This window comes from Carassius gibelio, chromosome B14 (genome assembly GCF_023724105.1).
Source record: "Carassius gibelio isolate Cgi1373 ecotype wild population from Czech Republic chromosome B14, carGib1.2-hapl.c, whole genome shotgun sequence".
NCBI lineage: Eukaryota > Metazoa > Chordata > Actinopteri > Cypriniformes > Cyprinidae > Carassius > Carassius gibelio.
In genome coordinates this window covers 21,036,147-21,270,023 of record NC_068409.1, presented here as the reverse complement: position 1 = coordinate 21,270,023, position 233,877 = coordinate 21,036,147, and the positions used below count along the sequence as shown (strand labels likewise).

The window sequence follows — 233,877 nt, the reverse complement described above, 5'->3', positions numbered from 1 at the left end:
TACGCTTTAAAATCAGGTTGCAAACACACCCTCGCTACGTCCAAATCGTAAACTGTGGCGTAAAGCTTCTAAAGGGATTAGCTATTTATCGAAGCAATAATATGCAAAGCTAATTAAACAGACAGATTTTGAGGTATCATTCGCCTTTGTGAAGTAGCTCGACCTTTTGGACTGAGTAGGGTGTATTATGCACTGTGACAGTAAAGTGGGAATGAAGATTTATAATTCCAGGCTTTGATATGCCACAAGCCTCCGACATGTAGCCTACATATAATAACAATATTAAATGTAATGATTGTTGAAAACAAACAGACACTGCTTTTCATTTGAACTCTTGTTTGAAGTAGAGTGTGACCGTGATTTCACGTTTAATACCACAAAACGCGCGCGCGTGTCTCGGTCGTCACCTAAACTAACGTGTCTTCTGCACTTTGTTTTAATAACCAGGTCAGGGCACGCGTCGGTTTAATTTTACAGGTCTTTGCCAAATGGCCAAAAGGAACACATGTTGTACTAGTAAACTGGGACGATGGCTTTGCTATAAACGTTGTTCCCATGAGTTAGGTGACAATCAGAGAGAAAGGCAGCACCTTACGTTCGTGCGTAATTTGGCAACATCTGACAACAGGTCCACAACGAGACGTGTCTCATTACAAGGCGCAAAACCTAAACCACACATAACTCTTTTACTCAAAAAGGTTGAAGTGTGAACTGTTTTAGTAAAGTCCCGGGTCATGTTTATTATAAGGTTTATCTAGCCTATTTGTTTTTTGCTTATTTATTATTTTTTGTGAGATGGTCTTTTGTGCTATCATCTTGTTGGTACAGTAAAGTAACATCAAGTTGGTACAGTAAAGTAACATCGTAGTAAAAGGCCTACTTGTTTGCATGATATCTGTGTGTATGTACAATGTATTTTATATTATTTAGACACTCCTTGGCTATATAGTTTGACCTGCCATGGGAAAACAATCCAACTAAACATTTTCTTATAGTGATTTTGTTTATTCTTCACTCATTTACAGTTCACCAGGCTCTTAATGATTTATGCCATATGCCACCTTTTGGAAAATCTGAAGGCCATGTAGTTCTTAACTGTAAAGCATTTGTTATAAGACTAGCCTATTCATCATTAACCAGGCCAATAATGACTTTTTTAAATTAATATAGCATTTATGAAGAAACAATCGCCTGGAAATTTAGAACCAATAGCTACAATATGACACAGTAATCAAATAAATTTATAGGGAAAATCTATTCTCCTTCAACCGATTATTTATTGTAAATTCTACAATTTAGACTAAATGTTACCCAATAAATTAGCCTACAATAAAACGTAGTAAAGGTTGGCAAGAGTAGTTTAAAATATTTTAATTAATGTCAGTACTGGTTTTGGAGGCCTACTGTTCTCTCCTCTTTTGATCCGTCTTTTTAGTTTATTTGCCTTCTTTAGATATGGTGTTAGACTTTCTCTATAGCATTTTAAAGTGGCTGTTTCTCTAAATATTTCAAATAGATCACATATTTGACCATCAGGTTCGCAATAGGAATGGCTTGCGCAAATCTCATCACTCTTCTCTCGCTCGCTGCTCAAATAAAATAACGCGCTTCAGTCATGTTGTGCTAATAACCCAGCTCCGTTCAGTTCGTACGTGAAGTTAGCGCTTTTTTTCATATCTTGAAAAAAAAAAAAAAAAAAAAAAAAAAAAATATATATATATATATATATATATATATATATATTGTTAAAAACTGCAGGCTACTTCAATTCAATTAAAATAGCAAAATTAAAAATACTTTAGAGGTGATGGAATTTATAAGTGATAAAAAATGAACACAAACATAAATATTGTCTAAGAAATGGTTTTAAGGTTAAACAACTTTACAGTTAAACAACAAGACCTTGCTAACTTCTGAGGTCTGAATGAATTTGTATTGAATTAAAATAGTTTGCTGAATTGAATTAAGAACTGTAGCACAACATTCAATACTCGAAGTATAATTCACAGGAGTACTTCACATTACATCTACATTTTATAATTGTACGTTTGATATACTTCGCTGCGTACAATTGCTCTTTGCTCGTTGCTCTCTCAAAAGCACACATCCGGTCTGGATAATCTATTTACACCCTTTGTGTTGAATGGCATTTGGGAGACTTATCTGTCTGTAATAACCGGTTCAGGCATCTGCCGGTGCATGGCATCTTTCAAAGGTCTAATCTCATTTCAGCTCAAACTCGTTTATCTAAGAGCTTACCCAAAGCGACAAAGCGAAACAAAGCTGCACATGAAGGTTGATTTAGGAGAGAGTACGAGCGTTAAGTACAACTAAGCCATTATATCTAGTGGTAGCCTAAATCTACTTTCCAGGTCATGGTTTTATGACAACTTTTATTCTTTAAATACTTTAGATTGTAAGATTTGGCATTTAGATAGCAAAGTTAAAATAATAGACGTAGCTTAACTTGTACTATTTTAAAGCCTAATATAAAATATATTGAAAAACGACCTCATGATTTAAATCACAAATCGTCTGTCGAGTTCAGTCGAATTTTCCAAAACATTTGGGCACACAGGTGATATGTTGATAGGAATATATGTTGATAGGATAATTGAGAACGATAATAAAATTAAAATATTTCATTTGATTTGTTGCATGTAGAAAAGTTACTTTAAATAGCTTTTCCAAACTTGATTTACTTAAATATCTGCGACAGTTTTATAAACCGTCCGTTATATTATTGGTCTGTGACTTTAACTTTTTGTCATCGTGTTGGATCGAGCATCATAGGTCTAGAAAATATTAAGGCATATAAATAGGAAAAGTTAACCCCATAGGGAATAGAATATATTCCAACATCATGTTCTGATAAATCAAACAACATTTGCTCTGACAAAGGCCCGTTTAGACCACACCTAAGCGATCTGCACCTCAATGCATGATATCTTTCATAGATTAAGTGCAACATTTCAAAGATGACCAAATAATTGCCCAATGAAAATCTGCAAATGTCAGGCCTGTTATCGAGTTATCTACCGTTATCACGTTGGAACGGTGAACATTCACACTGTGTCTGAAGAACAATGCCGTTCAATGCTGAACATCTCGCAGGAAATGAATTTAAGGAAATGCAAATATTAGGCCAAAGATAAAGGATAAATCCTTAGAGAGGTTTAATTCTTTGTTCAAAGTATAAGAACATACTTTATGAACAACATTTCACGTTTTGCTGACATGAAAAATAACAGCAAATAAAAAGCCTTAAAACTGAATCTCTTGAATGAAATGAACATTTTTCAATGTTTTAGAAGAACACAAATATATGGCAATTACCACAAAGAAAAAATAAAAATTACATGAACTTGTGGTCGGAAAAGTTTCTTGGTACTCAAGTTCAAAAAACAAAGACAAAAAAACCATTGAAATGTTCACCCTGTTAAGTACATGATTCTCCATCAAAAATGGATTTTGTAAAAAAAAAAAAAAATATTGAAAGAAAATTCATCAAAGTGAAACTAAGATTCATCTCAACACAAATGTGTATCTTGATTGTTTGGCTGTAAGATCACCAAACACACTATACAGGCACAGATCTCCCAATGCCTTTTTTTATAACAAAATAAATCTTTGGCATTCTACTGTACAAAATCCACATATTTACACACTTCACAGTCTATTGACCCAGTGCTGCTCTAACACTGCTGAATCATTAATCACTGAAGACCTGGCCTTTTCAGTCTTTAGAGAGCTTTGCAGGGACTTTGGACGTGATCTTCTACCAAGGTCTCCAGACAGCATCACAGAGCACTGCAGGTTGCTTAGGACTTGAAGTCATGGTGGGAGCAGACAGAACAGTTCTTTGTGCTAGCTTCGCACAGCCAGATGGTGTGCAAGAATTGCTCAGTTGGACACAAGTGAGATGCTGCTGTGCTGGCAGTGATGAGTCCTCATTGAGATGCACCTGAGTTTCTCTGCAGGATGGTGTGGACAGTAGCTGGGCTTGCTTTGAGTGTGATTTGTGAAGGTTTCCACATGCTTTCTCCATTCCCTGTCCAAACTCATGGCTCTTGCTAGCAATAAAATTGCTGACTCGTATCAGACATGTCCTCATTCCGTCATGGTAGCTCTGATATTTGCTAGGTGAACTCAGGTCCTCATCAGACTCCTCTGTGCGTGCTCTTTTTCCTCTGGTGATTTTAAAAGGGTCAGTCCCCAGGCCTTGGTCAGCTCTTAAGAAGTGCACAACACTTTCCAGGATTTCAGCCTTTTCGACTTTAGGGTTCTTGAGTTTCTATTAAAAAGAAGGAAAAAATGTGGTCAGATAAATATATCTTTTACGGGCTACATTAAGGTCTTTATTTAGAAACCTAACTTACCTCATCCTGTGTATTCTCAATTAAAAGCATCCTCAGAGTTTCTAGGCTTTGATTAATGCGATCTCTCCTTCTTTTCTCCATGAGAGGTTTGGGGACCTGTAACATTAAAAATAGTTTAGTTTAAATATAATGGTAAAATATAATTCCTAAATGCTTTAACATTATTAGTAACAAATCGTCATATCACATTGACACAAAATAACACATAATAGCCCAATATGTAAAGCTTATAGGCTATGTGAATTATATTTATATTTCAGAGGCCTGACAATACATTGTGAAACAAATAAAGTTAGTTTTTTTACCCGTCTCGAGTCTTTTTGTTCTGGTATGTCAGCAGCTTGTTTACTCATTTTGGCGATTAACCAGATCCTTCTAAAGTGAGATTATGTGTCTCGTTTTGGAGTTGTGGTCATTTATGGTATGGTCAGTACACGCCCAGTCTTCTCATTATGAAAATAAAAGTAGACGAACCTATCACAGGCGTTCTTGAGCTAGCCCCTCATTAATATTCACAAATAGCTGGCTGCTGTAAATAATTTCCATTGTGAAGTAAGAGCCAGTAATGACCCATTTAGCCCCCCACTGGGATGTTTAAACTGTAGCTATTCAGTTAAGGTATTGCCAAAGATTTTCAAAGAAGGGTTGAACCATTCACATGCATTATAAGGCCTATTGAAAAAAACCACTGAAAGGCGATTAGGAATATTACCTGCTGTGATTTCAAATCGTTATGATTATCGATAGACAATAAAGTGCATAGCCATTTGGACAGTTATAACACTGAACCTTAGGCTTTTACTGTTTCTGCAGGTTGTGTATTTAATAATGCTAAGTGAGAATATTAAATCCAGGATAAGGTGCGTTCATAGGCTACATATTGACTTGCAAAGTCCAACCATCTTGTAAACTCAAAATAAAAACGAGGTATCCAAAGGTATTTGACTTCTTTCAGCTGGTTTTTTATACACTATCACTGCTTTTTTCATTAGTACAGGATCGGATCACAATCTTTACCCCGAGAGAAAGCGTCTGTATAACAAAGAAGAACGTGGAAAAAGAGAACGTGTTTGACTTGGTTGAGTCAATGAAGTGTGGCTTGAATTGAAAGTGGTCTTTTGCTGGTCTTTTGATGTGTGTGGGGTCTTCTCGTGTGTTCATAAATAATTTCCCTGCCTAAGGAATGAGGGCTATATAGCCTAGGCTACAGTTGATTTAATTTGGAAACGGCTTTTTATCAAAGAAAATGGACGTGGGTGGTTTAAAAAAAACTTATAAAACGTATCAAACTTATTAAAACCAACAAACATTGTACTCTCTTCCAATAATCAGTTTAAAAAAGTTTTGCTTTGCTTAATTCCTGAGGATCCACTTGATCATTCCAACAATTTACAAGTGTAAGCGTGGGACAATGATGGTTTGCCGCCTAATCGTTCACACTTCTATCAAAACACAACCTTACAGCACACTTAACAGATTTGGTCGAAAAGCCTGGGCATCACACCTCTTCACATCCCCCTTTTCACCATAAAGCAGGATGCGCGTGTACTTTACACTCACGGACACGAGCTAATCTCACTTGGCGCGCGACTCCAAAACAACATCGCATTTTGTCTATTTTTAAAAAAATATTCGTATAGAAATAGTTTCCATGGCCTAAAAATTAAACAGAATTGATATGCCTACATTTTTTTTATCATTGTGAAATAGGATATTTGTCTCCACTCATAATTTACCACAATATATATGATATTTATGTAGCTAGTCTAATTCAGAGCTTCAGCGTTCTTTATCTGTAATTTAATTTGATTAGCTTTCCCCAATGTATAGCACTTTTGCATCACTTTGGTTTTGCGACTCAACTTACTTTTCAATTTCAGGCTGACAAAATTGTTATGCTACCTTTAATCACCAAAATGTCAGGACATATGCCATTTGTGCCTAAATGTGTTTTAGCAGTTCACCCCAATCATTGTCCTTTGCTGTTTATTTAAAACCTTTTGCTGATATTTGCATAAGCCTATTGCAGCATACAATCAAATGGCAAACTTTTCTACCCAGATCCAATCGCGCCATCAAATGTTTCTAAATATGCTTAAAAAAAGTTTCAAACTATTTCCCTTTTCGATGGCTGTTTTAAATATTATATATTTAAATATGATATATATTTGTTTCTGTTTTGCTTGCTCAGATGTCATAAGTAACACATCTGTTTATTGATTGTTTGGTTAATGAACTCTGGGTGGAAAGTTCACAGTGCCGACGTCACTGTCACCTCTCCACCAATCAGATGCCACCCCAGAGGCTTAAAATTCCCTTTTGGCTCGATTCCAGCAGTTTCCCACATCTACGAATTTAAGCGTGAAGAGCGAACTGATCAACTCTCAACATGACGAAGACAGAAAGCGTCAAAAGAGTAAGTTCTTTAAAAGCAACCTCTTCTCTACCAAAAATTATTTCTCAAATTCTTTATATTTAGCCTTAATTCTATTTTATTATGTTACGATAGTATTGGAAACTTACTATCATATTTAATTTGTAACTTTTGTTTAAAGAAGTTAAAGCCCGTGATAGAGAAGAAGAGAAGAGACCGAATCAACCATAACCTAGATGCGTTAAGAGATCTGCTTTTCAAGAACACTGCAGACACGGTGAGTTTCTACCTACCCTCGATTTGTGATGCATTACTTCGCATTATTTCTGCACTACTTCCTTAACAAACCCTTAAAACTTCTTTCTCCTTCCACAGCGTTTACAAAATCGCAAACTGGAAAAAGCTGAGATTTTAGACCTTGCAGTTCAGTACATCAAAAAGACCACAAGAAAAACGGAGACAAATGGTTTGTTTTTACTGCTTTTACTTTTTAATTCATCTATCTGAATTTACAATTATTTACTATTAAAAGCTATTATTTATTAATAATAATTTGCATAATTTATGTAACGTTTTTCTGTCTTTCTGCAGTGACTTGCACTCAGAAGCAGTCTGCTTCTACGGGCCCCATCTGTGACTTCTATGAACCAGATTTCAACGGGAGGTTTAAATCATCCGAGCAGAAGGAGGTTCTTCTGAAACTGGGGGTCAACCATAATAACCTAACGGGTGCTACCAAAGCAGGAAATGAACCAGTGGTGCAGACGGGCTTCCCTCTATCACCATCAGGCCAGAACTACCAGCAGGATCTTCTCTTACACCCTGAATCATCTTTGGATGGCTCCAAACTTTTGCATCAGTTGACTTCTCCCCCCAGTTCATTATTATCATCATCATCATCATCATCATCACCACAATGTAGCTCCCCGCCATCATCTCCCACTTTTACCAGTTTATTCTCCCCTCCCAGTAACTCCCCTCCATATCTATTCATTCCTTGTCCTTTACCTGCTCCTTCTGATTCACAGTCACCTCTTTTAACACCACTTTCACTCCATAGGCCTGTTACTGTGCTTCAGTCTGTTCTGCCAAACATGTCTAGAGATTTTACCCCACCGCAATCTCCTGTACTGGCTCTTAGACAAGAACATTTTTCTCTTCCAACCCAGTCCATATGGAGATCATGGAGCTGAACTCTTACATTGGTGTGTTTTTCTATTTTACTTAGGGACTGCTCCAATGGAGAAATGACCTCCCAGAAAGTCCTAACGTGACATATGGTGTGGCATGAGCATAGGGTTATCACTTGTGTTTCCTCCAGTTACTATTACATTTGTCATGTTTTCAATGACATATACTTTTCACTTGACTATTTATTGTTTTTGACCGATGTTTGTCTTCACCTGTAGCAATGAAATAAAGTCTTTTTTTAAATCAATTATTGTTATTTTTGATCAGTCCCTAAACCTTTGGCTAGACAGTTTTTAGAGATGCATAAATTGCATAAAATATATATTTATAAAATACTTTTAATAACTAAAGAACATTCACACCAGTCATAAAACACTATAAGAGTTTTTAAGCCAAATGGTTCAGAAGAAGCTCGGGAAGCCATACCATTTGAATATTAAATGAATATGCATTGTGAGTACTAAAATAAATTCATATGATTATATTCCTTCATCTTAGAAAATAATATTAATAATAATAAATTAATGAATGTCACATAGCCTACATTAATCAAAAACAAAAATGTTTAGGCCTATACATTTTGTGCTAGATTGTTCTAGATTATAAGATTGTAACATTTAACTTTGACATTAATTAATAGCCTACACAAAATCTTATGAATGTTTTAAAAAATGCTTTACAATACATTATACCAGAGGTCTTTAGACTCTCCCAGTATCGGACCGAAAAACTCACAACTTGTCGATCCGAGACAGTTGGGAATGTTAGGCTGAAGATACACTCTCATAAAGAAAAGTACAAAACTATACCTTTAGGGTACAAGTTTTAGTCACTAAGATGGTACCATAAAGGGTACAGTTTTGTACCGCTAATTAGAGTTGAGCTCGGCTTTCTAACCTTGGCTGAAACTAAAAAGTTCAAGTGTCATTCATTATAAGTGTATAAGTGAAATTAAATCTGCACACTTAAGTTAGCCTACTGCAATTTTAAGGACTCTACTGCCATCTCGTGGTTTCTATGAATACAGAAATCCCTTTTAAAATAATGTTTTACGAGCGAGTAGAGCCTAACTATTTTCAGTTCAGTATGAATAAAATACAGCATTTGTATAAGTCTGCCAAAATGTTAAAATGGTTTCTGTGATTTACAATTAAAATATTTAAAATATATTTTTTATAATTCATGCCGTTAGACTACAGTGCATTTTTGAGTCCGGCTTAAATTTACAAACAACATATTTGTTCTCATGTCAGTGTTTTGCCAAACATATTAATTGTGTTAAATTTCCATAGTTTTTTTTTATTTATTATTATGGTGTAGGTTACATGTTGAAACATGTGACATGAAAATCTAGTTTAACCCAGTTCTGACAAAAATATGCTGTGGATTTACATTAGGAAAAGTGAACTATTTTCTCCAACGATTTGCACAGATTCAGCCTACTGGTCAGTAGAGGGCAACATAAGATAGAGCTTAACAGGTTCAGTCCATAATTGAGCTTTGGCTTGTAGATACAGAGAGTATGATGTTGTTACCTGTGTTCCTGGGCGGTAAGCCGAGGATGCATGACTTCTCTCTCTCATAAATGTCAGAATTTTTCTCTCACCTCTGCAGTCCTGGATAAATCCGTAACATCTTCCCTATCTTCCATCCACATCTCTATTACAAAGCCTGAATATTTTCTGAGTAAGGCAGCGGGGGATTTGGCTGGAGAAAACAGAGTTTCTGACATGACAGAGCATGTTTTTGGATAATGGTTATTTTTTTCTCTCTCCTTCTTCTGTCGTCTTCACATTCAGAAGCTTCTCTCTGTACCAGTGCCATTACTTATGATATGGCCATTGTTCATTGTGAGGTAAAAGAGTACATGATGCACATTTGCTGTCTTTCTGCAGGTTTTGATCACTGCAATTAGTCACAATCAAGGAGAGAAGCACAAATTAAAGAGGACGCTCTGCCTGGACGGAGGAATGCTGCCTCAGTAATTGTAATTGAATGTGGTGGGGAAGAAATCACCTCGGAAAATGCAGGACAAAAGCCTGAAATCCCTGCACAAGCTTTCTCAGGCCACACTGATTAGAGCTGATCCTGTTACCTGTGTAGTCTTAGTCTTGTTAATAGTGAATGCAACTCATGCATTCCTGATCTGGTACAAAAAGGGGAGGGAGAGACTTAAAGAAAACATTGACAAGGATCCAGCTCAGAGATGTCACTGCTCCTGCCACGGTTTATTGGACTCTGAGTTAAATACATTTGTGTTGGCACATCTCAAAAGCAATTTGTCGAGACAGGGCTGCTGTCAAACACTTTCATCACACGTGCACACACTTGTACATGCCCCGTCCTTCAAAGCAAGGCGCTCTCACCGGCACGCACACGCACAAATGTTGTGGTTTCATTGAAAATGGATCCCACTTTGTGCAAAATTCCTTGTGTAAGTCTTTGTGGTATGACTATCCATTGAGTGATTTCCCGTGAATGTTATTTTAGTCAGGATCAACTGTTTTAACTTGGAAAAAGAGATTATTTCATTCTCAAACCTTACGTGCATGTTCTCAATCTTAATGTTTAGCTGTAAGGTCAATGAGTCTTCATTAATGATTCCAGCTTCCTTGTAATGTTGACAGATCTGGTTAATGGGGGTCTATTACATTTCCTCATTCCATCGATTCTGAAATCCTTTTGTGAGATTATGTCAGAGCCACGGGGCATTATGTTTAAAAGATGTTGTTAAAGAAAATACTTAATAAAAAAAATATGAAAAAAATATGTGTGTTCATATGTCTTACAGCCATGATGATCCTTGCCCTCAGTGTTTTGAAAACATTTACAGATGGATAGTTTCAGTAAAGGAGGTTTATATTTTAATATTGCATAGTAATATAAATTTATGTAAGCAATATTGATATGCTAATGATTGCAAAAAAATGTGGCACTGTACAGTGAAGACTAGAGTTGCTCTCCCAGCTAACATGGAACATTCAAAGAATTTTAGCTAACGTTCTAGCAAGGTCCACCTAAAGTTATGGACAAATATTATTCCAGAACGATAATAGAACTTTTGTTCAAAGTTATCTAGTCTTTGATAATGTTTTCAAAACTTTAGAACAAAAGTCAGTTTTTCATGTTTTTTCTGAAATGTTTTAGTTAGAAGTTCGTCTAAGGTTAAAAAAAATGTTTACTACTTGTTTCTAATTGTTTAGAGAGCATTCAAAAGTAACATTGTCTTAAAGTTTGATAAATGATGAAATGTGTAAACAGGACATTTTTAAACATTCAGAAATGTATTTCTCTGAACTTTATGGAAACATTAGCAAAATATTTTTGAACATATTTCTGTTTGGTGGGCTCTTATAGTTCTTTGTCCAGTAATTTTTGTGTCAGTGACCATGATAAAGAAATGTTTTTTGAATTCCTTACACTTAGTATATTTTTTACACATTTTAATCAATATTTATATAAAAAATGATTTAGCAAATGTAAAAAATAAATAAAAAAATGAATACATTTAAAAAAAAGACAACATTTTTTATTATCTTTTACAGTTTAAATGTAGTTTTCATGGTTAAATTATTATAATTATTATTTACATATAGAATATATTTTTTTCATTAATGAAATAATTAACTATACTGATGAATTATGTAATTGTTAAAAAGCTTTAACATTTATGATATTTGTTTGGTGTTAAAACACATGCCATTTTGTAAAATAAAGGAACATTACAAGATGAAATGTTGTCATAAAAACATGGATTATCTGATATTTGAAGTGAGGGGTCCTCACTATGATAGAATTTATGTTTGTTTGTGTTTTTTTTCCTGTATGTTGATTGGACCACATGAGTTTAAGGAAATAAGGAGTTTTATTATATATATTTTTTTATATCATTTTATCTTCATTATGCTGGGGTCATTGTGATATTATTACAGTTTATCACCTTAAAATTTTTTGTTTTGTTTTATGCAACCCCCCACCCCCCAAATAAAAAAGAATATCAAAATTAACTTTAATTCAGAAATTCATCCTATAGGCGGGGTATATTTGCATTTGCATTGTGCATATGTTTGCATGTTCTCATTATTGCGAGGACAAAAAGTACAACTGGTTGCAAGGACACCACTGAGATATGGCTTGGTGTACCTGGAGGAAGACACTCTGTCCACACAGTCCATCCTGGTCCTCAAGAATTCAATCTTTCGCTACTCACAACTAAACACCATTTTCCCTTCTTTCAGTTGTCTTTTTTCCCTTCACAGGAGCTTTTGAAGTTAACGGAGAAAGGAGCACTGACTATAGCAAATTACCTGGGTTGAAACATTTTTGACATAAGTCCTAAGAGGCGGGTGAGCCACTTCTCCTGTAGGCCCCATCGGGAGCGTTTAATCTCGGGCCATGAGAGGCAGTGTTGCTGACAGAGTGACAGGACAGCTGGACATGCTTCCAGGCATCAGTGACGGACACGCCAGTCTTCGGAGCAGGGCCACTGCCCATGCATCACCACAAAGGTAAGCACCTGACAGGGTGTGGAGACCAAAACTCCTGCAACAGATATTGCAGCAGTTTCATCAGTTTTAATAATGGTTTACAGTTTATTTTTACGCCTTTTAGAAAGCTCTATGTCACAACAGCCTTCTAAGAACTTACTTCAGGATGGAAACCAAGCAACAGAGGCCTATTTAGCCATTGTTCATTACCATATGTCAGCCAGGAAGTCTTGCTGAATATTGTCCTTATCACAGATCCCAAATCCTTAATAGCTGTTCTATGGAAAAACTGTTTTTATAAGCCACTGTAGTAGCGAGCACCGCCCAGTTCTGTAACAGAGAGTAAATAGATGTGATATACTCCTCTATTCCCAGATAGTCAAAACAAAAACGTGGTAACAATAGCTTTGGAGACTAGCAATTGTGTTGCTGAGACACTATTTGACATTTTCTTATTGCTGAATAATGTCTTCCATTGGGGAGCCATACAAACGCTCTATTAATTTGGAGAGTCAATTGTTGTATAATTTGCCTGTGAATGCGTAAAAAATAAACTCTTTCACAATGTTCTGCACAATTAGTCCTTCATACTGTATAAATAGCTCTTTTGAAACCAACAATGTGTAATTGTGTCCACTTTGAGCGATGAGCTCACAAATATAGAGCTTTTTCCATGTTTATCGCTACACGCTGCATTGTTAAAGCATTTGGCATGAACAGAGGTTGCGGTCGACGTGGAGTTGGTCGTGCCCTGAGGTTGTGTGTTAACTGAGGAGTCTCTCTGGTGTCTGAAAGCAGTGCTCCCTGCTGCCTCCTCTGACCTAGAACCCCCTGCAGTGGGTGGGCCGTGACCCAGGTAGCCTAAAGCCATGCTGGGTAGCAACTTCTGCTCTAGAGTTCTTGTAATCCATCAGGATGTACTTCAGCTCAAAAAGAAGGTTGCACTCTTCTACCGCCACTAACACCCCTTTTAAAAACCAGGAACAACTTAACAGTTCAAAGGTCAGTGGAGGTAAAAGCTGGCAGCAGTTAAAAATAGTGTGTGATTTTTTTTTTTTTGGCTAAAAATACTGAGAGGTGGTTTTGATCAGGCCTGAAAAACAATGAGAGGTGTAAAAATGAAACGAATGAATTGAAAAAATTTTTTTTTTCCTTGAGAAAATATGGGATAAAAGTATGCTACTGTTTTCCCAGTCATCATGCAAAAGTCTTTGAAATCATTGTGAACCCCAGTGTTGTGTTCCAATGAAACATTGTATCTGCTTTACTATTTTATGACAGGTGTATCACCCTGACAGTTTTTAGTTCATGCACTCTAAAAACAAACATTAAGATAAATTTAAATCAGAAATTTAAAACAGGCCTGTAAAGCAAAATGAATGGAAAGAGATAAATTAATCAATAATAGTTTAAAAAAAAGAAAACATGGGATTTAACTATGCTACATTTTTTCTAGTCATCATGCAAATGTGTTTGACCTCATACTCTTTGGTCCAACTCGAAATGTTCAAATGTAAAATTTGAACACTTTTGTTGCTGTTTAAAAAATGAAATGGCACTTTGTGCAAACTTATGTTTGTCATTCACAAGAAACGTGCAGTAGAAACTAGCATTAAAAACATTTAGTTAACACCTGGCATCTCTGCTGCGGCAGTTTGAGAAAACAACCTTTGGCCTGGATGAGGGGTTTCCCATTGCTGCACGAGTGGATTCAATCGGGAAAGTGCCATAGTTAAATTTGGAAAGTACAGGCTGGCTTTGAGCCAAATACAAATGCCTTTTATTGTGTTGTAAGTATATGGCTCATCATAATCACATTACAGCTTAAAAGGTTTGCTCAGAGATTCAGCTGAGAGTGAATACAGATGCTGCTATACAGAAAATGGTTGTAGAGGCATGTAGGTTATTATAATTTTTTTTAAATTTTATTAAAGGGATAGTCTACTAAAAATGAAAATACTGTAATCATTTACTCACCCTCAGGTCACCTGTATTAATTTGTGGAACACAAAAGAACATTTTGAAGAATGTAGGTAACGAAAGAGTTTTGATGACACTGAGACATTTCTCGATGTCATCAAAACTCGGAGAATTGAAGGCAAACAACACCCATAGTTCACCCAAATTTTTTTTTTATTCTCTCATCAGTTACTCACCCTCGTGTCGTGCTAAACACGTAAGACCTCCATTCTTCTTCGAAACACAAATTAAGATATTTTTGATTTTTAATTCTTAGAGCCCTCTGGCCCTCTATAGACAGCAATGAAATTACCACGATCAAGGTCCAGAAATGAAGCAAGGGGATAAGTAAAATAATCCATTTGACATCAGCGGTTCAACCATGATATTATGAAGCTACGAGAATACTTTTTGTATGCAAAGAAAAAAAAGACTTTATTGAACAATTTGTTTCCTTTGCATCACCCTAGCACCATTTTGGAGAGTGTCCACTGAACTCAGACAGCGTATGCTATTCTGTGTCAGCTGCACCACACGGATGCGTTGTTTTCATTCAAGTCAAAGCGGAAATAACGTAGTACATGTTACCTACATTCTTCACCTCTTTTACAAATTGTAAATTGTCATTTAATTTCTGACAATTAATATACACAATATAATATACAAGTTATTTATTTAAATCTCAGACATTGTCATGACTTCTGAATGCAAAGTGATTTTTTCCCCCTCCTTGCACTACATTTGAAGAGAGCCTTTCATATGAACTTGAAACAGCACCTCCAGGCAGATCCACATTAAAACCGACAGGAAAGCACCTTCCAAAAGGGGCTTTTAAATGCACAGGGGGCTTTGTGATCCATCTCAAACCCCAGTCACCTTCATCTTGCCCTCTGTGTTTACGATACACATCTTCTAACAGCCCGTCGAGATCAATGGTCAATGCAGGATGATTGTGCTTCGGAGAAGGCTTTGCAGACACAGATACTTGTCCATAAGCATGAGAGCCACAAAGATCTCAAAGCCCGTTTAACAATATAAAATCATCCTCCAGGTGGTCCAGATGGAACAAACTCATGGTAGTCAAGAGACTGAAGGTGCGGCTGCGTCTTAAGTGTGTGAATGGAGCTTCACTCGTCTTTTGAAGCGACTCATGCCCGCTGTTTTTGCGGTCCTGTCTCCTTTGATGTTTGAGGTTGAGATGTTACACCAAAGAAAAGCTTTGTGGGAAGTTTTCCATGTGCTGGTATGTCAGCTGAAATAATGGCTGTTTTGACATGACTGGTGCAGAAACTTTAATCTTGGCATCATTCATGTGTCATTCACTGAAATAAAAAAATAAAATAAAAAAGATGAAATTGCATTTCATGTCAATGCACAAAAAAAAGAAGCACAAGCCGGACGCTCGGTTGTTCTGACTGCAGCCCGCATTTCTGTGGCATTGTATATGCTGATGAAACATAGGCCATTATTGTCTTATCTTGAAACCAACACCACAATGTATCCATCAGCAACGTAAGAGTAGCGTGCTAGTGTGTGTCTCTGAGGATCTGCGGCAAGACTTTGTTCTTCTTTATTTGTTAAACCAATGTTAAAACAGCAAGATATCTCTTTAGGATAAAGGCAAGCATCATCATGTGGCATTCAGGCTAGATGTGTGGACCACCAGGCGGAGGTCTTCACATACAGGAATAAAGGTAGTGTGATATGAGCCTAACTCCTTATGCTAAGAGTGATTATGCTCTGATTTGCGGGATAGGGACTGGTGGTGCTTTGTCTGGCTCATCTAGATTTTAGATAGAATGCAATGATAAGTGTCATGAAAGGAGCTTGTCATCAGTTTTTTTTTGTGTTATTTTTTCCCCACAGCACCATGATGATGGCAGCAGGGGGCAGCTGAAAGGGCTCGGAGTTGGCAGAGATGCAGCATGGGTTGACAGGCAGGCACTCGCTGGTGACAGAGCACCCGAGCTTCTGTCTCTTTGAAGTTTCTTCTCTGTAAGCATTTCTATTCCCAACTCATGTCTTTTAGAAGAATATAAAAAATAAATTATGAATTTTATTCAGCAAGAACGCATTAAGATGGACACATTCTGTTTCATAAAATGCTGTGCTCTTGAACGTTCCATTAATCAAAGAATCCTGAGCAAATGTATCACAGTTTCTACAGAAATAATAAGCATGACAAATGCTTCTAACACTGATTATAATATGAAATGTTTCTTGAGCAGCAAACCAGCAATGATTTTTGAAGGATCATGTGACATTGAATACTGGATTTAAATGCATTTTTGAAATATATGAAAATAGAAAACATAGTAATAATTATGTTTTATGTAGTTTTCTTATATTCTTCTAGTTTAAATCTTACACATTTAATTAGTTGAATATGCTGGTTTAATACAAACATTCAACTTGCAAACTATATTATTAGCAAAACAATTTAAGTGAAAAGTTGAATTGAGAATTTTGCATGAATTTCAGATTGTTTTTTTTTTTTTTTTTTTTTTTGCTTTCAAATAAACAAGAGAAAAATCACACAAAGAATACCACTTATATTATTACTGAAATTCCCCTAAAAATAAACCATACAATGGATTCATTCATTGTAAATACTATGATATTATTCAGGTCAAAAATGGGCTAAAGCAACCAACCAACCAAAATCAGATGTTTGCTGTTCTTCTTCTTATCTATACAGCATAGCACAACATTAATGCCATCTAATGTTTCCCCCATATATCCCACAACACACACTAACCCTATGTTATCAGTTCTGCATGTCAATGTCAAGCTCAAAAAGGCTATTTCCTCTTACCTAGAATGTTACCAGTATGTACCGAGGCCAGTATTATAGCTGTCATCTCTGCCCAGTGCTCCCTGCATAAAAGAATCTTTTGTTCCAGTTGTAATTTAGACATTATTCAGCTCTCAGGTGCACACACACAGCAGACAGCGGCGAGGAACACTATATCTGCTCTTGAACATGGCATTACTGTTTCTTGTTGACAGAGTGGGATTTCTCATCAAGACATCACTACATGTTCTATTCCATGCTTGTTTTCTTGTAAATGCAGGGAAACATGGAAATGCACATACATGACCAATGCGAGCAAGGAATGTATTCCCATGATCGCTGGTGCTTTTACATTTAAAGCAAATCAAAAACGCTTTAGCTTTTTTCTTTTTTGACAAGCGCTCAAGAACGTAAGAAGAAAAACATATGATGTCTTGAAAGTGACAACATAAACCTTACTGTTTCTCGCCTCAAGGCAACGGATTGTGCACACTGTTGTGATTGGTCACCATCTCTGAAGCTCATCTTGGAGCTCACACCCCTTTCTCAAGAGAGAGAGATGCTTTTGTTTGATGGTGACAGGGGGAATGTCAGACTAAGCAGCGCTTCAGCTCTTCAAAACCTCAGAAAAGCCTTAATGTGCACACAGAGCTACTTTGATCTGCTGATTCTTACACATCTGCAACAAGCTTGGAATAAATCTGAATAGCTGTGACTGTTTTTCGTGTTAGAATGGGTCCTTCTGGAATCATCGGCTGTGAGAAAGAACATTCCTGTAGATGTTTGCAAAGTCTAGCTGCTTTTTGACAAATAAAAGTTTGTTTCTTTGAGACTGCTCAGAATCTGTACTATTTATGGCATCCCGTGAAGGAATCTCTTGGGACCAGTGCAGGAACAAATAATGTTTTATTTATTTGGTTGGTTCTACACAAATTGTCAGCGTTTTTGGGCAAAATCTGGTGTAACTCATTCCTTGAATCTAATTTTAGGAATGTAGCTCTCCTACTTTTATTTCATTCTAATTCCAAGCAAAGACGGTTCTTTCTGTCATGCTAAAATAATAGTATTGCAGATTGTTAACTGGAGACAGTGGAATAACGACTGCAATAAATGTGTATAAATATAATAGCAAATATTTTATATGAAAGAAAGACAAAAATAACCATTTTCCGTTTGTTTTTTTTGTTTTTTTTGGACAGGGAATGGCGGGGCAGAGGGCAGAGGGGGGTGTGCATACATTACTGTGGGATAATTAACATCTAAAGCACTGGGTCATTCTGAGTCCTGCTGTGTAAGGAAACGCTGGCACATGCATTCTTCAGCTGCTCACTCGTCTTTAATCATTCGTGATATCTCCACTGGATCTATATGGGAAGGGTATTAAAAGATTAACTGAAACTTAACTAGAATAATGACTTTTGATTTAAAATCCATATTTGGAGCAAGAGGAAGTCAGTTTAACGCTTATCTATTCCCTGAGACCACAGCGCTGTATGTCGGTGGGAACTCCATCTATACCTGTCTGCCTAACCATTTCCCATTCAGATAATTGCAGCTGGGGTCAGACTGTTCACAGAAGCCAAACCTCAAATCAAATGACAGGACGTTTTTCCAAGCACTTCTTAGAAATAACATTTTAACCTCAAATTAAAGCAGTTCAGTTCAAAAGAAGAAAACACAACTAAATACTCAATTTTATTTTTTTAATTGCTTGGTAATAATCTTATTTCTTTATTATAACCTGTTTTTTTTATTATAGCCTTCAGTTTTAGTATCTAAAATATAAAAAAATGCAAAGTAGAGCTGACCACACTGTTCAACAGAATGGGGTTTGTGAGATTCAATTTATGTTTTTGAAAGAAGTCTTTTATGCTCAGTAAGGCTGGTTTTTGTTTATTTATTTAATTTATTATTATTATTTTTTTTTTACAATATATTGTTACAATTTAAAATAAGTTTTTCTGTTTTAATATATTTGAAAATGTAATTTATTCCTATTATGCGAGGCTGAAATTTCAGAATCATTACTCTAGTCTTCAGTATCACATGATCTTTCAGAAATCACTCTAATATAATGATTTGCTGCTCCATGTTTATCTTTCTTAAATAACATATATTATTTAAATAGAGATTTTCTGATGAATAGACAGTCACAGGAACAGAATTTATTTTTTAATAAATGACATGTATTTTCTCTCACATGTAAATGTATCCTTGATGAATAAAATATATATTTATATATAGATATATCTTGCCAACTTTTGAACAGTGGTATAAACCACATTTTAACTCTAGGCTATATGAAGTTATTAAATATTTTAATTGCTTGAAAAGTAATCCCCAAATCAGATATTAGACTGGGAAATGCCCATAAAGACATCTGACCTGAACTATATTTAATGAATGACCTTTCCATATCAGAATCTCACATTTCTAATTCTCCAGGTTCCCTCCAGAAGTTCTTCTGCATGTCAGATGGTATACATCTTATCACCTTGCGCAGCATCTTGTTGTGGTAGCTTGTGTTGCCTTTGATATCGGAGAACATAGAGGTTTCACCAAAATAAAGGCCTCCTTTGTACTCCGCTGATTAACTTCTGTACCTGAGCTCCCTGATAAGGCCGGAAAAAAATCCATCCTCAAGAAGCCGACAACCGTGGATCCTGTTGGTTTCATTTATTGAGTTTTCTGTGACAAGCTTTGGATTTTGTTCAGTGCTTGAAAATGCCAAATCTTATCTTTGAAATCACATCATAATAATGAATATCAGCTTTTTAAACTCTTCCTCACTGGAAGAAACTTTTACAAATCTTTCATCCAATGTTTATATCTTATTTTCTTCTTAAGCATACCTGTGGTCTTCTGAGCTCTTTAGGAGACTTTAATGTGTGTTATGAACTACATTCAGCAGATAAAAACTACAAAGCACATGTAAAAAAAGCTGCTTTGATTACCTGCTGTGCACATTTGATCTCAAGCCTTTTGAATTTGTTAGTGTTCGTTGTTCTAATGAAATGTACAGGCCTGAGGGCATGTTCTCCAGCAGCACAGAAGGGAGATCACATCAAATTTATTTTGATGCTGGTTTATCAAAAAAGCCAAGGATTTTGGTTTGGCTCATTTACATGTTCTCTTTTTTTGTTGTATAAATAATGTGTCTTGACAAAGTGATGGTAAATGGAGGTCTGCATCTCTTTCTTGCAGTAAAATTGATTGCACAAGTCATTTTTGCTTAAATGCGACTTATTTGATGCACAATTCTTGAAACACTCTTACTTTTCTCTCCACAACTTGTGATCAGGGGTGATAGGACTTTCATAGTGAGGGGATTTCCATTTTTCTCTCCAAGTGACTGTAAAGTGTGTTTTTGAAGTCCCTCACAACATCAGCTTACACTTCTGCAGGTCACAAACCACAGTCAAATGTGTTTTGGTTTGGACAATCAGGTCTTATATATTCTCTTACTTTGACATCTTTGTAGGAGAGATGAGGGATGCTGTCATGCTTGAAATGAGTGTTATTTCTTCATTCATTAAAAAAAAACAATATACTATCATATAAATATAGCTCAGTGTCATCTCACATTTTTGCATTTTTAGAAGCACTCGCTGTACTTACATGCATTCAGTCTGATTTGTCAGACACTCTTATCCAAATAAACTTGTCAATTCATGGATTCCTGGCAATTGAATCCATGATTTTGCTGCTACTGTTTGAGCTACAGGAACACTTTTGGCTTCTCGTGAAATAAATAGCTTTTTTTGTACTATTGCTCATTTGCAAGTTGCTTTGGATGGAAAAGTCTGACTTTTTCATTTGCAAATAAATATTAATTCATGATTAAATATTACATCCAATCCACCAATCTACCATTTTATTTCAAGAACTTAAAAGTCATAATATCATTAGGATATGATCGTTTAACCCCTGACCCTTTTGTCGTCTTCCCAAGCTGCCTGTGATAGTGTTTTCCTACACGTCTGATGTCTTGTTAGAACCTGCAGTTCTCAGCCCTATGATTTATAAAGTGTCTTGATGAGAGCGTTTTAATTGCATATGTACACATTGACAGGTGGCCACTCTTTTTGATATTTACGCTTTGATCTCTGTATATATGATCACTGCAGGCCATGACAAAGAAACCAAGACTCCACACATGGGATTTCACCAAGTAAAAACATCCTCTGGATTTCAGGTGCCACCACAGTTGATGTAGACGGAAAATAACACATGGTGTTTTGGTTTAATTCAATTGAACTGAGCCATAACAATCACTGTCAGAACAGAAGCATGAGACTTATTTCCTCACATTGACTAAAAGATGGGCTTTTATTTCCATTTTTATTTGTAGCTAAATTTAAATTGATATACATATATATACATTATTATTTAACTAGTTTGCCATTCTGTCATTTTACACATATACATTAACATACATATTCAATGCATATACAATATATCAATATGCATACATATTGTTTAATTGATAGTCATTTGTCTTACCCTGACAGTTTCCTTTTACACTTTTTCCTTTGAAGTTTCCTTTCTGAACAACAAAATCAAGCACCGTCCCAATAAGGGAGGAGACTATTGATTTAAGCAACTGGAATCCTGACAAGTGCTTGACAAGCGGAAATAATTTCTTCTCAAGAGATGTCAATAGGTTCTGATGGGGTTATTAAGGGGAATCAAAGATATTTGCATTTAGACAACGAGCAATTTGTCATGTTAACTGAAATCCCCTCTCGCCCTTGAATGCAAAGGAACTCTTGTAGGAACTGAATAAAAGTTAATCGGAAAAACACATGATGAATGAACTGCTTTAATGCCGAGCCAGGTAAACAAAGTAATCTCTCAACATCCTCATTGATGTAATACGTTTGTAGAGTCCTTTTACTGTTTTCTGATGTACAATTAATGCTTGAAGATTACACTTGGGGTTTAAGGGCAGAGCATTAAAAGCTTCTGCATGCTAACCTTACATACTGGAAAAGGTATGAAGAGATTTTGTGACAAAATCGTAAATGTTTTCTTCTGCCATGCACTCTAAAAAAAATAAAAAATTCCTCTAACCTATCAGTTTTCCTTGGCCTACGAGGCAGTCCTCTGCTAAACCCTCCTTTATTTTGTGCTCTTCTTGTTTTGTTATTTTACCTGGCAGTCCAGGTGTGAAAGGGTGAGGCCATGGAAAAACATTCAGTTCTGCAGACTTGTCATGAAAGAATCCATTGATTGACCTCTCCATCAAGGAGCACAATGACAAATGGGTTAGCAATTTTCCGCTTCACTTATGGCCAACAATGCACATTTCCACTTTCACTTGCTAGCGTCGAGTGTACAGTGCACATGCCTCTGCAAACTCTAAATCGCCCTTTTTACAAGTTTTCCCAAATAAATTTAAATTTGCAATTTATGTTTCATTGACCTCCTCAAATAATGACCCAGGTTTGCAAAGTGTTAATCTCACAGTTGTTTTTGTATTAGCATGTAAAACAAACACTAATGATTTTCTATTTCACTCAAGGATGTTATTGCATGTTCTAGCGGCTGATTGAATTACTCAGAGTGCTTTAGGTATGTTTTGGGTGGAAATTATGGAAATTAACCAATTGACTTTTGTGTTGACCTTTAGGTTAAGGGAGCTTTGTGGGAAAAGACTGCTGTGGAGAATCAAAGACATCTATGATGCCATTACAAAATTTTTTTTTGTGCATTTCAAAAATGAATATGAATTTGAATAGTACATGAATAAATGATGGAATCTGATCATTTGTTATATAAATAAATCAATGGTTGGTTTATCTTATTAAGGTAAGTAGTTCCTATTTAGATTCTTAAAGTCATCTAATATCTCTGATACTTCTTAGGGCTGCAATTTTCAGGCCATGAGTAGCTTCTGTCCTCAGATCAGACATGTCCTATAAGCTGTCACACTGCTGCGAGCCTAATTGATGCCTCATGCTTTCGAGGAGCAATTATGGTGCCCAAATGTCAAGAGCTAATTTGTGGCTTTATAATGTGGACACATGGGCCAAGAAGAGGGCCAGATCCGGGCCCCTCTGGGAGAATCTGAGTAGTTTGCTCAGCAGATGTGAGATGGTCCCCATAAAAAGTCTGGGGGTGGGGAAGCCTTTCAGATGATGTGAAGTCTACTGCAGAAATACTCAAAATGACTGTTTAAAAAAAAATGTCACATTGATCTGAGCTGTTTTGCTCATTATGATCTTTGGTTTTAACATACATCATTTTCACACTCTGAACTGTAGGCCTATTGTTTATCCATTTGCAAAAGACATGTTTAGAAAGGGCCAGTTTCTAAATACATGATAGAAAAAGACATGCAATGCTGTAAGAGGTGTTTAAAAGTCTTAAAATGCATAACCACTAGTTGGATCGTGTGAGTTGCTCCTGATGTCTCCATAGTGATGCAAACAACAGAACAACATTTTAGATACAGTTGACAGCTTAAGAGTCAAAAGTCAATAGAAAAACAGCACGTCTTCATTGCCTACTTGAGGAGACATACAGCACAAAATGTGGCAAGGTGATGTGCCAGAAAGGTGTGAAAGGATATTATTAACTCCTCTACACCTACAAGATGTTACTCTACACAGAAGGATCCTCAGGAAACCTTGAATTTAGTTGATTCACTATTACTTCTTATTTTTTATTAAAAGGTTTTGACTCAGAAGAACCATTCTTTAACAGTTGAGCACCACTTTTTGCCCTGTGAACTGTTGTGAATGAATCAAGGAGATCTAAAGTCATATTGACATAATCATATACGTTCTACTTTCTACTGTAATAAAAAGTGTTTTTTATTGTAATAAAAAAAATAATGTATTATTCAACTGATCCTTCAGCATTGTCCTTTGGCTTTAAAGAGGTCTTTATGCAGAAGGGTTCCAGATAAACAGTTGCTGAGGATATTGTCAGACACCACCCACGTGCAAACACAAATCTGCCCTGAGACTACAACTTAAAACACCAGGTGAGACTTTGCCACTTCCCCCAGTCTGTAAAAATATGAATTATGTACTATTGTAATCCACACGGACTACAAAGCTACCGAGGCTGTATTTCCACGGGTTTGCATGAACTCCTGCCCCATTTTCGCAGCTGACAAACACAGGGCCTTGAAGATCAGAGACCTGGGACATGCTGACATGTGCTGTGGGAACACCTGCAATGTCTGATTGGGCAACAGAGACAGATCCCTCACTTACACACCTGTCTGTGGACCAATGCCACTCACACACACACACACACACACCTATCTGATAGGGTTTCTTTGAGAGCTCTTTGAGGCCACGTCTGAGGTGATGAAAATAAGGGTGCATCCATTAAGTGCATGAGGCAGGGCTAAGAGAGGGCATGGATGAAGGATTTAAGTGTTGCCTGTAAAGTGCCTCAGACCACCTGCTAGAAGGACAGACAGAGGCATCTATTTCAGCACAGACAGACAGAAAAATATTGGTTCTTCAAGTGCCAGCGAATATTTTGTGACACGAACTCTCTTGCATTAAAGTGGTAACCTAATAGCTACAGTGACATTTGCACAAAACAAACAAAATAATTATGTGAAACTTAGGGACTTTTTATTTATTAAACCATATTTTACAGACTTAATCAAATTTGTATGTTATAATAGAAATAAGAGCACTTTAATTTTACAATTGTTTGTCTTTCAGTTCTGAAATGGAGCGAAGCTCATATATTCCCTCATATATATCCTCCACCCTCATATACCTGTTGTTAACAGTCACTCTATGGTTTTAAGATGGGGAAAATCCCACATTGTAACTCGTGTAAAATGTTAAAGGTACACTCCCATCTTAAGACAGAGCCTGGCTCACCATCACAGAGATGCTGAGATCACAGACTATATCTTCATGCTTCAACATAAAATGTCCACTCATCCATTTAGAAACTGTATAGATGTGCCTCTTTAGTCATTGTTGTGGAAATGTCTCATTCAGCCGTTAAACAACATTCAGGGAGGTTTAGCCTGTGGTGTTAAATCTCATATCATCTTCCCTAGAGCTGCTTGCTTGCTTTCATGTGAAAATGCTGGTACTATCTGTCAAAGAAAATAGAAAGCCGAGTGGGGTTTATTTATAGGAGGAATTAAAATAATATTTGAAAGTGTATTTAAACTTTTTTTGATCTCATTATTCTTACAGACTGCACAGCAGACACATTTTCTTTTTATAAGTTTGCCTGATGTATTTAGCAGGCATCATTACTAAGCATGAGCTGAGATTACTCTAAGTTTGGGTTTGACCCAAAAGAAAAGGTCAGTTTTTATTTCACTCAGATTCAGTCATTGTGTGTAGCTGTTACCTGAGAAGGTCTCGCAAAAGAACTTTGATGCTGATGAGTGCAGGACAACCCTGGGTCTCAGCTAAACAGCAGCTTAGAGAGATCAGTTCGGCCAAAAATGAAAATGAATTCACCCTCAAGTAGTTCCAAACTTGTGGCTTTTTGTCTTCGGCAGAACACTGAAGCAAGAAATATCCTATTAATAAGATAGCATTTAATCTTTTTTCTTTCTTTCATTACCTTTATTATTTATTTATTTATTTATTTTTGGTAGTAAAAAGAAAAAAAAGATACATATGTTATATATATATATATATATATATATATATATATATATATATATATATATATGTATATGTATATGTATATATATATATATATACATATTTTATTTTATTTTTTTTCTTCAGAATCTATGGTTGTCATATAAGTTAGAACTCTAATTATTATTGGATCTTTTATGTTTTCCAGATAATAATAATTTCAGAATTAAGAAATCATATCAGACAAAACAAGCTTTTTAATGATAATACTTGATTTAATGGCCTGTAAAATATACTGTGCAGCATGCCATTCCGGGAAATCGTGCTTGAAAACAAATCTATTTAAATCTCAGAGTCTTATGTCATTCTTCATACATTTGCAAAAGGAAATCACAATCTTTCTTGCCCTCCATTATATTATAGCAGTGATAAGTAACTCATATAAAAAGAACAGCTTTGCCACTATTTCAAATCACCTTCTACTGTTTGGTCTAATAAAAAAAATCTACTTTAAGATGTAAAAATATATATTTATATTTTCAAATAAATAAATACATACAATAAATATGTGTATCAAGAACTGTATAAATAACATCATGTGAGATGGCATGTCCTGTTCTCCACTGTCCCAGTTCTGTCATCTCTGAGCATCATGTATGCATTGTTCCTTCAAGTCCTTCTAAACCCATATCAAATATATCCAGAGCAAAGCAGTACCATGTTAAAACCTCCAAAACCCTCAGTTTTGGTTTTCATGGACATGTAATGCTACTAGTCAGTTGCAACCAGCAACAAAGACACCAACTGCACCGATGTAGTGAGTCTTTTGAGACTGTTGTCTTCATCGTCAGTACTAGCCCATGCATTTCCAGAGCACATCTCAGGTTTGGACACTGTAGCCGAACTTCAGCATCTCCACGTTAAGTTGAGAAGAAACTAGGCGTCCCTCTTGCCCTTTAACTTGGACGGATGGTCTCAGCTGTGTCCAAGCACTTCTTTGTAAAGTTCTGGGACTTTTTCAGGGTCCACTGGTCTTGGAAGAAAGTGAGTGAACTTTTGATGTCTCCTAGATTTTGTCCCATCACGTGGCGTGCCGTCTTTGTTAAGAGCCACGAAATACCTCGCTCCTCTCTCTCCATGCTTGTAGAGATTAGAAGAGTATGTGTTGTACCAGTTCTCCTCAAACTGCTCACGGAAGACACATTCTGCTGTGAGCTTTTCCTAAGAAACAAAAAACATGTTAGTGAAATAATTCAAGCATAATTGATAACACATAGAGAGGTGGTCAAAGTGCTAAAACATATATGCCATCTACTGGGCTTGAATAAGAACAACAATCATGCAGATACTTTTTAAATATCTTTTTTAAAAAGTCAAAATCCTGCTTACAGAGCCATAAAGTTCTCCCTTGTCATTCATCCCAAGGTAGAGACCACTGTCCACTCCACGGATGCTTATTAATCCAACAGCAAGGCTTATGAATTCCAAAATACCTGGAGAAGAATAAATCAATTGTTCAGGAGATGTTCTTTGAAGTCTGAACCCTCATCACACATTGTGAGAAAGATGAATTGCGATGCATTTCCCATCTGCATAGACTATTGTAGAGTTAAAATAAATGTAATTTAAAGCAAATGTTCTTCAGTATTTCTTACACATTTTTCTGTAAATACTTCTGCGGTTCTTTGGAGTTGGTTGTTTATTTATTTATATTTACAAATTTAAAAAAGTAACTGTTTTTACATTTTATCTTTTTCATATAAAGTTATTTTAATTTGTAGGTTATTTAAAAATGACCAGAACGACTCTAAGCTGATCTACAAGAACTATGAAAACGGGAGAACACATGTTTAAAAGCGTACGGTCAGTGCTACATATTACGATTCGTATTCTGTTTAAACAAACCAGTCATGCTGAAAAGAAAGTGGGAAATTACCAAAACGACTGTGGTCCTTTCTCGTGCCCTGCACGCTGCCATTCGGGAGTATTTCAAGGTGAAATCCAGTCCTGCAGTACAACTGTCTTCTCCGCAGGATCCCTTTCAAGTGCGTTAGATCTGCGGAGGTGCTCCGTGACAGTCTCTCTGCTGGAACTAAATGATCATTCAACAGCCCGAGGTTTTCTCCTAGAGGTGGTAGGAAGAACTGTGATCCGACCTGTCCGAAACCCTCCAGGCTCTGTAAAAACGTCCCGATCTCTCCCATAGCTGCCATCACGAAGCGCCAATCCAGCAGGAACGGTCAGAGAAACTGGATCTGGATATATATGGTGAAGCAATCGTTCAAAGATATATGTTACGACGAATAATATCCATGCGAGCACGTCACTTCTAGTGGATCCATGCTGAGCGCATATGAATGATCACTTGACTCCTGTAGATTGGGTATACAGACATATCCAGTGGGCAAGAAACTTAGTCACTGCAAACAGCTGACTTCAGACAAGTCCTTTAAATTCTGCGCTCATGCCTCGTACACATGTTTGCCGGTGGTGCTTTCTGACATGAATAACTGTGGAGCAGGTATGAGGCAGCAGGTATGTGTTATTGTGGGAAGTGCTTTGCGCACTGAGTGGCTGCTGTGCGCGCGGGGCAGGTGCAGAGATCGGGCTTCTGTGGGCGGGACATCGGTTTGGTCCAGCCTTGTGTTTTTGCGCACAATCTCAGTTATGTGTTTTAGTTGATGTCTATGTTTGTATGTTACATCTCACAAGCAGAGTACAAATTAAACCCATCTACATTATGGGGGGCAGGCGGAAAAAAACTGAAACATTCTGAATAATTGTGTAGAGATTGTGATGAAAAATTGTGGTAGATCCTTCAAAAAATAAATAAATAAATAAATAAATAAAAATAACTAAAGAAATAAATAAAGAAAACACACACACACACAAGCGTAATGGTTTTTATACTGTAAAAACTGTATATTCTATGGCCCTACACCAACCCTACACCTAATCCTAACCCTCACAGGAAACTTTGTGCATTTTTACTTTCTCAAAAAAAAAAACTCATTCTGTATGATTTATAAGCGTTTTGAAAAATGGGGACATGGGTTATGTCCTCATAAGTCACCCTCTCCTTGTAATACCTGTGTCATACCCATGTCATTATACACAGTTGTGTCCTGACATGTCACAAAAACAAGAGCACACACACACAAACACACTAGAGACAACAGACAATATTTGTATGTACAGGTATGTTTTATAAAAATGCAGCATATCATCTATCTATCTATCTATCTATCTATCTATCTATCTATCTATCTATCTATCTATCTATCTATCTATCTATCTATCTATCTATAGAAATAGATAGTATATAAGTAGAATATATAATAAGGTATATACTACTTATTACATATTTATTTCACTATAAATTCCTAAAAAATATATTTATATAAAATATTTATTTATTTTACTGTAGGAAATACGCCTACATTGTTATTAGTGTATAAATAATATAATGTACTTCTGAACCTATAAATTTTTTTGCAATGGACTGTGAAAAGACAGCATTTAACACATTCACAAACACTGTTTTTATAGGTTGTATGAGTTTTTAATGTTTTTAAAGTTAACACATTTTACGTTTCCACATTTGTTCTACAGTTTATTTACTGATAATTTATTTGCTTACAATAGTCAATACAAATAGGCAGTAATTATGGACAATGGCTTAATCATTTTGAACATGTGAATTTGCCCTCGACAATAATAATAATTATTATTTTTTGTTATATATTTCTGTATTTAATTTGCAAAAAAAAAAAAGAAAAAAAAAAAAAAAAAGAAGAAGAAGAATAAGAAAGAAAGAACAACCTTTTGATGGACGTTTTCTCCAAACGTTAAAACATAAAATGTTGAGGTCTGAGGGTTTTAACTATGACTTCTAACTATGACCTGAATAGAAAGAGCAGATGACTGCAAATACAGCTGCTAATGTGTTGATGCACCGTGTGCTGTTGCAGTGAGGTCACATATTTCATCTCGCGAGGAGTGAGCGCGCGCGGTCTGCCCGCTCCGCTGTGACACAGTCATGATGGCCGCCATGCGTCGGTTTCTGGCTCTGCGAAACAAGTTCACCAGCTCTACAAACGGTTTAAGCCTCTATTTTAACAGCAGACAGTCATGGAGGGAAAGAGCAGTTATAGCAGGGACAGGACTGTGTATCACTGTCGGTGGATTCGCTGTTGTTTACTACCAGCACAATGCGAGTCTGCGTGCATTGATTTCTCCGTTGCCCACAGTTGCTGCAGAAGAGAAGGTATGTAAATCTTAGTAGGCTACATTTTGAAATGTTTATGTTTGTATTTACATTAAATTTTTATGTAGCATCCCAGTTTTTATTATTATATTATATTAAAAATCTTAAAATGGGTGCCATCAAAACTGTCGCTCTCCACTAGAGAGGTGCTGAATTCGGTTTCATAAGTCAGGTGATACACTGTGTTTCCATAAAAAAACACATATTAAAGAAAGGTTTGAACAAATATTATAGGTGTTGTGCATATTGTACATTTTATAGATATATTCTGCATGCGTAGTATTGACTTATGCTCATTTGACTTATGGTCATTTTACTAGGCATGCAAATACAGTCAACAACCATTTCTCCCGATTGTCAAAATATCTTGCCATTTGGCTTTCAGTCAGATTTTTTTGGTTTACATTAGTACATCAGTATTTGATCTGCACTGGTGTTTCCTAAACTACAGTATTTTTCTTAGACTCGTATTGTGAGAGAGTAATGCCATTAGTCCTGTTAGGCCTTTTAAAGTCACTTTTATACAAAAAAGAACAAAAACTATGTGAGGAAAAAAAATATTCTGCTACAAGGGTCATCCACACATATGTTTGTCTTATAACACATATTATTTACTTTTTCCTTAAAAATTTGCTTTTTATTCATGAGATTAATTACATTAATTATTCTATTTTATAGGTTTGACATTGCAAAAGAACCCTCTGGATTATGTTTAAGTGCCTCTGGTACACACAGGCTACTATTGGTTTTGACTGTTGTCGAAAAAGCATTTATCAGACTGTTATCAGATTGATCATTAAACCATACAGGATTTTGAATCAGTCTTGTGTGATTCTGTCTGCACTGTTCCCTTTTGTTTTTATACTCTTATCTGCTTGGGTCAAACGTAACCTTGAGTTGTGAATTGAGACGCAGGAATCCAGAGTTGAGGTAACTGGACACGGTACTTGGCAGCCGGGTCGACGTTTGATGGGGGTAATAAGTAGCAGGGCACACATTCCCAGGGTGTTTGCACAGTGCCCAGTGGGCCTGGCTGCCGGCCACTGTAGAGTGAGAAGAAAACTGTCTTCTTGATATTTCTGCTCGTGGATGTTTGTGTTTGTGTTTTTTTTATTTTTTTTGTACAGTAGGAAGCTGTCCAAACAGAAGATGGCTAGCTTATCCTGTGTTTCTGTGTTCTCTAATTGAGATGTGAATTTGCTTAATTATAGGCCAGTGCATCTGCTGAAAATGAAGAGGTTTCGATGTCAGCCCATGAGCACAGGTTCAGGCTCTTCAGTTCACTGGAGTATGATGGACAGCTTTATATGACTCCCCTCGACTTCATTGAGTCCATCACTATGAGCGAACCAAAGAGTGAGTTACACAAGCAGTTAATAATCCTTCTTTGAGCTCATTATATGATTTTGTAACTATAGACTAACACATGAAGCACTCAGAATTCTAGTGGCTGACAAATGGCAAGTAACACTGATTGAGATAAATAATTGAGTTTGATTGACAGGTCATCTGACCAGTGATGCAGAATTTGCTGTTTTTGTCTGGCAAACAAACCAGACTGTAGAGTATATTAACGTCGGTGGACTTGAACTTGAAAAATTATGTTCTGACATCTTTAAACAGTTAAAACGAAATGAAGAGGAAGAGTGCCACTTGAACTGAGGTGCTATGGTGATCTGTCATGACACATTAGGGTCAAAATGGTATTTTTTTTATTTGTAATTTGTTTTACAAATGCCAAAATGTGAAAGCTGATATGAAAGGGTCAATTACCCAGCTAACAGGAAATGTGCTCAGAACTTTGACTAATATTCTGGAAAAGTTATGAACAAATGTTCTTCTAGTTAACGTTATTAGAATGTTTATTCAGAGTTATCTGGTCTTTAATAATGTACTCAAGAAATTAGCTCAAACACATTAATGTACAATGCATCATTCAAGGAACAGTTTATTTCGTTTAATGTTTTCATATGTTTCTACTTGTTTCAGGATTTTTTTGAACTTCTAAAAGCAATGTTCTTGTAATAGTTGTAAAATTACAAAATAGAATGTTACCGTAATGTTTGCATATAACCATAAAAAAACATTTTTCTGTTGATCAAAAGTGAAAATTGAAGAAAGTGCTAGTTGCTGTGTCCAATGGAGCATTTAAGCTTCAAAAGGAATTTAAAAGCACCATAAAAGAAAAGTTACAGTGGCTAGGAATCACAAATCATTTACAGTAGTGTTATTGATAACCAGATCAACTAATTCGTTGATAAACCAAACTCGAGGAAGTATGAATAGCATATTCTTCAATTGTGGATTTCAAACAGCATGACATGAGCAGTAAATAATGACAGAATTTTCATTTTTGGGTGAACTATAACTTTTATCAGCAATATGTGCCTCATTGAGGAATAACCCTTTTATCTTAAAAGTAAGTAACCCTGCAAGCATAAAATCAACATATGTAGCTGCAACACCTGCATGAAGATAGTCATCTCTCTCTGCCAGCATCACACTTATGACCTATTTCTGTAAGCAAAATCTGAAACCAGCTAGACAGACAACTTCTAAACATGTGTGTCAGGTACCGTGGATCTCATTAAGTTCATATCTCACATAAAGTGGAAAGGCACTGAGATCGGTCCAGATGGTAGAGTTGATATACTCTATAAATGTATTTTCAGGACCCAGCTATACTTGTAGGGGAGTTGTGTTTCAACCAGTCATGTTTGCTGCTATCTGAAACTTGGACTTCCTGGAATGTGCAGACGAGAATAAAATGTGAACTGTAATATGGCAGGCAAACATTGCATCACCATCTTTAATGGCATATGCGTGACGGAACGAATAGTGGTATTTATGGTTTTATGCTGTGGCTGTAAAACACAATTTGACTGCATTAGATAAACAGAAGCCACAGCTTGTATTTGAACCTTGTATAGTTGTTTGGTTTTAAATACTTTTATATTTGCTTACCGCTGTAAATATTTGGATTTTATTTTTTATTTCTACATTTATTAAATTGTATTGAAAACAGAAATGAAATGTATTAAATATTATCTCTTTTATTTAATAAAGAATATATAACAAATCTTTGGCAAGTAATCATGCATTTTAGATACGAAAAATACTTATTCGTCATTAATACAAAAATATTGTACATAAACTAGTGTGTTATGCTATATTTTCTGACCCATTTTTTACTTTTTATCTGCTTTCATTAAGAAATAGTTTTAATGATACCATAACTAATTCTTACATCCGTCTTAATTCTTTTAGAAAAGAGGTTTTGGAGATCCCTCACAAAGCAGGTTTGATTTTTCTTCAACTGAATATTCATCTACTTGAGTTTAGAAAATCTGAATGATACTGAATATATGTGCTTTTTAAAAAAAAGGATCTAGACAAGATTCTGTCAGATACGCCACCTGTTTGGAAAGGATCATCCCGTCTGTTCCGAAACCTGCGGGAAAGAGGTGAGATCTAATAATCCTGCTATGTAAATTGATTTGTATTGTATAATGCAGTGTATAATACTTTTGTCATTTGATCATTGTTTACTACAGTAAATGCCTTCAGGCAGTAAATGCCTTCAGGCAATTTGACTTTGAGAGGATCTGCTTTCAAACTGCCGCGTGTGTGGCTATCATCCTAAATACAGAGTTAATATACAGTAATGTGCAAATTATGGATGATGTACTTAAAATTCAAACAGATAATGTGATGTAGGTGCAATTAGGATACAGTTTTTAGCGTGCAAATGCTTAGGCCACCCAAAGACCCAGTGTTCTGAAAGTCTGGATCCTGAAACTGGCCTCGTGTGGCAGAGAGTGCACAGGCTGTAAATACTCTCTTATCTCTCAATCAGTCTGACATTACTGTGACTTTGCTCTGGGATAATCACAGATAGCAAGGTGACAAAAAAAAAAAAAAAACAGTGCATAACACGTGGTATGTCATTTGAATAGAAAATAATCACACACAGCCGAGGGGTGCGCCAAGCTCACACATTCATACTAATCCATAAAATAACAAGCTTTATATTACCCCGAGGTCATACTTTCTAGACGTGCTCTAAGAAAAAGCATTGTTTGCTTATTGTACTTGATTATCAGCAAAAATAGAAAAATTAAAAGGAAATTTATGGTATTTTTTAATGTTTCTATTTTATAGAGAACATTCATGTAGTTTATAATTCAGCTTTTAACGAGGGGGTTTCCAAGATGCTAACAGTACATTCCTTGTAATGTTCTTTCTTACATTTTAAACACTCCACATAGTGCATGATATCTCTGCTCACCGTTGCTCTGCTGGAGTGCCAGGGCCTGGATTTGGGTTTTTAATCCGGCTGTTAAATGTTAAAGCTGCACTTAGGTTAAAAAAAAAGAAAAGAAGATAGGCTTGATCTGTGAACAAAGCCTTACTTCAGAAAATGAAAAGAGCTGTTTGAACTTTGCAGTGTTGAGACTTGTCCTGGTGGCAGCCCTGTATCACTCTGGACAGTGTGAATTCGAAGAATGGAGTTGGATTACATCTCCATCACTGACACTCTATATGAATTGTTTCTGTAGAAGTCTTTGTGTTCTGACAACTGTTTGAGCTCTTGGGCTGGGTTTCTTTCTGCAAGACTGAAGGTGTGTGGCTCTAATGAAACCTGTCTGGGATCCTAAAAGACTAAATGCACAGGCAGCCGTCGATCTCTTAACTAAGTTTTGAATAGTGTGGGTATACAGAGGGCAATCAATTCATCACATATAAACACATAAATGAATATTTGGTGAAAAAAAAGCATGTAAATTAAGATAATAAAAAGACTTATAGCAGATGAAGCATTGAATAGATTGAATAGATATTACAAAAAGTTGTACTTCCTAAATTGCTCTAATGGCATTGATTTATGGATCTGGATTCATGATATTTTTAAAAATGTATTTAAGATATCTAATCTTAAAGTACTGAATTGAATATATATATACATGAATTTAAATTCAAATGAATATAACATGAATTTTTATTCAATTAAATGTAAAATATGTAATAAATTAACACATTAAAGTCACATGAATATATATGTATGTATATGTTAAGTTTTGTATATATTACAGTAATATTACTGACTTTTTGATCAAATGAAGTAAAATGTTATTACAAAATCTAACTTTTTCTATTTTAATATATCTTTTTAAAAATCCTATGATGTCAAAGCTGAATTGTCAGCATCATTACTCCAGTCTTCAGTGTCACATGATCCTTCTAATATGCTGATTTACTCCCCAAGAAACAATCAACATTATTATCAGTGTTGAAAAAATAATTGTTGCATAATACATTTGAAATGAACACCTTCAATTCACAGCATTAGTTATATAAAAATACAAAATAGTGGTGAATTCATGAACATACACATCATGATTAAAGTGGCCTGAAATGTGACCCTGGACCACAAAATCAATCGCTGGGGTATGTTTTTAGCAGTAGCCAAAAAAACATTGTATGGGTCAAAATTATAGATTTTTCTTTTATGCCATTAATCATTAGGATTATTAAGTAAATATGTTCCATGAAGATATTTTTTAATTCTCCTACTAAAATAAATTTTTTTTTTTTTTGATTAATATGCATTGCTAAGAATACATTTGGACAACTTGAAAGGCGATTTTCTCAATATATATATATATATATATATATATATATATATATATATATATCCAGTTAGTTTTTTTTTAAATGTAAAATTAAATTAATTTTAAATTACATTTAAATGAAATTACATTTTTGCATTTAGCAGACGCTTTTATCCAAAGCGACTAACAGTGCATTCAGGCTATTCGTTTTTACCTATCATGTGTTCCCGGGGAATCGAACCCCCAACCTTGCGCTTGATAACACAGTGCTCTACCAATTGAACTACAGGAACATGTATCTATTATTTTTTTTGCAGATTCCAGATTTTCAAATAGTTGTTTCTCAGCCAGATATTGTCCGATACTAATAAACCATTAATCAATGCAATGCTTACTTATTAAGCTTTCAGATGATGATGTATAAATCTCAATAAAAAGAAACTGACACTTAAGACTGGTTTTGTGGTCCAGGGTCACAAATGTGAAAATGTATCTTCTCTATTCTGTTCTCCTTTACCTTTCTTCATCCGTTTCCATAAACATTCCGAAGTCTGTTTCCCACAGCACTCAAAGAAGCCCTCCTGAACTATCTGTGTCCAAGTCACTATCTTCTCCTTCAAACAAAAGCTTGGGAATGCTTTCAGTGGTAGGAACAATTCTCCTCAAGTCTCTTCTAGACAGAGACCTGACAGTTGCTCTTCCTTTCTTCTCCTCTCACACAACAAAAGACTAACAGACCTCAAAAAGCAAAACAAACCCACATCAGGCATTTGCAATCAGTTACAGATCACTTGAGAATGTTTTACACCTAGGAAAATAAACAGAGGGGAACTCAGGAGCTCTAATTTTGTTTGGGTTTGTGTCCAGCCTGGTTATTTTACATTTTAACGTCTCTGTTTGTGCAAAGAGAACACCAGATAAGAGAAAAGAACGGGATCCTCTTAGATCTTATCAATGTAAAAGAAGAAAGGATCTCTAGTTTAAAACGACATTTGATAGTAAAACTTATTTTGAAGGGAGGTTCTGGGATGTTGCTTTGTTTGAACTCTTAAAAGCAAATGTTTATGTGCTTTTTTTCAGGTGTCATCGCTTACACAGAGTATCTGTTTCTGCTTTGCATTTTGACAAGTAAGTTTGTCTTTAGGTTAAATCCATGCTTGTTTAGCACAAACAATGGTCACGAGAAATAAAGCAATATGAAGATGTGTTATGTGTCTATCTTTTGTTTTCTAGAGCCACATGCAGGATTTAAAATTGCTTTCAACATGTTTGATGCAGATGGCAATGAAATGGTGGATAAGAGGGAATTCATGGTGGTACGGTTGGTTTTGTTGTTGTTTATTATTGATAGGAGTGTCAGAATGCTTAAAGATACATTTCTACATTTTTCATTTAGCTGGAAGAGATATTCCGTAAGAAAAATGAAAAGAAAATAGAGCGGGGAGGAGATCCTGACAGTTACTCTCAGCTGGTAAGAAATACATTTCTGCCTTCCTACCAAAAGCATTTTACACTCCTCTGTGGCATGAGCATATTCTTTTGCCATATCTTGATTCGATGTGTAGGCATCTGAAAGTAATCTAAGGAAATAGTTCATCTAGAAAAATAAATTCTGTCATGTTTTCTCCTGCTCATGTCAATCCAAACCCTTAGTTCTTTCTTATTTGATTGATTAACATCTGGCAAGACTATAGCTTGCTTAGTGGGGATTTAATAGAATCACTGATTTGTAATATCATTGATTTGATGGCACTGACACTCAGATGAGAACAAAACTTGAACCCAACACTGACGATATTGTCTTCTTCAGAGATGCTTTATAGCTAAGTCAGTTTGTTTGATGAATTTGCAACATCGACACTGCTATCGAACTGAATTTAATACACTGAACCGATTAATTTACAAGTAAATATTGAGTTACTTTTCAAATTAGTAACAAAAGTTTCTTTATTTTCCAAATTATTGACTGACAGCCCTCCTGTCCAGTGTTGATAGAAATCGGGAGTGTAGAGGCATTACGTGTGTTGTGTCACCCTGAGAATTTCTGTAGTTCTAGACTAAATGTGAATATGCATTTACTCATGTCATCTGCACAAAAACAGATTCAGTTTTCCTCAACATGTTTAAAGACACTAAAATGCACTCGGAATATGACGCACACATACAAAAATGAAGTATGTGAAATAATACAAATATCCTAATGTATTAAATCACATTTTATAAAACAATGTCTTTGCTGCTGACATTTGATGATCTAGTTCAATCATATAAATAAGCAAAAATTACTTTTTAAATTTTTTTTTAAGTAAGGTTAGCTTGAGCTGCGCCCTCTACTGTACAGATGTGAAAGCGCTTTTACATTCTGCCAAAAGCAGAACTTTTTATATTGAAAACAATCAAGTAAGCCCAGCCCAGAAGCAATGCAAAAGTAACACAGTGCATTGCATGCCACAAAAAGTAAAAAAGTAATTTAATTACTATTGCTGTCAAAAGATTAATCCTGATCCAAAAGATTTTGTTTACATGATATATGTGTGTGTACTGTGTATATTTATTATGTATATTTAAATACAAATACTTGCATGTATATATTTAAAATATATATAATTTTATATTTCATATATAACATTTTATTTATAAAATATTAAATATAAGAATATAAATGTATATACAGTACATATCAATATTTTTTTAATATATACTGTATGTCTGTATATTTACATATACATAATCATTATAAACAGTACACATATATTACCAAAACAAAAACTTTTATTTTGAATGCGATTAATCACGATTAATCATTTGGCAGCGCTAGTAATTTACTTTTTTAGGGAGTAACACAATATTGCAATGCATTACTTTTAAAAGTTACTTTCCCCAACACTATTATCATCTATAGCTATCCATTATCTGCTATGAATTTCACCATGTTAGAAGGACATGAGTGAATGATCATTTTTGGATGAACTATTTCATAATTTTTTTTACACATCTGTTAAACTAGAAATCCATGAATTGTGAATTTTTTTTTTTTTGAGAATTTTTATTGTTGCATGTTAATCTCATTTGAATTTGAGAGTTGTTGTAGTGCATGATTCATGCATGTTCATTTGAACAAATTTGCATGGTGTAACAAGACTGAAATAAGCCTCTAATCTCTAATGCGGGGGAAATGCAAATTTTTATAGATTGTGTTTTGAAAAACACATTCAGACTTCTTTGACTTTCACCATTCCTTAGTGAAGTATGACAGATGCTGAATGGTGATAATATTTGATTTCTTTCCTGTTGTGCACGCCATCATCATAATCTTCGATGTGTGAGAGCGTGGAACTGTATGGACATCAAGGATCTGTCAGCAGCGATGTATGTATTTGTGTACTAAAGAATCCTTAAGTATGGCATGTTTTCAGCATGCCATTAATGTGGTCTGTGCTTGATTGAACTTGTACGGTCATGATCAACAGCAACCATGCATGCTCGTCATAACCACTAATGTTTATGTAGCTTCACCCTAATTAGTGCTCAATAAACCAGAAGGGTTAAATCCAAATTCAGTGGCTTCTTTCAGACAGTCATTGAGCAATATTATTGTACATACTGAAATGTTTGGATAGGGCGTTACACAGTGACCCTCACGCATGGCTCACCTCCAGAGAGGAGGGACAATGCAGCTCTAATGGGGCTCAGTCTGAAATGCAGCTCTATTGTCTAGGAGAGCAGAAAAATCATCCAGAGGCTGAAACAGATCATTTATGTTGCTTGTCTACTGTCAGGAGCTTTCTGCTGAGGAACGGTCTCACAGAATCACATTAAAAGGCCCTCACCTAAAGAATGGCAACTCTCCCTGGACCCCCGTGTTTTATTTTTACAGTTGCTTGAAGAGTGGTATTTGGGTTTAGGTTACTTCTTGCAACGGCTTGACCATGAGTTTTGTGAGAGTTGCAGCTGAGGAAAAAAACAGTCTCCGCAACAAACATGAGAAATGAGACGCTCTTTCAGCTCTGTTCAGTCAGTGTTTGTCTGTGTGTAAACCACAATATAATTGTGCTGATTTTAAATAAATAATAATACTGAACACAATCCACTGTTTATCTTGGCTAGGACCTAACTGGATTGATTCAGAACGCTTGTTTACTGACTGAAGCTCTGAAGTCATGTTCACACAGTTAGCAGAATATGATTGTCTAGCCTGTATTTTAGTGTTTAATACGGTTACACTCTTATCTTGTTTTGTTTTTTTATGAGAGTTAACCAAACTCATACCCATACCTTTTCAGGACTCACAACTGCATTTTTGGTGAACTGTAGAGGACAATTAGTTCTACTTGACACTGCACATATCTTGTGTGTTTTCATCTGTGGTTTTTGTGACTTATAGCTAGAAATTTGAGCTGTGTTTTATATTGATTAGTTTGAAAGCACAGTTTAAATTAAGTGAAAACTGAAAAAAAAAAACCCATAGAAAACAAAACTTTAACTGATTTAAGATAAAACAGCACTTATCACATAGGGAGAAATTTATTAGAAGGGTGCAGTGTCGTTTACTTCACATTATGTTGCATTCATTCAGGTGGTTTTTGCATGTGGAATAGACTTTCACTGTATTGTCTAAATCTTGTTTTGTTAAGCCTTTAATATTTTTACCTCTGATATGCAGGTACTTAAAAAAGAGCAGCCTCAGTCTGAACCCAGAAGTTTCTGGGATGTTCTAAGGCATGGTGCGAGAATAGTTCTCTTTTCAGATCTGATGGAGGTACAAGTATCCTCAAGCTCACGTTTTCTCATTCGAATCTCGACTCGTATTACCCTTGGCCCTTCCCTGTCCCCCATCCCATGTCAGGTTCTGCCCATTGTTTCATGTTTTTTTTTTTTTTTTTTTTTTTGTGGTATCACCATTTTCATATATTAATGTCTCTACACTTTATGTTGTTACAGTTAGATATTAATAGATCGCTCAAGACCTTAAATTGCATATGAAGATAACTGAACCGCACAACAAAAGAGATTTGGTTTTATGGATGTCAATAAAAATTATTTTTGAAATAAAATTATTGTTATTATATGATGATATCTAGAATATCGTGTTAATGCAAATTTCCAAAATACTTTTTGTAATGATTTGAAATTATTGCTGCAAAGGATCATTTAGGTATATCTTGTATGCAGATTTTCTGCACGAGCAACCTGTTGTTTGCGTGGCATGAGATGATGTCGGCTGCTCCATGATGTGTCTTTGCGCTATCAAACATATTAACTTTCCAAAACTTAATAGATATGACTAGTTCATCCAAAATGAATTCTGTCATCATTTACTTGCCCTCATGTAACAAATCTAGTTTACATTGAATGTAGGGATGCAATAAGTACTATTAAAAATATCTCAAGAATGTGCTAAAGAGAGCTAGAGTAACATCAAGAGTGTAAAAAAACGATGACAGAAATTTCATTATCCCTTTAATCAATATTCACAGCTATCTGAAGTGCACCAAATCAAATGACAATTGTTAATGTGTGATTTTAAGATGTATGATAGAGATTTAGCTTTTTTCAAGTCTGATCTCAATTGCTTTTTAATTGATCTTTTTATATTTTTCTTTGCCAATTTACATTTATTTGTGTTTGTGTCTGTATCTGTGTTGTTTATGTTGTGATATGTGATGTTTATGGCTGTACAGTTATATCCTCATCAAGCTATTTTTGTGTACACTTATTCTGTGACACATTTTGCTCCCTTATTCAGTTTTTACAGCTGAATAATGCGTTTTCGTAACTTGCTTTCACAGCACGAACCAGAAAATGTCACCGACACAACTCTGCTGGTGCATTTCTTTGGAAGAAAGGGCAAAAGTGAACTTAACTTTGATGACTTCTACAGGTAAGTGACAGGTTCCGTGACTGTGACCCAAATCTAGGTGGCTGGATTTCCTTAGTCTTAAATGAAGATGAACTCCATCATGAAGTTTAATTAAGTTTCTGTAATACAGCCTCAGGTTTCTTCAGACTGTTTTTATACGTTATTAATGCATGGCCTTTAAGAAGGAGTTTGAATGGCCTGAGGCCATCATTGAGGATGTTGTATTGGTTTTAAAGCATCTTGGGATGGTCCAGGCACTTAGTCTAGTGTCCTACTGAGCAAGTGATGGCATCTCCTCTTAACACAGTGTGTCACGCTCTGTCGGCAGATTCATGGACAACCTGCAGACAGAAGTCCTTGAGATTGAGTTTGTCGGCTATTCCAAGGGAATGACCACCATCAGTGAGGAAGACTTCGCTCGGATCCTGCTGCGTTACACCACAGTGGAGAACATCACAGGCTACCTTGAGAATGTGCGTCAAAGCATACCCGATGAGAAGGTAATACATTTGTTCTGGTCACACACACACACACACACACACACACACACATTCACAAGCATCATCACTCAGGAAAGTCAGGAGGCTTTCCAATCAAGTGCTATAGTCAACGGATTTAAATTTGATTGCAATTTGCACTTGCTACTCGTTTACCTTTATCTATGTTGATGTATTTTTCATGAACGAGTCTATTCAAATCATTGCATAGTAAACAAATACGACCACATAGTAGAGAGATACAGATATTTATAATCTGAGTGATGCTAGTGTCATTTTTTCTTCAGGTTGTTTCCCTTTTTGCACATTGACCCTCACATTATGAGGTTAGATTCTTTTCAGCTGCTCAAAGAGGCTGTTGGTGGATGGCCATTGCTATTGCAATACAGCTTAACTTGTAAAACCACCAAAGCATCACATATTACTCATTAGATCATTTGTAAAACAGTTGTTGTTGGTTGCAAGAGAGGCTTCAGAAAAAGACGTGGGTCTAGTGCCTGGAAATGGATGAGTGGAAATCCAAAGGGCCGCTGTTTGGGTAATCTGCTAGCGCTGAGATATTTTGGACACATCTCCTTTTGTTTTTATGTATGCAAGTATCGGGTTAATCTTCTTTGGAAGAGTCGACAAGCTGCCCGACCTCTCCTTAAACAAAACAATCTAAAGGTGTCGACAGCTCAACCTGTATAGGAGCAGGAGAGATGTGTGCTGGGATTGTTTGACTTTGCTGTTTTCTGTCTTTGGATCTGCTATCGCTCTTCAAGGTCCCACAGACACTTAAGGTGTCCCCCTGGTTGGAATAGTCGTGGCATGATGCAGTATTTTCTTGTTTGTGTTGCATTTATTATTCTGAGACCCTAGCTATATATTTTGAAATTCATCATTATATGTACTAGCTCTCTGCATGAGTGCTGTCCTATTTTAAAGATTCTGTCATGATTATCTTTCTTTTGCCCAAAGGTGCCTCTTAAAAGGAACATTGATGATTTCATCTGATTTAACGCTGATCTTCTCTTCTAGGGCATCACGTTTGAAGAGTTTAGGACCTTTTTTCAGTTCCTCAACAACTTAGAGGATTTTACCATTGCCATGCAAATGTACAACTATGCAAATCGCCCAATTGGACAAGGTAAAGATAGAAGCCATGCATATAATCCATTTACTCTTGAACCGCTTGTGGGTAATGGTGTTTGGTTCTCACAGATGAGTTTGCACGGGCAGTCTATGTGGCCACTGGCCTGAAGCTGACACGACACCTCGTCAACACTGTTTTCAAGATCTTTGATGTGGACCATGATGACCAGCTGAGCTACAAAGAGTTCATTGGGATAATGAAGGACCGTCTGCATCGTGGCTCCTGGGTAAATATGGGGGGACGGTTGATGGTTTTCTCCAGTTGGAGAAATCTTACAGATCACAATCTTCTGTACATACAAACCCTATACTTACTGCTGCCTTTTTCCCAATGTTATTTCAACAAAGTAAACGCTTCTTTGTAGTGCAATTTTGCTGACCTCTAGTGGCCATTTATTGTTCCTCTAGTAGTCTCATCAACTAAATTTTGAAGCATTTTGAAGATAATGTTTCTATTGATGACGTAAAACCAAATGATCCTTTTTTTTTCTCCACGTGAACCCAGGGATATAAAGGTGAAGAGAGATTCACATCCTTTAAGGCCTGCATGAGGAAGGAACTCACTGCTAAATAGGTAAGTTCATGAACAAATTAAGTGGGAATTATGCAGTGTTTTAGTTTGGCTTCACGATATTGCCTTGGAGAATTCTAAATTAATGATACAGAAGTACAGCGCTAGCACTGCTCAGCATTCAGCCAAAGCTCTTTCTCCAGTATCAGACTACTCTGTAAAATTAATGTCTGCCATCCAGAGATACAAGATACCAGCCTAACAAAGTGCATTAGGACCTAACACAGTAATAGAATACAGTGCCCAACCCACAAGAAAAAGGCTTACACTATAAAACACCTAAAAACAGGGAACAATTAGGCTTTTTGTGGGAATATTTGCAGTTTGAGTGAAATAACCAGGTGTTGCTATTGTTGGAAAGCACTTTGTATTCAAAGTCTGACCTGCTGGATGTAGATAAATCATCATTTGATATGCTGTTCTTCTCTATTTCTTTGATTTGTGCAGGTGAAAGTCCCGCTGAGTGTTTCTCTTCAGCCTCACATCACGCTGAAGAAGAAATCTCAAGTTGGATTAAGGTTCTCAGTGACTCGATGCAATTACCTACCTGACCTGTGTCAAACTCTGTTAGCTACAAATACTGCCATAATTAGATTAACACGCTACCTCCCTAGACTCTAGTCACAGCTTTGTCACTCGGCTGGCACTTTAAAAGCCATTGACTAAAAGGGATAACACTTTAATGGAATAGCCATAATACTTTTATTAATCAAAGTTATTTATTAAAAGTCTTATAAATTTAAATGGGTCCAGTGCCCACATTTTGGGATAAATTAAATAGTGTTTTTAGATATAATGACATTTTACTTCATAAACTTAAAGGGTGTTGAAGTGAAAAGTGCTGAATTCTGATGGCATGTACAGTTATTTATTCTATTTATTGACCTATTTTGTGTAAAGAAACAGTTCTCTTGGGTCTTAATGCCTCTGTAGTTCTGTAGTGGCAATGCATTGTTCTTTTTGCTTCTCTAGGAGTTATAAGCCAGATAATCTTTCCTTACAATGAGCACATTGCTAACATAGTTTCTCTGAGCTTGTCCACTGCCCACCACCCAGATCAGCTTACACAGGGTCTGACAGTGCTTAGTGCACACAGCAATAATGAGTCCTCAGTAATCTCACAATGTGCTACACATACAGATCCCTCTCTCCACCTCTTTCATGGGTCTCTTACACTGCCACTCCTTTAAGAAACATCCTGCGAAGCCAAAACAACAAACGAGAAGAAACTGAATCCCACTGAACTCTATAATCAGGCCTGGTTTCATGTAGGTTTAGAGATATGATAGCCATCTCTGTGAATCATTTTATAATGGTTTTAACTGACTAATCTTCCCAATTCTGACAGTGCTTTAGAGTATGATTGTTCTTTTAGGTGATTAAGAATATTACAGTGTGCAGTTTTAATTATCATTGTCATATGTAATATTAAAGGGGATGCCAGGGCTAGTTGTAACACATTACTCTGGTAAATAATTCTCAGGGTTTTTAAGTCAACATATGTGCAGATATTTTAAATAATTGGCAACAAAAAGATGTTGGACATTACCAACATAATTGCCCAGGAAATATGATACTTAAAAAAAAAATTCTATTGTAAGACAGTTTTGAACCCACATAAAACAGGACAGGCATTTGTTTATCTGGATCTTTTACTCAAAACTTTGTTTTATTATTAACTTTTGTGACAACTGCCTTGTGTAAAAATTAGCTCCAGTCTCACTTATGCTTTTCTACAGAATATAGGCCATGTTTTAGAGCTTTAAAACCTAAAATAGCTATCATTATTTATATTATAATTTCATTATCTATTTCATGTAAATCTCTTAAGAAATTAAAACCATCTTTTTCAGTCTTTTTGACTTCTATATTACAATGTGCATCTGTCATTACCATTATGTGAAGTGTACTTTTTATGCATTAGTGTATTCTGATTGCTTAAAAGGTTTGAATAAATTTAAAAACCACAATCAGAATAACAATTTGTGTCATTTCTGGTCTGTGCTTTACAAAATCAACCATGGTTTTACTGTATTAAAAGTGTAGTAACCATGTTTTTTTTTCGCTTATGATTACTGTTTGAATAACCAGTTTTACTACAAATACCATGTTTGAACTGTGGTGTAGCCAAACCATGGTTAATTTGTGGTTAAACTATACTAGAGTATAGCTATAGTTACCATTGTTTTTGGCTTTATTTGTATTAAAACCATGGAATGGTTGCTTGTGTCAGAAGACATGTCTATAACTAATAGACCTACAGAGCTATTATTAATATTTGTTTATTTAAACGATGAAGCCATTAAAAGATTTTGGGGTTCCTCAGACAAGCAAACCGGCTTTGGCTTGTTTAAGCTGTTTTTATCAGCAGAACATGAACAACTTAATGCGTATTCACATGTTTTTATCACTATATTATTGTATTATAATGTACCAATGTAAAGTGTTATTGCACGCTGGTCTGGTGTGACATTTTTAATCCTATTTTGTAGTGTGAGGACACATTGCGGTATCAGTAACATTTTACATATACTAGATATAGAAAACCTTTGCTAAATTATAGCAGACAAACCTATGGTGATGATACAAAACCGGCAGAATCAGGCTTTAGTGTAGTAACACCTTCACTGCATCGCGTGAGCGTCGTGTAAGTTTGTAGAAAGGGGCGGTACCGCTCTGCTACACTGCAAACAAGAGCGACCGGAGAACCGGAGGATGGAGGAGCAGACGAAGCGCAGCTGCACGCGGAAGACGATATGATGTTTTAGGAGCAGTGCAGGCTCGGTGAGGCTGAAATTGTCGTTTTGGCTACTTTTGGTCATCAAATAGAAAGATGGCGCCGTCGGGTTCGCGTAGCGTTGACTGCTGGAGAGTTTTATACTGGATCCCTGTGCTGTTCATCAGTCTGATCGTGGCATGGTCCTACTACGCTTATGTAGTGCAGCTCTGCATAGGTAAGACTGGAAGCAGCTCTATGGGTGAAGTTGGAATGAAACGGCGAGAGAATGAATAAATAACACATGGCCTCGACCATGTGTTATGCATATGTCTGCTTCTCTTACTAGAGCAATATCTCTGTTACTGAGGGACTCCATTTGCTTATAAACATACTAAGTGGGTCATGATTAGTGTCAGGTGGTATGAGATTAATTTATTTAACCTCTCTCTTTATATGTGCATGTGTTTTTGAAAGTGTCTGTATAAGAACCCTTAATATTATAATACTGAGCATGCCTCTGCACCTTAACTACAAAACAGAAAACATATGGGTCAGTGAAAAATTAAGGATAAGGATGCATGTGTGAGATAAAAAACAAAAACAAATCTATATATATATCTAAATTTCTAAGTTTCTAAATTTTAAAAAATATCTTGCAGTATGACTTTTTTTTAATAATTAAATGCAGACTTAATGAGCAGTAGAAATTTCTTTAAAAACAATTGAGATCTTACTGATCTTACTGTATTTATTTATTAATATATATATATATATATTACAAACTCAAGTGTAGGGTCCAGCCTCTGTTTTATGGTTTTCTTCATGTTGGTTATTCCACATTGACCTTGAATTACTGGACAGTCTTGTTGCAAACTCAGGACAGTTAACACCATATTTTTACTTTATGCCCCTTAAATATTAATAATAATTCAGAAACTGCAATGTATTTCCTACATCCAGTCTAAGAAGCATGATGTCACCAACCCATATACAAATAGCAATTTTGCATTGCTATAAAGCTACTCCATGGTAGTCATTAAAGGGGGGGTGAAATGCTATTTCATGCATACTGAGTTTTTTACACTGTTAAAGAGTTGGATTCCCATGCTAAACATGGACAAAGTTTAAAAAATTAAGTTGTACGTTTGAAGGAGTATTTCTGTTCCAAAAATACTCCTTCCGGTTTGTCACAAGTTTCGGAAAGTTTTTTCCGAGTATGGCTCTGTGTGACGTTAGATGGAGCGGAATTTCCTTATATGGGTCCTAGGTCACGTTTGCCAGAAGAGCGCATGCTCCTGCAGAGCACTGAGAGCAGAGGCATTCAGTGATCAGAGCGAGAGCGTCGCGAAATGTCACAAAAGAAGTGTATTTTTGGTTGCCAGGGCAAGACAACCCTGCACAGATTACCAAAAAAAAACAGCATTAAGGGACCAGTGGATGGAGTTTATTTTTACAGAGCATCAACGGAGTTGTGCAAGTGTTTGTGTTTGTTCCCTGCATTTCGAAGATGCTTGTTTTACAAACATGGCCCAGTTTGACGACGGATTTGCGTATCGTTTATTTCTTAAGGATGATGCAATCCCAACAAAAAGGGCCACGATCGTGTGTTGGAACCGCAGGCGGTGAGTAAAACTGCTTCAAATATCTCTGCCTCCTTGTTAGTGCGTCCGCCTCCCATCGGAGACCCGGGTTTCTCTTATGAATATAATAAAACTAAAGACTTTTTAGAGTTATGAAGGATGCAGTACTACTCTATAGGTACTCAAGATTAACAGGATATTGAGTGAAAATGAGCATTTCACCCCCCCTTTAAGACCATCATAAAAAACAAGAACTTCTCTCCCTGTTAGGGATATGCTAATATCAGATTTTCATGGTGCGGTTAATTGCTAGTACTTTTATCACGGTATACGCTATTATCACGAGATCCATGTTATAATACAGTATAACAGATTCAATAACTTTTTTTTATAACAAAAATAACTGAAGATATATACACAATAAAGCAATACAGAAAATGTATAAAGTTAAAAAGTTTTACACAGATTAAAGTGCAAAAGAACTATAAAGATCAATAGGTATCACTTTACAATAAGACTTCAATAACCTTAGTTAATGCATTAACATTCAAAATTCAGAAATATCTACATTTGCTACAGAAGTTATTAATCTTTGTTAAAAAAAGGCTTAGTTCATGTTAGCTCATTAGCCTAAATAACACAGTGGCAACTTTCGATTTTAACCATGTGTTATTGGAATAACTAATTAATTAATAAATAATTAATGAATGTTCAGAAGAATTTTTCATTGGCAGTTTATGTTAACTAATGAATTAAAGGGTTAGTTCACCTAAAAATGAAAATTAGCCCATGAATTACTCACCCTCCAGTCATCCTAGATGTATATGACTTCGTCTTTCAGACGAATCCAGAATCCAATTTTTAATGTAACTCCAACTGGATTTGTCTGAAAGAAGAAAGTGATACACACCTAGGGTGACTTGAAAGTGAGTAATTTATAGGCTAATTAAAATTTTTGGGTGAACTATCCCTTTAACTAAGGTTAACTAATGAAGCTCTAATGTAATGTGTGACCAAACAATAAAGAATCAAAACACGTTCAAACAATATCTAGGGCATGTTGTAGTCCAGATTAAAATGTCAAAAAAGTTTGAAAATAAGTATTTGACGCTGTGATGAACATCATAGCAAATACACAAATCTGAATGACTGTTTTAATCATTTAAACAAGTTTCAGAAACCGAAAGTATTGCAGCTGCTTTGTTTATGGGGTTTCCGGGTAACGGCAGCGTTTCCGCAGTTTAGCACCATCTGTTGTCAGAGAGTGAAAGTGCGCTTTCATCCAGAGTGTCTTTCATGCGATCCGCCATGCGCTTCTTTTCTGTGCTTGTTTACATCAGAGTGCGCATGTGTCTTTCACACTTTTTTTTTTGTTGTGCATTTTGATCGGTGGATTAGAAATGCCCACGATAACAACATCATGCATATTTATTACTGTGCAGTATCGCATCAGTATTACCGAATACCGGCACATGTCTACCTAAGTGTTTTGTTGCTGTAAACAACTGTAAAAAAACATTTTCAAGCTTTGTTATGTACTGTGTCATTTGTTTAGACTGTGGCTTATTTATGTGTGTGCAACAAGCAAAGGGTTGTGTTTACATTAACTTCAGAACATCATTCACTCCTTTGATAACATCTGCTATCATGGTCCCATAAAACAGCATGAAGAGGCTTTATTGTTCTCCTGAATGGTGGATGATCATGAGGATGCCCTGGTTTTCACTGAAGACTAATGGTGTTTCTGTGTTTGAAGTCCTTTTAATAGAATCAAATGATATTCAAATATTTGTGCATAAAACGGCAGCTTTGTGATGTTCCTCAGAGACTACACTGAGTGAGTCGTCTGTGGCCAGGCCTCACTTCTGACTGCTGTTCCCACTGGCAGTTCATACCAGTTTATGCTGAACCACAAACAGTTGGTCTTCATATGCTTGCTTTGTACTCAAACTGAGCACTTGACTCCAGGATGACAGAATGAAAATCATAAAGACTTTATTGTCTGAATTTGAAAGCTGCTAGTTTGCATTGGTTCAGGAGGATTATCTATTTGGCTCATTGCACCAAGCATGTGAATAGCCAAAAACCCATTACAAACAGTACTGGTTTAAAAGATCCATTCAATTGTTAATTCTGTCTTTGCATCTATCTTAGCAAGCCATGATAATGAGAGGTCAATGAGTCTTTACTAAACCGTATGTGACAAATGTTGTTATAAATGTACTGTCTACAGATCCTTATGTCTCAAAGCTAATCTCAGCGCCAAGCTGTCAAACTCAACCTCACCAATCTCTACTTGACCTATTTCTGCTGTCAAATCACTTGGGCTGCACACTGAGTTTAGCAACAAACACATTTGACATTTCTTAGACAGCAACACAGACACCTTAAGGGAAATAAACTGTTTAATTGTTGAAATGGCTAATTACAGGTGCATCTCAATAAATTAGAAAGTTAATTTATTTCAGTAATTCAACTCAAATTATGAAAACTAGTGTATTAAATAAATTAAATACACACATACTGAAATAGTTTAATTCTTTTGTTCTTTTAATTGTGATGATTTTGTCTCACATTTAACAAAAACCCACCAATTCACTCTCAATCTCAACAAAATAAAATATGGTGACATGCCAATCAGCTAATCAACTCAAACACCTCCAAATGTTTCCTGAGCCTTCAAAATGGTCTCTCAGTTTGGTTCACTAGGCTACACAATCATGGGGAAGACTGCTGATCTGACAGTTGTCCCTAAGACAATCATTGACACCCTTCACAAAGAGGGTACGCCACAAACATTTATTGCCAAAGAAGCTGGCTGTTCACAGAGTGCTGTATCCAAGCATGTTAACAGAAAGTTGAGTGGAAGGAAAAAGTGTGTAAAAAAAGATGCACAACCAACCGAGAGAACCGCAGCCTTATGAGGATTTTCAAGCAAAATCGATTCATAAATGTGAACTTCACAAGGAATGGACTGAGGCCCCGTCCACACGGAGACACGTTTCTGTGAATACGCACAAATTTTTTATCGGATAGGCGTTTCGTCCACACGGAACCGGCGTTTTCATAAGGTGAAACCGCTATTTTTTGAAACCGGGTCCCAAAGTGGATAAATTTGAAAACGCCGTCTTTGCGTTTTCTTCTGGACGTCTAATCCGTATATTTTCTGAAACGATGACGTCATCAGCCCACGTCTCCCCCCTAGTCAGACACCTCTACGTCACGTAACAGCAACAAAAACATGAACAAACACTGAACGATTATCTTTTTATTAACTAACATTAGATTAGATTAGATTTAGATTAGACACTGATTAATAAATGTATTGTTCCATGTTCGCTTGTGTACCACACGCAAAGGTTTATGAGCATAGTCCAAGTCTTCTTCTCTGTTTTTAGTGTATCTCTGTGGCAGAATTACAGCGCCACATACTAGTCTGGCATGTATACTTCGGTTTCGTGTAGACGCGGATATTTCTTGAGACGAGGAAAAAAAAAGATCGGGTAAGCTCCGTCTCCGTGTGGACGGGGCCTGAGACTGAGGTCAAGGCATCAAGAGTCACCACACAACTTGCTACAGTTGTCGTATTCCTATGGTTAAGCCACTCCTGATCCACAGACACAGAGGCATCTTACCTGGGCTAAGGAGAAGAAGAACTAGAGAAGCTCATAGCCCAAGTTGCTTGAAGTCCAGTGTTAAGCTTCCACAGTCTGTGATGATTTGGGGTGCAATGTCATCTGCTAGTGTTGGTCCATTTTGTTTTTTGAAAACCAAAGTCACTGCACCCGTTTACCAAGAACTTTTGGAGCACTTCATGCTTCCTTCTGCTGAGCAGCTTTTTGAAGATGCTGATTTAATTTTCCAGCAGGATTTGGCACCTACCCACACTGCCAAAAGCACCAAAAGTTGGTTAAATGACCATGGTGTTGGTGTGCTTGACTGCCAGCAAACTCACCAGACCCAATAGAGAATCTATGTGCTACTGTCAAGAGAAAAATGAGAAACGAGACCAAAAAACACATATGAGCTGAAGGCCAATGTCAAAGAAACCTGGGATTCCATACCACCTCAGCAGTGCCACAAACTGATCACCTCCATGCCACGCCGAATTTAGGCAGTAATTAAAGCAAAAAGAGCCCCTACCAAGTATTGAGTATGTGTACAGTAAATTAACATACTTTCCAGAAGGCCAACAATTCACTAAATATTTCATTTTATTTATTGGTCTTATAAAGTATTCTAATTTGTTGAGATAGTGAATTGGTGGATTTTTGTTTAATGTGAGCCAAAATCATCACAATTAAAATGACCAAAGACTTAAACTATTTCAGTCTGTGTGCACTGAATTTATTTAATACACAAGTTTCACAATTTGAGTTGAATTACTGAAATAAATGAACTTTTCCACGACATTCTAATTTATTGAGATGCACCTGTATGTATCTCGTCAGCTGTTGATGATTTTTATTACACTAATGGAGAGGGTTATATACCAGTAGATTTTAGACAGAGTAGCACCATATACTGACTGGATTGAAACTGAGGCTGTGAAGGGATAGAAGAAATGTGTGTTTAAAAGGCACCTATTATGCAAAATTTACTTTTACATGTTCGTTGAACATAAATGTGTGTTGGCAGTGTGTGTACACAACCCCCATAAATTAGAAGTGTCTCAGAATGAGGCTTTTGCAGAATCATATTTTACAAGCCCCACCCCCTTTCTGTTGACATCTTATTAAAGCTACCAAAGTTATTCAGTCTAGATCAGTGAGTGATTTTCCATTATTATTTTATTGTTTGAGTCATATTAACAGCATAGGCAGCAGTAGAGACTGTGTATTATGCAGCTTTCACTTAATTTTCAGCATAAACTTGTGTATTTGACAGTTTATAGTCTTTATAATGTCACAATCGCATCACAGTTTTTAAGTTTGATTGAGTGCTCCCTAGGGTACACATACTCAGTTAAAATATCTGTTTGGAAATGCACTGCATTCTGGGATTTCATTTCTGCTCTGTGCTTCAGAGGAATTGCATTTTTCTACTTTAGTGCCAGGCACTCTCATCTTTCAAAGAGCATATTTTGGATAGAGAGTAGTGCAGCCCAACCACATTAAATAAGAGGATAATCTAATGAGGCTTTTATGACACTGCAACTTCACAGTAAACTTAAAGAACTAGATATTAATTGAAGAAACTATATGCTGCTTACTCTCAGAAAAAAAGGTACAAAGCTATCACTGAGGTGGTACCTTCTGTGTTATCTGTTGGGGTGATCGTATCTTGTTTTTGAAACTGAGCTATTTTCCTGTGTGGTTGTGGTTAGTTTCTCTAACTTCATCACCACAATGTAGCTCATCGTTCTGAAAGCACACCAGTTGAAAAGATGCAATTATGAGCAAGTGAATTTGGGCATCTGATCAAGAGTCTCCGTACAGCAACAGTGATCAGAGAACTGTGCTGAGAACCATCTGCTGCTCACTGACCTTCTATGAAATGCACAAGGAGTTTCTGACCTACTGTTTATACAATAATAGCCAGTGCAGAATTCAAATCATACAGCATTAACAAAGTTGTAGAGAAAAAGTTACTTTTCTCTTTCTCTTTCCTCTGCAGATACTATTGAAAACATTGGAGAGAAAAGTAAGTCAGCTTTTTCTTAAAGAGTTTTTATTTGTTGGAAACTATTTTTTGCATTTTCTAAAGGAAATGTAAGTGGGATTTTTAATGTAGGATACCATTCAAAGGTTTGAAGTCAATAAGATTGTTTTTATGCAGCAAGGAAGCTGTACAACCATTTTCAACACTGATAATAATCAGAAATGTTTCTTGAGCAGCAAATCAGCATATTAGAATGATTTCTGAAGGATCATGGGACACTGAAAACTAGAGGCTGAAAATTCAGCTTTGCTACCACAGGAATAAATGTTATTTTAAATCATATTAATTATATTAACGTAACAAATTGTAATAATATTTCACAATATTACTGTTTTACCATATTTCTGATAAAATGAATTCAGTTCTGGTGAGCATAAGAAACTTTAAAAAGCATAAAATTTTTTTTTACTGACCCCAAACCCTTGAACAGTAGTGATGGGATGTCAATGGGATATTTTCACCCATATTTTAATGTGTGTGTGTGTGTGTGTGTGTGTTTAAATGATTATTTACCTGCTGAAAATTGAAAAAAAAATCTTAAGCAATAATACTAATAATAACAATAATAATAATAGTGAAGCTTTATAATTATGATATCTCTCAATTTTTTTTATCCCCTTTAAAAAATGTTTTATTTTTTTATTTTATTTTTTTGTATCACAGTAGTTTACCTCCTGGTATATCATGTGCTTTTCATCATGTTTGTGTGGTCATACTGGCAAACCATCTTCACAAAACCTATGAACCCACTCAAAGAGGTGAGTATTTATAATTACAGAAATAAGTTATTTATTAAAAGATATTCATTTCATAGTAAACATTATAAGGGATGAATAGAAGACACTTGAAGAGACCAGATTATGGTCTTCTCTAAGTAAGAAATCAATTTAAACGTTATTGCACAGCATATACTCAGCATGATTTATGATTTTCCTGCAGGCAGAGATATAATATTATAGAGATGTAATATTTGTACATTTGTGGTATAACTCCCATTACGATGAGTCGTTGGTTACACATATTGAAATAAACAGCATGTTGCGTTGTAAATTGCATGTGATTGTTGCAGTAACCATAGTACCTCACTGCAAGCGGTTATTATTTCCAGCCGAGAGTATGAGAAACAAACTGAAATAGAGAAACCACATATGGCTCATCCTGGCAATCAGTCGTACTCCTCTCACATCTCTGAGTGCAGAGCGTGCTGCTTGTCACACAGAAATATCAAAATGTTTTGGTTTTCGTCTGTTCCTTTCAGTTTCACCTGTCACATTCTGACAAAGAGCTATTAGAGCGTGAAGATCGGAGAGAATCTCAACAGGAGATCTTGAGGAGAATTGCTAAGGATTTGCCCATTTACACACGCACAATGTCTGGAGGTGGGCACTTTTCTTTAAGTTCAGCACTTCCCAATTGTGCCACGATTAGCAGGCCAAGTTTGTAGCAGTCAATTCAGCCCAGATTTAAGTTCAGTAACAAATAATTGCCACAGACAATTGCATTTGTTTCAATCTGTCTTCAGTCTTCAGTGAATCCTATCAATCTGTGTCTTAACAAGCTGTTTTGATACAGCTATCCGCTACTGTGATCACTGTCTGCTGCTGAAGCCTGATCGATGTCATCATTGCTCAGCCTGTGATATGTATATCTCTCTTCTTTTTAAAAGCCACAACACATATTAGATTTTGCTGTGCTGCATTTGAACAGCTCCTCCTCCTCTGCTCTTTTACAGGTGCATTTTAAAGATGGATCACCATTGTCCATGGTATGTACTGGCTCAGTAGATTAAATGCAAAGCAAGGATAAATAGCTTTTTGTCTCGGAAGGAACACATGCACCAAACATTTCTGGGTTTCTGCTAGAACAAAAAAAAAAACCAATCCTTTTTTTTCAATGAACAATATTCAGTTTTGTAATTTAAAGGTACAATGTTGCTTGAAATATATATTTTTTGTAGTTGTACGATATGCTTAGGCCCTACTAACAATTTAGAGTTGAACCTTCATGCTTGCATTTTCTTTTGTTCTTTGCAATTTATATATATATTATTATAATATATATATATATATATATATATATATATATATATATATATTTTTTTTTTTTTTTTTTACAAATCACATCATATTCAAACTAAATCATACATCATTACCATAAACTACTTAAAATTGATTAATAAATACTACATTTAAGTGTTTATCAATTTTATGCTTCAGCTGCAAGAGGGGCAAAAGTTACATGTTATGTAGCTAGTAAATATGCAATGCTAACTAATTAACTACATTTTACAGAAAATAATAAGGTCAAGAAAGGTAACAACTGCGCCTTGTATCCTTGTTCCAGTCTATATTTGGTAGTATTTTTCAATCAAAATAGATATTAATATCCAATTTTATTGAGGCTAATAGATGCTTTTTATCTTCTTTGACAGGGTAAACAATTGCGTGGGCTTCGCCAACTACAAGTTTTTCATGCTCTTCCTAGCATATTCTTTGTTGTACTGCCTCTTCGTCACTGCCACCGACTTGCAGTATTTCATTCAGTTCTGGACTGTAAGTATGAATTATTAATTTCTTGGGCTTATATTAGGAAACAGAAATAATTTGAATGTGCACATAGTCTGTCTTTAATTAAATAGAACAGCAGCCCAAACAATATCATGTTTTGTTCATTGCTTTTCAGTAAAAAGTGTGTTTTTATTTTGAAAGGTTGATGGTAAAACACACGATCGTCTAATCCAATATTTGGTAGGACCGAGTCAATCACAGACATTATTGATGTGCTTTGATTGACTGACTCATTCCTCTAGTTCCAGTAGTTTGGATCGTTTCCCTCAGCATAACACTTCATATTTTGCGATTTCTGTTAGATCCAGTAGAAAAGCAAACACAGTTTTCTGCTTGCTCCTGCTTCTTCAGTTTAATATTTTCAACCTTTACCATGTGAATGGAGTGTTCCACACATTATATTCTGTAAATATCAACTATCTTAAATTAAGAACAGGCTGTCTTTTGTTTAATTGGTTTTAATATCTGTTTCTGGTGCATTTAGAGTCTTTCACGTGTTTCTCACAGAATGGTCTGCCTGACACCCAAGCCAAGTTTCACATCATGTTCCTGTTTTTCGCTGCCTCCATGTTCTCAGTGAGCCTAGCGTTTTTGTTTGCTTATCACTGCTGGCTTGTCTGCAAGAACAGATCCACCTTGGGTGAGTGGGCTGTGCTTTAATTACCCTTGGATTTCAGTAGTAAACTCTGGCTCATCAATAGTGTGTATCTGTCAGTCCACGCACTGATACGCACTGATCAAATACGTCTCACACATCCAGTGGCTCAGATCTGGGGCAGGTAGTGTTTAGGTCTTCTTGCAGTCTGCCCTTTGTGGCAGATCCTCAAGGGAACATGTATCTGTGACAACATGCCCACTCTTCTGGCAAAAGCAACTGTGTCAAGAGGCATTACGGTGGAAAATGTTGAAAATTCATCTCAGCAACAGACATATTCTAGTCTTAGCCCTGTGAAGCCCAGTGTGTCATATTTGATATGTGAATTTCTAAAGCTTCTAAATGATTTTCTTGATCAAAGCTTTACTGAAAAACCTGTTGAACACAATCCATCACTTGTTTCAGTAATCTTATTAATAGTTTACACTTTTTTTTAGCAAGTAAAAGGACTTTTAGTATAATTGAAAATATGTCACCCTTTCAATTAGTGGTTTATGTGTATTTTTGCTATGAAAACTAGTGTTTTTTCATATATAAAGTAAATGTAAGAATAACTTTTATATTGTTTGTAATAAGATGTACACTTACAGCTGAAAGTTGAAGCAACTTAATATTCCATATATATTTTTTTAGGAAAATGGTGCTAAACTGTGAGTATCACATATGTGACCAATCACAAAATGAGTCATAAGATGCACAGGTATATTTGTAGTAATAGCCAACAATATGTTGTATGGGTCAAAAAAAAAAAGAATGATAAAAATGATTAGGATTTTAAGTAAAGATCATGTACCATGAAGATATTTTGTACATTTCCTACTGTAAATATATAAAAAGGTAATTTTTGATTAATAATATGTGTTGCTAAGAACTTAATTTGGGCAACTTTAAAGACGATTTTCTCAATAATTAGATTTTTTTTATGGCAACCTCAGATTCCAGATTTTCAAATAGTTGTATCTCAGCCAAATATTGTCATATCCTAACAAACCATACATATTAATAGAAAACTTATTTATTCAGCTTTCAAATGATGTATAAACCTTAATTAAAATTGAAATTCTCTCAATCATTTAAATATCATCTTACAAGACTGATATTTAAATGCATTTTATGTCTGCTATAGTGTCAGGTTGATGTACATTGCAAGCTTCATCATAATTTTTGCCCATAGATACATCAGCAATTGCCCCAAATTGCATATTTTTGCTTGGTTTGGGCTTTTGAATAAAACTGGTGTTTTTTTTTTTCCTCCAAGAGTATGGGTTTCATATTATCCTATGAAAAAAGCCTATAAAATGTATCAAATGTAATATTCAACTTTTTTCTTTTTTAGATGTCGATTTTTTTTTTACATGAATTTTTTATTTATTTAAAGGTTCATTATACTGTTCTATAAAAAAATAAAAAATAAAGCTTTTTCTGACTAATATTTCATATTTTAGGCTTTGCAGCATTCAGTGTTTAGAGAAAACATAAAATTAAATCATGTTAGTAGGTTTGTATAGGAAACATGTTTGTCTTGTCAGAGGCTTTCAGAGCTCCTACATTCCAGCACGGACCAGACAAGGATGGCTTCAGTTTAGGAACAAGCAAGAACTTTCGCCAGGTGTTTGGAGATGAAAAGAAATGCTGGCTGTTGCCTGTTTTTTCAAGGTATCAGTTATTGTTCAGTAGCACTGAAAGCACTGGTGTGATTGTTTTGTGATCTCATTTCCTCAGCATCACATTGTGTTTCTGCAGTCTGGGCGATGGCTGTTCATACCCTACATGTCTAGTGAACGCAGACCCCGAACAACCCTCTTCACCCTCTGGACGCAACCCTTCAATCAAAAGGTTCAAGGAAACTGAGTTGTTTGTCCTAAATAACACTTTTTAGTTGTTTTTGTAATGTACAATTGGTTGATTTTAATTGTAAAAATCTTGTTACTCAGAAAACCCTAGTTAAGATAAATTGATTGTTATTTGTACCATTATGTCGAGCTAGTTTATACTTCACAGCATGCTTTGCTTCAGAGGAGGAAATGTTGAAATGACCTGTTATTTTATGTGTTCTTGCACAAGATCAATATAGTTAGTGTTTAATGTTCAGTTTTTTTGGTTTCTGTTATGTCTGCATTTTTGGTATGTTATTGTGCTAAGGAGGATGAGGATGGGATTGCAGTAAATGTTACATTACTTAGCTCAACTTAAATAAATGAGTTACATTTGAATAAACACATAAAGTAGTATGTTTAACTTAAAATGAATTAGTTATTGAAACTAAAATGTCTTTTTTTTACTCCGTTTTTAAGGCAATCAGTTTGCATGCTTTAATTAAGGCTAACATAAGATTTTACAGGGTATATAGCAATATCAATATGAAAAAATATGAAAAATATGAAGAAAAAAAAATCCTATATATATATATATATATATATATATATATATATATATATAGGAAAATGTTACATTTTACATTGCAATCAAACACTGAGTCCAGAAAAAAAATGTGTTGTAGTTACTTCTGGTTCTTATATAGCATTAGAAATGCAAATTGCATTGTGTGATACTGTATTGATGATATGCAGAGCCTTCTATTCATGCCTTTTTCATTCTTGTCTAGTGCTGGAGAATCCCATCAGTTTCCACCTAAACCTCTGCGAGAGTCTCAGAGCCGACTGCTGAATAACAGACAGTCAGAGGGAAGTGAAGACCGAGACAAGCGAGGTGATGCGCCACATCTGAGATCAACACAAAACACTGCTAATTTGAGTGTTCTGTGTGCCTTGACTAGAGATATGAAATAAATTTGCAGCTATGAATGTGCATTATAATGTAACATAGTGTTCAGGCCGTATTTTTCTAACAGGTACGAACAACCCAGCATTGACTATTGAGAAGGAAACTTAGGAGTGCATTAATGAAACAGGTTTGTTACTTTTATGTGTACTTGTTTTGATAGGATATGACATATTTTTCAGATAGTTAAACTTTTAAATATTTCTAAATGACAGTAATTTAACATATACTGCCATTTGGGGTCAGTTTTGACCTCTAATGTGCTCCAAGTCTTCATTGATCTAATTAAAAATACAGAATTATTTTAATTTTTCTTTTATTCTTTTAACAATAAAATGTTCAAAAGAACAACATTTATATCAAATGGAGATGTTCTGAAACATTTATAAATGCATTTACCATCTTTTAATTAATTTTATGTATGCACGCTGAATAGAAGTATTAATTTTTTTAAACATTTTTTTTATTTTATATAACTGATCCCAGACGTTTGAACAGTAGTGTACCTACCACATATAATATAATATAATATAATATAATATAATATAATATAATATAATATAATATAATATAATATAATATAATATAATATAATATTCTTGGAATCCCTGAATGTATTTCTAAATGATCTGACTTTGTTTCTCTAGGAGTTTTGTGCTAGTGATGTCTGTTGTCAGTGGAACAGTGAGGACGTATCCTCTGCTCTTGCACAGACTTGCACTGCCCATCTACTCTCTACCTAATGAGCTGACAGTGCAGGGTTATGCTGTGTACTGTACATACATGCAGGGCCACAGAGTCTCTAGTCCTTCTTGCAAACTGTATGGCTATCTTAACGTGCCTAAAGATGCCCACAGATGTGGTTGAACATCTGGTAACTACTGTGGTTCCTCCAAGACCCACATTTTTTTAAATGTAGAAGTTTGTATGGTAAATGCCTTGAATATAGCTTGCGTGGTGTTGGCAGTGCTGAAGAAGGTGGCGTTTTTGTTAGTCTGGAAAATGTGAAGTATTTATGCATGCTGTGTGATGGTGGTACGTAGTCGTTTGTCATGTTTGAAATGTGAACAATGAAAAGCCCAAGTGCTTTTGCTCTAGACGAATTTGACCTTGTTTTTGATCCTGCATTGTTGAGATGCTGCAGCATCTCTTATTTCATTCATTACCATACAGATACATTTGCACATCATGACTATAATCTGTTTTTATTTTTGACAAAGTGTCAGTGAGGATCTTGTCCATCACATTTAAGTCTGGATCCCGGCTGTCACTAATTTAGCAAAGGTCATACACAGGCAAAATGACTGATGTAGCAAATATTTAAGGCCATTTTTAGCACTGGATATTCAGCCTAAAACACTGTTTAATCAGGTTTTTACCTGACAGGCAGAGGGAAGACAAAACTACTCTACTCTATATGCACTTTGAACAGCACTTGAAGCTGCAAATTATTTCAATTTTTAAATCATCTTTGTCCTGATGGTTGCTTGAAGGTTGTTGAATTAAGTATGCAAAGTATACAAGGTATTGTGTTAACTCCATATTCATTATTACACCGCAGAGAATATTTCACCATTAAAAGTCAGTATATTTGATTATTTCATCACCCTGTTTGCACAATTACTGCAAAAATTAATGTGCTTTTGTATCACATCTGATGCATCTAAGGGCTCTGATAATGTACTTACTACCATATTTCTGATCTCAGTTTGATTCAGCAGTTATTGCATGTAAATGTAACCGTACTTGTACTTGATTTCGTCAGGTGTGAACAAAACCTCAGAAATGCCAAGACTTGTGGTGTGTTGTCCATTTTGTAGTTTTTAAGGAAATGTCTGTTGTTTATTTTGTGATTAGGTTCACACACCACATTAAAAATAAACTGTGATACAAGATTTCTAATGGTTCTTGCTTTTGTGTATGTAGACCAGCCGATTGTTGTTGCTGCTTTTGTTATTTTTGAGAGTATGTAAAATACTGCTGGCTATTTGTGTTGGTAGCTTAATGTGTTTATAGATAAAGTCAGACTCTGTATGATAATGCCATTGAATGATATGCCTTGAGTGTTACTGTAAGAGAAATAAAGTGATATTTTATTAAGTGCTACAGTGTTGTTTCGATATTGTTTCAAACTGTGTTACAGCTCTATATTTATAGCATCTGTCCATTAAAGAAGTAGTTCAGCCAATAAATGAAAATTTGCTGATAATTTAGTCTGACCCTCAGGGCCATCCAAGATGTAGAAGAGTTTGTTCTTCATTAGAACTGCGAAATTGTTTTTAGCAGCTGTTTGGACTCTCATTCTGATGGCACCCATTCACTGCAAATGATCCATTGGTGAGCAAGTTATGTAATGCTCAATTTGTCCAAATCTGTTCTGATGAAGAAACAAACTCATCTAAATCTTGGATGGACTCCTAAAGTTACACCATATTTTAAATTTTTTTTTTTTGGCGACTTATTCCTTTAGGAATGGTGAAATAAAACTGTAACGAACAGATTTTGGATATGTTAGAAAAATCTGGCTTTTATTTCCAAATGCTCTAAAAACAGCCAGTCTTTATATTGCTTAATACCAATGTGGATACTGTACACATCAAGATGATAGACAAAGGAGGAGGGACATTCAAGGCATAAAAAAAGAAAGTTTGACAAGCTGTTCATGCAATTCACATATCTATAAAAGCTCAGATTAGTGAACACAGCATTTATTCAAATGTTGCAGTACATGCAGCAGATCTAGGCGACACAGAATTGTAAAGCAATACAATACAAAAAAAGAGAGGAAAACCCCAAACAGCACAAAATGTGCACCATTCAAAAACCAGCACTACAAGTAAAACTAATTCCACTGATACTGGGTACTTGACTTGGCTAAGATTTCTTTTAAGAGGCATTATTTCTTAAATGAATAAAAGGCTTTGAACTTCGTTGATACTAAAATACTACAAAACCTTTAAATCTCTTTTAAAAATGAAAATGGAAAGAAAATCTTGATCCAGAAGTATGAGGTGACCTCAGTTCACTTAAATAGTGGCAGTTACATCATCACTCTTAATTTACTTGTGTGGTAAAATCTCCGCTAACCCAACGTAAAGGGTAAAATCAGTGCAAGGCTTTGCTTTAGAATTAAGTGCTTGTATTTATCTGTGTGTCTGTGAGATCTGCCTAAAGCTATTGCAAAGAGTGAGAAATCAGTACTCCTGTGATCAGGGAATGACAGTTCACGTAGGTGACTGGTGCACTCGCTTTCGAAAGTTAGTCGATGAACTACGCAACTGTACACGAGAAGAAACGAATGCAATAAATTAACGATTAAAAAAAGAACATAAAAAATAGTTTAATATTAAGGCTGAGCTGTGGGGGGAGGGGGGAACTAAAACACCAAATGGTTCCTCCTCTTTAACCATAAAATATGAACATCGTGTGAGAAGATTTAACCCAGAGAAGGCAACAAAGGGAAGTTCTTTTCTGTTGGATGGGAACTTTAAAGTGCAAAATCCTATCTAATCTTTCATGAAAAACAAACCAACAACAACAACAACTAAAAACCCATGTTTTGAGCCCTGTATATGAGATTCTTTATGGTGATGGATTCTTCTTGTGTCACGACTGATGCTTGTTTGCCTCCTCCTCATAAGCGTTTCCGGTGCCGTTCTGGACATACGATGAACCTGAACCCAGTCCATACAAGTGACCACAATACTTTGCATCATCAATGTGATCCTCAAAAAACATCTGCAACGAGAAAGATGCTAGTCAGTACAAATGCTGCATTTAGTGGCAATTTAAAAAAAAAATGATATTGAATAAGCATAGCACTTTGTCCTTGATTATATTTTTTTTCATCTCAAGGCACACCTCTCTCATCTTGAAGAAAGCCATTCCTGTGAGGAGTGAGTCAGAGCCTGCCTGATGCTGAGGTCCAATTCTCTCCAGCTCAAGCTGCTCTGCTACCTCCTGCAGACCGCCCTGACATCACATGACAGAAATCAGGCACAGATTCCTTCTATTCACACAGACTGCTGCAAATTAGAGTAACCACTGGTATACTTCACAGCAAATGCTGCAGTGATGACAGCGAAAAAACAGTGTGATGCAAAATGATGAGATCTACAATGCCTATAAATAAAAAGCATTAACCCCAGTTTTCAGGTTTTTACAATAACACTGAACCACAAAAATTTCACTATGCAGGCATTTATGTCAGTAGTTAGTATATGCATCTTGGACAGTGATAATAAGTCTTAGGTTTAGTCTTGGGGTAATAAGGATACGTATCAGTCAGTGCTGTTATCTTTTGACTAAAACTATTACAAATTAATTTATATATTTTTTTTAAATTATTAAATTCAAATTAAATTAATTCAAAATAATTTTAAAGTAACAAAGCTCAAAATAAAATATATATATAAAAAAAATTCTTCCTTGCCAACTAAATAAAATAAGTTTAAATACTAAAACTAAACCGGATAATAAAAATAAAAATAAATATTTTAAACATAATAAAAATGACAAAAGTGAATACATTAAAATGTAAACTGAAAATAAAAGCTAATTTAAAATAATATTTTTGCTTGTTTGTTTTTTGCTCCTTAGACTAGTCTATTTAAAGATTTTTAATGTATTTAAACTAAAGCTAAATAGAAATATAAAAATGTATAAAATTTACAAAAGCACAAAATTACTAAAAAGAAAATCTAAAAAAGCTAAATATGAATATACACTGTAACAGCATATATATATATATATAAAAAATCACACTGATCAATTCCGAATATCTGTGCCATATAAATTGAAAAAGTACTCTTATTGCTATGAAATACTGATGAATAAGTCCTTGAGTGTTTAAATATTATGTAATGCTTGTATTTAATGCATTTAAATGCTAAAATACCTTCAAGTTCTTACAGCTCTTCATGAGGTATTTCACATCATAAATGATGGGAAAAAACAAACGAAGAATCTCGAAGAAGTCAACCTCTTCATCTGGCAATTTTGAGTTGGACAAAATTTTAATCAGGTACCCAAAGTCATAGCCACTGTTCGGAAAAGAGACCAAAATTAACTTGAAAATAGATTGCATTATTCACTGAAGAGCAAGCACAAAAGAGAAACACATTTTTAAACACTACTGTACATTTTCTCAAGATGTGAAGAACCTTCCACTTTTAATGGAGTTGTGGTTTGAATCAGCACTGAAACACTGTTCATTTCACTGCGTGAATATTACTGTAAGATTACCTATGGAATGAGAGCCACTTGACCCCCTCACAAAGCACCACACCTGAGGTCATAAGCAGCTCAGCAAAGTACAGTGTCTCAATACCCTCTTCCTCATGCTTCTTAAACTGGATACCTGACGAGGTGAGCAACTCAATGGAATCCTGTGCATACATATCTTCCCTGCAAAAGACAGTACCGTTGGTGTAATGTCCAGCTTTCATAAAGAATCACACTGATGGCTATGGATACACCTGAAGACAAGAAAAGTCATCTTGTCATATGTCTTCAACACGGACTTATGTACATAAAAGTGAGATCATCGACTGATGCATTGTTGTTAAAAATATGTGCCATACCTCTTAAATGACAAAAGAGCAATGCTTACGTGAGGTTAAATTTGAAGTTGAACTGCCACGTCGACGTCACTGGAGGGTATTCCCCCTGTTCGTTCATAAATGTAAGGCCAAGCTGGATGATCTTCAGCAGGTCAACATTACACCGCAGCAGCTGGTACTGGTAATCAGCATTGCTTCTAAATTCACCGATAGGTCTTGCAACTACACCTGGAAACTCTGTGTCCTACAAATGCAACAACATGGATATTTGTATATTTATGAGAATAAAAAGGGTTTTGTTCAGAGTCGGACAGGCAGGAATTAGTTTCAGGAAATGTGTTATATGCTTCTGGAATTTTTATTCGTTTAAAATACTTTTATTTAGCTTTAATCCATTTTTACTCCAGTATTCATTTTCATAATTTCAGTACTTCAACCTAACCTCATTATTTCAGTAAAATATATTTTTTAAGTCTTTTAAGTTTTACAAATTACATTTAAAAAAAACAAAAAAAACAACAACATCTAAATACTGAGAAAATCAACGTTGAAGTGGTCCAGATGAAGTTCTTAGCAATTCGTATTACTAATCAAAAATTTTGTTTTGATATATTTATGGTAGGAAATTTACAAAATATTTTTACTTAATATCCTAATGATGTTTTGGCATAAAAAAATATAATTTTGACCTATACAATGGTTTTTTTTAGGCTATGGCTAAAAATATACCCCAGCGACTTAAGACTGGTTTTGTGGTCCAGGGTCACAAATATGCACAACAAACAGGAAATTAGTGACTTGATATGATTTGCTGTAATACATTTGACCCAATTTTCCCATATTTCCTGTCCTCTCCTTCCACAATGACAGAAGCTTGCCATCAGGCTGACTCTTAAGTCATTACTATGGCAACTGCCATATACCTACGTTATATTAACACTGCACTGTCTGAACATATGGATCTGATTTCATAGCTTAGAAAATGACTGTCAGTTCAAGATCACATTTGGGAAATGAAACTGAACTGATGTGAATAAAGCATTGGGAGTTTGAAACTCACCATTGCAATATAGTTGAATTTTCGGGTCACCTGTCGAATCCTCTTCATCTCCTCATCCAGGTTGCTGGCCCAAACCTCACATATTCTTTGACTATGATCCACAGTGGCTGCGGGCATAGTTCCAGGTTTACTGCATCAAAACCGAAAAAAAAAAAAAAAAAAACAATCCCCAGGGGATAATCTCATGAAATAATAATTGCTTGTTCCCTCTTTTCACCTGAAAAAACAAACAAACAAACAAACATCACAATCAGAAAGCTACTATTTAAGACCATTTAATAATGTGCAAAAACCATACTTCGAATTGCAGAGTTAATATATTAAATGCCTATTTTATATATAATATTATATTAAAGCATGACAAACGGTTTATTTTTGTACCAAACTGCATTCTTTAAAATGGTCAATAACAGCTCCACATATATTTTCAAATGAGCATTTATCTATGGTTTGTGGTTAATTCTTGTGTCATGGCCCTAGCTGATTGACTTTGGTAAATCATTAGTCGTTTGTTTACTGACTTCAAACTAGATATTAGATTAGTTCATCCTTATCACTCCAGACAGCATCATGAGGACTGTAAACAGAGGAGAGAGATTGCGATAACTTTAGTCTTAGTAAACATGACTACTCATCTACTATTCTTGCCTCATGACAGCATTGAAAGGACAGTGATTCAGACATACTCATATAATGCATAAAAATAAAGAAATAAACTGTTACTACTGTTACTAAACTTTGCTACAAATGCCAGATGAGACAAAAAGGTCGCAAGCTAACAGAAGCAGCATTCAGTAACGTTATGTCAAAAAAATAAGTGGGAAGATTGGCCGTGTGCCAAAAATTGCTTATAAACATACATGCCTATTACAGTGCCTTTCTAACATATCCTAAGTTGTTTTATATGTCCATAAGCTATTAAATAACCAAATCATTTCTAATAGGTTGACATGTTAGCGGAAGTAGCTAGCACAACATCTGCTAAACTAAAAAAAAAAAAAAAAAGCCAACGTCTTGAAATCATACCTACAGTCAGCTTTTGTAAATATTTCCTCTTGTAAGATGTCAATGAGGCTGTTTAGTGTCGACGTGTTTATTTGCACATGTGGCTAGAGTGTTAGCTATTAGCCTAGCCACAAAAGTTTGTCCTCTTATTATGCTCAAAGTTCACTTTATCTGTCAGGACTTACCTTTCCTCAAACAAGGCAGTTACACTTAAGGCGTATACTGCTTCTGTAATACAAAATCGCCTTGTTTAGAAAGGACTGGGACCTTGTTCTTTACTTTTATATAGTTTTATTGGGCTAACACCGATATCAACAACCAGCTGCCACTCTGAACTACATCACAGCGCTGCGGCGTGACGTCACGAGACGACGACGAAGAGTGACCTGGCCTTTGAACTCCTTGTGGGATTTTACGTTCATGAACTTTCGAATAGATAGCTGTTTTATATTCATGGTGACGTTTATATGTATTCTTTAAAGAACTCGAAACATTTGATTGCTTGTAAGACCCTTTTATGGTGTTTATTATAATGCAGTTTAGAACATTCCAGAATTCCATTATTTGATAAAACTATATCAGTCAAGTTCAAGAAATGTTTCTTTCTTGTATTGTTGACTTTATTTTAAATTATTTAAACATTACACACCATGTGACAAAGGGAGAGGTTAAGACATGATAATAGGTGAGCAAACCTTCAGTATGGATCTAAACTGACATAAATCCTTTAAAATAATTTAAGAGAACATTAATTTCCTAAATGTATACATGAGTTTTTTATTAGTATTATATTCCCTTTGGTGCATTAAATGGAAAATATTGTTTTTGGTCTGGTTTCTTTTGGTTCCGTGCATGTGCCAGGCTCAGTTTAAAGGGCAGGAGTTATACCATATGCACCACAATGAAAGTTTTAGAAGTTGTACACCATCTAAACTATCCAAGGACTGACCCAATCTGCTAAGTAATAAATAAATAGTTTTAAATAAGTAAACGTTTCTTCTGAAGCACACCTGGAGAAATGTAAATATCATTAATTTCACAACAACCTGATTTTTCATGTATTCATGTTATTGTGCATAAAGTGCAAAAAATTAAGATCAGATCATTTATTGCACACAAGTATTCAATGCTTGAAAGAATTCATGCTAATGAGAAATTATAAATATATACTAGAATGGAACATAACTCTTGATATAATAGACCTGTATTACACATTCAGACAGAAAGACATGCATCTGTAATGCCAGACACATGAGACACATGTCCACATTGTCCAATATCTTTGCATATTATGAAATACCCACACTCATATCTTGCTCACGAACATATCTTGCTCACAAAGCTTCACGCTCTTTTGGGGCCAGTCTCATCTGAGTCAGGATCCTTCACGCTGTCCTCACTTGGCAGGGACTCTTCACCAGAAGAATGGGAGCTGAAATCTGCTACTCCTGACTCCTGGTCACTATTGTCAGCATCAGAGATTTTTGCTTCGTCTCCAAACAGGCAAAGCTCTGCACTTTCTCTCTCTCTCCTTGTTGTAACATTTCAGGCAAATATCTGGCATTTTACCTGCTCACAGAGAGCCTTTCACAGTCATCAGACAATATAGCTCAGACTGACGTGGGTGCAACTCACGATCAAAACGATTATACAGCCTTCTCCAGTATCTAAACATGGAAAAGACAAGCATTTTTTGCAGTTAAACAAACATACATACCATATATCAGTTACTCTGTAATAGCTGTATTGACTTAAAGATAGTACTAGAGAGACAAATTATGCATGAGAAAGAGAATCAAAATCTGTTTATTTTTTATAGAGGAGATCAAAAAACTATTTAACATGTTCTAACATGCTTAAAACAGTAGGGGGCAGTACTGGGCCTCAGAAGTCCCTGATTCTGGCTCTGATCAGGTTTGAACAGAGGGTTCATGAAATCCTGCTTGTTCACCCACAAATGAGGCCATATGGAATGAGTTTTCTCTTTGATGCTACAGAAAAAAACACATGCAATAAAACATGTTCAGTACTGACATCCGCAGTACCATAAAATTGAACACCAAATTAAGTTTTGTCATTCACGTCATCAAATAAATAGGACAATTACCACAGATCTTTCCTCTCCTTCTGGCTGTTACAAAGGAAGTTGCCATAGTGAAAGGAGTAGATGTGGTTGTGGATGCTGATCAGAAACTTCTCATTGTATTCAAAAGCACAGGGAAACTGTTCCATAAGCTGCCATACACAATCCAGGACACTTCCTTTACCTCTCCAATGAGATGACCGCATCTGAAAAGCCATAAAGTAAATTACATTTAGAATGAGCATTTATTTAGTTAATACATCAAAAAACCTCTGTAAATTAATATAGAGGCCAACCTGTGTGAAAACTTATGTCCAAAAGAAACCCAGTCTCTCTCAATCAGCACCTGCACATAAAATAAAACAGGATTTTACTTAAAATGCCATTCAAATTTAAAATGGGTTTTTAAAAGAAATTCATACTTTAAGCAAGGATAAATTAAATAGCTCAAAAGTGTTGGTAAAGACTTTCATAATCAAATAAATACTGTTCTTTTGAACTTTCTATTCACCAAAAATAAAAATAAATGTTTATAAAGCACCAAATCAGCATTTTAGAACGGCATCTGGAGGATAATATGATACTGAAGACTCAAGTAATGATGCTGGTGTGCATAAGAGGCTTCTTTTAAAAAATATTAAGAAATCCCTCCAACCCAAACAGTTCTTGTGAAACGTATAATGGTAAAATGTCAATTTCCAATGTTAAGATACTTCATATCCCAGTTTAGAAATAACTACAAGCAAGTAATTATCTTAAAACATTATCAAAACATTGATCTAATTGTTGGAGCCTCCTGATCGTCTTGTTTAGTTGATCAATAAAAGGAAGGAACTGCTGGTAAAACCTGTTTGAAAACAATAAACGGTTTAATGATGCATGCACATTAAATGACACACTTCATCTTTGAAAATGGGTCACAGAATCAGTCTACGCATCTGCACATACTGTACCTTCTGCTACCAGTGTATCAGGAAATGAGACTGTATTCACAGACAGAACTAATCTGTGCTAGAAAGTAGGTTCTGCTTTTTATGTTGACCCCATATGAGGGCGAATTTCAAAGAAGAGAGATTTTCCAAACTGTGCCCGGCTATTGAATGAAACCTCTCCAGCAGAGATCTAGCCTCCCTCCAGCAGAGATCAAGCCAGAGTGGATCCGTACAATTAAATGAGTAAGACCCACACTGGCAGCCTGTCAGTTATGCATCTTTTTACACTGTGAACTCTGTGACCTTTGGAGTCAAGTTTACAACTGCACTGTTGCATGCTCTCATTTACCATCAGTCCCTTGAGGGTCCTGTAGTAAGGGTCCAGAAGCACACTGGCCACAGAGCTCACCTGAGCCGTCCTATTCCAGCCATCAGAACAATGAACCAAGACGCTGACCCCTTCCTCTGTCATGGCCTGTGTACATGAGAACATGAAATCAGTACCAGAGCACCCAGGAATGGACTAGAGATTTTTTAACTTAGATATGAAGAGTCCATGATCGATTTTGATGTGTCTCAACCAGTCTGAATTTTCAAGCCCCGTTAGTAATTCTCCCATGGAGGGAGAACACAGAGCCGAAACTAAAAAAACGACAACAGACATTTTGAGAAGATCCAGACAAATTCATTGCTAAACTTAAGTTTATACATAATATGATGAAAACCAGGAGCTTTATTGAGAATTTACAATAGGGAACTGATGTGAGGAGTATTTTTGGATATCCGTAGTTTAGAGAGCTCTTCTTTAAAGTGCTCAATATTTACTTTGGCTTTGCAAAGAAAGCTGGTGACTCATATGTAGCGTCCTCTGTGAGTGTCCTCTTTATTTATGTTACTTAAAATATGCAGAACTGATAAATTGGCTTGATGACAGTCCTGTCTTATGGCTCATAAGTTAGCATGACAACTGAAAGAATTTGAATTTCTAAAAGCGGCATTGATTCTTTTTTCTCCAAACCAACATAAACATTTCTTGTGAGCACTGAAAGGTTTGATATGCCAACAGTTCAAAGGTGATAAGAGTATTTAAGGCCTGGTGACGTCCCATGAGAACGCTCCAGATGAGGGCCCAAGCCAATATAATGAAAAACCTGGTCACTCTTGGTGGCAGAGACCAAACTAACTTTACAGTATTTCCAGGAAACTGCCAGGAAGAATCAAGCATGTTGTAATGAGATCTCTAACAGCCACAGAGTCTCTGCTGGAAGGGTAATCTCTGATTATTAAGCCAGATGACTCCCTAGTGTTTTTCTGGTCAGAATGCTATCACACCCATTGCCGCTATTATTTCTTCAACACTGGAAGATTTCATTCTCACGCCCTCCTTTTCTCAATCAGGGAAAAGGGGTCTCCAATCGTTAAGTCAACAAAACAAAAATAGGCGAGGAATAAAAGCCAGATGGATTCAAAGCACCCCTGCGACACAATCTGCTTTGCCAAGAAACTCTCCTGTGGTACAATCAATGGTTCATTGCAGAATATCTTTATAATAGACAATAAAATTCTAATTAGGCTAAAGTCTTGGTTTTATAAATGCACCATGGGAAGATCTCCTAATAGTTCAAGCTGGTCCACACTCCCCAAAACAGTTTTGACATCTATAGTTGCATGAAGATCCTCTAACACCCACATTTCCAAAAGGTTCTTTCTAGTTGGAAAAAGTTAATGGAAAAAAGCTTATTTTATGAACTGTTAATGGCACCACTGCAAAACTCTCCTTTTAAAACCTTAACAGAAGGATCTCCTACAGTGGTTTATAAGGTGAAATTCACTTAATTTTTCTCACTTAATAAGATGGAGACAATACCCTCTATGAGTTTCTGCTGACTGTCCCTCATCACATGGATGTTTTCAATGCTAATGAACTGGAATTTAATGTTGCAGTAGTTGTCCTTGTTTTCGTAGCCTTTGCCCGCAGCTCGGTTCGCCATTGCATTTAGCTGGAAATACATGAGAGTCTTACATAAAGTGTCTTTCAGGTGTAATTCTGCTATCTGGTCCACTGATATTATTAAGTGGACTGACCTTGGGTCTTTTGTCCACAACATACATGAATCTGCTGCCAGGATTAGACTTCATGATGGCCTGCAGCATTTGCTCATCCTCCAGGCAGAGAGCACTGAAGCCAGAAAGAGGCTGACTGCTGCGACATATCGTGGCCTAAAAAAAAAGACATCATATGAGTAGGTGTTAGCATACAGTATGTTGGCATCCTGCGATGTCATGTTTTTTTTCCTTTTTTTGAATGGACACCAGTAATGATTGGTCCCTGCTCATTAGGTACCCTCAACAAGATAATTCATGGCAAATAAGGGTTGGACAAAATTGTTTAGTTGTACAGTGTTTCTTTAGTATGAAAGTGGTGCAAAATGAATACATTAAAATATCCATGAACAAATATTTCAGTTTCATTATTAATACGTATATTTAAAAAAAATCCAATTATCTATTGAAATTGTGCATTGTAAAGTATTAAAGTAATTCCCAGCCTGGCTCGATAAATAAATTGAGCTTTTTTTAACAAATGGAAAAGAGGAAAGCATAATGTAATAAGAATTTTTTTATTTAATTATTAAAATGTAAAAAATTGATCTAAATTACTGCGAAAAAAATAATCTAAATGATATTTTAATACTTTTCATTCAAATAAATTCTGCTCAATCTACTAAAAATGCATTTATAAGGTCTCAGAGTAATTCCCAGACTGATCCGGTCATGCTCGATTAATAAATTAAACTTAAAGAACAGAAGATCACACTGTCCTCTCTGTGGAATGGGCATTTCATGAGAATTTGGCCCTGGCCTCATAAAACTCTAAATCCTGAAGTTGCAATATTACTTTTTTAGACAATGTTCTAATCATACTTTGGGGTTAACGAACCATGAATGGGGGAGATATTAAACTATAACTGACCCCTTTGGGCCTCACCAGCATGATCCTTATGTGGAAATCACACACAAGTTTATCCATGTGGTTTGAATTCATGTGTCCAAAAGAAAACACAAAGACTCCAAGGGGAATATTTGACCTCAATGAAATGAAATGTCTTTTAACAGAATTCCGAACCCAAGAGGGTGCAGAAGGAGCTTGACCTTGCCTTTAAAATATCCATTATTGCACGCATATGATGCTTGACACATTTAGTATCTTGTCAAGGTAAATGTCTTACAACTCAATGTTGAACTGATTGTTAGTTTGCTCTGTGAAAAGCTGGAGTAGTCTGCACTTTTTTGTAATCAAGCTGGAGTTTAATGCAAAATCAAGCTGCATCATATTTATGGTTAATCAGAAATAAGGTATTTTTATAAGAACACTCAAGTCTCAAGAACTCTGTGTTCTTGAACCTTGAACTCCTCAATCCAATGACAAGTATTTGGCAGGCAAGGACATATAAAGGACATGACAAAATTCTCCACAGCCTCATTAAAAGAGGCAGATGAATACGAAGACTACAGAGAGAAGTGCCGGATGTGCAGCCAGACTCACATGGTTTTCCTTGCAGCGGTATGACAACGTGGGAAATCGACCTCTGCTATGAAACTTCGAGCTTCCTACGATGACGGGGAGGGTGATGGATTTAGGCACAAACAAGTCTGCTGGGTAAGTATCACACACCTGTGTTACAAGGAGAAAAGTTGTGCATAAAACTAGCACTTACATAATATATTGATTGCGTTTACATAGAGATGGTTGGTGAAATACTAACTCTGTACTCTCGGTTGATTGGGGTGACATGCCATAGCTTATTTGGAAGTCCCATTTGATTGTACTCAGCCTTCAGATCTAAAAAGTCCCATGAATGCTCCCTTTCAGCTTTGCCAGCATCGGGATTAAAGGAAAAACAATACAACTCCTCATATTTTTCTGCAAGACAGAAAACAAAATCATGACAGCAATGTCCTGGCACACAGAAATAATTTCTACTTAATTACTTTTGAAAATTTTATTAAATGTACAAATGCTGCAATGATATTGTAATCACGGTATATACCTAAAACCATGCCAAAATGCATGCTAGATGACCCACCTGGCACGGAGAGACGTGAGAGTGAAATGTAAACATTATGGCAGTCGCTCTCTTGAGGAACGATAAACTCTATGATCTGAAAGTTCTTGCAGTAGATTAATAAAGAGTATCCGCCCCGAGATGCTTTATGCTTTACAACATTACACACTAAACTGTGAAGAACCTGTGAAAAATGAACATAAATTGTCAGCTAAAGTGCTTATAAAAAAGAAAATTAACTAATTATTAAATATTAAGAGCATACAAATACCACACAATTACATACTGAAAATGTCACTTACCTAATAGCTCATTTCTGTCTTCAGATCCTTTACCTACAAAATGAGTGTGTGTAGTTTTTAGGTAGAGCGTGCGCACTTGAGGTCTTCGAGAAGAACTTCTGTCCACTAAACGGATATTTTCAACCTGTAATATATTACCACGGTAATTAAACAACATTTGCATTAGTGATGCACTACACTGATGCACCATCTCACAAACATATTAGTGGTCTGAAATGATACTGCATGCTTTAATTATCTGCAATCAAATAGCAAAACCTAAATATATGGCTTTTTTTGTCATTTTCTTTAAATTATAACTAATGTAAACAATAACACATGTAGGCCCTTGTATTTTTATCCTCGCACATTGGTCTCACTGACTGTGTTGAATTCAATTAATTAATCCATTTACAAGTAATAAAACTTCAAGTGACTTATGTTGAGCTTTTGGAAGGAATGCATGGAGATGTGAGGTACATGTCATGAGAAGGGAAAGATTATCATTGTATGGATGCTGGACATTTACCTTTGGCATTCTGATGTGCTCCATCTCTGACCACTACACTTCTGGCGCGTGCAGCTTATCAGGGTACAGAAATACTTCTTAGTGTCATTACTGAACGAGTGATACTGTGTTAATAACCACAATAATATCTGTAGATTTGTTAGAAACGTTGAGCTGCTTTGAATACTGGTTGATACGGTACACATGGCTCCTCCTCCCGTCATCTGTAGTGAGTGATCGTCTCTGTAAGGTCTCTGTGCCACGCTGACCGCTGCTGGGTCCTAAAGCCGAGGCGTTTGGTGGTGTAGGCTAATAAAAGTTAAGTACAATGGTATTCGTGTGAATATATAGCGTATGCATGCCGTTTTCTTAATCTACTCAAATTATATTTTACTCCATTGGATATTTAGGTGATTTTTGAAGTTCTGGATAGAAAAAAAAGACAAAAAAACATTTTCATTGCTGTTGCCCAGAAAAGAAAGACACTTGACTTGTGTGTTGTTGAGACACTACTGTAAGGGTAAATGCAATCTAGTTGCACAAAGGATGTTTTTAAGTCTTCAGAAACATGGTGTTAAAACTATTACAGACATTGTTGGCATATGGGATTAACATGGAGGAACACTTAACACTTAAATAAACAGGAGGTTAATTTTAGATACATTTTAGGTACAAATTGTCAGTTACTTTATCTGATTTTGCCATTGAAAATAGTCCTAAAGCCACAATTAACCGAACCACAACACCCAACAATATTGCTTTTTCTCTTTTTCTTTTGTTGCTGAATAAGGTTTTTTTTTTAGCAAATGACTTATTCACGATTGTAACAATATAATATAATATACAGGTGCATCTTAATAAATTAGAATGTCATGAAAAATTCATTTATTTCAGTAATTCAACTCCAATTGTGAACTTGTGTATTAAATAAATTAAGTGCACACAGACTGAAATAGTTTAAGTCTTTGGTTCTTTTAATTGTGATGATTTTAGCTCTTATTTAACAAAAACCCACCAATTCACAATCTCAATAAATTAGAATATGGTGACACGCCAATCAGCTAATCAACTCAAAACACGTGCAAAGGTTTCCTGAGCCTTTAAAATGGTCTCTCAGTTTGGTTCATTAGGCTACACAGTGCTGATCTGAGAATTGTCCAGAAGACAATCATTGACAGCCTTCACAAAGAGGGTAAGCCACAAACATTCATTTTCAATGAAGCTGGCTGTTCACAGAGTGCTGTATTCAAGCTTGTTAACAGAAAGTTGAGTGGAAGGATAAAGTGTGGAAAGAAAAGATGCACAATCAACAGAGAGAACCGCAGCCTTATGATGATTGTCAAGCAAAAAACTGATTCAAGAATTTGAGTGAACTTCACAAGGAATGGACTGAGACTGGGGTCAAGGCATCAACCACACAACTTGCTACAGTTGTCGTATTCCTCTTGTTAAGCCACTCCTGATCCACCGACAATGTCAGAGGCGTCTTACCTGGGATAAGGTGAAGAAGAACTGGACAGTTGCCCAGTGGTCCAAAGTCCTCTTTTCAGATGAAAGCAAGTTTTGTATTTCATTTGGAAACCAAGGTTCTAGAGTCTGGAGGAAGGGTGGAGAAGCTCATAATCCAAGTTGCTTGAAGGCCAGTGTTAAGTTTCCACAGTCTGTGATGATTTGGGGTGCAATGTCATCTGCTGGTGTTGGTCCATTGTGTTTTTTGAAAACCAAAGTCACTGCACCCGTTTTCCAAGAAATTTTGGAGCACTTCATGCTTCCTTCTGCTGACCAGCTTTTTGAAGATGCTGATTTAATTTTCCAGCAGGATTTGGCACCTGCCCACACTGCCAAAAGCACCAAAAGTTGGCTAAATGACCATGGTGTTGGTGTGCTTGAGTGCCAGCAAACTCACCAGACCTGAACCCCATAGAGTATCTAATGTATGAGGTATTGTCAAGAGGAAAATTAGAAACAAGAGTCTAAACAATGCAGATAAGCTGAAGGTCACTGTCAAAGAAACCTGGGCTTCCATACCACCTCAGCAGTGCCACAAACTGATCACCTCCATGCCTCGCCGAATTGAGGCAGTAATTAAAGCAAAAGGAGCCCCTACCAAGTATTGAGTATGTGTACAGTAAATGAACATACTTTACAGAAAGGCCAACAATTCACTTAATTTTTTATATTTTTTATTTGTATTGGTCTTATGAAGTATTCTTATTTGTTGACTTGATACCAAAGTATTGTTGGACTATTATATCAGCATGCACACTGTGGATTACGTATTGTTGGGCCTGAAACCACTGAGCAAAGATTACGTGACTGAATCATGACGCTTAACCAGGATCAAACATCATTATGACCTTGAACAGTTCAGATGATTACTTGTTTAAAAATAATTAAATGGCAGTAAAATGATGATTACTTGTTTAAAATATCCAATTGACAATCATAGCATACATATTTTCTTATTGACCTGTTTCATCTCTAATGAATCATAGTGATATTTTCCCCCTAAACTATTCATTTTTTTACAGCAAAGATTAAGTTCACAGATAACTATCTCTCATTCTTAAAACCTATCTCCCCAATCTCCCTACACAAAATACATATTGACACTTCTGTGACGTCATATGACTCTTTGAGTTAATCAGTGAGCCTTTTCAGACTTTTCAGATTGTGCAGTTTTGTTGAGGGGAAAATTGCGTAAAGGACTTTGATTTTGCCCATTGACTATTTCACTTCCAGTCACCATTGCATTGTAATTTAGTTCAGTACTATTTACAGGGTCTTCATATTATTTGTTCATTTTGATTGAATAAAGGCAAACCAGTGTTTCATTGCATTTAGGAGATCTATTTTAATAGTTTGCTTATAATTTTACATATATATTACTACAGATATTTCAGATAACAACAATTGTAGTAGATTTTATGGCCTACCATCTTTCTTAAAATATGTTGAAGCTTGCAGAATTTGAGTAGGCCTACTATAGTACATATATGTTTTATAATGTATTTTGCCTGAAAACATACATGCACTCACCTGCGTCATTCCCCCTTCTTTAAACATACCTCTGATAACCACCCATGACCCAGATGTTAGTACACTTAATCATATTGTATATGTAATGGCAAGGAAAGACCTGCAGGAGCAACCTATGTTAAGTGCTCTGCTCAGGGCCATAATGGTTAATCAAGCAGGATTGTGATCCCAGTAATGACCCAGTTTCTGTAACTAAGGATTTCTTCATCAGCCTTCATAACACTTTTGTTTTTATTATATCATTAGTTGACATGCAAAAATCAACAAATGTATTTTGATTTCTGGCCTAGTAACCAAAGAAAAAAGAAAGAAAGTTGGATACATGCTCCTTGGGGTAGTTTTCCAAAAGACTACTGCGCTGAAAAGGATTAGACAAATTGAGCTCCTTTGTAATAAAAAAAGCATTAAGTAGATCTTGCAATACACAGAGGTGATCATTTCAGGCTTCACTTTGGTATTCAATATAAATAAGATTATGGGCATTAACAAAGGTTCCTGGGTCAGTATGTGAATTCACTGCATGAGGTAATAGTCACTCCTTTCTATTGCACTTAATGCAATACCCTTACTGTACCAGATAATGCTTTCTTAGCATAAAAATAAAGTTTTGTCATCTTACCTTCACCAGATTCTCCTTAGGAAATGCAGTTATGTCATAGATGATCATTTTCCCATGCCTTTGCTCATTTTAACTGATCAGACTGGTCTAGATTTTCAAGAGTCAGCGCAGTATGATTCAAGTCTAGACTTATAGTCTTCTGGTAACCGTTGTGAGTTTAAGTGGAGCACAGGATCATTACTGGTTTCATTCCTTCAATCAGGCTGAAAATGTTAAAGATGGTTCTTTTTGTCCTTTAATGGAGGATGGTTAAAAGGTAACTAAACTCTAAGGACTCCACTGTTGGTTGTGTCATCAAAACAAAAGCAAGCACAAAGTGACACTCATTGCATAAAAGTTATTTGCTCTCATAGATAAAGAGGGAGAGAGGGCAGTTCATCTTTGTAACAGCTGTGTGCATTTTGCAACAATGACACTGCATGAAACTAAAATTTTTTGCTCAGGTTTTCTGATTTGTATCCTTATATTCTTATCTGTACCCATTAGCTTGGACTGTCCTCATGTCTTCCCACTAATAATTGACTTGAACATTTCCTGGTGACAGCTCTGTTAAGTGGTGTGGAGTGTCACTATGACAAACAGTTTCAGCGCTGCTGTATAACGGTGTTGACATTAGAACCAATATTTTAACTGTGGTCATGTGCGTGACATTGCCAATCTTGTACATCAGTGAGGTCTGCCTGTCCTGAGAGACAGAGGAAAACATGGTTGTATGACCTGAAATTAATGTGCAGCTGAAAAAAATTAGCAGTTCAACTGGTTTCTTCCCATTTCTCAAGGAATCTTGTCTTCTTTTTTCTCTACTGTGAAGGACTACATTGGCAGATGAATGCAGCTGCTCTTTGGACTTGATTTGATGCCTGAAAAGGCCTCTGGGTTTTAGACTTACAATGAGAGAAGTTCGCCAGCACATATTCAGTAGTCTTTTATGCAATATAAAGGTTGTCAAAGTGAAATGGTCCTAGAGGTTCTGTTCTAATGATAGACATCTTATGATGTTTCAAAAGTTCTTTTAGCAAGTAATTGCATCAGGTTTTTAATGTCATTTCTTTTGATTCATGTCAGGTCTGTCTTTACCTGATGACTGTGCCAGCACTGGCAAATGTGCTAAACAACATTCCCTGAATTTCTGTAAAGCAGTCTGTTCTGCTGTTTCCTTGGATAGTGTATGAATGTTTGCAATGGTGGCTCTTACCCATCCATTTAGGGTGGCATTTGCTTTCACTGTATTGTTCAGATAGATAAAGGGCACAGAATGGACACAGCCTTACAACTGATGAAGAAAGATGAAACAGCCTGGCTCATGCTAGAGCAGAGCAATTTAAGAATAACTTCCATTGCACCATACAGTTTCAGAAACTTTCACAATTTCTACACAGAAGGTGGCCTGAGTAAATAACATGTAAGACGGAATTAAATATTGTAAATACACATACACCCTCAATACCCATGGCTGAAGTGGCCTTGAGTAAGGCACTGAACCCCCAGTTGCTCCCCAGGCACTGGATATATAGCTGCCCACTGCTCCGGGTGTGTGTTCACTTCTCACTGCTGTGTGTGTGTGCACTTGGATGGGTTAAATGCAGAGCACCAATTCTGAGAATGGGTAACCATACTTGGCAAATGTCATGATTTTCTAGCTGACCAATCACAGCATACCTCGCTTTTGAGACAGATGAGTCATGTAAAAATCGACGTGTTTTAGAAGATGGGGCATAGAGGTGAAACAATAATGTACAGTATGTGGAAAATAATGTGTTTTTTTAACCTTAAACCGCATGAATACAATTACACCAAATACACCAAATAGTGTCCTTTTTAGCAGCATCATACTGTATGACCCCAATGTTTGGGTTAACTAATGCAAAAAAAGCATTTCGAGACCCTGCTTTCATTTTCCTTTCCTTCTTTACCCTGACTAAGGTCTATGGTAACTTGATCTTTAGTTCTACTCTGCTCTTTACATTTAGTTACTAGGCTCACATATTTGACAAATACTTTCTTGTTTAAGAATTTGTGTTCACCTTATGTGTAACTGGACTTGAATTCAGCCATGAGTGACAATCCCCTCGGTTTCTCAGATTTGTTATCACTATACTGTATTTCTGGAGAGGCCAACTGACCCTGTATCCAGCTCATGGGCTTATAAATAAGGGAAACAATAATCCATTAAAGCTCTTTACCTGTGACAGACCTCTTTGTCCAATCATGTCCATGCTTTTAGCAACTCTTCCGCACTGCACTGGGCAAACAGATGTCTGTCTCAATGTTTGTCAATGTCAATTGCTTAACCATTTATCACTGGTCAATAAGTGCACTGGCAGCTGGGACTTACTCGGGCATGCGGGTGTCTTTTTTTTTCTTTTTTTTAAAGCATGTTCAGAATAAAGCATTATTCTTTTTTTTTTTTTTATAAGAGAGACCTGTTTGAATAGGAAAATAAGCATTGCATTGCCTCACTCTGTGTAAAATGTCTCTCCTCCCCTTTGGCCAGACCGTGCCTCCTCATGGGGGGGTGGGTGAGGGGGCGGGGTAGGACAAGTTTAGGCAAACCAGAAGAGAGTAAAGTAGGCAGTAAAACTAGTGCAGTTGTGGGGTGACATGACATTTGAGCTTGAGGAAGGAAGGAGCAAACTTTGGAAGGACTGACTTGGATCTCTCTGAGCCGTGAGCTTTTTAAAGAAATCAGTGGAGTTCCCTGAGAGGCGTGTGTGTGGAGGCGTGTATGTGTGTGTTTGCATGAAATTGTAAGACATTACATTACGTCCATAAGGCAATTCTCTCATCAGGTGGTAAGTTTTAGATTTTGTGTTTATGCAAATACATAGTTGTCAATCATTTCTATTTGATCACATGCATTTACATACACTCAAATACCTTTAGCAGATCCATTGAAAATGTCATTTTAAAGCAGACTAATGTATAAATGTTAATCTGTGACCATTGCATGTACAAATTCTGTCTGTACTCCTTGCTGTAGAATAATGATATCCATTCACTTATTACAGTAAGACTTAATCAAACCAGGCCAACTATAAAATATGCTACGCTGTATCTGAGCTTCAGAGTTGTTTGTCAAGTTTAGCATGATGAGCCCTCACGGCTACAGCCTCATGCATGTCAATCTTCTCTGCCTGTGTGATTTATCAACACCTTTCAAAGGTTGTAAGCAGACACAGTGTAAAGCTAATGCTCAGCGTTTTGGTCACACACACCACAATGTGCCAAATCATTTGTAAAAATATTTGTTTTATGTGTAAAAGAAGTTCTTTCGAAAGTAACTTAACTGCAAATTTGGTCTGCGAGTTCAATTCAGATTGGAAAACAAATCTCTAAAACTGTTCTGTATAGCCTACTACAGTATTTGCTAGTGGGTGTTTATATATATATATATATATATATATATATATATATATATATATATATATATATATATATATATATATATATATATATATATATATAAGAAGTATTCTACCATTCAAAAGTTTGGGGTTAAGATTTTAATATTGTTTTAAAAGAGGATCACCAAGGACGCATTTTATAAAAAATACAGTGAAAAAGAAATATAGAGAAATATTATCACATTTGAAATAACCTTTCCTATAAAAATTTGTAATTTTAATGTAATTTATTCCTGTGATGGAAAAAAATGAATTTTTAGCATAATTCTCCAGTGTCACATGATCCTTCAGAAATAATGCTCATAAGCTAATTTTCTGCTCAATTATTAATAACGGTTAAAAATGTTTTTTCCTGCTTCATATTTGTGTGATCATTTATACTGTAATTTTTTTTGTGATAGTTTTTAATATTGATAGCATTTTATTTGATGAACAGAATAGCATTTCTTTGAAACTGAAATATTTAGTAACATTATAAATATTTTTACTGTCACTTTTGATCAAGTTTCTTAATGAACCCAAACCTTTGAATAGTACTGTATTGTAATAATAATAATATATATGATTATATTTTTTAGATATAAAGTATTTAAAGAGATTGTGCTATGATATTTAATCATGACAGAACAAACCTCTGTGGTAATCTACCTGATATAAACTTTATATAAACACATAATACTTTATACATTTATAAAGAATGTTTACTTTTAATTAACTTGATGCCAGTGGCTCATAACTAATTTAATTCTTTAACTGCACAGAAGCGCACTGACCAATAAGCGATGTGCCAAATACCTACGCCTTTCAAGTTGAAAGCACTTTATCCCACTATTATGCAATAATGCCTAAGGCTTTTGGATTATTGTGCATTATGCAATGCTAAAAACCTGTTAAATTATAAAGGTGCAAGTAAGAACAAAGGCCAAAAGTGTTATTGAATAATACAGTGTTCTTTTCCATGCCTCAGCTCTACCTTGGTTCACAATCTTGCAGAATCGAATCATTTCATTGTGCATTTATTGTGTGCAATGTTAGCCAAAAACTACACAAATGTTCACCGCTCAGATTCGGTCCTGAGTATTTCAAACATAAAAAGGAAAATAAATGGTATCCTTTCACTTTAAAAATAAAAAAAGTTTGTATATCTGATTTATTTATTTGACAGTTTGTGGTAACAGGAAGAATGCTGGAACATTGCCTCACATTTGGTCGCTCCCTTGTGAGGAGGAAGAATGTGGACCAGGACTCTTTGGAAGAGTCCAAGCTGTGCCGCTGTCTCTCCACTGTTGATCTGATTGCCCTCGGGGTGGGAAGTACACTTGGGGCCGGTGTCTATGTGCTCGCAGGGGAGGTAGCCAAAGGCAGTTCAGGCCCCAGCATTGTGGTGTCCTTCCTCATCGCTGCTCTTGCATCTGTGATGGCCGGCCTGTGTTATGCCGAGTTTGGTGCGCGGGTACCAAAGACGGGCTCAGCCTATCTGTACAGCTATGTGACTGTGGGGGAGCTCTGGGCATTCATAACAGGATGGAACCTCATTCTGTCATACGTCATAGGTAATTATGGTTTAGAAATATACTAAAGCATGCAGTTCTATACAGAATTTTCCAAGCTAAACTGATATTTTTTTTTGAACAGGGACGTCTAGTGTGGCACGCGCCTGGAGTGGGACGTTTGATGAGATTATAGGGGGCCACATTGAAAAGTTCTGCAAAATGTACTTCAGAATGAGTTTGCCCGGCCTTGCAGAGTACCCTGATTTCTTTGCTGTCTGCCTGATCTTACTACTGTCAGGTAAAGATCATGAACTTCATTCATCTCTCCTTGTTCTGGCTTGTTCTATTTTATTGTATTGCCACACTCTCAGAAAAAAGGCACAAAAGCTGTCACTGGGATGGTACCCTTTCAAAAAGTACACCATTTTACCTTATTTACCATTATAGGGTGCATTTTAGTGTACATATTTCCTATATGTTACATACGAGAAGCTTTTGAAAGGTTATGTCCCCGGTGACAGCTTTTGTACCTTTTTTCTGAGAGTGTAGTTCTTCTGTTACTGCTGCTTTAAGATGAAATGCTTGTTGTATTCCTCATGTGTAAGTTGCTTTGGATAAATGAATACATTTAAATGTCTTTTATCATTTAAGATTAGCACAAATAAAAAAATCTAAAATCTCCTGAATGCATATTTGCAGCTAAATTATTACATGAATTATTTCCTAAACTGAATTGAAATGTCTGTTGCCGTAATTTCGCCCTAGGCCTTCTCTCCTTTGGGGTGAAAGAATCAGCTTGGGTCAACAAAATCTTCACAGCTGTAAACGTGCTTGTGCTGGTGTTTGTTATCATCTCTGGGTTCGTCAAAGGAGACTCGCTCAATTGGAATATATCTGAGGAATCTCTCATAAACGTTACAGTTGTCAAAAGGTGAAGAATATATTTTCAATTACTTTCCTTTTATATCTTAACAAACGAATCCTAATGTTTGAATTTTTGATGATCATAATCATTAAAATGTTAAAATCCGCTTACAGGAATCTCTCACACACTGCTAATGTCACTAGCGATTATGGGTCAGGGGGATTTTTCCCTTATGGCTTTGGTGGGACACTCGCTGGTGCCGCCACCTGCTTTTATGCCTTCGTAGGATTTGATTGCATTGCAACTACAGGTATTCAATCACTTCTTCTGTTTTATACAACAGTTAGCTTCGGTTCTTCAGTCTAGTCTTGTGCTCAAATACTTCTGATATTTGTAACTGTGACCAGGTGAGGAGGTGAAGAATCCCCAGAGGGCCATTCCCATTGGGATAGTTGTTTCCCTGCTGGTCTGCTTTCTCGCCTACTTTGGTGTTTCAGCCGCCCTCACGCTCATGATGCCCTACTACCTGCTGGATGAGAGGAGTCCCCTGCCTTTGGCTTTTGAATATGTGGGCTGGGGGCCTGCCAAATATGTTGTAGCGGCAGGATCGCTCTGTGCTTTATCAACCAGGTAAACATCTTTCTTTGCTCCTTTAATACTGTTCTGCTGGCCAAGGCTTCTTACAAGATTGTATATTGAGGCAGCATGCCGATATCAAAACACTCTGAATAATTACATAAAAATGCTTTTATTCACTTTGTCATTTGTTTGTGATTCAGTAAAACATTTCTTTCCTAATTAATTTGTATGAAGTTCTTAGTTGGGTCTTTTGGTGGATTTATTCCTATATGCTTTGCATCTCTAATGACTTTTTGATGGTGATTTGTTTGAAAGAGAGCCGTATAAATAATTATACATAGCATTTAATTAACCAGATTATTATTATAAGCTTTAAGATGATTAAGGTTTATACTTGCTCTCTTTCAGAAAAAAATGTTCAAGTGGAATGTGGTTTTGTTTTTTCCTGGTGACATAAATCAGTAAGGACTATTGTTTGGTAATTAGCAACGTTCCCTAAAGCAGCATGAATTATAACCCACTCATTTTAACAGTATATTTATTGTATTTGCTTGAATATTACTTTTATTCTGTTCAAAAACATCAAGGTGTGTGATTGGTTAAGTAATTAAAGCTGTTATCATATTGCTATAAAAGTTTTATGCTTAATACAGATAATTTTGATTGTAGCCACTAGTGTTGTTTTATGAATTTACTAAAACATTTTATAGGATGCTATTAGCTTAGGCTCTTGTGCAATACTCCCAGGAAAAAATCAAGATGATTTAACTGTACGTCTGGTCCCATTTGCAAAGTGCTGTCAAATTTCATATTTCCTAAAGTCAACATGAAACAGCCATTTGGCAAACCATATTGCTTCTGTAATTAGCTTTTTAGAGTAAAAAACAAACATAAGCAAACTCAATTCTGTCTATTGGGAAATTTTTTTTGTGTTTTTATTTTTGAGTTCATGTTGACTTTAAAATCAAAATCATTGTTTGTGGTGGCCTGTAACAGAAGTGTTTGGGATCAGCTCTGCAGCATGTAATTAATTGACCCCTTGCTTCTGCTGATGTCTTTGCTTCACATGCAGTCTGCTGGGCTCCATTTTCCCAATGCCGCGTGTAATCTATGCTATGGCACAGGATGGGGTGCTTTTCAAAGTGTTAGCCCAAATCAATCCTAAGACGAAGACCCCTCTTATTGCTACAATGTCTTCAGGTGTAGTTGCAGGTGAGAGATGGAGGCACAATTGCCATGCAAACCGCCAATGTGGTCCACCAGGCAAATGTGAAAAGAGCGTAAATGTATAATATGAAGAATTATTCTATAAAAACATACATCAAATTATCAGGGCTTTTAAAAATGGCAACATCCGAGCCTGGATGAATCAAGGAAATGAATAAAATCCTGAAAAGTCATAGCAGTTCATGGCAGTTTAGTGAATATCAGTTTGTCTACGTATGCTCATTTATTTTTTAAAAACAAATCTTCCAATAATTACAAATGACTGAAAAAAACACAATTGGCTGCATTTGGTCAGTTTTTGCTCCTTCACACTTGCTGGTGTTGGTTAATATGTTTTTTTCTCCCTCTAGAGTAGCAGGTGTCTGAACCATGAATCCTTTTTTGTCTTTAGCCTGTTGGGTTCTATGTTCCCTCTTCCCCGCATTCTGTTTGCCATGGCACGAGATGGCGTGCTATTCAGATTTCTTTCCAAAGTGAGTAAGCGTCAGTCACCAGTGGCTGCCACTATGGCAGCAGGCGCTACCGCGGGTAAGCTAAGACCGAGGTAGGCCTTGCATGGCCTGCTGTCCTGTTTGTGTCAGCCTGGTGAAGGTGCAGTGTGTCTGCTTAATTACAGTATAGCCTGTTAATGGATGCATGCTGTGGTGGTGGTGGTGGTGCTAAAATTGCTGTGATTTATACAATATGTGATAGAAATCTCTGTGGTAAGCTATTTATTGCATGCAAAAGTGATATGTAGAAAAGAAAGGAAATCATTCAATTTTTATATTGTTGAAAGAAACCTCTTATGCTTTAGGCTGCATTTATTTAAACAGAATAACAGTAATATAAGTAATATTAGTAATATAGTAATACTAGAAAATGTTAATACAATTTAAAGTAACTTTAAGTTTTATCTATTCAAATATATAAAAGTTTTTGCAACATAATATTTTTTGAAATATGGATGATATGTTTGTGACTACCATTCATAAGTGAAGAAAGATTAAAATAGGATGCGTTAAATTGACAAAAAGTGACAGCTTTAAGACATTTAAAGACATAAAGACTAGAATAATGATGCTGAAAATTCAGCTTTGTATCAGAGGAAATAAATCACATTTTAAAATACATTAAAATAGAAAACATTTTACATTTTGCCTAATATTACTGTTTTACTATATTTTTGATCAAATAAAAGTAGCCTTGCCTGGTGAGCATTATTAAATTATAAAGCAATTATTTTGAGCGCTATTGTATATGTGAACTCACGTGTCAGGTGCAGATGTGTAATATACTGCTGACAGCTGCAGGGAGAGACTCTTAGTACTTCCCTACAGAGTGGTAATACAGCACTTTGATGCTAGCAGGGGTCGCTCAGTGGATGCCTATGGATTTTAAGGACTTCTAAAGAATGAGAAAGCAGAGGGGAAGCTCAGTGAAGGGATGAGGACCCAGGGCAGATAATGGTTTTCAGAGCCCCCTGCACATTGCACATGTTAAGTCTATATTGTAGCACTGTATGCTTGTTAGTGTACATGGCCTTCTTACTGTGAGGGAAGTCTAAACAGCTGTATATGAAGTCATAGAGCACATCTGGTGTGGATTTCCTCAGAAGATACCAATACTATTGAATTCTGAGTTTAAAGTCAGACATCCCCCAATAAAGATAATCTGTATTGATTATTGACAAAGACTGAGATTTATTTATAAGTCCCACAGTACATTTAATGAAGCTTTCATTTACACCTGCATTACTTTGGAAATTTCATGATTAACCAATCAGGCTCCTCCAAACTGGAAGATTTATTTTATTCAGTGAACACAAATGAAATAATAAACTGTGCATGCTCTGTTGTTGTATAATGGCCGTGAAATATTTTTGACAACCAAGCCGCACTTGTAAGTTCAATGGATTAAGTTGGAAAATAATGCACTTTTCAAGCTAAACTCAAGATCCAGTAAAACAAACAAACAAAAAAACATTCTGGTTATCAACCTAGGAAGTAATTCTAAGCACCGCTGATTTTTTTTTTTACATTTATCACAAGAAAATATAAGTATTTAAATTGTCATGATGCCTTGCAATTAATGCATTTTAAGTATGGCTTAAGTGTCTAAATATTTGGGCCACTGTATGTAACTACTTAATTTATAGACGTTACTGTGATATAAATATGCATTAATTCATTATTTTTTTTTACTTCATCTGACTTCTGCTTTTGTTTACTACCCAACAGCTGTCATGGCTTTCCTGTTTGACTTGAAAGCGCTGGTGGACATGATGTCTATCGGAACCTTGCTGGCATACTCTTTGGTGGCTGCTTGTGTTCTAATCCTTAGGTTAGTGTATATCCCTTGCATTCAAAAAAGTTCAAGGTGACAGCATTACTCTTTGCAATCCAGCTGTTAATACAAGGATGCAGACCAGTTGGTGCAACCCCTACTGCAAGAATTATGCAGTGAGAATTATATACTGCCATCTACTGTTCATGTGTCATCTTCGTGGAATATAAACCTATGATTTGACTTTGAACAGATTTTATATGACAATATCTTATGATATGCTCTGTAGAGCTTAAATGACACTGTCACATATTATGATGCATTTATCATATTAAACAAAATACGATTCATTAATGTTTCTGTTTTTAATGGCATGAAGTAGCTATTTAAATCTAAAATTCACGCGTCAGGTATCAGCCGGATGCTGCGTTTGAGAGGTCTAGGATCAGTGAAGGCAAGGAAAAGGTTGGTGAGTCTGAACTGACAGAGTCTGAGTCTCACCTGAACATGCTGAAGGATGGACACGTTACCCTGCGCTCTCTGCTCAACCCTCCACTGCTGCCCACTGAACAGACCTCCACTGTGGTCAACGTGTCTGTTGTGATCATAGGTTAGTACAGAAGCAGATAGAGACTGATTTGACTTTAAGTTAACTGATGACAATGGGGTAGATTTCTGATCTGTGTTTGTTTTTCCCTGCAGTGTTTGTTGTGTGTGTTATTAGCGCACTCAACACCTACTACGGACAGGCCATTATTGCTATGGAGCCTTGGGCCCTGGGGGTCTTAGGTGCATCTTTGTTCATCTTCATCATGTGCATCCTTCTGATTTGCAGACAACCTCAGACAAGGAAGAAGGTTTCCTTCATGGTATGTAGGTTTGAAATCTTCCATACTTAACATACATGTATACTATAAAAGTTTATGGTCTCGTATACAGTAAAACTGTGAAATATTACTACAGTTTAAAAGAACAGTTTTCTATTTGAATATATTTTAAAATCTAATTTATTCCTGCGAAGGCAAAGCTGAATTTTTAGCATTACAAGTATCAGAAGATCTTTCAGAAATCATTCTAATTATAATTCTTCTAATTATCAGTTTTGAAAACAGTTGTGCTGCTTAATAATTATAATTATTTTTAAAAAATAATTGTAAACTGCGGTGCATTTTGTTCAAGAATCTTGGATGAATAGAAAGTTCGATAGAGAAAAAGATTTATTTAAAAAATTAATATTTTGTAACATTATAAATACGAAAACTGTCACTTTTCATGCTGAATAAAATATAATTTATTAAAAAAAAACTGACTTGAGCCCAAATATTTAAAACTTTATAACAATTATATATAAACAACATATACATAATATACATTGTGTTCACACTCTTAAAGGGATAATTCACCCCAAAATTATCACCAAACCTGTTTTTTTTTCTCTGTGAGGATACTGCTCTTTTCCATACAATATAAGTGAATGGTGTCCACTATGACTTCACAAGACTTACATAGTACACAGGTTATATGAGGACTGCTGCTACAATCCTTTCACTTTTAATGTATTAAAAAGAGCAGCAACAATCTGCCTAATTTCTAAAATGAAATGATGTGAAGGTGAGTAAATAATGACAGAACTTTCATTTTGGGGTGTACTTTCCTTTTAATAAGCGTGCACCATGTTGAACTGTTGCTGCTCTGTTTATCTTGATGTGTATTCTGTCCAGAAGAGCACTGGGTTTTAGGGTAATAGCCTGTATAAAATATCTGTGTTTGCCAAGCACTCTGTGTTCTTTGGAGGGCCGTATTGTGTGCTATCCTTGCTATCTAACATGAAAAACAATGTGATATGACCCGAGAGAGTCTCCATTCATGGTGTTTTTTCTGTTTTAGTCTGGGTCATTTCATTAGTGAGTGCTAAGCAGAGTGCAGTCAAGCACATGTTTGAAGTAGTGTGTATTTTTTGCTTCAGGTTCCTCTGTTGCCCTTTCTACCCATCTTGAGTGTATTTGTCAACGTCTATCTCATGGTTCAGCTCAGCGGAGACACGTGGATCCGTTTCTCCATCTGGATGGCTATAGGTACGTGCTAACTTTGAGTAAACACACAGAGGATACAATCCTGAACCACATTCAAACAAATCTAAAGGTCTCATTGCCATTTCAAGGCTGTTTGCTTGAAAAACAGGCATAGTCAGAAATAAAAGTAAGAAAACCCTGCAGAGAAGATCAGCTTAGATGAGCATAGGTTCCATGGTGATCCAGGCTGGTTTTCACAGGTCAGGTTTATGTTGGTGAAAAATTGGACAGGACGTTTTATCCAGTGATGAAAATTCTGTCATTGTTTATATAGCCTCATTTTGATCTAAACCCAGCACCCTTTTTTTTTCTTTTTCAAGTATTTAACCAATGAAGTTTGTTCTATCTATCTATCTATCTGTCTGTCTGTCTGTCTGTCTGTCTATCTATATTCATTACTGCTCAAATTGGGATCAGTAGGATTTTAATTGTGTTTTTTATTTTAAAGAAATTTCTTCTGCTCATCAAGGCTGCATTTATTTGATCAAAAATACAGAAACAAACTGTAATATTGTGAAATATAATAATGGTTTACTTAATATACTTTAAAACCTAATTTATTCCTATGATAAAAGCTGCATTTCCAGTATCATTACTCCAGTCTTCAGTGTCCCACATGATCCTTCAGAAATCTTTCATGCTGATTCATAATCAATGTGCTGCTTATTATTATTTTTTAAACCTGTGACATTTTGTCAGGATTTTTTGATGAATCAAGAAGTTAAAAAGAACAGTATTCATTTAAAATATAACTCTTTTGTAACAAGAGAAGTCTTTACTATCACTTTGTATCAATTAAGCACATTTTGCTGAATAAAGGTATTAATTTCTTAAAAAAAAAAAAAATTAAAATGACTGACACCAAACTTTAGAACAGTAGTTTATATTGTTACAAAATATTTCTATCTTAAATAAATGCCAGTCTTTTTCACTTTTTATTCATCCAAAAATCCTGACAAAAGTATCTTTATATTTTACTATATCAATCATATTTTTGAATACTTTTGAGTGGCAGTATGAGTGTATATATATATAAATTTATATTGGGCAAACTGTCCTTTGATTATCTTTTTTTTTTGGATGAACTGCCTTTAAGCATCCTAATGGATCCAAATGCAATGGAATACACATTTGATAGAAATCGTAACTTTTGTATCACTCCACAGGTTTCTTCATTTATTTTGGATATGGAATCTGGCATAGTGATGAGCGTAAGAGGCATCTACAGAACTGTGGTGTTGCGACAGAGAAAAAGACACTGACAGGAAATGAAGGCACTGTGGAATATGTGACGCACATCGAGAAGACTAGCCCATGTTAAAGAACAGCAGATAAACTATAATAGTAACTATAGCTGTTATCCACGGCATTCACCAACCAGCTGATAGACCTGTGTATTCAGCTCTGCCTTTACAGTCACTGCCATCATGAACAATCACTGTAACACCTCTCAGTGCTGATGCTCTCATCTGTGATGTGATAGCAGGACGTTAGGGGTGTGCAATCTGGCATTAGAAATTCAATGCATTGATTAAAGGAATTTGTTCTATACCCAATATAAGCTTATATTTGTAACTTAACATAAAACATACATAATAGATATAAAACATGCATAATAATGAATAGTAGCAAAATAACTAAACATGAGTAGTGACCAAGTTGTGATCTAATTTTTTTTAATTGTTTTATTTTATAAATTTTTATGAATACATCATTAGAATAGCATTGAATTGTTGTCATAGCAAATATTTTCACCCCTGTAAGACATACCTCTGTGTTTGAAGCAATTTGCTTTTTAAATGTGTTTTGATGAAAAAGGGATAGCTTGTTTTTTTGTTTTTTTTTGCATGAAAGTATTTCCACAGACAGTATCTTAAGATTTCTTCCACTGTTAGTTTGTTAAATAAAAAAAGAAAAGGAAAAAAAAGGAAAAAAAGAAAAGAAAAAACATTTTATAGCATTTATACTTAGTTTTAAAGGTATGGGACACGTGGTAAAGTGGCATTATTAAATAATGTGGAACACCTGAAGAAATATTGGTAAAGCCATGATAATGGTGAATGTCCAGCTTCACTGCATGTCTACATGATTGACCTGTCTTGTTAAAGTGTTTAATTGTAAGATTTAGTATTAATTATTTTAACTTACAGTATATGCCTGAGATGTTAAGCTGTTTGGATAACACTATTTCATGTCTTCTTGTATTCTGATAAACACTATTTTTTATCTTAACCTATGTTACATGTGTTGTGTAACTATCGCTGAATGTTTGACAGAGATATCTTACAATGTACAGTATTCATCTGTTGTTTAACAACCAGAAGGTCTGATGATGTTGAAGAGGAGCAAGTATGTATGTATGTATGTTTTGTCTTGTAAAATTAACATTTTCCCCCACTTTATTTACTTTCTAGATTTTTTTACTCTACAATTAATTAATCCAAAATTTTCTGAAACACTATGATGAATAATCAACCATCTACAGTACACTACGTAGTCCACTGCGGTCATTCAATGCATGACAATATGTTTAATCCAGCTAACAAAGTGATGCAAGCAGTGGCCTATAAAAAATGCAAAGCATGAGCATCTGAAAGTGTTTCTTCTGCTATCCAGTGCTCAAGACTTTTTCCACGTTAATTTGTAGTTGTAGATTGCATAGTAAATTAGTCACTGAGAGGCTAAGATTCTGGAACAACCATTAATAACAATGTGTTAGTGTCTCACTAAGTAATGCACATCAACTTCCATTTAAAGCCTTTGTATCATTGTATCTTATCATTATAATCATTTTTTTTAATGATGTATGTAATGTTTTGATTATGCCATTGTCAAAACATTGGAAAGTGGTTGCATACAAAACAATAAAATTTTCACCCTTTTCAGCAATGTTTCCCCCACATAATTTTAAATAGGCATTAAATCATTTTATTTACATTTTAATAGATATTTTTTCCTTGGTTGGTATCTGTTGAGCTGTTGATTAGTTTACTTTTCGTCTCATCTCAGTAATGTTAAATTTCTATTAAAAGAAGATGATATTTGTTTTCAAATTAATGCAAAACTCAACTGCCAATGGAAACAGATTTCAGCATGACGCTTCAGTAAACAAAGCACAAAACTGCCCAAATATTATTATTATTAATATTATTAATAATAATAATAATATAATAAAATAATTGATAAGGTGACCACTATCTGTGAAGCATAAAATGAATGACACAGAACTATCTCACAATATTTCATACTGAATATTGTATGAATATTCTATTATTTATAAAATAGTTCACCCAAAAATGAAAACAAGCTAGCGTTTTACTCACCCTAGAGGCATTCTATGTGTATATGACTCTTCTTTCAGACGAATCCAGTCGGAGTAATATTACAAAATATCCTGGCTATTTGAAGATCATAGTCAGCGGGTTATTGCAGTTCAACAGTCCACAAGTCGTCAAATACAGCGCGCACATCCATAATAAAACATGCCTCACACTGCATATTTCAAACGTAATAAACACCTTTCTCTCACTTCTGTTATCTGTCTTTTTTTATCTGTCATCTTTGTTATTTATTTATTTTTTATTTATTAGAGTTCAATTAACAATCATACAAAGTAGGTACAAACATCACAGTAATTCAAATTACAAACATACAGGCATCACAGTTCGTAAACAAATATTACACATAAAAAAACTGACTTACAGACTTTTCATTTTTTAATAAAAATAAATAAAAGTAATTTCTATTTTCAATTGAAAAGTTTTGAGTAGCCTATATTTCTGTTATCTGTCTTTTTTTTTTTTTTTTTTTTTTTTTTATTATTATTATTTGACTTACAAACTTACAAACATTAATTCCAGCAAATCAACATACAACTGCAGTATTTCACAAGACAAATATCATACCTTTAGACAAGATGACAAATCATAACAACAGCAAAAATTCTGTTATCTGTCTTACGCAGAAGCAGTTCTGGCGGATGACGTAAGACGTCAGCGTTGCGTGATTATTGATGAATATGACTCTGAGAACAAAACAAAACGCATGGTTATAAATTAGAAGTACAAACCGAGGATTTTTTGTTGTCTGCTTTTTTGGACCATGGGTTCAGTTTTTGTGTGTGTGTTGTTGGTTCTAAAGAATATCATATTTATCTTGGATGAGAAAATAACAGCAATTTTTAGGTAAATTATTGTTATTTACAGTTAGCTGAGGCTTTTATCCAAAGCGACTTACAATTGCTAGATGTCACACGCCTCAGGAGCAACTACGATTAAGTGTCTTGCTCAGGGACACATTGGCGTCTCACAGTGGATTCGAATCCGGGTCTCTCACACCAAAGGCATGTGTCTTATCCACCCCACCCCATATACATTTGAATGAAATAGCTGCAGTCCAGCAGAGGGCGTTAGAGGATCGCAGGACAGGGCTCACAGGCTGACACTAAAGGGGGAGTGTGCAGATGGGTTGGGGAAATTCCTCTTTTCTCACAGAGGATGGAGCTGACGGAGTGTAAACGGGACAGACAGTGGACAAAGAGCTCCTGTGCTGCTCTCAGGCCCCGTGTGCTGTGCTGGAACTCTCCACTTCAGACATCATGAAGCTCTGGCTCTTCTTCACACTGGCACTGCTCTGGCTGGAGCTCCAAAATGGTGAGCAGACCTTTCTTTTCTTTTTCTTTTTCTTTTCTGCCTTGTTATTATAACTTCCAAACATGAAGAAAGTCCAAAAAAAAAAAAAAAACTATCTTTCTATTGCTAGGAAAGGAAATAAATGAATGTGTATGGTGTGCCAGTGGTGACAGTGGTGCCAATGGAAACCAAATTCCAGAGTAGAAAGGGGAGGAGAGATCAAATCAGGGCAGAGTTTTACTTAAACTTATGATTAAATTGTACAGCAAAGACAAAAGATAGAGAATCAGATATGTTTGCATCCTATCCAGGCATTTAAAAAAAATATTTTATTTTAGGAATCACAAAAGATCTGTATAGATCTGTATAGAGTTTTCCTCTAGACCTCTTGATCCTTGCATATGTCAAAATTAATTTAAAAGGAATTTATGATTCAATGAACCTCAGTATTGTTTCATATTTGTATGCTTTTGCACAGAGAACAAGAAAGGCATACTTCCAGCATTGATGTTTGTACAGCTGTTAGCTGAAGACTATAGAGCAGATTTCCAGATGGCAGAAACCTCTTACGCTTGCTCGCTCTCTCTCTCTCTCTCTCTCTCTCTCTCTCTCTCTCTCTCTCTCTCTCTCTCTCTCCTTCTATTTCTTTTTCTTATTTTTTTGGCTTGGTCATAGGAGTTATAAAGTGTCACAAAAAGAGAAATGAAACACATATGCTGTATTATGTTTATGGCCTAGCAATGAATAAATGAATGTTACTTCTCTTTAGAAAATTTGCCAGTCACATCCAAATGCTGAACCAACAAGCTGTTGACCAGGAAAACTGTGTTTTGGTATACCCAGGTGTGTGTCAGCAGGTCAAGCGTAAGAAAGAGGATGGTGAGAACCGCATTAGACCAGGAAGAAAGAGGGTGAAGGTTCGCTACCCCAAAGTAAAAGAAAAGGAGGCAGGAAGCAAGAGCCAGTCCATTCTCACCCAGGTCCTTGATAAAGGCCGTTTTCTCAGACTGGGCGAGAGCCTTTCCTTGAGTCCTGGCAAAACAATGGAACTGAGATGCAAAGGGACTAATATTGGCTGGGCATATCCCTCTTATCTGGACACCTTCAATGACAACCGCCTCAGGTATTCTTCTTTATTATTTTATATATGCTAGAATCATAAATATAACACATCAATAGCTCCTGGAGTATTCTCAGTTTGGAATAGTAGAGTTTCAAAGTTGTATGATTAGAAACATAATTACACTATATGTGAATAAATACAAGTTTCAGTTACTTTATTTTAAGGTGTCCTTGTTACAGTGTAATTATACATGAAGTACTGAGTAATATTATTAACTACATGTACTTATTATGGTTAGTGTTAGGATAAGGGATTGGCTCAGGGTTAATTGCATGCAATTATGCATACATTTTGTTATTATAGTAGTAAATACATGTAACATGCAACAAGGGCACCTTAAAATTAATTGTTACCCAAAATTTTAATTTTATTTTAATGTAAATAGATCAATTTAAAAATTGCAGTCAAACATTTGGCAGTCTGATAAGGAATCAAATGTTAAAAATTGTGGCTATTTTATTCAGTGGTCAACTGTAATTACTTCAGGGAGGTCATGTCGTACACATTGCTTTTTGGGATACAGTTTTCTGTGCTTGTACTAGTAGGTTAATAATTTCACCCATTCAGAAAATTCACAATAGGTTTTTGTAGATAAACTTTTTTGGACATGAGCAAAATAAAATTTTATATAAAATTATTTAAAAATGTGTATTTTTAAAAGAATTTCCCGAAGTATTCACTGTTAGACATAAATTCAATATATAGCGTTAACTTTAAAATTAATTTAAGCCAGTATTATTTTATTATCAATTAGATGCTATTATAGTTTCTTAATTAATTATTATTATTAAATTTTCTGTTTTCATTTTAATTAAAATGAGAAATTTTCCCTTGGCAAGTAGCTAAAATTAAATTAAATTTAAGTTTAATATTATTTTAAGTTTCAAGGTTATTTTATTTAAATTGCTGGACTTTTTAAAGGATTTTAGGTTTTAGTTATCCCGTTCACTTTAAAAGTTGATTGCATAAAATTACATTTAAGAGACTGTTTCAAGCTAACTGAAATGATTTCTAAACTGAACGAATATGCTTTCCTTTATGGATAAAATATGATCTTTCTGAAGAAAATTGTCAGAAAAAAAATAGTTATCATCAGTAGACATAAAACAAAATCTTCCTTTGTAGAATGAATCATGCATTCCATAGTATATTTAGTCGTATTATATACTGCAGAAACAATACAAGTAGTATGATATTGTATGCATAGCCCAGGTCTAGACTTGATTGTTTGTGTTGTTCCAGCATCAAGCAGCATGAGCGGTACAGTCAGCTGATTCTGTCGTCTCCCTCAGCTGCTGACACCGGGGAGTACAGCTGCTGGGTGGTGCTCTGTGACGGACAAGAATGTACAAAAGATGGAGAAAGCACCTCTGCTACATACATATACTTTACAGGTGCAGCATCTGCTCACATATCATCTATGTGATCTTAAAACTCTAAAGACATTGTTACAATTCTCTTTGTATCTAGACAAAGAAGAGCTGTTTGTCCCCTCTGCCATCTATTTTGAGATCATCTACCTGCACCCTGACAAGCCTGCCACTGTCCCGTGCCGGGTGTCAAACCCCAAAATCAACGTCTCGCTGCATAGGGAAGTTCCTGCAGAAGAAATTGCTGTGGACGGGACCCAGATCTCTTACAATCCCATGAAAGGCTTCATCATCCTAAACCCCGCTCCAGAACACAAGGGCGCTTATTACTGCAAGGCCAACAGCACCACGAAAACCACTTCACAAATATCCACGAAATACCAGCTGCTGTATGTGGAAGGTAAGAGGAAAGCATAATAGTGTTAGCACTAGTTAGTTAGTGTTTAGGGACTACAGGTGTAAATTAGCACAAGTGCTACAACCTGGTAAAATGCATATCTCCTTTTAAGGTTAATGTATATTTTACACTGTCCCTTTTTAAATAAATAAACAAATGTAAGCACACACATTTTACATAGTGTTTTTGGTAAAAAATGCATTTATTCCCTCGTAGTGCCTAGTGGCCCCCCTTTTGCGACTATTGAGGCTTCTTCGAACATAGTGAGTGGTGGAGACATCTTCAATGTTACATGCACAGTTCTGGGGGAACCGGAGATGAACGTCAGCTTCAGCTGGAGGTATCCTGGCCAGGTGAGTACTACATTTTTTTTAAAAAATTTTTTTTTAGAAAAGGTGATTTGGTTAAGATCTGAGCGTCTGATTCAGGATGATTGGGACAATAATATTTGAGTTTTTCAGTATTATGCTATTTTGTGGATGCTACAGCTTTGCTCATAACAATTATAAAGAGATACACTATTTATAAAAAGTTTATAGCAACATTTATTCAGGATTATTTGAAGAACAGGTTAAAAAAACTTTTATATGTAATATACATTATAAATGTATTTACTGTACCTTTTGATAAATTGAATGTGTATTTGCAGAATATATATATACTGAATTTGAATGGTAGTGTTACCACAAAAATATTTAGCAGTGCTATTGTTTTCAACATTTATAATAAGAATATTTTTTATTGAGCAGCAAATCAGTATATTAGAATGATTTTTTGATTTGTGATTGTGAAAATTCAGTTTTGCCATCACAGGAATAACTTGCATTTAAAATATGTGCAAATAGACACAGTTGTTTTAAATTGTAACAATAATTCACAATATAACTATTTTCGCTACATTTGTGATTAAATGCAGCCTGCCTTAGCATAAGGGGCTTCTTTCAAAAACATAAAACTGTTAATTATTCCAAATGTTTGGCAGGTAATGTTGACTCAGATAAATAGGTGTCCATGTGATGTGTATTTCTTAGGGCCAGAGGCCGGTGAGCATTCATGACTCCTGGCGACTGATAAACCGTGGAGTGGGACACACAACACGCATCTCCCAGAGCGTCATGACAGTGGATGATGTTGAAACCATTGACTATGGAAAGTACATCTGCACCACCAAAAATAAGCATGGAGTGACATTGGTGGCCACAACGGTAAAGTCACACGAATAAGAACAACATAAAGATGATATTATTGAGCTGAGCTGGACTCCATTCAAACTTCAGGCTTCATCCTGCTTAATGAAATCATTATGAAAAACATGCATTCTATATAGGACTTGAAAATAAAGTGCTTCTTTTAAACTGAGACTCAATGATGAAGCAAGTTAATGCAAGGTTCATGTTCAATGGTAAATCAACAGCATACAGTAATACAGTTTGTGATGCACCATAGTCTGTGAAATAGTGTTTTTCTTTCATGCTAACCTATAATACTCAGAATGGTAGGTGTTAAGTTCTATATGCATGAAATATGTCTGAGGAGCGTGAAGGCTTTGTGCTCCGCTCTAATTGACTCCGTATGTGGAATGTGCTGTGGGAGCCCAGAGCTTATTTTGGTTTGGTGCGACACATTCAAATGTTTCTCCTCCTCTCAAAGAGATTTCTATTATTGAATTATTAGCAATTAAAGGAGTAAGTTACAGTAGAATTCACTACACAAAAAACAGATCACAGTCCATCTACAAGCTGTAATAGACTTTCAGCCTGAACATGATGAAAAGAAATAAGAAAACCAACAGATACAACAGGTTCCTGCACACATTCACTGCTTGGCTACTTAAAGAGACAGTGTTATCAAAAATTTGAATTCGGTCTTCATTTACTCACCCTCATGTTGTTCCAAACTGGTATGTCTTTTTGTTTTGTGAAAATAGTTTGAAGAATATCGGTAACCAGACAGTTTTGGTTGCATTATATGGGTAAAAAACACAATCGAGGTTGATAGGAACTGAAACCGTTACCAACATTCTTTGCGTTCTACAGAATCCCATACAGGTTTGGAATAACATGACAGTGAGACAAAATTGTTAATGGCTAATTTTATTTTTAGGTGGACTAGCATTTCAATTAAAAAGATATAAACATGGGGTGACAATTACAAACAGATTATTTGAATTCTTTATTAATTGCATATTTCAATGAGTTTCAGTTTCACACCAACATCCACACAAACAGCCTAGCAATACATATCAACACTGAAAAAAAAAAACCTACTACTTATGCTTTTAAACTTCTTTGTAAATAGCTTGAATGTAAAGCTGCAGTGGAGGGGTTTCAGACAGAGGGGGAGCTCCAGAGGCCACAAAACATGCTCGGTCATTACATTGGTCTCATGATCTGAAATAAATATAGAAACGAGGACAACGAACACTCAAATCCGCCGTAGGGCTCAATCATACAGAATAATATACAAAACCCGTATTCAAGAAAGAAAAGTCAGATTTCCAATAGTGTATGCCTTCAGTCACAGGGCTGCCCAATGACTTTCCATTAACATATCAAGCATACTATACCATTGCATCTCTGATTGGCAAGAAATTAGGAAAAGGGGCTAATTCAACACTTAAACAGGTATTAATCAAAACATTCAAGACTTCTAATCAATTCATTCTGCATCAATCACTGTATTGCATCTCTCCTATGCATATGAGAGTGATATGGAGAGCATATTTGTGATGAATCATGCATCATGATCTGGCTAAAGCTCACCTTTTTGCAGTTCTTAATGTGTGATTTAAAACAAATACCATTTACAAAATCACAAATAAAGGCATGATATAAACAAGAAAAAAAATGTTGCATAAGGTTTTGAGAACACCTGGTTGTGATCAGTGAATGTTTCCATTCGAGTAAATAGTAACAGTCGGTTTATGGCATGAGTTGATCTATGAAGTGCCTCTTTAGAAAAGTTCATCTGGGATCTGAAGTCCTGCATAAAATAAAGGGAAACCAAACGCTACACGAGCAGCAGCATCTGGGAAATGTCCATTGGCCAGCTTGCATTTGGGCATTCGTCCCAGAGCGAAGATAAATCTGCGTATATACAGGTACACTCAAAGGCGTCTGGTGGAAAAGTTGATAAAGGCCCCAGTCGTGGATTCTAATGTCAGTCCTCTAAAAAATAAACCCCAAAAAACTAAAAAGGTAGGACCTTCAGGGAACGAAGCGATTCAGGAGGGAAAAAAACCCATACATTTGAGAGAAACCTTCTACAAGCCCTGAGATATTTCTTTTTTCCTCCCTAGTCTGATGTGAAAGGCAAGGTACGAGGGTGACCTCATTGGTAAGTGCTTCTGTGCAATATAGTCTTCAGTTTTTTTATTTTTAATCTGTACAAGAGTCAACAAAGTCCATTCCATATTGAGAGCCATTGACATGGTCCAGACCAGCTTCAGCATGCAGGAAGTGCTCCGTCCTGTATGAAAGTGCTTCCTGGAAGCTGAAGGCCGTTGTTATCTGGGCGAGACAGGAGGGCTGGAGAACACTGCAGAGTTCCGCGGTGACTGGAGATTCAGGGACGGGGAAGGGGAGACCTTACGGGGGCTGCTCAGATCACCGTTGTGGAGCTTCCAGAGCAGCTCTTCATTCTCCATAGATAGGCGTTTGTTCACTTTGGACTCCTTCTGGAGGGTTTCCTGCAAAACCGCCTGCTCTGTGGACAGTTGTCTGCAATGGAACAAGGCAGCTCTGGTAAACCTGATTAGAGTAGTCACTATTACTGCACAAGGTGAAAGAGCAGAGGGTCTCTCGGCACAAAGCTTTGCAATCAAAACACACCATTCTTACCACAAAAAGAGCACAAAGTAATCAAAGCAATTAAAGTGTCAAGCCAGAAGCAATTTTGTAGAATGTCCTATACCACATGCAAATACAATAAAACTTCAAAGACTTTAGTTTGCTAGAGGTCTAACTGAATGAAGCCCACTGGGAAAGCACCCAAATGTTAGAAGCTAGACAGGTGGATTGAGTAAAATAAGTTCTAAAATCCCAAGGGTATCACATTTATGAACACAAGCTTGTGGTAGGCTACCTTGACAAAGCAGCATGTCTGTCCATTCTGGCTTTAAGGTCCTCGTTTTCCTGTTGCAGTTTCTTAAGACATTCATCCAGCTTCACATTCCTCTCCATCTAACAATCAAATCAAATCTTAGAGAGTTTCTCCAGCACATATATTGGAGCGTCAGATTTATGTTAATCTCTTTACTGTGATGAGAATCTAAACACTTTATGCACAACTGATAATTGAGCTCACCAGTTTGTCTATCTGCATGAGTTTCTTGGCCTGTTCATGGATCTGTTTGTTCTTGAGGTCCAACACTACTTTAAGGCTTTCAAGCTCCTGCTCCAGATAAAGAGTATGCGAGTCCTTAAACATAAGAAAATAAGCAAGAGAGATCAAGAATATATACTGGCTTTCCTAAACTGGATCATTAAGATCCAGTAAAATGTGAAAATAAGTCTCAAATTCAGGATTCCACATTTGCCGTAATTCTAATTTCACCCCAAATTATGTTACTGTCTCTAATAAAACCTTCCCCTGTGGTGTAAGAGTATATACACAATGTTGGGTGTTGTTGGTGAACAAACTACACCCATGTGAGAATGTGAATATTGTTTTAAGAGTGTTTATATAAAAGCATTTGCTAAATGCATAAATGTAAGACACTACTTTTTCCCCAACAGTGTTAATTTCGTTGACTAAATATTTTCGTCATTATTTTCGTCACGAATATATTTTTGCCGACGAAAACGAAACGAAAACGAAAATAGAAGGCACTGATGGAGACTAAAACTATGACTAAATTGATTGACATTATCGTCAACGAATAAAGGACGAGACGAAAATAGACTGTGACGAAAATCAAATCAGCAGACGGGAGAGATGCGAGGAATGAGCAAAAGAACCGGCAAAAAAGAACAGACTGCATGAGAGAAGAGAACCAATCAGAGCCTGACTTATTGAGACGTGAAGCGAAGGTTTTCAGTTTTTATGAGCTCCCGGGAAGTCGGCATTCGAAGAGGTGATAGGGACTTTAAGCAACAGCCTCTGGTGGAACGGCAACGCCAGAGCCATATAGAGATATATGGCTCTGGGCAACGCCATTCTGGCGTTGTATTGCGCCTGCGCGAATTTAACTGCTACTTTGTGACGTTCTAATTTAACGGTCTACTACGGGAGAACAGCTGATTTGCCAGAGTCGCTACAACGTGAGAGGTTAGGTAAATAAATGTTATGTTTTTAGACTTATTTACATCATACAATATTAAAAACTCCTCTTCTGACAAAAGATTGTCATTTAACGCCAAAAGCAATCCTTCTCTTGCTTTTTTAAATTATATATTTTTTTGGATCTCAATAAATGAATTAATGCTGCGTTGCGCTGTTCTGTTTTACCGTTGCTTAGTGACTTTTACGTTCTTGGCTACAGCGGTGTGACGGCAAACTTCCGGTCGCTGTAGCCGTTCCATTCGCAGCTGTTGCTTAAAGTCCCTACTGTCTAAAAGAGCGACAAAATGTCCACAGCTCACTTCACGTTTGACGACGAACAAAACAAAACAAAGTGTAAAGCACGCAGAGCGCTCATTCGTGGCAAGAACACAACCAATTTGAAAAGACATTTACAGACGAGCCACCCAGACAATTTCTCAAATGTAATTTTACAACGATGTTCTTTTGTTTATTGAGCTAAGCAAAATTGGAATAGTGCAGTGCGTAGATGTTGTAGCATTAAATATTACGAACTGAAAAGTACTGTAAAATAGCCCCTTCTTCAAATTAGATGCGAGCACAATACTAATACGTAATATCATGATAAATACATTTGATTAATACTAATGTTTAGTATATTTTATAATGTTCTACTTGTTGACAATTACACAAATATTTCTATATTAGTCATGTGAAACATGAATGTTCACATCCTATCATTATACATACAAATCTAGCAATATTGTAGTATTTAAAACATACAATATTGCTAGACAAATGAATACCTTATAAAATCTTGTTACTTTTTTTATCCACCTAGCTGCCAACTTATTAAATATTTACTTTAAATGTATGCACTTATTGTTCAGCTCAGCTGTAAGCTTTAAGGTCCTGGACCTAACTTTATTTTTCTTTTATTGATGGTCAATTGGCAGCTAGTTATTGTTTACATTATCATGACAGTGTTTGTTGCTGCATAAAAGCTTTTGAATCGAAATAAAGACACAGTTGTGTTGAAATAAAGTTGAATTTGTGTTTTATATATTTTGGTTAAGTTTGTTTCCTATACCAGCTGTAAAAAATTGTCTAGTAAATCTGTTATTGATTTTAGTCTTATTTTAGTCGACTAAAATACCAAGCAATTTTAGTCGACTAAAATACCAAGCAATTTTAGTCGACTAAAATAAGACTAAAATTAAAACAAATCAGATGACTAAAACTTGACTAAAACTAAAAAGAATTATAGTCAAAAGACTAAGACTAAAACTAAATTAAAATTTCGTGTCAAAATTAACACTGTTCCCCAACAGCTTAAGGGTCAAAAGTGTCCATAGTTGAAGAAACCCTGATATATGAACTTTCAGTATTACAAGTTACAGTATTATGCAGGGTAGTTATCTAAATGCCCTCGCATGCATTTTCAGAATGTTGAGTGTTCTGGAATCTCTTTAACTCTGATTGGAATGACCAGTCTAATATTAACCGGTCACTCATGGAAAATACACCGTCTACTTAAAGCAGAGATGCATTACTATCAATAGCACTGTTTGATAACACAGATGTTTGGGAGCTATACAGGAGTGATAACGTACCTGTGTTTTCTCAGCCAGATCCTTCCTTCTCTTCACTTCAGCATCTAGTTTTTCTTTGAGGTTGTTATTCTCCATCATGAGCTCCTGAATTCGATTCTGTTTGAGGAAAAATGCACTGATATGAAAATGTCTGTTACAAGAAAGGAAAAGTGAGCAGGAAACACTGATGTTGTGTGGAGAATTTTAGCTCTTGGTCACTGCCTTACAGATAACGTGTCCTCGGATTCCTTCAGTGTTGCATTGAAAGTCTGCATTTCCTTTTCATGGGACTGTCTGAGTTCTGAGAGAGTCAAGACAGAGCATGATATATTAATAGGTAATACACTTTTCAACACTTTTGTTGAATTTTTGAGTTTGAGGACTCTCCATAGACATTTCATCTACTGTACAAATGTTATATTTTATCCATTTACACTACTCATAAACCTAACAGACATTTTATTATTTATAAACCATTTTCCTTATACGGACTTAAACTTTATCCCCCTTTATGAGACCGATAAAGACAATATTAGACAAAAACAAAGCCCAATATTATTTACCTTTGAAAGTCTCTTCAAACTGTAGTTTAAGGCCATCCACCTCCTCCATATGGCTGACTTCCAGTTCCTTCTTCAAAGCCTCATGTTTTTCTCGCAACTCTTTTAGCTAGACAAGTACAAATAAAGTAATTTTAAAAAAAGTCTTATTGGTTTGTTTTGTGTATAAATTATGTGGAAGTCAGATACCATGTGTCCAAACAACTAAAAAGGTCAAGGCTCATTTGCCAAGGTACAAGAAAAACAAAAGCGATGAAACCACTCTACATAGTTTTGAGAAAGTGATCATGTTTAATATGACAGTTTAAGACATCAGAAATAAGGTATGTCCAACAAAAAGTGTGTAGTGACACGAAAAAAGGCCCACTGTCTTCCACACCTGCTGCTCCATCTGAGCTTTGCACTTGTCAGCCTCCTCCTGGTAGGTCTGATGGACCTTCTCCCACTCAGTGGAGTAAAAGGTCTTTAGTCTCTCCTCGAGGTCAGTGAGGTCCGAGCGGTGCTGCTCCTGGACCTTCTGTAGAACTCCATCAAAAGCTGCACGCAGTTCCTCCTTCTCCTGCTCCAGACGCTCACAGGAGTGAGCCGAGCTCACTGAGGAAAAGATCCGATCAGAGAAGTTAGAAGATCAATTAAGGGATTAATTCGGTTTACAAAAATCAATCCCTTAAAGCACCATTTAAGATGATTGCCCTTTTTCTGGCATGATGACAGCAACACTCTTCTGAAAATAAAAAATAAAAAAAGGACATCTGATATCTAATGCACCAGTTTGTGATATGAAAATATAGATATGCTATATGAGACGGCAGTGGGATAACCAGAGCAAATGCTGAAAGGCCAACACGTCCATTTGCTGCTTTGACATCAGGCCCTGCTGACACTCGATGCTATGATTCATTACTCAAGTATTCTGCATGAGTCCCAGTTGTCTTTACAGTTACGGTATCTCCAGCAGTTCTGTAAATAATGTGTCAACTGTTACAAGGAACATGTCAAATTACAACAAGAGTAGGTTCAGCAAAAGGAACACTAATCCTAAGAGTCCTAATGAACAGAAGTTTCCTAACCAGCCACTATTCTCTCTCAATCAGAACAGGGTCACAGATACGGTCCCTGTGAGCATTAGCCACCTTTGCTCTTATAGAAAGAAACAGATGGCACTTCACTGCCCTGCACAGAACTGCTGCGATTTTCACACAAAGTAGCAAGCCGAATCCTGCAGCTGCTCCGCTCTTTGTAGTCTGTTACATAGAATAAGAAGCTATTATTCATTTATTAAATGAATTGAACGCAAACGTATACTCATACATATAGTGATTTAAAAGAGGCGCAGTGATGTTTTAGGGAGGCATGAAAACAGAAATGTCAGGGTGTTACAACAGTACTCACATCACAATTAAACAACAACAATTTTAATAATGGAATGAAAATAAATTACGCCAAACTACTTTAAGTTTTATTATTGAATGAAAATTAAAGATGTCAGTGTTTATTGATATTTGAAAAACTGCCAAATCCAAGAGATGTGGCATAACCAACAGTGTCATGTGATGCAATGAGCATGCAAAGGCCAGTAAGTCTCTTTATGAAACGTATTTGTCCCTGGTTCAGGTCACTAATGTAATAAGAGCAGAAATCAAGGCAGCTGTTTCAAACAGAGCGGACCAGTCCACTGACTTCATGAGGCTGATGTGATGCTCATATTTGTGTGAAAACACTCAGTGAGTGCTTGGGAACTTATGCCTAACTTCTGTAGAATAACAGCTTAATCACACCAGATTGTTCAGCTCATTTTATCCGTTTACTGGCGCATCAGTAGGTATTTCTGAACCTCGTCTATTATCACAGGTCAAAAGCATGTCAGCAAAATAAATTACTTGAATGAGTCACAACACAAGAACGACTGTTGTTCTCCAGGGGGAACTTGGGTCATCTCCCTTACTGGCACTGCAATCTAATCATCTGTATTCGGAGATGAAAACCACTGATTTTCCCCTTTTAAGAGAGCCTTAAAATGAGTTTCAATCAGAATCATTATAAAGCTGTTGTTAGGGGTTAAATGAGAACAGTATCTATTGACCCTGCTGTATAAGAGACAGTTAACAGAGCTAAACCATGATCAGATCCACTCAGAGAAGATGAGCCAGACCCAGAGCTCGCTAATGGCTTGATGTATTTCATGAATCTGCTGTGTAATTCTATTACAGGTTATATTTACGATGCAGAGCACAGCTGAAGGCCTATAAATAATCTAAATAATGCAAACAAGAGGAAAAACAGACAGTTAAGGAGGAGGAGGAGGATCCTTTTTCTTTTCCACAAAAGAAAAAAAAATGAAAAGGGGCACACAGGTCATGACTCGACAGTCAGCAAAAATGACTGCGCATATGCACCCAAACAGTACATTTAGGTTATTACAGAAAGCTCTTGGCAGCAGAAAGCTTGACAAATGTACTGTTTATGTAAATACACGTGTTTATATCCACTTTCTGACCAAAATGGAAAATTAAACCATACATTTAAAAAGCCAGTTTGAATGTGCCTCAAATAAATCATGTGACCTTGTTTAGACGTTTAGTCTGAAAACAGATGTTTTTACATTAAAACTATTCACAAAATGACACAAACGGCACATTAAGTTAACATTCTTCATAGAGAAGTTAATAAAGCCACATGCCAAATAGCAAACTAAATTAATTGGACACAGTTCTAGCAGGTTTCGCTTCACTGGAAGAGAGCAGTTGTCCTGTGTTAAAAGACACTCTTGTTTTAAAAGGGAATTCTGGGTGTGTGCCAAAAAACATGGCATGCTGCAGCATTCACAGTGACATCACTCGCTTTATGCTTGGGTGAAAGCTGAAAATAAAGCTATCTGTGGGTAATATTGCTGATGTTTTCCTGCAGCTATATATGACTTCAGGAGGTAGTCTGTAGAATTCTTACAGAGGTCAGGAGGCCTGGAATGTGCTAATACGCTTAAGCAGTGATTATAATAGTAAAGAGTGATCATTTGCCAGACTTCTACCTTTGCCAAGTCAAAGAATAAAAATAACTTTTCTGATTAAGCAAAAATACATAAACCCTGCTCAGACGATTTCGTACATCAATAAAGAAAGAACAATCTTCATATCTCTCCCTTGTATGCTCAGTTTTCAGGTGGAAATATGAGCTGTGAAATCAATGGATCAGACGTCTCATGGGAAACACTGGCTGGTACTAAATTCATTTCTCCATGTTACTTTGCCCATTAGACTGTGAGGAACGTCAGACTTCTCTGACCTTGTCGACAGACACAAGCATGACCTTCACATTCCAGGACGGCTCACCCTTTCTGCTTTGAGCATGTGCTTTTTTGGAGGTGTGTCTCCTAAATGAGAACTATGGGAGGGGAGAGCTCTTCCAACAGGACCAATAAAACAAACAGACCATCCTCCATCTACAAACAAATGGTAATTCATGCACTAGGAGGCACACTCAGTTGTAGGCAAATTCAAACATTGTACCAGTGTACATTGGATACATTATATTAATTATGTTCTAAGTAGGCATGCTTAAATGCATTTTTTTTATATATATAAATTGTGCCCAAGCATTTTTTAACATAACTTAATGGGTAAATATTACAGAATACTGAACTTAACAAGCCCCTAGTATACAGCACCACTGAAAAGTTTGGGGTTGATATGTTTTATTTTAAGATTTTGAATGTCTCTAATGCTCACTATGGCTACATTTATTTAAATGTAAAAAATACATTGAAAGCAGCAATACTGTGAAATATGAATACCTTTTAAAAAGCTATTTATTCCTGTGCTGTCAAAGCTGAATTTTCATCTTCATTACGCCAGTCCTCAGTGTCACATGATTTTTCAGAAATCATTCTAATATGCTGATTTGCTGCTCAAGAAACCGTTCTTAAATCAATGCTAAAACCAGTTGTGTTGCTTAATTTTTTTTTGTGGAAGTCGTGATACATTTTTTACAATTTCAGGATTCTTTGATAAATAGAAAGTTATAACAGCATTAATTTGATACAGAAATATTTTGTGAAATTCTAAATTGTAGTAACTGTAACATTTGAAAAAATGTAATGCATACTTTGAGTGAAATAATAATAATAATCATTAAAATAAAAAAAACTTTTGAATGGTAGTGTTCACAGGAACTCTGATAAGATCTAAACAGCATCCCAAGATGCACTACTCTATCACAAGAAGCTTGGATTGTGCAGTGCTAAAATAACACATTTACCCATATTTGTGTTTTCTAAAGTGTATTACCACTACTGTTTTGATACTTTTAATTGCAAAATGCAGAGAGATGTAAAAATCAAAGAGGTCACTGTAGTTTGTGTGTTACGGCAAGAAACGGCACACCTATTGTTCATCCCAATGATTACCCTGTGACCAGCAATCCAAATATTACATTAATTACAAACGGCTTCATTTTGGCAGGTCTTTCCATTCTTTCCGCAGACAGTGAAAGCCAAGAACTCTACAATGACTCACATACACACACTTACCCAGCTCCTCACGCAAGGTGACCAGCTCCTGAGACAGCTCCCTGCGCTGCTTCATCGTCTCCTCATGCTGCAGGAAAACAGTAGAAAAATCAGTTTATCATTTCTAAATGCAACACATGCTTCATATTACTCAAATTATTCAATATGCCAAAAGAATGTCACAATAGAGCAGGGCAGTGCCAAGTGAAATCTAATGTCATGATGAACCGCTCTGAAATTCCTTTGACAGACATGAATTATGCATTAGGTTTTCCCTTCGAAGGGTGACTGTCAACCACAGGACTGGATGGATCGGAGTTATGGTTCAGTTTTGAACGTGCTTGATTGTCATGACAAATAACTGCATTAGCAAAGCAACACAGAAGCATTAAAGAAAAACAGGCTTCCTTGTAACTTGTTGTTGCATTAAAACAAAACACATTGTTGTGCAACAGTCGTGACATCTGCATGGGTATTCAATCACCCCATAGCTCAGCTTTGTGGCTTACACACCACTATGACAGCTCTTTAAAGATTCAATTAAAAACCAAGCATATGAACGACAACATGAATTTAGAGCAATGAAACCAGCAGTCTCTCTCTCTCACACCACTGTCTCTTTTTTAAAGTGGAGGACAGCCAGCGGCACAGCTGCAGGGCTGTCAGCCTCCTTAACCAACACAAAGACGCTTCAAAAACCGCGTGCTGCCGTCCTGACCGGCCCCTTCCCCCCAGGAGCAGTGCAAACACTTGCAGAGGGACATTTACATTACAGCTATGAACTCATCATTGCATATTCATTAGAATAAATCAAACAGTGAAACAAAATCAGATTAAAGAATACCACAAACTAATCCTAGACAACGGACATGCTTTGTATATACACATTCACAGCTATCCCATTTCAAATGCTAATCTATCCTGCCCTGCACCCTGCGGAGAGGATAATGTCTTTACCCGGTGTCCAGCGCAGGGAGCGTTAAGGCACACTTTGCTGCCCGAGCAGCCCATGATCCCGTCTCTGTGACTTCAGTCCAGAATGCAGGACGCCAGCAGCCCAGATGCATGAACCTCTGCCACCTCTACCTCCTCTCTCTGCCGTCTCACTCAACATCGGAGGGACTAGTGGAATAAGCTCATTGGCTCTCACCTCCTCCAACCGCTCGCCTTCTCAGTGGTGAAAAGATACCATAATATATCTAAGAGAAGGGCAATGGAGGGAGGCGGCTGTATTGTGCCTGGTTGGCTGCTACATAAATGCTGCACTTCAGGACAACCACAGCAAGTAGAGCAAAATGCAATTTCTGACGGATGGATGATTGAGTGGCACTTAAAGAAATGGTACGTGTTACAGAAGTGTGCAGTGACCTTTCCACAGGACATGAGAGGACAGAGGAGGACTGCTGTCTTTCATGCCTTCCTTCTCAGAATTTGCTAACTGAAAGCAGTGCAGGATACAATTTAACTTTCATATTTATTATTAAGTTAACAACACAAAACTACAAGGATGTCACTTTTAATTTGTCTATAATTAATCAAGGCTGTCAGATTCAAATTTGGAAGTCCATATCAAGTTTTTGCTTACTGTACACCAAATAAGTGCTGCAGAAAACTAAAATTATAATTATAATAATAATAAATTATTATTACTACTACAACTATTAAAATACATCATCCTCATAAAACAATAACAACAATGTTAATAAAAAGGATAAAATAGGTCCTAATGTTGTTATCCATTATTTTCCATGATAATAAATTAAACCATAAAATAGTTACTATTATGAAAGTTATTATAATCCATGGTTTTCTACTGCATACAGAACATTTTAATAATAATAATAATAATAATAATATTGCTATTTTATTGTTATGATTTCTGTATGCAGTAAAAAAATAGACTTTTATAATAATAATAATAATAGTCTATTATATTTTTATATATTTTAGAAAACAATGAATTATTATAAAATGTATAATAGTAACAATTGTATAATTTATTATCATCATTAAATACTATTATTTTTGTATGGAATAGAAAATGACGGAAAAAATAAGGACCTATTTTACCATTATTTCTACTACCATTGTTAATTATTGTTATTGGTCATGATGATGATTGTTGTAAAAAAGGAATGCGGTTTTCTACGGCATGAAGAAATGGTAACCTTTTTATTAACAGTTTTCTATACACAATAAAAAACATTTGTATAACAACAACCATTTCTGTATGCAGCAGACTTGTCTGCATCATAAACAAACAAACAAATAAATAAATGTAAAAATATGCAGTTATAACATATGAATAATGTTGTACAGTTTGGTGAGGCAAATCAATACTAAATACAATATTAACTAATAATGTATCAAAAGCATTAAATATCATAAAAAAAATAAATTAAGCTAAATTTTTTGAATTATGTGGTCATACCAAGAACTTTAGTGGGAAAATATTGAAAACACATTTATCAATCATTATCAACTATGGTAATTAATGTTACTGCTTCAGGGAAAGCATGTGTGGCCTCTCGGAGTGAAATTATGGCAATGCACACAGTGTGCTGACAGCTCATTGCAAACAAAGGATATGAAGCAGCCCCCAGCAGCTCTCTGGTGCTTCGGACCATATGAAGGCAGCAGCTGGGACGCTCTCACACAGACAAGCTGAAGCCCAACCTCCTAATGAACCCTTAACAGATTCCTATACAGTGCTAAAACACTACATTTACTTTCATGCTCTATATACACTATATACTATATCTTATGTTGTAGCACCCAGTTTTCAGATTCATACATCTGGTGACAGTCAATACAGAACACTGAATTTTCAAAAGCAGCACACATTGAAATTGTGCCTCGCACATTTAAAACACACAGACCGACAGGAAAGAATCATGGCTTAAGAGAAGAGCTGATGTTGTACTCTGCTTGTATAAATTATTGTGTGGTGGTCTGTATGGCAGGGACCACTCAAAGAAAAACTGTGAACCTTGGACCTTAGGTATAATTAAATAAAATGTCTAGTCCACAATCTACAGTGCTAAGAGAAACCTTTTGACCTTTGTGTTCATAAATACACTTTTTTTTTTAAATGGACTGATTCTTTAAGTGCCACAGCTTAATTACAGTAATGCCTTTTAGTTTAAAGTTGGTCTTGGTCCAGATTCTGCAGGAGCAGCCAACATGCACTCTAGACTATAACCCGTCAGCTTCAGCTCAAACAAACTGCTTTTGCACAGCGGCGGTTGTCCTTTTCACACCATTAACTTAAACATGTACAGCCAAACTGCCTTCATATTCCCATCTTAACAAGGACAATTCCAAAATTAGCATGCTCTAATTGGTCCAGAGTCAGGAATAGCTGGAGAGATTACATGTAACCTGAGTTTTAATAGATGCATCTAGGGTGGAGAGTCAATTACAAAAGAAAAATATATTTTATGAGAGATTATAATCTGAAATATTATTGAGAAATAATTTTTGGTGCCTTGGTGCACATGAGATGACTTTAAAAAAAATAAAAAAAAATAAGTAAAATTCCAAAGTTTAGACGGTGAGGAATAATTGACAGAAATCGATCAATTATTTGGTATACATTTACATATTGAGGAAGCACCAGTAATTAATAAATTAAAATTACTATTAAAATGTTAATAAAATTTGAAAATTGCATAGACAAAGCTTTGGAGGGTTATTTAAAAAATACTGCATATGGAATGAATTTGGGAAAAGCTATACAAGACAGGTCATTGGGAAGGTTAAATAAGTAAGGTGATAAAGTAGTAATAAAGAAGTTAGGTGTTAAAGAACACCACTAGAACAAACAGAGAGCAGAAGGGAGTAACACAACATTACCTGACTGCAAACACACCCAACAAGTCTACAAACCAATATAATCAGTGCTGGGTGGTCAGAAACCACCTTAATATCTAACTCTAACCAAAGAAATCTAATCCTAACTGATCAAAGACATCATATCTTCATGTATTATTCACCTCTGGTGTATAGCAGAACGATTCCTCATGAATTTAAGAAGTATAATCTCATAATACTCACCCCAGCACATAGATGCTTTATGACCACAGCCACTGCCTCGAATCTGCGGTTGTTGGATCGGAGCGTGTTTTCCAGCTGTTGAATGGTCTGGTTCTTCTTCTCACACACAGTTTTGTAGTACTCCACATTTCTAGACTTGCTCTCTGGTGGTACCAGATCCGGTTGCGCATTTGTCGGGGCTTGCTGGTTTCGGGAAATCGTCCTTGACTTGTTCTTGTCAACTGTGAGAGAACATGAATTCAGTGCTGTGACAACATTCAGCATTATTCTTCTGCACCGTGCTCCTCCAGTTCATAGACCTTAGACCCGACTACGTCAGAGCGGATGATCCAAAAACAGATTCAACCCTTCACCAAATGCAACCCTGAATGAGTTAACAGCTCACCCCATCACTAAATAACATCTCCCCCTCTGCAGATCCGGCCATCAGAGACCTCTTATTTTAGCAGGGCTATGCCACAGTGGCTTTCATTTACATCATCTCATAAATATAACACCAGGACATAATCAGGGCTCAAATCCCTCTTACAAAGCTGCCTTACTACTAGAGGAAGGGTACCTAAAGTAAGCCACCGGCGTGTAAAATGGCACTATATAAAGCCATAAAACCCCTGTGAGGTTTAAACAGCTTTTATAGAAACATTTTTCCCAATGCCAACACCTAAAGTCTTTATGTTGTTAATCCAGTTTGTCCTAGCAGAGTTATAACATAACAGTTCGGTGTGAGTAGCCTTTGACATTTCTGAAATACCAACTTTAATAAGGCAGGGGTGGGACAACGAACCCCATGAAGCCTTTCTCCTTTGATATCAATCCAACAGCAACTGATTTACAGCACCACACATCTGCAAAGGCATTAAGATGCCAAAGAAAATTAAAGAATGAAATAAATAAATAAATAAATAATAATATAAATAAAACTGAAAAATAAAGAAAATACAAAATGTGTCAAAACTTCTTTCTAAACTATTTAAATTCTGGTTTCTAGAAGGCAAAAAAGGAGGTAGAAACACTTTCAGTAGGGAAAAAAAAATGGTTAGCAATGATTCATGATTTTCAGCATTTTATATCATGCCGTAAGAATGCAGGAAAAAAAAAAAAACATACACACAGAATACTTGAAGGTTAAATACCATTTATGCACACAGTTTCAGCAGTGCGTGTTTGTCCACACCGTATAAAAACATTTTGCACAACATTTAATGCTATTAAAATGAATGTCTATAAGCATATTTTTAATTGTACAACTAACTAACTAAATTAATCCAAGCTGGGATTCACAATAGTCCTTTTAGAGACAGTTTTCGAAGGTCACAAAACGTGCATTGTTTAACACTCCACATGGGTCTTTTGAGAAACATCCAAGCAATAAGAATGAAAACATTGACCATTTTGGAACTTGATCCAAATGTCAATAAACTATTTCCAACAGACATTGTCCAGAATACTGCAATTAAAAAAATAAAAATAAAATACTTTGACAATACATTCAGACTGCATACAGTATATATGAATGTTCTTCCTTTCCAGCATCCTGTTACTCCTTCAAGACAAAGTTGCAAACGGCTCTTAAGTCTGTTAGTTCACTGTACCCACCCATAAAATAAATAAAGTGGTTTAGCTTGGATTGAAGGAACTGGAAATATTAGTCCTTTTTAAAAACTTGCTTATGCTGACTAATGAAAGAGGCGATATTATAAACACTTCTACGGACCTTGACCTCTGTTTGTGCAGACCAGTCTCTCCTGGCATGATATTTAATAAGCTAATGAAATGTAATCCGGGCTGGCTTTTTAGAAACATTTTATGTGGCAGACATTAAACAGAGACCTCAAACAAAAAAATAAATTAAAAACAAAACAGAAATACACCATTAATAATTAACTCTGAATAAACTCTGAATGCTTTGGCCTTGCTAACATGATTCTAGAGTACCTAAATTTAATTTATTTTTCATATGACATTCTCTTAAAAACTAGCAGTGCATTTCTAAAAGGCAAAAATGTAGGTCGTCGTCTTGGTGTGGCACATTAGAAATCATGTTAGCCAACACATTAAAAATGCAGTATAATTCAAACCATAAGGTGTCACTGCTAGGCAAACATCCGTGTGGCTCCCTCTGCTGGAAAACTCACTTAAGAGCAGACTGAAGGTACATTAAAGTGCAAGCACTTATAGTAACTCGAAATAATATCAGTTATGCAGATAAAAAAAGGATATTTAATGCAGAAAAAAAATCTATCAAGTAAATAAATCAAACCTATCCATCCTGCAAAACCCAATTAGTGCCTTGACAGTGACACCAATTTCAGGTTAGCCGATGTATACTGACAGAGAATGTAACCACATAAAGATTCCAAATCATCGTAAAGGTCAGAGGTACTATTGAAGGTGCATGCAGAAATAGACTGAACAATCAATAAGGTTATCATTAATGTTATAATTGGAGTTGATATGCATTTATTTTTAGAGGGAGATTTATACAGGTGAAACCTTAGCCAAATACTTACTGAGATCAAATATAGTCCTCTGTGATGTTACGAACATGGAATAAATAGTTGTTTCCTTATTCACTAGATTCCTTATTTGGCCAGTCACTATAAAAAGAAGAGTTACTGCCACAAACATGTCTACCTCATCTCAATGATAAATAAAAAATATTTACGAGATATTACATTCAACCCGAGTCCGCAGGCCAAAATAACCGGAGCATCTGAAAACAGGAAAATTAGGTTTCTAAACCTGTGAACCAACTCGCTTGAAAAGAGGAATAAGGTAAGAATATGAACTTACTGTATCTACTGACTTGGTAGGTGATGACCATAACCCAAATTGTGGCACAAATATACATGTTATTTGCAAAAAAGATCCCAGGCTCTATTTGCGGCTAGCAAGAAGATGCCTACTGGCCATGTAAAATATCAAATACTCTTTGGCAGAGAGAGAAAAGCAGAGTCTAAAGATAGAATCAACACCACTGCCAGTGAGTGAAGACAGCACCTTGAGAGCTGTACAGAAACACTCTGAAACGTCTGTGCAGATTGAAGGAAAAGCCACAACAACAGTTTTCTGAGGAACAGACCTGCCTGAAACACCACAGTGCTCTTGCATCCTGACAGCAGCTGGAGGTTTCTGAGCAATCCCTTCGCTGTCAGCCTCACATGGATGTTGGACAGTGAAAATTTGGAAGAGAAAAACATCTTGCCGAGAAGACAGAAAGAGGACAACTCTTCATAAGCAAAACAAAAAGAACAACAGCCTCGGTGAGCACGAGAGGCTAAAGCAAAAAATATAAAAATAAATACATCTGCCAAAGAAATGGCAAAGATTGTGATGAAGGAAGGAAGGAGAAAACCTCCATGTCTCCCCGTCACACTTTGGCAAAAACAAATGAACTGATGCAGTCTGAATTAAAGAGAGGCAGGAGACCCAGAGATAAATGAGGCAGAGCAGAAGGCATTTATCCACCAGTCTGAGCTCTCATCCACTGACGCTCAGCATCTCTCGCTCTTCGCTGGGTGTTAAGGAGGTGCAGGATGCTGGGTGAACGGAAGGAAGGAGAGAGGAAAGGGAGGGAGCTGGGAGGAGTAAGCAGCAGAGCAGGAGTGGGTGGGTGAGTGGGTTCACGCTCTCACAGCTTTCTCCTTCATTCACACACCGGGGAGGGTCAAAAATGGCAGGAGAGAAAGTAACAGCTTACAGAACGATATGAACCCTGGTCAGGTCATCAAATCAAGAAAATGAATGAATTTTTTTTTTTTCAAGTTAGTATTTGAATGAAAAATAATAGTAAAAACCCAAACATACATATTAATTAGTCCTGAGATGTACATTGCATTTAAACCTCTCAAATAAGACCCATGACAAGGCCAGGGAACAGATTTCGTTGTGGTCACAAACAGAGAATCACAAAAAATGTCTAACACACGCCTGTGATGCCAGCAAGAACGCAGTAAACAAAGTATGCAGCCCATGAACGACATAATGTTATGCTTGAAATATAATTAAGTTTGTGGGGTTGCTGACAGCAGCAGACAATGCATTTCTGCACAGTTCAGGCTGCGGTCCAAAAACTAGAGGCTAGAGTCATAAAATAAGCTTGAGAAATACAAGGCTTTCACATGAATATGTAATTTCACAAAATCTAAAAACAAAAGAGTGGGGAATAAAAGACTGGGGTTAAAGGATGAAGTAAAATGATTCTACTTTACTATTTTTTAATGGTTCTATTTATCTTATCTAATTTAATAAAATATTGATTTCATTAATTAAAATACCAAATTATTAAGTTGATTCAATTACATAGAAAAAAGATTGTCAGTATGGACTCAGAGTTATGGTATAGTGGCTTATATTACATGGCACAAATCTGGATTTAGCACTTACTAAGAGTAAACAAACTTAACTATTGAATCCATTTACTACATAAAACAATTCAAATTGATTCTGTCCAAAGGTGTAGGATAATACAATTATTTATAGTGAACTTTCTTTGGAACGAAACGTTCTCAGAGATAATGGTGATGGTGGAGTCTAGTCTCACTGGCTTGAAGGCATGCTGCATGCATACACCCAAGACTTAATCCCTGAAAGGAATGTATTCGCCATTCTTAATTACAGTACTTATGGGTGGTAAGAAAGCACACATTACATGTGCCAGGCTGAGACAAGACAGGGACTGTGTCAGCTGTGTTACAGACTTGGCTGTGATTAAATATCCTGCATTGCTGAGAGGGATTCACAGAGCTCACACAGTGCAAGCCAACTGCCGACCCGCTCACAGATCACAGACAAGACACAGTGTAGCAACAGGATTTATTAGAATTAGAGGGTCTTTCTTTGAAACAAATGCCATATACTGGAAATCTATTTTTTTATTTTTATAAATACATTTAAAACACTCAGTATAGGTATTTTAAATGACAATTTACTGTGATAACTGTATGCTTCACTTCAAATTTAATAAACTGGGTCTAACCTGTTGGAGCAGGTCTCACGGATCGGGTTGTAGTAGGGGTTTTCAGAGGACTGCCTGAAGACTTCTCTGAACCTGGAGAAGATGTGTTTTTGATTTACTCAAAATCAAACCAAATAGATGACCAAAGACCGAAAAGTAAAGAATAAGAAAAGAAAAGTCTAATCATTTTTGTAAACAATTTGACTTGTACCGAATGAACAGGTTGGGGTGCAATAATTTCACAATGTAAAAAATATGAATGGCACTAAAAAGGCTTTTTTTTTCTAAACATTTTCTTGTCTTGAATGATTCTTTCAATTTTGGGGGAATTGACCCAGGCATCCCCTAGCCTTTTCAGGGGATTCACTGTTTTAGCCTTCCATCTGAGACACAAAGGTTAATGCTCAAAACGATATTGAAAATATGACTCCTCATACCTGACGATACACTCCTGGTAGGTGGATACTGCAGCTTGGTCCTTAACAATGTGGTTCTGTTAGGAGGAGGTTTACTCAAGGTTCCCACAGGGGGCTCAGCATGGTCTGATTTAAAATAAATAAACAAATAAATATACAAATCAACAGAAATATTCAACTGTTTCTTAATGCATATTAGTTTGTGAACCTGTGAGAAAATTTCCTAGGAGGCTTATATGTAAAACAATAAAACATACTGTAAGCAGATTTTATCATCCCATCTATTTTTGATGATAACCTTGGTCCTATAAACACGATCTCTCCCTGATATTGTAGATTCTTTGATGGGCTGCCACTGCTGTGAGCTAATATAGTGATTTTGATATGTTATGACAACACCACTTATAATACTAAAAACCTTTTTATTTAATTTTTTACAATATGACAGTGTTTGTTCATTTAAGCAAGAGAGCCTTTCTCCCAAAGTTTTTTCTCCATTTCTGTTAACTGATCTGGGGAGTTTGGGTTCTTTGTCACCACTGGCTTGCTCAGCTGGGGTTTAAAAAGCACTTAAAATTCAGCAATATTATCAATTTGACTACACTTATAATATCAGATGAGAACAAAGCTTGACCAAATGAAGCTGAATAATGATGCTATTGTCTTCAACTTTTTAAAGTGAACTGATTTTGTCCATTATAGATTCATTTCACAGCATCAACAATGTTATACCAGATCACTGAACTGAATCAATATTGAACTGACTCGAGCTGAATAATGGCACTGTTGTCTCCAGTAGAACTACTTCTAGCTGAACTTAACTGAGCCATTTCATAATGAATCAAACTTTACACAGTTTTCGAAATGAATTGAACCAACACTGAACTGATAAGAGCTGAATAATCACACTACTGTCTTGGTACACCTGCTTCAAAAATATATATAAAATGTATGCATTTAACAGACACTTTTATCATTTAAGTCTCATTTAAGATTGCAACATTGATTATGTTACTTTAATCATGTAAAGCAGTTTTGGAATGATCGTTACTGTATAAAGCAGTACAAAAATAAAGGTGACTTGAATTGACCACAAACAGCAATAAAGTAACACTACTACCTGATAAAATATAGGTACCCATGTTACTGTAGTTATTTGGAAATATTTGCAATTGTACATCTGAACAGTAGCCAACCATAAAACAAAATACTTACTTCTCCACAACGGAGTCTTAGGCTTCCCATTAAAGGCAAACAACAAAGGAATAATACAAAAGCGATAAGATCCGATAAGAAGACATGTCAAAAGAGTCAGATCACACGGAGCACAAGAGCTTGGCTGCAGATTCAGAGTTGAATTAGTAAAAACTTGCTCTAAGATTTCAGTCAAGGTGCCTCTATACACAGGCATGACCTTCCACAGAGAGTTAAACATGATGAGAAAATAAGGTCTGTTTGCATTGGTAGATCCTCATTATTTGGATGTGCACTGCTTTCTCATACCCCTCCAAGTGAACTGAGGTGGAACAAACCCTGCCCCGCAGACATCTGGGACTGAGTGTCTCGCTCCATACAAACAACATGTCCATCAACCAATGAGTGCATCACAATGTTCAAAAGGTAAAAGAGCATCACTGTCTAGACTGAAAAAAGCAGGCTATATTTCATGTGTGCTACTCCTGATTAAACATGTATCAGTTCATTTTATCTACTTGGATTTAAACAGCTTTATATTTAAGCTAAAATCATTTCTAAGTTGACACGTTTCAAAAATCTAGTTAAAGTAGATTGAATCCTTTAGAAGGGATTTAATCATCATTTTTTGGATTTAAGGCAACACTGACCTAGCAGGGAATATGGGTCAAGCTGGATAAAATGAGTTTGATCTTGTCTAAGTCAGTCACTACTATCCATAATTCCTTTTAATAATTATTTATAAATATATATATATATTTTTTTTTTTTTCTCCACCGGGCTGACAATCTGGGAAGGCTCACCTTGCTTTGGATGTCCATTTGTCTGAGGAGTGCTGGAGCTCTTGGTCTGTAATTTGGACTTCACAGGCAGTTTGGAGGCTGATGCTGGAGCTGCGAACAGAGCAGATCTGGACTGGGATCCTGAAACTGCACTTGGACCTACAGATAAATGCATTTTAAGCTTCACTGCAGTGGGAAGTGACAAACAATAATCCATTGTTATTTAGATGCACTATATAAAAAAACAAAACAATGGAAAGGCAATTTAACGCAAGCCTCCAAAAACACAATGAATGTTTTGTGCCAAGTTCATGGTTACAGGAAGTTGTGTTTTTCCCCCACATCGGACACTTAACTACATCTGCTTTAAATCTTCCAAAAACTATCCAAATCTGGCTTTTAAGATACCTTAGGCAACCTAGCCCACGGTAGAAATGTGATTAAACATACTGGCCAAAATAAATCTGTGGCAAAATAAACTGTTTATACATGGAATTATTTTAGTATTAACAATCTATAAAGACTTAGTGAAATTAAGATTTGTTTTTCAAATAAATGCCATTCTTCTAAATGTTCTATTCAAAGGATCCTGAAATATTAAAGGGGTTCCACAAAAATATCAAGCAGGACAACTGTTTTTACCATTGATAAGAAATGTTTCTTAAACATCAAGTCATCATATTAGAATGATTTCTGAAGGATCATGTGACACCGAAGACTGGAGTAATGATGCTGAAAGTTTAGCCTCACAGCAATAAATTACATTTGAAAATATATTAAAGCAAAAAAATATTATTTTTAATTGTAATAATATTTATTAAAGCAACTATTTTTTTTAATTAATGCAGTATTGGTGAGCATATAAGATACTTTTCTTTTTTTAATACTTAAAGTAACTTTAGAACATCAGTACGGAGTACAAAATCTACAAATAAATCAAGTCCTCCCTAAAACAATTTGTACTGATGAAGAAACTGATGTTACAACATGCAATTCATTTTCTTTTAAATGTAGCATGACACCATTGTTTTCATACAATGTAGACTGACAGGAATGGCACTACACAAGACGAATAAAAAGAAAAACAGTATGAATAACTCAAAACTTTGACCATTAGTCTATACACCAACTAACACCGTTAAAATGAAAGCAGACCAAACAACATGAAGAAAAGAGCTCTGCAGTGCAAAATGCCCTTACCATCAGATGTGCTCAGTTTGCTCCTGGGTGAAGGCATGTCCAAGGTACTGCTGCCATCTTTTGCCGCTGTACTACGTTTGAGCTTAGAGGCTGAAAGCGGTGGTCGTAAGTTTGCAGCTGGAACGTGAGCAGCAGAGGCACTTCCTGTCCTGGCTGGGGATGGCTGGGAGCCAAGCCTGCTTCTACTCCACTCACATGCTGCTGCTGGCCTGGCAGACACCGGCTGCAAGAGAAGTCCCCTTTCAGCAATTCGCTCCCATGCATGCCGCCCCAACTCTGAGCTCCCCACGCTTACAGCAGCATTGGCCATAACACATCTGAAGAGTGAGACTGAAACTCATGCAGACTTGAGACGTGACCAGCTATTGTAATACAGCCCCATGGGAATTCTCAAGTCACTGCCAAGTTTTTTTTTTTTCTCTCAAGCTCTGTAAACATGATTTGATGTGCGCACATGGAACACATTTTCCACAGACTCAGCTTGCTGCCCTCTTGCAGCAGTAATTAAAACAGCAATTACAGTACACTGCATGAACACTTGCTTTTTAGTTTTTTAGTTTGGGAGCTGTGCTTTGTTTGAGATGGCAAAATCCCAAATAAAACAGACCTAAATGATTAAAAACTCACTCAAAAGTTTACTTAAAACTTACATTTTTTAATAGTGGCCAAATATGAGACATTTAATTAATCTTTATCAGTGGAGATTGGCTCTATTGGTGATACTGGATATATAAAGAAACAAGGAAAGAGGAAATAAGAAATTCTATCATCATTTACTCAATTGTATTACCACCTGTAAACCTGTATGACCTTCATTCATCTGTAAAACAAATTACTCTATATTTTACATTAGATATTTTTATAACATTTTTAATGAGATTACTGTATTCCAAACAAAAGTTATTTCAAAACGTGAGGTTTGTCTCATTGCAACCAACTTGCTTTTTTTTTTTTTTACCATATTTGATGTGCTCTATGTGTACTTTGTGTATCAATGTTTATACATTTATTACATTTAATCTATTCAGCATATTAAGATACCGTGTTTCTTAAGAAGGCTTGGAAGAAACAACACAAATCACATGGATTGCATTTACCAACCATTTATGAACTTTTCAAGATGTTAAAGTTTAAATAGACTTTGAATAGAGAAAGAAATCTCTGATGTTTCTTTAAAAATACCTTTTGTTATTTTTTCACATTTGTATTTTGAAGATGAACAAAAGTATTATGGATTAGTACGGGGAAGTAAACAACAAATCTTATTTTTGGATAAACTAACTTTAAGTGTGCATATTCATTTTCTCCATCTACTTTACCATCATCTAACGCTAACTTAAATTAATTTAATGCAATCTTTGTGTTTTGCACTACGGTATGTATATAGTTTGAGATTTACTAATGTTGTGCTCTCTAAATCCACTTGTAGCATCTAAAAGGATTGGTTGTGGATTCATTTGATCATCAAAAGCCACACATCATCAGTTATTTGCCAAGACATACTTACCAACAGACTGACTTTCTGATTCTTCCCACGAACCTTCATTAACTCATTCCCCTGCGAGTCCTCTCTATTTGACTTAGCTTCTACAGGTTTGGTCTTTGCACCTCCTTTAGTGTTTTTTTGTGGTGTGACGAGGTTGTTCAAAACACCATTGACCTGTGAATTCTTCTCTTGTGTTCCATCCTTACTTGTTTTTGAAGAGGTCGCGCTTTCAGACCATCGACGAGGTCGAGATTTTGAGGCTGGACCACTTTCTTGGCAAGATGAGAGAGTTCTTTTAGCTGCATTACAGATTTTTACATTTCGAGCTGGTGTGGCAGATGTGCTGGTTATTGCAGCAGAAGTGGATTTGGTAGGAGGTGACTTATGCAGGTCCGTAGTCTGGCTTTCATTAGTTTGAGGGATGGAGTTTGATGAAGTCTTTGGAACTGGTGCACTTGATGTCTTAAAGGGGTTGGTGGCACGTGACATAATTTTAGACTTTATACTACTGAAGTTAGGCTTCGGAAATCGTTTTATTTCTATTTTTTTGCTTTTACTTGCTGAAATCAATGGTGTCTTGGGTTTTTGAGAGGCAGCACCTTGCTGCTGGCTAATAAATTGAGCCACTGGACTCACTGAATCACCTTCATCTTTATTCAGAGGTGACTCAGACAAAGATGGGAGGCAAAATGTCTTGTTATTCACAGACTGCACTGGAGTTGATGTCTGAGCATTGCCACTAATGTCTAAATCCTCAGAAGCAGTAATAAGAACAGTTTTTCCCTCCACTGGTGTTGACTGATTTGATCCACTGCTGTTGCACACCAACTTTTGCACATTGAATTTGTGATAATGAACAGGTGTAACACATTCAAGTTTCTCATTGCTCAATGACTTTTCATCTAGGAGAAAGGTCTTATTGTTGGCTTGGATGTAGGTACACTCCAGGCCCTGATTCTTGGGCTCTGCTTGTGGCACCTCCGCTAAGCCTTCACACACATCAGGTAACATCCCAGATACCACGCCGAGATCTGAAGATATATCCAACGAGGTTCTGGACTCACCGATTAGGGAGACGCTAAGTGGCTGGTCATTCTCGTGCAAGACAAAGCTGGTACCCCTCATGACCATTTCACCTGAGCTCACAGAGCAGCAGTTCTCACTGGATCCACGACGTGATGGCTCGCAGGAGTCCACCTCAGACAGCTCTCGCGCTCCACAGTCAGGGGAGGTTTCCGAGCTTGTGTCACTGCCATTGCATTCAGTGTTTTTTGTGTCCACTATCATCAAGAGAGCCATATTCTCATTCCAGCTCTCAAAGTCTACAGCAATTGCTCTGCTTGATTTCACTACCTTTGAGGAAGCCGTCTTGTCTTTTGTTGGGCGAGTGATACAGTCCTCCATTTCTACGTCAAGAGGACTGTCTGAACCGCCACAACTCAAACTGCTAGAGCCCCTTAGTGAATCGGGAGAATGCTCACTGGGGCAGGTGATGTTATTTCCATTTTTGTCCTCAATGGAGAAAGTTAGATTCATGGATTTACTTGTGGTCTCCATGAACAGATGCTGAGCAATTCCAAATCTACCTGAAACACCTCTTGTTTTATGAGATTTGTATTAGTCGTCCCTTTACTTCAGCACAGCTTTATTTACTGAAACCCATTCTGTGAATGTTCCTGAAAGAGAGAGAGATACATTGTAAACAAATGTGAAATTCTAAATGCATCTATAGTCTAAATTGATGTAAGAGGTTATAAAGGATATGAAGGTGACGCAACATGTGCTGGAACTGAAATTAGAAGGGTATTAGATGTTGTTTATACAATACTTCACTGTACAAACACACATCCTGGCCAATTTCAATTTGTGAAACCTGTTGTGTTGTTGGCTACAAAGTAACAATCTTCTTTGTGGAGAGGTTACATAATCTACTGACCAATTACTTTAAGACTAACAATGAAATTGATCTCCTGTTCAATTCTTTATGTTTCCTAGAGAAACATCATTAAAAATGCAAGAGCTTACTCGTAGGTTATCAACCTCTAGTTCTTCTTAAAATGGAACTGAAAAACTAATTTTAAAGTGTTTTTATAAAACATCTCAGAAACTCTGAATAAAAAAATAAATAAATAAACTCATTGACCCCAAAATTTTGAACAATGATTTAACTAACACATCAAAGAAGGAGATAAAGCAGTCTAGTGGCCTGAACATAACATGTTCTGAGTTGGATACAAATCGTGGGTTCGATGGAGACTGGTGAGGGGTCAGTGGGAGCATGTGTATTTAGTGTATTTAGAGAAGCAGCTCTGAGTGCAAGTGAAAACACCTCACTGTGTTTAGTAGGGACAGATCTAGCTCTGTGATAGGATGACTACACCCCAGCAGACATGTCTTTTTCAAGCACAAAAAGCTGGCTGTGTATTAACACAAACACTAATAATTGCTAAATGTGTCACTTAATTTGATGAAATCTGATGCCCAATACAGGTTTTTAAAGATTAAAGACAAAAATTCAATTGCAATCTGCTGAAATGACAATTTGTTTCTGAGTGCCAAAGTCACTCATTAATGTTTTTGGGTTGCGTCTCCTCATGTTAACATCACTGCATTACTCCACAGGGGTTGAAAAGGCATGGCATACTTTGCCTCTGCTGAGGGAAAGGCCTTGCATGCTCTAATGCACTTCTGTCAAGTACAATGAGAGAGGCCAGTTTATGCAGATCCAGAGACAAGCTCTCGGTCTAACTTCTTTTGAAATAACAAACCCCATACACACCACTTTAACTGTGGGACTATGTAATAAATCTGAATACAGACAAAACTGTATAACGCTAAATAGCAGTACCAAACATCACAGACCCAGAACCTGTTTACAAGGTTAATGTGTAAATGTTCATAAAACAATGACTAGTAACTGTCACTTGGAATTTGCTTCTAAAATATAGACCATCAATAACTGATATTCTTCTAATGTTACTCATGAAAAATCATTAACACAAACTTTCAGCAAGCCATCGGTTTTGTCATTGTGTAGAAACAATTTTCACTCAAGAATTGCCAGTAAAGAAATGGCAAGTAACATTTAATTAAACATTTTTAAAGTACTGTAGAAAGACTACATTAATATTTCCTTGTAAAACATACACCAATAATCTTTGTTTTATTTACAATGTATAAAATGTGTAGGTTAAAGAAAATCTTTAAGTTAATAAAATGGACCAAGATATTAAAATTTCAAAGCTGGATCCCATTCATTTCTCATCCTTTTCTAACATAAATTAAAAAAAACAAAAAAACAATTCAACTCTCATTGAAACATCATTCTCCCTAATATTCTGATATAAAAAGGAGTGTGAATTTTTTTTCCCTCAAGTTGTAGTGAAAGGTTACCTTAGGAACTAACAGTGTGCTTAGTCATTTACAGTCCGTCTGCTCATGCAAGGGCTGGGCATTAAAGAAACAAGAGCCCCTCTGTTAACACTTCACTACCGCCTGGAGAATTATTGATGTATGCGTCTTATTTCAACTTTGAAGGGACATAAAACTGATATGTTAAACTCTCATAAAAAGCAACAGTGGAATACAATGGATCATTCATTCTTGAGGGTTGAAGCAGCCTATTAAGAACCAAGTCAGGAAAAATCTCACAAATGAAGCACTAAATCAGTTTATGGCATAAAAACATAGCACATTGCATGACAAGCTTACCAATTTATTTATTTTTATTTACAGCATGTCAATTAGTGTTAAATAAACAAAATAAATGAAAATAAATAAATCACATGCAGATGTATTGTATTAATCAAATTGCATTAACTTTAATTCAGGTCTAAAATATGAATAATTACATCTCTCCTAAATTAAATACCCTCAGCTTGTAACTGTAAAAAATGCAATAGAATTCTAATAGCATTTATGCCCTTATCTCATCTAAATTTTAGCAATTTCATGCCATCTAAAATCTTTTAAAACACATTAAAAAACAAAAAGAAGAAAACCCTACCAGGCATAACATTATGTCAGTTCAGCACATCTCATTCAGGCTCCTGCAGCACTCGCAGCTCCATGTCTCAGGATCAATCCTATTAGTGCTGTGGTAAACACTACACTAAATGCACGTATATAAAGACTGCCAGCTCTAAAATACCCAGCAGTCCCTCCTTCAGCACCACTCCTGGCTCGCAGCAATGGTTTGTCTCATAGGAATGTTGCACAGTCCAGGCTGCTGTCAGCACACTTTTGGGCTGTCCCTGCATACTAAAACACGCCTCTACTCGTACAGCGCTCTTCAAGTTCCAGCCTGGGCCACGACTGAACCCACTGCAGAGCCTCAAGGCGAACTTCACAGGGGACAGTGACTGGCTACCCTATCCTAGACAAGCCTGACGTGAGGGGAGGGGCCAGGGCATGTCAGGCCAAAAGCAGCAATTGCTGTTGCTAAGCAGCCAGTAGCATTTTTGACGGATTTAGGAATCAGATGATAAACGAAGAGAAAAACTGGATGTCAGCCATGCAGATATTTTCTACCGTGGAAAACCTCTAATTGTAAAACTGTTAAAAAAAAAAAAAAAAAAAAAAAAATCAAACATACCATACACAAAAGAATTTAAATGTCATATTTTTCTAGAAAAGTAATCCAATGACGCATATTTGGCATAGAAAGCGGCAACACTTCCTTTGTATTGACAAATGCGCGGTAATACCTTGACTTCCTAAAGTTATGTAATAGCAGGCATGAGGGGTATTATATCTGTCACTGGGAACAGTACTATTCTTGACTAATCCCTACTTAAAGGTCTTTACACGAGTAGGAATCCATAATCGTGGTTAACAAAAGATACCAATAAGTGTTGGACACCAGGCCACAGACTTCCATAATCAAAAAAGATAAATAAAATCATTCAACTCATTTTGATTCAGCAAACAATAGACTGTAATTTCTGCTGGCACTAAAACAATAAAATAAGCACAAAATCATCTTCATTAATTAAATAACTACTAACTTTATTAAATAACTTTTTAAGTTTTTGAGACTGTTTGGCAAGACATACGCTACCCTTCAAAACTTTAGGAGTTTTAATTGATAAAAATTAATACTTTTATTCAGAAGGAACATGTTAACCTGATCAAAATTAACAGATAGACCACAAATACAGTAGTCTATGTGTAATGCTACATTTATAGCGTCATAAGATTTCTATTTAACATAACTGCTGTTCTTTTGAACATTTTATTTATCCTGGAATGTTTGTACACACACACACACACACACACACACACACTAAAAATAATTATGCAGCACAACTGTTTTCAACAAAGACAATACTAAGAAATCAGATTATTAGAATGATTTCTGTATATATCTTACCAAGCCCAAACTTTTTGAATGGCAGTATATCAGAGACTTTTTGAAAACAGTAAGGTCTGTCATTGTTGCATCTATGCCATCAACATGCCCTCTTCACCCTCATCACAAAACAAAAAAGGTGTTAATTTAATATATTTCTAAGATAACATTCAAGTTTTAGTAATCTGATAAGTCTGCCCCTACAGTATGAGGTCCTAAAGGGCACCTGCACTATAGCCTGCTCTGGGATTCAAAGTTTCTGCCCTTTGAGCTTTTCACGGTTTCTGAACACTATCTGGTCAACGCATAGCACACACACGTCCCACAGTACCATCAACTTATGGTGCATTTGAGCCACATCAAACCAACACGCACTTCAAATTATTCATAGAACACACCATTACATAGGCTGGCTGACGTCTAAAGCGTTTAAATCACAGTACACAATAAAAAACAAACCAGGAGACTCAGAACGGTGTTCTCAGAGAAATCTATAGAAATAGAAAAGACTATAAAAATTTAAAACAAGTGGAAAAACAAGTTCATTGGATTCTTTTACATCTAGTAACTTTTTCCTGCTGAGCTCATGTTTCTCCCTCATAGCTCACAATCTATTTCCTGATCGCGGTCTTTAAATTGTCTTGTGCACCTGACAGAAACATCAGAGGCCTGTTTGGGATCTCTGGCAGCTCCGTCTATAAATAACACGTGGAGAAGGCGAAACAAAGTTGTAAAGCGAAAGAAAGCAGAAGATGCCCTTCGAATAAATGTAACGTTACACACATGACGTAAACAAAAACACTGAAACCACTTCAAGCGACTCGAGTAACAACACAAACATGCCTCGCGCTACTAAACCAAGGATGAAATGTACTGTGCAAAAGTGCGTCTGTAAAAATGTTAAATATCTACACTGACGTCTCAACTTATCTAGGAAGCATATAGAGTAGGCCTACTTACCTCGCACGGTGCAAGTGAGATAAACTGGGATTCACAGAGTTGTCTACCGTTAACAGCAGCGCGTGCACTGGAAAGGTGAGAGATCAGGTGAACTCACGCTCTCCTTAAATGACGTCACATCATGAAAGACACGAGCCTCTCCAGTTCACGACCACTTAAGAATAGGGATTTAAGTTTAAGTTAAAGAGAACTACATATTATAATTACAAAAGATTAAAAAAAATGAATAAATAACGTGGAAGGTTGTCACTTTATACAATATCTTAATAATAATAATCTACTATAAAAACTCTTCTACTTAATTTGTTTTAGAAGTTTTTTTTTTTTTTTAAATACAACCTTCAACATTTTTTTTAATTCATTTTTTATATCTTAAACTCCAACCCCTATATACTTTTGGAAAGAAAAATATTTTATACAATTTTATAAAATGTAATTTTATTTACTATATTAAAACAGTTCTCTAAACACCCTGTCAGTTTTCTAAGTACCCTGATACTGATGGTGTCTGCACTTTCTGTAGAACTTAGAATTATATATTTACTACTGGATGATAATCATTAGCTACATTAACCTTGACAGACCTTGACAGATATTGTTATAAATGATGACAAGTTTTGTATTCTATATTCAATATTTTTTTTTGAATCCAACTTTAAATTAAACTTCACTCTTTAATTCTGATTTATTTCTAAATGTATTTCTTAATTTATTAACTAGGAAATTAATCAAATTAAAGATAGAGAACACATGGATGCAGCAAGGATGTGTTGAAAACTTTATTAGCACTACATACAGGAGAACAGCTTTTTTAACTACGTATGTAAATACTTTAGAAATTGGACTGCTAAGCTGGACTAATGTCAGTTGGCATCGTTCACAAATTCATCATTTCCTTCCTGGTTCAGATAACAGATCCATTTATTAGACATCATTAGGCTCAAAGCTGGCCGGTCTGATCTTCATCTGCACAGATTTGAGGGAGTACCACCAGCCATGCCACGGGTACCACACTATTCCATCATCAGTGACTGCACTGTAGGGACCTCTGTGGTAGAAACCATTCAGATTGGCAGAGTGACATCTAGAGGAATACATGTGAAACAACATATAAAACACAGTGGACACCTTTTGGTTGGCAAATATTCATATTTAATGTATGAAAAACTGCCTTCATAGATTTTGTAGTTGTCATTATTACTATAATGAGAAAAGCTCTGTCACTGTTACAGATGCAAACCTGTTAAACCACCAGCCACCCTTGTCCTCCTGAGCACAACTGCCATTATAACGGTCATTATCTAGGTCTCGTGTGCTGAACTTCATTCCTTGATGGCTGGCCCACCACTGAACCTCAGGATGGTAAGTGCCAGAGAGAGCGTCCCCTGCGTTTCCTGTGTACACGCCAAACTGGAGCCGGTAATGGTTCTGAGAAGACAAATGGGATCGTTAAAACATTAACCAAATAAACAGATATTATACCATTCAGGTCAAATGAAATGTAGAAATTGTGATTTTGTGTAACACTTCTTTTTGTTCTTAATGGAAACAGAATACAGTTATACAACCTGCTGTAATGATCTATTAGAAACTTGACATGCCATCTGTTAACGGGCACAGAATATTTATCCAAACATCATTTATCATAATTATGAAGAGATTAATAAAAAAGACCTGTTCATTTTCCACTTTGAATGTTTTGTACACCGCAAAACGGTGGCTGCCCTCAAAGTCTTCCAGATTGATTCTCAAGGTGTAATCGTCTGTGCAACAGATGGTGTTTTATTAAAATATGTGCATAATATAATATAATGCAATGTAATGTAATAGAATAAATATCAGTCCATTCTTCAAATTGCTTGTCATATGTAGGGTCACATAATATACATTTATTCTATATACATACATACAATACATATAATTATGGCCTATTATAACATATGTTTTTCAGTTTGCATGCATTTTTAGATTTACTCACCTTGAGATGTCAGATAATGCAGATTATCATTCCCTAACCAGAACTCTCCATTAGCTGACTTCATGTCACCAAATCCTGTTTTATAATCATTCCAATCTCTATACATGAACATTGAGACTTCATGTTTAATTTATTAATAAATAGACATGTCTTCTCAAAACAATGAAATCGAGTTCTCCATACCTGTCAAATGACTGACTGCCATCCGCGCGTCTCTGGAAGACTGTCCATCCACCCCCATCGGTCATATCGCAGTACACTCTGATCTGGGTTGGATTTAGCAGTGGTTTAATCATGTAAAACCCACTCTGAGTATTGCCATGTCTGAAGATCTGAGCACAGTCTGTTTGTGGCAGATTGGTTTTTGTTAGTATTATATTGTGCTGTTATAATCAGACAAGTATAACATATTTACACAATGAATACTACATCTTAAGAAAATAATATAGAGCTTTGACCCATGTACTGATTGTCTCCCGTGTCATAAAATGAGCCCGCTTTTAGGGAATGTTCATGCATCTGGTTGTGATTCATTAATCGTTGAATCAGTTGCTGTTGCTTTGTCTGGCGAAGTTCCAAACTCTTCAACTCTGCTCGAAGATGCTGAATCTCATCTTCACATTCGACAGGAGTCTAAACACACAACACACAGAATGACTACTTTAAACTCAACATACAAATAACACATAAACACACTTCATTTAGGTGTAACTAACTGTAATTTGAACACATAAGAAAGAAGCCAAATTAATTTTAAGACAATACTCACAGAGTCTGACAAATCCAGAGTAGTACAAAGCATCCAAATGATAAGCAAAACTGACATTGTAGATGTACTTATTCAATGCTGTATTTAAAGATAAAAGATTGTTAACCAAGTGATGTCATGTGCAATTTAGGCACTAAAGAACAACTACAGTCTTAACAACGTGTACAGATGCTTCTGAGGTCTGTTCTGGTGCCTGACAAAGTTTCCTGTGACTGGATGTGCTCTACTTTGAGCTGAGTCACTCTGGATCAAAACAGATGTGCAGATAACTACAAACAGCTTCCGAGACGTCACCAAGAAGACTGAAAATGTTCTGTAAATAAAATAAAAAATTGAGACATTTGATCTCAATCCTTAAATTTGTTAAAGTAAAATTCATGTAAAACAAATGAATGGCCCTCAAAGTTTAGATGTTTTTTTAACATAAAAAAATGAAATAAAATTATTATCTTTAATTTACATTGATGCACACATTTAATTCTCTGTAAATCTAAAACACATTTGTTTACAAAATAAACAGAAAATTTGATTAAAGAATGTCTGATACACAGGGAAGAATACCTGATTTGTAACACCCATAAAACAAAATCAGAGAGAGAGAGAGAGAGAGGGAGGGAGTCTCATTCCAAAAGTACAGCAAATAAAAGAAAGTTGCTGCAATTTGTTTTTTAGTTAAATTTTAATCAAGCAGAGCTGTAGCTATAAAGCATGCAAGGCAGGCAAGTGCCTGGGTCCCCCCATTTTGAGGGCCAAGCATTTAAATAATCTGAAATGTTAATAAGTCAGGGGTGGGGAACGTTGATCCTGGAGGGCCTGGACACTGTTACCCCCCCCCCCCCCCCCCCCCACCACCACCGGAGGGCCTGTGTCCCTGCAGAGCCACCTTGTTTGCAGAAGCTATTTACACCAACTCCACCCAATTACTGGTTGATAGACAAAATTACACAAGATACTTGATTTAAATCTATAAAGACAGCCTTCATGGTTTCAATGTTGAAATATCCACAGCTAGACAGTCCTTCTTCTCAAACCTTATAAACAGTAACTTAAACAATTGCATTCTTTTTGCTGCTGTTGAGGCTGACAAACCCCTGATTCGAAATGCTATCAGACAGCAAATGCAATGAGTTTGCTTTGGTTTCTTCTGAGATCAATAATATCAGAAAGATGATTAGCACATCCTCAAGTAATGCAGAGGCCAGACAGATTCGACAGCAATTTCAAAAAGAAGTTACTATGTCCGTTTTTGAAGCAACTGAGTAAAATCTTGGAAGAAATAATACAGCACCTTAAGTTGTCAACCTGCTATCTTGACATAGTGTGGTTAACTGTTTAGAAGCAGATCCATTAGAAGTGGTGAGAAGTGATCTCCTCTTTCTGGGACTTTTCCAAAATCCCTGAAAAATGCAGTGGTTAAACCCCTTCTGAAATAGAGCAATCTTGATAAAACCATATTGAGAAACTATAGACCAATATCAAATCTTCCTTTTATAGGCAAGATTATTGAAAATTTAGTTTTTAATCAGCTAAACAACTACATTAACTCTTATGTATAATTGGACAATTTTCAATTTAAGGTTTCCGACAGCATCACAGCACAGAGACAGTTTTCATTAAGATGACAAATGATACTCGCTTTAATTCTGATTCTGGCAAAATATCAGTGTGGGTACTACTAGATCTTATTTCTGCGTTTGACACTGTCAATCATAACACACTTCTCGAGAGACTGAAAAACTGGGTCAGGCTTTCTGGGATGGGACTCAAATGGTTCAGGTAATACTTAGAAGGAAGAGGTTATTATGTGAATATAGGAGAGCTAAGTGGACATCCATGACAAGCGGAGTCCCACAAGGCTCAATTCTTGCACCCGCTCGTTTAGCATGTATATGCTCCCACTAAGTCAAATAATGATAAATAAATAAATTGCCATTCACAGCTATGCTGATAATACCCAGATTTACCTAGCATTATAGCCAAATAACCACAGCCCCATTGACTTCCTCTGCCAATGCATTGATGAAACGAACAGTTGGATGTGCCAGAACTTTCTTCAGTTAAACAAGGGGAGAACAAGTCATTGCATTTGGAAACAAAAATGAAGTTCTCAAGGTGAATGCATAACTTGACTCTAGGAGTAACACAACTAAAAATCAAGTGAATAATCTTGTTGTGATTCTGGAGACCAACCTTAGTTTCAGGAATCATGTCATAAACATTAACTAAATCAGCAAACTATCATTACGCATCCAACACGGTTCCAGAAAGAGACACGTAAAAAAAAAATTACAAAAACAATTTTCAGCATCATTACCAAGAATTTCTGAAAAATAGACTTCCTTATATCATCAAAACAGTAAAGAAAAAGGCAACACTCAAAAAAAAAAAAAAAAAATATATATAAATATAAACATTTCCATTTAAAATGTGAGATTATTCAGAGTTTATTATGCAAAAGAAACAATTGCACAAATGTTGCAGTGGTAAATCAGTTACAACAGACGTGTCCATGAGAAGAGAGATGTGCACGTTCAGAGGCAGAATTGCAACCATTATGATTTTTAACATCCTCCTTGTCTTAATACACTGCCCTGTAATGACAGATATCTAGAACAGTATTTCATATGCCTTAGTTAATTCAGATTTGATGGCAGATCACCATGGCGTACATGGATTTGGACAATCTCTGATATAAGACTCCAGAGATCCAGCTGACACTTCCATCAGTGACGTGTAGGTTGTCAACTGTAAAGACAGGACAGAAAAGGGTTTCACTATTACACTTCATATGACATTAGGCCAGATGCAGAAATGTGATCAAACAGCCTTTTTTCGCTATCTGTCTCAAAAATAGTGAAAGAAAAAAATAAAATAATAATTAACCAAATATAAGTATGATATATGTAAGTGTAAGGCTGTTGTTAATTCAACTGAAAGGAAGACTTACTTTATTAAGAACTGGTTTTGTAGACAGAACATCATATATTGATGCCAGAGAAATATTCTGTGGAAATTAAAATTTGTTATCTTCCAGAAAACATGTCTTCACGAACAATTAGTTACTATATATGCCAATTATTTTAAAAGCACTTAAAAACTTAGCCTACTCTCTTACTACAACATAGCTGTTTTATTTCTAACACATAATGCCTCATACCGCTTGTGTGGTTTGATTCATGCACTTCATTGCTGGTGTTCTGCGGTCATCAAATATCATAGGCTCATCCCAGTGATCATAGTTTGTTTCCAGGACGTACCATCTCCCAAGCTTCATATCAAGTCTTTAACATCATCAACAACACATTTTAGGGCAGGTCAAAAGATTGCAGACAGAAATGTGGTACTTCTGTGTGACATGATTTACTCACTCCCATATGTCTAATGTGTTTATTCTCGTCCTGGTTATCACACAACCCTGACCCGAACGGTTACCACCCAAGATGAAGTAAGCTGGTGCAAGCAGTTTCGTCAGAGAGAGCTGGTCTTTGGCATCCTCATAACTGCACAAAAAAAAAAAAAAAAAAAAGACTTCTGAGTACTTGTGTCCTCTTGTCACTGAAAATAATAATTCTATATATTTTTGTTTTATAAAAATAAAGATATTTATCTACCCACAGTTCCTATTCAGAGCGTGAATGTTATTACTTTAGCTGATGAAAGCTATTTTTAAATGATTACAAAAAAAGTGTGTGTGTGAGGGAGAACTATGTGGTCATGAAAGAGAAATAAGGAAGTTGTGGTTTCATGTTAAGCTAATCTGGTGTTTTTTTTTTTTTTTACCTGGTAGCATTTTCCAGAACTTTCCGAGTGAGAAAACCCATCCACATTCCATCTCTCCATCCAAGAATCCATTCCAGAATCCCTGTGAGAATTAATGATGTCGTCGAACAGTCAACCATCATAAACATCTAGTTGCACCCATGATTTGTGGCTAATGATTAGAAGAAATAAATATATAGTGTTGTGTAGTGTTAGTTGTTTACAGACTTTAAACATTAAAATAACTGTTTATACAGTATACCTGTCACTTACATTTCAATTGTCATAATCGTTTAAAAAAAATCTTACCTACATAACCCCCATCAAAGTTGAAACGCTCATTCATTGTTAGACTGAATTCACCCTAAACAAGTAAAACAATTACTTGTTTTTCATTTACACAAAAAAGTATGTATATATATATTTTTTTATTTCACTTACAGGTCTAATTCCAGTAAGTATGCCAACATATCCAGCAAAGTTTGTTGATTTAAAGATGGTTTTGTTGCCTCTTTGGAAATTGACATTCACCACAAGAGGCTTAAGCTTCTCTGTTAAAGTCCAGGTTTTATTCTGTCGATCCCACCTTTATGAAAAACACATCATTCTTGTGATATAACAAAGTATGTATGCAAATATTTAAAGGGTCAGAGCATGCACATCCAAAAATGTCTTGGCCAGGTGCAAGATCAAAAGGTACATCAAATAATAGGAAAAAAAATCTGCACACTGTTATTCCCCCTTTATTAAAAAAAAAAAAAAACATTAAAAGTGGTAACGTTGCCACTTTGTAAATGTTTTTTTTTAATATAGGGAGAATATTAGGAAATAATTTCCTATTATTTCCTAAATATTTGCCCAAAAATAAATCAAAATAAATCCTACCCCATAAACAGTCCAAAGTCCAAATTCCGGGCATGGTAAATATTTCCTAGAAAAAAATTAAATATATGCAATTAAATGTTTATTCAAATTTAATTTGATTTAAAACATTATGCAAACTGATTTATATTTTCTCACCATTAAAGTCTTCTGCAACAATTGATGTGCAAACAGTGAAAACCTCATAAAAGATATTGAACAGTGTAATTTCACCTAGAGAGACACATAAAATAAATTTACAAAAATAAATCGAATTAATAAATTACATTTGCTATACCTTAAAGAAATGGGCATAATTAAGAATAAATAAGGAGCTTGTTTGAGCTTTAATTTATTTTATTGCATGCATTTACCACAATTATTATTTAACAAATACAAATTAAATAATAACAAAAGTAAAATAACTAAAGTGATAAAATCTTACCTAGAGGGATGCCAGAAACAGCTGCTATTCCCTTAATTTCATCACGGAAAGGTTGTGGAAGTGTATCCACAATCAAAGGCTATAAAACAGTGAGGACATAAATTATAGCAAAGAATCTAAATAAATACTATCAAAATATTCAAACTGCATTTTTAAGAGGTCTGAATTAATTCATACATTTAATTGCTTACCAGCTCCTCGTCTACTAAATCAACAAGTTTTCCATCTAAAAAGCCCTTGGCCAGGTCTTTTATTGTTTGTACCATTGTGATCAACTGTAATGCAACATTATTATTTATAAAAATTGTATAAACAATCAAAGCCTTCTTGTTTAACAATAAGAGACATGCACATTATTAAAGAGTTTCACCTCTGTGTTTTTATCTTTGATCACTTGCGTCCATCTCTCACTAGGAGGTAAATCGAGATTAACAGTGTACCAGGTCACATTACCTTTAAACCTAGATAAACCAAAAAAAGTGTTATTAAAGTCAACATATGAGCTCCACATAGTCCAGACCATCTAAATTGAAGGAGCACATCAAACTGCATATTTGAAGAGAGTAACAGCAGTACGTTGGTCCTTTAGGTGGATACATTCCACTTCTGCAATCCTCCAGCTGCAAATACAGAAATACAGACAATAATGAGGAACGCGTGACACCGGCACGAAGTGAAACAGCTCACAAAACAGCCTAATAAACTTTGTAAGGAAGAACAGATCACTCAGGTGCAGAAACTGCATTTATTCTTACCCCTCGAACAAACTGTGAAAAAAGACATAAAGATATAACAATAAAGCCATGAACTGAAATTGGCTTCATTGTCTTTCCGCGAAGTTTTCTAAACGTTCAGTTATTCCCTGCGGAAGGAAGGTAGTGCGGGAAATAAGCTTCGCGACGGAATGTACCATCATGTAAGGGGTGCTCAGATACAGTAAGTATATGTATGCGTTATTTTTAAGGAAATGTTAACATGCGTTTTTCTTCTTATAAATATAAAATAATAATATAATTGCATAGATTATTTAATTTGATTTAGTTAGGTTGTGATTGTTTATGAGTACGCACACAACACGAACACCCCCCCCCCCCGTCATTCTGCTGCTTGAGCTTCTCTCGGCTAGTAAACACGGAAGTTCAAGTTCATTTGTTCAATGTTTTGATTTGTCCGTTGTGAATCATGAGACAGAGAAGGGATCACGAGTGAGCTTTCACTACACCGGTTTACCAGTCACCACTACTCGTGGAAGAAGAATCATCACAAGTTTATTTTTTGCTGTTTAAGCGTCTCAATTTATGGAAGCCAATTTCCCCCACATTAAAAAAAAATCATATGTAAATTATAATGATCAATTATAATTACAATAATTAAAAAGGAAGCATTATGACTTAAAAAGTAGAAATCATGACTTTTAATAATAACACAATTATGATTTTCTAACTCCTAATTTCTACATTTTATGTCACTTACCACTTTTTTTAAACTCATAGTTAGGCCTATGACTGATATTTGATCATTTTGACCTTTCTATCTAATAATTAATTAATTAGGTAATAAAAAAAAATACGTCTTAGCATGATTTTTCCCTCATATTGAGGAAATTGGTATACACCTGGTTACATATTAGATCAAAATGGTTAATGACTTTCACGGCTGTGATTTTTTTGGGGGGCTACTCCGCATAGACCTTAAAAGGAAAACAAAACATGTCGGAAAGAAAGAAAGAAAGAAAGAAAGAAAGATAGTAAGACCGACGGACGAAGGCTCTAAAATAACTAGGTTATTTCACTTCAGATGAAATGATTCAGTATATCCAGCAGGAGGCAGTATAATCCTGTTTAGATCACCAAAACATTATTCAAGCATCATCATGAAATATTCTTCAAACAGACAAAATGGTTTACTAAATGTAGCAATTTATAAACTCACTTCATCAGCAATATGAGGATTTAATATAAGATCAATGAAATGATTTGCTGTTTATTTTCGAAGCCAATTGTAACTTTTTTAATAAAACCATAAACTAACCTATAGCATTACTAGCATTTCAAAATTGAAAACCATGTATTATTTATAAACCATGTATTTGCAGCTGGATAAAAATAAAATCAACCTCTAGATTTGGATTGCCAACTCAAGTCTTTATCCTCCACACCATCACCACACAAAAACTTTTCCATAGCCTACCTCTTTAATTGATTTGCACTGATCCACCTCTTCTCCCATCTCAAGCAATGATGACCACTGGTTGACATCAACAGCACTGCTTTCTGTGCATTTCTCAAGCCATGAAAAAGTTTTTTCTCAAAATGACAGATCAGCTTGTTCAGCAAAACTAATCAAATCTCACCAAATTGATGCTAGCACAAGCCTCAGTTTCAATTACAGAGAGATAGCATTGCTAATCTGCCCAAAAATCCCACACAATCTGAATTTTGGCTAAAGCGGATTGGTTAAAAGTCCTCAGAGTACACTAGCAAGGGACAGGGAATATAAACCATGCTGAAAGGTTTTATTTTTTTTTTTGCCACAGAAGAATCATTCAGTATATCCAGTATATCCAGCAGAATCATCCTATGAATTGCCTACCAAAAGGTTGTAACGTTTACATGCATTAAAAGAGTAACAATAATAATAAAGAAGATATTTTTCCCCAACTAGAATGATAATAAATTGAATGATCATTTAATACCAGGTAACATAGTTTATTGTTCTGACTACATACTGGATAACCCTAATTCAATTTTTTTTTTTTTTTTTTGTGTGTGTGTGTGCGTGCGTGCGTGTTTAATTTTGTTTTCCTTTGAATTTGACAATAACCCATTTAGAACCACTAGCATCCTGTTTGTCTATAAAAATTAAGAATATGAGCAACCATCTGTATGCATCACAAAATTCAAGCATTTCTGTTTTTGGTTATAAACATTCAGATTCCTGTGGAAACAGATTTAAAATACAAGCACAGCCCCCTGCAGAGCGGTGAATGAAGCACAGAGTGGAGTTTGAGTTATGAGCCTTTCACAAACAGGTGATAAAAGCAGACTGGCTGCTCAGCCAAGTGAGAATCCTCAATTAATGAAACACTTCCCAGTGATTATGCCCCCTGATAGAACTTATCTCCAGAGTCAGGGCTGCACCCACCTAATGGGCTGTTACATCAAAACACAAACACAATGTGATGCATTTCACTTTGTATCTGCTGGGTTTATATACTGTAAAATACACATTAATTAATGAATTTGACTGCAGATTTCAGTTTGAACCAAAGGAGAGCTGATTTCTCTGACTCTCAGGAAGGCAAACAAGCTAAAACGAAGATGAATGGAAAAAGGTTCGCTTTTCAAACCTTTGAGGTCAGCAACAATAAAAAAAGAAAAAAGAAATTAACACCTTTATTCAGCAAAGATGCATTAAAATAATCAAAAGTGACTAATTCAAGATCACAAAAAATATTTTAAATAAGTGCTGTTTTTTATGTGTTAATTAAAATGTTTTACTTTTTCTACACTTATAAAAAAAAAGAAATTCTTGAGCAGCATATCAGAATGATTTCTGAAGGATCATGTGATAAGACAGATTATGAGTAATATATATGGTTATTTAAACTGTAATAATCTTTCACAATATTACAGTTATTAATATAAGTTTGATCAAACAAATGTAGCCCTGGTGAGAACTATAGGCTTTTTTTTATCCTATACACATCCATATATTTAGCAATAAATAAATAAATAAATAATAAAATAAAATAAATAATATTAATAATAACAATAATATATATTATAAACAAAACACAATTATTTATAATAATAATAAGTTTTATGTTTATACAGAAATAGACTTCCCTAAGATTTATTCACTAGAGTGAAAGGTATGAAAACTAGCCTCAAACTTCATATTTGCACTGGGTAAAACATTGTACAGTAGATTACAGAAATGCAAACTGCAACTGAAGTGTAACAACATAAACATACAATTTCATCACTAGTGCCACAAACAGCACTTTACTCATGATTGTTCACCACAAAAGCTAAAGCTGTTGCCTACACAACATTTTTTCAGATTTTTCCTTTACGATATCAATTTGTGCCTGTTCTCAGGCGTATGGAGTCCTTTAGATACTGAGACACTGACTTTTACTGAGGTGCCCCTGGATTCCATTTCCTCTGGATAATATTGATGATCCCACCGACTTCGTTTGGCATGATCACTTTGAATCAGTAACAGCATATACAAACGTCTGTAAGAATGCATGTGTCTGTGATTCAAGGGTAAAGTTATTATGTCATGCCTGCAGGAGGTTTGTCACTCTCTGACAGATTACAGTGTGTCTAAGAAAGGGAAGCTGCCCACGCTGCTTTGTCTTCTTGTGTTTCATTAGCCCTTTATATGCGGCCATTCAAATCACCTTGTCACTTAGCATTAATGGAAGGTGACCCTGTGCATGCACTGAAATACACTGTATGACTTCTGAAGGTAAAACTAGCAAAAAGAGCACAAAAACATCCATCATGCTCAGATTTTAGAGGACGTTGCTTTACCAACACAATGCAGGCTGCATGTTAAACTAATACATATCATATCTGACTACACAGTGAACAGATATTAGGCATTGATGATATAGCTGGAATATCTTAACTGTGTCTGTATGCTGTGGTTATACATGTAGGCCTATTTGATGCAACTTTAACAACTTTCTCTAACTTTGTTTACCTGAAATGAAATCCATCAAAATAATGTGTATTACAAATAACATTGTTTTATGCATTCTGCTTCATGAAAACCATATAAAGACTTGATGATTTCTATACTGAAGTGTTTGTAGTTTTGAAACCTGTTCACTGTCAAAGCTGAAAATGATTCAAGCATCTGTCGCCGGGCAATAAATCATACACAAATGGAAGCTTTAAAGCTAATGGCTTTGTAGCATTGGAGAATTTTCATTTGACTCAAAAGTCTCCTGGGCCTCAAACGTTTTTTCCGACATTATGAAATGTTGCCATGTTGCAAATTGAACACTTTCCAGTTGAATTCCTAGTGCTGACATTCAAAATGAAACTGCATATTTTTCAAAAGTTACACATGATTACACATAATCACAAAGTTTCTTATGCCTATAATAAGAATTAAATGCTTTGTCGAAATTATTCTGTCTACGTAACCAGGTACGCGAAACGTGAAACTGTTTCTGTCTCAGAGTAAGATGATAAATGTGAAACTAAAAAAAGAAATACTCACACTGTTACAGTTATATGGTATATACAATGAGAAATGAAGTCATAATTGTGAGAAATTAAGTCTCAGTTATGAAATTGGCTTCCACAGGTACAGTATGTGTATATGACAAACAAAAATGTAAACATAAAACAAAATTACATTACATTAAATATCAACTAATTCTTCTTCCCTACAAATGTAGACTAAATGCAAATCTTCTTCAGTGCTAATCTAGGGCTTGCGTACTCTAAGCAGATCAGAAGGACAACCACCTGGACTTGTTGGATGTAAATCCAGTTAAAGTAAAAAGCTTTTGCAAGCTCAGAAGTTGTTTTGAAGCTTAGGCCAGCTCCAGACAGGAATTAGATGCAGTTTATTGGAACAATGTCATGTCACATTAAAGAGTTAACTAAGCAGTGCCATGGGGACTGGTTATCTGGCTAGTGGCTGAGGTTGTAATCCAAGCCTCTGTAAGCATCAGTCAAATGTTACAAACACACTGTTTTTGCCTTCACAGTGTCTCTGAGGTAAAGGGAGAAGTGAGGTGAAATGTGACACTTCTGGCATCTGTTTGGCACCATCAACACAAAAAGAACAGGGTTTTAGTGTGATGCATGAAGCACCAACACCACTTGAGCTGCCACGGAAGTGTTATTAAACTACTATATAAAATAGCTTTCCTCTCAGGAGTAACAAGATTAAACCTTCAAGCTCTAACCAGAACTGAACTGTAGTGTAGCAACTTGCTTGCTAAATGGTGCCTCTCAAATCGACTTTTGTCCCAACATTGAAATGATAGTGACATCGTGTTATTGATATAGTGATTGGAGCCATATTTATTGACATATGATTATTAGAAAATAAGTTATTGAGAACATTTAAGTGACATAAATGTGGGATGTCAACATAGTACTTAGTACTAAAATGACACAAAATTCACCCCCTCCCTATTTTTGTCTTTTTATGCATCTTTATTATTTATATAATAGAAAAGAAAGGAAATACATTGCTCTTAAATGGTTTCAGGAATTTAATGGAAGAAGTGTTTGTTTACTTTATACCTCAGTTCAGCTTAGATAGGACTATAATTTAAATTATGCACTGTCAACAATATTCTTTCCTTATTCAGATAAACAGCACATATTTCTGTATTAAAAACATACCTTTCACTCTCCGAGTTCAACTCAAAAGCTGCTCCATCAGTTTAGTTGATCTCACAAAAAGACTTTGAAAATAAAGTTTGTGGTTTCAATCTTCAAGGCATTGATCGCTTCTTTGTTGGATGATTTTAAATCTGTTTTATTTATAAATACATAAATACATGTAGAGTTGGTGCTTGTCTTTATTTACCCGAAATTAATTATTGTTAAAAAATGGTCTTTTCATGAAAGATGGTTGAAGGTAAAGTGGTTGATGATACTGTAAAGTCATTTCAGAGGCAAAGCAAGTTACATTTTAATGAGATCTTTCAAATATATATTTTTTTTTTACTGAAATGCATTATCTGTCCAGGAACACTTATAAATGCATTATGAGTCGAGTAAATGAGGTAAATTTATACTTCAAATCCCATGAAAGTGATGTGGCTAGTGTGGCTAGAAATATATTAGAAGAATATGACACTCTTCACTCAGAATCAGACTTTTTTAGATTTTTCTTAAACAAAAAGAAGAAAAGAAAGACCAAAAAGGGGTGAAAATAATAACACAAAGTGTAAAAAATAGTAAATTTTCAGAAGTGAATCTCAACTTGCCATGTTGTAATTGCTTCTGTCTGAGTTCAATGAGTGATGCACTTATAACCAACTCATTAATTGCAACAGAGACCTGCACAATCGAAAATTAGGAACATATTGCATCACAGATATTCACAATCATGCAGAGCCTAATTACCAACATGATTTCAGATAAATTAAGCTACTCATTTTCTATTAGGATCTGTCAGAAAACACGACACTAATAGCAAATCAAGTTTGTTATTAACCTTATCGCTGTCCTTGGTCCTGACTGCTGGCCGTGTGCACAGAAACCATAATTAAACCACAGCCTCTTCAACACCAGAACATAATGAATCTCAATGCTTCAAAACAGTGAATGTAATACTAATATTATATTTATGAACTATTTTGAAACATTACACAGATGCTTGTTAGTCGGTGGCTTAATGAGTGGCCATGTGTGTGTTGTTTCTATGGCTGGCACAGAAATAGAAAGGAGAATATTGTATCAGTTTGGTTCTTTGTCAATGTCCCCCAGTGACAAATGATGTATGGACAGAGACTTAATGAAAGTGTCTATCAGTGCGGGGTGGAAAGCGCACCTCCGGAAGCTCCTCCAGTTGTTCTGATAGTGAGGCTCTCATCTGTCATTGTCTGGAGGTTCCTCAGACATGTACTAAAGTTAGCAGAGATATTTAGGTTTATTGTATTTCAAGGGGCAATAACTCCTGTAATGTTCCATAGGAGAACCTCTATATGGAATGGAGGGGAGAAAAAAGTAAAAGATATATGTTCTTTAGACAGAAATGCATTGGGAAGGGCTTTGGAGGAAGGATTCCGGATGGTACTGAATAATGGCTTTCCTAATTAGCAGACAGTTCTAGATGACAAAAGACATCATGACAAAAAAAAATGAATTACTTCAGTTTCAAATTACAGTGAAATAACAGAACAGCTGGCGTGGCCATTAATAGCTTAGCTGTTATGAAAATAGGCACTGTAGTAACTGGCTAATAATAATGATAATAGTTACATTGAGAGAAGAAAGACATTGTATTTAATGTGTGCCATTGTTATCATTTAATACCGCACAATGAAGTGTGAAATCGTGTTAAAAAGAGGAGGGGGTAATTAAATTATTTTGAGTTATAAACGTATTACGAGTCATCCATGCATGTAATTGTTTTTGACTTTATTCTACATTATGTGACTACAGATTATGTCAGCGTGCCAATATAACCCTGAAACTTCATTAATTCAGACACACGAACACAGAGGTGAAGCGCCCCTAGGTAAAGGAGGAGTGTGCAGAACATCCAAATGTAAACGGATCCTCTTGTGTGTTCTTAAAAGTGTAATTCTCAAACTTCAAATTAGGTAAGATGTGGCCAGCATACTAAAGCCCTATGTAGACGCTAGTTTTCTGGAAGAAGTTAAAGAAATTCTTGTTTACCACATATACAGTACTTTGCAGATTCAAATGGATCCTCTATGGAAGCCTGTTTCTGTTATATGGAATAAATTTTTTTTTTTTTTTTACTATTTTACAGTTTGGACTTTTTCCTGCAATTCTGAGATGTTAACTCTTATTTATATATCCAATTCTGAGTTTATATCTAGCAATTTTAACTTTTCATTTAGCAAATTAAGAAATGTGAGAAAAACATCTGAATTGTTAGGATTTTTTTTTTAAATCTTGTGGCAGAAACAAGCTTCCATACGAATCTGATCTAACATTTGCGCTCTAATTTTTCAGCTTTCAACATGGATATTATCCTAAAAGAAACATAATATCATTTTATAAAATTAAGGAGAGCCAAGTTGTGCAAACATCTAACACTGGCCTCTTTAGTATCAGCATCAGGAAAGACACATGCACAGATTTCTCTGCTCGGTTACTTCGGTTTATTATAAAAAGCAACTTCTATAAAGTTCTAAGATCTTAAATAATTTGTTTAGAAAACTATAGTCCTATTCGAATAGAGCTATAGAAGTACTTTTGAAATTATTACTTGGAAGGAATTTTAACCATATAAGTTTTACTTTATACCAGCTAAAGCAATCATCAGAGATTGATTCAGTTTTTCAGACCTGAATGGAAAGGCACCACATGTTGTGATTATTCAGCTGTTTGGTTCACAGAGAACATAATTTAAATAAAGCACTATAGTGAAGAGACTCCCAGTGCCATTGTCCATCCCTTGGGGAAGTGATTATTAATGCATGATTAATTCTTTTAGAATAAATTATCACTTTAATACCAGGTGACCAGCGATCCATAACCAAATAAAAATATCATGCAGCCATCAAGCAGCTCTTTGAAATGATGATCACACATGAAAAAACAACAACTCCCTAACAGATGGTATGATAAAGCCTCTTGACAGTACACAGTTTCCTTCCCTGCCATTAGAACTCTCAAAACAACATCTTGATGCATCGTTAGAAAATATATTTGACTTCTGATGACCATAGATATTTGTTCATTTTGCTTATGTGCAGTTAGTCCTCAGAGTTCCATTAGAAATCAAAGGCCTCTCTACAACAAAGCTTCTGATCATGGCTGCTATTTTTTCTCTGTTTCCTTTGAGGTCGGAAAGAAATGAAGTACAAAAAAATGCACAAAATCGCCTTTTGATAAAACACAATGTATAGTGGAAATGGAGCATGCAATGAATTGAATGAATCACTGGTGAGTCACTGTCTGTGGGCATAAAAATACTAGCATACATTTTTTTGTGTGAAGTGGCAGATGCATAAATGGAAGCTCTTTACTTTGGTGAATTTAGGTGTTGCATACTATTGTTTGGAAAGAGTGTAGCAGAGAGTGCAGAGTACAGAGACAGATGGTGTTTCTTCATCATTATTTATTTTGCTCCTTCACCTTGGATGAAAGGCCTGAATGCATGGATTGTAACATGGGAACATAGTCATCCAAAGGCTTCCACTGGACTGACAGATAATCTTTTGCACGTTCCTGTCAACAGTGAAAGCGCAATCATCTGTAAGACATTATTCAACATCAGCTGTCATTTTATCATCATGCATTGTGTTACATGTCAAAGATGAAGTGAGAAATTCTGGATATTTCTTACACTGAATCACATTAGCCTAGTGAAATAATTCATAGTTAAAAAGGAAACAGATTTAGCTATCATAAAATCATCGTGCAACAGTATTATTATCAATTAATTAATATACCTTCAATATACATTAATTGTGAAACAAATTGTAAATATTCAATTTCATATAAATATGTTAATTTCATGTTATATAATGATTCATAAATACACAAGCTGATGTCAGAAATGTCTACTTTAGTATATCAGCTTCTGTATTGTTTGAAAATCTTCATGAGAGCCAGAACTTCAAAAGATAATATCATTTGTTCATTTAAACTGGCTAACAAGAGTCCGAGACAACTGGTGAGAATAGATGAGTCACCTACACGATTTATCTATAAAAAACAACAACAGCAAAACATCACCAAGAATTTAAGTCATCACCATGCCATACCACCATGTGGAAGCATTACATCAGTCTCTTCTGATGAAAAATACATGAAAATGCATCATATCTAGCTCAGACCATGCCCTAAAAGAGAGAAAAAGATAAAAGACACAACTGACAGAACTTGTTCTCTGGGAGAGAGTTGGGAAGACTGTAGGAGAAACTCCCCCACTCTGTAAGGCCATGTACATGTTGCAATACTGTTTGTCACCGCATACTCACATTTCACAGCAATCTGATAACATCTCTAACAATATTTAATTAGAAATACTCCAGTTATTATATCACAACAGATTTGCTTTTCTTTCAGTACTTTATCCTAGTCACTTATAAACAAGGATCAATCTGTCAGCCACAAATAAAACCACTACCCTAACAATCATTACCCAAACACAAAAGTAGTTAAGTCAGTTTAGACATGACAGCCCTGTGTATTAAAAAAACAGCACAATTACAAGTGTGATATCAAATGATAGACATTTTAGCCACAGTATCGCTAGTTACTTTGTATAGTTTTGCTCCACCAAATAGTTCCAAATAAAGAAACAGCAGAGACTTTTGAAAATCTAGCAATAGAAGTTGTATTTCATTCTAGCCTTTTTGAACAAATCGGTCAAGTAAATAATTCAATGACTCATTCACAATGACTTTGTTGTAGAGCTTATGTAGCCCTGCCTTCACTGTTTTCTGTGTTCCGTTTATATTTCCACAGCATGAAGGTAAGGTCGTTAGAATTTATGAATGAACTGCACATTCAAAAATCTTCCCGGTCTAATGATGTTGAACATGACATTCATTTTGTATATTACAATGTTCACTATAACGTTCGTTAACTCTCTTCACCAGCTAATTACTCTCTTACAAGCATGCTATAGAGAGGCATGCTGTATTTTTTATACAGAAAAAAAAAAACAGTTCAAAAGGAAAAAAAAAAAAGTTCAAACACAAAATTCTAAAAATGGCTGCAAGTTTGTTTCTCTGATGCATAAGGTCTATATCAGAACTCTTGGACCACTGACCAATCAGATTTCATGTCCTTTTTTAACTGTTGTATGGACCTTAAAGTGCATACCATATAAGACATAATGTTAAGTACAGGTCTTTACTAGCCAAAACTTAGTATCTATAGCAAAATAAACCCAGACAGGTTAATCAGGCTGGTGATGCAAAATGCTACTTTCAATTCTGCAGCTAATTACATGGCTACTTAACAAATAAGTAAATTAATGAACATAAAATATTGATTTGAAGTGATTACGTTAGGGGAAAGAGACTGCAGAGACTGCTGAAAATATACTCACCCTCAAGCCATCCAAGAGGTAAATTAGTTGTTTCTTTCTCAGAACAGATTTGGAGAAATGCTACGTTATAACACTTGCTTGTCAATGGATCCTGTGGATTGAATGGGTGCCATTATACTGAGAGTCCAAACAGCTAATAAAAACATCACAATAATACACAATATGACTTCAGTCCATTAATTTGGTTAGTGAATACATGTGTGCTTGTAAGAAACAAATCCATCAAGACATTTTTAAATGAAAACTGTAAAATACGAATCCTCTATCCTCTGCACAGTGATACATGAAACCAAGTGTATGATAAAAAACCAATATAAAGTTCTGTGTTAATTAAAAATTATTTAAGTGCTGAATGCTACAACTGATCAATTAGAACAGTAGATCAGAGAGCCATAACCGACATTGTAGCGCAAGGCATTAAAACAATTATAAAAATCAACATAAGAATTCAACAAAACAAATTAATTGAGTTGAAAATGCTAATATATTTATCTGCAGTCCACATATTGTCCTAAAGCTGGTTTTTGTTTGCAGGCAAGTCTGCACAAATCATATATTATTACTAAGCTTGCAATACTTTCACTATAATAGAATAAAATATATCTCACTTCATTCAATTTCATTCACATTCCACTCCAATTATGTATATGTTTACTGTCATCTTAGTGCTGAGTAGATACAACCGAGGGAATGCATGGCTGAGCCCACAAATCCATCTCCATGCGGCATATCATCTCTGACTGAGCTCGTGCAGAGTTGTGCTCCATGCTAAATGGAACGAAGTCAGGCGAATATGATGGTCCATTAGGAGTGGTTCAGTTGGGCAGCGGGTCAGACTGTAGCAGGTGACAGGGTGATGAATAGCTTTCGGCAGGAGTCGGGTCGTATAGATAGCAGAGAGAGCAAGGCTGTGGAAATAGAGAAAACTGCAGGTTAAGCCCCAGTGCTGGCGTGATTGAGTCTCCAATTGGCACAGCAGCTGGGGCATTCACCACTGGACTCCACAAGTCAACAGCTGAATCCAGAGTTTCAAATGCACTGAACTATATTGTTATTCCTCAACAGGCTATGCATACCTTTTCCATTTTAACTTTTTTAAGTGATTATAATAGTACTTTTCCTTAGGTAGGGTGTATAATTCATGGCTCACTTGTTGAATATCATAGGCCAAGATGACCTAGAAGTCATCCAAAAGTTTATAAAGCTTAAACTCAAACCACATAAATCCACAGTGTAAAATAAAATATTTATCTTTTTTTGTTTGTTTGTTTCATTTTATTTACTTATTTTAAGCAAACATCTTCAAGGAATAGTTTACCCCCAAATGATCCAAGAGCTCAATGAGTTTGTTTCTTTCTCAGAACAGATTTGGAGAAATTTTACATTAAACCACTTGCTCGTCAACGGATCCTCTGGAGTGAATGGGCGCCGTCAGAGTGTGAGTCCAAACAGCTAATAAAAACCTCACAATAATCCACTTCATGACTGCAGTCTGTCAATTTGTGAAGTGAAAAGTTGTGTGTTTGTAAGAAACAAATCAGTCAAGACATTTTTCAATTCAAATCATAAAATACGAATCCTCTATCCATATTATTGCTTTCTCCAGTATATATTTCAAGCACCGTTTACCAGAGAAAGCAGACCAAAGCAGTTCTAAATGAATATATCAGTGGATTTTGATGTGAGAGAAAAACAGGAAATAGACATTTTCATTGGATAAATCAACATTATGGATTATGGACTCATATTGAAAGTTGAAAACACCTCGATGGATTTGTTTACAAGACATTAACTAATGGACTGGAGTTTCATGAATGACTTGTGGATCATTGTGATGTTTTATCAGCTGTTTGAACTCTCATTGTGACGGCACCCATTCACTGCAGAGGATCCATTGGTGAGCATGTGATGTAATGCTACATTTCTCCAAATCTTTTCAGATTAAGAACAAACTCATCTACTGTATGTTACTGTCTACTTTTATTACATCTTAAAAAGATTTCTATTCAAATTGTTCACCATGTTTTCAATGAGAAGTATACTTGTCATGGGAATAAAAGTAATTGTGTTAAAATAATGACAACATCACACGAACACTCACCACATGAACACTAATGAGGCTAAAGATGCTGAAAAAATACCTTCGAGTGCCTCTCACAGACTGATAATCATGAACAGACTCTCCTGTTGCCAGTAAAAGTGACATAAATCAACATCTGTGAATATAAAATCATATGCATCCACATGAATAATTAATGCCTGGCACATGGGACTAAATCAGAATCAGAAAACCAATGAAACAAAATGTACTTAAAGTATAAAAAAATTTTTTTTTTGCATTGTTTAGCCAATTAAAAAAAAAAAAAAAATACAGTGTATTTTCTACACACAAGCATTGCAGAGATTCCCCTTTCTAAATATGTTGTCCAAGTGCATTGATTCATCTACAATTCAATAAGATGAGTCATTCGTAGAGAGTGATTAGTAAGGAGTGTGCACACTAGAACATCGCTCAGTTGGCATGACAGCTGTGAGTGAAGAGCTGGCAGTCGAGGGGAATGTCTCGTGATGTGATTACTTAACAGATCCCCACTATTGTTTGTTAAATTGTGCATGACTAATAGACCTGTTCAAGGACAAATCTGTGTTGACATCTTTGATGGAGAACATGCTTCAGACCTGCAAGTTTAGGTTGATGGTTACCCATTTGCAAGCTGATCAGATCAGAGAGTTCATAAGAACGAAACTCCTAAAGAGAGGGAAGAGGATGCTGTTGGTCAAGACACTTCCAAGCTGTTTATGACTGAACCAGGGACTTAAATTAACCTCATCATTTTGACTCACTGGATCTGTTTGTCCTTTTATGTGCACAGATTTAATTTATAATGCCAGCTTTACCTTGTCACCTCAATCTGTTTCCTATTTAGGAGTTTATTAATCTATACTTAAAACCTGACTGCACTTTAAATCATTTTTGATTGATTACCTAAACACAAACACATATTTTGTAATTAAGCTTGAAAAGCTAATTTCGTGTTATACAATGATGTCCTTGTATTTGGAAGTTAGAACTCATAAATCATGCTATGTGTGAGGTTAATGTCTCATCAGAGTCATGTTCACAATGTAGATTTATTTTCTGGCTAACATACATCCAAAAACTCACTCTTTTATGTATTATGTAAGCTTATTATGTAAGTTGAACAAATTAGAGAAGTAGTATTACCGTTTACAGTGAATACAGAATGAAATAACTTGTGTCCATGATGTCCAAAGTGTCCAAATTAAAGTTTCGTGAATGATCTCTGAAATAAAGGACACTCACAATCGGTGAGTTTAATGATGAATGCAAAGAAGATTTAAAATAACCTGAATTTAATTACAAAGTCCGTTGGCTTGACAAATCTTATATATATATATATATATATATATATATATATATATATATATATATATATATATATATATATATATATATATATATATATATATATATATATATATATATATTTTTTTTTTTTTTTTTTTTTCAAATTCAAAATCCAATCCAACTTCCTTTGTGTCCAATTTCATTTATATTCACAAATGAATTGAAAGGAAACCAGTTCTGTAATTTTGGATTCGCCCTACCCTGGAAAAAATCCCAGAAATATTATTCCAGGTACATTTGTGTTAAACACATTACACTGACTGACATTCTGTAAACAGGCAAGATGTTTAGGATCATTCTAATGGTGAATCATTCAGAAAGATACCTAAGGCCATACAAACTTTCCAATTCCTGGGTGGGTAGAAGAGAGACACCTTCCTTACCTAAGAGGCGGCAGCAATGGCAGCTGCAGTCAGCAAGATTAAATGATAGATTGACCACAAATCAATGGCAAACTGGTTCTTTTTAGACCCCCAGATAAATCTTCTCTAATCTGTGCTGTGCAGGTGTGCCACACATACCAGGCACCGAGTCCAACCAACCTCCCAAGAGTTCACAATAAATTAAATACTAGAAAGCCCAACAGCTATACTCGATTGCGGCTTGTATTAAAGCTCAGAATTAAAACCGTCTGGTCCATATCTCCACACATTGGGTGGGGGCTGTAGTTTGAAAGTTTCTGAAATAAGTGGCAGTGTATGATGCTTTTACTAGCGATATGAAAATCCCATTAATTAATCCCTGAGTGTGACTAATCTGAGGATGATTCATGCTGTCTAAATCAATGTCAACTAGATTTAAACATATAAAAAAATAAATGGTTTCTATCCATGCTAAAGTGTCTTAGTTTTTCAACTGAGCCAATGATCCAGTTTTTCTCTAATAAAGATAAGTGTACTCCATTGAATGCATCTTTCCTTTCCTATTGAATTTCTGAGCCATGATTCAGTCCATGATGGAGTCCTTTCATAACATCTATTTTTATATGTATGCCGCTATTTTATATCTGCATCTGTATTGATTGCATATCTTAACTAATTGGAGTTTAAATCTTAAAGTATCACACTTATCTATAGATTATAATACATAACGATTTACTGTAATGGTACACTTTAAGGAGCTCAAACCCACAAACCCACAAGCATAGAAAAATGCTGAAAACATCCATCGTCACCCAGATTTAACACATCTTTTTCACCTCTGGTGACAAACAATTCAGTCTATTTATGACCACATAAATTACAAAGCTCTGAAACAACAGGAAAAACAAAAAAGTTCAGAAGACAAGTTTGAAGACTCTTCATACCAAAGTCAAAATTCTGCATCATCTAGTGTCACAGTTGCATCCACATTCATTTGTATGCGCAAGTAACAACATGATAGAGATAAGATGAAACTGTATGATTTTAAAATCTTACTATTTAAAACAATTGATCACCCAAAAATAAAAATTTGCTGAAAATGTATACTCACAGTCAGACCATCCAAGATTTCTCCATCATAATAGATTTATAGAAATTTACCATTTCATAATTTGCTCACAAATGGATCCTCTGCAGTGAAAAAAAGTCATCTATCCATGAAAAGTATGCACAGATTAAACACCATTCACAAGTTAAGAAAGTGCAAAACAGTTCTAAACAAAAATGGTGGTGAATTTTGATGTGAAACAAAAACAGGGGATAAACTTCTTCACTGGAGGAAGCATTATTATGGATTATGGGTTCAATGGGTTAAAATGCCTTGATAAATTTGTTGCTTACAAACATGCAATATTTCACTTCACAGATGTTAATTGATGGATTGGAGTCACATAGATTATTGTGATGTTTTTAATCAGCCATTTAGACTCTCATTCTGATGGCAACCCATTCACTCTAGAGGATCCATTGGTAAGTAAGTGATGTAATGCTAAACTTCTTCAAATCTGTTCTGCTGAAAAAATAAACTAATTTATATCTTGTATGGCCTGAGGGTAAATACATTTTCAGTAAGTTTAAATTTTTGTTAAACTTATCCCTTTAAGATTATGCTTCCAGGATCTGTGACCAGAGCTATAAGGGAGAAGAGAAAAGTCAGAGCTGTTCATCTGTTCGTCTTGGACTGTCACACATAAGATGGCAACAGTGCTATTTTCACCGGCCAAGATTCACACTTTCACTGGCTAAATAGCATTGCATCCTGCATTGTATTCTCACTGTAAAGTACGAAAGATGTCTGGTATAGTATTAGTATAGAAATTTTGGATTTTTGGATTCAAAAAATGCTTCAGAACATTTTATGTGGACAGTGTATCTACAAACTGTTTTTCAATTACGTTAATTTCTACATAAAAGAAAGAAAATATTATCTAGTGTACAAAATGTAGGAAATGTTCAATTAAAAGAGTTGAAATTACTGCTAATGTCAAAGCTGTTTGAACTTTTTTTCCCCTCTGCCTGAATTGGTAGGATTTGGTATCATTCAGCTATACTTCCATACTTCTTTATGCTCCTTATAGTTATGAGATTCTTATGTAAATATATTGCACTGGATGTTTAATTACTGATGTCCGTACACAATCTTCCCACTGATTCATTTTATTTTATTTGCATCCTTATTGACTTCTCAAGTAATCCTGGTAAGGAAATAAAGACAATGATGCATTATGGGTTCTCCCTTGGCTCTGTGTTATGTGTTTATCTCTCCCTTTCTGTCTAACTTAGAAACACTGTACAGGGACAGATCATCGCCGGCATCATGAGAGGATATAGATTACACAGAGACGCTCAATAACACATATTGTCTCAAAACAGCAGAGTGCTTCTCTGAAGTCTCTCGCTGGAGATGTATGCAAATAACACGTTAGAGCGAGATGGAAAGGCAAAAGTGTTTTGCCCACAGGCTTATCCAATATATATCCTCCCACTCATGAACGATCAATGCGACGCTTACAGCTTCCATGCTGTGTGTATCATCTTGTTGCGAAACAAGTGCCAATACAGTCAAAGTTGAAACTATGCCAGCTACAGGGTTTGTGTTATCTGTCGTTTTTCATTAAGGAGAAAATCTGACAGTGAATTATTGAATGGATGTTAAAAACTACACCAGTCTGGGAAGGATAAACAAGTCTGTGAACATACTGAACAGTCCAACAAAGTGCTGAACTAACAGGTATGCAAGTTAAGTTTAGGTTTTGTTATTGCTAGATGTATCTAATGTTCTTTTAATACAGGAATTTACTGTAACATTATGTTCTAATGAATGTAGAGGTGCGTTTTGGTATTTCTTGCTAAATAATTCTGAACACTGGATGATTCCCATAGGCAAGATGTGATGAAAAAGATGATGTGAAGTTATTAGGAATGAGCAATATAGCCTTCCCCCCATTATATTTCCTTTGAGAACTACTCTACACACCATTGAAATGCTCCTTAATGGCATTAGAACTCCAATCTATTTCCCCAAACAGACAAAAACTGTTCAACAAATAAATTCACATGGCTTTATTTTACCAGTACTGATTTAAAGCACTGTATTTCAGTAGATACCTTGAACTGAAAATAAACTATGATTGCCATGCAAAATCTGTAACATTTGATCAAGCATAAAAGAATCATAAAAGTGGGAATATATGAAAAGTAAATGTAATTCTATGACAAAAATGTTTGCTAAAGCTACCAGCTTTATAAAACCAGCTAACATTGTATGGTGGACATGCAGCCAAGGACACTTGCATAAATAAGCACTACAATCCTATTGAAGTCTTTATAGAAAAACTCTAACAATCACAACCACACAATTTCAGAAGACAAAAAAGACATTCATAAGAATTATTATAGGAATTAAAAAGACAAACAAATAAAACTTTTTTTTAATCATATAAGTCTGACTACAGCCATATGTTACCCATCTAAACTTGGCAAAATAAAGTGAAGAAAATTATGAAATAATCAAATCCCACTTACTGTATTCACATATAGCCTAGCTAACATCATCTGTTTAAATGATCTCATGAAGTCCACTTATCAAATTATTGATTACTATCAACTACTTTACAAAACCCTTTAAAAGCATACAGTTATTTCAGTCATAAGATAATTATCCTGTTATTCACTTTAGAATACTGATCCAAATAATAAGAAATTCCTTTTGAAGAAATTGGTAATACTTGAGTCATTATAGTCGGTTACCATGATCTTAACTTTAGAATTAATAATAATAAATGATGCATTATTCATATTATTATGAACCTGTGTATAGAGTAGTTCTTATGGAGGTACAGTATGAAAAAGATTAGGTAATAGTGAACTACCAAATTCGACTGATCACTATTATTTCATTAATCCGAGTTTCTTGTTAGATACTAGGCTAGTTAGCAGTGCTAATAATATTTCAGGCTGTGTTATTGTGTAGTTATTCATTAATGATGGAACATTATTCTAAAGTGTTACCGAATTGTTATTTCAATCCTATCGACGTTTTACTTACATATTTGTCTATCATGTCTTTTGTAAATACAGATCATGAACAGTCCATACAACTTAGTTCTGACAGCGATGACGTCACAGAGGCTGATCCAGACAGACTGTCCTCGGAGGAGCGGTAAAGACCCAGCATCAGAGAGGCACAGAAACACGAGCGCTCTCCGCCTCATGTGGAGTTTACACGGCTGCTTCATTTCTGAGATATCTGTGTGTGGATTACTTCTTAATTTAGAAAAATATTATTTTGCAGCGATGGTAAGTGAAAACTAAAGCCACTTTTGTCCTCAAAAACAGGTATAGTTACAAAACAGGTAGCCTAAAGTTAGTCGCATTTGCCTTTTTATTTTGTGTGTGTAACGTTACTGTAATTAATCTTCGGTCGCGATGAATGTCTGAACAAATCGCAATCTCTACATAAAGATGACCATAGCTGTATGAGACGTGTGCTTTTACATTACCAATGAGCTTTTAAGAACAAACTTGAACTGATGAGTCTTTCCGTGCATGCCACTTTATAAACTCTTGTACGCGAGCAAATCACCCGGATTAACTTTCAAATAAAATACAGTTAGCCTATTAAAATACCGGTTAAATACCAGTGCATTTCCCTTAATTTATCTAATAAAATATCTAGAAACTGCATCTAATCATTTTAAATAATATGAACGTATAACAGAATACAGGAGTCTCACCCAGGGGGGTTCAATCCAATCAATCAGCCAAACAAATATATAAATAAATTAATTTAAATAACTTATTGTTATTATCTTACGTAGATTTAACATAATTTTAGTTTAAATAAAACAAATATTGAAGAAAATTATACTTCTGCTTTTCTACTTCAAAATTTCCCATCAAATTTATTGTTACATTTCTTTGTAATTCTTTGTGAAATTTTACTTGCAATTTGTTGTTGTTTGTATGTTTAAAAAAATAATCCCTTAAATAGTAGGCTAAGTAAAAAATACCTGAATGACATAGTGCTGAGATTGTGAAGTGTGCAACCTGTACACTTTGCCATCTCACGAGGACATGTAATTAGGTGAAGTGGGAAAATAAAAATGGCAGAGAACAGTTTCTAGGCAGCTCAAGTTGTTGGCACAATAGTAGCCACCAAAATCCTTAGTAACTTGTACTTCATGCACCGAAAGTATGACTTAGTGTTTGTTCTACATTATATATTTACTATATTAGCCATTTAATAATGATTTGATATTGTCTACTTTTTTAATGGAACAGTCAATTGAACTTTTTGATTATGTGTGTGTTAGTGTGTTTGAGAGTATCATATTTGATGATGTCAGGCTTTTTTTTGGCTCATATACATATAGGATATAGATATAGATTTAATTCTGATAGTTTGTAAAAATGCATTTAAATATCAGTTGTCAATCTGTATCTCCCAATAATTATTTAAAATTCTTAGTAAGATGGTATTTAAATGCTTAGCCTTATGATCAAAGTTCTGTAGTTTTATGGTGGGGGCAAAACATAATGCAATAAAGTACAATAATGATTAAATATAAATGTAACTCAAAGCCTGATGTATTTGATACTGACATTTGAACATGGTTTGTTTCAGTCTATTATGTGTTCATTGTGACATATAATTAACAAAAGAAAAGTTATTGTAATGTTTACATCATATAAAATCAGTAGATTTTAAAGCAAAAAGACATGCAAATCACCTAAGGGGGACATTTTTAGTATTATACTAAAAGGCATTTTATTTGCTAAAAAAGTACATATTATCATATCAAATTTTAAGTAGCTGGCTTTATAGAGTAAAATAATTTGGCATGAGTGTTAAATTAGTTGCATTATTGTGATTTTTTTGTCATATTTACATTACTTTCTACCTGTCACTCTTGTACTCTTGTTTTTTTTTCAGTTGGCTCTGTAATCACCTGTCATAATGGGTAAATCCTGGACTAGATGTCTTTTAGTGCTGTTTATGTGGACTTGCTTAGGCGCCCAGCAAATGGAAGATGCATTGTCTTTTCAGTTTACTCATCCACTTTACAATGTAATGATATATGAAAATTCAGCCGCAAAAACCTTTGCTGAATGCCCCATAAAAATGGGTATTTTTATGACAAACCAGTCTTGGGACATTTGGTACATAATAGAATCCGGGGACCATGATAATTTATTTAAAGCTGAGAAGTATGTTTTGGGTAATTTTTGTTTCCTGCGAATAAGAACCAAAGGAGGGAATTCTGCCACTCTCAATAGGGAAATAAAAGACCACTATATGCTGACTGTAAATGCTATTGAAAGATATACTGGTGCTGAAACTCAAACACAAGTTAAAGTGCAAGTTCTGGACACGAATGATCTCAGACCGCTTTTCTCACCGACTACATATAGTTTTTTTGTACCCGAAAACTCAGCCATCAGAACAAGCGTAGGCAGAGTTTTCGCCACAGACGCTGACACAGGCACTAATGGAGAGTACTATTTCAGCTTCAAAGAGTGGACTGACATGTTCTCCATTCATCCTACTAGCGGGGTTATAACTCTGACAGGCAAGCTGGATTACTCTGAGGTGGCTGTTTATGAGATTGATGTGTTGGCTGTGGACAGAGGTCTGAAGCTCTATGGGAGTAGCAGCAGCAGTAGCACAGCAAAGCTAAAGGTGCACGTGCTGCCGGCCAATGAACATGCACCTGTCATCACAGCTGTCCCCTTAACTCCATGGAATGCAACCAGTGATCCCACTTATGCGTATGTGACTGTGGAGGACGCCGATGAAGGGCACAATGGCGAGATTGCCTCTTTGAGCATCGTAGCTGGAGATCCACTCCAGCAGTTCAAGGCCTTCAGAACAAACCCTGGGAGCAAAGAATACAAAATCAAGGCCATCAAAGACGTGGAATGGGAGGGTTATAGATTTGGGTGCAATCTTACATTGCAGGCCAAAGATAGGGGGAACCCTCCAAAGTTTTCCTCAGCGATAGTTGTGAGAGTGAGATCGCCCGGAGAATACACAGAAACTCCTACATTTGAGAAGAGCGTCTACAGAGTTACTCTCAGTGAGTTCGCACCTCCTCACTCTCCTGTAGTTATGGTCAAAACTGTACAGAAACATTCAAAGATTAACTACTTGTTACAATTTAAGATGCAACAACATGAGAATCCATTTGTCATTAATCCAAACACGGGTCTTATCACCACCGTGGCGCCCGTAAAAGCAGAAAGTGTCAGTCAATATGAATTTGATGTTGTTACGAGTGACAGACGAGCAGTGGCCAAGGTGGTCGTCAGTATAAGCGATGTGAACAACAATGCACCAGTGTTTCAAAAGTCTAATTATGAAGCCAGTATCGCTGAACACGTGCCTATTGGGACCAGTGTCTTGACAGTCAGTGCTACCGACAAAGACGACGGCGAAAATGGCTATGTCACCTACAGTATTGTCAATGTGAACAAACAGCCTTTTGTAGTGGATTATTTCACCGGTGTCATAAGCACCGCAGAGGATCTAGATTATGAGACGATGAAGAGAAAATTCTCCCTAAGGATTCGGGCGTCAGACTGGGGATCCCCTTTCCGCCGTGAGGCAGAGACTGTTGTTTCAATCACTCTCACCAACCTGAACGATAATAAGCCACACTTCGAGAATATAGATTGTGATGTTACTGTGCCAAGATCTCTAGGGGTCGGTGAACAAATAATAGTGGTGTCTGCCATCGACGCTGATGATCTTGGCATAGTGCAGTACAGAATTGACAGTGGTAATAACATGAATCTGTTCGAATTGGATTCCAGCTCAGGGGTGCTGACACTTAAAAAGTCGCTGAGCGATGGCAATGCAGCCAAACAGTCTTTCCACCGCCTGCAAATAACTGCCAGCGATGGAGAAATATCAAGTAACCCCATGTTCCTAAATCTAACAGTAGTTAGTGCTTTTAAACATGTCCGTTCCAAATGTGCAGAGACTGGCGTTCTGAGAACTTTAGCCGGGATGCTGCTTTTTGGCTCTAAACGACACAGTCAGAAAGAAGCAGAAGATGAATTCGCAGACATCCATTCTGTTAACCACCACACTCCACGGTTTATAGAGTCCACTCCAACTGTAATAGAAGTTAAAGAGGACCTTCCTGTAGGGACAAGCGTAGCACTCCTCAGAGCTGCCGATTCAGACTCAGGCTTCAATGGGAAATTGCTTTTTGTGATCTCAGGGGGAGATTTTGATAGTTGTTTCACGATAGAATCTGACACAGGGTGGCTTAAAGTTTTCCAGCCACTTGATCGAGAAACAACAGACGACTACACTCTCAACATCACCGTTTATGACCTTGGCTCACCGCAGAAATCCTCATCTCACATGGTAAATGTTAACATTTTAGACGTAAATGACAACAGTCCAGAGTTCCTTCAGTTGGAGTATTCAGTGGATATAAGGGAAGACACTGCTATGGCGACAGACATCATTCAGCTTGAAGCGAAAGATAAAGATTTAGGGGTCAATGGAATGGTTAGATACTCGTTTCTTACCAAAACAGACAAATTCGTCATACATGAAGAAACAGGGATTGTGACTGTTATGGGTCCATTAGACAGAGAAGCCAATCCGTCATTTGTTTTGAAGGTGGCTGCTTTTGACGCTGCAATTGATGAGCCTAAAATGGTATCAACAGCATTATTATATATTAATTTGGAGGATGTGAATGACAATGCCCCTACATTTATACCCCAACAATACCATATCAGAGTCAGAGAAGACATTCCAGTGGGCACCTTAGTGCTCTGGCTTGAAACTCACGATCCTGACCTTGGCCTGTCTGGACAGGTGAGGTACAGTTTAACAGATGGGGAAGATGGAAGCTTTCAAGTGGATAAAATGACTGGAGCTGTTTACGTCTCTCAGACTCTTGATTTCGAAACAAGACAAGTATATAATCTGACAGCAAAGGCCAAAGACAGAGGCAAGCTGAAGCCTTTATCCTCATCCTGCTTCATTCATGTGGAGATTGAGGATGTCAATGAGAACTTGTACAGCCCGTCCTTCCCATTCTTTGTGGACTGGGGAGCTGTGAGTGAGGACGCCCCAGCTGGCACTTCTGTTCTGAAAGTTACAGCTCACGATGAGGACAGCGGCAGGGATGGAGAAGTTCGCTACTCCATACGAGGAGGTTCAGGCCTTGGTGTGTTCACCATTGATGAAGACAGCGGTAAGTTCATTTCTATTCTTGCCTTTTTAAAAATAAAAACAATGTCTTGTTCTGTGTAAAATTAAGCCTGGTTCATTAGGTGCAAGGATTCAAAACAAATAAGTCATCAGTAAGGATTAAGGAATCTACTAACCACATCTAAAAAGTAGGGGTGCTCCGATCAGGATTTTTGGGGCCGATCACCGATCCCCGATTGCTGGAAGCTGTATCACCCGATACCGATACCGATCACCGATTACAGGGTCTATTTGAAGCCTTCTATTTATCATGTAGCATAATTTTTTAAACAATATTTAACAACAATGCACATTAAGTATTACAATTAAGAGAAGACAACGCATCATGAATTGACAACTGTGTATTTATTTGGAAGCAACATTTCCAACAAATTAACTTAGCAGCATGTGTTTGGTTATTAGGAACAACTTAGGACTTGACTAATACAACTTTCCTGGAGAATATATAAATAAAATAAGATAAGACATAACATCTGAGACTTTAAATTTAGCTTTAGGCTACTTTTAAAACTGCAACAAAAAAGGCTATAGCCAAAATATTGTTTTAAGTCAGTCAGACATTGGTTATTGTAAAAGACCATTTCAAGGAGCACAGGTAGTAAAGTGCACAGCAACAAAACATTCTAATAACTAACAACTTCCATATCTGTATATCTATAACAGCTTTCTGAGATACTCATTCAGATTTTGTGGGCATTTAGGGAGGTAGAGAGAGGTAGAAAAAGAGAGAGGGGGGATAGAGATTATTAGATTGCCCAAAGCTTACTTCTTAAGCATCAATGGCAGATTTTTCTTTATAAATATAAGCATCTCTGCATTTTTGGCTGACAGCTTGTTCCTCTTCTCATCAATAATATTCCCTGCTGTGCTAAAAAGTCGTTCGCTATCAACACTTGTACACGGTGCACAGAGGTAGGTGCGTGCTGCTTGTGCGAGAGCGGGAAAGCGGCTTTTATTGTTCTGCCAGTAAACAAGTGGCTGTCCACTTTGAGCGATAACTGGCTCTGACAGGTAGAAATTCAATTGCAATGATGCTGAGCTGCTGTTTTCACTGCTACCACATTCCTGATCTCCACCCAACAACTCAGCATACATAGCATGCAAGGAGCCGGTTCGTGGTACTTTCTCTGGGGGTCCGGACCCGCTTGCAGCCAAACTCGCCTCACCATCCTGCTGCTCCAATCCAGTGGCCAGGACATTAGAAAGCAGTCCACGTATCTGGGGCTTGACTGCGTCAGAAAAATATCTGTCTTTGTACCTTTAATTTACAAGAAAACAAAACATTCATTAATTTATTTAAATTGAATTTGAATTTGTCAAAAATCAGAATCAAAAATACTTTAATTATTGGGTTACAGTTGCTCCATGTTAGAAAAGAAATATGTAACAGCACAGAGAAATTACAAGAAAAATGGAAAATCTATACTAAGAAAATGTTCTATTATTTAATTTTGAAGGTTATGATTGGCTCTTGCTATGATTAGTCAGCCTAGCATACTCCAAAAAATATGCTTTTTTATTATTATTATTAATCTTATTAATAACTCTTCTAAATGCTCATGTTTACAGCAAATTTAACAGAATTTGAAGGAAATACCAGCCTACCCAAAATAACACAATTACACTATTTCAGTAATAATAGCTTCTTGTATCAATCATTTAGACCAAATATGCCTATTCTTGCTATATGAATTAAGGAGCTTACTAGAATAGTCAAAAATATATATATTTTTATCAGTTATGAATTAAAACGTTTGAAATACTCATTTGCATGCTCTTTAATACGCTCTGACGCGCGCGCGCACACACTCACACAAACAAATGTGTAAAATAAGATTTCTCACCTCGGATCGAGGATTGTAGCAATGCTATACAGGCGCTCACATTCAATGTCACGGAATCTTTTCTGGACCGCTTCCAACAACGTGGCTTTTGAAGTTTTTACACCGTGGTCAGTCTCTGCTGTCTTCTCAAGAAGACGAGTTAAAGCTCTGATGGATGGTATAACATCTGCAGCCGATGCAGTGGATGAGCTGATCTGCTGCGTGAGCTCTTCAAATGGGGCGAGTAGCGAAATCATATTTTCAACTAATTTCCACTGGCTACTGGTGAACATGGAGGGTAAGTCATAGTCGGCTACATAAGCACACAGGGCACGTTTCTGTTCCAGCAGACTCTGCAGCATGTATACAGTACTGTTCCACCTGGTAGGTACATCTTGCTGTAGTCTCTTGATAGGCTGGCCCAGTTGTTTCTGAATACTTTGAAGTCGTGAGTAAGCAAGCGGGGAGTGTTTGAAATGACCGACGATGCGTCTTCCAGAAGCGATTATATCAGCGATGCTGCGTTGTGACATGACTCCCTCGGTCACGGCGAGCTGGAGTGAATGCGCCATGCACGGCAGGCTGGGTAGATGGGCATCCCTCATGGCCTTTTCCATGTTCTTTGCGTTATCCCTTAGAATAACATGCACTTTTTCCTTCGGGATTCCCCATGCTTGAAACATGTCGCTGAATGCAGCAACAAGAGCCTCTGCGGTGTGTGACCCTGAAAACTCTTGAGAATGTAGAACAACTTTTTGTAGTTCGAAGTTTTGATTAATGAACTGCGCAGTGAGGCTCAACATGGACATGGGGCATACACTCGCACTCCAAATGTCACTAGTGAAACCAATCGATGTTATGTTGTCCTTCATAAGGCTGTCGACATATGTAAACACGGTTTGGTATAACTGCGGCAGGCACACATCAGTGAAATATTTACGCCCTGGCAGAGTGTAACGTGAATCTAAATAGGACATGAGTCGCTGGAACCCTTCGTCTTCCACAACAGACAGAGGCTGGTGATCTAGGCAAATGAATTCCATTATTTTGTCTGATATCTCTTTATGCTTCTTACTGTCCCTGCTGTAGGGTTGCTTTCTTTGAAATGTCTCTGTTACTGACAGCTGAGTGAGTGGCGCTTGAGTTGCTGAACGGTCTCGCTCTCTCTTTGCGCTAGCTAACTTTGAAAACTGCTCATATTCCTTTACGTGACTAACCTTCAAATGTCTGATGAGGTTGGTGGTGTTAAAATGTTTTGCGTGCTTTCCGCCTCGTGGGATTTGCTTGGTACACACGTTGCAGATTGCTAATGTATTATCTTTTTCGCACACCACGTAGAATTGCCAGACCGGTGAAGCCATTTTTAGCAGCGCGTAAAAAAATCGTCTCGCGAGTTTTGCGTCATCTGATCGGCTTTTCTGGATCGGCCTTTATAGAGACGGCCGATCAAACATCCCAAAGCTATAATCGGCCGATTATGATCGGCGACCGATCAATCGGAGCACCCTTACTAAAAAGTATTATGAGCAAACAATGGAGGCTTGTGAAAAAATACACATATATATACAGTATATATATATATATATATATATATACAGTATATATATATATATATATATATATATATATATATATATATATATATATATATATATATATATATATATATATATATATAGATAGATAGATATATATTTTTTTTTTTAGAAAAAGAGTGTAAAAAGTGCATTATTTACTTATTTTGTATGGTATGTGGATTTTTTATTTTTCAGTATTAATATTAACCGATGACTGTTTGGACACTTTAAAGTATTGTGCTCTGCACTGTGAACATCTTTGCATCATAGTAAAATATAAAACCAAGTATCATTTATATGTTATAAATACTGTATAACAATTTCAAGCAAAATATTTCGACAAAAAAAACAAAGAAACAAATAGACTTGTATTTTTTTTTAATTAACATTGTATTTTTTTCTAATTAAGACATTGTGAACTGGCTTCGTATATCTACTAGAAAGTGTTGGGGATGCATTACAAGTAAAGCAAGTTACATAATCAGAATACAGTACGTAACTAGTAAAGTAACACATTACTTTTAAATTTACTATGAGATTTTTTAGTTGTTGCAAGTTACTTTGTTTTCGCATTATTGACTGACAACTCCTTTCTTGTGACATAATGACATAAACTGTCCTCGTGTTGAGAGACATTGTGAGAGCGAGGTGCAAAGGCACTTTCTTCAGCCTGAAACTAGTTAATTTTGGTGTGAAAGAGCCTTGCTGACTATAAGGGCATTTACATTTTTTTTTTTTTTTTGCAAATAAATGAGCAAGTAATGCTAATTGGTCACTTTTTTATTGAGTAATGTACAATTGTAATGAATTACTTTTAAAATAACTTTCCTCAACACTGTCAATCTGTTGAATGGCTTAGAGAACTGAACAATTAGTGGTGTTACTGTGGTGTCTGCATATACCATTTTGAATTTTTTTTAACCATTTTGTTATCTAATGCAATGAAATGTATTCATTCTAAGTGTGACTGAAGTGTCCAGTATACATTTCAGGGCCACTACATGAATTTTCAACAAACAACTTTGCATTTGATTGCATTTGTACCACAGTGCTATCTAAAGATATGCGAGAGAGACAAAGAGAAAAAGAGGGTAAAACAAAGAGCGATGCTGGACACTTCCACCCTGAGGAAAGAGCTTATTGTCGTAGAGTTGTAGAAGAGTTGTAGAAGCCACACAGCTACCTTCAGAACAAAGCCCACAGCGTGAAAGCAGACACTGCAGAGAAACAGGCGAACAAAAAAGCTGCCTCATCTCCCTTTACCCTCTTAATCACTCCATATTTTATGTACAGTGTCTGCCCTTTACACATTTAATCCTTTATGCAAATGTCTGCATTATGAATTCTCAATTCCCTGCTTGATAATAGATTCATTTTTTGCTTCTACGTTGATTACAGTTTTAATTTCAAAAGAATATTTTTAGCGTTGTGTCAGTCGTTCATACTTTGTATGGTTAATTTCTGCTCCATCCTTATCTAGGCTTCAGAGTTTACAATGCAAAACTCTCAGTACCATGTGACACAGTTTTATGGCAGCTCCATCGGTGCTTTCTCAGTCTAAATTTTTCAAGTGCCTTATGTTTTTCAAGTGCTTAACATGTAGTGCAACATGTTCCTTCTTCTTTTCTTTGTCACAGGCATTATAAGGACACAAGAGATCCTCGATCGTGAGACTTCGAATCATTACTGGCTCACAATCTATGCTACCGATCAAGGAATTGTGCCTCTTTCCTCATTTGTGGAGGTCTACATCGAGGTTCAAGATATTAATGATAATGCTCCACTGACATCAGAGCCTGTGTACTATTCTTCTGTATCTGAGAACTCTCCCAAAGACGTCTCTGTCATCCAGATCCAAGCATTTGACCTGGACACAAAATCAAGTGATAATCTCTCATATAAAATAACCAGTGGAAATCCACAGGGATTTTTTGTCATTAACACCCAGACAGGTAAGTTGATACCTCTCATAAAATTCAGCCTATGTATTTGAGTTTTCATAATGTCCGTTTTGTTATTCATTATTATTTTTTTTTTGAGAAACATATGCTCTAGTTTCTGGATCTGTGTTATTGAAACAATGTCCTTTGTGTTTCATATGCAAAAAGAAGCAGCATTGAACATTTAGTTAAGAGTAGACTATTTAAAACATTTTTTTAACCCTGTATTTGAGTATATAACTTCAACATTTGAGTGCTCTCCACAGCAGTAAGGGAGATCAGAATCAAACATTTATGAACATTTACATTAATGTACATGTAAATAACACATATGCTATAGACGTTTTGACATGAAATCTTTGCTGAAGTTTTTCATACAGCATATAGACATAATTGATATTCACACCAGCTGGTTAATTCCATTCACTGAGCAGCACAAGTAATGAATGCAGCTAATTAATTTGACGCGTCAATTGATTTCTCCTCCACCAAATTACTTGCCACTCTCAGTCAGCTTAAGTCTCAACAGTGCAAGTAAAAAAGTTTTTCAAAGGATTTCCCTGCCAAAGTCAATCGAACAATCTGAACTTAGTTGATACATTTAGAACTGAATGTTTTTCTGGGAAAGAATTGAAAACTTTCAGATAGTGTTTCAAGGAACAGCAAGCACAGTACACTCTAATGTATGACTCTATTTGTGTGTTTTTTTCACTAGGAATTCAATATAAAGGAAACACTCTCTGAGGAGAATACAAAATTTTGGATAGATTCATCTGTCATGCCTGAATGTTTCTTTTTTTGTTAGGGAGAACAGCTTGAATCTTTTATTACTGATAGAAAGTTTTCTCAGTCAGAGGAAGAAACACACTAAACTTACCATTTGTCATGCACAGGGTTGGTGACAACAACATCTCGGAAACTGGACAGGGAAAAGCAAGCGGAGCATCTTCTTGAAGTAAGCTGCACCCTTTTCCACAGAGAAAAAAAAAATATCATGGTCCTTGTTCCCTTACGACAACACTTCATAGTGACCACATGTGCCAAGCTCCTAAAAAGACAAAAAAGCATTTTAAAAATTAGTCAGTGCACTATGCTTTGTCTGATTTGTGAATGACAACAGAAGACAAATGACACAGTACAGGTTTAAAATGACATGATGGAGTGCAGTGCTGGGTCGATTACTTACAAATTGTAATCTGTTACTGATTCCAAATTACATGACACATAGTTTGTAACATAATCCATTACATTACACATTTTGGTAATATAATTGCACTACTTTTTGATTACTTTTAGATTACTTTTGACTTTAGATTATTACTAAGGATAATCTTTTCAATCATTGATATAAAAATACAAAGAAAATATATTCCATTCGTGGTTATTACCAGCACTAAGTGCATTAAATATTACATTAGATCAAGGTTTTCCAAAACGGGGTTCGTGATTTTAACTGGATTAATTATAAATATTTTTTAGCTATTGTGTGAATATCATGTAATCATTAAAAAGTAACTGTATTCTGATTAAGAGTATTTTAAAATGTAAATAAAATGTAATGTCAGTTACTACCTAACAGTGTTTAATTTTTGGGTGAACTGTTCTTATTGAAGAGATATTGAAGTTTACAGTTAATTGAAAATGCAATAATTGAATACCTCCCTCATGTTTACTTTGGCAGTAGTTTTTTGAAGCGCTCAGGCATGAGATCTGTTTTTTCTTATAAACAGATCACTGTTTCGGATGATGGCAGCCCATCCAAGTCTACAGTGGTTCGTGTTATAGTCAGCGTATTGGATGAAAATGACAACAGTCCCCAGTTTTTGGAAAAGAGCTTTAAAATCAAGCTTGTGGAACGACCAGAGGCAGTCGAATGGGAGCCAATTTATCGAGTGATTGCTTATGACAGAGATGAGAGTCCCTCCTCTGATATCTCTTACACAATCGAGGAGGGTGAAGAGCACGGGAAATTCTTCATTGATCCCACAACTGGGTTTGTGTACTCCAAAGAGGTTTTTTCAGCGGGGGAGTATCATATTCTCACGGTACGTTTATTTCAATTCTTAGTCTCCAAATGGTGTCAGGCTTAATAGAGGTGTATTTGTGGCTTTAGACTGAATGAGTGCTTGCCCCTTCACACTGTATTTTTGATCCAAGTGGATTTTGAATGCAACTTTCCTAAAATAAATACAGGTTTTAAAAAACAGTATATCCTCTTAAAAAAATAGGTTCTTGCCATTTTTGGTACACTATGTCAAGAAACAAGAGAAAAGACTCACAATGCTCTTTTTCAGATTAAAGCATCAGACAGTGGAAGGCCTTCAAAGTCATCCATCTGTCGGTTGCACATTGATTGGATTCCAAAGCCTAAGCTGGCTAAACAACCGCTGGCGTTTGAGGAGATTCCACTCTCATTCTCTGTGATGGAGAATGATCCAGTAGCCCATATGGTGGGAGTCATCAGCGCTCAGCCACTTGAGTCCCCTGTATGGTTTAAAATCAAAGGTAAAGATCTAAAGCTCTACAATCAGCCTTAAAAGGATATTTCCAAATTGAATATTCTGTCATCTACTCACCCTCATGTGATTCCAAACCCATATGACTCTCTATCTTCAGTGAAGCACAACAGGAGAATTTTTTAAGAGTATGGTGGTCTTCTCTATTTCATGCTATCATTGCTTCAAACCTGTACTGGTTTATATCTATACAAAATTATGTATTTTATATAATGTCAGCTGTTTTGCATCCATACTATGCTAGTCAATTTATTATTATTAACTATGGTAGTTTCAGTGTTGTTTGATTTCCAACGCTCTTCAAAATATTTCATACAGTCTTAGAATGACGTGAGGGTGAGTAATTTTTTTTTTGGATTTTGCACTTTATTTAAACTCCAGTCAAATTCTCATAAAAAATGTATGGGTTCAGAAGACAAACAGTATCACGTAGAAATCATGCACACATCACGTATCACTTTTAAGTTGCTTTTTGAAGTTTTAAAGCCTTAGTTCTCATTCACAGCAATTACATGAAGGAAAAAAAAATGGTACATTTCTCCATTTAACTTTGAAAGCCAGAACAATATTAGGATTGGAATTGTATGAGGGTGAATAAATGGAAATACATTTTTTTGAGTGAATTACTCATTTAAAAGAAAGCAATGAATACAATGTTTAGTCATCTGTAGTCATTCTTGATGTTTCAGCTCTTTAGAGTTCAATGTTTATTTGATCTTCAGTAACCCAACCTTGATTTTGCCCTAATCAGCTTTCAGCTAACTAAATGTTTTTTTCCCCTCTGCCACCTTCTTGTCTGCCTCCTCTGCTTTTCCTGTTTTTCTCTTTCTTCACAAGGAGTCACACATGTTAAAGAGGTTTTTCACATCCTTCAGATGGCTTGTGACCTGAACTGTACAGCAGGTATCTGCTGATAAACAGAAATATCCCTTCTTGTTTTTCTTGCAGCTCTTGAATTTTTTCCTATCACATCTTTCAGAAAGAGTTCAGAATTTGCATTCTGTGGAGAGATCTTGCACATTATTTACCTTCTCTGGATGTTTGCTACTTTAATAGCTGATGCAGATGATATATTATGCAAAAATGACACCTGTTAGTGAACAGCGTTAAAATGAGACCGCTGTCTGTATTTTTATGAACAGGTGGAAACGCTGACAGCCACTTTGACGTGGAGAGGGCAAGTGGCACAATCATCATCGCTGGCGCTCTAGATGCTGAACGGCAGTCAAATTACAACCTCACTGTTGAAGCAACAGATGGAACAAGATCTATCAGCACTGAGGTGTTTTGTCTTTAATGGCACTTACCAAGAAATTGCCCATGTATTTATAAAATTGGAGCTGTTGAATAATGGATGGGGGATAAGAAAAATGATGCACATATTTGCTTTTGACAAAGCGCGTGCACCTGTATTGTGACAGGATAATTGTTTTGTTGCTACATCCCGTCACTGCTCAACTTGCAAAAACCATTTAAAATGAACAAGATTACATGCCACACAATGAATGACAGATTCAAATTTCTCAGAAAGCAAACATATTATTTTGCTTTTCCCTAAACGCTTGATATCTTAACCTCTTGATCACGTTTCTAAAAAAAAATCCCCAAAAATAAAGAATTACAGATTTTAGTTGTATCCATTTCATTTCTTTGTCTTGCTACACGTGACATTCCAAATCGAAAGATCAGGTTTAATCTCAATAGAACATATTAAATTTCATGTCAAAAACATGATAACTCACCTAGCTGGAATGTACCCTCCTCCTACATACTGAAATACTAGACTTGGCTGGAGTCAGGCTCTCTGGCTGTCTTTCTAATGTACAGGTTGCCTTTGTCCTTTTGTCATGGTGTGAGCATACCTCTCCTTGGGCGATACCTGCATGTATCAGCCAAGCCAGCCAGCCTTATCAGGTCACAGTGCGAGACTCATCCATCAGTATGAGCAGACCCAGAGGCAAAGAATGATGTGAGAGGGAGTAATGTTTTAAAAGAGAGCTCCGTTTCAGCCCTCAGCCCATCGCTCCTGTTGCAGAGAGCATGCCCTCCAGGAGATTGCACTCAGTACAGTTTGTCATCCCATAATGGGCTTCTTACTTGTGGGCAGTTTCAGGGTCTGTGTGAATTACAGAATTTCATAAATTTGTGTCTCAGGACAAATAATATGCACTGGGTGCCCCTATGTTCTGGTTGCTTGGGTAAACACATTCTCCAAAAACATGAATGTTTTTACAGTATGATGAAATGTGGATTTTGGACATATTCTATGATTTTGAAGAAAGCACTTCCTTAAGAGCAGCCAAATTTTTCCTATTTGACTCTCAACTGATCTCACTGCCACTATGGTTACTACAAGAAATAATATATAATATAATGTAGTATAATAACTTTATATCACTATATATCACTATATATATATATATATATATCACTTTTTATATAATATAACACAATATGTGTTAACCCTATAAAGCCTGACAATAGTAGTCAGAATTTTTTGCCTCATGTACATGTACTGTTCATTTTCACATTATTTTGACTAAAAATGCTGTATCGAGTTGCTTTAGTCCAGTAAGTGTTCATCTTGAAATATCACTAATAAAATAAAAGTTATTCTTATGTTTACGCAATAGAAATTTCTAAGCAAAAAGACCTGAAGGGGGATGTTTTTATAATTAAGCTAAAAGGCATTTACTTGGTAAAAATTATAAACTTATAGTAAACTGAGTGTAATTTAAAGACTGTAGAAATGTGTGAATTAAATATGAAATGGTAGGGCTTTAAAATGTTATAATAGATGCATATATGCCATATTTAACTGTGTGGATTGTGATTTGTTAAACAGGTTACAATTCAAGTTATTGACACAAATGAACACCGCCCCCAGTTTGGACAAAACCAATATGAGATAAGTATTTCAGAGGAAACTCAGCCTGGTATGAAGATACTGGAAATAAATGCAACAGATAAAGATGAGAAGAACAAATTATCCTACACACTGTTGAGCAGCACAGACTTATTCAGCCTGAAGAAGTTTCGTCTTGATCCTGCAACAGGCTTTCTATACACTACTGAAAAACTGGACCATGAAGCCATGCACAGACACATCCTCACAGTAATGGTAAGGCCATGCATGATTTCTTTGTCCACTACACTAAGTTTTTGAAGAAAAACTGCAGCTGGTTGTTAAAATACAGTATGTCATATTATTTCAGGTTAGGGATCAAGGTGTACCTGTGAAGAGTAATGTTGTGAGAGTGATCATCAATGTGGAGGACAGTAATGACAATACACCATGGTTCACCAGCTCTCAGCACACTGCCCGTGTGTTTGAGACAGCTGCGATTGGTTCATCTGTGTTACAGGTCACTGCTCTGGACAAAGACAAAGGCCTAAATGCTGAAATCCTTTACAACATAGATTCAGGTACAGCACAGCTTTACTAACACTGCACTATTATCAAAACTGTATTATTATACAGATAGGCTTGCTGTATAAATTGCCAGTGAGATAATCAATTCCCTCTTTCTGATGGTATAGGAAATCATGGAAATTCCTTCAAAATTGAACATTCTTCAGGCATTGTAACAGTTGCAAGAGAACTTGATCATGAATACAAAGACCGGTATGAATTGGTAATTAAAGCATCAGATAAAGGAGAACCGCCTCTCAGTGTGGTTACAACCGCCAAGATCACGGTCACTATCTCGGATAATACCAAGCCAAAGTTTCCCTTCAGTTCAAAATCAGCTGAAGTCAGTGAATCTGTCCCTGTTGGGAGTTTTGTAACTTTAGTTTCAGCCTTCAGTCAATCAACCATCTACTATCAGATCAAAGAAGGAAATGTGAAAAGCGCATTTGACATCAATCCAAACTCTGGTGCTGTCATCACAAGGAAAAAGCTGGACTTTGAAACCCTTTCGTCATATAAACTGATTGTGCAAGGGTCAGACATGGCTGAAAGGTCAAGCAGTGTCACAGTAAATATTAACTTAAAGGATGAAAATGACAATGCTCCTGTTTTCACTCAACCTGAATTCACTGGCTTCATCAGTGAGTCAGCCATTGTAAGAAGTGTAGTTCTAACTTCTCAGAATGTTCCACTTGTTATTCGTGCAACAGATGCAGATCAGCACGCAAACGGCAGGCTTGTTTATGAGATTGTGGAGCCAATTGCTCATAACTATTTTTCTATCGATTCTGGGACCGGAGCTATTCAAACTCTCAGCATTCTGGATTACGAGCAGAAAAAGGTGTTTTTCTTCCAAGTTCAGGTCCATGACACTGGAATGCCACGTTTGTTTGCGCGAAACACTGCCAATGTGACTATACACGTCATTAACATCAATGATTGTGCTCCAAAATTCACTCAGGATTTATATGAGACAACACTCCTTCTTCCAACCTACAAAGGAGTTAAAGTGACAACAGTAAAGGCTACAGATGAGGACTCACTACCAGACACCAAACTGCGCTTTGAACTTTTAGATGGCAACATAGGGAACAAATTCAAGCTTGATCCAACTTCAGGGGATATTTTTGTGCAAAATGCCACACAGTTGCGGAGCAGGTACAGACTGACAGTCCAAGTCTCTGATGGAAGCTTTACTGGCACTGCAACCATTAAAGTCAGTGTTAAAGAAAATAAAGGTCACAATCTTAAGTTTACTCAGGAAATTTTCACCGCCTATGTGCAGGAAAACTCAGCGGAGAAGAAAACCCTGGCAATCCTCACTGTGGTTGGAAATAGAGTCAATGAGCCTTTGTTTTATTCTATTCTCAACCCTAACAGCAAATTTGAAATGGGACGCACATCTGGAGTCCTCTTCTCCACAGGCATTCCATTTGATCGTGAGGAGCAGGATTTGTACGAAATCTTTGTGGAGGTTACAAAAGAGCCAAGGTTAAACAGTACTGCCCATGTGCTTGTGAGAGTGCACATTGAAGATGTGAATGATAATGCCCCCGTCTTTGTAGATCAGCCGTATAACGTCATTGTTCCAATTGACAAAACCGTGGGTTCGGTTTTCAGGAAGGTGAACAGCGTGGACAAAGATATCGGCAGAAACGCAAAGGTTACGTACCATTTGAAAGGGCATGATAAATATTTTCAGGTAAGCCCTTCTGGAGAAATCTCTCTTAAGAGACCTCTTGAGTTTAAAAGCATTGGCAAATTCGTCATTAACATCACCGCACAAGACGGAGGTGAACCACAACTGTTTTCAAAAGCAGAGGTTGTTATTTCAGTGGTAAACAAAGCTACACCAATGTTTGAAAGACCTTTTTACAAGCTTGAAATCCCTGAGAATGTGCAAGTGCGTACATCTGTACTGCAAGTCGTAGCCAATCAATCTGCAGGCCCTCGTACGGTCTACATCATCTGTGGGGGAAACCCATTCAATCAGTTCTACATTGATTTCAATTCAGGACTCATTGAAGTCATCCAGCCATTGGATTATGAGGCTCATCCTGCATATCGGTTATGCGTCCAGGCGACAGACTATTTAACAGGTGCCAACTCTGATGTTTTTGTAGATATCATATTGGAAGACGTCAATGACAATGCACCCAAATTTGAAGTGGCAATGTATAACATCAGTATCTCTGAATCTGCTGTAATTGGAACCTCTGTGCTACAAGTGGTAGCCATGGACTCTGACACGGGAAGCAATGCAATTCTATTTTATCAGTTGTATGAAAAGGATGGAAACACTTCAGATCACTTCAGAATAGATGTTGAGAGTGGAGTCATATGGACTGCAGGACTATTGGACCATGAAACCCAATCACAGCATGAACTTATTGTAAAAGCACTTGACCATGGAGTAGTTCAGCTGTCTGCTGAGGTCCAAGTGATCATACATGTTACAGATCTTAATGACAACCCACCTGTTTTTGCACACCAGCTTTATAATGCCACAATAAACAAAATTACTTCTCCAGGGCAGCTTGTGACCTGTGTTAAAGCATATGATGCTGACAACTATGGAACCAGTCAGCTTGAGTATGCTATTTTGTCTGGAAATGACAACAATATCTTTGCCATTGATGCATCAAGTGGAGAAATTGTGATTGCCAACTTAAGCCAGCAGTCTCTTGAGCACTTATACAGCTTAATTTTGTCAGTAACTGATGGTGTTTTTAGAAGTACTGCTGAGGCAAACATCTATATGATGGGCGAGAACAGTCACAGCCCATCATTTACCCAGGATGAGTATGTTATTGAGCTCGCTGAAAACTCTCCAGTTGGTACGTTGGTTGGACAAGTTGAAGCCATTGACAAAGACCCAGGGATATATGGACAATTGACATTCTTCATTGTAAATGATATCGCCAGGGATAAATTTACCATCAACGATGATGGCCAGATTCACACAGTAGAGAGTTTTGACAGAGAAAACCCTGAGGAGAAAATAATTAGCATTAGTTTAATGGCTAAAGATGGAGGTGGTCGTTTAAGCTTTTGTACTGTTCTTGTAACTCTCTCTGACGTGAATGACAATCCACCCAAATTCAGGCTTTCAGAATATAAAGTTACTGTACCAGGAGACTCTACCAGCGGTACGACAGTGATAAAAACATCTGCAGTAGATGAAGATGATGGAAGTAATGCTGATATAATTTACACTATTGACTCTGATATAGGGCACTTTGAAATTCATCCACTTAGTGGTGCAATTGTCACAAAGGAGAGTCTAATTGGGCTGGAGAATGGCCTTTATTCCTTACTTGTGAAGGCTAAAGATTCTGGAAGCCCACCAAGGCAATCTGTTATTCCTGTTTCAATTAGAATAGCCCCCCCTGAAACATCAATCCTAAAGTTTGCAGAGCCGTCACTGTGGCTGGAGCTTTCAGAAGACCTGGCTGTCGGAAGTGAGATGGATATCTTCCAAACCGAGAATGAGCGGCCTGTGATCTACAGCCTTGTTGGCGGGAACACTCCTGAGAGTAACAAAGATGATGTCTTTGCTATTGACAGCAGTACTGGAAAGCTTACACTCACAAAAAGACTAGACTATGAAACTATTAAATGGTACCAGCTTGCAGTACAGGTCAGAGATGCTGAGGATAGCATGGAAATTGTCTCAATTATAGATGTGAGTATCCATCTCAAGGATGTCAATGATAATAGCCCACAGTTTGAGTCCTACCCCTACCAGTCATATATTGTTGAAAACCTACCGAAAGGGACTTCTGTAGTGCAGGTCAAGGCAACCGATCTGGATTCATGGCTGAATGGTCAGGTCACTTATACTCTGCATGGAATCCAGGAGCGGTCCGACGTTCTGGAGATGTTTGCAGTGGACAGTGAGTCGGGCTGGATAACCACCCTCAAAGAGATAGACAGAGAAACGACAGAGCGATATCGAATCACAGTGCTGGCCACAGACAGAGCCCAAGGGCTACAGATGACAGGCACTACTGTTGTAGAAGTGACAGTTGTGGACACAAATGACAACCCTCCCTTATTTACTGAAGCAGTTTTTAAAGGCACTGTGAGAGAAGATGAATCCACACCAGGCACTGTTGTCACTATTCTTAGCTATACTGATTCTGACAGCGAGGAGGTCAACAGGAGGTTCAGCTGCTTTATCACAGGTACACCGTCCATGCTACTAAGCGAAACCAGTAAGATTAATACGATTTAAGAGATCACCATAAATGTCATAATTTACTCTCCCTCATACTATGTGATATATGGAAGCCTGTTTTTGCCACTGACAAAAAAAAACAAACTGGAAGTTGCAATGTTTTATTTCACAATTCTGACCTTTTTCTCACAATTGCGAGTTTACATCTTGCCATTCTGGATTTTTTGTTGATGATATAAACCTGCACTTGCGAGTTACTGAAGTCAGAATGGTGAGGTATAAACGTGCAATTCTGAGAAAACAATTTGCAGTTCTGAGAAATAAAGTCAGAATTACGAGAGACAAACTTAAAATTCTGACTTTTTCCCAAAACTGAGTTTACATATCCCAATTCCGACTTTATAGCAAACAATTGCAAATTATTAAGTCAGAACTGTGAGATACAAACTCAAAGTTCTGAAATTTTTTTTATAAATTCCCCTCAGATTTGGACTTTATAACTCGCACTTTCTAGAAAAAAAAATCTTAATTGTGAGAGATACATTTTCAAAAATAAAAAGTTAGATTTGCGAGTTTATATCTCACAATTATGAGACAAAAAAGTCAGAATTGCGAGTATATATCTCACAATCACGAGATGTAAACTCCCAGTGCAAAAAGAAGTCATAAGTGAGAGATAAAAAGTCACAATTGCCTTTTTTCATTTTTTATTCAGTGGCGGAAACAGGCATCCATAATGAAATGTTTGTTCCTGTAATATAAAAAGAAGAATGTCTATACAGTTCAGACCCAGTAATCAAACCATACAGTGTTCATCAAATCATTGGTCATCCAAAGCAACGCTTGGCTAAATATAAAGACAGTTATATTTAAGATGTTTATATTGTGAGTTAAATATCATGAACAGCATTTTTAGTTTTAGGTAAACTATCCCTTTTTCCTGCCAACCTTAAAAATACCTTTTTCCTTCTTGACCGCCTAAATTTCCCTGGAACCAGTTTGAAAACACTTTGTCTTAAGCCATATGATAACTTTGTGTGAGGAACAGACCAAAGTTTTATTTTTGGGTGAACTATTCCTTTAATGAAACTGGTATTTTCATTTCAACATGGTAATTTTGTGAAGTATTTACTATTTATTAACTTTTGGATAGTTAGCAAAGACATTACAGAGCTAACTCCAGAAACTCAATTGCTGGATGTTATGAATAATCTATGATATGTATATGAGTGTTCTGTATTATACAGAAGCTGATTAGAGATATTCAGAGCATCTTGTTATTGTCCTCAGTTTCATTACATTGCCTGATTAGTATCTTGTATGCAGCTAGAAATACAATGAATCCCCAAGCTGTTTAAAACGATGCTAAACGCATGATGATTTCACTGCTAAATTCCCTATTAAATATTTCTGATTAGACCAAAGTTAATTTTTCCTTGTTTAATATATTCAGGTGGAGACCCGCAGGGCCTGTTTGATGTGAGGCACACAGATGGTGTTTGGGTGGTCGCTGTCAGCAAAACCCTGGACAGGGAGGAGAGAGATTTCTATCTTTTAAACATCACAGCCACCGATGGAACCTTTGAGACAAAGGCTACAGTGGAGATCAGTGTCCTTGATGCAAATGACAACAGTCCTGTTTTTGAGAAGGCATGATGTTTATATTCATTAGCCCCTGAGATCTTTAGTCCGAACTGTGCAGAGAACTTTTAATTAATACATTTTAGAAACATTTCACATAGACACATTTTTCTGAAAGAATTTATTTTTAACAAACTGACTTCTGCAATGTCAGTTTAAACTAAAAGCCACTTTTGTTCTCAGGATGTGTATACTCAAACTATTCCTGAAGATGCTCTTGTTGGAAGACAAATTCTTCAAGTCACAGCCACTGATGCAGATATCCAGTCAAATGCGGAAATCACGTACCAGCTGAGTGGCAGTGGAGCTGAATCATTCACAATTGATGCCAAAACAGGTGAAATGAGCAAATGGGAAATATAAAGCCATTTAGCCTGCATTTTTATCTAAAGCAAGAGGTTAAGTGTCTGATTCAAGGACACAATGGCAGTAGCTCATCGATCATTCCTTGCCTGGTTCAAGCCCACAGCCTTGTGTTTATCAGTCCTGATCCGTATCGACTTTAATGCATCCAGTCTTTAATGTGAATAGCAATTTTTCTAATACCTATTGTTCCAAATTCGCTTTACATAGAACGGTCTATTAAAACCACCCAAAAAGTGAAAAAGCCAAACATGACAGTGGCAAGGAAACAATTACATTTTTACAGGATCCCTTAAAGAATAGAAAGTTCAAGCATTCACTTGAAATTGAAATCTTTTGTAAAATTATAAAATGTCTTTACGGTCTCTTTTGATCGGTTTAATGAATCCTTGCTGAATAAAGGTATTAATTTCTTTAAATCATACTGACCCTTGTCTTTCAATAGTAGTGTATATATTCGTGTTTGTCTTCTAGGGGCAGTGAGAACACTGGTTACCCTGGACAGAGAGATGACAGAGGTGTACAACTTAACTGTGCGTGCAGTGGACGGAGGCGATCGTTTCTGCCAAGCTTCTGTGTTCATCACCGTCGATGACGTTAATGACAACAGCCCCAAATTCACATCTGACCAACATCACATTAGTATTTTTCATAATACACAACCTGGGACATACGTGGCACGACTAGAGGCCTTCGATGCAGATATTGGTATGAAAAACTTTTCAGCATTATCATTTCTGTTGTTTGGTAACCTTGTTTGTGCAAATTCCCTCATACAATCATGAAGAATTTGTTAGATTGTAGTCCATTGTTCCAGCAGTGTGTTATCTTGATTGAAGCAGTTGTTGCATCAGTAGTTATTAGTCTGTGCCATCTTTTGCTCTGTGTGACATTTCATCACTCTCATCTTCACTCAGCGGTGTAGAATTCTCTGATAATGGAATAGCTGAATATAATCTTTGCTCCTCGTGCACTATTGTCTTTGCTTCCTGCAAAGTTAACAGTTACTTTCTTGCAGTGGTCTTATTTTCTGCAGATATTCTTTATTTGCTTCTGAATGAAAGTTCAGATCACTTTTTATTCTCTTTATAACATCTCAAGTGCCGGTTGCATGTTTGATCTCCAAATTTGTAACATTTCAATTATTTCTGTCCATCTGGGCTTCAGTCTCAACACTAGAAGATGGCGAGATGCTTGTCTTGATGAAGTTACGGCAAAGCTTTCAATTCTCTTGCGCATCATTACTCTTTAAAGCTCGGTCACTTGAAGGTCCGTCTGTCTTGCAAACACTATTGTGGGCACTAATAACTAAAGTAAACAACTACCGGGATGGGTGTCTTGTAATTAGTGCTTCTTTCAGAAATTACCATCAACAAGATGTGTTCGTGAGCATTTGCTGATTGGAGGGGAGATTGTGAAGTGATTAATTCCAATTCAACTCAGCTGTCATCGTAGCATTTTCATAGGCGTTAATTAGTCAACAGCAATTAGGCTGGACGACCGGGTGACACCAACAACAAGGTCTGCTCTCATTGCACTAATGAGCATATGAACAAGTATGTATTTGTATATAAACTGCAAATTAACCAAACAAGAAGCAATCAGATCATATTTATGCCATCCCGATTCCCGCCCCACTATGACATGAAACAGACTAGAGGAACAGGCTCGATTTTTTTTGCATCCCTTGGGTTTTGTTGCAAGTCCGGACAGTCTCAGAATGTTATCATGTCAACCCACTCATGACTTAATGATATTCCTCTGCCAACTTCTACTCAATTTAAGTCCAATGTTTGAACTTGTTTACTCTGCCTTTATTTAAGGCTGCATTTTTGTCATGAAATATTATTAATTTAATAACAAAGAGCAGAAATCACTGTTTCTCTTACAATAAGTGCAAGATCTATTGCTGTTGCCAAAAGTTTTATTCAAAAGTACACATGCTGGATGGGTCCTTTGAGATGATATATACTGTAAAACATTTAGAACTTTCATTTTAATAACACTTCAACCTATAAACTAGTTAAACAATTTACTAATGATCTGGTCAACTTTTTTTTTTTTGCAAAGCAAAGCAGCAAAGCAGCACTGTAAAATGTAAAATGTAAACTAAATGTTTATTATTATTATTATTATTATTGTTGTTATTTTCAGAGAAGAACTGTAAAAATGCCATAGTAAAACCTTTTAACCAAGTTAACTGTAAGTTGCCTGACCATATACAGTGAAAAACTGTTAATAGTTTAACATCACATGTAATTTTACAGTAAAACAGAGTAAAATCTGTGAATTAGCATAATTTACTGTGTAAAGCTAAATCATTATTTTTGTACATCATCATTATGATGTTTCGTGTTACACTTTCTGTTACTTAGTTCATATTTATTTTAATATTTTTAATACCCTGATAGTTTTTTGTTTTTGTGTTTATGATCAAGTGCACATGCTACCATATTTTGTTTTTTATGGACAGGCCACTTACAATGAACCCTAATTCATCATGTCTTTTTCATCACACGTGGCCATTTTTTTTATTTTAAATTTTTTTATTGTTAATTTAACAAGATATTTTTTAAAGTTAATGGTTCCAGTGGTGGGAGCCCACATCTCTTATACAGCCCACAACATCACAGCTTTGGCATATTAAGCTATTTAAACAACCATCCATAAATGGTTTATATAAACCATAAAAATAAATAAATACTCTAAAGCAGGCTGCATCCACCAGAGTCCCATGCTGCCACAAATCTAATATGGGCCGTCAGAAATCTAATGCAGACCTCCAGAACTGACCTTTCCTAATATTCTTTCTTGTTTCTTTATCTCCAGGGATGAACGGTAAAATACGTTACACATTTGAGGACTCTGCCGGGGGTCTGTTTTCAATCGAGGAGAGCTCAGGAATTATCAGTTTAGAAAGGTCTCTGGACAGACAGATGAAGGCCACACATGTGCTGAGGGTACGAGCGACAGACCATGGCTCTCCTCATAGACTGTCCTCTCTCAGCTCTGTGGTGGTGACAGTGCTGGACGCTAACGACCGTCCACTGGCGTTTGAGCATAGGGAATACGTTTCCACAATTCCTGAGGATGTTACGGTAGGGACAAAGCTTTTGAATGTCTTTGCTGCAAGCAGGGACCGGGAATTGACCTCCCAGACAACATACTCTATCACCAGCGGCAATGAGCAAGGAGCTTTCCGAATTGATTCACAGACAGGTGACACACACAGTTTCCCCTCTGATGATGCGACTCAAACAGGACTCTACTGTGGCTTTGGGGATCTAGTGAATGTTTTATGTTTGCAGGTGACATCTTTGTGATGGAGCCGCTGGACTATGAGGCTTCTCCTCAGCACTTCCTGACAGTGAAGGCCACAGGAAAAGAGTTGCTCAGTGCCATAGCTACTGTTACTATTCACCTCCTTGACATCAATGACAACAGCCCCGTGTTCAGCCAGAAGATCTACTCGGCTGTAGTCAGTGAGGACGCCAAACTCGAGAGCACAGTGCTGACGGTAAGTGTTTTGCATGTGTTTGCATTAAACTGCACCGTATCTTTGAAGTGGTTTATAGGGTAGGCAGTTATGTTTTGCAGAATGCATGGCAGTTATGTTTCAGGTTCTCTCTAAACTGGAATTTGACTCAGCAGTGAACAATAAAACCCGCCTTCTTTGACTTGTTTGCTCATCGTAAACATCTTGACATGATGAGCGCTATTAGACCACTGAGGCAGATCATTAGAAATTCGTCTATCTTGACGTTGTGTGATATTAGAGTTAGTATTTATTTCTTCATTAATTACACATACCTTGGAAAAAGTCCCAGATCTCGGGACCTCAATAGTAAGATACTGAAAACACACAGAACAACACCCTGGCATTATGCCAGCTAGTTCTGGGTAAGCAGGCACCACATTAATCTAGTTAAAATGATGAAATTATGTTTTGTTGTGTTGCTACACCAATATATAAATGTGTGGCATATGGTTTAGGTGAGATAAACAGATTTTCATCAAGCGTAATGATCCCTGTCCTTAGGTACTTGCGAATGATTTTGATGGGCCTTTAAACAACCGAATCCACTATTCCATTGAGAACAACAACCAAACGTGTCCATTCATCATGGATGCAGTTAGGGGTGAACTGCGACTGGCCCAACAGTTGGACAGGGAAAAGGTAATCTTCCTCCTTCATTACATCTTCGCAGGCCTTGACAACAGTGTTCCTAATTCCTCGGAAAAGCCAAGGATGTCTCCATCTCTTCTGCCTTTTTTCATTTCGGTTAAATTAGGTAGCGAGTTACATGCTGACCGTTGTGGCATCCGACAGTGGAAATCCCCCCAAGTCCGACAGTGCTGCAATCAACATGTCTGTGTCTGATGTGAATGATAATCCTCCTGTCTTCTCTCAGGCTAACTACAGTCTCATCATCCAGGCAAGACCGCACTCTCCTATGGAGTAGAGCAAATTAAATCCTACACGCTCTTTCCTTACTCCATGCCTGAGTTCTCAGTGAGAGGTGATGTTGTAATCTCTCAGTTCTTTTGGAGTGGTTCTAGGATATCTTTCTCTGTTTTGTAGGAGAATCTGCCTTCAGGTGCTGCTGTGTTACAGCTCAATGTGACAGACAACGACTCCCCCCAAAATGGGCCTCCTTTCTCCTTTAGTATTTTGAAGGGTGAAGAAACAAGTCCCTTCATCATAGACCAGCAGGGTGTGGTAAAGACAGCTGGACCATTGAGAAAGGGTCAGCATATACTTCAAGTGCAGGTGAGAAGTGAGCTTTTTTCAATTGTTTGTTTTGTAGTAGTCCTTCAGGAGAGTATTAGAGCAGTGTTTCTCAAAATGGACCCTGGTGGGCCCCGAATAAATAGCCAGGGGACCCTCAGTGATAGAGTGCAACAGTGACTTTAGCAGAATAGGGTTCCCTAAGTATTCGTTTTCCTTTTGAGAATTAAAAAATAATAGCCTTAAACCCAACCAACCAACTGAATCAAAGCAAAAATGCATCTGACATCATAAATAATACAAGGTAGTTAACCAGGATCTGCAGACACTTTGAGCTCATGACAAGGTTCGTGGCTTAGACATGTTGGACAAACTATGCATGATTTATGGATGATGGACTTGTTTTCTTGGCTGAAAACAGCACTTATTTATGTATATCTAAAAAATACCAAAAAACATAAATAAGTCTTTGATTCTACCCGTTAGGGGAAGATTTCATTGTGCTATGTGATGCGGACATCTGTAAAGAGTCATGTGTTGAAAGTTCCCTCTTGTGTTGAATAAGTGTCATAGCATGCAAAAATACTTGTATCTCTTCCTCTCCAGTTCTTAAAAATATAATATAATATAATATAATATAATATAATATAATATAATATAATATAATATAATATAATATAATATAATATAATCATATTTGTTATTCAGCAAGGATGCATGCATTATCAACAAACATGGCAGTAAAGACATACAAGTAATTTTATAAACTATTTCAATTTTATTTTTATTTTGTTATTTTTTATTCTATATATACCGTATATATATATCCTGAAGAAAAGTATCACGGTTTCTGCAAAAATATTAAGCAATCTACCATTTAAAACTATAATAAAGAAATGCTTTTTGTGCACCAAATCAGATTCATGTGGGAGTGATATATTATGTTATATTATATATTAGTAGATTTTTACATTTTAATTTTTAAATATTAATTGCTTACATTTTTTTTATATTTTAAAAGTTTAAATATTTTATAATACAATATTATAATTATATGTACATATTATATGTTTGTAAGGGTAATTTATAAAAATTATTATGAGCCTTAGTTTACCATAGTTTAAAATGAAAATGAAAATCTTCAGTATGTAATTTCAGGTGTCTGACAGTGGAAGGCCCCCACTGACATCGGTCACATCTGTCAGTGTGCTTGTAGCACAGACGAGTGTGTATCCTCCATCTGTTGTTTCTCTGGATGTTTTCATCATGATCTTGGAAGATGAGTATTTAGGAGGCAAGCTGGGCAAGGTCCACGCCACAGATCAAGATGAATATGATACACTCACATTCAGTCTGGAGCCACAGTCACACAGCTTGTTCTCCGTCGTTGGCACGGATGGCAGATTGTTGGCCCGCGGAGGCTTGGACGTGGGTCATTACCAGCTTAATGTCTCAGTGAGTGACGGACGTTTCTCAGCCTTAGCCAGTGTCACAGTGAATGTGCTGCAGGTCACAGAGCAGATGCTGGACAGTTCTGTTTCTGTGCGCTTTGCTGGCATTGCTGCAGAAGATTTTATCCAGGACCACTGGAAAAACCTCCAAAAAGTGGTGCGCAGTGTCGCCGGAGTCCGCAGGGGTGCCCTGCAGTTGATCAGTATACAGCCTGCAGAAACTGGCGATGGCCTGGATGTTCTTCTGTGCTTTGATAAACCAGGACGAGATGGAAGATCGCTGGAAGCCTTCTCTCAGAAGCTCAGCTCTTCCAGAGCAGCCATCAAAGAGATGACAGGACTACATGTAGTGCGGGTTTTGAATAGTCAGTGCTCAAGCTCTGAGTGTCCTGGCAGCGTGTGCAGACGAGTGGTGCTGCTTAACCAGACCAGTATGACCACCTACAGCACTGCCCGAGTGAGCTATGTCACACCCAGACACCACATGACAGCCAAATGCCTGTGCACAGGTATGCAATGTTACGGTCCTTAACTGAGAAACAATCTGTAAAGTTGGTGGTTATGAATTGTAATATTCAGTGTGTGAGCACAGAAAACAATCTCCCCCTAATCTCCTGCTATTTTCAGACAGAAAGTGCCTGAAGCACATAACCACATGTGAAAACAGCCCATGTCCTCAGGGCTACGAGTGTGTGTCAGGTTTTGAGGAGGACAAACACAGCTGCGTATGCACAGGTGCTGCCAAAGTCAAATGCTCAGGTAACAGTGAATTAATTTCCTTATCAGAGAAGACAGTGTCATCTAAAAGACACATCACAGGTGCAGATTAATTTGTTCCCTGCTCACTTCATTAAACGTAATTTGCAAGCATTTAGTGTTAAAGTATGCGTACTGTAAACACATTCATTAATTATACAATAATATAGGCTTCACTTTCAGCTATTTGAAGATGTAATCATTAGGTGGAGCAGTGTTTACACGCATAATTTAACACAAGGGTGTTTTTATTATTAATGCAGAGAGCAGGATCTATGAGATGTTAAACAGTAAATCAACTACAAGATTAAAGATGTCTGAGTTTCTTCAACTGAGAAATGGGGTATCCTCCATTATATCCTTAAGGAGAATGTCTTAACAGTTTTAATTATCTTCCACAACCACACGTGTTATACTTCTTTGTCAAAGTAATTGATATTATTGGGTTTAACACGTGTATTTTACTATTACAAAGACATAATAATGGTAAAATTAATTTCTGCCAAAATGCCATTCATGTTTTAAAACCGTTACCAATTGATAACAGTTTTATTGTAGATATGATTAATATAGTTACTACGTCTTGCTTGTGTAGGCAGTATGATATTGTGGTGGAAACATATTCAGTAATTTTAGTTTAGGTATTCTGCGCATGACATTTTTTAAAATTTTCCATTCCTTAAAATGATTTAGCAAGACATTTATTATTACAGCCAGTTTTAAAGGTGTGTGAAACAGACTAAACCAACCAAGATCCCAACTTAAATGTCATCTGTATGTTTTAATTAATTTGCTACTAATTGTATTTTGTCTGTTTTTCTTTCTGTTGTAAGGAGGATCTTCAATGACATTTAGTGAGAGCAGCTACATTAAATATCGCCTGAGAGAAAGCATGAGAGAACTTAAGCTCACGCTCAAGTTAAAAACTCTCTCAAGAGAAGGAACAGTAATGCTTGCCAGAGGAAGAAGCCACAGCATTTTAGAGGTATAAAAGAATATATGAAATCATGCCTTATTTTCATGGTGTTTGAGTTAAAAAAAAAAGAAGTGTAGAACAATATACCTGAACCCTAATAAAACCAGTTAAGTCCCTAGATAAATCTGTAAATAGCTTAAACCAGTGTAAGGTGGTGTTTAATGTTAGTTTTAGAGTAACTAACTAAACAATTTTAAGCCAGGGTAGACCAACAAAAAGCTGTATTTTAATAGCAAGAATTTTATGGTGAATTTTACCATTACTGTATTTTCCGGACTATAAGTCACACTTTTTTTCAGTCCTGCGACTTATAGTCAGGTGCGACTTATTTATCAAAATTAATTTGACATGAACCAAGAGAAATGAACCAAGAGAAAACATTACCGTGTGCAGCCACGAGAAGGCGCTCTATGCTGCTCAGTGCTCCTGTAGTCTACCACTGAAAACATAGAGCGCCCTCTCGCGGCTGTAAACTGTAATGTTTTCTCTTGGTTCTTGGTTCTAAATAAATGCGACTTATAGTCCAGTGCGATTTATATATGTTTTTTCCCTCATCATTACGTATTTTTGGACTGATGCGACTTATACTCGGGTGCGACTTATAGTCCAAAAAATACGGTATATTTCTTTTAACACTGACTGCATGTATTCCTCAGATTGTGGAGGGCCGACTGCAGTTCCAGTTTGACTGCGGCTGGGGTCTCGCTACAGTTTCTGTGCACAGCGTCCTGGTGAATGATGGACAATGGCACATGGCAGAACTTGAGGTGAAGGGTAACTATGCCAGGCTGGTTCTGGATCAGCTCCATTCTGCATCAGGCCTCGCGCCCGGCCCCCTCCACTGCCTCAGCCTGGGCGACCAGGTGGTCCTGGGGGGACGCACTCAACACTTCGCTTCCAGACTCAGGCGTAATCTGCCTGTGTCAGACAGCCTACAGGGCTGCATGGACTCTGTGCTGTTTAATGGACAGAGACTGTCCTTGGACTCAAGTGGTCCATTAGGGGTTGCCATTGAGGACATGGTGGGAGTGTCTCCTGGCTGTGTCTTCTTCCCATCTCCAGACTGCTCCAGTAATCCTTGCCTCAACGGAGGGAGCTGCTTAATGAGGCAGAGTGGAGGTAGACTCTATCATACTATCAGGATCGGTATTAATATCAATGCAAACAACATTTTTTATATGTATTATTCATATACATTTTCTTATTACTGTCCATACAGTCCAATAGTCTATGACCATATTGATTTTCTTCATGCTTATCTCGAAATTAATTACTTTGTTTGGTGAAAAGATATGGGAGCCCATTTCTGCCTTAGAGTACAAAAAGGTAACTACAACAAACACAATGGTGACATTATTTTATGTAGAAATGTATGTCTCCAATTTTTTTTCATAAAAGTCTCATTGTGAGATAAAAAGTGACATTGTATTCACAAGTTTGGGGGTAGTAGTTTTTGTTATTTTTCTATTTAAAGAAAAGTTATATTTTTATAAAAAAAGAATTCATTGAATTGATCAAAAGTGACAGTACTGGCTTTTAAATGGTTACAGAATATGTCTGTTTAAAAAAAAAATGTTCTTTTGAACTTTATATTAATCATAAAATCTTGAATCTTGTTTCCTAAAAAATATTGTGCAACACAACGGTTTTATACCTCGATAATAATAACAATAATAAAAAGCTTTACCATCACTGGAATAAATAACATTTTAAAATATATTTTAAAAAGTGTATATATATATATATATATATATATATATATATATATATATATATATATATATATATATATATATATATATAAATTTTTTATATAAATATATTTAAACGTATTTAGTCAAATTAATACATCCTCGGTAAATATAGGAAACTTCTTTCAAAAATATTGTAAATAAAATCTAACCAACCCCAAACTAATGTGTAGTATAGTTATCAGTTTGAGAAATAGTCACAATTGTGACTTTGTCAAAATTTGACTGTACTTCTTATTTTAAACTTTATCTCAGTTACATTTAATTTATCTAAGGAGGAAATGGGCTTCCATAAAATTTAAAAGAGAGATAATTCTATACCATTCTTTTTCAAATGACCTACTAGAGATATAATATTAGATAAAGCATTTTGCTGGTGTTTTAAGACTCCACTGTACAATATATACCTTTAGCTGACCTCTACATTAACTGGTTTAATGAATTGCTGAGTCGCTGATATTCCCACAGGCTATGTCTGTGAATGCAGTACTTTATTCTCTGGGACTCACTGTGAGGTCAAGATCAGTCCTTGTGACTCCAACCCCTGCCTGTATGGAGGAACCTGCATCCAGAATAACCTGGACTACTACTGTAAATGCAGGGGCCACTACTCAGGTCAAAGGTACTGCACTTTCAATGAACAGTGAATTATTAATTATAAAATCTGTCAATGGGACAGAATTTCTGTATGCCCAAAACTCTGTGTGTGATTGCAGGTGTCAGATAGGTCCGTACTGCAAGGAAAATCCATGCCAGAATGGTGGACATTGTATAGACGGTCTTGATGGACCCATCTGTGAGTGTGAACCAGGATTCAAAGGAGAAAGGTATTTTAGATTTTATCATCCTTGTGAACATATCATAGTACTTTTCCTAAGTATGTGTGATAGAGTATTATTGTATTTCAGGTGCATGATCGATGTGGACGAGTGTGTGGACAGGCCTTGCTTCAATGACGGCCATTGTGTCAACACATATGGATCCTTTAACTGTTCCTGTTTGGTGGGATTCAGTGGGAGACTGTGTGAAATGGACACAGAAGTGAGGAACCAAGTTGCATCTTCGTCCTGGAACTCTTGGATTGGAGAGCTGGTTGCAATGCTGGCCTTCTTGACAGCCATCTTTGTTTTGACGTTGTTTTTCTTAATAGTGTGGAAAGGAACCTTCAAACCTGACAAGAGCGATAAAGTACTTGATAAGTACAAAGATGTTGATTCTTACATTCAAAGGTCCAGCGTATACAACCAAGCCCGAAAAGAATCGTGCCCGGACACACCTCCGCAGGTCCCAGTGCGACCCATCTCCTACACGCCCAGCATTCCTGGAGAATGTCGAAACAACCGAGGCTCTGTGCCTGAGTTCAGCAGCTTCACGCCAGATCCACTCTTTGGTCTTAGGAAGACTGTGGCTGTGTGCAGTGTAGCCCCTAATCTACCACATCGCAAGGCGTTCCATTCACACTCCAAAAATGATTCCATACAACAAATGGACTGGGATGAGGAGTATGATGGTTAGTGAAATCTGAACCCACAGATGGGTGTCTTTTAAAGTGTGTTGGCCATTAATTTGAAAGTGAAAAAGTGAAAGTGAAGTGACATTCAGCCAAATATGGTGACCCATACTCAGAATTTGTGCTCTGCATTTAACCCATCCGAAATGCACACACACAGAGCAGCGAACACACACACACACACCCGGAGCAGTGGGCAGCCATTTATGCTGCGGCGCCCGGGGAGCAGTTGGGGGTTCGATGCCTTGCTCAAGGGCACCTAAGTCATGGTATTGAAGGTGGAGAGAGAACTGTACATGCACTTCCCCCACCCACAATTCCGTCTGGCCCGAGACTAGAACCCACAACCCTTCGATTGGGAGTCCAACCATCTAACCATTAGGCCACGACTTCCCCACAATTTTTATTTACACAATAGTGCTTTGTATGTTTTTCCAGTAGTGCGCAACACAACAAAATCTCCACAACACATTGGAAACAAGCCACAGCACAAAGAAATTAGCACAACAGAAACAAGCTGCGACATAAAGCAATTAGTACAACATAACAGAAACAGGCCGCGACACAACAAAATTAGTGCAACACAACAGAAAAAGGCTGCAACACAACAAAATTTGTCCTATGTATTGTGTTGTAGCTATTTAATTGTAAACTGGGTTTCAAAGTGCAAGTTTTTTAAAGCAATGGCATTATCACAACAGTTCACCACAACAGTATGCGTGTACTGCATGCATACCATCTGATTTTTGTTACCACACATACTTTATACACATAGGTCGCTCATGCAAATTGGCTTGGTTTTGCAATTATCAATTGTTCCACAAGGTGGCAACACTGGCCTGGGCCGTTGTTTCACATTGGAAAAATGAAACTAAGGCCTTGTCCCTAATGAAAAACTTCATGTACACTTGCGGTCTTACAATGGCCGCTGTGTGCTCATGTCCGTTTAGTCCACGAGACCATAGGGTGTCATTTGTCATTTTAGTGGTCAGAAGGGTGCTCGTGAATGTCCCCTTTGTGGCTGTTATGCACCCACGATCCGCACTTCTGCCGAGCCTGCATTGGGCCAAGCTTTGCAGCAGACTTCTACCCGCCAGTCGAAGCGGCATTACGTCACGAAAAGTGCAGACTCTCATATTTTGCAGAATTGCTGTTTACTGTTACTTATTTTTATTCATTCTTCCAGAAAAAGTCCTAGACCTGACTTCCTGTTTAGCAGCTGAGGATGACAGTATTTCCTTTACACATGAAAATAGAGGTCTGCAGTCCATGAGCTCTCTCCAAGCAGACGTCATGGATGACAACAGTAAGTTGTACTAGCAATTCTACAAATCTGAAACTATCATTTAGTTAACAATATTTTTTACAAATTCACAGACCAGACAAAAATGTGTTTTATTTTGTGCACCGGTGTATTAATTTGCAACAAACGCATGTTTGCTATTTCTGTAATTAATTTAGCCTCCATATGGATTAAATCTGAGCACAGATTCAGAACAGATCCAAAGGGGTTTACAGTGTAAGTGTTATGCTGAATGACTGGACTTCAAAAGAAAAGCAAGAAATGCCTGAGATGTCTGCTTTTAGAACCCTTTTAGAACTCTTGCTTTAGTATTTTCATAATGCGTAGGTCTTGCTAGATCTTAATCATGTTTACATGATTTCATAGTGGCTTTACAGAACACCTAGTAAGAATCACATTTAGGCTATATCAATATGTTATGTATCTATGTTGTGTCTGTAATATTTTAGGTTTTATTTGAATTTTTTAATACATAGGGTCTTTACTAATGTTCTTTGTTAAAGTGTAAGATCTGATTTAACAACTGATTTCTTTGTATTTTACTTTTACAAGCCTCCAAAGTGAAACACCCTGTCAAAACATAGATTGACATGGTGAGAAACAGGTATACGATGTTACATTCATGTCCTGTTGAGTGTTAAACATTTCCCATGAGTATGTTACTCTAACTCAGTTCCTGCAGGGCAGCATGCAGCTGATTGTGTATTTACTCAACAGTTAGCATGGACCAAACTAATCGCATGAAAATGAAGAGATTCATTTAGCTATTTTAAATGTGTATTTAAAACTTACAAAGTGTGAAAATGCCTTTTTCTTTTTCCTTGACTTATCAACAGATGATTCTCGTGAACTTTTGTACCTTGAGAATCACATTTTTGTTGTTATTTATTAGACTCTTCTTGCATGCTCCATTGCTTTAGCGCACTGGATTACACTGAACAACTGAGTGAATTTGATAAGTTCTTGTGAATCGGCTATAACAAGATGCACTGGCATCGATCTCAGGGGCACTTTGATGTTTAATCTTCTTTAACTCTGAGGAGTTATAACAAGCTCTTTCAAACCAGCATGCTCAGATCTTTCACACGTCTAAGATTAATGAGCCTCAGAACTATCAAAGCATGCCGTAGTCTGAAGATACATGTGAGCTATACTGAAATGCGTGTGTTGTGGAGCTACTTGTGGCTGTGAGAATGTGACAATATACACTACTATTCAAAAGTTTGTATTCAGCAAAGAATCCATTCAATTTATCTAAAGTGACAAAAAAGATTATATCATATTTTCATCATTTTTCAAAACATTTCTATTTAAAATAAACGCTGTTCTTTTGAACGTTCTATTGAAAGAATCCTGAAAAAAAGATGTTTCCACAAAAATATGAAGCAGTACTATAGTAATAAACACTGATAATAATTAGAAATGTTTCTTGAGCACCAAGTCAACATGATTTCTGAAGGATCATGTGGCACTTAAAACTGGAGTAATTGCTGCTAAAAAAAATAAATAAATACATCACAAGAATGAATTATGTTTTAACATATTTTTTTAAATAGAAAACATGCAGCTTTGGTGAGCAAAGCAGATTTTTTTTTTAAACAATTAAAAAATCTAACTGACACCAAACTTATCAACAGTAGTGTATAACCATTTTTGGTGACTAATGCTTTTTAAAATGCAAACTATATGTTAATCTACAGTAGTTCTTAAAAATCTACGATAAATGTGCCAAATTGTCGTTTTCTGACTCAAAACAGGTTATTACTGGGATAGCTCAGATTGTCTTCAGAATATCTACTCTCCTGGGATCCAAGGTTTTCTCCAGTATGAATTTGTGCAGATGCCCTCCTCCATGCACACTGCTCCAGAAATTCTCGACATGGACTACCTTACTGGTGGCGATGACATTAACAACTTCCTGCCAGTTCCAGCTCTCCCTCTTAATAATGACATGTCTCCAGTTCCACAGTACGACCAGTATACCAGGCCAGAGGTCCACCACGTCATCCAGCCGACAGCAAGTCAACATCACATCCATGACCACCTATTGCCCATTCAAATAACCTCTGGAGAGCCTCAGGGCCAGCATATAGGACCTGCTGAGATTCCTGATTCCTTAGAAAGTCCTTTGTGAGAGCCACACTTCTAAACTCCATCAGACTTGCCAGCCAGTGGTTAGAAATTTAATCATGTGGTTACTGACCATGAAGAACTTCGTAAAGCTGTGGCTGGTAACACTACCAGAGACTGGGGTGGGCTTACAGACTCATTTGAAATCATTATTGCAGAACTATCAGTCTTTAAATGATAAGATCATATGTCACTCCTAGATTTGCAATCTAGGTGCAAACTATTTGTTGGAAAAAATTAGCTCTGGCTTACATGACAGTGGACTTGGGGATTATACTGACACCTACTGGTATTTTTTTATTATTATTCAGTCACAAGTAGTTTGATCTCTACATGGTGGCCCGTAAGAGGGGACTCACTACATGTAGAATAAAACTGTAGTAGTGCTTTATTTCAGTAGTTCAATATAATTTATCTTTACACATTTTAAAAAGTCCTATGTATTTCTTTTGCATATTTTATATACATTGGTCCATTTGGTGGGAGTGGGGTGGGGGGGTGGGGGGCAATATGACAAGAAAATTCAATGTTAAATTTAATTACTGAGATTTATAAATTACCTGTGTCCAAAAGTAGCATTATTAAGTGTGTCAGTGTAAAGTTAAAAAAAGAAAGTTTTTTTATGTATTCTTAGATACCCGAGAATACACAATACTTTTTTTTTTAATAACAGTAGACACTTATCTATTGTCTGTTATATGCTATGTATATTATTCTCTCCTTTGAAATGTTAATGTTCTGTATGTACAAAAATGAAAATATTTTTTAAGAGATAATACATTACGTTCCGTCTCCTTTATGCATTTATAGTGTTTGGATGATTGTAAATGACCTGAAGGTCTTTGTTAATGAGTAAGGCATTAGGCTGAGGAGCAGAGCGAATCTCTAGATCCATACACCTGAAGACTATAGGTTTCCTGCTGCTTTAGCTCCTTTAATGCAATCTAACAGTTTCATTAGGGGAGTTGAAACTTTTCTGAAGCTGTGAAATTTTGCATCTGCAAAGGTTGATATGCGGAGCTAATAGCAGATGTTCTCAATGGGGTTGTTATAAGGTCATCTGCTGTCAGGGTCGCCCTTTTATTTCCTGGATAAATTAAGAGCGTCTTACTCATTTAGAACTGATGGCATGAAAATGTTACATTTTTTATGGGTTTAAATGTATTCAAAATTTACGTTAAATATTAGAATTATTTTAAATGGATAATGAAATAATCCACAATGGTTTACTTACTACAATATCCACTAAATCAAATTCTGTGTTTTATATATTTATTATTAGATGTGCTCATATATATATATATATATATATATATATATATATATATATATGAGCACATCAAATAACAACCTTTATTTTATTTTTTTAGAAAAACGGGTCTGTCAAATATAAAGGCATGCAGGGTTGCGAGGGAGACCACTCTTTCGATGTTGCACACACAATTAAACACTAGAGGGCAGCACACTCAAATAAAGTCAAGCAACAAGCTTGATTACATGACACCGCTAATGAAAGCTAACTTTGCAGAGAAGTTTTATTACAAGACTTTTAGAACTTCATACAGATTCTTTTCATAACGATAACACTTGAACACTTAATTGTGAGAATATTTCAATTCAAATATATTTTAATTTTAGAATATTGCTGATAGTCAGTTGATTGTAAACGACATAATATAACGCCCACAGCAGTGCTAATAGTATACTGAAGGGAAGACAGGCCTACACTAGAGCGTGTCTTACAAATCACTGCATGAGAGTGACAGCACTTAAATGCTTTGACAAGTAGTGACAGAGGCCTGAGGCGAGGAGCAATGTGTGTGTGTAACACAGTGTGACAGGTTGACCTTGCCTGATGCAGTCATGTGACTCATGTTGACCACCCTGTTCCACAATAAACAACAAATGGTCTAAGGGTCTCCATGAATGGGACTTTATATGCTTAATATGACATACTACCATGCTAATTTTAAGTAGTATATCATTTTTCTATAAAGCAATCCATAGATTACATCTGCCAGAATTCACTCCAAATAGAACACTTTATCCCACAATGCAATCCTGTGTGACAAATAAATAGAAAGTTCATTTTAATCTTTTTGAGTGAACTGCCAAATAAGATTTTGACACAAATTAAATTATGATTGCATATTAACTGTTTTGTTTTCAAGAATTTGAACCAAATATTTAAAAAAGTTTGTCATAAAATAAATGTAGCAAATCTTTTTTTTTAAATGTACAAATGTAACAATCACATATATATATGTGTGTGTGTGTGTGTGTGTGTGCGTGCGTGCGTGTGTGTGATTGTTACATTTGGAAAAATTCTTTAAACTATTTCATCAGTTAACATTTATTTATCATATGTCCTGCAATAAATGTCACATCATGAATTTAATCAATCTTCTAGTGGTTTTTAGCATTATATATAATAATGTGGAATTTGTACAGTGTGTGGGTATTGTATGTGATACGTAAAAACAAATAAAATAAAAAAATCAGTGAAAAGCTATAATCCATCTTATCCAAAAAAAAAATGCTGTTAAAAATCACTAAAGTGGACAGAACCACCCATGTGTCAAGAAAAGCAACTTCACACATCTTCCTGTGTCTACAACATCCAATATTTCAGTCTGACCTTTGAGTGCTATATCACCTCAAGGTTTCATTGAGTATTGCAGTCATTATAATTCTCAAGAACACACACACACTCACACAAGTACCAAGTTCAATTAAACATGTTAATGAGAAGGCCAGGTGGTAATAGCCTGCTTAGTGGGACTAATTGTTGTGCAGTCTCCTCACACCTGTCCTCTACAGAAGGTGAGAAAGCCACAAAATGTTGGATGTCCCTGTTTCAACTCTGTATGAGCACTTACAGCAGCCAGAGCTCTCTTAAGTGCTTTCAAAGCATTTTTGGGAGGAAAAAAACTACAAAGAATTACTTCTTCATGGCAGCCATTTTTGCTTCTGGCTATTTCCAAGAAAACAAACAAACAATAAATAAATAAATGAAAAAGGATGAATAAACAACAAGCTGCATTCCAGCCTTGAATACCTATTGTGCTCTTTCTATTCAGTCATGCTTGATGTTGTTTACCATCCATAAAAAAGAGAGATCTCTAGTTGCTGCAATATAGCAATTGTCCATAAAATGAAAGACAAACTAGCCAAACAACACACACACGTTTCTACCTAAATGTCACTTGAAATGATCACTCCTTATCAATTTGACCTTCAATGCCAAAATTTCACAGATAATACAATGTTGTTGTTGTTTTTTTTTCAACAGTGGACTTCAGTTTTGCTGTGGGAAACTCTGACACTGAAAAGCTTGTGTATTTTAGTCTGTTGTCCTATAACTTTCAAACCGTATATCTCTGGCCTTTTATTTCTTATAGATTTCATGTCTTGCTGAAAGTTCTATAGGTTGTATTTTATTAGACGACCCTACTGAATATTTGACTCTGATTTGTTCATGTTTCTACCGTTTCATATGCATTGGGTGGCATCTTGAAATTAATGAACAATTATAGAGACAATTATCTCAGAGGAAAGTTTTCTAAATTGTAATGGGCTTTTTTTGTCACTTGGTCACTTTTCACCTGGTAGAAATCATTTTTAAGTTTAGGGTTGGTTATCGTTTGAATATCATTCAATTCCAATTCCGTTTAGAATTCTGCTTATCGATTGCAATTGTTATCGATTCACAGTATCCATTCCAGTGTGGTTAATAAAATGAAGTCAAACATTTAGATATCAAACATATTTATTCTGTGTCTCTTTTTGCAAAGCATGTAATTGTTGTTGAATATCATGAGAAAAAAAATCAGCTACGTTAAAACTGGACTTGATTAAGAGCTGTTTGTGTGAAAAATATAGTGATTCTTTTTAAATAGAGGTTTTAGTTCTCTCACAATTCGGAAGATAAAATATTAGAAATATTAGAAATATTAGATTATTTAGAACTAAATAAAATATCATGGAATTTATGAATGGAATGATTCAATGACTTACTCAAGATTTACACGTGTCATTACTGGATGAATCTGTGTTTTTGACTGAATTTCTTGAATGAATGATTCAAAGTCAAATGCATTTTCAGATTGGAATTGATAGGTGGAATTTTTATTTTAATTTTATAACAAGTATCTGATTCCAAAAATTTGAAAATGTAACAGTTAAATGTTTTTTTTTCTTTTTTCTAAAAGTACTCTAATAATCTTTGTTTTATTTATGAATTCATTATTTTTATTTTTTTACAGTGCAGAGTTAATTTTCCTATTCAACCTATGCTAATATTTAAGATAAAATGTAATATTGCCATGAATGAAAGATTACAATGTTTGATTTTAAAGACATTTGAAGGATTTTTCATTCACATGTCTGTTCCTTACAGAGTAAATTGTGGTCGATATTTGTTAACTTTTCCCCAATACTTTACCTGATGTTTCTCCTACCTTTCTTTCTTTCTCACACATGGCTGACCCCATCCATCTTTCTAGGTGACTCTCATTATCTCTTCTTTCTTTCCTCTATGACCTCCTGTCTTTCCTCCTTCAGTCATCTGTTTGGTAACCAATATGCCTGTCACACTCTCTTTGTCTTTTCCATCCTCCTTCTTTCTTCCCCACCATTTATCTTGGCCTAACAAAGTCTTAGGCTTCACTACAGGCCACTCTTTAATTCCTATAAACACCCTTTTGGCAGCTCATATGTTCATTGCTCAGCACAGAACATGGCATTACTTCATATTTACTTCTCAAATTCTCAACGAAAGACTGTGGACTTGCATTTGCATGAAGACCCGAAGCAGTGTGCCTTAGAAACACAACGAGACTTACTCATGGCTGTGTCACAACGAATCAGAAACATAATTAAGCTGAATATGCTGTCTGTTCCTTTACAGATTTGCTGTTGCTCTTCAAATTTGGTCTAATGCCTAAGGTAGGTAATTTATGTACAAAAACATCAATATTATCTTACAATCACAACCCGATAAGGGCACTTTCTATTTATATGCACTCACATGGCTATCTCTTAGTGGATTTTACTAGAAGGTATAAAGTGTCTATGTAATGTGCAAACTTCAAAAGCCCTGGAAGTTTGTCAACGTTATCATATGATGGAGAGTTGACCACGACCACTGTATGGTCATAAATCAATCTTCTCTAAGAGCCAATTGCAGACATGCATGTTTCTAACTCACAAACATTTCAACAATAATGACGTTTCCAAACAGAAAAGTGGAAATGAGTCCAAAGTGTCTTTAACTGAAATTTAATATTACTTGGATAAACAGTGAACGATAAAACGCAAAACTCCAGTCTCTTTTTACTTATAAATAATAAAAAATGACAGAATTAACTTGAAGTACACTTTAATGATTTATTGATGACTATGGTCCTGTATCCCCTTTCTCACATCCTCTGTAATATGAGCAAGGATTCCTCCAATCTGAGTTCAGAAGTCTACCCAAATGAATACAGTACATCAACTTGTGATCTTTGAGGGAAACCAACAGTAACTTGGAGAGGTCGTACATCCACCACACGTCAACCTTTATCAATGAAATGCCAGTGAGACGAGCAATGCACTTTGAGTTAATTACTTAGGACGTGGCTTTGTCCTTCCTTTGTATGTTCGGAGCTGGTCAAACCAAAACAGAAGGATTTGATGAATCTGACAGTCGTCAGATCATCATATCTTTGTAAATTTGACAGTTAGCCGGGCTGTCTGTTCTTATCTATCTGCTCCCATCTGCTTCACAACAAGGTGCAGTAAATAGTATGACATGATTTGACAGGATTTTTTTTATTATTATTTTAAAAGCCGAGTTTGTTTGTTTGTTTGTAAGCGTGTCATATATGTAACTTGAGTATGAAAGCTGACGCTGGAAGTTTCACACCATTGCACAACCTATTTGCTCATATTTATGTGTCACGTTGCAGAGATCAAATGCAGCCTTGTTTAAGATTTATATAACCAAGCCCAGGGAAATCTGAAAAAAAAAAGAAGTATAATACTCTCTCCCTCCACTAGTGTTTACTGTAAACATGAATGTCAATGTAATGAAAAAAAAAAAGTATATTCTCCTCTGTAATGTGTCCTCTGGAGTAACCAATGCCATGGGTAAGTGTAATAAGATCCAGTGTTAATGTGTTCTGATAGGAGGGTGAGGGTACATGTCAATAAATGTTAAGATCTGCATTCTTGATGAATGAGCTAATGCAAAATTGTATTGGATTCTTCTTCATTAAATTGTCTCCCAGACTCCAACTCATTAATCTGTTCCATTTCAGATAAGATTTTTTTTCTGTGACTTTTTCTTCGGCTCAAGTGCACTCAACTGCTCTTCAAGACCTGGATCGAAAACAAAACCCAAAGCTGTCTGTGCATCGTTCAAGTTATGCTGTCAAAAGTTCAATCAAATGCAACTGTTAACATTCAAACTACAGTATATATTGATAATGGAGTTTCATAATGGCATAAGGTTGGAATTTCAAGGAATTTATAGTCAATCAAAAGATGAGTTAAAAATGTTACAGAGGTATGAGTGGACTAAGTAGCGACATGTTCCGTATTCTAGCTCATCTCTTATCTTTTTTTTTTCTTTCTTAAATAAAAGAGTTTTATTTCAGTCCAAAATATGTGTTACTCTGCCACATCTTCATAAGGATCACAAAATTAGGAAAGAAAAGCTAATTTTTAACAATGTCCTTGATATTATCAGTTAAAACAGTGCAGACTGTTTTGTCACAATGTAATAAATGTTTTGCAAAGAGACTGTTACAGAAGAATTGGTTTTGGTGCAAGACACCTTGACCTTAGAAATGGACCTCAGGGATGAAACATTTCAAATATATGATATAACCCGTTTAACTTGTAACACACTGGAATGTATAGCTTTGACATGTCTGAAATGAAGTGTGTATGTGAGAGATAAACTCGCAACTATTCAGTGTGGTTTATTTAAAGATGCTGGCACCGACAGGCATCCTCTGATGCAAAGCTAATGCATGGTGCTGAGCCACAGTCCAAAGAGTATTTGGACCACATTACTCTATGACGAATACATTTGGCTGTATGTGCAAATGGACAGCTGCATGGTCTAAAGGTTGTTTTTAAGGGGCAGTTTATTATTGCTGCTCAGATGCTTTTTGCAGCTCTGTCCAGCAGTTGGCAAACTACATTTAGATATCACAATACGAATGCATGCTTTTTCTTTAGGATAAAATACACAGATGAATTGCTGATAACAATATATTTTAAATAAACATAGCCACTTCTCATACATTTTTTATAATAAGCGCACATGGGTGATACATGACTAACTGCATGCGTATTAGGGCTGGGCATTGATGCAAAAAAATAAAAAACATATAATAATAAATCTCAATATTGTGGCAGGGGGAAGCCGTCACAGTATATAGGCTATAACTCAGCAGCTCTAAGGGTTTAAGTCAAAAGCCCAATTAACCCCCACCCCATTCCCCATACCGCTAAAAAAATGGTCAACATGTGTTTAATGAACTGTATCTTTTGCCCAATAACAATGGAAATGCCAAGCGCCAACAGAAACAGACTTTAAAAAATAAACCTATACTGAGAAGGATGCACTGGAGTAAAAAGTTAAATACCTAGTCTTAGTTTTGAACTTATATCAAGGCTCTCTGATGTGGACTTGACAACATATAACCTACTAGCTGTGACATTAATACTTAAACTTGTGATCTTGACCTTTTGTACAAAGTGATTTACAGTTAACTTAATAGAGAAACAGCTAAATACATCAAGCAACCTTGGGTGAAGGTGTTTTTTTTTGTTTGTTTGTTTGTTTTGTTTTTTTGCATAAAGGCATAGCCTTATGAATAGTTTAAGGGTAGCCCTTAAGCAGTGTTTGAACCTCCAAGTTTCATCACAGATCTTTAACCAACACTCCACACACTGAAACTGATTTTTTTCCCACGACGCTTGATCAAACTGTGTGAATGTGCCGAATTCGATGTAAATACAGCATGGGTATCCAAAAATAATGAATGAACACATGCATAAATAATCTCCAGGGAATGAAAAAGAAGCAACTCAACTTTATTCGACCCAAAATCACGAGCCGATTTCTTTGTCATCCACAGCGGGGCAGCGTAACAGCGATCTACACACAGCATCACCCATCCATGGGCATTTGAGAAGAACTTAACTTGCTGTCGGATGTCACATACCAACAATCTGATGTAGACAGAAAGCTATAAAAGTGCGGACACATGTCCGCGCTCAGAGCATGAAGGCGTGCGCTCCATCGAGGACCATGATATGATAACAGACCTTTATTTTACGCACGTTTACGCAAACGAATTAACTGCCACACGTGTTTTTTTTCCAATGGAATCAAATCCTATGATTTATGGCGAGGATTGTTGAAGTGAAGATAAAATGAAAATAAATGGCAGCCGCTTGATGAACAGTTCTTCACTGAGCCCTCACGAGATCACTCTGAATCGCCCACCCTGGGTCGCCACAACTTTGGGCAGCTTTCTGATCTTCACTATCGTGGTTGATATATTGGGGAACCTCTTGGTGATCTTCTCTGTGTACAGAAACAAGAAACTTCGTAACGCAGGTAATATCGCTTTTAAACCAAACATGGCAAGCCGTTTAAACATTTATTCGTTTAAACTATGGATTTTGTATTTTTTATATATATATATATCATGTCCAGATGTTTTAATTGCTAGCAAATGATATATGATTAGTATCTTTTTTATTTTTGCTGTAACTGTTTATTCGATCTAGTACTACAAGTAGTGACTACGATTTTATTTATTAGTCACCAGAAGGCTACATATTCCTCAAAATCTCCTACTTATTCCTAAGTAGTAACATTAGTGACTATCCCATTGTTTTTGGAAACAATGTAACATTTTTGCTATTGAATTATTTGTCATTTCATCATGTGTATGATCTTTTCAAGCTTTACTAAAAGCCTACTTATTCATTGTACTTAATATTTATGAAACTAGTGTCTATTTAATTTGTAGTAACATTTTTATCTCACTAGTTACATTTCTTTTCTTTTCTTTTTTTTTTTTTTAATGACTATTCAGACTTGCAGGTTTATAGTTTATTACGACTTTTTAGGACCAGAGGTGTTTTCTTACTGTTCATCAAACTTCTTACCTTCATTTTTGACTTGATAAAGTTATATTTTCCAAGTAAAATTACAATGCTGCTAAACAGACAAAATAGAATTCTAAGTTAGAATTTCTCTGTAATACAGCCCTGGGATTCCAATGAAAGAAGTGCTTAATTTACAGGATATTAAATATTGACAGAACATGCAAACTGTTTAACAGTCCGTTTACACTGTACTGTAGTATACAGTGAGTTTTAAGAGTTTATAAATGAATTAGGTTATAATGCAGCATTCTGCATAAACTTAAATCTTAATTAGTATGATTTCATATTTTCTGCCATTCCTGACAGGGTATTGCACTAAATCATAGTGGACAGTAAGGAACTATTTTTAGAGGTTTCAGGTAACTGGCCCAATATCAAACAAACCTGAACAGGCCAGTCATTTTCCTGTGAGTGGATGGAGTGCTTATCACCGGTGTCACACCGACCCATATGCCACTTTTCTCTGCCAATAGCGACAGAGACCTTATGTTCTTCCTCAACTGTGAAGTTTGTGGCACCAGTTTGAAAATTACAAAAGCACTATGGAAAAACAGGTTTTGGACAGTGCTAATGTTTACATTAATTACAAAGCAATTTCAATAATAGCTGAAGCTTTTATCACAGTTTATGAACTTGAAGTTTAATAGCTTTTTATTTACAATATCAAGAAGAACCATTAACTATAAAACACTATAAAACATACTAACAGATAGTAAACAATACTATTATAAAGAACAATAATAAAGAATCAGAACATTTTCAACCAATATCTAGGTGTTTTCTGTGCTGGCATGTTTTAGTCCAGATTAAAATATCCCAAAACATAAGTGTAAAGAAATGTTTGAAAATAAATATAAAATAATTAAATATTTGGTGTTTTTAATGGATAGCATAGCAAATCTGAATGACTGTTTGAAAACATGTAAATACTGACTCCCTTTCTTCTCAGTGACAAGTGGATGTCAGAAACAGAAAGTTGTGTACCAGAGTAATCATGGTAAACGATGTATTGGTTCTTTTCCATAAGTGCCACCTACTCTCAGATAGGAAATCTGCATTTCCATTAAGCCTGTTTCCCAGCATAAATGCAGTTGTATATTTAACCACTTACTGGAAAAGAAGCTAATGTGTTTTAAACATCCGAACCATTCAGATAACATAGAATTATTCACAATATTTTGAAGTAACAACACCAAACTTTTCAGTCCATTTTGACATATTTCAGCATCTTTGTCAGTTGTTTCAAATACATTACTTATTTATATTTGTTTTGTAACGTTTCCTCCTCTGCTCAGTATAGTGCACCACGTTATTGGATTAGCGCATCAAATTAACCCAGTAATTGTCCCATTAGCCTCCTGCGATGTGTGCTTCATTATGTTTCTCACTAGTGAGAGGACCTCCCATGGCCCTTTGTAAAGACCACTGACCCAGTGTGAATATTCAATTAGCAATCATTCCACCACATATCCAAAGTTACAGTTACTCCAAAAAAAACACACATACATGCACAGTCAAACGAGCACACACACATTCACTCTCCATTGTTCTTCTGTAGTGAAACAAAGTGGTTCCTCTCCTCCCCATTGCGGTCTATCTGTTTTATTTAAGGTACTCAACCTCAAAGACTCTATCTGCTGTGGCACCACTGTCTGTTTAGATTATTCAGACCAACTATTCCCTGCTGTTAGGTAAACCTCATTTCAACACAGCCAGTGTACCTACATCATAAAATTACAAATGAAACTCCACAGGAGAGCTAGCATTGATATGCTGCTGGACTACTATATGTGCATCTTTTAACTTGGGACCAGCTGTATATTTAAAGGTAAAGGTAATCAATTTGTACGTTTCCTATGAATCGAACCAATGACCTTTGTGTTGTGAGCGTCACCCATTACCAGATGAGCTACAGGATCTCTAGCGCGTTAGATTCCCTCTTTACATTTCTCAACGTTTCGGACATTGTAACAGAGCCCGTCTTCTATGTGCAACTCTCATCTCTAACTACTGTTCTTTAGTTGCTCTGACGCCGCTTATGAGCCCAAGGCGGTCTTATTAGATGAAGTTCACTGTTCATTCAAGAGGAACTCTTCTCTACCAATTATTCACAGAGGCTGTGTGAGTGGAAGAAGGGCCCTTTTAGCAGGCTCGGGTACTGAACATGGGTGGAATGAGGACAGAATCCTTCATTACTGTGATTTGCAGTAATTTTACAGCATCTATAAGTCTTGTTCAAAGTGTATTCCTTAAGATGTAAAAATTATGCTACTGATGATTTAAAAGCTATTGTTCAGGTTTAACTGAAAAATGATGCAGTTGTTGTAAATTTACTGTCACAGATCTGAATGCTCTGATTTCCCTTTGCAACAAAATTGGTTGCTGATTCCAGCTCCAAAAAGAACAAGACAAGACAGACAGAGAGTGTGAGAGACACTCCCAAATTTTCCCATTACAAATCTTCTAAACTCTTCAGACTAAAATTGACTTTAGCTTTAAATGACAATTATATATGCATATAAAATCATATTGAAATACATATATAAGCTTTCTGATTCTTAAAGATGAACTGTTTTGCAGGGTCATATACCCTTGTTTTACCTTGCAGTTTTGTTGTCATGCTGCATTGCCCCGTGGGAAACTCCCTAATGTTTTGCCTTTTGCCATGAAGCTTTATTTATTCTTGAGGAGTTCATGTGCTCACTCCTGCCCGACTTGGCCCTTGGCCTGCCCTTGGGCTGGTTTCGATGCCTTAATGAATGGCCAATTGCTGACACGCTGTACTGATGCTGTGCTCAGTTACAGAATGACACACTTTTGAAGATACAACTCTTGGCTTGTCCACTGTTGAACACAGCCAGAAATGCCTGGTCCACCACTTTGTCAGTCAAATGTCACAGTGTGAGTGGTCTGTGGCCATACAGTATGTATGCAGAGCTGGGTAGATTACAAATTGTATTATAACTGATTTACCAGATTGATTTGAATAGCATAAACTTGTACCATACTGATATAGAAATATATTTCATTGTCATTTTAATTAACAACATAGAGTGCATTAAGGTTTTCGAAATTGGTTGAAAGGAAAGGAAAGCAAAGGAAAGGGGGTTCATAAGTTTAAAGAAAAGCTAATAATTAATTAATTCATAAAAGTGATTTTTTTTTAAATAACATCAATTAAATGTGATAATTCAAATAAAAATAAATGTGTTCATAATTGATGCACATTTGTTAAACCTGAAATGATTTCTGCACATCCATTGGTTGAATGCTGTGTTGCTACCTGACTAGTGACTGGTCTTAGTGTGAATGTCCACAAAACTGGAAGACTTTTCTGATAAGTGGTAGGCTTTTTGAGAAAGGGACATTTCAAATATGAAAAGGTGGATTTTATAATGTTATTTAATCTAATTAATCTGATTACATAATCCACATTACATGTTACTACCCAGCTCTTTATGCATATAAAGTGAAGACAAAATAATTGTTTCCTGCTTTTTATATGACTGTTTTTCAGAGAAGTTTCAAAAAACTGTCTTCTCTGATTACTAAGTTGCTCAAGTAGTTAACATGGAGCTAGGAATGCCAGGGTTACAAGAGAAAAAATTAAATTGCACTACTCAAAATACCATTTATGCATCTTTAGCACTTTAGCCATGTTTGTTTATTGGGCCTCTTGTTTTTTTTCTTTAAGAAGTTGCTTAGTCATTTCTGTAGCTCAGCAAAAGAGCATGTTGCTGCAGTAGGTAACACTAAGACAGTTGGTTCAGTTCCGAAGGGGACACATTAATTGACAGAATAATGCAATGAAAGTTGCTTTGGAAAAAAGACAAGTGTATAATCTCGTAAATATGCTGTGTGTGTGTGTGTGTGTGTGTTTTAATTTGTAAATTATATTGTAAATTAAATTGTAAAGTACAGTTATGTTTTGAGGCCAGTGTTTGGTCCATTTAGCATAAAAAAGTATTACTGACCAGTCTCTCCATCTGTTGTTTGAAGCACACTGTATATTAGGTCATTAATCATTGTGCAGTAGTATGTTTCTCTTTGCCTCCCATTTTCCTGAGTGATTTATTCATCCGGTTCACAAATTCCATAACCAAAGGACCAAGGGGTCTGTTTTTAGATGTTTTTTTTTAGGTTATGTCAGGCCATCCTGATTAGTTTTTATATATTACATATGGTTGCATTTTGTTCTACTTGAGAGTCAAGCAAAATGGCAGTGTGAAATGTTTATCCAAATGAATATTATTTACATAGAAATATTCTTTAATGCAGACAAGCAATATCTCTACTCAAGCATATTAATGTCATCTTATTATCTATAGAGATGAAATAAGGAATGATATTCATGAATAAATGTTCTTGCTGTTGCTTTGTAATTTTAGTTGTGGTATAACTAAATTAATTTCAGTTTGTTTTTCTTGTCAGTTGTTTTTCTTAGAAGTACATTCGGTTATTTTCAATGGTTTAGAATAGGACACATTGTACTGTGCTTATCCTTCAATATAATCTGTCTGCAAATGTGAGCTAAATAGCACCTGCTAGATACTTTCTCCTGCAAGTCTTTTGCCACTCTTTAGTTGAATTAAGCAGAAGGACATGAGTGATGAGTTATGCTTGACAAGACTCCAGTATCATCTGAAACAGCGCTCCAGGATCCCAAAGCAATAAAATATTGATTTAAGCATAATATTTCTGTGAACTCAAGGGTAGTTTGGGGCCTCTCTTTAGTGCTGTATTTACACTCAGTAGGGGTGACAAAATGATATCAAAGTTTATCTGGCAAAGGCTGCAATTAAAATATGTGATACCCAGCATTAACTAATTAGAAGTCAGTATTCAAAATTTTGACTATCAGTGTGATACGGTATTTGCTTTAATATCTGGTTTCTTTGATGTGGAGAGGCCTCATTAAATTGATATGGAATAAATATAACAGATACCAAGCAAAGATCTTTTGGTTTAAGACAAGAGGTTAAAGCCAAGAAATAACCAACATTCCTTGCCCTTTTTAATGAATGCTGCATTTTTCTTTCAGTAAGATGAACAAAGATAAAGAGCAACAGCATGCCAATGTGTTTGTCTTTAGCTGTATTTGACTGTTAAAACATCAAGGGTACAGTATGAAAAATATAATAATAACTTTATATTTGAATATTCCCTTGGTTTATGATAAACAGTATGAATTTCTTAATAATACTAGTATTCTCTTGATTTTCCAATTTGTTGCACTACTTAAATATATTTGTTTGTATGTTCATATTTTTGGTCTCCAAACCATCTGCACTCCTTTTTTCCCTGTGTTTTTTTTAAACAGTACAATATCTCAGCACTGTTCTCAGCAGACTTCAATTTGAAAGGACAGCAAACCTTTCTACTATATACTGTAGTCTTTGCATTCGGCCTGTTCAACACACAAGTGCATAGATTAATTACAATTTAATTTCTTTAAACATCATATTTAACGTGCAGTTCTTCACTACATAAACAAATCTTGGCATCTAGATTTTAGATGTTCAAAGTCCCTAATATTGCACTCAGTACCTTATGACATCACTGAAGTGTTAAAGATTTTATCTTTATGATTATCACCTGAACTGCAAATGTCATGTTACTAATGACTCTAGCTATGCAGGAAAATGACGCCATTACAATGCTGACTGACTGATATCACCACACGAACTCGTGGCTATCCTTAGCTGTGATGTCAAAGCTAGCAGACAGGAACAATATCAGTTCATTTCACGTTTTTAAGAGCCCAACAAAAACCAACCAGGCTCTGGCGAAAGACAGAGTACAATATAATAAAATATTGAATGTGTGGCTGCTTTTAAATGGCTCTCATTGGAGAAAGATGCCTTTTAGATCCAGATGTTGCAGTTACAGCATCGACCGTCAGCATCTAAAAGGACTTAGATTCATTTAATCTTAATGACATCTAGCCGTTGTGTTGATAGTGAACATGCTCTACCACACTTCCTCCTGAACTAGTTGTGTGTAAACATTTAGTCTTCATTAGCATTTCTAACTACTATTATTACTATACATCCGCCTTAACATCCTGTAGGCTTATCCAGCACTTAAATAAAAGTTAAATGTTTACCTTCTGTGGTGAAAATAGATGAAATTAAATTTACACCTGACAAGAAAATACTGTCCTTTTTGAGTGTTTTATTGAACAAACTGTCTAAAGAGCCACTCATCAGTGAATCAGACTACAGTGGTCATGCTTTGCAGCATTAATTTTTTAGCTCAGTTGAATGACCTATTGTCTTGACATTATTTAGCAGTTCCAGTCTTTTGTATCTCATCACATACAACTCACGACTCAAATATAATTAATTTTGCCATACTGGCGAATTTGTGCCGCAGAGCTAAAGGCAGTCGCTCACAGACACCAGTCAGATGGACATCACTCATTAGAGTCAGGATAATGGTTCATTTAGTTTAACTCTTGCTTGCTTTCTCTGCTTTCTGATGACTTTGCATCTGTTATATAGCATGATACGAACTTGATTTCCTTCTTGGTGGACATACAGTATAGTATATAACTTTAACAAAATCAGGGGAAAGACTTAGATAAAGTAATACTTGCTTTGCAGATGCACTACAAGAGTACAATCGCTTGTTTAAAAACACAGTAAAAATAGTAAAAGTGAAATACTATTACAGTTTAATATAAATTTTATTAATTTCAATACATTTTAAAGTGTTAATTTTGCCAGTGATTGCAAAGTTGAATTTTTATTGTTCCAATCTCCAGTGTCACATGATACTGTACTTCAGAAATCACTCTAATATGTTGATTTGCTGCTCATGACACATTGCTATTAACATCCTTATGTTTTAGCATGAATATAATTTAAGAAAATATGAGTTAGGAAGCATTTGTGACATTATAAATGTCTTTGCTATCATGGGACAGTGGTGTGAATGAAAAGAAGTTCATGTGTGGACCTAAATCACATATTGAATTTATTAAAGCAAAAACTCACGAACACAGGGATCCAGTACAAAAACATCAGTGTTACAGTTTACTATCCACATCAAACTTAGGCTATACAATATGAAAAGAATTTACAAAGGAAAGTTAGATCAAAGAGCTACATATACAAATAAAAAGGGAATCTAAATTAGAAACAGGTGAGATTAATCGCTAAACAAGGTCAAACACAGAAAGTAAAAAAAATTGTTGGTTTGATTGCCAGCGAATGCTAAAACTGTTAAAACTGTAAAATGCTTTGGATGAAAGCTTCTGCCAAATGCATAAACAATAAATCTTGCAAGATGTAATCATATAGCGCATAGCAGAAAGAAAGAAAAGAGCAGCCAGATAAACAATTAGATGTAGAAGACTTAACAGAGTGCGAAATTTTCTGTGCGCTCCTCTGGCTCTCAAAGGATCTTGTGAATCTGGCCGTGAATTTCTCTCACTGTATGTGTGGTGGTGTGGAAAAATCATAACCAAAGGTTTGCCCTGCAGCATGTACGCCATTAGTGGCACAAACAAACTCTCTAGGGAGAAGTGACGTGCTTGTAAGGGCTTTTACTCCACAGTCTCAGAGTCTTTGTCTCTTATGCTACTGTAGAATGGACACACCGATCAGTGCTGCGTTCAGATTCAAAGTGCGAAGTTGATATATTTTCTTTTTTTTTTGACATTTTATCCTTTGAGAGACAGGTGCATGATTTCATTGTGATCAATGATTTCAATGATCCAAACTAACAAAAATATATGTGTGCTAGAACTAGACATTAAGTTATTATGAATATTTAATGACATTACATAGACAATTTTGTTAAACTGCTTCTAGTTTTTTTTTTTTTTTTTGTGTGCTTTCAGACAAAAATTCTGAACTAATATTGTTGTATGTTAAACTCTTCTTAACAATTTGCAAACATGGTAATCAGAGTTACTTAAGTTGTAAACTTAGAAACCTCCATCTAGTTGTAATCATATAAACAGCATAAAGAACTCTTGGGAATATAAACTTAAGCTTGTTGCAGCTGTGCGCTTAAAATAATGATGTTTCGCATGAAGTCTATAGCTGCAGATGACTTCTGCAGTGAGCTTTGTGTTCCATGCTACAGGGCTCCTGCTCGGCTTTCCAGATCTCTGTTCATATTTCCCTCCCTCTCTGCTAGTCGTCCTAAGTTCAAATGCAACTTTAGGAACACAACAGTTGAAAATAGAGGAGCCGCTGAGATGTCACAGGAATAATTTACAGAGTCACTGTTCTGGAATGATCTTCTGCTCCGATGATTCCTCTTAACATTGAGCTAAATTTGCTAAATCATAAATGTATTTATTTGGCAATCCTTCAGGATTTCAAGATTTGCACAGTATGTTCTGTATATGAGATAGAAATTCCAGTACACGAGTGCAATGATCCATACCTGATCTGCATCTTGAGAAAGTGAGGCTGATTCGCATTCTGAATATTTTACCTTTTCTTTTTAAGCGAGCCAAAAGGAGATGAGTACATAATGAGTACAATCATATTCATTTCAAGTGGTATAAATCTTTTTCAAATATGTATGAAGCATGGATACATAATACATAACATAAAGGAAAGAAAAAACATAAAAATGGTATATTTAAAAACAGTGACTTGCTACAGCCTGGTTTCATAGTGTCTCTTCTAACATGGGGCCTAAAGTTCTAAAAGGTCTTCATTGGAGAGCGAAGTGTCATGTGACAATAACAGATGCAACCCAAATCCTTTTAATAGTGAAAGCAGCTGACAGACTTAGGAAAGATATGATTTAATTAGATGCAATAAAGGTCATGCTGCAGGAGCATACTGGCATCCATCCCGAAAAGGACAGGAGAAATAACGCGCCTTGGGAAAACGTCGTACACAAAATTTCATGCAAATCTAATCTGATGGCTTCAAGGAACCTGACAAGCCATCTGCAAAATGTGAGAGGGTAAATCATATGAAACTTCTTTTTCCCTCTATTAAAAAAATCGCTACAGTATTGTATTTGGCCTAATGTTATTCAATAACCTAATCAAATGCATTCTGGAAATTGTAATAAGCTGTTTTGCTTGAAGGTTTTCCCATTTTTACGGTGTCGCTATGTGGCTATAATTGCTTTATTTGCATTTATTGTTCTTCCACTGTCATTGTTTTGCAGGGAACATATTTGTGGTGAGCCTGGCAGTCGCTGACCTGGTAGTAGCTGTCTATCCTTATCCTCTCGTGTTGGTCTCCATTGTACATAATGGATGGAATTTGGGATTCGTCCACTGCCAGATCAGTGGATTCCTGATGGGACTGAGCGTGATTGGATCTATATTTAACATCACCGGTATTGCAATCAATCGCTACTGCTATATCTGTCACAGCCTCAAGTATGACAAGCTATACAGCGACAAGAATTCGCTTTGCTACGTCCTTCTCATCTGGATACTGACCGTGGTCGCTATAGTGCCAAACTTTTTCGTTGGCTCCCTGCAGTATGACCCAAGGGTCTACTCGTGTACGTTTGCGCAGTCTGCAAGCTCGGCATACACCATCGCCGTTGTCTTCTTCCACTTCATTCTTCCAATCATGATTGTGACGTACTGCTACCTGCGGATCTGGATCTTGGTGATCCAGGTGAGGAGACGCGTCAAACCTGAGTTCCGGCCCAAACTCACTCCGCACGACATAAGGAACTTCGTCACCATGTTTGTGGTGTTCGTTCTTTTTGCCGTCTGCTGGGCCCCTCTTAATTTCATTGGCCTGGCGGTAGCTATAGACCCCGGGCGGGTCGCGCCTCTCATCCCGGAGTGGTTTTTTGTATCCAGTTATTTTATGGCCTATTTCAACAGTTGCCTTAATGCAATAGTCTACGGAGTGCTGAATCAAAACTTCAGACGAGAGTACAAAAAAATTATCATCTCACTCTGTACTGCGAGGATGTCATTCCAAGAGAGTTCAAATGATGTTGCGGATCGGATCAAAAGCAAGCCATCTCCTTTAATGACAAACAACAACCAAGTCAAAGTGGATTCGGTATGAAAACACCTGAAAAGACACTGTGAAAAAAAAAAGATTCAACTGTTTATACAGATATTTATATCATGAAATACAGGTGTATGTATTTTTCTTGTACCTGTTGCTTTTACAAGAGGGTGCATTGCAAATATCTTGCTTGGTCTCTGTTTACAAGTTCATAATGACTTTTTTGATTTTCTATACAGCAGGTCAATACATTTTTTTCAGGACATCATCAAATTAATGCTATAAACCAATGCACACACACTGTCGTACATGCAGAACAAGGTGCCAGCTGAGCAGAACAGTAGCCCTTAATCCTGGTGAGTGCTCAATAATATGATTTATGATGGTTATCATATTGTTTTTTAGTTTTAGTTACCGTCTGATGTTTTTAGAGGTTTTTAGAGTCTGCAGCGCATGCCAAATTATGCATTTGCAATATAATATTGTACTCAAGTATATTATTTCTAAGTAACCTGGTAAGACAGCCAGTGTCGGCCAACAATGATATTTGTCCCATTTTTTAATGCAAATGTCTTTAGGTCTAACGGTCTAAGGTCTAACTTATGATTTATTTATTCATCAGACTGCATTGCTATACTCCTGCAATGGGGTAAATTTAATAATAAGCAATAAAAAGTCTAATTTTAAAAAATTTAGGCTTAATTCAGGATAATTGGTCCACATTTTCCAGTCACCTCAATGGCAAAAAGTGTCCCAATTTACCTGAATTCAGCCCATCCACTTTCTGGCATACGATAGAACACTTTTAAAATGTCATATGTTCAACACAGTACCTTACTTTCTTGTTTACAACATAAAAACCTATTTGCTTGTCCATCCTTGAACTTTTCTATGTTAATAAACTGTGCTGAATGAAATGAGATGAAAACAAGACGTATGCATGATTAAAAGCTGTAGAAGATGAGAAAAAGCACATTGCTTTCTATTCTTTTACTGTTATTTACTTTTAATGTTGGTTGAGACTTGAAGCTTCATTAAAAGCAACATTAAACAGTGTTAGGGAGGCAGGGATGCTACTAACTTTAATTACGTTTAAAGAATCGCAACAGCTCAGCTGCTTTAAGAGGCAATATATAATCAAAATTAACCCTATTTACATTCTCACTACATGTTTATTTATGAATTAAGTTTTTGTGAACAATTCATTGGTGTCTTTAAGTTATTGCCATTTTTGCATCTTTAGGACAAGGGTTAGAGGAAAGAAGGGAACTCATGTTGCCTGAAGGATAACTGCACATTAGGTCAGAGTTCTGCCCACAAGGCTCTGGGACTTGTTTATTTGCAATTCCTTTGCAATAACTTGTTTTAACTGATGCCATGCAAGTCACACAGTCTTCTGGATAATGTGGACCAAATAGGTGATCAAAAAAAAATAAAGCTTATTGTACTTCTTGTTTGTAGCTTGTGTAACTACGTTTTGCTTCACTCTTAAGGTACTTATATTTTATTAAAACCTTGTAGCTTGATAATCTAAAGAAATACAAAGTGGCTTCCTTAATACTGATATTAAGATCTCATGAAATATGTGCCATCATTATAATGGATTATCAAGACGTTCAAAGATTACATATTCTAACTAAACACAATTTCAGTATTATCCTAACATGTCCCAGTCCCAGGAATAATAAAACCTCAGTGTTTTTGTTGGACACTCTCCATGAAGACAGAACATCCATTCATTTCTGTAACAATCCTACTGGTGCTCTTAATACATAATGAGTGCATCCTGTTTGCTGCTATTCAAGCTTTCCAAATTCCAGCACACCACATAATGAGTTTTGACAAGTCACATATTTTTGTAATTGTTTTTTTTTTTTTTTTACCCTAGAAACACTTATCATGCACAGTTGCATACATAAGCCTGTCAGAATGTGATTCTTCCAGCTCTTTCCATGCACAAAGCTTGAGCAGAATCATGCGATGCTATTGAAGAGCAAACCGGAGACTGTTCGCACTGTCCTGCTTCCATGCCCACGGATGGTTATTTCTGGACATTCAGTGAAAAGTGTCTTTTAAACAGTGAAAGCTTTAGTAATTACGCATTTCTCTGCACGGGCCTGACGAGGGATCTGCTGCCTTTGAGAACCCCCCACCCCCTCTTTTCCCGGGCGACTCAAATCCGTGTCTCTTCTCCTACTCTTCATCTTAATGAACTTGAACAGATTAAATAAGATCTTAAAGGATGAGCCATAGAGTAGCCACCCCCATCTACTGAGGATTTATATATTTATTTTTTGGATTACATTATGATGACATATTTTAATCTCAGGTTGATTCTCAGAGGAAGGATTGAAGAGGTGATGAGACAGTCCCCACCTCCACACGCGAATAAAAGGAAGCTTGATTAAATCATTTCCACAATGCACTGACAAAATAAAGAAACCACTACCAGTAAAATACAGTTGATGGTAATTTTTACAGCATACAGTACCATGCCTAAAATTAAATGTGAGGTGGCATAAAATGAGATTACTATATACTGAATTAAATAACTCCCCCATATCTCTTTCCAACCAATTTTGTAGGTAAGCTAAAAATGTGCTTCATACAGTAACATTCAAATTGATGATTTGAAACTGAAATCAAAATTATTATTCAATATGGTTTAATCAATCTGAGTACTTGAGGTTAGACCAGTGAAAATGTTGTTTTTAAAGTTTGGCTGGTTGGTCGGATACACTAAGCCCCTGCTGGTAGATGCTAGTAACTACACATTGGGCAGCAATTAAAAATCAAAAGTGTTTTCTGACAAAATTATATTTATTTATTTATTTTATTTATTTTTTTAATGAACAGTATTTCGTTAGAATTAGATCCTTTACCAACCTTTTTTGGAAGAGTTCCTACAATTATTAAATAAACAATGAACAATAACTGATCACAGTGCAGTAAGACGATTGTTTTCTGAAATGTTGCTTGAATATGCTAATAAGGCATTGTGTAATTAAAAATGCAAAAATATGCATTCAGTTTCAGAACAGAAATGTGAAAACTGGATCAAGCCATGATCAACATTTTCCAAACAGAGCAACCAGGATCATTTTTATCACTCCATGAATCAGAAAATATACATTTTCCAGCACATTTGTAGGAATAAAATGACAAAACAAACACACATACAAAGGGTTTAACTTAAAATGAATGTTCTACGTTATAAAACACTATTGTTCTGTTAATATAATATATAATTGATATCAGAGCTCAAGACAGTTGCTAATGAAGGTCCTTGAACTGACATGTTCTTTTGTGCTATTAAATAGTCAGTGTTGCTGATTTCCTACAGCTTTAGAGTGATTGTGCACATGACATTTAAAGCTCAGCTAATTGGCTCAAACACTTCTGCAGTCAAGACTGAAATTTGTGTTTAATACCCAGACAGGTCAAGTAAAACTGGTTCCTTAAGGTAACTATGGCACATTTTCCCTTTTTTAAGCAGACTGGATGAATGCTGAGGTGATCGTTTTCCTTAGCAGTAGTGGGGTCAAGCATCTTGTGACCTTCTGCATCCGAGCGTTTGTCCCTGTGCACTGACAATCCTAGAGTAGCTCTGTGAAGTGCCAACATGCCACACGAACCTGCAGGCCTTAGAGTGCTGCTATTGAGTGGGATTCACCAGGGACTCGACTGTGAACCTGCTCAAGTCCCACTGTTTACGTGCGTTCAGGCGAGGGAAACGAGGGCCTTGTGTTTGCACACGCACATGTTTATGTGTCTGTCTGCAGAGTCAAGATTCTGCTATCAGCAGGTCTCAGTCCGACGTGAAGCCACTGGACAGCTGAAGGAACAATGGATTACTATTCCACAGAGCAGAAAACATAATTGAGTTAGCAACATTTACATTTTGTGTTTGGCTATGGAGAGGGGGTTTATAAAGTCATGTTGTGTTAGGCTTTCAGAGATTTCAAATCGGCTCCTTTTCTTGAAGTCTAAACTGCGGATGGAGCCTCTTTCCAGGCATGTGTAAGAAACAAGTGTGAAATGAAATTACTTTGCTGTTATTTCAGTTAAATGCTCACATTTGGAATTCCTCCCTTAAACTCTGCACTTGTACCATGATAACAATAACATTCCTTTCAGTCTGGTAACTGCACGGAAAATTTGAATGGAAATACATCACAGTATTTGACAAGCTAGTCATAAATATCTGCCGCAACAATAAATTAAACAAGCTATGCTAGAACATTTACCCTTTTTTATGTTCCTGAATATCAGTGGACATGTTAATATTTCATTAATATTTATTTGTTTGTTTGCTTATTTGTGTTATAATAATAATCACAACATAACATCACTAATAATATTAATAGTTGGTATTATGTCTAGTTTATTTTAAATAAAATAATAATAAATGGTTTGAACATTTGGCTTAAACATAAAACCACATTACATCTACAAAAACATCTTTTTTTTTCTTCAACAGAAACAATGGCTGTATTCATGAAAAGAAGTGTAAATAATCATGGAGAGCTTCATCTCCACACCTCTTCTTTAATTTCACCATGCGTTGCAGATTTCAAAGCCAATATTTGTCTAGTGTTTTTTGTGCAGTAGAGGAGCGAGCACAGCAGGTGTAAACACACTTCATTGTAGCAAGAACACATAGATCGTATCATATGAAAATGTTACAATGTTCCACTAATTTCCAATCCTGGAAATGAATAGTGTTTCTCAGTAAGCAAACACGATCCAAATGAAATATTTATATCTCTACACAAGGATATTTGCTGTTCCTTGTCATGTGAACTGGAGCACATATAAGTCATTGTGGTTAACAGCAGAGGCAGTCACCTCTAATGCCATCTGGTGATGTTAACAGAACGGCTGGGAAATTCTCTACGATGGCCACGTGGAAGCCAAAGGTCCAGCAGATGCTCATCTGACCTCGAAGTGAGATGATTCGACTGAGCATTCTGAGAAGAACAACTGGACATTTTCAGAACAACAAGGTTCTACTGGGCAGATGTTAATAACCTTTAATCAAGTTCAGTTCATTTTATTTGTATAGCCCTTTCAGTGTTAGCAATTGTTTGCAAAGCAGCTTTACAGAAAATATTTGTTTTCTACATTACATTTAGGAGTAGGTTATAAGTGGTGACTATGGCAGAAATGTACAGTAAGAATCATACAATCTTTCTTTTTTTCTTTATTTCTTTTAAATGGAAAAGAAATTCCACAAAACTAGATAAATTTCTAGCTAAAGTAATAATAATAAAAAAAGATGTATACTGTAGCCTTTTGTTATTGTTGGTTACTGTTGGTGATTTATGAGACTTCATCTGAAGTGAAAAACTAATTTACCAGCCTACATCAGCACTGAATTGCTCAAACAATTAAACCTCATGTGAGCAAGAGAACAGGACCTCCAACTGATTACAAAATCAACATTATTTCACTATTCATTAAACCGGTGGTGTTAATCCTTTGAGCAAACCCATAAAATAAACTGATGGGTTAACTTCCAATATTTGCCTTGCATCAAAGAGAAAGGGAGTTTGGCAGGCATTCAGCTGACTTCAGAAATATCTCATCCCTCATTTCACAGGGCTGGACACAGAGCAGCTGTTTCATAAGCTGGAGAACCGGTAAGTTTAGAGTTATTTTCATACAATCCATTTATAACAATAGGATGTTTAAAAGAATATGTAAAACTGATGAGTGTTGTCACTTAACAATCTAAATCATATATGTTCATGGGGACTAAGAAAATGTACTAGCATAATTGTTATAATTAAGCAATCCCACTCACAAGCAAAAGTGCTGCTGATATTCAGACTAAAGAATTCTTGTAAGTGTGTGTGATATTTCTGTTATAAAAACGTTTACAAATACTACTGTAAGTTACTTGAATTTTAGACAATCCCTCCCGTTACTTTTATTATTTGAGGTCTGCCAAACAAAATAGCTTAAAATAAAGCTAAAGCAAAATCAGTCGTTTCCTAAATTGGTGTGCACGGTTCAACGACTCACTCATTAGAACAACTTTAGTTTAGTTTAGTTTAGTTCATGAATGGATCTGTGTTCAAGCAAATGGGTTTAAGTCGAAGGTTGTAGACCAATTATACCGGACCATTTAAATGTAACCTGATTGGTCATTCATTAACAGTTTATTCATTATGTGTGTCGAACAGGGTTGCCAGGTCTACACAACAAAACTACCCCAATGGCCAACCCAAAAAATTCCCCAATTCTAGCCCAATGGCTCTAGCCCAAATATATAAAAAAATGCCTATTCCATACCTAAAGTACATACAGTTTTATCATTGGTAGAATGTAAAAATGTAAATACAATAATTTAATTCAAATTTAATTCCCAATATAACTCACAAAAAAAAAATCTGCATCAACAGTTGAAAAGCATCCCAGATGTGCTAGAAAATCATGCCAAGTGACAAATAAATGAAAGTCTCAGGAGATCAACTAGCCATTTTGTTTTCCCCGTATAATTTATCTTTGCATGCATCATAATGATAATTCAGAATATAATCAAAGACTGCTTATGTGGATTAGTTTGGGAAATCTGACTACTGAAAAAATACAACATTTTAATTATACACTCAAAAGAACAAAATGGCTTGAAAAGTCCGTTTTGCTTAACAAGATTCAGAGGTGGGTAGTAACGAGTTACATTTACTTCGTTACATTTACTTGAGTAATTTTTTGGGGTAACGAATACTTTTCGGAGTATATTTAAAGATGGGTACTTTATACTCTTACTTGAGTACATTTTTTGGGAAAAATCTGTACTTTTACTTCGTTACTGTGGGCGACGCCCCTCTCGTTACTTTATCTTAATGCAATAAATGCTTCAGTTTATTCCAAACGCGCCGTCTACTTTTCTCTGGACAATGAGCGATGCCCATTCGCGAATGATTCATTCTTTTGAGTCAACTCTGTTCAAAGGCTTGATCAAACCAATTGGCAAACGAGTGAATTGGTTCATGAATCAGTTTGATTGAGTCGTTCAGTTCCATGCTGCACGCGCTGAGCTCTGAAGCGGTTCACTCAGAGTTGTAACGTTTAAGAATATTAGCAGCGTTGAAAACGGGGCTATGGAACTGCACTGAATTGAAAGCTAATCTGCAAAGGCTATTCTTTGCTTGCGATGGAGATCCTTATTAGATGAACGCGTGTGCTGTCTACTGTTTAACAGGTAATAACTTGGGCTACATTCGATTACAGTACACGATACCACTGTGACATTAGTTTGTTGTACGTGTGTGGCTTATAACAGGTTGAATGCAGCTTCCAAAAGACAAAGAATAGCCGATTAAGATTTTATTAATTTTAATACAATCACACCAGTGCGAGTACGTTCAGCAAGTCATATCATCAGCTGCTAAATTCAGATCTGTGATCGCTTGCTGGCGCTGAGCCAGAGACAGACGCGTTTTTACAGCGCTGCGCATTAACCAATCACACACGGTTCTGTTGAGCTTTTGACTGCAATGGCCAATCAGAGGTGTTCCGATGAGTCATCGCTGAAATGCCGGCGCTTCCTTCACTCGCTCACTTACTGAATACCTCTTTCTGCCGAATTCTCTCGTCAGAAACAACAAAGTGCAGATGTGTGTACGAATCTATAATTAAGATATTGATTTCACAGTGATAACAGTTTCAGTGATTTTAATGGTAGTTTCTGAGAGTGAATGAAATCTAGACTGTCAGTGAAAATTATGTTTAATAATGTAAATGTTATTTGCTCTCTTTCTGAACAATGAAAGATTAGTAGCAATATTTATATCACATTAACTTTCAATGTTAAATTCACATTTAAAATAAAGTCAGTCGTATTAAAAATATGTTATGGCATGACACCTATATTTGTTACTTAAATAAACAGACAGGGTTTTATAATAAATTACATAAATTGGATTAAAGGCTGATGAAATATATACATTTATACACACACACATACATTACATACATTTTTTGTCTATATATCTATATAAAAAAAGGCTCCGTATATATGACCCAAAGTAACTAGTAACTAACTACTTGAGTAGATTTTTTATCCGATACTCTTTTACTCTTACTCAAGTAACTATTCAAGACTATTACTTTTACTTTTACTTGAGTAAATATTTCTAGATTTACTTTTACTTTTACTTGAGTAAAGTTTTTGGGTACTCTACCCACCTCTGCAAGTCAGTAACATTATTTTCCAATCTTTACATTGTTTTCCAATCCAGTCACTAAAGCAGTGAAACTGTCCCAAGCATGACACTTTGAGGTCCAGGGAAAAAGTCATTACAACAGCAACGTTTTTCTTATTTCATTTCCCCAATTATAACTGTAAATCATTCCGAAATTAAGGAAAAAGCTGGCGACATGGTAAAGTAGGGGGTTGTTTAAATAAAGGTGGGTGAGAAAAACAGAGGGGGAAAAAAACACCAGAGGCAGCAGCTAAGAATAAAACGTGATGCCTGGCAGTCGGCTGGCATATTCCCAGCTGGAAGAAGAGACTTTTATGTGAAGTCAGCATGCATTAACCTCAATAACAGTCAAGAGTTATATGTCAACGAGCAATCATATTTAACATATACATCAATACTATGGTCTTTCCTAGCACCATCTTATTCATTGGTCTCGAGCCATGGTATAAAAAAATACATATACAGTGCCCTCCATATGTATTGGCACATGAAGACAAAATTGCTCTGTTTGCTGTGGAGTAAAGACAATTGCAAATATGATTAAAAGATGAATATATGATAAAACAACAGAATGTCACATTTTATTATTAGCTGTTTCAACACATACACGTTTTACCAAATAAAAAGGACAGCATTTTTTAGAGTTAATCCCAATGTTTGATGTGAGCATAAGTATTTTGATAGCCAAGGCAGATTTAAGGCAGATGTAAAAGATTAAAAGATATTATTTAGTTGCAGATCTCTTGCATGCGATCAGAGCAGTGAGTCTGCGACCCATAGACATCACCAGATTCTTGGTCTTAAGCTTTAAAATGTCTTTCCAAGCCTGTAATGCAGCCAATTCCAACTGTTTCTGGAGGATGTTGCTGATTTTAAAGACATGTATTTCAGGGTTCATTTTCACAGTTTTTATGATTTGTCTGTCATCAGCTGCTGTTGTTTTTCTCAGCTGATCAGTTTGTCGTTGGTTGCTGATGTCTCCAGTAGTTTCCAAACTCTAGATTTCTCCATGCCCTTAGTTTTTCCTATAGTTCTTATTGACTTCCTCTTTTCTTTTAGCATCCAAATTGCTTGCTTTTCTCTCAAAGTCAGCTACCTCGTCTTCATCCTGATTTGTCTGTGTCGTCATCGAATGCAAGACTCAAAATGCAGAAGCAGGATTTAACTGATGCGACACATTCCCTGATTTTAATATCTAAAGAATTAATGCATCAGGACACAGATGAACACTTAGAAAGATCTGTGAGGCAACTGTTCCAATACTAATGCTCACATCCGATAGGAGGATGAGACTTAGAGAGCAATTTTGTCTTAACTGTTCCAATACTTATGGAGGGCATTGTATATTTTCCATTCCTATGATTTTGTTTCACAGCATAAGTAACAGTATACATGCTCAATCCCACCATAAGTGTATCATGATTACTGCTAAACCCCTTTCTACTGTGCAGTAACTGAAACCGGATAAACAGCGCAGATCTCACTTTTGTCCTTGACTTTTAACTTGAAAGTGTCACACTATATCTACATGAAGATCCAGTGCAGCTGTACAGTAATCAGTCTGATGTGGATGACATTATGGCTGCCCGCTCATTAGTCGTTTAACTTGTTCTGCTTAAACTGTCAGTTCTGCGTATATACAGTATCACAACAAACTGGTTAGATGTCATAACAGTTTTGACATCAAATTATTTACTAATGGACTAAATGATTAAATACATGTTTTAGTGCACCTGGATGGGGAACTGCATTATGCAAATAGATTTCAGATTTTGGGTTGTGTTTGTGTTGTTACCTGATTTGCATAATTGCTTTTGTAAATCAAATCAGGTGCTAAAACAAAGACAGCACATGCAAGTAAACAACACTATTATTTTTAGTGAATTCCCCCATGGCATGTGACTCTTTTGTATTGATATATATATATATATATATATATATATATATATATATATATATATATATATATATATATATATATATATATACAGTGTGTGTGTGTGTGTGTTTGTGTGTGTGTGTGTGTGTGTGTGTGTGTGTGTGTGTGTGTGTGTATGTGTGTGTGTGTCTGAATCGTGACATTGTGGTTGGCCCATAAGCTCTGACACATGACTTGGTGTTTTTTTTTTACGTCCTCTCTCCAATTTCCAGCCACAAATAATAGGCCAAAAAGCCCCAAATAAAATACAAAAGAGAGCTTTTATCAGTGCCAACTTTTTAAATCTTACTAATCATTTCCTTTCCTTTCTTGTTTTACAAAGGAACGGTAAAAATGAGTTTCACTAAAAACTACCACTGAAAGAAAGATTGTTATCTCCATGTCTGACTAAACAGTTATTGCTTAAGGCTTTTGTATATCACCAGATAATAATGACATTTATAAAATGACTTATAAAGAAATCCTGAAAAACACAAATGGCAGGGGTTAATTGATATTCAAATAAAACATATTGACAGATATCTCTCTCTAAATAGCATAACACACAAGTGTTATTTATAGGGCCAGGCCCGAGAATGCTTCCACATGACACTCAAGGCTTACATACTTCCAAATAAAGCGAGTCGGATAATCAGTCGGAGAGAATGAGATGTCAAGAGTGACAAACTGCTTCTTGAATTAATAGGGACTTTAAATATGCACCATTTAGTGCCATTCAAAAAATCTTTTTTGAACACAAAGGGGTGATAAAGAAAGGAAATGATTAATATTCTGGCTAATATTTATCAATGACAAAATGTCAAAATGACAAAATGCATACAATATGTGTTAATATCCCTTTTCCCAGCGAGCATTGCTACTGGTGATGCACGTTCACTATGAATAGTTAAACAACCTTTTTGGAGCGTTAACACATGTGTAAACCTCCATGTCCCAGGGACACGGGTGTGAAGTTTCAGTCGGACTGGAATCTGACGTGTGGCCAGCAGCGTTTACAAGGACAGACCATAGACCTTTGCTCCCAGTCAAATGAGTTTACGCATTAAATGTCATATACTAGTGCAATAAATAAAAATTAATTGGAAGTAAATGATATTCGCCAGTGCAAGAGTAATGGGCTTTTATTTTTAATCATCCATCTGTTTCCATTTTTAATTAACAGGCCGAGACAGTTCCCATCAAAACCCCTCTCAATAGTGCTGATTTGGATTTTCTTTACCTTTTTAGTTTAATGAATCTACTGCCTCTAAGATTAAGTGCTAAGATAATAAGTCAAAACCTAAGCTAATGGTTGAATTCATCTCCGGCAGAAATGTAAGTTTAGTGTTACAACAACTACTTCCAATTAAAGAAGCTGTGGACAAACAACTGCATCCCAACATCTAAAGCAGAGTTTTAAACACAATGTTCATTCTTCAAATATTAATATACTGCTTTGTGGCACCGTTAAACTGCATGAAATTGCAATTAATCAGATGATGTAACTCCTGATCGGAGTTGAAGTCTGAATAAAACAGGAAAAGAAGCGTTAAGGCTTTACTAGACATACCACATGCTGCTAGTGGCGATGTGCCCCAAATAACTCTAATTTTACAATGACACATTATACTATGAAAAATACTCATTTTGGCATCGCTGAAAAGAAAAAGCATGTTGAACATTGTGGTAACTGCACTAAAAGATAGTATGACCCTGCATAGTGCATAATGCAAGTCTGAATGAATTATTACTGCCCTGAAAACATGACTCTTTCTAGGAGGAATATGTAAATAATCACTTTATGTTCTGTAGCGGCACATATTTACATTTCATTAAACCTTTGTGTTAAACAAAACAGATTTCATAATGTATTCCCAATGTTTTGTTCTGGAAATGCAGCACCTCTGTTTAGGGGTAACGAGCAGGTTTGAGTACAGAGCAACTTTGCAAGCACTGTGAATTGACTTTAAATTATAATGGAACACAGAGAATCGTTAATCTGCTCAGATATTGTGTTATTAAAATTATATTTAAAGAAAAAAAAATTCTACCAGTTAATTGAACTAATCTACTAAGAGTGCCCAAAACCAGATATAAATGCTTCATATTGCAGCAAATGGAATTCTGATAAGGAAATTATGGTGACGGAAATTTTATTTTAACCATGTAATAAGTATTCTTAATGCATGCAATAAAATATATACAGTATATATTTTAAATTTAGCCATAATTTAAACAAATTACAGCACAACAATTTTTTATTTTATTTCTTATTTTATTTCTGTTGTTTATTTTCTTTCTTTCTTTCTTGAATAAAAACCAGTGGAAATGTTTTATAAGGAACAGGTATAACTTGAATAAAAAGTATATGAATAATTTTCACACAATAAATATTGAAATGATTTTAATTTATTTCACTCTTTAGATCATATTAAGATTGTTACAGTGTAAAAAAAATATATTGTAAAATTCAATGAGAACAATAAACAAAAAAAAAGAAACTGTAAAAAATGCTTCAAAATTGTACATAAAAAGATTACTGATGTACTCTCTATAAGTAAATAAAAATACATTATTTCAATGTGTGTTTTTTTTTTTTGCCATTTTTTAAAGGATTTCATGCATACTGAGTTTTTTACACTGTTAAAGAGTTGGATTCCCATGCTAAACATGGACAAAGTTTCAAAAATTAAGTTGTAAGTTTGAAGGAGTATTTCTGTTCCAAAAATACTCCTTCTGGTTTGTCACAAGTTTCGGAAAGATTTTTTTCGAGTATGGCTCTGTTTGACGTTAGATGGAGCGGAATTTCCTTATATGGGTCCTGAGGGCACGTCTGCCGGAAGAGTGCGCGCTCCTGTATAGCAGAGCACTGAGAGAGCACAGGCATTCACTGATCAGAGCGAGAGCGTGGCGAAATGTCACAAAAGGAGTGTGTTTTTGGTTGCGAGGGCAAGACAACCCTGCACAGATTACCAAAAGAGAAACAGCATTAAGGGACCAGTGGATGGAGTTTATTTTTACAGAGCATCAACGGAGTTGTGCAAGTGTTTTTGTTTGTTCCCTGCATTTCGAAGATGCTTGTTTTACAAACAAGGCCCATTTTGACGATGGATTTGCGTATCGTTTATTTCTTAAGGATGATGCAATCCCAACGAAAAAGGATCACGATCGTGTGTTGGAACCACAGGCGGTGTGTAAAACTGCTTAAAATATCTCTGCCTCCTTGTTAGTGCGTCTGCCTCCCATGCCAGAAACCCGGGTTCGAGCCCCGCTCGGAGCGAGTCGTTGCTGCTGCTGCTCTCATTCAGTTTCAGCCTCGGGATCTGATTCTGGATCATAAATAAACGGCTGAATCTGACCGTTAGCTATGGTTTGTTTGGGATGATGTTTTTTTCCTCACGGTAATGTCACAGCTTCTAAACCCTCTCAATGCAAAAGCCTACTGGCGCTCGTGATTCTTTAGCTCCGCCCACACATCACGCCTCAGCCGGTCGTGTTTTTCCGGGAAAATCGGTACAGACTATCTTTCTCTTATGAATATAATAAAACTAAAGACTTTTTGGAGTTATGAAGGATGCAGTACTACTCTTTAGGTACTCAAGATTAACATGATATTGAGTGAAAACGAGCATTTCACCCCCCCCCCCCCCTTTAAATTGTTTGTGAAATTTACTATCAAATTATCAACAAAAAATTCTCACTTTTTTTCCAGAGTAGAAGACATTTAACTAAAAATAAATAGTAAAGGCATGAAAGAGTTTAAGATACTTTTAATGTGACCTTATTGTAATACAAGAAAAATCCACAGTAGTAAGTTAGATAAACACATACACACACACACACACACACACTCCTAGGACATAAAAGCACTTGAAGTTGAAGAAACACCCAATTATGAAGAAATCTCACTCATGAACAAAAAGAGGTTACCAGGTGCATCTTCTGCTGCTTTGAAGATACCGTGGTAATGATTCAGTACTGGATCCATGAATGAATTTTAATTATTTCATAAAGTATCTGAATGATATTAAACACCACAAGCCGAGGAAGCTAAATGGACAGCCTCCCTCTTTCATCAATCATTGAACAGCATGTCATGTGGTTGACCCCAAGAGATCATTCTCTGCCAGCAATAATGAGCCAAGCCGGCAATGTATTCACCTAAGTAGGGCAGAGACAGTCCGTAACGAGAGAACCTCTGTCTGCAACTCCCAAGATCTTTCACACTCTTTTATTCTTATCCACCACGCAAAATCTGTATAATTGAGTTTAGCCTATGCCTTCCTTCACCTTCATCCAACTACAGTGATTCACTCAAAGGAGACAATGGGAGACTGACAATACAGGCAACAGGTAGAGCAACCAAAAATGATTATAATGCAGCCTAATAAAGGAATTGTCATGTGCTTAAAGAATTTGATGGCAGCCCTGGATGAATCTTTTTGGGTACTGATAGTTACAGCACACATCCTGTCCAAATGTGTACAATGGTTTACATATCCCATACACAAGTACTTTTCTACCTGTTCCAAGTGTAAAACGTTCAGCACAGAGTGTGTGTATGTGTGAGCTTGCAGGTTCAGAGCGAGTGCAGTGAATCGTGGCTTAAAGCTTGCTATGTTCACCCATGCACGCTGATTGAGCCAGCTTACTGACCTCCCATTGCTATCCGGCCTCTGGGGCCCGCAACAAATAACAAGATGTTTTCTTCCAGAACAATCCGCATGAAAAACATCATTGCTTTGTATTTCATAAGTAAGACTGTGTCTGACGGGTTTAGTGCATTCTATCTTCAAAAAGCCTGAAAGCGAAAGTTTTTTAAACTATGCAACAGTGCACAATGTAGTCCACGTAGGCGATTGTTAACAAAACATGCAGATGCTTATGGGATGTTTAAATTCCCATCTTACTCTATTCTAGGGTGTGGATGTTCAAAGTCTTGCTTTAAATGCCTATAAAAGGGAACACAGAGCAGTTAAAGCAATAGTTTACCAAAAAATAAAAATTCTGTATTTCTTCAGTGAAACACAAAATACGATATTATGCACTCTGAAAATAGATGCTTTCACACCCCACATCCACATCATCAGCATAAGAAAACTAATACTCAATTAAACCAAAATTCTGTACACATATTTCACATATTTTTAACTTGAGTTTTACTGCATATATTTTGTAGGTGGTTGAAAATGATCAGGTTTCATTTGTCAAACTCTTACAGCTCCATTGCTGTATTTGAATTGTGAATGAAAAGCAAAACCCATTGAAAGCCCAGTCGAGTCACGTTTTCACTTATAGTTTGTGAAAGCCCTGGAGTATCAGTCAGCCGCGTCTACTTCCTCCTGGTTCACATGTGTCCTTAACCTGCCACAATTGATTTTGTTTCATCTGAGGAAGCATGTATTGCCATTCACTCACGCTTTACAGGGGAGTCGAGGCAGTGCAGAGTCGCTAAAAGCAAAAGACAAACTGATTCGTGTAAATTTAGAAATATATGAATGCAGAAGCACCAAAAATAGATTTGTTTTTCCCTGCAAAACCCGTTCATTTGAGACAGGCTCCTTTCACTGGGGAGAATCTGTTTATAGAGGCACTTCCCATCTCATAAGAGAATACTACACATTTGCTAGGAATGTGTAATGCATATTTATTGTTTATCACGATGGTCTAATTTTCTTCTCTAAAATGTAGGTGATATGAAAACCCTAGATTTATATGGTAGACATCAGTTTTATGAAATAAAATGTGTCATTTCAATAAACACTAAGACACTCTGACTACACAAAATCACCAAAAAACTGAAGCATTTAGCATAGAGATTTGCTGATAGCATATTTGGCCATTCTCAGAAACATGTTTATAATATAGACCAGGGGTGGCGAACGTTGGTCCTGGAGAGCTGCAGCCCAGCCCTAATAAAACACACCTGAACAAGCTAATCAAGGTTATTGCAAAGCTACAGGTAAGTGAGTTTTAATTAGGGTTGGAGAGCTTTGTAGGGCTGCGGATCTCCAGGACTGGAGTTCGCCACCCCTGATATAGACAATAAAATGAAATAGCACATTAGTTTTGTTCTACTTGCTGAAGAACATGCTGAAGCTGTGTTCGTGGATGATTCATGTGCCTGTTGTGGATGTATGAACATGGCTTCGCTGCAATCTTGCCTCTATTTTGGGAATATAGTGACACCCTCTTTAGCTAACCGTACTGGTCTCGCTTGCTCGAGCAGAGGACTGCCGGCTGGCGCTCTGGGAGATCTGAGGGTTACAGTAAGAGCTTCTCTGCTGGCTGAGTCCCCACAGACCTCTTTTTCCTCATGCAGTGAAGATCCCTGGAGGTCAACAGGACACCCAGTCCCATGAGCTCGCGGCTGGACACTTGGTTTCTTGGAGTGGGACACGGCTCACAACCACGATCTGCTCCGGTGCCTTTCTTACTGGGGGTGCATGTGGAGCTGACAAAGTCAAGGATGGCCTCTTTCACGGCAAGAAGCCATTCATATCCCTCCTCTGTCCTCACTAACCTCAATGGTGGGCCTGGCAGGGGTACATGGATATTCCCCAGGTGGAGAGAGCAGTTGTGATGCACCTCTGCCCACGAAATGCCCACGAAATGGGTCCTGAGGGCACGTTTGCCGGAAGAGCGCACGCTCCCGTATAGCAGAGCAGAGAGAGGCTGTGCACAGACAATCACTGATCAGAGCGAGAGCGTCGCGAAATGTCACAAAAGGAGTGTGTTTTTGGTTGCCAGGGCAAGACAACCCTGTACAGATTACCAAAGAAAAAACAGCATTAAGGGACCAGTGGATGGAGTTTATTTTTACAGAGCATCGACAGAGTTATGCAAGCGTTTGTGTTTGTTCCCTGCATTTCTAAAATGCTTGTTTTACAAACAAAGCCCAGTTTGACGACGGATTTGCGTATCGTTTATTTCTTAAGGATGATGCAATCCCAACGAAAAAGGGTCACGATTGTGTGTTGGAACCACAGGCGGTGAGTAAAACTGCTTAAAATATCTCTGCCTCCTTGTTAGTGTGTCCGCCTCCCATCGGAGACCCGGGTTTGAGCCCCGCTCGGAGCAAGTCCTTGCTGCTGCTGCTCTCGTTCAGTTTCAGCCTTCACAGCTGTCACAGTTTCCAAACGCTCTCAAAGCAACTGGCGCTCGTGATTCTTTAGCTCCGCCCACACGCCACGCCTCCAGGCGCTCGTGTTTTTCCGGGAAAAATCGGTACAGACTATCTTTCTCTTATGAATATAATAACACTAAATACTTTTTGGAGTTATGAAGGATGCAGTACTACTCTATAGGTACTCAAGATTAACATGATATTGAGTGAAAACGAGCATTTCACCCCCTCTTTAACTCCTATTTGCTCCAGAGGCGTGCGACCTCTGACATACTGTATATAGCAATTGTAAGTCTCTTTGGATAAAAAAAAGAGTCCCTCTGAATAGCATGATCTCATCATCAGGATCCTGAGGAGGACCAGAAGGTTAAACCCTCGTAGGCCACCCCTGAAGCCCTGCTGGGACCTCTCTATTAGAGTCCTGCAATGGGTACAGTTGCGGATTTAATTTTTATATTATCACGGGTGATGGTCGGATCTGTTGCTGAACTTTGCGGGTACGGGTGAGCGTGGGTCTCCAAAAATGTACTCTTGCAGGACTCTACTCTCTATTGTCCAGGCTAGATTTAAGAGGGGTCCCTTTGAGCCGCAGGATTCCATTCCTATCTGCTAAGACAGCACTCCTGACCATGCTCACTTCCATCAAGAGGGTCAGGGACCTCCAAGCATTTTCGGTGATCGAAAAGTGAAGTGAAGTGAAGTGAAGTGACAATCAGCCAAGTATGGTGACCCATACTCCGAATTTGTGCTCTGCATTTAACCCATCCGAAATGCACACACACAGAGCAGTGAACACACACACACACACACACTGTGAGCATACACCCGGAGCAGTGGGCAGCCATTTATGCTGCGGCGCCCGGGGAGCAGTTGGGGGTTCGATGCCTTGCTCAAGGGCACCTAAGTCGTGGTATTGAAGGTGGAGAGAGAGCTGTTCATGCACTACCCCCACCCACAATTCCGTCCGGCCCGAGACTAGAACTCACAACCCTTCGATTGGGAGTCCAACCCTCTAACCATTAGGCCACGACTTCCCCAAACCAAGTATGGTGACCCATACTCAGAATTTGTGCTCTGCATTTAACCCATCCGAAAATGCACACACACAGAGCAGTGAACACACACACACACTGTGAGCACACACCCAGAGCAGTGGGCAGCCATTTATGCTGCGGCGCCCGGGGAGCAGTTGGGGGTTCGATGCCTTGCACCTAAGTCGTGGTATTGAAGGTGGAGAGAGAGCTGTTCATGCACTACCCCCACCCACAATTCCGTCCGGCCCGAGACTAGAACCCACAACCCTTCGATTGGGAGTCCAACCCTCTAACCATTAGGCCACGACTTCCCCACAAAGAAAAGAAAAGAGCCTTTTGCTCAGGTCGGCCTACATTCCTGTTGTACTGAGACCCCTACCTTGATACGTGTCCAAGTTTCCCACCACGTCTTTTCACGTTCAGGTGGTGAACCTGCAAGCACTGCCCTCGGAGGAGGCAGATCCAGCCTCTTGGGTATGAGGTAAGTGGCGGGAAGAGCTGGCCACTGTGACACTTGCTGCGCCATTCCCCCTCAACCCGGGAATGTGAACACCTTTTTCCACCTCCAGTAAGTAACCAGGACTGCAAACCCTGGTCGTGTATCCTCCAGCACCCCCGGCAGTAAGACTGGCTGGAGCAGTCTGACACAAGGCCCAGTGTTGGTGTTAGCTTGCCCGGTAAGCACAGATCATTCTGAGAGTCTCTACAGGAAGTCATTCCATCCCTACTCTCAGGTAGAACAGTAGGCCTGGGTCAGTCCATTTCATCGTCTCCACATGATACCTCTCTGTGGGTAGGATGTGGCCTCCGTAGTGCCCTTCTCCAGAAGGCTCACTTCCCCACTGTTACTGCCGAGCTGTAACAACAAATAGGAACGACTTGAAGCAAATCTTTCATTGCGGTGACAATCCCTTCCGTTGAGAAATTTCTGTGGTGAAAGGAACAGCAGCTTGGCTATTACCAGCAGCATTATACTCCCCTCTGGTCTGAATTTGCACTCAGGTGATTGGGTAGTTTACAACCTTTATGTGGCATTTGTCTGACACATGGCTGCTTGTCAACATTTGCAATGCCATAGCAATGCACATGATATGACATGGTTCAGGTTGTAAGGCTTTCCATGGACCCCTAATGTCGAGTCACGACATAACGTCTCCGTTCCCTCCATCAGGGAGCGAGGGTTACGTATGTAA

General features: G+C 36.3%; 14 protein-coding genes and 1 pseudogene across 31 annotated transcripts; 7 read left to right on the top strand and 8 right to left on the bottom strand.

Moving 5' to 3' along the window:
- Window positions 1-3,158: 3,158 nt before the first annotated feature.
- Window positions 3,159-4,808, bottom strand: her5 (hairy-related 5). Its single transcript, XM_052575240.1, has 3 exons — window positions 4,685-4,808; window positions 4,380-4,475; window positions 3,159-4,294 (listed from the first exon to the last, which is right to left on the bottom strand). Exons 1-3 carry the CDS (start codon window positions 4,730-4,732, stop codon window positions 3,779-3,781), a joined length of 660 nt encoding a protein of 219 aa, XP_052431200.1. The 5' UTR covers window positions 4,733-4,808; the 3' UTR covers window positions 3,159-3,778.
- A 1,854-nt stretch (window positions 4,809-6,662) lies between these two features.
- Window positions 6,663-8,191, top strand: her11 (hairy-related 11). The gene is made up of 4 exons (XM_052575279.1): window positions 6,663-6,795; window positions 6,935-7,030; window positions 7,129-7,219; window positions 7,345-8,191. Exons 1-4 carry the CDS (start codon window positions 6,769-6,771, stop codon window positions 7,944-7,946), a joined length of 816 nt encoding a protein of 271 aa, XP_052431239.1. The 5' UTR covers window positions 6,663-6,768; the 3' UTR covers window positions 7,947-8,191.
- A 17,876-nt stretch (window positions 8,192-26,067) lies between these two features.
- On the bottom strand, window positions 26,068-28,298 carry fgf20b (fibroblast growth factor 20b). Its single transcript, XM_052575081.1, has 3 exons — window positions 27,706-28,298; window positions 27,159-27,262; window positions 26,068-26,990 (listed from the first exon to the last, which is right to left on the bottom strand). Exons 1-3 carry the CDS (start codon window positions 27,980-27,982, stop codon window positions 26,745-26,747), a joined length of 627 nt encoding a protein of 208 aa, XP_052431041.1. The 5' UTR covers window positions 27,983-28,298; the 3' UTR covers window positions 26,068-26,744.
- Window positions 28,299-29,759: 1,461 nt separating this feature from the next.
- On the top strand, window positions 29,760-45,692 carry LOC127970870 (calcium uptake protein 3, mitochondrial). 4 transcript variants are annotated; one of them, XM_052573558.1, is made up of 15 exons: window positions 29,760-30,036; window positions 31,248-31,392; window positions 33,304-33,335; window positions 33,422-33,500; window positions 36,729-36,776; window positions 36,882-36,964; window positions 37,045-37,119; window positions 38,976-39,017; window positions 40,312-40,407; window positions 41,438-41,529; window positions 41,837-42,008; window positions 43,026-43,134; window positions 43,209-43,366; window positions 43,645-43,713; window positions 44,158-45,692. In XM_052573558.1, exons 1-14 carry the CDS (start codon window positions 29,809-29,811, stop codon window positions 43,711-43,713), a joined length of 1,428 nt encoding a protein of 475 aa, XP_052429518.1. In that variant the 5' UTR covers window positions 29,760-29,808; the 3' UTR covers window positions 44,158-45,692. The 4 variants fall into 4 exon arrangements, with proteins under 4 accessions (XP_052429518.1, XP_052429519.1, XP_052429520.1 ...); XM_052573559.1 differs by lacking the exon at window positions 38,976-39,017; XM_052573560.1 differs by lacking the exon at window positions 40,312-40,407 and having other exon boundaries at window positions 29,761-30,036.
- Window positions 45,693-46,336: 644 nt separating this feature from the next.
- Window positions 46,337-61,779, top strand: zdhhc2 (zinc finger DHHC-type palmitoyltransferase 2). Of its 5 annotated transcripts, none has more exons than XM_052574329.1 (14): window positions 46,337-46,664; window positions 53,626-53,652; window positions 54,334-54,428; window positions 54,929-55,049; window positions 55,243-55,312; window positions 55,403-55,435; window positions 56,102-56,222; window positions 56,379-56,417; window positions 56,745-56,877; window positions 58,422-58,548; window positions 58,636-58,728; window positions 59,498-59,601; window positions 59,726-59,803; window positions 60,321-61,779. In XM_052574329.1, the coding sequence occupies exons 1-13, from the start codon at window positions 46,544-46,546 to the stop codon at window positions 59,782-59,784; spliced, it is 1,143 nt and encodes a 380-aa protein (XP_052430289.1). In that variant the 5' UTR covers window positions 46,337-46,543; the 3' UTR covers window positions 59,785-59,803; window positions 60,321-61,779. The 5 variants fall into 5 exon arrangements, with proteins under 5 accessions (XP_052430289.1, XP_052430294.1, XP_052430292.1 ...); XM_052574334.1 differs by having other exon boundaries at window positions 46,368-46,494; XM_052574331.1 differs by having other exon boundaries at window positions 46,386-46,664; window positions 59,744-59,803.
- A 469-nt stretch (window positions 61,780-62,248) lies between these two features.
- Window positions 62,249-67,682, bottom strand: LOC127971372 (CCR4-NOT transcription complex subunit 7). Of its 5 annotated transcripts, none has more exons than XM_052574335.1 (7): window positions 67,485-67,682; window positions 66,295-66,511; window positions 65,285-65,478; window positions 64,918-65,079; window positions 64,571-64,715; window positions 63,535-63,645; window positions 62,249-63,411 (listed from the first exon to the last, which is right to left on the bottom strand). In XM_052574335.1, the coding sequence occupies exons 2-7, from the start codon at window positions 66,409-66,411 to the stop codon at window positions 63,280-63,282; spliced, it is 861 nt and encodes a 286-aa protein (XP_052430295.1). In that variant the 5' UTR covers window positions 66,412-66,511; window positions 67,485-67,682; the 3' UTR covers window positions 62,249-63,279. The 5 variants fall into 5 exon arrangements, with proteins under 5 accessions (XP_052430295.1, XP_052430296.1, XP_052430297.1 ...); XM_052574336.1 differs by having other exon boundaries at window positions 67,321-67,637; XM_052574337.1 differs by having other exon boundaries at window positions 67,325-67,637.
- Window positions 67,683-67,897: 215 nt separating this feature from the next.
- Window positions 67,898-78,876, bottom strand: LOC127971291 (myotubularin-related protein 7-like; annotated as a pseudogene).
- Window positions 78,877-81,405: 2,529 nt separating this feature from the next.
- slc7a2 (solute carrier family 7 member 2) lies at window positions 81,406-93,618 on the top strand. Of its 3 annotated transcripts, none has more exons than XM_052574327.1 (12): window positions 81,406-81,620; window positions 83,411-83,785; window positions 83,868-84,023; window positions 84,491-84,656; window positions 84,764-84,900; window positions 84,998-85,220; window positions 86,242-86,381; window positions 88,616-88,718; window positions 89,072-89,271; window positions 89,364-89,530; window positions 90,628-90,736; window positions 91,900-93,618. In XM_052574327.1, the coding sequence occupies exons 2-12, from the start codon at window positions 83,416-83,418 to the stop codon at window positions 92,052-92,054; spliced, it is 1,926 nt and encodes a 641-aa protein (XP_052430287.1). In that variant the 5' UTR covers window positions 81,406-81,620; window positions 83,411-83,415; the 3' UTR covers window positions 92,055-93,618. The 3 variants fall into 3 exon arrangements, with proteins under 3 accessions (XP_052430287.1, XP_052430286.1, XP_052430288.1); XM_052574326.1 differs by having other exon boundaries at window positions 83,398-83,785; XM_052574328.1 differs by lacking the exon at window positions 86,242-86,381 and adding an exon at window positions 86,788-86,924 and having other exon boundaries at window positions 81,407-81,620; window positions 83,398-83,785.
- Window positions 93,619-95,217: 1,599 nt separating this feature from the next.
- pdgfrl (platelet-derived growth factor receptor-like) lies at window positions 95,218-99,613 on the top strand. Its single transcript, XM_052574734.1, has 6 exons — window positions 95,218-95,385; window positions 96,208-96,487; window positions 97,730-97,881; window positions 97,958-98,257; window positions 98,471-98,607; window positions 99,286-99,613. The coding sequence occupies exons 1-6, from the start codon at window positions 95,331-95,333 to the stop codon at window positions 99,475-99,477; spliced, it is 1,116 nt and encodes a 371-aa protein (XP_052430694.1). The 5' UTR covers window positions 95,218-95,330; the 3' UTR covers window positions 99,478-99,613.
- A 718-nt stretch (window positions 99,614-100,331) lies between these two features.
- Window positions 100,332-130,685, bottom strand: mtus1a (microtubule associated tumor suppressor 1a). 5 transcript variants are annotated; one of them, XM_052574729.1, is made up of 15 exons: window positions 130,553-130,685; window positions 124,264-125,918; window positions 122,757-122,979; window positions 121,578-121,715; window positions 119,602-119,706; window positions 119,186-119,257; window positions 114,208-114,428; window positions 110,173-110,239; window positions 106,027-106,241; window positions 105,651-105,756; window positions 105,315-105,388; window positions 105,109-105,204; window positions 102,560-102,673; window positions 102,338-102,435; window positions 100,332-101,973 (listed from the first exon to the last, which is right to left on the bottom strand). In XM_052574729.1, exons 2-15 carry the CDS (start codon window positions 125,797-125,799, stop codon window positions 101,760-101,762), a joined length of 3,279 nt encoding a protein of 1,092 aa, XP_052430689.1. In that variant the 5' UTR covers window positions 125,800-125,918; window positions 130,553-130,685; the 3' UTR covers window positions 100,332-101,759. The 5 variants fall into 5 exon arrangements, with proteins under 5 accessions (XP_052430689.1, XP_052430690.1, XP_052430691.1 ...); XM_052574730.1 differs by lacking the exon at window positions 130,553-130,685 and adding an exon at window positions 128,249-128,387; XM_052574731.1 differs by lacking the exons at window positions 119,186-119,257; window positions 119,602-119,706; window positions 121,578-121,715; ... (1 more) ...; window positions 124,264-125,918; window positions 130,553-130,685 and adding an exon at window positions 117,290-117,715.
- Window positions 130,686-131,318: 633 nt separating this feature from the next.
- Window positions 131,319-133,670, bottom strand: LOC127971735 (fibrinogen-like protein 1). The gene is made up of 7 exons (XM_052574959.1): window positions 133,300-133,670; window positions 132,989-133,163; window positions 132,714-132,873; window positions 132,531-132,628; window positions 132,227-132,315; window positions 131,793-131,980; window positions 131,319-131,636 (listed from the first exon to the last, which is right to left on the bottom strand). Exons 1-7 carry the CDS (start codon window positions 133,354-133,356, stop codon window positions 131,477-131,479), a joined length of 927 nt encoding a protein of 308 aa, XP_052430919.1. The 5' UTR covers window positions 133,357-133,670; the 3' UTR covers window positions 131,319-131,476.
- Window positions 133,671-135,718: 2,048 nt separating this feature from the next.
- asah1a (N-acylsphingosine amidohydrolase (acid ceramidase) 1a) lies at window positions 135,719-139,283 on the bottom strand. Its single transcript, XM_052575324.1, has 14 exons — window positions 139,120-139,283; window positions 138,941-138,984; window positions 138,735-138,825; window positions 138,556-138,639; window positions 138,365-138,443; window positions 138,079-138,153; window positions 137,944-137,989; window positions 137,500-137,644; window positions 137,368-137,422; window positions 137,080-137,161; window positions 136,668-136,799; window positions 136,457-136,580; window positions 136,247-136,303; window positions 135,719-136,044 (listed from the first exon to the last, which is right to left on the bottom strand). Exons 1-14 carry the CDS (start codon window positions 139,186-139,188, stop codon window positions 135,955-135,957), a joined length of 1,173 nt encoding a protein of 390 aa, XP_052431284.1. The 5' UTR covers window positions 139,189-139,283; the 3' UTR covers window positions 135,719-135,954.
- A 20,706-nt stretch (window positions 139,284-159,989) lies between these two features.
- Window positions 159,990-195,028, top strand: fat1b (FAT atypical cadherin 1b). Its single transcript, XM_052575227.1, has 27 exons — window positions 159,990-163,185; window positions 168,240-168,554; window positions 169,436-169,497; window positions 170,273-170,587; window positions 170,837-171,047; window positions 172,201-172,340; window positions 173,904-174,179; window positions 174,274-174,484; window positions 174,599-178,657; window positions 180,104-180,300; window positions 180,475-180,628; window positions 181,129-181,362; window positions 183,484-183,873; window positions 183,963-184,171; window positions 184,694-184,831; window positions 184,947-185,090; window positions 185,237-185,425; window positions 186,542-187,343; window positions 187,462-187,593; window positions 188,424-188,575; window positions 189,223-189,685; window positions 190,786-190,939; window positions 191,034-191,144; window positions 191,226-191,827; window positions 193,014-193,133; window positions 193,683-193,734; window positions 194,888-195,028. Exons 1-26 carry the CDS (start codon window positions 159,990-159,992, stop codon window positions 193,712-193,714), a joined length of 13,008 nt encoding a protein of 4,335 aa, XP_052431187.1. The 3' UTR covers window positions 193,715-193,734; window positions 194,888-195,028.
- LOC127971902 (zinc finger BED domain-containing protein 4-like) lies at window positions 163,337-166,536 on the bottom strand. Its single transcript, XM_052575228.1, has 2 exons — window positions 165,047-166,536; window positions 163,337-164,460 (listed from the first exon to the last, which is right to left on the bottom strand). The coding sequence occupies exons 1-2, from the start codon at window positions 166,384-166,386 to the stop codon at window positions 163,965-163,967; spliced, it is 1,836 nt and encodes a 611-aa protein (XP_052431188.1). The 5' UTR covers window positions 166,387-166,536; the 3' UTR covers window positions 163,337-163,964.
- Window positions 195,029-203,414: 8,386 nt separating the features above from the next.
- On the top strand, window positions 203,415-215,504 carry LOC127971903 (melatonin receptor type 1A-A-like). Its single transcript, XM_052575229.1, has 2 exons — window positions 203,415-203,880; window positions 213,582-215,504. The coding sequence occupies exons 1-2, from the start codon at window positions 203,694-203,696 to the stop codon at window positions 214,448-214,450; spliced, it is 1,056 nt and encodes a 351-aa protein (XP_052431189.1). The 5' UTR covers window positions 203,415-203,693; the 3' UTR covers window positions 214,451-215,504.
- Window positions 215,505-233,877: the final 18,373 nt, after the last annotated feature.

Coding starts and splice junctions, on each gene's coding strand:
- LOC127971902 (XM_052575228.1), bottom strand. CDS start 166,386: ATGGCTTCACCGGTCTGGCAATTCTACGTGGTGTGCGAAAAAGATAAT. Junction 164,461..165,046: donor GCTACAATCCTCGATCCGAG/GTGAGAAATCTT, acceptor TGTAAATTAAAG/GTACAAAGACAGATATTTTT.
- mtus1a (XM_052574729.1), bottom strand. CDS start 125,799: ATGGAGACCACAAGTAAATCCATGAATCTAACTTTCTCCATTGAGGAC. Junction 119,707..121,577: donor AAATGGACATCCAAAGCAAG/GTGAGCCTTCCC, acceptor ATTTTAAATCAG/ACCATGCTGAGCCCCCTGTG. Junction 102,674..105,108: donor ATCTGGCTGAGAAAACACAG/GTACGTTATCAC, acceptor CTTATGTTTAAG/GACTCGCATACTCTTTATCT.
- zdhhc2 (XM_052574329.1), top strand. CDS start 46,544: ATGGCGCCGTCGGGTTCGCGTAGCGTTGACTGCTGGAGAGTTTTATAC. Junction 56,223..56,378: donor ATTTCATTCAGTTCTGGACT/GTAAGTATGAAT, acceptor TTATTTTGAAAG/GTTGATGGTAAAACACACGA. Junction 58,549..58,635: donor CTGTTGCCTGTTTTTTCAAG/GTATCAGTTATT, acceptor GTGTTTCTGCAG/TCTGGGCGATGGCTGTTCAT.
- asah1a (XM_052575324.1), bottom strand. CDS start 139,188: ATGAAGCCAATTTCAGTTCATGGCTTTATTGTTATATCTTTATGTCTT. Junction 138,640..138,734: donor TCAAAGATAAAAACACAGAG/GTGAAACTCTTT, acceptor GTTGCATTACAG/TTGATCACAATGGTACAAAC. Junction 138,444..138,555: donor ATTTAGTAGACGAGGAGCTG/GTAAGCAATTAA, acceptor ACTGTTTTATAG/CCTTTGATTGTGGATACACT.
- her11 (XM_052575279.1), top strand. CDS start 6,769: ATGACGAAGACAGAAAGCGTCAAAAGA. Junction 6,796..6,934: donor AGACAGAAAGCGTCAAAAGA/GTAAGTTCTTTA, acceptor TTTTGTTTAAAG/AAGTTAAAGCCCGTGATAGA. Junction 7,220..7,344: donor AAGAAAAACGGAGACAAATG/GTTTGTTTTTAC, acceptor GTCTTTCTGCAG/TGACTTGCACTCAGAAGCAG.
- LOC127971372 (XM_052574335.1), bottom strand. CDS start 66,411: ATGCCCGCAGCCACTGTGGATCATAGTCAAAGAATATGTGAGGTTTGG. Junction 65,479..66,294: donor AATTCAACTATATTGCAATG/GTGAGTTTCAAA, acceptor TTGCATTTGTAG/GACACAGAGTTTCCAGGTGT. Junction 64,716..64,917: donor AAGTGGCTCTCATTCCATAG/GTAATCTTACAG, acceptor TTTTCCGAACAG/TGGCTATGACTTTGGGTACC.
- her5 (XM_052575240.1), bottom strand. CDS start 4,732: ATGAGTAAACAAGCTGCTGACATACCAGAACAAAAAGACTCGAGACGG. Junction 4,476..4,684: donor AACAAAAAGACTCGAGACGG/GTAAAAAAACTA, acceptor TTAATGTTACAG/GTCCCCAAACCTCTCATGGA. Junction 4,295..4,379: donor TTGAGAATACACAGGATGAG/GTAAGTTAGGTT, acceptor TCTTTTTAATAG/AAACTCAAGAACCCTAAAGT.
- pdgfrl (XM_052574734.1), top strand. CDS start 95,331: ATGAAGCTCTGGCTCTTCTTCACACTGGCACTGCTCTGGCTGGAGCTC. Junction 95,386..96,207: donor CTGGCTGGAGCTCCAAAATG/GTGAGCAGACCT, acceptor TGGTATACCCAG/GTGTGTGTCAGCAGGTCAAG. Junction 98,258..98,470: donor CCAGCTGCTGTATGTGGAAG/GTAAGAGGAAAG, acceptor ATTCCCTCGTAG/TGCCTAGTGGCCCCCCTTTT.
- fgf20b (XM_052575081.1), bottom strand. CDS start 27,982: ATGGCAGCTATGGGAGAGATCGGGACGTTTTTACAGAGCCTGGAGGGT. Junction 27,263..27,705: donor AAAGGACCACAGTCGTTTTG/GTAATTTCCCAC, acceptor ATTCTTCTCCAG/GTATTTTGGAATTCATAAGC. Junction 26,991..27,158: donor AGGGAGAACTTTATGGCTCT/GTAAGCAGGATT, acceptor TTTGTTTCTTAG/GAAAAGCTCACAGCAGAATG.
- LOC127970870 (XM_052573558.1), top strand. CDS start 29,809: ATGATGGCCGCCATGCGTCGGTTTCTGGCTCTGCGAAACAAGTTCACC. Junction 33,336..33,421: donor GGAGATCCCTCACAAAGCAG/GTTTGATTTTTC, acceptor TTTAAAAAAAAG/GATCTAGACAAGATTCTGTC. Junction 36,777..36,881: donor TCTGCTTTGCATTTTGACAA/GTAAGTTTGTCT, acceptor TTTGTTTTCTAG/AGCCACATGCAGGATTTAAA.
- fat1b (XM_052575227.1), top strand. CDS start 159,990: ATGGAAGATGCATTGTCTTTTCAGTTTACTCATCCACTTTACAATGTA. Junction 163,186..168,239: donor CACCATTGATGAAGACAGCG/GTAAGTTCATTT, acceptor TCTTTGTCACAG/GCATTATAAGGACACAAGAG. Junction 185,091..185,236: donor ACTACAGTCTCATCATCCAG/GCAAGACCGCAC, acceptor TCTGTTTTGTAG/GAGAATCTGCCTTCAGGTGC.
- slc7a2 (XM_052574327.1), top strand. CDS start 83,416: ATGCTGGAACATTGCCTCACATTTGGTCGCTCCCTTGTGAGGAGGAAG. Junction 84,024..84,490: donor CCTGATCTTACTACTGTCAG/GTAAAGATCATG, acceptor ATTTCGCCCTAG/GCCTTCTCTCCTTTGGGGTG. Junction 84,901..84,997: donor TGATTGCATTGCAACTACAG/GTATTCAATCAC, acceptor AACTGTGACCAG/GTGAGGAGGTGAAGAATCCC.
- LOC127971903 (XM_052575229.1), top strand. CDS start 203,694: ATGAAAATAAATGGCAGCCGCTTGATGAACAGTTCTTCACTGAGCCCT. Junction 203,881..213,581: donor CAAGAAACTTCGTAACGCAG/GTAATATCGCTT, acceptor ATTGTTTTGCAG/GGAACATATTTGTGGTGAGC.
- LOC127971735 (XM_052574959.1), bottom strand. CDS start 133,356: ATGTCAGTTTTGCTTATCATTTGGATGCTTTGTACTACTCTGGATTTG. Junction 133,164..133,299: donor CTCTGGATTTGTCAGACTCT/GTGAGTATTGTC, acceptor TTGTGTGTTTAG/ACTCCTGTCGAATGTGAAGA. Junction 131,637..131,792: donor GGTGGCTGGTGGTTTAACAG/GTTTGCATCTGT, acceptor GTATTCCTCTAG/ATGTCACTCTGCCAATCTGA.